A 251,148-nucleotide genomic window follows, 5' to 3' on the forward strand; every position below is an offset into this window, starting at 1 on the left:
TCGGCTGAAGAACAATAAAGCGGCTGGGGCTGATCAGCTACCCGGCGAGCTGCTGAAATACGGTGGTGACGCACTGGCTAGAGCGCTGCACTGGGTCATTGTCAAGATTTGGGAGGATGAGCTACTACCGGAGGAGTGGACGGAAGGCATCGTGTGTCCGATCTACAAAAAGGGCGACAAGTTGGATTGTTGCAATTACCGCGCAATCACACTGTTGAACGCCGCCTACAAGGTACTCTCCCAACTTTTATGTCGTCGACTATCACCATTTGCAAAGGAGTTCGTGGGGCAATATCAAGCGGGATTCATGGGTGCCCGTGCCACCACGGACCAGATTTTCGCGCTTCGGCAAGTGTTGCAGAAATGTCGCGAATACAACGTGCCCACGCATCATTTATTCATCGACTTCAAATCGGCGTACGACACGATCGATCGAGATCAGCTATGGCAGATTATGCACTACTACGGATTTCCGGATAAACTAACGCGATTGGTCAAGGCGACGATGGATCGAGTAATGTGTGTTGTTCGAGTATCAGGGGCAGTCTCGAGTCCCTTTGGATCTCGAAGAGGGTTACGGCAAGGTGATGGGCTTTCATGTTTGCTGTTTAACATCGCTTTGGAGGGTGTGATAAGAAGAGCGGGTATAGACACGAGTGGCACGATATTCACGAAGTCCGTCCAGCTTCTTGGTTTCGCTGACGACGTTGACATCATTACACGTACCTTTGAGAGGATGGCGGAAACGTACATCGGACTGAAAGCTGAAGCCAAACGGATAGGACTTGTCATTAATGTATCGAAAACAAAATACATGAAAGGAAGAGGTTCTAAAGAAGTGAATGCTGACCTCCCTCCCCGAATTCATTTAGACGGTGATGAAATCGAGGTGGTAGAAGAGTTCGTGTATCTGGGCTCACTGGTTACCGCAGACAACGACACCAGCAGAGAAATACAAAGACGCATTATGGCAGGAAATCGTGCCTACTTTGGACTCCGTAGGACGCTGCGATCGAACAAAATTCGCCACCGCACGAAGTTAACAATCTACAAGACGCTGATTAGACCGGTAGTCCTTTACGGCCATGAGACATGGACTATGCTCGTGGAGGACTAACGCGCCCTTAGTGTTTTCGAACGGAAGGTGTTGCGCACCATCTACGGCGGAGTGCCGATGGAAGACGGAACGTGGAGGAGGCGAATGAACCATGAATTGCATCAGCTGCTTAGGGAACCACCCATCGCTGCCACTGCAAAAATCGGTCGCCTGCGATGGGCTGGGCATGTCGTGAGGATGTCGGACGACTGCCCGGTTAAAAAAGTTCTCAATAACGATCCGACTGGAACGAGACGGCGGGGCGCGCAGCGAGCAAGATGGATCGATCAAGTGGAAGGCGACCTGCGGACCCTACGTAGACTACGTGGCTGGCGAATTGCGGCCATGGACCGAGTAGAATGGAGACGACTTCTTCGTACAGCAGAGGAAACCACGGCCTGGAGCTGATTAAGGAAGGAATATGGCATCGATCCCAACCGACATTCACTTTTTTTGAAGTCAATAAACAGTTGTAAGTCTGTTTGTCAACTTCAATTATCGCATTGAACTTATTATACTTGAAACGTGGATTCTCGTATATATTTACAACCTTGACTTGATCTATGGAAATATCCTCATTTTGACTTCTTAAAAAGTCAATGAAGACATCAGAAGAATACTGATCACTCATGCCCATTACTTTTAACCTTGGCACCGGGGGAATGGGAACAACAGCAGTGTAACTCTCACCAAGATTACTTTCAATGCCTTTTTTCACGTGTTCCACAATATCTTTTGTTGCACATTCAACAATAACCGAGCCATCTTTCCCGTTTTTAAAGTTACTTATCTTGTGTGTTTTTGGATTTAATTTCGATTTTAAAAAATCCCGTGTAGCCTCACTACTCTGGGAGGACTCTTTAGGTTTAATCACTATAACTGGACCAGCCTTACGTTTCTTTACATTCCCTTTCAAAACGCTAGCAAAGGTTACCTCTTCCTCTTCATTATTCGCATTACTACCGCTATCATTTAATTTACGCTTTTTACTTTTCACGCTCAATTTTTCCGAATCTGAAACATGTTCGTTCATAACTACTAATTCCTGATTACGTTTCATTTCAAAAAATGACCCAGCCATATTTTTCATTTTTTCAAGCATAACTTTTTCAAAGCCGAGAAATCTATCAGTTATAGCACCATTTACTTTTAATCCCAACTCTTCCATCCCGCTCTTAAACGCGTTGTCTATCTGAGCAGCAATGTTGTTTTGGATATCTGCGATGGAGTCTGAAATCTTCTTAATCTCACCTTTCATCAACATGATATCCGAAACCGCAAAAACATTCTGCTCGTCACAACTCTGAACTGATAGACAGCCATCACACTTGAACAGTACATTATCGCTTGCATTGATCAATTTTACAGCAGGTCCCACTGTTGTCTGTGCAGCAGATGTCTGTTGTCTCAACCAGAGTACGAAATCTACAAATCTTTCTCCCTCAGCTTGTTTTATTTGGTGAAGCTTATATCTCTCCAGACAATCTTGTTTGCAATGAAGAAAAAATGCATCTAATGCACTCACGGCTACATCGTACCATAGCTTCTCAATCGCGACCAATGAAAACTTCTCGCGATCAGGAAGGTTTTGAAAAACCCTTTGCAATTGGGGTCCACCCAAATACAAAAGCTTAGCGCGCTTCTTTCGCTAATCCGTAATTTCGTACGCATCGAAGTAGCATTCTAATGCTCCTTTCCATGCTTTCCATTCTCTGCAAAGCTTTTGTTTTTCTATTTCGTCAGACCGAAACGGTGGCAGCGGACGACTTTCTTCCATCTGCAAATACGTAGCATGAAATTTTAATATATATTAAATATAATTGATCCTTTTTTTTGAGTAAACATACAAATATGCAATTCATATTTATTTTTCATTGTGTACTTTTTTTTTGAACACCCACACTTGCATTTTCATCTGAATTAACCCGTGGACCATGTATTGCCCACCACTTGCCTTACTGCAAGTACACACTCTGTCGCCTCAATCAATTAACCCGTGGACCACGTATTGCCCACCACTTGCCTCACTGCGAGTACTACACAGCGGTCAATAAAACTCTCTCATATTCATTTCTCCCGTGGTCTGTTCTAGTCCACCTCCCGTGAAAATAAATTTCACCTCCTGTATTCTACAGGCACGAATCATGACAAACCGCTTCCTGGCCTTTCCGCTTTTAAACCACCTCCTGTGAACGACTTTTTTTTTCTTGCTCACCTCCTGCATAAACAGGTATAACCCGTGAAACTATCACCTCCTGTAAATCTATACAGAAACAAACCGTGAACGATAAACGCACACCTCCTGCCTAGAAAGACAGGCACATCAGTTGCAAAAACCACCCTGCATGCACATCCCCACATTTCAGTGAAAACCGCAGTTGCAGCCGCCGGTTTGCAGCACCAGTGAAACCACCAACACATTAATACACTTTCGCAATCGAGCAAATCGAAAGAAAAATCGCCATCTTGGCAGATTCAGACAGAAAAATGTTTCGATTGAAAATACTCGAATTCACTTAGGTGAACACGCAAATCATATTAAATTTTACCAACCTTTAATCTTTGACCTCGTCGCCAAATTTGTGGGGGAATGAAACACCGTGTCCGTTTCACAAATATACTATATTTCTTAAAAATCCGAGTAGACGCTTGGCTCACATCTACAGTACTTTTCTATCGCTTCTACTCTCCCTCTTTTCCCTGGTTATTCTCCTCTTTTTGTCGCTGTCAAACAGGACCGGCTTCAGGGTAGACCCTACACTGCGGACATTGTTTACGGTTGTTCATTAGTGATTATAGTTAGCAGCAGGAGTGGTTCGTGCTAGTGCCGCAGAGAAGAAGTACTTTTGTCACCCCGTCATTACTTTACGCAGATAGTCCTGAGTGCTTTAACCCGTTCGCTGTCTATGCAATTCGTCATCGGTTAAATTTAGGTTCTTGTGCACCGCAGCGGGAGCTGGCCACGGGATTACGACGCTACCAGCAGTGCACTATGGGGGATTTCCATACAAGCAGGCGGACAAAAATATTTTCGAATTTTTCCTAGGATTTTTGACGTTTTTCTAGTTGATATGATTAAAATATGTTGTTAGAGTACATTTGCAAACATTTCACGAACATATTTTGAAAAGGGTTTAACTGTTTACCTTTGCCATATGTGAAAAACTAATATGGGTCATTCCATCTCAAACGTTTGGATTCGACCATCAGCGATTTCAACCAAAGTTGGCATAATTGTTCATTCCGACCCCACAACCAATTTCCCGAAGTTATACGACGATTGATCAATTTCCCTAGCAGCGGCGCTGCTTACTTTTTTACAGATTTTCAAAAAAAGTCATTTTTCGGGCTTAAATATCTCTGCAACAGTTTGATGTGAAGACATGCCAATATACTTTTTCTATGGGTTTTTGACCGCGCAATCGAGTGATGTTATCAGTTTTTATCTAATTTGTCAAGATCATACATTTTTTTGCAATTTAAAACCAAAAATACGAATATCTCAAAACCCCCCCAATTTTATTTTCAATTAAATATGCTCAAAATATTCCCCAGACAAATTCTACATAAGAATCACTTAACTAGAAAAGACAATATTGGTAGTTCGGGAGATATGGTGTTTTGAATATCCGGGGCATGCGTTATTCTATCTGAATTATTGGTAAAAGTATGTTTAAATACGTTTACCTGAAGCTGTCAGACATTTGTATGACTAAATAATGTATTTTAATGAAAAAGATGCATTTTCAACATAGAATCAACATAATAAATTTTGAGGTTCTGGATACTTTTATATGTATTTAAATAAAAGTAATAATTTCGTACCAATTTTTATAGTTCTATTATTTAATTGTGCTATTTATTTGTGCAATATTATTATGGTAAATTATTAATAAAATTAATAAATAAATTTTAAATAATAATAAATTAATAAAATTATTATGGTATTTCACTTCTGAAATTATTCGAAACTTCGAAGTAATTTTGAAAATGGCTTTATTAGCACTACGGGAAAACCTAGCCTAAAACGAACGAAATTCAGAAACTGCCTGGCAATTGATCAAATATAACTGACCTTATGTAAAATTTTCCGGCAAATCTCATGGTGTCCACCCCTTCCTTAATTGTCATCGGAAAGTATTGCTGATTTTCCCCTATTCTTAACAATATTTTAACTTAATGGAGTTTATCAGGCCAGTTAAGTTATTCATTCGTCCCATATAAGCTTTGTAAGATTTACCGATATTGGTCCATAAGTTCAGCAGATCTAGAACATATCTTGAAATAGGCCATAGGTCTAAAAATTCAGCCTACTCAATATGGATTGCAATTTAAAATTTTCGAAGACATTTCTTCGATGAACTTAACAGGAGGGGCGCATGTTTTCTTCATTTAGTTCCATTAACGTTGTATGGAGGAAATCTCGATGGTGACTCCCTATTTATTATTTCATATTGAAATCTGTTTAACCCAGTTTCTAAATATGCCCAGTAAACCATTTGGTTTACTCGATTGCAACTGAGGTATACGAAATCATATCTGAACGATAAAGTTATATTTCACGCCATATAAGAGCATATATGCACCAAAGTGGAGGCGATATACGTGCGAAAATTTTGACAACTATTTGTGATTCTATTTTGCGCAGTTTTTATAACACGCAACTAAATACTCCTGAATATATGATATAGATATAATCAAATATTTCAATTGTCTATCCTGCTTTATAATTCACAGTCATGAATTGTATATGAAGACACGCACGACTGCAAAACAACTTATTGTTCACTTCAATTTGACATACTCTAATCATTATAGAACTCCAATATGAAATTGACATGAAAACGATTTAATGTGAACTTTCTATTACGATTTTGTGTTATCTGGGTGATTATACTAAATGCTTCTTCTGTTGACATAATTTCACGTTGAGCAGTTAGCCGTGTTAGCGCTTGTGTGTGTGTGTGTGTGTGTGTGTGTGTGTGTGTGTGTGTGTGTGTGTGTGTGTGTGTGTGTGTGTGTGTGTGTGTGTGTGTGTGTGTGTGTGTGTGTGTGTGTGTGTGTGTGTGTGTGTGTGTGTGTATGTGTGTGTGTGTGTGTGTGTGTGTGTGTATGTGTGTGTGTATGTGTGTGTGTGTATGTGTGTGTGTGTGTATGTGTGTGTGTGTGTATGTGTATGTGTGTGTGTGTGTGTGTGTGTGTGTTATTCGCTGGAAATATATTTAATCTTGAAATCTCTCATGGTAACTAGAAATTTTCAAAACACTATATTTCGCAGAGTGGCGCATGGTGGCACGTAATTCTTTCATAAGTTGATAGTATATACCTGAGACTTAACCCAGAAGGAGAAATTAACCTGGAGATATCTGGAGAAAAAAAGTTCTCGACTAAGAAAGCAGAAAATTCTCTTATTTTTTTATATTTTCCTGCTTCTCATGCTTTTTATTATTATAATTTCTCCTCTAGCCGTCTAAACAATCTATTTTCCGGAAAGCTCATTTCATTACCTTTCTAATGACATATAATACATAAGATTTAATTTTGGAAATAGTGTTTAAAAATTGATTTGAAAGTAAACGTGTTTGAATGGCAAAAAGCGTATATGTCATATCGTTTTTCAACTTTGACAGCCTCTATCTCAGAAACAACATCGACTACAGACTTTCTATTTTGGGTTTTTCTTAATTGAAGTATTTGCTATCAATAGAAAATTTCATTAAGCGGATTAGTGAAAGTCAGTTTTCTGATTTTTGTCCGCCTGATATCTCATAGTGCAGTGGTGACATCGCCACTATGCTAGCCGACCAGCAAAGATTTACGGCGGCTAAAAGTGATTGTGCAAAGAAGCGACAAGTCGCAGAACCAGCTTGTCGAAAAGCTGATCACGGAATTTAGCCAGGTAGTACAAATATATAGTTAATAGATAGATAGATAGATTCTGATAGTTAACCCTTTCCAGCCAGATAAGTTTAATTCATCTGACTCTGGTGACGGCAGCAACCTTAACGCTTCTCCTGCGACACCAGCAGCAGCTAGAGCAAAGCCTCCAGTTCGGATTTGAAAATTTGCGAAATCGAATCCGATTAGACGTACACCAGAGATCATGAAAGAGCTTACCGGTATCACCTACTAACAGGGAGATGTGCTTGATACCATACTGCTTATTCCTAATCCTGCAAAACGACCAAGATAAATTGCGATTTTTTTTCTATTAGTGGACTATAGATCTAAACTTGCCGCTCAGAAAATAGAAGTTAAAGACGAACCAGGTATTTTCGGTATATGCCTGGTTCGTAGGAATTAGAGATTTGCTCGATTCAATCAAAGACCAAACCGAACAAAGTAATTTCATTCTGTAACCAGGCGCATTACCTGGTCATACGGATATTAATTCTTCAGAATCGCAAACTACAGAAATCAAAATGAGCTGGATCCACTCCGATGCACGGTACGGGAACTAGAGGATCGCTACATTGGAAAAATTTTGCGATATCGTTCTGGAAACGTCAAGCTTTTGCTTGGGAATACACAATGGTATTCAACAATATCAACGCAACGGAACGGAAACGGGCCGGGAACATTATAAACCTAACAACTATTAAAGCCAAATAGAATGCACCTCTAGATTGTAAATATCTATTCAGAAAATAAATTATGAACATGAATTTTTTGAAAAACAAGTTTTATGTTAACAAATAAATTTTTTTTTTTTTTTTTTTTTTTTTTTAGAAGTGTCTTGTCCGCGATTGTGTCTAGTGAAGTTTTATGTATTAAGCAAAAGCATAGATATTTTTTTTTTGATTCAGGAACCACTGTTGTTCTGAGCTCTTAATACCTTGATAAATATTCACTACTAAATCCAATGTCTTCTTCTTCTTCTTCTTTTAATGTGTGGTTGCTAAAACCACTACAGTTTGGATTCGGTGACAGTGGCCATATATATCCATCAGCAATTCCTTTTAACGTCAATGTGACATCCCTGATGAATTTTGACTTTTCCTCTTTTTGTTACGTTGCAGTGCAGCTGTTTTTCTTTATTTCTGTGTTAAGCGTGTTAAGCGACTATATGTTTGCATCTATTTTTTTGAGATATGTAATTATTTCTTTGAATAGTTGTGCATTTTTAGACTTCAATAAATCAGTAATATTTTGAAACTTCTCATTAAATCTAAATTTCGATCGTATTGCATTGTATTTCGAACAGTTTAGTATTAGGTGTTCTACAGTTTCTGGTTTATCGCAGGTCGAGCAATTCGGACTATCTTCTATCTTCATTTTGTTCAACCAATATTTACTATAATCGTGGCCGGCCATTAATCGATTGAGTGTTCGCGTTTCAAGGTTATTGAACTTTTTGTTATAATACCATGGTTTTATCTCAAAATTTTGCTGGATCTCAAAAAAAATTTTCCCTTTATTCTCCGCATATGTTTTATACCATTTAACCGTATGCTCATAACTTAGTTTTCTCAGTATTAAGTATGCATCTTTTAGTAAGATTTGGTGATTAAAGGTTTCTGTTTGTTTTGTTCCGTTATTGGCCAATAAATCAGTAATGTCGTTTCCTTTTATATCTATATGGCTTGGAATCCATTGAATACAGGTGTTGTACTCAAGGCATGTTTCTAAAATTTCGTTTATCATAGAGTTTCTTTTTGTCAGATTCTGGTTATTTTTTAATAACCAGCAAGCAGATAATGAATCTGTTATGATTACTGTACTGTATATACTATTTTGTTGGATTTCCCTTATTGCTATTAGAATTGCTATCAACTCCGCTGTCATTATAGATGTTTCTTGCTGTAATCGTAGGCTTATTCTAGTATTATTTGCTTCTACAAATATACCGACTCCGCATGTTTCACCTTCTTTGGAAGCATCAGTGAAAACTTTTTTGTAGTTCCTAAGCTTACTATTAAACAGGAAAAGGACTGTTTGTTTCAATCTTATTGTACTGGTGTCTTTTTTATGACACTCAATGCCGATATCTGTGTAAATATCTACCAATTTGTTAACGTTTCTCGACTGTTGCTCTCGGCTTATGCTGTTAAAAATTGTTTGATTTTCTACATAACCTTTTTCAATAAAACTTAGTTTATCGAGATTTCCTGTAAAATCATTTAACTTATTTAAACGTTCCGAGAAACCGTTTGCGGTCACTAAGCTCTTCGCAATCTCTTTGCTGGTTATGTATTTACTTCTTATACTCCATGGTTCTTGAGCTGCTATGGCAAGCAAGGTATTCTTTGGTGTCGTTTTACTGCATCCCGTTACTTTACGGTGACAATGATTCAATATTATTTGAATATCATCCGTATGAGTTTTTGCTGCGTTGTTAACTATGGAACATCCGTATTCTGCGTAATTCCTAATTAGAGCATTGTAAATCAAGGCCATTGTTTGTGGGTGTCCTCCATTTTTTATACTGCTGATAACTTGTAACATTTTTAACCTTTCTCCAATAGATATTTTCATTTGTCGAACGTGTCCACCGAAACTCAAAAATCTATCTATATATATACCCAAATATTTGTGACTATTTACCAACTGCACCGCTTCGTTGTTTATGTTCAACCGGATAGTTCTGTTACCACCGTGGAACAGAATTGCTTTTGTTTTATTTGGGTTCACTGCCATCCCTAGTTCTATAGTGTCCTCATTAAACCTTGTAATCGCAGTCTGTGCCAATTCTTCTACTTTTTCTACAGATTTTCCTCTTACAAGAATCGCAAATTCGTCCGCAAACTGAACTACCACGACATCTTCGTTACTAATCCTGTGCACTCCGCATGTATACAAATTAAATAATGTCGGCGACATTACATCGCCTTGTGGTAGACCATTGCTAATTGTTCTTTTTATGGTTTTGTCACCCACTTGCATCACTAATCTTCTATTTTGCAAAAAAGATGTTACCCATATTATTATTTCGTCTGAAAATCTCCATTGTTGCACAATACGTTTGAGTGTTTCTTTTCTTACAGCATTATAAGCATTTGAAAGATCAACGAAAATCGCAGCAGAAATATATCCTGATCTTTTGTTTTCTTTGATTATACTCAACAAATAATTAATGCATGTTGTCGTAGAATTATGTTTTCTAAATCCGAAAGACTGTTTTGGAAGTATGTTTTTTGTTTCCATATGTTCCTGAATTTTTTCCAATACTGCTGTATTTGCAATTTTTGTTATTGTCGGTATTAGGGAAATTGGCCTTTTACCTTCAACAGTATCTTGGTCTTTCCCTTGTTTTAGTATTGCAACTATTTTGATTTCCTTCAACTGTTGGGATAGCATACCGCCTATAAACATTTTATTTATTTCCCTGATAATATTTTTCACCATATCGTCATTAAGATTTTTTAATATATCGTATGATATTAAATCATTTGCTGGTGCTGAATTTGATTTTTGACGTAGGACTACGTCTTACGGCAAGTTTTGAGATAGGGTGTCATTCCAAAAAATCGAAAAATGCGAGCGTCACGAAAAATGAAAGGTTTTGAGCGCTCAATATTCTTACACCAACCGATCGGAAAATCTTCTAAGAATTGATCCAAATGAAGAAAAGCATGGATTCTTGATGTTGAACTACTGAAAAATTTAAAATAATGAACCTATGGTTTACCAGAATTCTCGCTTCGTGATTGTTTGGAAGATTCTTTACGGTGATCTAAACCTATACCAATTTGATATATGTGCTTGGGAAGTAAGCCAAAACAAGTGACCAAGTTACCACATTTCAACAAGATTTCTTAACACCGCGATTAAACCTAGACAATGCTGATGTTCTTGCTTGGGAAGTACGCCAGAAAGATTGACAAAGCCCCCTCGTGCCAACAGATTTCTTACGAACGCGATCAAACGTAGTCCAATTTGATGTCTGTGTTAGAGAAGTGTGCCAGAAAAAATAACACAAGTTCGTTGTCCCAGCAGATTGTAAATTCTTTATTGCGAGACGATTAAACCTAAGCGAATTTGATATTTGTGTTGGAAAAATGTGCTACAGCTGTAGTGTTCGGTTGTAATATGACTCTCTATGAATGCGCATGCTTGCCGTTTCATTAGAAGTGTAATGAAAAGATGTGCTGTTCATAAAATACGATTGAATTGGTAAAATCCCTTCAACGTGCGGAACCACGAATAATAAAAACAATCTTTAATTTCTGTAAGGTAGCAGGAAAGCAATAGTTTGTGTTCTTGATTTTGTTAAATTGTTTCCAAATGTACATAGAAATAACTAAGAAATCTTTTGAGGCTTGAACGTATGCAATGTTACTACTTTGATAAATGTTACATACAACGCATGTAGCATGTATATATGTTGCATATAGCATGTACACATGATAAATTGAATGATTACAAGCATGGATACATGCTACTATCACTACAAAATAACTTACGTTGTCCTGCGTCAACTATATATGCGGTCGTGTCTTGTACACAACCCCTCTGATTTTTTTTTCTGTAATATAGTGTCCCATTTCATTTTGTCCATCAGATTATACTGGCACGTTGGACCATACGGTACCCGTTCCAAATCTACATCAGTTGGTCCAAAATGTAAATCAAAGAATTGTTTAGCCATGTTGATGTCTTCTTGTACAGGATTGTTTGTTTTCCTATTTTTATATTTTCCTTTTAATCTAGCAATTTTGTCCCATAGCACTTTGGAACTAGTCTGTGGATCTATACTCGTAGCCAATTGTTCTATCTGTTTTTGTATAGCTTCTTTTTTTCTTCGGGTAAATAGTGCTTTTAATTTTTTCACTTCGATTGCCTTTTCAATTGTACTTTGCTGGTTAAATATCTTCATAGCTTCTTTTTTCTTCTTCCAAGCCGCTTCTACTTCTGAATTCCACCAAGATTTTGGTTTGTAATGACTGTTCGAGTAATTCTTCATAACTATATTTTTGATTGTCTTACTGAATGCCCCATATCCTTCTATTTGATCCCTCTCGATTTTATATACCTCTCCAAGTAACTTTTTTCGATTCAAGTATCTCTTTGGTCGTTCTAATTCTTGCGTTCGAAATTGTATTTCAATCATTAAATGTTCGCTTCCTCCTATACAGTTCGAAATGGTTTTCCATTCAAACTGGCAAAAAAGTGTCGACGATACTAGCGTGAGATCTATAGCTGACTTCCGTTTTCTTGGGTCCAGTGGAACAAATGTTTTTTGTCCAATGTTTAACAATAACAAGTCGCAATGTTGAATTGAGTCCATTAAACTTTTACCTTTATGATCACATTTGAAGCTTCCCCAGGTGTAGTGGTGGCAGTTGAAATCGCCTCCCCCACAGTACGCGTTTATACGGATTCAGTTTATCTAGAATTATATTCATATCTGTCTCGAAATCATTATTCGAGATACTAGGAGATACGTATATGGAACATATTACCAAATTCCATTTCAACAGTTTTATTACTACACATTGTACGAAATCCGATTGTATTGGAATTGTTTTGTATATGGTTCAGAGCAAAGAGAGGGATGCTTCTGTTCGATACAAAGAGCTTTATTTAACTGACCTTCAGTCTAGTTATATGGTGAATATGGTGAATACAAATATTATATGAAGTGTGAATAAAAGGGTGTTGCAAAATGAATAGATGACTAAAACTAATATAACATCTTCCCTTTCTTATAAAATAAAAAAAATTAACCTTTCATTATGAAATCATCATATTTGCTCGGAAGCTTTTTTTCACGTTTTGGTCTGTTAGTTGCATCTGTGGTCTTCTTGGGTGTGTTAATTGTAGTTGGCCTAATTGACTTGCCCCTATCGTCAATGTGACTTCCACATCTACGCATCGGTGCATCAGAAAGTGCATCAGCTCGCATAGCAGTCTTTGATGTTATTGGTGTTGCTGGTGTTGTTCCTTCGATGACATCGATGACATCCATCCCGGCGGTTGCTTGCGGTTCCATTTGTGTCCTCATTTTCGGAGTAACGACTGAATCAGTGTTTACATTGTCTTGTTGTGAACTTTCGGGAATCGAGACGAGAGAGCTTGTTGCTGGTTCATTACGCGGCTTGATGTTCACCAAATCTCTACGATAGCAGGAACCATTTGTGCTCACCACGTAAGAGCGATTATTCATTTTCTCGTGTACAGTGGCTGGAGTCCAAAACTTGTTGCTTTCGGGGTGAGCCTGGACGTAAACTGGTGAGCCTGTTTCCAGTTCCGGTAAGTTTCGTGTTTTGCGATCATAGTAATACTTCACTTTTTTCTTGCTTTCTAGGATCGATTCGGGAACGTTCGGTACGATTCGAGGTGCGTATTTCTCGAAAGAAACAGGTACCCCGCATCTAGTGTTGCGTGAGAACAATCTACTTACTGGACTACTTCCGATCTTGTTCGGAATATTTCGCCAGTGGAGCAATACATACCAAATATCCTGGTCGGTTTCATCTGCCTTCTGAATCAATCGTTTCGCTATCTTAACAGCTGCCTCTGCTTTACCATTACTTTGTTGATGATGAGGAGACGATGTAGAATGTTTGAAGTTCCATCTGATAGCCATATTCTTCATCTCCTCATTTACAAAATTTGTTCCGTTGTCGGTGTTGACAATCTGTGGAATTCCGTGACGAGAGAAATTACGTTTGCAGGTTTCGACTAGGATTTTTGCTGACATGTCCTTGAGAATATCCAGTTCAATATAATCTGAGTAATGATCTACTGTGATGAGAAACTGGTGTTTCTTGCCTTTATAAGACGCAAAAAATACATCCATTGAGACTATCTGCCAAGGATAGACTGGAATAGCATGGCTCTGCATAGGAGGTTTGTGCTGGCATGGAGCAAATTTTGCGCATACCGGACATTCTTTTACCACATCTGTAATTTGCGCGCTCATACCCGGCCAGAAAATATTTTCTCGTGCTAGCTTTAACGTCGATTCGATGCCATTGTGACTCACATGCACTTTGTCAATCATGGACCGCTGCAGTGCATTAGGGATGAGAATCCGGTCGTTCCTGAAAACCAACCCATCTTGAGTGGATAGTTCACTTCTGTATTTATAGTAGATTTTGACTCCTGCAGGTACTCTGTCGATAGTGTTTGGCCAGCCGTTTCGAATGTAATCAATTACGGCTTGCAAAGATGTATCCTGCTCTGTGGCTTTCATGATTCCGTCCAAACAGCTGTCGGAAATGCTCAAGTAGTTCATCACGCTGCAGTCTTCCAGCTGCTGGAAAATTTTGTAGATATTTAGCTTCTGATATTCGTTGTGTTCTGTTGACTCGTCGTATGGAGCCCGAGAGATTGCATCCGCTACAACATTCTCTTTGCCGGTAACAAACTGCAGTTTCAATTGGTAGCGCTGCAGGTTTAGAAGCATGTGTTGCAATCTTTTCGGTGCGGTTAGTAGTGGCTTATTAAATATATTGATAAGTGGCTTGTGATCGGTCTTAACGGTTACGCAGGGATTCCCAACGATTAATTGGTCAAAACGGACGCAAGCAAATAAAATTGCGAGCAGCTCTTTTTCTATTTGTGCGTAGTTTCTCTCCGTGTTCGTTAACGTTCTTGAAGCATACCCTACCACTCCGTCTTTCTGGAATATGGCCACTCCGAGGCCAAAGCAGCTCGCGTCACATTCGACTGTTAGAGGCTCATGTACATTGTAATATCGGAGGGTTCTGATATCGGAGACGAGAGATTTCACTTTTGCAAATTCCTCATCTTCTACCTGCGTCCATTGCCACGGCTGCTTTTCCGAGATCAACCGTCGCAACTTCGTGAAATTCGCGCTAAGGTTAGGGATGAAACGACTGAGATATGTAACCATCCCGATAAATCGATGTAATTCCGTCCTAGTTGCTGGAACCGGGTAATGCTTGATCGATGTAATTTTGGAGTGATCCGGTTGCAAACCATCGGTAGAGAGTACGTGTCCGAAAAATTTTACAGAAGTCTCACAGAGTTTGAGCTTTGATTTGTTGAGCTTCACGTGGTTTTGCTTTAGACGAGCGAGCAGTATTTCCAGATTAACGTTGTGATCGCGTAGTGCTTCTTCAACGGTCGAACCCCGACCATAGATCAAAAGGTCGTCTGCTAGACACTCCACGCCATTCAAGCCTTGAATTATCTCTTGCAGCTTGGATTGGAAAATTTCGGGCGCGGATGAGATGCCAAAAGGAAGCCTTAGCCAACGATAGCGTCCAAATGGGGTCCAGAACGATGTCAATTTGCTGCTTGCCTCGTCCAGCACAACGTGCCAGAAACCCTTACGTGCGTCGACTGTAGAAAATACTTTAGCTTGACCAAGTTCTGGCAGGATTTCCTCCAGCGTAACGAATTGGAGATTGGGTCTTCTCAACGCCTTGTTCAATGGAACAGGATCTAAGCAGATGCGGATTGATTCGGATCCTTTAGTGCCACGCTTAACAAGCAGTATGTTACTAACCCATTCTGTATGGTGATACTCCCTCATGATGATTCCGTCTCTCTGCAGCTGATCCAGTTCTGCCTTCAGCATCGGTCGAAGAGCGATCGGAATCCGGCGGGGTTGCTGGATTACCGGCGTAACGCTGTTATCAATCTCCAAGGTGATTTCTCCGCTCATTTTTCCATATCCTTTGAAGACGTCGTCGAACTTTTCGATAATCTTCTCAGCTCCGATTCGATATATGTTCATCACCTTTTGATCACCTTCACTCGTTGGTTGAGCAGGTACCATGCTGACGGATTTACAAAACTTGATCAAACCGAACGTTGTGCACACCTTCAAGGACAGTAATGGCCTATGGCTAACGTCGACGACTTGCAATACAAGTAAATACTTCTTTGATTGACACTTGCAAGGTAACCTGACTTGACCAAGGACATTGATAGTGCCACCACCAAAGGCTTGGAGCTTGTATGGTGATGGGAGCAGTTCCGGATCCGATTCACCCGTCAGCTTGCGTAACCAATCGTGTCCAATCAAGCTGGTATTGGCGCCTGTATCTAGCTCACATTTAACAACGGTCCAATTGTCTTTAATTTTCAGGGACACTTCTGCCAGAACGTTGCCGCCTTTCTTCGAGTTGTCGAAGATCTTGCCGATTTCCCCTTCTATTTCTGATTCTACAGACTGTTCGCTGTATTCGTTTTCTGAGTCGCTGTCATCCGAGGTGTCCTCGTTTATTTTCTTTACTCTGCGTACACGTCTGCGATTCGACGAACGGGACGGGTTTTTTCGACAAACTTTCTCGAAGTGATTCTTTCCAGAGCATAGTTTGCATTTTTTACCGTAGGCTGGGCATGAACCTTTCGTAAATGCATGCCAGTCACCACAGAATTTACACAAGCGGGCCTTCGATGATGATGCTTTGATTTTGTTTACTTCCGACAGCGTATCTACTGAAAGTGTTTGTACGTGCTTTGTCGTAATCTCTTCCACCCGACATAAATCAATCGCCTTTGCTTCTGTAAGATCGTTCTTCGTAAGCATTTTCGATCGTAGATGTGGCCACTTATTGGAGGTAGCTAGCTTGTATGTAATCATATCGTTTTCCAGAAGTCCAAGCCGGGCAGGCTTTGCCAGGGACTTCAAACGAGCCACGTAGTCGTCGATACTCTCCTCTGCGGTCTGACCGGCCGTGAAAAAATTCAATCTATCCACGATGATGTTTCTGGTGCGAGTTACTTTGCGCTTTATAGCTGCCAGCACGGTAGCCGGCGATACTCTATCTTCTGCTGTTAGATCGAAATTGCAGAATTTCTTTAGTGCTTCCGTGCCAACAATTGATAGCAGGAAGCTCACTTTTTTGGCATTTTCCTCTGCTGGCCAGTTGTCCATGCCAATCGCACTGGCATAATTTTCCCAGTTGTCCTTGAAAAACGAGAAATTCTCGTCCATGTCACCTTCGAGACAAAATGGCGGAGGAAGCGGTACATTTTGAGGAGCTAGTGCTACCGCTTGAGGCTCGCGCTGCTGACGAAGTAGCTTCTCGAAGATTTTAGTTTGGTGTTCCAATAGCTTGGCCAGCTCTTCCATTGTGAGCTATTACGCGAAGAAAGTTTAAATCGCTTTCTTTAAATTAGATTTAACGTAATTTCGGTTGTATAATACCCGACACTTTCAAACGTTTTTTTATATTCGAACTCTATACCGCGAACACTTCTGACACCATGTTTTGTATATGGTTCAGAGCAAAGAGAGGGATGCTTCTGTTCGATACAAAGAGCTTTATTTAACTGACCTTCAGTCTAGTTATATGGTGAATATGGTGAATACAAATATTATATGAAGTGTGAATAAAAGGGTGTTGCAAAATGAATAGATGACTAAAACTAATATAACAGGAATGTTTATCGTTTGGTAATTAACGCCTTGTTTTACGAAGATTGCTGCTCCTCCGTAGTTATCTGAACGAGATTTAAATATTCCGTGGTACCCGGCTAAGCTGTAACCTTTGTTCGATTCTTCTCCAATTCTCGTCCACGTCTCTGAAAGAAGTGCGACGTCGAATTTTTCTTTCATCATTATGTACTGTATCTCATTTTTATTCTTTTTCAAACTTTGTATATTAGCTTGGAAAATTTTCATATTCTCATATTTTATTTTTTAACATAAGTTGTTTTTTTTTAATTTTCTTCTAGTGTTTCGATTTATTCGACCGTTGTCGATCATGTTAGTGACAAACATGTCGAAATCTTCATGTTCCCAAGCATTTTCATCTGAATTTGTATTTAAATTTTTAGATTCCGTATTTTGTGTGGTGTCAATTTCATGGATTTTCTGTTCAGACTCGCCATTTTGTTGTTCCATCGTAGTTAGCCTATATTCATTTCGTAGTTTTGTCGTCCATTTTTCCTTTTCTGATGGCTTGTATTTATTGTACAGGATATATTTATCTGGTTTAGCTTCATTTACTTTCTGTTTCTTCTGGAATACAATCACTCGATCTGCAATGTTGGATGACTGTTATGTCGTTTGTTCATCACGTGGTACGTCCCGTTTCCGCATCGGTTGTGTTAGTTTCTTGTATTGAAATTTTCCGGCCGCCATATTTGCAAAAGATTCTGCTGGCGTGGGCTCCTGGACTGTACTGTTAAGGGCTTCATACATGTTTTGTGTCTGAATCGGGAAATATTCTACAACTTCCACTGTTGCTGGTTGGTGCGTGCTAGAATGGCCTGGATATTATTTCGTCGACTACGTTCTGGGCACTCGGTGTCAGTCGTTCTGTGCTTTGTTTTGCAGTGTAAACATTTGGCCTGCTGGTCGCAATGGTTGTATTGTTCTGGATAGTGGAATAGAGTGCAGTTAATGCAACGTCGCTTCCCTTTACAATTTTCTGTGCGGTGGTTATATCGTAGACAATTTAGACAGAGATTCGATTTCCTATAGAAGGGCTTTACTTTGACTGTGCAGCAAAAAATTCTTACTTTTGTTGGGAGCTTGCTGGCACGGAAGGTAATGCTCACTCTTTGCGTCGGTTCTTTTTTTTCGTTCACTGTTCGATTCAGCCGGTAGACCTGCATGACTGGATATTCACTCTGTAGATTTTCCTCCAGTTCTGTCTCTGTTATATCAAGAGGTACACCATCAATTACGCCAGTTACCGTAACTAAGAGGCGAGGAATATATGCCCTGTATGCTTTTTCTCTGATGTCTGGATCCGTAGTCAGTCTATTCCAAGGGTAAGTCGCTGAGAACATTCCGTTCACTTTATTCATAGAAATTTTGTTCAGTCTGTGCCTTACTGTGCCGCTGAGGTGCTGATCGTGTGAAACCTGCCAAACTCGCCTGCGCCCAGCCAGACTGTTTTGATCGTTTTGACAATAACAAATATTGGCAGGGCTGCCAATTTTTAACATTTCCAAATTTAAATGTCAAAAAGGTGGGCTACAGTGTGCCATAAACTGTGAAATGAATGTACTGCAATTGTAATCAATGAGGTAAGCTGTTCCTTAAATTGAGCCTGCAACAATGTTCTAAGCGACTTACCCTTGGTCTATTCGCTATTTGATAGTTATTGACGTATACTAAGATTTTATTCCGCCCAATACTTTTCATATCTGTAACATGAGTTTTATACATTATCATTTTGCGGAGTACATTAGCCAGAGATAGTTTGTTGATTTTGTTCAGTCCATCGTTCGAATCTGTTTGTTCTACAATAACTCGGAATGGCGCTTGATCTTTTTCGTCATAGGTGTAGTTGATTTTTTATCTCGCCGTAGTGTTTGCTTTTATTTGTCCACCGCCTGGTGGGGTCGAATTTGGTAATATGTCGTCTTCCATGAATATATTTTCTTTATACTAACAGCCATTTTGTAATTATAACCACACTTTTGAGAAATCCAATGGTGGCGTTCTTTTGACTACCACGTGTACTGTACTCAATTGAATTTAATCGAACTTCTGTATTTCAATAAGAAAAACAAACTTTTTTTAATCACTATGCTCAAAAATCTCCCGTTTAATTCTCCTTGAAAAGGAGACACTTTCAACTCAAATTCAGTATTCGCTATCAAAGACCGTCAAAATATCACATCCGTACTCTCTGAAAACTTAACTGCTGGATGTGCTGGAAATCAAGGTGACGTCATCTGGCAGATACTGGCGCCCTTGTTTACAAACAGACCGTAGAATCCAAAAAAGTTTCAGCTGTTTAAACGGCAAGTTTGTTGTTTACGTCGAGTTTAAACAGCATTGGGACTAAATTTAAAAGCCATTATGCCTGTAAAATGTTAAAATACACGCTACATTCCCTATAAACGGAAAAGAAAGTTTTCCAAAATGTAAACAAGGGCGCCACTACACTGAGAAAACTTTTCGTATAGTTTTTATGTGTCCCACACATAGATTTTTGCAATGTGCCTAGTCAATGAACTTTACATGCCACACAGTTATAATTTATGGGTACGCGAAACTTTTGCACATACTATTCATATGCGTATATTTTTTATGTGTATAATTGCACATACTATTCATATCCGTATAATTTCTATGTGTATTTCTAGGCGGATTGTGTTTATATGCGGCACATGATAATCATCTAGAATTTCATATAGAAATTTACCATTAGTTATGTGCAGAATATTTTGAGTGTATCTGTCAATTGACGGTATGATGATTTGGTCTATATAGAGTGACTATAGACCAAATCAAGGTGACGTCATCTGGCAGATACTGGCGCCCTTGTTTACAAACAGACCGCAGAGTCCAAAAAAGTCTCAGCCGTTTAAACGGCAAGTTTCTTTCTCTTTCCTGCATACGCGTTGGATAGGTTGTCTGCTCGATTGGAATGACACTGACAGATAATTATCATTCCAATTTTGACATTGTCGCCACTCTGTATATAGTCACTCTAGGTCTATAGACCAAATCATCATACCGTCAACTGACAGATACTGGCGCCCTTGTTTACATTTTGGAAAATTTTCCTTTTCGTTTATAGCGAATGTAGCGTGTGTTTTACCATTTTACAGGCATAATGGCTTTTTAAATTTAGTCCTAATGCTGTTTAAACTCGGGTTAAACAACAAACTTGCCGACTAAACAGCTGAAACTTTTTTGGACTCTGCGGTCTGTTTGTAAACAAGGGCGCCAGTATCTGCCAGATGACGTCACCTTGATTTGGTCTATAGACCTAGAGTGACTATATACAGAGTGGCGACAATGTCAAAATTGGAATAATAATTATCTGTCAGTGTCATTCCAATCGAGCAGACGACCTATCCAACGCGTATGCAGGAAAGAGAAAGAAAAACCTTGGAAAAACAGCATTGCATACATTTGGGATGACTTGGCGCCACTCTGTATATAGTCACTCTATATAGACCAAATCATCATACCGTCAATTGACAGATAGTGGCGCCCTTGTTCACATTTTGGAAAACTTTCTTTTCCGTTTATAGGGAATGTAGCGTGTATTTTAACATTTTACAGGCATAATGGCTTTTAAATTTAGTCCCAATGCTGTTTAAACTCGACGTAAACAACAAACTTGCCGTTTAAACAGCTGAAACTTTTTTGGATTCTACGGTCTGTTTGTAAACAAGGGCGCCAGTATCTGCCAGATGACGTCACCTTGATTTGGTCTATAGAGATGTCGATGGGTGGTGTAAATAAAAATAGTTGATGAACCAGTGAGGTGTGAACAGGCGTGGCAAATAAAGGTATCTATACATGTTTTGGATCACAACGTCAAACATAATGATAGTCTTCCAAGGGTAAGTCGCTGAGAACATTCCGTTCACCTCTTTCATGGAAATTTTGTTCAGTCTGTGCCTACTGTGCTGCCGAGGTGCTGATCATGTGAAACCTGTCAAATTCGCCTGCGCTCAGATTGACCGTTTGATCCTTTTGACATTAACAAACATTGGCAGGGCTGCCAATTTCTAACATTTCAAAATTTAAATGTCAAAAAAGTGGGCCACATTGTGCCATAAACTGTGAAATGAATGTACCGCAATTGCAATCAATGAGGTCAGCTGTTCCCTAAATTGAGCCTGCCTCAATGTTCTAAGCGACTTACCCTTGTAGTCTTCATAATCTAATCGCACCGAGATATGCAGTTTGATTTTAGAATTTTTTGTCACCCTCGATCGTATCTGGTAAATTCACGATTCTACCAACATCATCATTGTATTTTTTTGTGTTACACCGAACTTGCTTTCAGCCTTTATCTCACCTCTATACACCTCATTGCTTGGTTAAAAATCAGCTAACGAAGTATTCCACCACGCACACATATAAGGATTTTTTGACATTAGCTGAGGCCCTCGCTGAGGCTGTTTGCAGTAGGAATAATATCAAAAACATCAAATATCAAACTCCCGGATCCTCTCCTCCACTCTTCGCTCCCCTCTCACTCCTACATAACCGATCCTCAACTAATGTCATTCTGGTTAGTGACGAAACCGCAAATTACTTCACTGGCACCTTTATCTCGTTTGCTTTGCGTTGACGAGAGCTAACATCAGGCGGGCTCAGGAGTCGTGGGCCCTAGAGTGACTATATACAGAGTGGCGACAATGTCAAAATTGGAATGATAATTATCTGTCAGTGTCATTCCAATCGAGCAGACGACCTATTCAACGCGTATGCAGGAACGAGAAAGAAAAGCCTTGAAAAAAACGCATTGCATACATTTAGGATGACTTGTCGCCACTCTGTATATAGTCACTCTAGTGGGCCCCACTGACAGCTGAAGAGCTAACTTGTGTGAAGAGTGGCGAATATATGATTTCTCGTTTACGCTAACGCTAACATGTTGGCATCGAAAATGTGGCTGCCTGCCAGCTACTTGGCAAAACCCTAATTTTTCTCTGAACTCACAATTCGCTATGTGCGCGAAACAGTGCTGCTACCTTCCCAAGTTTGTTCTATTTGTGAAGTCGGTGCACAGGTTTGTTAAAGAGTGAAAAGGATAGACAAAACTTTGCACCAAATCTTCACAAACTTTCCATATGGCAGTCCCATGAGAGTACAAGATATTGATTTGTGCTTACATAGCGAATATGTGCAACTTCGTAATCGCGATTCGCGGCAGCGATGCCAGATCAGCGGTTTTCCCGCTAGATTTAGCGGGATTTCAAGCCGGATAGCGGAACTTAATAACCAAACGGCGGCTAGCGGGAATCTAGCGGGTTTCTTAAATAACTCAGCGGGATTTTAGCGGGATCTCGATTTAGCGATATTTGGTAGGCAAGAAGAGTGCTGACAGAGAGGTTGACAGCAAAAAACTTCGTTTATTGACAGTCTAATGTCTGCTCATGCATTGGCAGATGGTTCAGTATATCCTGCTGATTAGAAAACTCCGTGGTTTTTGCCTAGAATGGGATCAGTTCTGACAAATACTCATTAGAACTTACTGAACAAGACCACCAAACCAATCCGTTTTGCGTATTCCTAATTTTTCCACAAACTAATTCGTTGCCAATGGCAAAATCCAACTGATTCATGAATTGCAAACAAAACAACACAAACAACTTATGTATCTATATACATCATAATTTGCTATATACCGCAGCATTTGTATGATAACAAAACCAAAAAAATCGGCTGATGAGCCGATAAACCCTTTAAAAGACAAATCGGTACATTTTTGCTAAAACAAAATATCAGCGAGAACAAAGAGCCGATGCGCTTTTCAGATATTTTTGAATTTGGGCTGCTTATAAAGATTGAAACATATCTTCTTTTGTCACCAAAAACCATAACCATTTGCCAGCTTTGCTGAAATTTTGCATTATTTTTATCATAGCTAGACAAAGAAAGAGAATTTGTGCTAAAGCTTTTTTCGAAATTTTCGCATGTGTTCTTAGACTCCTTAATTATAAGATTAAGGAGAGATAAGATTAAAGATAAGATTATTCTTGCGAAATGTCGTAGTAAATTGTCATTATATGAGGGATAACAAGATACTTCTTTTTCTGTTTCCTGAAGCTTCGTCAACATGAATGCAGCAAAATTGCATAATGTTCATTTAATTGCAACCTCTCAATTTCAGCAGATCATCTTGATTTCAAATGCAAGCCTTACTGAAATGAATATTCTGCACCAGAAACGAAGGAATAATATGACTTTTGGTTCAGCGGGATTCCTAGCGGGAAATAGACTCTAGACAGCGGGATTTCAGCGGGAAATCAACCTCTGGGCAGCGGGAAAATGGGCAATCGACCTGGTAACACTGTCGCGGATAGTTATACTGTGTGTCCTACTCCACTTCAGTTTAAATGTTTTAACCTGACATAGCAAACAAATTTCATGAATATAAAATATTAATACCGATTAAATATCAACAACACGTATAGTGATTATCTTCTTTGTAATGTGTAGTGTTGGTTAATGGTACAGAATGATATAAAACTAAATCATGGATGAAGAAGAAATTCCTGTTCTCTCTGGGTTTCTCTCAATTAAGTCTCAAAGCGGATTTTCCATTCGAAATTCAAGGAAGGTATGTAGTAAATCGCCCTTTGCCCTATTGACCTATTCGACAGAAACTTATTCGCTGACGGTGGTGGTTTTTGGAACTAGGCGAAGAAAGTTGACAGTTTGCTTGAAAAATCGGAAAAAAGTTCACTTTTTTAAATAATTTTCTTAACCTTTACGTCCCCGACATCAAAAATGAAGGTACTTTCAGTTACACTTTAAGCTCTATCTCCACTGATTTTCAAGCGATTTTTATCCAACAAGCCTTAAAAGATCCACATTAGATTGGCCATTAATGGAAAAATATGCTGGTAAATTATGGTTCCATTTTCCCGGAGATATTCCAGATCGCGGTGGGATTTTTTTTGACACTGTGAAAAATCCTGTGATTTGATACCCCTTTTGCCATGTTTTTGAAGAGAATTCCAAATGGCCCCTTTTGAGGCCCGGTAGAACCGATGCCGGATGTTCCGGAATTTCCAGATCGTCTCAAAATACATCCAAATATGCACTAAAGAACTCGTGTTGAAAAATTCTGTCATTTGCCATATTTTCGAAGAGAATACTAAATGACCACTTTTGAGTTCCGGTAGAACCGACAACGGATGTTCCGGAGTGTGAGACGTAAGCCAGCGCTCTACAGGATAGTGTAAACGTAATTATTAGTGACTACAAATAAAATGGATAACTTTTGCGCAGATTTCTAATTTTATTTCATCTGTTGCTTATGACGTTAAAAAAATCCCACCGCAATCAGGAATATCTCCGGGAAAATGGAACCATAATTTACCAGCATATTTTTTCACTAAAGGCCAATCTAATGTAGCTTCACTAGTTGCATAAAAATCGATTGAAAATCAGTGGAGATAGAGCCAAAAGTGTAACTGAAAGTAGGGTAAGGTAAGACGGGTCACGGGGCAAGATAGGTCAGTTGCATTGACATGAAAATTTTAACTTAATCCAAGCCAACGATTTTTTCGTATAGTACCTAAAGTAATGTTCTTTTATAATCATAATTCGTAACTTATCTTTTACCCGGTTTCATTAGAAAATTTTGAATGTAAAATTGCTTCATTTCTTACGCGATACATGAAACGATACAAAACGAAGCAGATCCAATATCATATCATATGCCAAATAACCAAATATCATTTCTAAAACCACATAGGATAACAAAATTTGTTATACAGGGTGCTCAGGCTTCATTCTAGTTGCTCAGTAGATGCTCAATTAACTACAGCGCCTCAATTAAACAGAATTCGGAAAAGTAGTGTAAAGGGCGATTGTAGAGCTTATTATTATCTACACTATTGTTGAAGAAAGTATAGTTCTATCTTTTGTATTTACGGCGCTATGCGATTGCTACCCCGTTGGTAGCCAAATGAGCGCTCTTTTTGCTGCCAACGGGCTAGCAGCCCCATAGCACCGTAAATACAAAAGATAGAACTATACTTTCTTCAACAATAATGTAGATAATAATTAGCTCCAGGTGGAGGGTGCTCCACCTTTTATGTCAGTATGAAAACATTGAACCACTTTAAGAAAAAACAACCGATTTCTATTAGTAATACATTTTTATTTAGTTTGGTTCCTTAAAATTTTCTTGGTTTAGTTTTTGAAAACAATATCAATTAAGTGACCACCTTTATTAGAAATTACAAATTGACACCTTTTTTCCGCGTTTTCCATTACCTTTTTGAGCATCTCTGGTGTTATTATCAATTTCCCACCCTTTCGTACGCGATGAATTATAACCGTCGCCAGAATCGTCGCGGGGGCAAATATTGTTTATTTTGTCAAGTAAATCAATAGCTTACGTGCTAGACAAGTATAATATATGCTTATAACTTACATAGAGCCAAGCAGATTTTTTCTGCGACGATTTCAAGCTATCAAAAAAGTGAGCAGCGCGTTTTGTTACCAAAGAAACGGGCAATATAGCTTCGTTTGCCGTACGAATATTTGCCTTGAGCTGGTCAATAGTTTGTGGCTGGTTGGCGTAAACCTTGCTTTTCAGATAACCCCACAAAAAGAAGTCCGGGGGGGTTAAATCAGGTGATCTGGGTGGCCAGTCAATATCGCCTCTTTTTGACACCAGACGTTACGGAAATTTTCGTTGCAGAAATTGAATTGTTGAATTCGCAATGTGGTATGGTGCACCGTCCTGTTGAAACCAGTAACCTTCTAGACCTTTTTTGCGCATTTGTGGGCAGACGTAATGAGCCAACATCCACCGGTATCGATTTCCATCGACAGTTTCATTTTCTTTGAAAAAATATGGACCAATAATGGTTTTGGTGCAAATCCCGGCTCACGCGTTCTTTCGGTGTGAAGCGATACATGGCGAAAATTGTACTGAAATGGCGTTTCCAACACATATCTAATGAAAGAAATCGGTAATTTAAATTTAAAAATTTAAAATTTAAATTTAAAATTTTAAAAGCTATTATGCCTGTAACATGTTAAAATACAAATTCGAGCAAAACTAAGAGCAACCGTTCGCTACCTGGTTGTGATTATTGGAACTACAAAAAAAGTGCAATAGCTTTCCAGTTATGTGTGTATTGGTGCTTGAAAATGAGGCAAACAACAACAGTAAACAAAAGAGATGCATTCCTTTGTCACCAAGGTACAGAATGAATTTCGTCTTCCGCTGGCTTAAATACTAGCAAATTTTCAAAATATGTGCTTGAATTTGGAACAGAATGGAAAATTGACTGAAATATGTGCTCTGCAGTGTGGCAAACGGAGAAACACAACTAGTAATCGCTATTTTTCGGTTTGTTCCTCTAGCATCAGCTGTTCCCCAAAATGAGGTAAACATCATGTATATACACGCGTATTTCGTGTTCGCTAGTGTGGGTGCTTGAGCTGTCAGAAAGCTCTATTCCCAAAATGCTTGCTGGCACCTATATGGAACTCGACTTTAACCTTTAAGGTACTAGTACACTGTTTGCTGAATCATCCAATATTTGATCTATTTCATCAAATAAATTTGAAAACCCGTGTACTGACCCAACCAAATATTCGAACAAATTTTATTTTTCAAAATGTCGCCGAGCTTTTCCAATAAAATTTGGCGGTTTGTAAAACAGTGTAATATGCCAATCAAATTAAATTTGTTTTCGCAACATTTTGCGCTGTTCGCCGGTTTGTTTGCTTGAAACTTATCAAAAAAGCTCACAATGTTTATTATTTGAACTGCTGTCAAAATAGAATTTGGTACAGGAAAAATCGTGCAGAAAGGAAGTTTTGCAAAGGAAATGACACTGGAATAAATCAGGACATTATTAAATCAATAGTGAAAAGTTAAAAAGATTATGAATAATGAGGAGATCATTTAATATACCTGTTTTTCGAACATGATTTGTTTAACGGGAAAATAGCAGTCATTAACTTTTGGTCGGAGAGCCCAATTTCGAAAGCAGTTTTTGGACCCAATAGCTGGGGTCTGGTTGTAAAAATATAAATACTGCCTTCTTCTTGCCAATCTGAACACAGCGAATATATTTTCATTAACAGAATTTTTGTTTCAAACAAAAAAACTGCTTTTGAAATTGGCAGAATCGATGACGACTAATTTCACCTTAAATACCCTCTAAAATTAGGCACTACCACGTATATAATACTACATATGTGAAACATTATTCTAGTAAATCTAGTAAATAGTCAGCATGTAAACGTTCATTTCAGGATCGAAAGGCTACATTCTGTTTCTGTTAACATGGATAATTTACTAGAAAATATGAACAATAATTGTATGCATATCCACCTTTTCGCGCGCTTAATGGCGGCTAGTGGGTACGTTTTTCGACAATGTTTATTTGCTTTTGGGAACTTCGCTCACGTATGCTTGAAAGTTCTACAACGACAATTAAGGCTGGAAATATTAACTTAACGTGAATAAAGCTGCCAAAAGCATGCTAACGTTTTCCGAAAGTTGTATCCAATAGCCGTCATTACGCACGCGAATAGGTGGATAGCTGTGTGACATTCAATTTTATTCTGGTTTTGTGTGTCGCAAGTAGTGCGCTGTAATCGCACAGTGATGCGCTATCCAGCTTTTTACACCATCTGACATAATAACGGACGGTATCAGGATTGCTAATGTGCGACTAATACAGTGGTTTGTGTGCATTGTGAAAAATTTTTCGTAGCGAAAAAAAATTTGGAGATGCAAACAAACCGCGTATACGTATACGCGGCGAACTGTGCGTGCGGTAAATGTCAGCAATCTCTATAATACGTAATAGTACTTCATAAACTATGTACATTATAGCAAAAATAAGACTGCAAAAATGAAATACTGCAGAAAAATAATGTCCCAAATTTATGTGCATGCATAAATTTGGGACATTATTTTTCCGCAGTATTCATTTTTCTTGAATAGTAGGGGTATAGATTACCGGGTAATAAGCGCTTGATTAACTGTTATTCAACAGAAATGTTTGTTGGATATATCTGGCATCTGCTTACGACCTTTTGAAAAGTTGGTGCCGAACTTATTATATACCAAGCAATGCCTTTATGTAAAGAGCATCTTACGTGACAAAGCGACATGATGACTTGTTGATATCGATGTTGCGCTTTCCCTGTGCTGTGCTGGTACTTTGACAATCCGCAGATGCCCCACGGGAAAGCAAAACAGAGCTGCCACAAATACAGATATTTGTGCATACATAAATTTGGGACCCATCAATTATTTCAGTTGCTGTGATTTCTGGCGCTACTAATGTTCCTGAATTTTAAAGTAGTCCCTAAACTATTTATGTTATTTAAAAGAATTGGTGAATGACCAATTGGTTAAAACCACATTAAATAGCAATAAGCAATTATTTAAAAGATTAGATTGAGAAAATTAAATACTCCGGAGAAAACGGTAGGGTCCCAAATTTATGCATGCACAAATATCTGTATTTCTGGCAGCTGTGAAGCAAAATCAATATCAGCAATGTTGTTATGGTTCGTAAAATGGTCAATTCGGCTGATATTCCAATACCAATATCAGCGACACGGCTGACATTGGTATTGATATTAGTGATGTCCGAAATTTTTAATTATTCGATTGCCGATTAATCGATCGAGTAGGCACTGGTCGATTAGTTCAGTATTCGTGCTAGTAGTAGTGTTCGACGTCGGAACGAAAATTGAGGTCCGGGTTCCGGTCCGGTAAAAATCGGCACGAATTTTCTTATTCCGACTTTATTCCGGTCCGATTTGGCTCTGTTCCGGTTCCGGAACCTGAACAGAGCCAAATCGGACCGGATCATTAGTCTTTATAGTCGGAATAACAAAGTTCGTGCCGCCTTTTAACCGGACCGGACCGGAACCCGGACTTCAATTTTCGTTCCGATGTCGAACACTAGCTAGTAGTATTCGACTATAAATATTCGAATATTTCGTTAAATTATTCGACTAATCTTTCGATTATGAACGATTAATGGGGATTATTCTCATTTTTTTAATCTTATTTAAACTATTCGCTTAATGAATTACTCGTGTCGGCAGTATTCGATTACAAATTATTCGATTATTCCATGCTGTAATCGATTAATCGAGAAATTATCGGACATCACTAAATGTAGAAATTGAATTTACACTCAAGTCGCTTTTTACGCGAAGGATACGTCCCGCGTAAATCAAAACCGCGTAAATTCCGAAAACCGCGTAAATTCTGAAAACCGCGTAAATTCCGAAAACCGCGTGAAAATAGTCGCGTAAAAACCCAAGGAACAATTTTTGCTTATTAAACGTTTCACCGACAGCTTTTATTCAACACATGCTGTATAGCTGCTTTTAAAGTATATCTAAACACCTCTGTTCAATGCTTATACAGTTGGTTTTGGAGAATTTAAACAGCACAGTGCTGAATATGGGCGTGGAAGATGCGTTTGTATGACTGTTATGCAACGTGTAGTAAAACGTTTATTCAGTACGCATAGATATATTTATTAAACTGCTGCTAATGGTACTGAAGCTACGTTTATTCCACAGCAGTTCAACATTTAGACAAGCAAAAAGAATAAAATAAGCAAGGAAGTACTTTTATTTTATTTTGTGGGTTTCGTTATTTTCATGTTCACTTTTGTATTCGTATTTTTATAATTTAATGAGAAACTTATTAGTAAGGAAATCGTTGGTTGACTCAAAATTTATGAAGCCTGCCATTATACTTTTTTCATTCATCCGGATTCGAACTTACATCCTGACGGTCGGAAGCCATCGACGAACACATCTGAGGTAATCTGACATATGACAGGCGCCGAGTTTTTGGCCGATGTGGATTTACCAGTTTAAGTTTGTCAAGCGTGGAACAAAAATGGGTTAAAATACATTTAAGCGCTGAAGAGTAGTTTCTTAAATCGTGTTTGGCATCTGCTGTACAAGATTGCTTTAGAAGTATTTATTCTGCACATGTTAAACATTTAATAAACTATTTGTGCAAAAGTATTTCGCTTGTACCACCAGCAAGACCAGCAACATAACACACTCACAACGCAAAGGTTTTTTTTCTCTTGATTATTGACGACGGTGAGCGGTGCTACTGAGTGAAATTCACTGGAAACTGGAAATTAAGAACTTTCGGCTAGCTGCGAACATTGTGTGCGATTGTTCAGTTAGTTAGTAGTGATGTGATTAGTTAGCAGCAACAGTGATTAGTTAACAGCAGAAGTGGTTCGTGCTAGTACCGCAGAGGAATAGTACTTTTGTCACCCCGTCATTAGTTTACGCAGATAGTACTGCTTCCTGAGTTTATCGCTACTTTAAGTCGCTGCTCGCTGTCTGTGTACGTATATTTGTCATCGGGTCGGATTTCGTTTTTTTCATCCAAAAAACAAAGCAGCAGTGGATGACACGAGAAGAAGTGGGGTTTTCGCACACCGGCAGCGGGAGCTGGTCAAGCGATTACGGCGCTACCAGCACTGGTGGTATCGCCACTATGCCACCCGACCATTACAATTCTGGCAGCTTTAGTCCGACACAATTCATCTCGCTGAGCAAATCTATTGTGAGTAACTCGCAAAGCGTCAAACTGAGCTTGTTGCCTTGGACGAGGGATAACGACACGCCGAGGGAGAAGATACATACCGTCCAGACAACAACAAATAAAAGGATTGCCACGACCAGCAAAGATTCATGTGTGCAAATTTTTTCTATTCTTAATCTGTAAAAAAAAAGAAATAAAGTGTACCTAATATAAATTTATTTATATAAATTATAAAGTGTAAAGTATAAAGTGTCATTCAAGTTGTTGGTGTTATAGGCTGCCATCAAGCACTTTTTATTCCACACCTGCTCTTGGTGGTGCTACTTATACGTTTGTACGACGATTAATCGACACATATTTCACAATTTCTCTTAGCAATGCAGCTGATGCGTTTGGGCAACTTTCATTCGACCCTTATTCCATCACTATTCCACACTTGCTCTCAGCAATGCTGCTGATTCGTTTGCGCAACATTTATTCCACTTTTATTCTGCACTTGCTCTCAGCAATGCTGCTGATACGTTTGCGCCACGTTTATTCCATCCTTATTCCACTACTATTCCACACGTGCTTTCTGTAATACTGCTGATACGTTTGCGCAATGCTTATTCCACTCTTATTCCACTTTTACTCCACAATTGCTCTTAGCTGATACGGTAGCTTTTAAGCGACCGGTATTCCACACCTGCTCTTAGCTGTGCTGCTGATACGTTTGCACAATGCCTGTTCGACTCTCATGCCACACTTACATAACAACATGTAGATGTTGATTAGAAGCTAGGAAAAATGTGGGATATGACGTTTAAACAACACGTACTTCAGCAAATTCGCTTATTCAGCACCGGATGCTACCACACAACTCTTATTTCACACCTGCTCTTTTAAGTGCTGCCGTTTTGTTCCTTGGGAAATCTTGTAAAAAGCGACTTCAGTGTATATAAATTGAATTTTTTCATACCGCAGTAATTTGTATTAATTATTTTGAATTAATAATAATGCCTGTATTAAAACGTGTTTAAAAAAATTAAAATGGCTTTCAGCTTCCTGTTAAATGAACTGCCTCACTTTGCGAGCGTACTTTTTTTTGCGTATTTGCTCTGTTTGATCTGCACAGAAATCTGCTGGCGCAAACATTTTCGGGCCGAATGTATTTGATAATCTCACGAATTTCATGCTGTTTTGCAAACAGTGTACTGGCCCCACAAAATATGTCAAAATTTATTTGATTTTGTAACACGGGTAACGTCTCAGATCGAATTTTTGACATCAAATTTGACAAACAGTGTACTGGGCAAGACAAATATGTCTGTCAAATACCAAAATTTGCCCAAATTCTGACAGGAAGAAAATTTGACGATAAAGCAAACAGTGTACTGGTACCTTAAATGTAATATTTTATTGAATTACCTTTCATTTTATATATATTGTTTCTGTTTCGGGAGATTATTAGAACTTCGCAAGTGTATTTATGTTTACGAACTGATAGGTTATATGTTTGGTTCTTGGCGCAGATGATGCTAATCACGAAAATAAATCCGTTAGCATTTGAAAACACATTGGAAAACAGTGAAGACTGAAAATAATCGGTGATTCTCTATCCAGGATATGCAAACTTTACAGCTGACCCTATGTACTTTTGTTTCATGCGGTACAAAATCAAACATTAACATTTTTCTGCCATAAAGTTAATTAATTCGAATATTTTCACTTACCTTAACGTAGATAAACAAATTTCTTCCAATATTTCGCTACCTAAAATCCTGACAACTGAAAGGGTTAATCAAAAACTGCACTTTATTTCAGCTTTTTTCAAAAATGTATGGAGTTTGACAGCGATTTTACTTTTCTTCACTTTTTTTATGCAGTGCCTCTAAGCGGGCGATAGCTTGTCAAAAACGCCTATTAGTTTTGCTCGAATTCGCCTATTTTAAAAGTGTTTTTAAAACACCTTGCAAAACAGCAATGTTCTTACAAAACCTGATAAAAATTTCGTAAAGTTTTCAATCGAAAACTAGTTAAAGATTAAATTTACTGAAAATTTTTTTATGAAAATTTCATAAAAATTTTTGCTTTTAACTAGGTTTCGATTGAAAACTTTACGAAATGCTCTTTGGTTATCTTGTATCTTGCTTGCAATAGCCTGGTTTCTGTTAATTTAACAAAAAAATCAGTGGGGGTGTGCACAATACACGACCGCGTAGGTGACGTAGGACTACGTAAGTATCTTTGTAGCGATAGTAGGATGTATTCATGTATGTAATAATACCACAGAGAACAGTCATCCATTCAGGAACAAATTTTTCGGGAACCACCACTATAGCACAGACAAACAGACAACTCTTGGAAGAAAAATCAACAAAAATTATCGTACCTCACATTTAGCCTGGACACTAGCACCATCTCTGATCGACATTCCCAAATATCAAATAGCAACATGGGTATCCCTCGAAGTAGTATTTTTTATGGGAAATTCCCCTTCTTTCGTCAAAAAGCGCCACTTTGACCAAAATGGAGACATTCTCAACTAAGCCCAAATTTGAAATGACAGTTTAATCGGTACGATGAATGGAAAACGAGTGTTATGTCTGTTTGTCTGTGACTATAGTTTCCCAACTACCGTGACCGCCCCTAATTCTGCGCAGCTCCTAATTCTGCGCATTTTTCTTTATATAAGTATTTTTTTAACATTGTCCATAACTATGATCATTGCGTTATTTTTTATAAATGTCTGTTGAATATTACACCATTATTCACAAATGGGCCATAATATTTGAGAGCGAAATAATTTAACGTGAAACTGAAAGTATTTTATATGGTACAAAACATCGCCGTTAGCACCAACGCTAAGATTGTCCTGCTAGAAAATTAACAAATTTATGATCGAAATTCTTTGCAATGATCGAATTACCCAGCATAATTAGAAAGAATAATTAGTTTTAGTCATTTTTTAGACAGAAAGAGTGATTGCATGCATTGCTTTCCTTAGAAAAATGGGATGCAATAATGCGCAGATTTAGGCACAGATTTCTTATTCATGTTCCAAATTCTGCGCAGTAATGTATCCTACGAAGAAAGCGCGAAAGAAAACGCAACCTCGCCCAAATGGCTGAGGTATGGAGGCATGAAAATTTAAGCAGAATCTTTAACTTCCATTGATTGGAATCCTGTGCTGTGTCTCGGGGTCCAAACCCACGAGCGCCAATTCATGAAACCATGTCTTCTATTTTTTTTAATGTCCAACCTCAAGGGGCTGTCAGAGAGTGGGGCAGTGGTTTCTATATGAAAACACAATTTTTGATATTAGTCTAAAGTGTAATGTTCAGTATGCAGAGAACCCGAATCAATTCGCCCTTCACGTTATCGAGAATAAAATATTTAAAATGAAGCAATCAAAATGATAACAATATTCCTTTGCCACCCGGACAGCACAGGAAGGCCGGATCGTGGATTTAATTATGGTAATGGCTAATGTCGGATTTTTTGGTGTGCTTTCAGCGTATAAAGACATAAACAGTATGGCAAGAGTATTTATTTTCACTTTTTGGGTGCGCAGAATTAGGACCAAACATGCGCAGAATTAGGAACAGGGGCAAGAAAGTGCGCAGAATTAGGCACCGTGGATAAGTTTACAAAACGAAAAATATTCTCAATTTTCGGTCGACTTATAATTCCCATATTTTTTACCAGATATTATAGACCGTAGCACTACACATTGCTGCTATCCACGTTGTTAATTTAAATCTAGAATACTTAGAATAGCGGAAAAATCATAAAAATGTCTTAACTGCGCAGAATATGGTACGTTTACGGTAAATGATTTTTTTGATTTGCATACTGACAATCTTTGGCTCCTCTGGCGCTAGTATATATGGACTGTAATAGAAATACTCAGAGGTGAGAGATACGCGGAAGCAGCCATCTTGGGAGCCAATCGATCAGCGAGAATTGTCAAAAGGGAGTCAATCGAGCACGCATACTGTTTGCTTGAATGATTGATTAACAAGTATTGAAATAGTTATGAAATCTACTTAAGCTATTGTCGCACACCTTGAATATTATACTCGGACACAGTGTGTATAAAACTTTTCAATGCATTTTACACTGATTAAGTTGAAAGATATATCGCTCTATTGTGCAAAATTAATGCAAACAAAACAGAAGCGGATCATGTTGAAAACAATCAAGTCACACTGCTACAGCATTTTGCTCCGCAGCAAGTGCTGGCAGTTTTTGTACACTGATGCCAAATCGTAGGCTTTAGTTTCCGCGTATCTCTTACTGTGAGTATTTCTAGACTGTAAGCGTTATGCTAGCGCCAGAAGCTAGCTGTTGTGAGTTTAGTGTAGAATTTTATGCGCCTTTAGCGACATCACTATAGTTTCCCAACTAATTTGACATAAGTTTTATCCAAGTGGGGACCTTTCGCTTGGATGTCTGTTCTCTGTGGTAGTACCATTGTATACATTCAATCCTCAACCGATTTTGGAGTTATATCCATGAATTGATTGAATCTTTTTTATTAAAACGAAACGAACACTGAAAATAAAGCATTTACAAGCTGCAGACGTTTTGGAAGTCGCAGAAAATGTCGCCCGTGACCAGAAAACTTATTTCCGTCATTTGTTGGTCGTCCGCAACGGCGAAAAATTCAACTTTTCCCTCGTTGCCTGTGTTATGGTATTAACACAGAGAACAGACATCCAAGCGAAAGGTCCCCACTTGGATAAAACTTATGTCAAATTAGTTGGGAAACTATAGTGATGATGTCGCTAAAGGCGCATAAAATTCTACACTAAACTCACAACAGCCAGCTTCTGGCGCTAGCATAACGCTCACAGTCCATATATACTAGCGCCAGAGGAGCCAAAGGCTGTCAGTGTACAAATCAAAAGAATCGTTTAGTTGGGAAACTATAGTGGTAGGGACGCTAGCATATTAGGTGATTTTAATTTGAAATTTTATCCAAGAATTCCCGAAACATTTGTTCCTGAATGGATATCTGTTCTCTGTGGTATTAACTGGGCAAGAAAATATAATAAACTCTTCAATCGTTGTGTGGCCCTTGAAAAGATCGATTGGTTGATTATCATAACTCCAGCTTGCAATAAACTTGCACTAACGCACTTAACGTAATTCTCTTTTCGGTAAATTGGAGTACTGATAACCGCAAACCAGGCACGGATTATTGCAACGGACCAACCGGAAAGCCTTAGCAGCTATGCGATCGACGTAGCCGCTCGTGTATGGTTGAGTCACGATGAAATACCACTCCTAGTGGCCAGCTGCAAGTGACGTGGGATAATTCTGGTCGTTTTGTTGTCGCGAGCTGCATATTTCCTGCCAATTCCAGAACTTCGGCAGCCAGATATTCCATTACGGCAGCGAGACGAGTGCTCCAGCTCCAACACGCTCAGTATACTTTCCTTTCCTCAGCAGCCGATGAACACGATCGACCGGGAACTGAAGACTCGCACGAGTCGAGCGTGACTTTCCTTTGTTCTTGATGCTTGCACCTTTGTCAAGTCCAGACAATAAGATGTTGGCAGTAGCTCAGCTAGCGTTTGAATAATGCTGTTCGCCGGCTTACGACGTGTTATATACCAGAGCAAGCGACAAGAATCGGTCCCGCCTGTTTTTCATGGGCCGTCTTCCCATTATCTACGTTGAAGAAACTGGAGCATTTCAATTTCAGTATGAACGAAAGAGCAAAGTTACCAGTGAGGCGTTCACCTTATGCTGCCAAAGAAAACTTACGCTATGTATTACTGTTGCATTGGTGACGGATGGATTTGTGTTGCTAAAGAAAACCGAATGAAAAGCCCTAAGTTCCAAGTTTCCTAGGTTTCTTCAATTACCGAAAACCGTTCTTTTAAGAACGAACAATTTCAATCCATAGTTTTCACTGCATTTTGACGCTTGACTGAACACATTTACGTGGATCTGGTATACCGTGGACCCCCGTTTGTTTGACCGTTTTTAATCTGAACACTTTTTAATTTGAACCCCGCTGGTTTGCACGATGTGTAAATTAAAAATGGTTCAAATGTCATTCTCAATATGGCATCATTTGCCTTCGCAGACAATGCACATAAACACGATTTGTTTGTACTGATCTAGCATGTTTAATTCTAGTTTAATCAGTTTCACATTTCGTTTCTCAACGATTACGATAGAAATCCGATCGGAGAATAACATATTCGCTGTTTGCAACTACCAACTAAACGATACTAAATCAAACCACCTGTTCCTTTGAACAAGGCACTACACTTTCCTTTTAGCGGTTGAAACTCTTAGTTCCAGATCGGCTCAAGCTACAATATTTATTGATCGATATTATTTGCATGTATGTAATAATATAACAATGTGGCCACTTACAATTTAGTGTAGGCTTCGTAATTTAGGTTAGATTCTCTGATTCAATCAGTATGTAGTTTAAACTGTAAGATTAGTTTAATAAATTTTAGGAATATAATTCTCGCAAGGGCTACTTACGTATTATCTAGGTTTAACTAGTTAAATTGTATATAATCACTAGGTTTTACCAATAACTCGTATATATAGTAAATAGGTTTAGAAATGCACGTGGAGTGCAATCAATAGTATAATAGCTTCTTGCAATAAAGATGGCCTTTCATTAGTTAAGTTTCAGATCTTCTTCTTCCACTTATTATATATCTACTGACGTCTCACTGACATCGCTTCTGTCAAGGCGAATCGGAACATTCCGAAGGGCTGTTGTCGATAACGCCAGCGTTGCCAGAGTCGTGGCAACACCACCAAAACAATAACAAAGAGCAGGGCGGCCAGTTCATACAAGTTTCAGCATAGCACCCAACCACAGCAACCCTAAATGCTAGTTGTTCAAATTAAAAACGAACCCCGTTAGTTTGCATGAGGAATCGTTCAAACGAACGGGGGTCCACTGTATTTGTTGGCTGCTTTGTTTATTTAGAGAGTTTTGTTTTTCGGTTTTGCAGTCAAATTGCTCATAAAACGAACGTTTTTCTTCTACTTCCGACATTTCGATTTGTATTAAATCTTTTTCAAGGATTCTCTAAAAAGTGCATTTACAAAAATTGTTTGGTTAATATAACATTTACGCTTACAGAAAATGTTCATTTTTCGTCTAGTGGCTCTATCCACTGAGCATTAACGGTCACTTCTTTAAACGGTGCTAGCATTCTGTAACAAAATGTGTCAAAACAATTCTAACATGTACATGTATGCTTTTACCGTTTTTGCATTACAATTTTGTATAAAAATTATCACAAAATATCACAATTTAAAAAAAAACTTCAAAATTTGAAATTTAGTACACTCAACCCCCGCTAATATGAAAAACAGCTCGTTCAGATTGGGCGAGTTCATTTTTAATCTGAATATTTGGTAACTCTATTCATTTTCACACACGCGCAAGACGCGCACCCTATGAACTTGTTGTTTTGATTTGACGAAAACAAACGTTTCGAAAACATCTCAAACATGCGCGAAAAATTGGCTCGGCAGTTTCGACTAAAATGGTCTATTTTGAGTGCTGGAGAGAGATAAGTTGCATATGAGCTATATTGCCAAAGCTCCTGAGCAAGAGGAAACGCATTAAGATTTTTTGCTTTTTTTTTTAATTTACCGGTCCACTTTAACGTCAATTGTGTGTGACGCTTGATCGAAAAAAAAAAAAAAAAAAAAGATATACATGAAAAATGTAAGGGAATGACATTTATGACAGTGCGGTGTATTACCATTTAATTTTGGTTTTAATTTAATTATCATTATCATTGATTAATATTGTAAATTGCAAGGAAAATTGTACCATCCAAAGAGCGATATCGCTCATAAAAGTGCTATTTTGGCCTAAATCGTTTCGGTCTCTTCGGCGCACTTATTGCTGGGAAGATAACGAAAAAGTGCGCCGAAGATACCGAAACGATTTAAGCTAGAATGGCGCTTTTATGAGCGATATCGCGCTTTGGATGGTACAATTTTCCTTGCAATTGACAATATATTGCCCGAAAATAAATTTTGTATTAGAAACACTGCATCTACAACAGTTTTTATTGTGAACATTGAAACTTATGGTAAATTCATTGAAAAAGTGCCTCAAAATCAAATTTTATTAATATTTTTGTTTCTTATTTTATACTATACACTTAGAAAACTTTTCGTATAGAGGAGTGCTGGTAACACTGAAAGTTGACCTAGCTGTTCATCAGAGTTGTGTGCTTTTAAAGGTGTTTTGGTGGGTTTTTGACCGCAGTAGAGTGTTAGTTACTGTGATTAGAGAAGAATATTAAGTGTTTTTCCGGAGAGAAGTGAAGAACGCGCAGATAATTGAAAGGAAATAACAGAAGACTCAGTTATATTTCTGTTCTCCTACAGGAGATAGTTTGACAGGCCGGCGAAAAATGCTATGATGCAACGAGGGATAAGTATCATTTCATTCCATTGCGTAATTGCGCAATACGCTCAATAAGATAATATTAATATCTCTTAAACAAATATCATTTGTCCATCACTAATGCCTTATATTTTATAATCTTACTTAGTTGATCTTCTATCCTAAATGCTCTTGAATACCAATCACTGATTACTTGAAGTTGTATCATGCTACACTTTATTGTATTACATGTTTGCAATTTGAAAGTGAGTGCGCCCCTAGTTGTCAGCAGGAAACCGTTTTGCATGAACTTTCTGAAAGATGTTCTCTATTCTCTTCACTGCTACATGAGAAAAAGATAGCATCACACCATGTATGCAGTACCCCTGAATTTTTTATACATTGTGTCATTGGTGTGGCGTGCCAGTGTTGGTGTTCATTTGTTTTCTCTTTGAAGCATTTGTAGCATGCGCCAAGGGATTCCAATTGGAAAGTATGAGTGATGGATGAAGAGTTTTTATTTTTTTTTATTTTCAAGCCCTATGATGCTAAATTCATATCAAATGAAATGAAATGTGTTTTTTAATTGATGGTTTTCGGACATGGCTGCCATACATAAACGTCTTATAATCTTATGATTGACTAAGGATTGTCATCTGTTGGGCATTGGGATGTTTCGAAGAATATTGATGTGGCGATCAGGGTGCATAAGGACCTTGATAGCGGTAAATAGGTGATGCTGTGATGCATGGGGCCACTCAGATACCACGCAACTTTTATTTTTATTTATTATATGATCAATGGTTTATGCATTAATGATACAACAGGCACAATTAAAGTTTCTATTTTTTTCATTTGTATACGTGACCATTCTTTTTGTACTGCCTCCCCCCTTTCGGAAACAAGCGTGGACACTTTTATACCCCCCCACCACCCTCATCTGAGCTGTCCGCGTGGTATATGGGTGGCCTTATAGTCTCGAGGGGTGTATCAGAATAAATCGATAACAGGCAATACATTTGCAAATTTTATTTTTTGTTTCAAGGGAATTTCTTTTCTATCGGCCGGGTTACTGAAGTGATCGCGCCTTTATATTTGAAGGATATGTCGCGTATTAGAAAGTATAATTTTCATTATAGGTGTAAAGAGACGGAAGAGTTATTAAGATTTCGAGTTTTTCTAGGGGCTACGTGACTTGCGAACTAGGTCCTGGTTCTCGACGGGATTGTACTCATTTCCTTTTGTAATCGGATTTTTTATGCAGTAAACAGTATAACTAAATAAACGATCAATGCAGAAACGTACTTTGCGCTCAAAAGAATACGGTATTTACGAAATAAATCAGGTGCGGTTATGAAAATATAGCAACCCTCTTTACGGTTATGAAAATATAGCAACCCTCTGGAGTTCAATTTACTATTAATAGAAATAATATATTAATCGACATGAAGACTCAACAAAATTTTGATTGCGGGTTTAAACAATACCTAGTTTCACTGTTCGTATATCGTTTTAAATAGGAATTTTTCATCGGTCGGTTGAATGAGTAATACATGCCTAAAATTCTATTAATTCTAAAATAATACATTAACAACGATCACATCACTTATCAAGGTGAATCCCGATCATACGAAACCTACACTACTAACAAGACAACTCCTTCCTATAATCTTTGTAAGGATGCAGAGGTTAACACGGTCCCTAAAACAACAAAGATTATACTAACATTCCTTCCCCAATCCCACCTGATTGCAAGGACGTGGCCGGCGCAGTTATTGATCCTTTAAATAAGAGTCACTGAATTTTGCACAGTGAGAATGATCGGTCACTCCCAACCCCATTCATTTGATTCATTGTGCAATTTCACTGACTCGGGTCAATCACTGAGTGCAACCATTGATATGTGCAATCAGTCTAAGCTAAGCTAAGCTAAGCTAAGCTAATTGTGTGTGACGCTTGATCGGTTTTTAATGTGAACGCATTCATACCACCGGGGTACAGATTAAAAATGTTCAGATTAAAGAAGGCCATACCAACGGGGGTACACGGTACTATGCGCTACCTTTACCCAAAACTAACTGTCATTTTGAAAATTATTTTCACTATCAGAAACCATACTACTGCTCTTGTCATAATAGCTGTCGACTATGTCGACCCCACAGTATATTGATCTAAGCTGTCAACTGTCAATTCTGCTCTGGTGCGATATTATTGCTTTCAGTGTGTGTAACACTCCTGCATATGTACTGCTTAGATTGTCAGTATCCGTGCGTTTGTTTACAGTGTGATCAGTATTTATGATATGACACACCTCGAGAATTGGAAGAGCAGACTGCCTACGATGTTTATCCAATATGTTGGTTTTATCAAGCTCAAATCGGTGGTTTTCATCAATGCAGGGGGTTTCTGATAGTGAAAATAATTTTCAAAATGACAGTTACTGAAGTTTTTGGAAGTCTTAGTAGAATACGAAACCTAAAATTAAAAAAAGAAGAAAACTTATCCAATTTAATTCTACTATGTGTATTTTATTCACGACAGATACGTATTTCGCCTACGACTAGCAGGCTTCCTCAGTGTCTGTTTGCGAACATACAGGTTCGAAAACAGACACTGAGGAAACCTGCAAGTCGTAGGCGAAATACGTAACTGTCGTGAATAAAATACACATAATAGAATTAAATTGGATAAGTTTTCTTCTTTTTTTAATTTTAGGTAAATGACAGTTAGTTTTGGGTAAAGGTAGCGCATAGTACCAAATTTCAAATTTTGAAAAGTTTTTTTTAAATTGTTATATTTTGTGATAATTTTTATACAAAATTGTAATGCAAAAACGGTAAAAGCATACTATAGCATACAAACAATTTTTGTAAATGCACTTTGTATAGAATCCTTGGAAAAGATTTAATACAAATCGAAACGTCGGAAGTAGAAGAAAGCCGAAAAACAAAACTCTGCAAAGATACTCAGTCTAAAGCTACAATAAGAATTTGTTTATTTATTTAATTTGTCAAGCATTTGTAGACTACATACAATAATATTATTACAATGTTTACTTATATACTATACATTATTCCTATGGCTAAGTCGTAGTTTAATTTGGATTCTGGACATCGTGATGTCAATTCTTTCGCAATTTTGATTATAAAGGCGCATCATGTTATTGACTGGTCCATTTTCGCATAATTGGTCTTATATGATTTTTTCATAAATATTTTTCTAGTTTTAAGGTTACGACACGGCGCATAAAAGTTTAATTGAGAAAGCAATTCTGCTGACTGGATGCGTTGAGAAATAATGTCATTTATAAAGTAAAGCATTGCATGTTCACGACGTTCTTTAAGTGTTTGTATATGGATGAGCATGCAGCGCGTATAGTAGAAATTGTTTCTGAACAGATTCAATGCGTCCTTCGTGTAACGCAGTGTGCGGGTGCCATACAATATTGCAATATTCCAGAAGAGGTCTTACATATGTAATGTATAAAAGTTTTATTGTGTACGGGTCTTTGAAATTATGACTGAAGCGTTTGATGAAGCCCAGCATTCTATTTGCTTTGTTAATAATGGTATTATACTGTTCTGTAAATGTTAGTTTTGAGTCTAAGATTACTCCTAGATCCCTTACAATTTTACATTTTGGTACAATATTGTTTCCTAAGTATACGTCAATAGAGGGAGTTTGAATTTTCCTACTAAATGCTATTGAGTTACATTTTTTTACGTTCAGGTTTAGTAAAGATTTGTTGCACCAAGTGTTGAATACATTGACTTCATTCTGAAATACTGCGACGTCATGGGCATTTTTTATTTCCATATATTTTCATGTCGTCTGCATATACAAGTACTTTTGAGTAGTTAAGCATAAAAGAAATGTCATTTATGTGCAAAATGAAAAGAAGTGGCCCTAGGTGGGAACCTTAGAGGTGACTTGAATAGGGTCCGAGAAGACATTTTGAAAGCGAACAATTTGTTTGCGTTCCGTTAAATATGACTGAAGCCATTTCAAGAGCTTCGGTTCTATTCCAATTTTTCCTAATTTAAAGATTAATAATGGTATGTCTATTCTGTCAAATGCCTTACTAAAGTCCGTGTAAATAGCTTCTACGTGGTTACCACTGTCCATTGCATTCAGAGTAAAAGTTACAAATTCCAGAAGATTTGAGGCAGCGGAGCGGCCTTTAAAAAGCGGTGTTGCTGATTTGTAATTCTGTGTGTTACTTGTTGAAATTTTTTTTCATTTACAATTGATTCAAATAGTTTAGGAATGCATTCGATAATGGCAATTCCACGGTAGTTTCGAATGTCTAATTTTGTTCCTGATTTGAAGATAGGGACTAAGCCCTCCCATGGGTGGGTGGTTTGACGCGTACTTCGGCTAACCGACCTAAAAATCTTAGTTCCACATGTAGAATGTAATATAGTTTAAGTTGGATATATGTGTAGTATGTAGTATTGCATAATTTACCTTTACGTGTAGCATGTGTCTCGTAATGCGGAATGGAGCGAAATTGAACGGGTCTGATTTTAAATCAAATACGTTTAGGCCGAAGCACCGGGAGGGCTTACTTAGTTCCCTAGATGAAATGCTGATATGCACAGAAATTTCTCTAGAAAACTGAAACCAAATCCTACCCACCATTCATGAGATTTTGGCTTACTCATGAAAATTAAAATTTATCGCTAGTTAGAACGAACGAGTGTTCAAAAAATGATGTGATGTCTTTATTTGCGTAATCAAGACATTTTCTATGAGATTGCCATAGAATTTGTGGCTGTTATGCGATTATGGACAGCACAGCACTGAAAAATATACACACACGTACATGTATACATGTGTATGCATGTATGAGTGTGCATGGGTGTATAGGTACGAATGAATATATGTTTGAGTGCTGCCAAACTACAATTTATTAATGGGCAGGAAGTTATAGTCAGTACCGTGAAAGCACGTAATTCCGATCACCTAAGGCATGATTCATCTTTGAATCCCTACTGAAAAATATAGCTTTGATATTTATTAACACAGTATGTGTCTTTAGCAAGTATTTTCAATTATGTTTCATGGAAAAATACTAAAATGCCTAAATTATTTACCGAAAGTTAAAAAAAATGCATCACCCAGTAAACCATTTGGTTTGTATATCTCGATTGCAACTGAGGTATACGAAATCATATCTGAACAAAAAAGTTATATTTCACGCCATATAAGAACATATATGTACCAAAGTGGAGGCGATATACGTGCGAAAATTTTGACAACTATTTGTAATTATATTTTGCGCAGTTTTTATAACACGCAACTAAATACACCTGAATATATGATTAAGATATAATCAACTATTGCAATTGTCTATCCTGCTTTATAATTCACAGTCATGAATTGTATATGAAGACACGCACGACTGCAAAACAACTTATTGTTCACTGCGATTTGACATGCTCTAATCATTATACAATTCCAATGTGAAATTAACATGAAAACGACTTAATGTGAACTTTCTATTACGATTTTGTGTTATCTGGGCATAGTATGATGCATCAGTGCATCTAATTCCGATCATCAATTATAAGGGGTGATTCTAATTCCGATCACAGGTGTATCTAATTCCGATCACGTCATGATGATCTGTTAAAGCAAAAAACTTTTGTCAACTCGTACCATATGGATCTGAAATGTGTTGCTTTTATGTAGTTTGACGACAATCCCCCTACCAGTCATCTTCTGCTTGCGTTAATGATCGTTATTATCATTAGCTCAATATTCATAAAATTTGTAAACTCAAAAGATCGACAAGTGGATTATAAAACTTTCCTCTTCTTTTATCTTTGTTCAACTGTTACAATTACAATAAAATTAGGTCACTTCGATATTTTCATAAAGCTTTGATCATAAATAATAGTAAAAATCAAATCATAGGTTGTGTTCCAGACATGGCTGCGTAGTTGGCGTAGAACTACGTGAGGCTGGTTTTCGAATATTAAAGAAAACTTGACGTAGGACTACGTCTTACGGCAAGTTTTGAGATAGGGTGTCATTCCAAAAAATCGAAAAATGCGAGCGTCACGAAAAATGAAAGGTTTTGAGCGCTAATAGCTCAGCGGTTTTCCTATTGATTTTCAATATTCTTACACCAATCGATCGGAAGATCTTCTAAGAATTGACCCAAATGAAGAAAAGCATGGATTCTTGATGTAGAACTATTGAAAAATTGAAAATAATGAACCTATGTTTTACCAGAATTCTTGCTTCGTGATTGGTTGGAAGATTCTTTACGATGATCTAAACCTATACCAATTTGATATCTGTGCTTGGGAAGTAAGCCAAAACAAGTGACCAAGTCACCACATTTTAACAAGATTTCTTAACACCGCGATTAAACCTAGACCATTCTGATGTCCTTGCTTGGGAAGTACGCCAGAAAGAGTGACAAAGCCCCCTCGTGCCAACAGATTTCCTACGAACGCGATCAAACGTAGTCCAATTTGATGTCTGTGTTAGAGAAGTGTGCCAGAAAAAAAACACAAGTTCGTTGTCCCAACAGATCGCAAATTCTTTACTGCGAGACGATTAAACCTAGGCGAATTTGATATCTGTGTTGGAAAAATGTGCTACAGCTGTAGTGTTCGGTTATAATAGGACTCTGTATGAATACGCATGCTTGCCGTTTCATTAGAAGTGTAATGAAAACATGTGCTGTTCATAAAATACGATTGAATTGGTAAAATCCCTTCAACGTAGGGAACCACGGGTAATAAAAACAATCTTTAATTTCTGTAAGGTAGCAGGAAAGCAACAGTTTGTGTTCTTGATTTTGTTAAATTGTTTCCAAATGTACATAGAAATAACTCTGAAATCTTTTGATGCTTGAACGTATGCAATGTTACTACTTTGATAAATGTTACATACAACGCATATAGCATGTACACATGAAGAATCGAATGATTACAAGCATGGATACATGCTACTATCACTACAAAGAGACTTACGTAGTCCTGCGTCACCTATATATGCGGTCGTGTCCTGTACACAACCCCTCTGATTTTTACACCATATTAGTACATGTGGTGCGTAAAATAGCGTTAAGTGAGAAAAAACAAACAATATAACAATAATATTATCTTGCTGTACCGTATTTATGGTAGGCGAGCTATTTTGTGATATCAAAAACGAATATTTTTACCAGTGCCAAAGTCGGAGTATTTCAGTATAGAAATTTGCCTCACGCATCCAGCTATTAATAAAGTTCTAGGAGAAAACTTAATATGTTATTAATGATATGTTATTGTTATATTAAAAGGACACGCATTGATAAGATAGTTCATACTGCGCTGTCGCTGTCGCTTGTGTAAAGAATAGATATCTCCGGGCGGACTCACAGGCTTTCGGATAGCCACAACTTCTCACACGGGAGGGTTTATCGATACTCATCTAATTTTATTTCGTAAGGGTTATATAAAAATGGTAAGGAAGCATGTATTGGTTAATTAAGTATAATTGTTATAAATTCAATGTGGGTTCTTCCCATTTGGCATAAAGTCATTACATTCGGACACCCAGCTTGTGAGATGTCCCCATCGAATGCTACAAAAGAAATCTAGAATCGCTGCTGCTACTCCTGGTCCGCATCGTCGTCGTCACTACTACCACAATCCACAGCATCGTCCAGGTCAGCTTCATTGCACCAACGCTTCATACGGTCAGCGGAATAAACAGTAGACAACTTTCTGCCAGGATTTTCAAATCCTGGTACCGTCTCAATTCGATAACGATCGTTCGGTAATACTTCGGTCACTATAAATGGTCCCTTAAATCGCGGTTCTAATTTACGATTACTCCCTGGAATATTAATCTTTTATTATTAAGACTAACTCATTAACACTATATTGTTCTGCTTCTCGCCGATGATTATCAAAATATTTCTTCTGCTTTGCTTGGTTGACGCTGGTCATTACTTCACTCGCTCAAACATTTCTTTATTTTGCAATGGTGGATCCTCGTTTTCAGCAGTCACCACCGATATTACTTCATTTTGAACTATATCCTTCGGCCGGTAAGACAGCACCAACGACGTCGGCGACACTCCCGTTGTGGCGCACGGTACAGTATTTATTGCACTCTGTGCAATTTTGACGCGTTCATCCCATTTTCGATCACTCTCCACCATCGTACGAATAACCGTTAGTATAGTACGATTACTACGCTCGATTTGGCCATTGCCTCTTGGCGTCCCTACCGCAACTAGAACATGGTCAATCCCATAGTCACTGCAAAATTTCTTGAACACTTTCGAAGTAAACGCGGTACCTCGATCCGTTACGATGCGAGACGGTAACCCGAAAACGCTAGCCATCTCCGCCAGCATCGTTACCACCGGCTGAGTATTGGTACTTTTCACCGGCTTCATGAACAGGAATTTGGTAAAACCACAAATCATTGCCAAGATGTGCTCGTTGCCCTTCGCTGATCTCGGAAATGGCCCCAAATGGTCAATATGCACGGTATGAAATGGCAGCCGAGTTTTAGGAATCGGGTTAAGAAATCCTTCAGGCCGGCCCTGCTTCGACTTAAAATACGCGCACCTCGGACACGCGGTAATGTACGAACGTATATATTTCCTCATTTTGGGAAACCAAAATAACTCCTGCATCATCAATAAAACTTTTTGTTCCCCGAAATGCCCTTTATCGTCGTGATAGTTTTTCACAATGCGCCATCGCATATTATTCGGAACTACCCAGCGCTTTTTGTCTTCTACCTTCCTATACAAACGATGATTATCTACTAAATAGCACTAATGTATCTGGCGATCCTCGTCGCACATAGGATCACGCGACAGTTTGTCTATTATTTCGATCAACCTTTTATCTTGGCGCTGCATACTGACGAGAAAATCATTGTTCGATAGCCCTATTGCCATCACATTTTCAGCTACCGTATCAATATCACTTGGCTCTTCGATTGGCGCTCTACTCAAAGCATCTACATGCAACATCTTCGTACCGGCGCGATGTTCGATTCGGCAATCATCTTCTAATAAACGGAGAAAATATCGGGCCACCCTCTTATTCATGTCTCTTTTAGCGTACTCATCTCTTATCGCCGAACAGTCGGTTCGGATCACAAAGAATTTGCCTAATAGATATTGACGAAATCTTTCTACACTTGCAACTACTGCTAGCACCTCGAGCTCGTAGTTGTGATAAACAGCTTCGGTTTTTGTTGTCTTTTTACTGAAATACCCAACGGGCTTCCACCCATCGGTCCCATTTTGCAATAATATGCCCGCTAATCTAACGCACGATGCGTCGGTGTGCAATTCTGTCTCCGCTTCCGTATCATACAGCATCAGTACTGGTCTGGTCACCAGCTGCCTCTTTATTTTTTCAAACGCCTCCTGTTGTTCGTTGTTCCAAACAAATTCAGCTTCTTTTCGCAAAAGCCTGAATAACGGCTCAGCAATTATACTATAATTTTGCACGAACCGCCTAAAGAATCCTGACAAACAGAGAAATCTCTGCACCGCCTGTACTGTGGTTGGCACCGGAAGCTCTGCTACTGCAATGGTTTTTCTTTCACCTGGGCGTATCGCATTGGCGCCCACTTCAAATCCTAAGAATTCAACCTGCCGCTTGAAGAAATGACTCTTGCTGAAATTGATCGTAAAACCCTCGTAACGTAGCACTCGTAACAAATACTCTAGCTTTCCCAATAGCTCATCTTCGTTACTGCCTGGCAGTATCAAATCATCAATATACGCGACCACTACAATATTCTGCTTCTTCAGTATATCCACGATTTTGTTCATGGCGCGTTGAAAGACCGCACATCCATTAGCAAGCCCAAACGGCATCCAGAGAAAGCGATAATGCCCATCAGACGTTGAAAATGCCGTGTAGTTTTGGCTTTCTTTTTCCAAGGGAATCTGATAGTAGCCACTATACAGATCAATCGTTATAAACATCATAGCACCCGATAGCTTTTGCAAACACGACTCAATATCAGGCATCGGGAATTGGTCCTTAACAGTGCGTGAGTTTAGCAGGCGATAGTCGACAGCCATTCGGAAATCGCCGTTTTTCTTTGGCACCAACACTACCTGGCTATTGTAAGGCGATTCTGCTTCAACGATAATACCTGCTTCTAGCAACTCGTGCACGATCCCAGATAATACATTTTGCCTCAAATATTCCAACTTTCGCGGCTTAACGAATACAGGCTCATCTGTCGTCAAATTGATCTTCATTTCGGTATTTTTTGCTCGGCCCATCTCTCGCATGCTCACAGCGAAACAATCACGATATTGCTCGATCATCCTACGAAGTCGATCAGTGTGGATGGGTGCTCCATCTGCATCCAGTTGGCACTCACTTATTGGTGAGATCGTCGATTGCTCCTCAATCGTGTACATGAGAGCTACTGTCGATCCATCAGCATCATCAGTTTGTGGTGCAGCACGGTTTCGATCTAGCGGGATCGAATCAGGCTCCCACTCAAACGTAACATCACCCTTGCGTTTAACCATGACTAGCCGATCACGGTCGGTGACGTCCTCGCCTAGAATAACTGCCGTATCATGTACCCACGTTGGTACGACTTGCAGCTCCACTGGTAGAATTATACCGTCGATTTTTAACTCCGTACAAACCTTGGATACAACCTTGACCTCCTTCTTGCCAAATCCCCGTAACACTTTTTGACTCGGTTTAATAACCCCGACGTTTTTTGCAAATTTCTCCTGGATAGTGGAAATACGTCCTCCCGTATCTATCAAAGCTTTCATTGCCACACCATCTACCAGAATATTTTTTATAAAAACGCTTTTTTGATCCATCACTGCTATCGCTTTAGTGGGTGGATCTTTAGACTCACGTTTTATGCCCGCCATGGCACAGTCTTTTTTCATGTGACCCTCCTTTTTACACCAGTGGCATCTCAAAATGGGACAATTTCGAGCCCTATGCCCCATTTTCCGACATTGGAAACATAATTCAGCGCTTGTGTCATTCTTTCTATAGCTCATACTCGAACTAGGTCCTGGTTCGGTGTATCGGTTCGCAGATACAGAGTCGACATTATCAATCCACCGCATTGCTTCCAACAGTTGCTGTACCGTTATTACTTTTCCAACAGTCATGCCAGATTTTTTAATATACTGGCGAAGTCCACTAGTAATGTAGGTCACCGTCGTTTCTTCAGTGAAACCACCCTTTTTTCCTAACACCATCATTTCGTATATGTACTCCTCAACCGTTTCTCCTGCTTTCCACTGTCGTGAGGTCAACAGGTTGTGATAGTAAACGGGATTTGTCCGCGAAGGAAAACCGTTTACGATCTCCCGTTTAAAAATATCCCAGTCCATCAAGACTATTTGGCCTTCTAGCCAAAATTTTGCGCATCCCGCGAGATTCAATCTCGCACAATGCAGACTCATCGGCTTTGACCAGCCATATACATCACCAGTAGAATCAATCGATTGTACCCATACATCCGATGATGGGCACGTAGGTATCTTTGGATCGAACGTTGACACATACTCCTTCAACTCTCAAAAATCAGGGACTCGGGTAGCCGCCGTCGATCCTACACTTCGCTTTGCCTTTTCGAGCTCCAAAGTGAGTGACTCGATCTTAGCTCTAAGCTGCTCTTCCATCCTCAGTTGTCCCACTCTCTTTTGTTCCTTCGGACGATCGACTACGTTCGGTGGTAGCGAATCACTCTTTGTCAGTTCGGGTTTCACTTTAGAGGAGTACTCTGAGTTCTCTAAGCTCAATCGTCCATGTGCTTCTTCGTATGGTGTATCACTTTCGTTACCGCTCATATCAATTTGTACTCATTCCCGAAAGCATACACCTCGACGCGACGAACCAGTATCGCCCCCCGACGATGGGTACGAACTACGTACGATCGCGAAACTCACTAAAGCTCTGCTGATTTCTCTCACGGTGAGAATTCGACTCAAATCGTTACCCGACGATGTAACAATTTCGCACCGACGAAACTAGATGCATTCCCCGGCGAAAGAACGATCTACGAACGCGCTTTCAAGCCTTTTGTGGTGAGATGTCACTTATTCACACTTATTCAGTACTTCTACACCTTGACCTTTTGTCCTTTGACCACGAGGTTCAATCTTTCTCCACGTGGACTACTACTTCTCAATCCATACTTTTCTGTACCCGGATTAACTAATCAACTTAATGAGCTATAACTATACCCATTTAAGAATGTTCTCTTTTCGAAACTGTTTCTGGTTTCCCACCAGAAAATACACCTCCCGCGTCACAACACAATTTTTGTCTATTGTGTCTACACCAGTCTTGGCATTCCCTTCAGTGTATGCAAGAGGCGCGCGCAAAATTCACCACACACTTATATTCCTAGCGACAGCAGAGCGTGCGATGGCGTATACACCACTGTCTAACGTCCCGCATGTGCACTGAAGTTTGGATTGGCTACTTTCAACACACACCCTCGCTTTGAATCACCAGTGTGCGGAGTAACGACTGAGAATAACTCTGCGGTGATCGCACCGCAGTGAGCACTTCTGCGAAGTAAGCATGCAAGCAAAAACTGCAATTTGATAGCCCTCTAAGCGTAGTTGAATGGTATACCTTATTGTTGCATTTATTAAATCAGTCGTGTTTTGTAGCAACTTTTGACAATTTCAAATACTCAGAAAGTCAAATTTGAAACAAACTATGGATCCATAAAATCAATAGCCCACACATCAAATTTAACAATGCATGCATAAAGGTTATACAAGCAAATCATTCCAATGTTTCAGCTGAGAAAAATATACAAACGAATGTCTCATTTATAGTTCTCAAAATTAGAAATAATTGTTGCACCATTTATTTCATTGCTTTAATTTGATTATTACAGGTCGGACTCGATTATTCGAATGAATTTTTTTTATAATGTTAATCACGTTCTGAACGTAAACACATTTCAAAAAACCCATTTAAATTTTTTTTTCACCCGAATAACCGACAGTTTATGCAATTTGTAATTTATTTCATTATACACTGTTATAACTGTTAAAAATGTCAGTTATGTAAGTATCGGTGCAAATTATTCCTTAAATGTGAAAAATACTTCTATGACATTTTGGAAAGAAAGTACTACCAACTGCAACTGAAAGTACTGTAAAATTAAATCAAATGCATATTAATGCATGGGATCTTATAACAATCTTATAACAATGTAAATAAAAATGACTCAAGTTTTAATTATTAATAGTTATCTAAGTATAGTTTGCCTGTATAGAGTGCCAAATCTTTTTTTAGAGATGGCTTAGCTTTCTGGTTATTAGGTTATTACAAGCCTTTCGGACGACAAGTTTCGTTTAGAAGTTAGTACTGACATTTTTATTCAAACTTGAATCATTTTAGCACCCTACAATCAATAATTCAATTGATCGAGATACCATACCGATTCCATTGGGCTTAGTGTTGAGACTACGAGATCTCAATGCTTCAAAAAGTACTTTCCGACAGTCTCCTCTAGCTATGGTTCGAATATACGACGACTGGCTTGTTGTCATTCTTGTACCTATATATCATCATACCAAGTATGCGTAGAAGATTGAACGATTTGTAGTTGTTCTTATTTAATTATAAGATTTAAATTGAAATTATTTCAAAGATGTCGCTTTCTACGAAAATTTTTGGTAACTCAATAAAATAAGAGAACATTAGCAATTGCAATTATTTGTATATATTGATTTTGATAAAAAATAAAACAATAGTTCAATAGAATTTTTCTATGTGAACGCAATACCAATCAATTTTAGTAGTCACATAAATTTGATTTCCGATTCAGGGCCTTCACTAATGGTATAAGAAAAGTCAGTGGTTGGCAGGTATTACGTCCCATATACAACTTTGTCAAATTTTGCTCGGCTGAAACGGCACTGTCAAATGGATCAAAATTTAGTGAAAGTGATCGAACCTGTTTTGTATTATTATCTCTCTTTACTATGTGATGCCATGTAGTAAATTTTAATTAAAATTAAACATGCGATTTGTTATTGAAAATCACCAAGAAATGATTGCGAAAAATTTCACTTTGGCCTCCCAAAAATGATTTTAGATGAAACATATATTTAAAAATTTTTCTCAAAATACATTATGCGATGAAGATTCAGAAATTTCACGTTCCAGGAAAATATTTTAGATCGTGATTGGATCTTGGATGGATAGACTATTCCCATTGATTCACTGTTCTTGCTGTCTCACTGTTGACTATTTTCCCCTACATTTTTATTTATGAAATTTGTGGCATAATAAAGATTCTTACATTAGATGGATTAAATCAGAGCCTTCGTGTTTCTTTAACTCCCTATCTGGTGCTCACCTTTAGGTGGGCTCCGTCCATATTCAATAACTTTGTACGACAATACAGTGGGATTTCGAATTTGACAACAAATGCGTGTCGCCTATGCCTATGCGTTAGAAATTGACTTAATATGAATAATTAACGATTTTTCTACGATTGTAACCATTTTATGTTTAAATAGTCCGCAGAGAGCTATTCGAGTAAGACGTAGTCCTACGGCAATAAAAATATTATTTGAAACACTCTATAACCACAAACTGTTTTCAAGAATATACTGAGGGTATCATTTTTTCGTCATTTCGAGCATGTATGCGAGAACTGATAAATATTTCAGCATCTTTTTGGAAGTGCAAGCCCTTTTTTGATATTGAAAAATTTAATAAAAGTGGGTCAAAAATAGTTAATAAATGATATTTTACAATTGCAACCATTTATACTCAAAGAATCCGACGAAAGCAATCAAGCCGACGCAAGCAATCAAGCCGACGCAAGCAAGTTTTTGACACCCTGCGGTAAGACGTAGTCCTACGTCCATAAGAATATTACCTTTCAAAACATTCCACACGGTAAAAAACAATTGTAGTTTTTTCATGCACTTACTGATGTCATAATTTTGGGTCATTTTGAACATGCATGCGGAAATTGATTGATATTTAAGCATATCTTTGGATGCGAAATACGTCGTGTTGCTAAAAACGAATACTTTTGTTGCCAAAATCGGTCCGTGCCGAAATCGAAATCCCACTGTATTTTATAGTGGCGTATTTGTTGGGTGTGTGATTCTAAATTTCACCGCTGTTGTTTCACGCATACACAGCTATACACTTTGTTTGCTAATCCCTTTAAGCAAGCGTTCGTTTTTTGCGCGCCGGTGCGACTGTATCGATCTCCGCAGTGTAAGAAATACACTTACATATTGGTGTTGCACCTCAGTGATATGCCAAGACTGGTCTACACTAAGCAATTTTCCTCGTGAAATCACTTAAATGCTTATTACTTCAGTCCCTAGATTACTCATAATCTAGTAGCACAGTCACTTCCGGTTTCTATCCTGTCTACAGTGTGTAAAGAATAGATATCTCCGGGCGGACTCACAGGTTTTCGGATAGCCACAACTTCTCACACGGGAGGGTTTATCGATACTCATCTAATTTTATTTCGTAAGGGTTATATAAAAATGGTAAGGAAGCATGTATTGGTTAATTAAGTATAATTGTTATAAATTCAATGTGGGTTCTTCCCATTTGGCATAAAGTCATTACACTTGTTTGCAGCGTTAGAAAAGCAAAACGTCCGAGCCTTTCAGTTGGCTTGGAGGTACGGCACTGGTTTAATAACCCGATCAAATGAATATATCAAATTTATAACAGGATGAGTTCTAGATAATAAGTATTTTATAACAAAGTCTCCGGGTATGAAATGGAGAGAGTTACATGGAAGGAGCGTCAAACATAGCTCTGGCTCTCTCAAGCTCCCACCTGGCGCCTCCACGCAGATCTAAGTCAAATGATGACGGTCGATGGCCTTACCCGGAAATGCTTCACGTACTTACTGAAGCAGCTAAGCTAGGAGGTGCGAACTAGAGCGCCTGTTCTCCAGGTGAGGGGCGGCTCACACAGCGTCTGTCTCGTAACGGGCGGCTGAATATGAAATGCTGTATCCCGCAAGCTATACCTAAGATGGCAGACCCATCAGCGGGATGTAGGTATCGCGACCCCGGTGAGGTAGTATACCGAAAACTCAATTACCACGAACAACGAACAAAGAAATTCAGGACGGAACAATCGGTATAGGACACGGCAAGGGACAAAGAAACGATTAAGGGATAACGATTGGAAACTTGGTACCTGGAATGTCCGAACTCTCCATGAACCGGCACGGGCTGGCTTGCTTGCTCGAGAGCTGCATCAACTCGGAGTGGAGATCGCTGCTATTCAGGAAGTTCGGTGGCCAAATTCCGGAGAAAGGGAGTTCCGTGCAGTAGACCCTATTGCAGGCACTTCTTTTAAGTACCACATCTACTACAGTGGCGGTAAGAAAGCTGAACACGGAGTCGGTTTCGTAGTGTTGGGAAAACAAAAGCAACGAGTTATCCGGTGGAGGCCCGTAGATGACCGTATATGCGTGTTGAGGATTAAGGGCAAATTCTTCAACTATAGCCTAATCAACTTATACGCACCGACAAATGATAAATCCGATGATGCTAAAGACGAGTTTTACGACAAGCTTGAGAGGACCTATGGAGAGTGCCCAAAACACGACGTGAAAATCATCATCGGAGATGCAAACGCGCAGATCGGGAGGGAGGAATTCTTCCGTCCAGTTATTGGAAGACATAGCCTGCATCTGTCGACCAATGATAACGGTCTGAGGCCCATAAATTTTGCCGCGGCCAGAGGGATGGCGATCTGTAGCACCTACTTTCCACGTTTGAATATTCGGAAACAAACCTGGAGGCATCCAAATGGAGACTCTAGCTCTCAGATCGATCATGTCTTGATTGACGGTCGACACTTTTCGGATGTTATCGATGTACGGTCTTTTCGTGGACCAAATATCGACTCTGACCACTATCTCGTAGTGAGTAAGATTCGCGCAAGGCTGTCGAACACGGCGAAAGCTCGCACTGAAAGGACGCTGCGTTTCAACATCCAGCGGTTAACGGCAGACGGCGTTGCAGTGGAGTACGCCAGGAAGCTTCACCAGCGAATCGCAGAACAGCAGGTAGAAGAAGAAGAAGATATAAATGGGCTGTGGAGGAACATCCATGGTGCCATCCAAACAACAGCGAGAGAGGTGGTAGGCACGACGCGTGGAAGACAGCGTAACAGCTGGTTTGATGCCGAATGCCAGAGAGTGACAGACGAAAAGAACCAGGCCAGGAGTCGCATGCTCACTGCGGCAACGCGTCAAAACAGAGAGAGATACAGAGAGACTAGAGCTGCGGAAAAAAGAATCCATCGTCTAAAGAAACGCGAGTACGAGGAGCACGTGCTTGCCGGCGCAGAGGAGCGATACGCCAGCAACGACACACGGAGTTTCTATAAAACGGTGAGAAGCAGGAATTTTGCCATGCCTGTGATGTGCAATGATAGTGCTGGCAACCTGCTTACCGACAAAACGGCGGTAGCAGCCAGGTGGAAGGAGCACTTCCAGACACTATTGAATGGAGAGGTAAATGAGGAGATCAGCAGGGACAGGATAGAAATTGTAAGCGATGGTCAAGCTGTGGAGCCACCAACACAGGAGGAGGTTAAGAAGGCAATCAGTGAGCTGAAAAACGGTAAGGCTGCTGGGAAGGATGGTATCCCGGCTGAACTTCTAAAAGCGGGGAGCGAGCGGCTGTACGAAGCAATCCACCGGATCATTGTCAGGATCTGGGAGGAAGAACAAATGCCGGAGGAGTGGTTGGATGGCCTCATTTGCCCAATTTTCAAAAAGGGACATCGAATGGAGTGTAAAAACTATCGAGGAATTACATTGCTCAATTCTGCCTACAAGGTGCTTTCCCGTATCCTGTTCTGCAGACTGAGACCGTTAGCGGAGTCCTTCGTCGGCGAGTACCAAGCTGGTTTTCGTGAGGGTCGCTCCACGACGGATCAGATGTTTACCCTGCGCCAGTTGCTAGACAAGTTCCGGGAGTACAACTTGCAGACACACCATCTGTTTGTGGACTTTAAAGCGGCGTACGATTCAGTTAAACGAAATGAGCTGTGGCAGATAATGCTAGAACATGGTTTTCCGACGAAACTAGTTACGCTGATTCGTGCGACGCTGGATGGATCCAAATCATGCGTTAGAATAGCGGGTGAGACCTCAGCTGCTTTCGTGACGTTGGATGGACTGAAGCAAGGGGACGCACTCTCTAACCTGCTATTCAACATTGCCTTGGAAGGTGCATTACGAAGAGCAAACGTGGAAAGGAATGGAACTATCATCACGAAATCTCACATGCTTCTTTGTTTTGCGGATGACGTCGATATCATCGGAATCAACCGTAGAGCAGTAGAAGAGGCCTTTAGGCCCTTTAAAAGGGAAGCTGCGAGATTGGGACTTACCATTAATACCGCCAAAACGAAGTACATGGTTGCTGGTAGGGAACGTGGGAGCTCAAGTGGTGTTGGTGCCGAGGTGGAGTTAGATGGGGAACGATATGAAGTAGTGGAGGAATTTATATACCTTGGTACACTCGTGACATGTGACAACGATGTAAGCCGCGAAGTGAAACGACGAGTTGCAGCCGCGAATCGGGCTTTCTACGGATTACGTAGCCAGCTGAAGTCCCGTAGTTTGCAAATTCGCACAAAACTGGCGCTCTACAGAACACTAATCCTCCCGGTGGCCCTTTACGGACACGAATCATGGACGCTAAAGGAAGCTGATCGGCGAGTGCTTGGGGTTTTTGAGCGGAAAATTCTGCGATCTATACTTGGTGGCAAAATGGAAAATGGAGTGTGGTGCAGACGCATGAATCACGAGCTGTACCAAGTATACAAATATGCTGATATAGTGACGGTAGTGCAATGTGGCAGGCTGCGGTGGGCTGGACACGTGGCCAGAATGCCCGATGAAAGAGTAGCCAAAACTATTTTCAGCAGAGAACCAGGAAGAGGCCGTAGACTCCGAGGCAGACCCCGCACCCGGTGGGTGTGTGCTGTCGAAGACGATGCACGTTCAGCTGGTGATCGTGGGGATTGGAGAACGGCAGCCCAGGACCGACGGTACTGGAGGACTATAATTCGTTCGGCGCAGGATCGGTAACGGACCGTTGCCACTAAAGTAAGTAAGTAACAAAGTCTCCTTTGCGTTTTGTTATAAACTTGGTCTCGTTAGCAGTTGAAATAACTAAAGTTGTAACAAAATTTGCTCAAGGCATATCACAAATATATCAAACTAGCTGAACCGACAAACTTCGTATTGCCACAAATTAAACTGTGTTATACATAAATCGTGAATCTCGGATGACCTTTCTCACAATCTTGAGTTTTGCAAGTTTCTGGGGAGTTCATGGGTGTTTTAATATTCAAATTTTCCTCACAGTAAAGTAGAAAACAACTCCCCCCAATGCTTAGCCTGATCAAATAAAGCGGATAGCATTTAAATATTCGCCATCATTACAAACCATTTCGCCGAATATCATTTTGCGGAACACCAATTCTTGGTTGACCATAACGCAGAATACCATTTCGCGAAAAACCTTACGCGGGATGTACCATTTCACGGATCTTTTCGTAGAAAGTACAATTTCGCAGGGGTGACCCAACTGATGGAACGTAATAGAGGTCAGTAGATCTAGGAAAATAAATAAACCTAGATAGAGGCAGGGATGGTTCGATCACTTTGACTCAATTTTGATTCATTTGACAGTACCGTCTCAGCCGAGCCAAACATGACAATGTTATATTAGGGACATTTATAGAACTAGCTCTAAACTACAATTTTTCTGAACAAAGTTTTTCTGTATCTTTTGTAGTTACGGTGCTACAGCGCCAGTAACACTTCAGTGACTAAATGAACGTTCATTTAGTCACTAATAAGATACTAGGTTTGTAGCGCCGTAACTACAAAAAATACAGCAAAACTTTATTCAGCCAAATCATACATAATAACCTGTTCTACAAATGTTCCATACATTACTTTATCATATTTGGCCCCGTTAAGACAGTACTGTCAAATGAATCAAAATTGAGTCAAAGTGATCGAACCATCCCTGGATAGAGGTGATTTCTACGGTGGACTGTATCCCCGCAGTGGCCGGCGAATCCGAAGGCAGGTCGCCGGCAACACTCGCGGCCTGTGGCCGTCTCGCGCTGAATTATCTAATGTTACTATTGATAGTTTTTGGTGGTCTTGTTATTGATTAATGTTTTATGAAAAAGTCTAAAATTTCTCAAGTTCGATTAGTTTTTGAGTTATGCAAAAATTTCTGTTTTATTTGTATGATAGTCTTTATTCCCCTACCACCGTTTGAGGGGTCTCAAACCATCATTAAAAAAAATCCTGCCTCCAAAACCCCCCACATGCCAAATTTGTTCCATTTGCTTGATTACTTTTCGAGTTATGAGGAAATTTGTATTTTATTTGTATGGGAGCCCCTCCTCCTAAAAGGGTAAGGGGTCCTAATTCATCATAGAAAAAATTCATGCCTCCAAAAACACCCACATGCCAAATATGGTTCCATTTGATTAATTAATTCTCGAGTTATGAGGAAATTTGTATTTCATTTATATGGGAGCCCCCTCTCCCAAAGTGGGTAGTGTTTTCAATTCACCATAGAAAGAAAATTGCCTACAAAAACACCCACATGCTAAATTTGGTTTCATTTGCTTGATTAGTTCTCGAGTTATAAGGAAATTTGTATTTCATTTGTATGGGAGCCCCTCCTCCTAAAAAGGTAAGGGGTCTCAATTCACCATAGAAGAAATTCTTGTCTCCAAAAACACCCACATGTAAAATTTTGTTCCATTTGCTTGATTAATTCTCGAGTTATGCAGAAATTTGTATTTCATTTGTATGAGAGCCCCCCCTCTTAGTGGGAGAGAACCTTCCCTGGCCCCAAAAACCCCCTGCATGCAAACTTTCACGCCGATCGGTTCAGTAGTTTTCGATTCTATAAGGAACATAGGGACAGACAGACAGACAGAAATCCTTTTTTGTAGGTATAGATTATGATATAATTTTATCTAGTTTATATCCATATGAGTAACAAAAATCAGTATTCTGTCTTGCTGTATAATCAAATTGTGACAAAGCGCTTTATAAGTAACAGAACGAGATAGAATCTTGGTAGAAACATTTATAACAAAGTTTGATAGAAATATCAACTTGAGCAACAATTCAGTAAGATTTTTGCTAGAATCATCTGATCAGGAAGCTAGACGTCACATGTTCGAATCTCGACTGAAAGAGTCAAAGGATTTGTAGCACAGTTGTCCCGTATTGTTACAGGCTACGAAGTCTGTCCTATAAAAACAGAAGGTCAAAATTCCATCAAATCGGAATGTAGCACCTAGGCTATACTGTGTTCTGTAGTAAACAAAAAACACGCAATTTTATTTTGCTTCTTTGTCTGGAATCAGCAGCAGCCACAAGCTTGATGCTTGTGAAGATGCAGAGAATTCCCTTTATTAGCAACAAGTATTGGACTAACATTCCTTCCCATCCCACCAGGACCCGCATTCGGACGTGATCGGCGTCTGTATTGATCAGCACGCAGGGACCTGATAAGGTTGCACAAAAAGGAACAGTGCGCTGTCCTAAGCATGCTTTTTCCAGCCATCATTTTGCAATTTTCATCGGTACTGGTCAATAACGGAGTAGCAGCACACGGGCGGAATCCTATGCTTGTGCCTATGCTTATGCTTGCTTATGCTAATCAGCCACAAGCCTGGTGTGTGTAATGGTCGTCCGTGCCTGGGAAGCAAGACTATCATACGGAAAATATATGGAGAATTTTTAGCTTGAAAGCTTTCGTTAATTTTCACTATTTAGCGATTGGCAAACAATCTTTTCTTCAAGAAAGCCATACAATTGCTGCATCGTTTATGATCCAAATCCGTTTTAAATTGGAAGAGCTATTAGCGTTCAAAATTTTTCATTCTTTCGTGACGGTGGTGGCTTAACGCCAAATTTTTGGTTGACACCCTGCCGTAAGACGTAGTCCTACGTCAAAAAATTTCGATAATCCTGCCATGTTATCATGTTGCAATCAATCCTAAAATCGAAATAGTAACTTCGTTCGCTTGCATTTTGCCAGTTTATAATTTTGATATAGTGATCGGAATTAGAAGCAGAAAAAAAATTATGTTCATAATTCCGATCAATTACTTTAATGGAATAAATTCCGCAAATTCAGCATTTTTTCAGCCAAATTTGATACAGAACGGTTATATATACTTGTATCTATTTGTTATCATAGAATACCGAAGAAAGTAATATGTTTTCACGCTGCTATAATCTTAGCAAATTTGATCGTGCGCTTAGCACTTCGGCTAAGAAAATACATTTTGATGGCGTTTTTTGCTTCTGCCTGTCGAATTTAATTTATTTTGAAGTGCATGGTGCCCCAAAGGCAGTCATTTTTCAATAACTGACACATAAACACATAGCACAATAGCTAAGCGTGCTCTTTTACTACAGATTTTGGCACAATTTTCTAAAACTTGACCATTTAGGTTGAGTGATCGGAATTAGGAGCTGATCGCAATTATGTGCGGTCACGGTAGCTGTATTTCCTGTGTCAGTTTCCTATGTTATTACTATTATTACTAATATTGCTATCGTTGTTGTTACTGTCACCTCTATTGTATTATTTTTGTTTTGGATGTAATAAATTATAATTATTATTGTCCCCTCCCATGGGTAGGTGGTTTGACGCGTACTTCGGCTAACCGACCTAAAAATCTTAGTTCCGCATGTAGAATGTAATATAGTTTAAGTTGGATATATGTGTAGTATGTAGTATTGCATAATTTACCTTTACCTGTAGCATGTGTCTCGTAAAGCGGAATGGAGCGAAATCGAACGGATTTGATTTTAAATTCAATCCGTTTGGCCCGAAGCACCGGGAGGGCTTACTCAGTTCCCTAGATGAATTGCTGGTATGCACAGAAATTTCTCTAGAAAACTGAAACCAAATCCTACCCACCATTCATGAGATTTTGACTTACTCATGAAAATTAAAATTTATCGCTAGTTAGAACGAACGAGTGTTCAAAAATGATGTGATGTCTTTATTTGCGTAATCGAGACATTTTCTATGAGATTGCCATAGAATTTGTGGCTGTTATGCGATTATGGACAGCACAGCACTGAAAAATATATACACACGTACATGTATACATGTGTATGCATGTATGAGTGTGCATGGGTGTATAGGTACGAATGAATATATGTTTGAGTGTTCTATGATGAGTCGGAAATTCTTTTATACCTATGCTGACAAACTACAATTATTAATGGGCAGGAAGTTATAGTCAGTAGCTGTGTTTCCTGTGTCAGTTTCCTATGTTATTACTATTATTACTAATATTGCTATCGTTACTGTTACTGTCACCTCTAATGTATTGTTTTGGATGTAATTAATTATAATTTTTTTTTCTTATTTCCCTCCTTATTAGAATGATTTGCATGTCTTGTGACTAACCGCGTTAACGGTATTCAACTAACAACATAAAATGATCATGAATGACGCTGTTTGTCTCCCAAGGGCCCTCCTAATGCTGATGAGCCTCTGTCGAAGAGTCCATCAAGTCGAACGGTGGCAACTCACCGGCGGCCTGCTCCTCTCCATTCTTGCGGCTGTCGTCGCGGTCGGACTTAGTGGATCTCTCGAAAAGCTTTATAGCCTCGATATATATATTTTGTTCTGTCCATTGCCCAATGCTGGCAGACTTCAACTGAAATTCCATTTCTAACTAAATATTTTTAGAGTTAAAACTTCTTCAAGTAAAAACAGGTATTCGATTCTCTGGCTGATTCAAGCGATAGCGAAGGGCTGTCCTCAATATACCATCATTCCCACTTCCTAAAATGGGGTCATAGTACATAATATATGGCCATGGTATGGAGATTTTTTGATTTTTTGGAGCTTGCACTTAAGACTTAACACGGCATATAAACATATCTCCAAGTGAAGTTCTACTTGATCCACCTCATCCTTTCTTAGTTACAGAATCATTTTAATTGACCACGGTCTGAAGAGCATACCGACAAATCGGTTGACTACCGCTACAAATAGGCAATTAATGCCACCGGGAATAATACGAGCGAGTACCAGTCCCCATTATATCGCATCTGCTCTATTTTTCGGAAGTTCAAGTAGGTTTTCGATAGTTCTGAGCGATAATATTGCTCTTGAATAATATTCCGCACAAAATATTCGAAAATTAACGCCAACAGCTACAATACTGCAAAGATGGTAGATAAAGAAGCGGCTGTGGCTTTTAATGAGCATAGGTTGTTGAACAGCGCTGGGTCAATCGTGATGATATGGGTAGTTGGAGAGATGAGTAGCGTCCATCCTAGCGAGTAGTTAGTCGGTAGTAGCATAGGTGATGGACAGACATAGAATTCTCGTGATATTACTAACCCGAAAATTGCAATTAACACGTTGACTAAAAATTTATTCTTTTCTTTTTTTTCTTTCTCTGCCTGATCTCTATCGCTTCTTCTCACGGCAACAATGTTGTCGTGAGGGGCGGCAAGAGATCAACCATAGACGACTGCACTGGTGACAACGATGGAGAGGACGGCGTGGAGCCGACTTTGGGCTTAACTAAGATCGAAGACGGACAAGACGAGCAAACAAACAAGGGAAGGAGAAAACAAGATAAGTACAAGTCATCTTATTCAATATTCCACCATGTACACAATTATAGCGGATTTGGAAAGAGCCAAGTTCTGTCATTCTTCTTGCTCCTCATTAATCCATCATCACCAACGCATTATGGCGCTAGCGTTATCCGCAAGGATTCTTTTATCATTATCACAACCACCTTATCTCAGCCCTGGACAGACTTGGCTCTAACTGCCCCACCTCGTGCTGCAAACAGAACAGAAACAGAAGATTTGAAGATAGAGACTAAATACGGGAATTTTCCATTTTTCAGAGACATGTTAAATAGGCGTTGTAATGGTGTAGTAAGTTCTTCGGCCAGGTTTTTGATAAATATGGGTGCTATTCCGTCCGGCCCAGGTCCTTTTGACGCATCAAGGCCTTTGAGTACTTCAAATAAGTCAATTTCTGATAGTTGAGAGACAGATATGTCATTAGAAAATTCAGGGATAAATGAGAAATATTCCTGGTCGCGGTCCTCTTCGGTAAATGTTGTATATACTTCTTGAAAGAAATTTGCAAAAAGATTGCAGATTTCATTAGTGTTATTTCCAATAAGCCCGCCAAGTTTCATTTGGGATGGGAAATTACTACTTTTCAATTTAGTTTTTACATAATTAAAGAAATTTTTTGGGCATGATTTGACTTCATTTTCGACTTTACTATTATATTCTTCATACGCGATTTTAGTGGCCGAGTTGAGTTCTTCGCAAATATTGAGATAATTATTCAAGTTAATGCTATTGTTTTCATTTTTGAATTTTTTGTGTGCTTTTTGTTTTCTATTTTGCAGGTTTTTTAGATGTGGGTTGAACCACACAGGCCATCTACTATATTGACTTCGTCTTCTTCTTTTCATTGGTACAGTTTCGTGCAAAAGGCACTTCAAGAAAAGGGTGCATTTTTCTGCTTCATAGTCGACATTTCCTTCAGTACAGAACACATGTTGCCATTCTGTTGTACATAGTCTACGCTTAATTTCTATAAAATTTGCTTTGTTATATTCCGGCACTTCTTCATATTCCAAGTCAGTAGGGTAAGAGCTATTGTGTGTGAAAATTGAGTATTCGATTGCTGTGTGAAATGCTTCATTCTTCCATAAGGGAGGTAGTGAAGCATTCACAGCAAAGTCGTCTGTGCAGTTTGTAAAAAGTAAGTCCAAATAAGCATGTAATACAATGTTTCATTTTCGCCTACTACTGGACGTAAAATGGATTCATTGTCAATATCTACAATGAAGTCCACATTGCGCTGATTGAAGTCGCCGTAAATATGTAGTTTTACTTCGGGTTCCATATTTGATATAATGTTTTCTACTGTTTCGAAAAATAGTTCATAAGACTGTTTATTGGCATATTCGGGAGGACATACTCGACTGAAAAAATGTGTACTTCGCCGTATATGGTTGCTTTGGCCCATATATTTTCAAATTCGATATGCTTTCTAGCAATTGTTTCTTCCGAAGTAAAGTCAGAGTTTATAGCTATGAGGATACCTCCTCCAGATTTTTTCTGGCTTAGAGACAAATTACGGTCGAGCCGGAATACGTTAAATAGATTTCCAAAAATTTCTTCGCTTTTGACGCTTTCGTCCCAGCTACTTTCGGTTTCGAGAATGACTTTGAAAGAAGATGATAATAAATTTTGATGAATTTCCTTCATTTTGGCTGGGCTTTTCATGCGGTTGAAATTCTGGCAATACACAAGAATTTCAGTAGCATTCTGTTTTTTTTCCTTGTTGGGGACCTTGGACCACTAAAACCACTGTTTTAGTGCAGAAGAAGTTTTTGGAAAATAATTACTACTTACATTGAAGTTTACTAGCTCCAAAGAGCGCGTCGATAAAATTTCTTCTTCATTAGACTGAGCTGATAAGCACGTCGTTGAATCTTCTGAGGAAGGAGTCTTTACTTTTGAAAATTTGAGGTGGAAGTCGGTTTAGCAAATTTTATTGTGCTTTCGCGTACCTGCTGTAGGTGATGTGTCCGTTCGCTTCCTAAAAAAATTCTGTAGGACCTTAAGTCGGCTTTCGCTTCAGAGGGTGATAGTTCATATTCATAATGAACGTCGATATAGATGCGCTGAAGATGGTCGGGTGATGTAGGTAGGCCTTCAGATGCTAGCAGCATTCGGACGAGCATTCGACGTCAGCCCATCTACGCATACTGAAGGTTGTTGGTCCTTCATATATACCAAATATAGACGGACTATTTTCATGTTTCTGGGGTCCCGGAGTCTGGCTTTTAAAAAGCGGCCGTCGCCTTGTGCTGATTGCTCACTAAGACGTACTAAAGGGGGACGCATAGGGTCAAGTACGAATTGACAGTCGTGAGGTTCAGTTGATACTGGGCTTGTAGGTGTGCTGTTTCCGTTGATTTCAATATTGTTGCTGCTATTGGCTGCGGTTGGGTTTTTTTCAATGTTATAAGGGTTAATTGTTTCCCCTTTTTGGAAATTTATAAATTTTGATGTGATGTCAGCTTTTGCCGGTCCGGAAAAATGATGTCTGCCAAAAGGTCTTTGTCCAAAGGTAGAAATGCTGAATTGGCTTTGACGTTCGTTTTGAATATGTTTGCATTGGAGCTGCTGCTGCTACTGTTGACGATATTATTATTGCTGTTGCCTGGTCTAGAGTTACAGTTATAATTGTCTTCCGTGTGTGCATTACTTCTGGGCCGTTGTGTGCTGTTGACCGACAAGGTCTTCTGCTGGTTCCGTTGTTTACGCCTGCGTCTAGCTTTGTCTTCCTTTTTCCTGTAGACGACGGCAGCGCTGCTTGGAATCGTATGAACTCCAATCCGGCCTCCAGTGTCTTTTGTTTTCAATAAAGCGCCAGCCGGAGTTTGGTTCCTTGTTATTAGATTCCTTGGTTTCGTCTGGAATTATGATGCAGGTGGTTTTTTGAGTGACTTGAGTAGGCGAAGTAGCGATTGTCTTTGCTATTTCGTCAATTTGCGATTAAACTTCGCAGGCCAGAATGGTATGCGAGTCTATCAGGTCATTTCTTAGAGCAGTAAATAATTCTGGAAGTGGGTCAATTAAAGGTGTTTTTATTATTGCTGCTACTGCTGCTGTCGCTGCAGATTTAGCAACTGCTTCTACTGCAATTGGGTTTGTAGGCTGGACGTCCAAAAGTGATGATATTCGGTTTTTGATTTCTGATGCGCTGGATTTGTTGTTTTTTTTTGACGGTCGATAAGGACTGTATCGAAAAGTCTTTAGCAACATCTATTCGTGAATAAAAATGAAATACGATTATTATCTCAATTTTTGTTTTCGGTTTATTGAAGATCAGTACGACTTGAAACAATAACATGGCTTACATTAGTCAAAATATTTGGTTCTAAAGAATGAGCGCACTTTTGATGAAACTCCTCTCAGCAAATTCTGCACACTAGCTTTTGTGCATTTCCTGGATGCTGCTGTTCAATTTTTCTTGCATTCCTCCATGCTTTGGGAAACTGCTCCTTCCCTCCTGAAGATCCTCTTCATAATCGATCAGTAACAATCTGCACCCGAATAACCAGGAACAATCTGGACAATTTGGTGGATTGATGTTTTTCTCGACGAATTGGATATTATTGTCTAAAAGGCACTGTAGTACAAGCTTAGCGCAATGTACAGATGCCAAATTCGGCCAAAAGAGAGAGGGAGACTGATACTGTTTGTAGAGGGACCACAATATTTTTTACAATTATTCATCTCTGTAAATTTGAGCATTTATCGCACACTTAGTGAAGAAAATACGCATCGCAGACCACAAGTACAAAAAGCATGCCATACTAAAACCTTCTGTCCAAACTTTTCCAGCGTAATCGTACTGTCGGTATCGTCCACCACCTCGTCCGCCGATTTCGTGTAGAATTTCGGCCTTGGAAGCGCTCTTGAATCCTGTTTGACGTAAGTTTCGTCGTCCATATAAATGTACTTGTTGCCGTTGTCTATTATCCGTTTATATTTACCGTGACCTTATTTAAGCTCGAGATTGTTACTTTCCAGATTTCTTAGATACCTTATGATTCTTGTATGTCTTTACGGAGTTCCTGACCTTGATTCACTGAATTATCGCAATGCTTCTTTTAAGCATTTTAGCCAAATAAGACGTTGTTACCAATCGGTGTCGTTTAATATGGGTTATTACTTCATAATCTACCGGGGGCCAACTGGAGCCAGGTTTACTTCCGGACAAGGCAGATCCTTCAAGGATAACTCTTCTTTATTTATCGATGATATTTTTACGCTTGTGTGGGGCACTTTAAACCGTTTTGCGATTTGGTTGATATAAAACACCGCTTTCAGTGCACCAAGTGTGCAGAATTTTTTTTGTGATTTCAAGATCAATCCGAGGCATAGCGAAAAGTAAAAAATAATCGAAACAAATCGATTGCACAACTCTTATAAGATATTTAAACAAACTTTTGCTTGCACGCACATAAAAATTACTTCACCCATTTTTGAGTAAAATCATTTTAAAAGTTGCTAATTACTTTTCGATATAGTCCTTAATTTGCTGTAGATGTCTAGAGTACTTTTTCAAAGTGCTCTAGAGTTTCGTCGTGGGTGGCGCTCAAATTTTATAAGTTGGTAAGCAATTTGTGATTTGCTTCCAATGTTATTCCTATGTTGTCTGAAATTTGTGATAACGATTATATGATTACTTTAAAGTTAAGTTCAGCAGTTAACTGCGTTTGGCAGTCAGCACATAAGGGCAGCATGAATGACCGCAGTAATTCTTCCTTGTTTCTAGCTGCGCATACACAAATTCCATGGAAAAAGTGATTACAATTTCCTTCGTACTTCCACAGTTAAAATATGCGGTACTACGACGCGAGTCAAAAAAAACTTTGGTACCTTCCGAGACGGCCAACTCAACCAGCAGCAACAAGCGAACAGAAGCGCGAGAGGGGATCGGTTAAAATTATAGATTAGAAGCTGGGGATTATGGAAATTACGCACGAAATAACTAGACGCTTTAATTCAACGATCGAATAACTGCAGAGTGCAAAAGTGTACTTTGAACAAAGGTATATGTTTATACAGACTGCGTGTAACAGTGCAGCTGTGGCAAAGGTGGTAATAACCTTGGTAATAACCAGTGACGTCATGAATACTTCAACACTCCTTTATTTCCACCGTCGCCCCATCAATCTGCACATCCACCAATCCCATCTTTTCAGAAAGCTTCCGAGTCTTCATCGCACCTAGGAGTTTTGTCAATGCGTCTGCGACCATTTTCTCAGAACACAGGTATTTGAGTACGATGATACCCTTCTCGCAGAGATCCTTAATGAACATCTCCTCTGTTGTAATGTGTTTGGAGCGCTGATTGACTCGCTCCGACCGGACAAATTCTATACACGAGTGATTGTCTTCCTGCAAAAGTGTTGGCTGGGTCTGTTGTATACCGAAGTCCTCCAACAAACGCCTCAACCAAAGAGTTTCATGCGCTGCCTCACTGAGTGCGATGTATTCGGACTCCATGGAAGAGAGAGCTACTGTACTTTGCTGCCGACTCCTCCATGATATCGCTGAACCTCCCAAAACGAACACGTATCCGGATGTAGACTTACGCGTACCGTAATCTTCTGCCCAGTTGGCGTCCGTATATCCCAATAGGCGCAGAGATGAAATGCAGCTTCCAGTTGATGGTTCCACGGAGATACCTAACCACTCTCTTAGCGGCAATGCAGTCTTCTTCAGATGGTTAATACACTTTTCGTCCCAAAATTGAAACCGCAAGAGCAATATCTGGGCGAGCGTTAACCGCCACGTACAGAAGTACACCTACTAAACTCCTGTAGTTGATGTTATCAGATAGTGGCACGTTATCGATCTCCCCTCGAGCATACTGTTCGTCCATAGGTGTACGCGCAGACTTTGCTTGACCTAAACCGAACCTCTCTGACATCTGCTCATCCTCTCAATGAAACGCTGTATTTCCCATCTACACGTTCAATTTCATGACCCAGGAAGTATTTAACGGAAAACTAGCAGTCATTAACTTTTCGTCGGAAAGCCTAATTTCGGAAGCAGTTTCTCGGCTCAAAAGCGGGATTCTGTTTATAAAAATGTAAATATTGCATTGTTCTTGCCAATCTGAACACAGCGAATATATTTTCATAAACTGAATTTTTGTTTCAAACAAAAAAACTGCTTTTGAAATTGGCGGAATCAATGACGACTAATTTCACCTTAAGCTCGCCGAGAGACGTTATCTCGAAATGCTTACTCAGCTCGTCGCAGACTCTATCCGTTTCAGCCTCATCCTCGCAACCGATTTCTACATCATCCACGTACAATACGATGTAAACCTTCTTGCTTCGTTCGCCTACGAATAAACAAGGGTCATCCGAACCCGCCTTGGATCCCATCTGTAGGCTTCTTATCGACTACCTTAAACTTCTAGGTGTTCGGTTCGAATCAATTTTATTGTCACTTTTAATGGAGACTAATCGTTAATGAATCTGTTCCGTCTGCCGCCGAGGTGATTTTAGCCCCGCCCCACTGTCTGCTGGCCTGAGGTATAGAAGTCAAGTATAAAGGCGCAGCGCTTGCTGTGCAGAGGATTAGTCTTAATTTGAACGCGTACGGTGTAAAACAGCAAGAAGAGAAAATAAAGGTGAAGAAAAGTGATCGCAGTAAATTTTCTATCGAGGCATTCGCGGGGCATCGTTGCACCCAAACGGTCCTTTTAAGAACCAGAAGAGTAGAATTTTTCTCCGTAACGATTGTCTCCTTTCCGAACCATACAGTCCACTCAACATCGAACATAAATTTGGTCGTTCGAGTCGGATAAGGAAATCCAACCCAAAAGATTATAATCCAACCCGAGGATTATAAACCGATTCAAACTGAAGTGTGCCTTGCTGTTTTACACGCCACCCGAAAATTATTTTATAAGTTTCGCGAAAGTTCTCGAACAAAAAAAACTGCGTACCGCGTGTCGTAACGTGTTTATTCGTGTTCTGCCGTCCGCACCGCTTGTGAAAAAACCTACTGCGCATCGTACGAGTGAACGTGTTCGATCGTTTTCTGTCGCACATTGTCCGTGCACAGAAGAGAACCCGTCGCGTGATCGAATTTTCATATCGTGTTCGAACGTGTTCCGCCGTGTGTGTTCAAAAGTATTAACGTCGCGTGTGCATAAAAAAATAAAAATGCCTATAGAACGTTCGCCAAATCCAAAGCAGCAAGACGATGAACAAAATGGTGAACTATTCCGCGGATTTCGAAGTGATGAAATGGGCGCTGCAGGTATGACGCGTTCGAAAGAATTAGCTGCAGTTTGTCGTCAACGCAATCAGGTGCAGCAAAAGGTAGTGCGTATACGAAATGTATTGCGAGACGAAAGTGGTATGGTATTGGCCCAGCTAAATGTGATTTCGAAAAACCTGTCAGCTGCGTATACTGAATTCAGCGGATTTCACAGTGAAGTGATGGCCCTTATTACTGATGATGAAGTTTCCGAAGAAGAAGAAGTGTACGAACAATTTGAAAAACTGTACAATTTTGTGTCTACGATTGTCGAAGATCGTATTTTAACCGCTAAAGCCCATTCACACGTTCTGTCGTCGGCATCATCGCAAATGATTATACAACAGCAGCCTTTAAAAATGCCCATTCCGACCTTTAGTGGTGATTACCCCGCGTGGCCTAAATTAAGAGCCATCTTTCAGGATCTGATGGCCAAGTCAGGTGATTCTGATGCTATTAAACTTTATCACCTTGATAAGGCACTGATCGGTTCTGCTGCCGGTGTGCTTGATGCTAAAATTTTGAGCGAAGGAAATTACAGTCAAGCTTGGGATGTGCAGACTGAACGGTTTGAAAATGAAAGAGTAATCGTAGAGTCACACATCAGAGGACTACTAAATTTGCAGAGAATGTCGGCAGAGACTTATAAGGATATAAGGAGGATAAGCCTGCTAGACGAGGCAACACGACATATCGAAAGCCTACGTTTTCTAAAGCAGGAGTTGACCGGTGTCTCTGAGCATATGGTAGTATACCTGATTTCTAACGCCCTTGATAAGTCCACACGAAAAGCTTGGGAAGCAAGTCTCAAGAGAGCAGAATTACCGAAGTACGATTCAACGATTACGTTTCTCAAATCCAGATGCCAAATACTAGAGAATTGTGAAACAGCATCCCAGCCATTAAGCCATCAAACCAAACCGAAGAATCCTCCTATGCCCGTGAAGATGCCACTACACCGAAGCCACACCGCTGTGGCAAAGCCAGCCGAAATGAAATTTTCCGTCAACGTTTGTGTATTTTGTGGTGGTCAGCATCTGAATTTTCAATGTAACAAATTGAACGACCTCCGCTGCTCAAAAGATAGAAAAGGTTAAAGCATCTGGAATTTGCTTTAATTGCTTTAGAAGAGGACACTGCTCCAAGGACTGTCCTTCCGCAAAAACCTGTCGCAAATGTCGAAAATGACATCACACCCAACTCCACGATGATGCAGAAGCTGCAACCCGAGAAGACAGCCTAAGCTCTTCTGTCCCAAATGAACAAGCTGATGCTCCGAAGATTGTCGCACCCGAGAATGAATCGATTTCAACGAATTGTTCTGGTAACCATACTCAAGCCACGAAAACAGTGCTACTACTGACCGCAGTGATAAACGTCTTTGATCGAAAGAATGAACTGCACCCATGCCGCGTGCTGCTAGACAGCGGTTCGCAAGTGAACTTTATTACCGAACGAATGGGCAATTTGCTGGCTATCCCGAAGCAACGTGCTATGGTCCCAATCACTGGAATTAATGCTCTCCGGACGCACGCAAGGGACAAGATAACAGTACACTTTTGTTCCCGCTATTACGATGCAGTCTGCTCTCAACGTTCGGTGAAGCAACATATTGTGTACTGTAGCTCCGATAAATTTTGAGTGAACAATAGTCTTTTATCTTCGCTTTGTTTCGGATTTACTAGAATTGTGAAGCTTTGATTGTTACTGTGCATAATGGCGAATAATCAGTTTGGTCGGAAAAATACGTTCGTTATTGATTTTTCACCCTTGCCACGCCAAATACGAGATACTGAAGTTGTATCGTTCTTGGAAGCCAAGTTACAGATGACCTACGAACATGTGATTTCGTTGCAACCAAAACGGAACTACATTTTTGTTGAAACGCCAACCCTGGACATTGCTCAAGGTTATGTCGACTATCATGACAAGAAACACGTTATCTGTATAGACGGCCACGACTATGCTGTTAGACTTGTGATGGAAGATGGAGGAGTTAACGTTAAGGTTCGTGACCTCCCGCCTCAATGGAACAATGATGTAATCATAGACCAGCTAAAACGCTATGGAAAGATTATATGTCTAAAGGAGGATACGTGGGACGTAGGTTTGCTGAAAGGAGTAAGAAATGGTACACGAACGATCAGAATGGTTATCTACAAGCCGATTCCTTCATATATAAGAATTTGCAACGAACTAGCTTTCATCTCCTACCCTAATCAACAACACACATGCAAATCGTGCAATAAGCCCATTCATCCCAACAAGAAATGTTCGGAAGTAGTGCAACAGAAGATGAATTTAACTCAGCGGCTTGTTTCCAACGACGACTACGATGAAGGACAAGACAAAAACGATATTAGGAGGAGACTTTAACTCGGTTGAGCGTGCAGAAAACTCGTCAGGAACTAGTAATTTCAGTCCATCTTTGAAAAGATTGACTGATTCATTACAACTTAAAGACACTTGGATTATTTCGAATAGAGGAGCTAACGAATACAGTTTCATTCGTAACGGTGCTTCCTCGCGCATAGATAGAATCTATGTTAACCAGCCATTGAAAGATAAAATCGCGTCTGTTCATTTCCAAGTCTGTGCAGTTTCAGATCATAAAGCTTATGTTGCAAAAATTAGATTACCAAAAACTGAGATCAAGTATTGTCAAAGCCTATGGTCATTAAAATCAATTGCATTAACGAATGAAAATATCAATGAGTGTAGGGGAGTGTCGTCGTGGTTGGGCCACGTTTTAGAATTCGCCCATAACTTTCGTTTCAAAAGGAATTTTGGAAATCTAAATAAATCGTGGCAAAGGTCTAAGAATAAGGTATATTTCCGGAAAGTTTTGAACTGATTGCTTGAAAAATAAAAAAGTTAGAGGCATTTACGTGAAGATAAAAAATGTTGTCATAGTCGGGCCATGTTGTACAGCTTGGGCCACCGCAAAAAACCTATGACATACGTATTGAAATTCTATACAGAGGCATGAAAAGAATGAATTCCGTGAACAACGGCTCATATATGCACAAATACCCTATTTTTAATTGCATTTTTGCGAAATTTTGGCGATCTTGTAAAATCAGTATTGCAGATATTGCCTTTTCCGAATTGTACAACTACAATGAAATAACAACAAAAATCTAAGTATTTATCGTATTAATTTTGCTTTAATTCATCACATTTTACGTGACTGACATTCTCTGGCGATTATTGCGCTTCTGCGCTTTAAATTATGGTGGCCCAACCATGACTACTCAAGTGACCCGACCTGTACAAATAGCGCTTTTCTAGTATTTCACCTTAGCCTTCCCAAACACCTTACTGGAGGGGATTTTTCTATAGTCTACGTGTGCAGCACAACACACTTCATACATTTTCAAAATTTATCTCGATAATTGCATTTCATGAATCATTTCCTGAAGAAAAGTTCATTGCGCGTGGAAAACTTTTTTTTGGATGATTTAGTCACTGAATTCAGTACGGGTGTTTTGAATACACGATTGAAACTCACAATATTGTGAAAAGTTAGCTATCACAGTAAGTTTTGCAATGATTGTATCATAGATATCATGAGTTATTAAAACTGTAAAGTCGTGATGGCCCGACCATAACAGTGGCCCGACGATAACGACAATACCCTACGTAAACTGTGGCAATATTGGACAAAACAAAAGAGGTATTATGATTCATGGATAAACTGGTGGTTAGATTTCGCCAAACCAAAACTAACATCGTTTTGACGTAGGACTACGTCTTACGGCAAGTTTTGAGATAGGGTGTCATTCCAAAAAATCGAAAAATGCGAGCGTCACGAAAAATGAAAGGTTTTGAACGCTAATAGCTCGGCGGTTTTCCGATCGATTTTCAATATTCTTACACCAATCGATCGGAAAATCTTCTAAGAATTGACCCAAATGAAGAAAAGTATGGATTCTTGATGTTGAACTATTGAAAAATTGAAAATAATGAACCTATGTTTTACCAGAATTCTCGCTTCGTGATTGGTTGGAAGATTCTTTACGATGATCTAAACCTATACCAATTTGATATCTGTGCTTGGGAAGTAAGCCAAAACAAGTGACCAAGTTACCTCATTTCAACAAGATTTCTTAACACCGCGGTTCAACCTAGACCATTTTGATGTCCTTGCTTGGAAAGTACGCCAGAGAGAATAACAAAGCCCCCTCGTGCTAACAGATTTCTTACGAACGCGATTAAACCTAGTCCGATTTGATGTCTGTGTTAGGGAAGTGTGCCACAAATTCGTTGTCCCAACAGATCGCAAATTCTTTACTGCGAGACGATTAAACCTCGGCGAACTTGATATCTGTGTTGGAAAAATGTGCTACAGCTGTAGCGTTCGGTTACAAAACGACTCTGTATGAATACGCATGCTTGCCGTTTCATTAGAAGTGTAGTGGAAAGATGTGCTGTTGATAAAATAGGATTGAATTGGTAAACTCGCTTCAACGTGGGAAACCACGGATAATAAAAACAATCTTTAACACTAGATATACCAGACCAGTCATTTTGACTGGTCGTGCAATTTCAATTTGAAATTTCTACAACATCTAACATTTGATTTTAGAAACGATGTTATGACTTTTGTAGCTATAAGTAGAGAATACATTTTATGAACTTAATATTACTTTATATATATTAGTAACAAATATATTTTTTGTTTTTGCCATTTATACCAGCACCAGTCAAAATGACTGGTGCAAGATTCTATGAAGAAATGTAGCTTTTCGGGAGAACGGTGAGTCCGAAGCATGAAATTATTCAGTGAAATGCCGTTTCTAATGGTTCTTGGCCATTTTTGTAGAGTTTTGTTGAGAGTCGGTCCTTTTCGGCGGTTCTATTCTTCAGCTGACCGATTTCTTGCCGGATCTCTTTGAGATCGGAAGTCAAAACGCCCTTAGGCTCTCATACGTTGACTTTTGCTCCATTTCCTTTTGCTATATCAGCAATTGAGATCCCTATCAAAGAACTGCTTCCACTCACCAACCACTATGCGCTCGTTTGTGGCCAGGTTTCCCTGCTCGTTTCTACACATATCAGGCCTCGGTGTGTATCCTTTACGAGATCGGTTCACCTTCTCATAGAACTTGCGCATCTCACTAGCCTGAAATAGTTATTCTAGTTCTCCTTCTGGCGTTTTGCGGCCTCACTGATGGCCGAACGTATCCTGCTACATTTATCTTCGACGGTCGAAGCACCTGGCCACAGAGGAAGGCGCATAGTATGCGCGTAGTTCTCATCACATTCCGGGTTGTCTAATTATCGATTATTTAACCGAGGGTGGCTTAGTCGTGAGGTATATACCGTCGAATTTTGAGCGCACGTGTACTGCTACTAAGTAATGATCTGAGTCGAGATCCGTATCCCGTAGGGACCGTACGTTGGTGATGTTCGAGAAAACCCGACATCGATGAGAATATGGTCGATTAGGTTCAATGTTAGTTGGTCAGGTGATCTCCTGGTGGTTTTGTAGATCTATGTGGGGAAAGAATGTGTTTCTGATCCCCAGGAAGCTGCAAAGTTGATACATCGCTGGCCGTTATCACTATACATTGCTTCCCTGTCGATCTGATCGTGCATGTCTCCAATGACGATGATATCCCGTGGCGAGCACTCGAGCAGCTATCGTATGTTACCTCCAGCTGGACATAGAACACTTTTTTCTCGTCGTCGGGTCTACCTTCGTGTGGCCAGTGCACGTTTATGATGGTGTAGTTGAAGAAGCGGTCTGTTATCCTCAACACACATATCCTCTCCCGATCCTGCATTCTGACCTTCACTACGAAGCCCGTTCCCAGCTCGTTGGTTGCTCCACCGTTCTGGCAAAATTGGGCCTTGCCGCCACGGATCTCCCAAACCATCCCGCCTTTGCGACAGATCTCCTTTAGTGCCGCAATGTCGAACTTTTGCGGTTCTAACTGAACGAGCAACATTCTGTCGCCATGCACGAAATTTGGTTTTACAGTTCCAGGTAGGAAGCATCCATTCCAAATCCTTGTTTCATCGCCTGTCCATGCTTGATGTTTCGAGTTGACTTTTCTTGATTTTTCGCAATATTTTAGATATAAAAAGCTTGACTTACTAGGGCTATGCTGCCGAGTCTCATGATGGGGCTGCCATCGTATAGTGCCGAGACAAGACAGTGCCTCCTTGCCTGTCGTTATACGACCTTAGTTACCACCAGGGTTGGTTACCACATCTCCGCTAAGATTGCTCGTATTCCGGCTGGTAGGGTAATCAACCTATTTTGGATCCCATCTGTAGCTGTACATAATTTGGACACTTACAGCAAAATCAAATGAAAGTGTCCAAATTATGTACAGCTGCAGATGAGGTCCAAAATAGGTTGGTTACCCTACCACGAGAAGGTGGAGATAGAAGTTGCTGCATAAGAGGCTAAGGACCACTATAGGGTCTGTGTTGCATATTATTCAGTCGTTCACCAACCATTTCTTATCCACCAGTCATTTTGACTGGTTTTGGTATAAATAGGTATATTCAAAATGCTGGTATATCTAGTGTTAATTTCAGTAAGGTAGCAGGAAAGCAATAGTTTGTGTTCTTGATTTTGTTAAATTGTTTTCAAATGTACAATCTTTTGAGAATTGAACGTATGCAATGTTACTACTTTGATAAATGTTACATACAGCATACAGCCTGTAGCATGTATATAAGTTGCATATAGCATGAATACATGAAGAATCGAATGATTACAAGCATGAATACATGCCACTATCACTACAAAGAGACTTACGTAGTCCTGCGTCACCTATATATGCGGTCGTGTCTTGTACACAACCCCTCTGATTTTTTTTAAATACAAAACTAAACTCATTCACGATTCATTTAAACTAAACATGGAATTTTTGTACAGTAATTTAAAATCTGCCTACGATGAATATTTAGTTAACCCAGATGCGTTGGTAAAAATTAATCAGATAAAAGGAAAAATGTTAAACCTGCAAAGAGAATTCTCAAAATTTTATTATAAGCCAAATCCAATTTTTTATGAATCTGAACCGATTAGTTCAGCCCACCTAGGAATGAACCACTCTAGAAAAAAGACGACTAAAATTGAAAAGTTAATTATAGAAGGAGTAGAAATTGATGACGACAATGAAATAAATAACTTGGTTACTAATCATTACGAACAAGTATACACCGCATCAGGAAGTATTTTAGATAACGTAGATTTCTGTCCACAGAAAACAGTAGGGTAGAGGATCCATATTTCGCCAGGAGCCATATTTCGCCAGTTTGATGAATCCAAAGCTTTTTAGCATATTTTTGGTCGACTTAAAAGAAATTATTTGTCGAATTGGTAAAATTAAGGGCATGTAGTACCAAAAATAATTAATACCTTTGGCTTGTTATTAATTTATCATGTATTACTTACGATTTGAAAATGCCATCTCATACTAAGTATATAGTTTTTTACAAATTCAAAACAAGAGGTAAAAATACTATTGGGGAAAAATGTACTCTAACTGTTTTATTATTCAATTATTCTTGACTAATATGATTCTATGCACAATATTTCAACTAATTTGAATACCGATTTCACTTTAAATTTTGGATAATTTTGAAAAATTCATCAAAATTAAAGTGGCGAAATATGGTATCCATTTTTAATCATGGATCCAAATTTCGCCACCTGAATTTTTTTTAAAACCGTTTTCGTTGGATGGTCTCTAGTTATGTCATTTCTTTTACAAAATTGCAGAAATTAGAGCAAAATCAATAAAAAAAAGTTAGTAAACTAAATATCGATCATTTATCTTGAATATTAGTTTCCTTAACGGTACAAAGTAAAAGTGGATTAAGAGTTTTATTACTTCATCAGTTGGATTACCGGTGATATGGCCTCTGAGAGACATGAGATGACCGCCAACCGCTATTTTGTCGAATGCTGATGTTTTATGATATGCGACACGACATACTGACTGACGCTGAAATGTCCCTTTACGGGAACCGGTTCCGGATTCATAGTGTCCCCCCGGATCCAGATGGTGAGCACCATGGCTCGTAATTGCGGCAAAGTAACCGATATGTCCACAGTCGATGATATGGTTACATAAATCAACAAATTTTAAATATTTGGCAATTTTATATAAAAAAAGCCATGCCACGGTACCCCAGGGAACTCCGGAATAATGCCAGGGTCATAAGACATATGGCTATTATCTCTAGATATTATGAAAATAGAAAAGATTTTCGGGAAATCCCCCAAATCTGGTGACAAAATATTGAAAGATAAAAGAGTTATGACCTTTTTATTGGATTTTGCGATGCTGTAAATGATGTATACCTTAGAGGGGTTAATATAGAAGAAAATATTTTGAATTCTTTTTAATGGCTTGAATAAAATGCCGTCGATTTTCTTAAAGTTTCCTAAGGCCTATATGATACAATTGGTATTTGACCGGAATTTCGATTTGCATATATTTACCGGAGGCAGAGAAAATTAAATTACTTCATGAGTGAATATGTAAACATATTTCTCCAATTTTTGTGCTTTTAATTGGTTTATTTGTGATTTTATTGGTATTTTTATTGGTTTTCAAAAACGTTTCATGAACAATCACTTGAAAACGAAGCAAAATATATTTAACAACTGGATTTATTAAGAATAAAGAGAAAACATTTATAAATTTAACACTGTAATTAATTTAAGTCAGGTTTTTCAAAAGTGGCGAAATTTGGGTCCAGAGGCTGGCGAAATTTGGCAACTGGGTGGCGAAATTGGGGCTCAGAATACACATTTAAATAATCTATATAACGAGAAAAATACGCAATTTAGTATGAATATGATGATTGAATCAGTAAAAGAAATGTCCGAAGTATAATATTTTCATGTTATCAAATATCTGAACCTATAGAACCTCGATCTGTTTCGTTTCATGTAAACTTTTTGGATAAAGGTGGCGAAATATGGATCCGTCACCCTAGATGTTAATTTACCAGAAAATGTATCACTGACGAACGCTATAACTGTGGAAGAAATATTTGATGCAATTAAACAAAGCCAATCTAAAAAATCGTCCGGTTCAGACGGTCTATCACGAGAATTTTATATTAAAACTTGGCAAATAATTAAACATGAAATTTGTTTGATTTTCAATGAAGCTCTAAGAGGAAACGTACCAAAGAAATTCTTAAACGGTATTATCATACTTGTAAAGAAGAAAAATTTGAATGGCAGCTTAGACGATTATAGACCAATTTCTTTATTAAATTTTGACTATAAATGCTTTACTAAAGTTATGAAAAATAGACTTAGCAAGTTAACACCACATCTATTAACGAATCATCAAAAGTGTGCAAATAAGGATAGATCAATTTATGACGGTTTATGTGCAATAAGAGACAAGTTTACTGAGGTAGTGATAGATGAAAAACCGGCAGCATTAGTATCGTTCGACCTAAGTCAAGCGGTTGATAAAGTGGAACCAAAATTTGTAATAGATATTTTAAGCAAAATGGGTATTAACTTAAGTTTTGTTACTCTATATAGAGCAATCACTGAAAACAGTTACTCCAGGCTACTGATAAATGGGCGATTAACCAGAGAAATTAAAATCACTAGATCTGTGCGACAAGGAGATCCATTGTCAATGATTATATTTGTCTTGCAATTAGAACCATTGATTCAAAAATTGGCTTCAGTGTATATCGGCTCGAATGATGTTTTAACGGTTTACTGCGATGATACAGTCACCCCAATATTATGGGCCACCCAGTATTATGGGCCAGTCCATACTTTACATTAGTTTCATACGTAACAAATTAGTATTTAACTATCGAGTATGAGTTCAATAGATAGAAGCAACATTCCGCTGCATGCTTGATAGCAATACACTTAGTTCAAATGCATTAATTTTCTCGATTTCTCGATTTCTTAATTTTTCGATTGTTGTCAGTTTGCTCCAATCGACTGTCGATTTGTTGTTGTTTTTGCGGTTGTTATAAAAAGTCGGTTGTGAATTATAAGCTGAATAGCGGCGTAAATTTGTGTGTCTGACCATAAAATGAACTGAAATCGAGGGAATAGGTTGCATATTCATTGAATTACGGTGAAACCGCCTAGAAAAATTTATTTTCCGCTATAATATACGAAATTAAACAATGGCCCATAATACTGGGAGCAAAATTGACTTTTCCCAGTATTATGGGTCAAGCATATAGATCAAGAGGATTCGCAGTTTTTGACTATAATTGTAATTTGTAAAATTGTAATCAGTAAAACGAAAAAACGTGCACAGAAAATCAGTACAGTACAGTTTCGCGTTATTTTTGGAAACCACCCAAAACTAATAATCCAGGATCAAATACTTTCTTCTTCCTGAACTGACTTACTGTACTTAGTTGGCTTGCTGTTCTAAGATAAAGCCTGATGAACAAAGTTTCTCCAATGCACTCGATTGTGGGCCAACGCTCTTCAATTTCTCAGACTCGCTCCGCCTAATCTAACCATCTTGCTCGCTGCGCCCTTATTCCTTCCGGATGTGAGCCAAATACCATCTTTGTAGGGTAGCTGTCCGGCATTCTTGCAACATGCCCTGCCTATCGTATCCGTTTAGCTTAGGCCGCCTTTTGCATACTTGGTTTGCCATAGAGACCATCACTTTGATGAAGCCCTCTGCGTGACTCGAATGAACTTGACATTCCACTCGAAATTCGAACACAGCACTGAGTACCATCCATCATACATTGAGTCAGTTTAATGAGCTTCCTGAAGAAGAAGCTAAAATTAAATCTAAACTCAACTCACTCAGACGGCTGGTAAACGGCTGAATAATGCGTACCGTCGGTGCCTTGTGCACGTGTAGGCATAAAATAGACCCTACAGTGGTTCATAGCCTCTTATTCAGCAACTCCTATTCCTACCGCCTCGTGGTACCAGCCGGGATACGAGCAACTTTGGTGGAGATCGGGTAACCAACCCCGGTGGAAGCCAAGGTCGTATGCTGACAGGAAAGGAGGGCTCTTTCGAGCTTCGTTGGCCCTCCGGCGTAACAGGGGGTTGGTGTAGCAGGCTTTGCAAGCCGTCACCACGAAAAATACTAAAGCATGGAATGAAGAACAAATATATTCTTACTGGAACAATCGGAATAGACCCACGCGACGAAAAAGGACTATGGATTGGAAACTCGGGACGTGGAACTGCCGATCTCTCAACTTCCAAGGGAGCACTCGAGTGCTCTCCGACGTATTGAAGAGCCGCAAGTTCGACGTCGTAGCGCTGCAGGAGGTGTGCTGGAAGAGCTCAACGGTACGTACGTTCAGAGATGGACATACCATCTACCAGAGCTGCGGCAACACACACGAGCTGGGTACAGCTTTCATAGTGATGGCCGAGATGCGGAAACGGGTGATTGGGTGGTGGTCAATCAATCCTCGAATGTGCAGGTTGAGAATCAAGGGCCGATTCTTCAACATAAGCATCATCAACGTGCACAGCCCTCACCTCAGAAGTACCGATGACGACAAGGATGAATTCTACGCGCAGTTGGAGAGTGAATACGACCGCTGCCCAAAACATGATATCAAGATCGTCATCGGGGATTTCAATGCTCAGGTCGGCCAGGAGGAGGAATACAAACCGGTGATTGGAAGGTTCAGTGCACACCAGCGAACCAATGAAATGGGCCTAAGACTTATCGACTTTGCCGCCTCCAAGAATATGGCCGTACGTAGTACCTTTTTCCAGCACAGAATCCACCATAAGTACACCTGGAGGTCACCAAATCAGACAGAATCACAGATCGACCACGTTTTGATCGACAGTCGGCACTTCTCAGACATTATCGACGTCAGATCCTATCGAAGCGCTAACGTTGACTCGGACCACTACCTAGTGATGGTTAAGATGCGCCCAAGACTCTCCGTTGTGAACAACATTCGGTACCGACGCCAGCCTCGGTTAGATCTCGCGCGGCTGAAGCAGCCAGACGTCGCCACAAACTACGCGCATTCACTCGAAGCTGCACTGCTGGAAGAGGACGAGCTGGATGAAGCCCCTCTCGAGGCCTGTTGGAACACTATCAAAACAGCCATCAGCAGTGTAGCGGAGAGCTCCATCGGGCATGTGGCCCGGAATCAGGGGAACGATTGGTTTGACGATGAATGTAGGAGGGTGATGGATGAGGAGAACGCTGCGCGGGCGGCCAAGATGCGCAGTGCCACACGTCAGAACGTGGAAAGACACAAACAGAAGAAGATGCAGCGAAACCAAATCTTTCGGGAGAAAAAGCGCAACCTGGAAGAGCAGGAATATGCACAGTTGGAGCGGCTGCATCGTTCTCAGGAAACGCGGAAGTTCTACCAGAAACTGAACGGATCCCGCAAAGGCTTTGTGCCGCGAGCTGAAATGTGTCGGGATAAGACTGGCAGTATTCTGACGGACGATCGTGAGGTGACGGATAGGTGGAAGCAGCACTTCGACGAACACCTGAATGGCGCCCAGGCGGAAAACCATGGCGGCGGGGAAAGCGATTTCGACGGTGCAACAAACGGGGAAGAGGTGCCAACCCCAACGATAGGCGAAGTTAAGGAGGCCATCATGCAGCTAAGGAACAACAAGTCAGCTGGAAAAGATGGCATCGGAGCGGAGCTTATTAAAATGGGACCAGAAAAGCTGGCCGTTTGTCTGCACCGACTAATTGTTAGAATTTGGGATACGGAACAGCTACCGGAGGAGTGGAAAGATGGGGTTATCTGCCCGATCTACAAAAAGGGCGACAAGTTGGTCTGTGAGAACTATCGAGCGATCACCGTTCTCAATGCCGCTTATAAAGTGCTGTCCCAAATCATTTTCCGCCGTCTATCACCAATTGCGAATAGATTTGTGGGAACTTATCAAGCCGGCTTCGTCGAAGGTCGGTCTACAACGGATCAAATATTTACACTGCGGCAAATCCTCCAAAAGGGCCGTGAATACAGAGTTCCCACGCATCATTTATTCGTTGACTTCAAAGCCGCATATGATACCATCGACCGGAAAGAGCTATGGAAAATCATGGACGAGAACAGCTTCCCCAGGAAGCTCATCAAACTGATTAAATCTACGATGGATGGTACGCAGTGCTGTGTTCGGATTTCGGGTGGATTGTCAAGTTCATTCGAATCACACAGAGGGCTTCATCAAGGTGATGGTCTTTCATGCCTGCTGTTCAACATAGCGCTACAAGGTGTTATGAACCGAGCGGATATCAACACGCGGGGCACGATATTCAACAAATCTACTCAATTCGTCTGCTTTGCCGATGACATGGATATTATCGGCAGAACATCTGTGGCGGTGGCTGAACAGTACACCAGACTAAAACGCGAAGCAGAAAAGATTGGGTTAAAGGTAAATACGTCTAAAACAAAGTACATGCTGGCCAGCGGAGCCGAGGCCGAACGACACCGCTTGGGCAGTAGTATATTGATCGACGGCGATGAGTTTGAGGTAGTCGATGAATTTGTCTACCTTGGCTCACTGGTAACGGCGGACAATGATACCAGCCGTGAGATTCGGAGGCGTATTATCAGCGGAAGTCTTGCTTACTATGGGCTCCACAAGCAATTGCGGTCGAGCAGACTAAGTCCCCGTACAAAGTGCACCCTGTACAAGACGCTTATTAGACCGGTTGTTCTCTACCCGTAGAGAAATATGGACAATGCTCGAGGAGGACCTGCGAGTGCTCGGAGTTTTCGAACGACGAGTGCTAAGAACGATCTTCGGCGGCGTACAGGAGAACGGAGTATGGAGGCGGAGGATGAACCATGAACTCGCACAGCTCTATGGCGAACCCAGTATCCAGAAGGTGGCTAAAGCTGGACGGATGCGATGGGCAGGGCATGTTGCAAGAATGCCGGACAACTACCCTGCAAAGATGGTGTTCGCCTCAAATCCGGTAGGAACAAGACGACCAGGAGCACAGCGAGCAAGATGGTTAGACCAGGTGGAGCGAGATCTGGCGCAGAGTACTCGGTGTCCGAGGAATTGGAGAGCGGTAGCCCTCAACCGAGTTACATGGAGAAATTTTGTTCAACAGGCTTTGTCTTAGGACGGCAAGCCACCTAAGTAAGTAAGTAAGTAACTCACTCAGACAGTTGCTGAGTGCAGTACAAGATACAACAAGATCCCTAAATCGCGAGAACCACACACATACACACACAACCACGCGCGCGCGTGCGTGCGATTTTCTCGAAATAAAACCTATGTTGTTTTACTGACCCATAATACTGGGAACATTGACCCATAATTCTGACCAGGTTTAAAAGTGGCCCATAATACTGGGAATGGAATATGCTCACATTTTATTGTTCTGCAAAATAGTGTGTAATTGTTGAACAAGATTGCTTACAAAACATCAAACTATGGTATATTTATAACCAATTAAGTTATAAATAATCAGTAAATTCTTTAAATCTGGATTTCTACCGATAATTTTGTAGCAGCATCGTGCTTAACTGGCCCGTAATGCTGGGATGACTGTATAACATGCTTGATAGACGAAATCAGAAAATTTCAAAACATCTTAGAAGAATTTAAAAGATTTGAATTAGTTTCAGGCGCAAAATTGAACTTACGAAAGACTGAATATATTTCGTTAAGACTCCATTTTAATGAGATTGTACAAAAGGATTCCATTAGAATATTAGGTACCGTCATCCGGGGCGAGATTGTGCCAAAAAAGTATATATTTTTGTTCTTTAGCTCAGTATACACACAATTTAGGAACTAAGTTGATTTCGAAGCTGTCAATATATACTAAATTGTTCAATTAACAACTACCGTAGAGATGGTCTAGTTACAATGAAACCTAATTTTACTGGAAGTGCATCAACTTTGGCACAATCTCACCCCTTCTAGGGGGTGACATTGTGCCAAAAACATAAAGTTAGGCTAAAAACCTAAACAGTGAACATTAGCATGTTTATAAATAATACACATAAAGATCAGTATAAAGTAGTTCATATGTGGCCGTCCATGAACTAAGTGGACTATTAGGGGCAGGGGGCCGGCCAAAAACAACGCATCATACAAAAAATATGAACGAAAATAACTCGGAGTGGTCTGAAATAACTAAAAATGAGTTCGTAGTCAATGGAGAGCCTTTATATAGCCAGTAGCATTTCTAGGGTTAACAAGGGGGAGATATATGAAAGGGTGTATCCTAAGGAAGCATACCTATTTGATTATTTAACAAAAGTAACCATTACTTCGTTCAAGAACCCGCGGCCGCAGAACATGTGGCCTATCCTACCCCCCTCCCCCTCCTTAAAACTGGCAGTTTATACACGGTATAATATATTCGTCTTATATTAGAGTGTTTATTCAAAGTATCTGAAATTTCCAGAGAAAAAGTAAAAATTAATTTAAATTATTTAGCAGACCTATGATGCAGTTTGCTCCAAAATGGATGATGCAATCTAATCTGTCAAAATATTGTGCTCAATAGTAAAGAATGTGAGTGTGCTGGTGTATACTGACGTATTTTTGTTGTGTATGTGAAATCCACAAATTGGATCGATCATTATGACTTGGCACAATCTCACCCCCGTGAAGCTCGAAAAGTACAAAGTTTCGAAAAATATTATTTTCGTAATCAAAACTTATCCAACACATAATAACCTTTCGAAACATTGTAAATGATTAGTTTATATACCTTCAAGATAGCAAGTTGATGCGATTTCTTGTTTGGGTTGGTTTATGCGGGACATTTTTTACAAGCGTTATTTCCGCGTATTTTTGATCGCGAACTTTAAAACCCTGCTTAGGCTAAATAGTTTGCTAATATTATCTGTGTTCCATTCTAAGTTATGAATAAATATGTTATGTTCATCATCATTTTGAATTTAAGTCACCAGTTTCTACAGATATAATAAATTTTCACAAATAAACATTTTTGGTTTTTGGCCCAATCTCACCCCCGTGGCCCAATGTCATCCCGGATGGCGGTACCTAAATTTGAGCTTACATGTGAACTCACGGGCTGGTACCGAATGGCCGAAACACAAATGGCCGAATCACGAATGGCCGAATCACGAAAGGCCGAATCACGAATGGCCGAATCACGAAAGGTCGAAATTTTTCGGAATTCCTAAATAACTACTCAATAAAAAACCCGAATTAATCCACCTAGCGGCGTGACCTAGCCTTTCTACTGCCACAATAATCACTATTTAATTTCTCAGTAACATCCATAATTAACTTGACTATATTTTTAAATATGCGTTCCGTATTCCTCAAAATCCTTATTTGCTAGTAAAATTCACAACGTATTGCGTAGAATAATTATATTTCTTTCCTTGGGTGCGTAAATACTTGTAAGCGTCATTTATGTTACTTGATGAACACCTTATTTAGTTATATAATATTGACGTGATTTATCGAGAAATAATGTAAACACAAAAGATAATTTTTACAGACTTGAATGAATATATATAGAAAAGTAGAAATTAACCCTCTAACGGGTTCGGGCTTCAGAGCCACATACGAAACTTGAATTTTTTTGAATTGACAATATGAAACATGTGTTCATAGCAGATTTTTTGATATTTGATATTAATACCATGCGTTCAAAAGTTAGCATCTTTGAAAAACAAGAGTTCAGAAAAATTATTATTATACTTCGCTTTTGAAGAAAAAGGATATCGACAACAAAATAATTAATCTCAAAATTTTACTTGGCTTCAATTTTGCAATATATCTGAATTAGAAAAAATAACTAAATAGAGCATTAGATATGAAAAAGAGAAATTGAACTTTTTCTTAGCTGGCGCTCCTTCAGATAATTATTTTTGCATGAAAATCAAAACTTAAGCTTCTTTGGAATGTACTTTCATGAAAAGATAGTCAGTCATTAGCTTGATCGCATCGTTTTTACAATGTTAGAGGGTTAGGAAAACAAAATGAGGTCGAAAAATAGTGCAAAAGCTACGCCATTAACATGCTTGAGAATGGGAAATGTGATCGATATGATTCCCAGTGCTTGTCTTTTTTTGATTTATTTATTAAAACATGATACATTACCTAAGACATCTGTCCTTTAAAATGTCACTAACGAAAATAAATCTTGCAAAATTACTACCGTGCAACATGTACTTCCAATTTTCCATATAACATTTCTAAGCTCTAGTATCAATTGATTGAAAAGAGCATCTTTTTTGTTGAGCATTTGTTTGAAATTGGTATAAATTTATACTAGTATTTTTAATCCTATACACTACTATATCTACATGCTTAAATTAACTGCTTTTCTTCGCTTTTTGCTTTTCTTGCACAATTGTGAGTAACAGCAAGTGAACAAAATGACAATTGAAATCTGAAAGCAAACAAAACAAACAGCTTTTCGATTGAATCCCACTATTTAATATTTATTTGCAACAAATACGTAGTTCGCCTACGACGTGCAGGCTTCATCAGTGTGTTATTTCAAAGCGTATACGTATCTGTCGCGAATAAATATTAAATAGTGAAATTTAGTCGGTAAAAGTTTTATCTTTTCTTTAATTTCAAATTTCGTATTCCACTAAGAGGCTTCAAAAACTTCAGACAATTGACATGTTTCTCACTTTTCTTGAATTTCAATGCAAATTTAGAAATTGCAAATTGTCATCACATACACACACACATACATACATACATACATACATACATACACACATACATACATACATACATACATACATACATACATACATACATACATACATACATACATACATACATACATACATACATATACATACATACATACACACATACATCACACACATTGCATACAATCAACATTTGTTTTGATTTCACACGTTTTAACGGTTTAAAATACGGTGCTTAAGTGTTAAAGTTTAAATAACTTTTGAATGAGCCGTCCGATTTTAAATAACTCGGTTTCGTTTGATAGATCTCAGCAGTAATTTTCAAATAATAATAAAATGTGTGATGTTTTGCCTTTCTACTATCTATACCTATAAAGAAGGATTTCTGTCTGTCTGTCTGTCTGTCTGTCCTGTGTTCCTTATAGAATCAAAAACTACTGAACCAATCGGCGTGAAAAATTGCATGTAGAGGTTTTTGGGGCCAGGAAAGGTTTTAGTGATGGTTAGAGACCCCTCCCCCCACTAAGAGGGGGGGCTCCCATACAAATGAAACACAAATTTCTGCATAACTCGAGAACTAATCAAGCAAATAGAACAACATTTGTCATGTGGGTGTTTTTTTTTGGTGACAAGAATTTATTCTATGGTGAATTGAGACCCCTCCCCTCTTTATAAGAGGAATTATAACTCCTCTCCCCTTTAAGAGGGGGGGCTTCCATACAAATTTCCTCATAACTCGAGAACTAATCAAGCAAATGCAACCAAATTTGGCATGTGAAGGTTTTCGAGAGCAAGAAAATTTTCTATGGTGAATTAGGACCCCTCTCCACTTTAAGAGGAGGGGCTCCTGTACAAATGAAATACAAATTTCCTCATAACTCGAGAACTAATCAAGCGAATTGAACCAAATTTGGCATATGTGTATTTTTGGAGACAATTTTTTTTTCAATGATGAATTGGGACCCCTCCCCACTTTAGGAGGGGGGGTCCTATACAAACGAAATACAAATTTCCTCATAACTCGAGAACTAATCCAGCAAATGGAACCAAATTTGGCGTGTAGGTGTTTTCGGAGGCAAGAATTTTTTCTGTGATGAATTAGGACCTCTTCCCACATTAGGAGGGGGGGCTCCAATACAAATGAAATACAAATTTCCCCATAACTCGAGAACTAATCAAGCAAATAGAACCAAATTCGGCATGTGGAGGTTTTTGGAGGCAAAAATATTTTCTACGGTGAATTAGGATCCTTCCACACTTCAAGAGGAGGGGCTTCTACACAAATGAAATACAAATTTCCTCATAATTCGAGAACTAATCAAGCAAATGGAACCATATTTGGCATGTGGGTGTTTTTGGAGGCAACCATTTTTCCCATTATGAATTAGGACTTCTTACCTTTTTAGGAGGGGGGGGGGCTCCCATTCAAACGAAATACAAATTTGCTCATAACTTTAGAACTAATCAAGCAAATGGAACCAAATTTGGCATGTGAGAGTTTTAGATGGCAGAATTTTTTTTCTGTGGTGTATTACGACCCCTTTCCCTTTTAAGAGGGTGGGCTCCCATACAAATGAAATACAAATTTCCTTTTAATTTGAGTACTAATCAAGCAAATGGAACCAAATTTAGCATGTAGGAGATTTTTGAGTCTTGAATTTATTTTATGATAGTTAGAGACCTCTCACCCCTGTGGTAGAGGGACATGGACTCTCATACAAATAAAACAGAAATTTTTGCGAAACTCAAAAACTAATCCAACTCGAGAAATTCGAGACTCTTCCATAAAACATTAATCAATAAAAAGACCACAAAAACTATCTATAGTAACACTAGATCATTCAGGACGAGCCGGTCGCGAGTGTTGCCGGTGACCCGCCCTCGGAAGCGCCGCCCACTGGGGGGCTTGCAAAACTCGAGATAGTGACAAAGATCATCCGAGATTCATGATTTATGTACAACACAGGTTAATTTGTGGCAATACGAAGTTTGTCGGGTCAGCTAGTATAAATATATAGTATAAAGGTATAGAAATCACTCGGAAAACCGGAAATGGAAAGAAGGTCCTGCGGGCCGAATGTCATATACCATTCGACTCAGTTTCGAAAACTGAGCATTTTCTGTGTGTGTGTATGTATGTATGTGTGTGTGTGTGTGTGTGTGTGTGTATGTGTGTGTGTGTGTGTGTGTGTGTGTGTGTGTGTGTGTGTGTGTGTGTGTGTGTGTGTGTGTATGTGTATGTGTGTATGTGTATGTGTGTATGTGACGCTTTTAATCTCACTTTTCTCGGAGATGGCTGGACCGATTTTAATGTTCTTAGTGTCAAATGAAAGGTCTAGATGTCCCATTGGTCGCTATTGAATTTCATACTGATCGGACTTTTAGTTCAAAAGTTATGTATAAAAATACGAAAAATATGGGACTTCATTATCTCATAGGTCCCTTAACCAATTTGAACAAAATTGATTGCATATGAAAGAGGAGCCTTGCAAACCCTTAACTTCCAATTTTCATGACGATTGGACTTGTAGTTTGAAAGTTACATAAAGAAATGTGAAAAAATAGTATTTAAAACATATGTTTGTGACATATAAACATTAATTCAATGAAAAACATCACACATTTTATTATTATTTGAAAATTACTGCTGAGATCTATCAAACGAAACCGAGTTATTTAAAATCGGACAGTTCATTCAAAAGTTACCGTCATCCGGGGCGAGATTGTGCCAAAAAAGTATATATTTTTGTTCTTTAGCTCAGTATACACACAATTTAGGAACTAAGTTGATTTCGAAGCTGCCAATATATACTAAATTGTTCAATTAACAACTACCGTAGAGATGGTCTAGTTACAATGAAACCTAATTTTACTGGAAGTGCATCAACTTTGGCACAATCTCACCCCTTCTAGGGGGTGACATTGTGCCAAAAACATAAAGTTAGGCTAAAAACCTAAACAGTTAACATTAGCATGTTTATAAACAATACACATAAAGATCAGTATAAGTAGTTCATTTGGGGCCATCCATGAACTAAGTGGACTATCAGGGGCAGGGGGTCGGCCAAAAACAACGCATCATACAAAAAGTATGAACGAAAATAACCTGAGGAGGTCTGAAATAACTAAAAATGAGTTCGTAGTCAATGGACAGCCTTTATATAGCCAGTAGCATTTCTAGGGTTAACAAGGGGGAGATATATGAAAGGGTGTATCCTAAGGAAGCATATCTATTTGATTATTTAACAAAAGTAACCATTACTTCGTTCAAGAACCCGCGGCCGCAGAACATGTGGCCTATCCTACCCCCCTCCCCCCTCCTTAAAACTGGCAGTTTATTCACGGTATAATATATTCGTCTTATATTAGAGTGTTTATTCAAAGTATCTGAAATTTCCAGAGAAAAAGTAAAAATTAATTTAAATTATTTAGCAGACCTATGATGCAGTTTGCTCCAAAATGGATGATGCTATCTAATCTGTCAAAATATTGTGCTCAATAGTAAAGAATGTGAGTGTGCTGGTGTATACTGACGTATTTTTGTTGTGTATGTGAAATCCACAAATTGGATCGATCATTATGGCTTGGCACAATCTCACCCCCGTGAAGCTCGAAAAGTACAAAGTTTCGAAAAATATTATTTTCGTAATCAAAACTTATCCAACACATAATAACCTTTCGAAACATTGTAAATGATTAGTTTATATACCTTCAAGATAGCAAGTTGATGCGATTTCTTGTTTGGGTTGGTTTATGCGAGACATTTTTTACAAGCGTTATTTACGCGTATTTTTGATCGCGAACTTTGAAACCCTGCTTAGGCTAAATAGTTTGCTAATATTATCTGTGTTCCATTCTAAGTTATGAATAAATATGTTATGTTCATCATCATTTTGAATTTAAGTCACCAGTTTCTACAGATATAATAAATTTTCACAAATAAACATTTTTGGTTTTTGGCCCAATCTCACCCCCGTGGCCCAATGTCACCCCGGATGGCGGTATTCAAACTTTAACACTTAAGCACCGTATATTGAACCGTTAAAACGTGTGAAATCAAATCATATCAATCAAATGTTGGTTGTATTCAATGTGTGTGATGTATGTATGTGTGTATGCATGTATGTATGTATGTATGTATGTATGTATGTATGTATGTATGTATGTGTGTATGTATGTGTGTAAGTGATTACTATTTGCAATTTTTAAATTTGCATTGAAATTCAAGAAAAGTGAGAAACAGGTCAATTGTCTGAAGTTTTTGAAGTCTCGTAGTGGAATACGAACTCTGAAATTAAAGAAAAGAAAAAACTTTTACCGACTAAATTCCACTATTTGATATTTATTCGCGACAGATACGTATACGCTTTGAAATAAGACAGTGATGAAGCCTGCACGTCGTAGGCGAACTACGTATCTGTTGCAAATAAATATTTAGTAGCGAGATTCAATCGAAAAGTTTTTTTCTTTTCTTTGCTTTCAGATTTCAATTGTCATTTTCTTCACTTGATTTTACTCACAATTGTACAAGAAAAGCAAAAAGCGAAGAAAAGCAGTTAATTTAAGCATGTAGATTAAAAATACTAGTGAGTTGATTTTTCCAAACAAAATTATACAAATTTCAAACAAATTTTGCGCATCAATAGAAGCTCTTTTCTATCAATAGATACTAGAGCTTAGGCATGTTATATGAAAAATAGGAAGTAAACGTTGCACGGTAATAATTTTATAAGATTTGTTTTCGTTATTGACATTTTCAAGGATAGATGTCTTATGTCATGTATCATGTTTTAATAAATAAATAAAAAATGACAAGCACTTGAAATCATATCGATCATATTTCCCATTCTCAAGCATGTTTATGGCGCAGCTTTTGCACTATTTTTTTCTCATCTTGTTTCCCTGTCCCTCTTATGGGATACATTGTAAAAACGATGCGACCAAGCTAATGACTATCTTTTCATGAAAGTACATTCAAAAGAAGCTTAAGTTTTGATTTTCATGCAAAAATAATTATTTGAAAGAGCGCCAGCTAAGAAAAATTTCAATTTCTCTTTTCATATCTAATGCTCTATTCAGTTATTTTTTCTAATTCAGATACCTATATTGCAAAATTGAAGCCAAGCAAACTAATAGTAAAATTTTGAGATGAATCATTTTGTTGTAGATATCCTTTTTCTTCAAAAGCGAAGTATAATGATAATTTTTCTGAACTTTTGTTTTTCAAAGATGCTAACTTTTGAACGCATGGTATTAATACCAAAATATCAAAAAATCTGCTAAGAATACATATTTCATACTGTCAATTCGAAACATGTTTCGTATGTGGCTCTGAAGCCCAAAAGTTAAGGCCGTCTGTAGGCCCGTTAGAGGGTTAATTTCTAATTTTCTATATATATTCATTCAAGTCTGCAAAAATTATATTTTTTATATAAATCACGTAAAAATTATAAAACTAAATAAGGTGTTCATCAAGTAACATAAATGACGCTTGCAACTATTTACGCACCCAAGGAAAGAAAATATAATTATTCTACGTATTGGACGTTGTGAATTTTACTGGCAAATAAGGATTTTGAGGAATACAGAACGGATATTTAAAAATAGAGTCGAATAGAGAATTTAGAAAATAGAGAGAAGTTAATTATAGATGCTCCTGAGAAACTAAATAATGATTATTGTGGCAGTAGAAAGGCTAGGTCACGCCGCTAGGTGGATTAATTCGGGTTTTGCCTTTCTACTATATAAATATATAGTATAAAGGTATAGAAATCACTTGGAAAACCGGAAATGGAAAGAAGGTCCTGCGGGCTGAATGTTATATACCATTCGACTCGGTTTCGAAAACTGAGCATTTTCTGTGTGTGTGTATGTATGTGTGTGTGTGTGTGTGTGTGTGTGTGTGTGTGTGTGTGTGTGTGTGTGTGTGTGTGTGTGTGTGTGTGTGTGTGTGTGTGTGTGTGTGTGTGTGTGTGTGTGTGTGTGTGTGTGTGTGTGTGTGTGTGTGTGTGTGTGTGTGTGTGTGTGTGTGTGTGTGTGTGTGTGTGTGTGTGTGTGTGTGTGTGTGTGTGTGTGTGTGTGTGTATGTGTGTGTGTATGTAACGCTTTAATCTCACTCACTTTTCTCGGAGATAGCTGGACCGATTTTAATGTTCTTAGTGTCAAATGAAAGGTCTAGGTGTCCCATTGGTCGCTATTGAATTTCATTTTGATCGGACTTTTAGTTCAAAAGTTATGTATAAAAATACGAAAAATATGGGACTTCATTATCTCATAGATCCCCTAACCGATTTGAACAAAATTGGTTGCATATGAAAGAGGAGCCTTACAAAGCCTTAACTTCCAAATTTCATGATGATTGGACTTGTAGTTTGAAAGTTACATAAAGAAATGTGAAAAAATAGTATTTAAAACATATTTTTGTAACATTTAACACTAGATATACCAGCATTTTATATATACCTATTTATACCAAAACCAGTCAAAATGACTGGTGGATAAGAAACGGTTGGTGAACGACTGAATAATGTGCAACACAGACCCTATAGTGGTCCTTAGCCTCTTATCCAGCAACTTCTATCTCCACCTCCTCGTGGTAGGGTAACCAACCTGTTTTGGACCTCATCTGCAGCTGTACATAATTTAGACACTTTCATTTGATTTTGCTGTAAGTGTCAAAATTATGTACAGCTACAGATGGGGTCCAAAATAGGTTGATTATCCTACCAGCCGGAATACGAGCAATCTTAGCGGAGATGTGGTAATCAACCCTGGTAGTAACTAAGGTCGTATATCGACAGGCAAGGAGGCACTGTCTTGTCTCGGAACTATACGATGGCAGCCCCATCATGAGACTCGGCAGCATAGCCCTAGTCAGGCAAGCTTTTTATATCTAATATAATATTACGAAAAATCAAGAAAATTCAACTCGAAACATTTAGCATGAACAGGCGATGAAACAAGGATTTGGAATGGATGCTTCCTACCTGGAACTGTTAAACCAAATTTCGTGGATTGCGACAGAATGTTGCTCGTTCAGTTAGAACCGCAAAAGTTCGACATTGTGCCACTACAGTAGATCTGTCGCAAAGGCGGGAAGGTTTGGGGGATCCGTGGCGGCAAGGCCCAATTTTGCCAGAACGGTGGAGCAACCAACGAACTGGGAACGGGCTTCGTAGTGATGGACAGAATGCAGGATCGGGAAAGGATGTGTGTTGAGGATAACAGGCCACTTCTTCAACTACACCATCATAAACGTGCACTGGCCGGACGAAGGTAGACCCGACGACGAGAAAAAAGCGTTCTATGTCCAGCTGGAGGCAACATACGATAGCTGCTCGAGTTCTCGCCACGGGATATCATCGTCATTGGGGACATGAACGATCAGATCGACAGGGAAGCAATGTATAGTGATAACGGCCAGCGATGCATCAAATTTGCAGCTTTCCGAGGCCTGTGGATCAGAAACACATTCTTTTCCCACATATAAATCTACAAAACTACCAGGAGATCACCTGACCAACTAACATTGAACCTAATCGACCATATTCTCATCGAAGGTCGGGTTTTCTCGAACATCACCAACGTACGCTCCTTACGGGGTACGGATATCGACTCAGATCATTACCTAGTAGCAGTACACGTGCGCTCAAAATTAGCGACGGTATATACCTCACGACAAAGCCACCCTCGGTTAAACAGTCGATAATTAGACAACCCGGAATGTGATGAGAACTACGCGCATACTATGCGCCTTCCTCTGTGGCCAGGTGCTTCGACCCTCGAAGATAAATGTAGCAGGATACGTTCGGCCATCAGTGAGGCTGCAAAACGCCAGAAGGAGAGCTAGAACCACTATTTCAGACTAGTGAGATGCGCAAGTTCTATGAGAAGGTGAGCCGATGTCGTAAAGGATACACACCGAGGCCTGATATGTGTGGAAACGAGCAGGGAAACCTGGCCACAAACGAGCGTATAGTGGTTGGTGAGTGGAAGCAGTTGTTTGATAGGGATCTCAATTGCTGATATAGCAAAAGGAAATGGAGCAAAAGTCAACGTAATGAGAGCCTAAGGGCGTTTCGACTTCCGATCTCAAAGAGATCCGGCGAGAAAACGGTCAGCTGATGAATAGAACCGCCGAAAAGGACCGACTCTCGACAAAACTCTACAAAAATGACCTAGAACCATTAGGAACGGCATTTTACTGAATAATTTCATGCTTCGGACTTACCGTTCTCCCGAAATGCTACATTTCTTGATAGAATCTTGCACCAGTCATTTTGACTGGTGCTGGTATAAATGGCAAAAACAAAAATTATATTTGCTGCTAATATATATAAAGTAACATTAAGTTCATAAAATGTATTCTCTACTTATAGCTACAAAAGTCATAACATCGTTTCTAAAATCAAATGTTAGATGTTGTAGAAATTTCAAATTGAAATTGCACGACCAGTCAAAATGACTGGTCTGGTATATCTAGTGTTAAGAATTAATTCAATGAAAAACATCACACATTTTATTATTATTTGAAAATTACTGCTGAGATCTATCAAACGAAACCGAGTTATTTAAAATCGGACGGTTCATTCAAAAGTTATTCAAACTTTAACACTTAAGCACCGTATATTAAACCGTTGAAACGTGTGAAATCAAAACGTATCAATCAAATGTTGATTGTATTCAATGTGTGCGATGTATGTATGTATGTATGTATGTATGTATGTATGTATGTATGTATGTATGTATGTATGTATGTATGTATGTATGTATGTATGTATATATATATATATATATGTATGTATGTATGTATGTATGTATGTATGTATGTATGTATGTATGTATGTATGTATGTGTATGTGATGACAATTTGCAATGAAATTCAAGAAAAGTGAGAAACATGTCAAAAGTCAGAAGTTTTTGAAGCCTCTTAGTGGAATACGAACTCTGAAATAAATGAAAAGAAAAAAACTTTTACCGACTAAATTCCACTATTTAATATTTATTCGCGACAGATACGTATACGCTTTGAAAAAAGACACTGATGAAGCCTGCATGTTGTGGGCGAACTACGTATCTGTCGCAAATAAATATTAAATAGCGGGATTCAATTGCAAAGTTTTTTCTTTTCTTTGATTTTAGATTTCAATTGTCATTTTCTTCACTTGCTGTTACTCACAATTGCACGCAAAGCAAAAAGCGGAGAAAAGCAGTTAATTTAAGTATATAAGTATAGTGTTGTATAGGATCAAAATACTAGTGAGTTGATTTTTTCAAATAAATTTATACAAATTTCATACAAATTTTGCGCATCAATATATGCTCTTTTCAATCCATAGATACTAGAGCTTAGAAATGTTATATGAAAAATAGGAAGTAAACGTTGAACGGTAGTAACTTTGTACGATTTGTTTTCGTTAGTGACATTTTAAAGGACAGATGTCTTATGTCATGTATCATGTTTTAATAAATAAATCAAAAATGACAAGCACTGGAAATCATATCGATCATATTTCTCATCATCAAGCATGTTTACGGCGCAGTTTTTGCACTATTTTTCGACCTCATCTTGTTTTCCTAACCCTCTAACATTGTAAAAACGATGCGATCAAGCTAATGACTATCTTTTCATGAAAGTACATTCAAAAGAAGCTCAAGTTTTGATTTTCATGCAAAAATAATTATCTGAAGGAGCGCCAGCTAAGAAAAAGTTCAATTTCTCTTTTTCATATCTAATGCTCTATTCAGTTATTTTTTCTAATTCAGATATATTGCAAAATTGAAGCCAAGCAAACTAATAGTAAAATTTTGAGATTAATCATTTTGTTGTAGATATCCTTTTTCTTCAAAAACGAAGTATAATAATAATTTTTCTGAACTCTTGTTTTTCAAAGATGCTAACTTTTGAACGCATGGTATTAATATCAAAAAAATCTACCCTTTGGGCTAAAACCACTCAAAATAAAATATCAAAAAATATGCTATGAACGCATATTTCATATTGTTAGTTTAAAACAAGTTTCGTATGTGGCTCTGAAACCCAAAAGTTAAGGCCGACCGATTATAAAACTAAATAAGGTGTTCATCAAATAACATAAATGACGCTTACAAGTATTTACGCACCCTAGGAAAGAAAATATAATTATTCTACGCAATACGTTGTGAATTTTACTGGCAAATAAGGATTTTGAGGAATACGGAACGGATATTTAAAAATATAGGGCCCTATTCTATAAGTCACGTCGAGCAACTCGGCTCGACTCAGTCACTGTCGAGTGTCGAGTGCAAGAAGAACGGGCAGCATAGCGGCTCAATGCACGACCAAAACAAAGCTAGCTCAGGCGTCACTTGCTAACCGTTTAGTCACTAGCTTTTTGGCGGTGGACTCAGTCGAGTTACTCGACAAAATCGGGTCGCGTGTGACTTACATAATACCAAAAGTCGACTAGTCGAGTAAAGTGACACTCGACGTGACTTACAGAATAGGGCCCATAGTCAAGTTAATTATAGATGTTCCTGAGAAATTAAATAATGATTATTGTGGCAGTAGAAAGGCTAGGTCACGCCGCTAGGTGGATTAATTCGGGTTTTTCATTGAATTTATGCTTATATGTTACAAAAATATGTTTTAAATACTATTTTTTCACATTTCTTTATGTAACTTTCAAACTACAAGTCTAATCGTCATGAAATTTGGAAGTTAAGGGTTTGCAAGACTCCTCTTTCATATGCAATCAATTTTGTTCAAATCGGTTAAGGGATCTATGAGATAATGAAGTCCCATATTTTTCGTATTTTTATACATAACTTTTGAACTAAAAGTCCGATCAGTGTGAAATTCAATAGCGACCTATGGGACACGTAGACCTTTCATTTGACACTAAGAACGTTAAAATCGGTCCAGCCATCTCCGAGAAAAGTGAGTGAGATTAAAAGCGTCACATACACACACACATACACACACACAGAAAATGATCAGTTTTCGAAACTGAGTCGAATGGTATATGACATTCGGCCCGCAGGACCTTCTTTCCATTTCCGGTTTTCCAAGTGATTTCTATACCTTTATACTATATATTTATATAGTAGAAAGGCAAAACCATGAACTGGCAAGTAGTTAACAAATAACTTTAATCAAACAAAAAACAAACTACTACTATTAAACAAATAAAACATGCTTTACGAACGCCTTTGTTTAGCGCCTAATAAAAGCGCAACTGCGTCAACAAAATTTTTGCTGCTCATTTTGTGAGTATTAACACATTTCGAGTAGATTTTTCCGTCTATTTCTCGGCGCGAATTCGGAACATCCCCCTGAAGAATTCTAAGGATGTTCCCCTCTATCGCCTTTTGCTCCACCCGCAGCTCTGTGATGATTCTGGTCATCGAAAGGTGATCGAAACCAACAATGGTTGTCCATCGTTGGTGCCATGCTTCCAAGATGTTTGTGTTCCGCGGTAGCTTGTCAATGACAGGCTTAAAATTTGACCACAGAGTGGGGTGAAACAATGGCCTGTTGTTCCGGTTCCTCCCACTTATGTTGTAAGCTATAAACGAAACTAGCAATGTTAAAGGCTCTTAAACGATGCTAGCGCCCCGGTTTCAACTTGCTATGATTTTAACTGCAGTAAAATCATTCCACTCAATCATCACTTCCGTAGACGGGGTTTGTGTCCCGACTAGTGATGTCCGTTAATCGTTCGATTAATTCAACTAATCGAATAATTATAAAAATATTCGAATAATTTTTAATCGAATACTGCCAGCACGAGTAGTTGAATTAATCGAATAGTTCAAAAGAAATAATATGAATGCGAATAATCCACGAATAATGGCCGCTAATCGTTCATAATCGTTCGATTAATCGAATTAATTAAAAAAATATTCGAATATTTCTAATCGAATACCACTAGCACGAATAGTTGAATTAATCGATTAGTGCAGACAACGCTCGCCGATTAATCGGTAATCGAATAATTGAATATTTCGGACATCACTAGTCCCGACTATGCTCCAGATACTCAGAGAACATCGATAATGATAGCCGAACAAGCCAGAAAGAGCCGTATCATTCAACCAATCACAGCACGACACGTAAGGTGCCACTTCGTGCCGCGTGAGCCGAAGTTGAGGTTCAAAGAAGGAACGATAGTAGAACATCGGTCTATTACTGGTGAACCTTTCGCTAAGTCAGTTGAGGCATGTATAGCTAAAACTTTGAGTCAATATTAGTCACGTGGAAATCTTTAGAATATAAAAGTGCTACAAAATTATATAATTATAAAGTGATAAATACTAAGCAGTTAATAGTTAATAGTGAAAAACCGAGAGCGAAGTGAGTTTAAAAATATAAAAAAAAGACTCGTTACTAATCAAATGAAATTTCAATTTCAATCGCTAGGGCAAATAATTGTAAAGACCACGCGCAACAAACCGTGATATTAATCAGCAGAAGCTGGTAAAATAGGTAAACCCACATAATAGCATTAGATAAAGTTCCAAAGCTACAATAGCGGTTACTCGCCTGAAGAAACCTTCAGGCGAAGGTTTTTTCTTTCCGCTAGGAAAGTCGGAAGTCGACAGGAGTCCTTCCGAATACCCGACGCACTGTCAACTGCCTGACATACCCATCCGTTCTTTTCGAGAGTAGACAGGAGTCCTCCCACGTTCTCTATTCCGGTGTTTCGCACTGGACAGCCCCCTGGTGCCGGCCAGGCGGTGGCTCAACGACGGCACGTAAGGCCGTGTTGCTGAAGGAGACAACACCCATACGCAAACTGCCAACGGAAAACAGGTCAGAGTGTTTTAGTCCTATAAGAGATTCCGATTAAGTAGGGACAATTGTACTCCACGGCAAGGTTGGTTCGAATCGGATCAAAACTCACTCACTCCCCATTCATTTGCCGATTCAATACATGCAGATCACGACATGCTTGTATCTTCTTGCGAAAAGAGAACCAAAGACGCAAAAGTATAAGGCGAAAGAACAACACGTGAACCTCTTTCGCCGATAAACCTTTGTGTGTGTATCGCTGCTTGCGTGTGTCATATTTGATTCTCTCCGAGTGAACGGATCGGCGATAATTATCGTTTCCCGATACGAGTGAGTGATGAGTCTTGAACTTCCGATCGAATCACTTGGCGATAATGCAGTACAGCGATCGGAAGAAAATTTTATCGCAAGCAGCAAACACAGGAAACAATCCACGAGCGGCGGGTACCTACGCATAATTTTGAATATATATTGGCAAATAGAAGCCGTATACCACTAGCACAGCTGTGTAAACACTAAGATGGCCGTTATTACATAAAAATGAGCTTGATAATTTTGACGTAGGACTACGTCTTTTAACATAATAGACTTCATTTTAAAATATTTTACTAGGTTTGAAATTGCTATCTTAACGTGTAATTTGCCTTTGCAGGTGGATTTGTATTGAACCGCGTTGGCAGATGCAAAAGAGGAAGGGTACCGCCAGAGTGCAAACGACATGCGACGCGACGCGACATTTATTGCTGTAGTTATACGCGCAGCCCTTTTTCGCCCGAAGCAGGACTGTGCATTTAGCAACAGGCAACTTAATCCGGCTCGAAACTTCTCATATTTCGCAAAACAATTACAATACAGGCTGCGATTTATGTTCATTGCGGAAGTGTAATTGATGATTTTTATTTACTTTATGTGAGCAATCTACCCTTTAAAACTTTAAAAGGACGTAACTAAATACAACTTACCTATACATACTCAGCAATTTATTGTAAAAAGGATCTATCAAAACTCAGAAGTGCTTTAATCATGTTCAAATTTAGTAAACCTTTTTGGTTTTTAAAACAATTTTAGATTTGTATTTTTTTCGTTTGGCGTTTAGGTTGGCTTTTTCTGAGGCCCTCTCCTAAAAATCAATTTTCAAATAACTTTGGGACAACCAAATCGTTTTTAATGATTTTACTACCAAATAAATGGTTTTGTCATTCTTTATATTTAAATGTCAGTCCAAGTTATATGGAATAAATTGTAAAGCGTCAACTAACAGTTGAATTATGTTCCCAAGATGTTTCGAGTTCCATATCAAATAACATGTAAGATGGTACACTCAAGTCTCTTTTTACACGGTTTTTTTTACGATTTTTGAATTAACACGGTTTTTTTTATGATATTTTTTGAATTAACGCGGTTTTTTTTTAAACGGTTTTTTGAATTAACACGGTTTTTTTAAACGATTTTTTGAATTAACACGGTTTTTTGAATCAGCGCGATATTTATGTTTTCTGAATTTACACAGTATTTTTTCGATGGTTTTTAAATTATAATGTTTGTATATCGTTCGGAAATTTTCTAAGAAAAGCCAGTATATGAAGTACCAAGACCTGCTACGTCTAATACGTACATTCCCAGAAAAGAATAGCGCAGAACAACGTAGGTCAGAGGGAATGGATATTACGAACCCCCTAAAACACACTCACATAATTAATAATAAAAAATAGTGTTCAATCAACAAAAAACTATCAATTTTAATCAACAAAAAACAGTAACAATGTCCAAAATTCTAACCGTAATAACCAGATCCTGTTAATTACAATTTTTCGCAACGGTGGCAGCGATCGGGCTCCTAGAGCGACGATGACGAACAGCAATAGCCACAGCAGACAACTAGTCCTTTAGTTCCAGTCGCATACACAAAATACTGACACGAAATCAAGCGAGGTACGCTGGCACCATGTTGTTGGTGTGGTGTTACGATCACAGCACATTCGTAAAGCATTTTGCCCAAGACCATGTGACGGTAATCATCGCACTCAAGCTGCAGCGATTCTAAAGAAGGGAATGTATCCTTGCTGAATTATAACGTCTTGGGTATGTACTTTTTATGGCTCTTTGGTTAGCGGCATCGACGGCATCGACAGGAGTCCCAAACAACCGAGTTCGATTATCAATCGAGCAGAAGTGATTTTTCGGGTTGGAGTTTTTCACTTGTTTTTTTACAGATATAGAGTAGAAATTTTAATTAATTTTGGTTATTTGCTACCAATAATTGAATTATGCATTATGCAACTGTGACAAATAACACAGTTTTGTGTTCCTACTACCACTTTTTTGATAGTAGGAACACAAAACTTCGCATCTAATTACACGTAAATTCATTTAAGACTGTACGAAACTATTTCGTGGTAGAAAACAACGAAAGGAATTCGTACATTTTAACTTTTATGTACTGATACAAGATTTTACATTTTTACGACGATTTTGGAATTAACACGGTTTTTTTTACAACAATTTTTGAATTAACATGGTTTTTTTTACAACAATTTTCGATTTAACACGGTTTTTTTTACAACAATTTTTGAATTAACGCGGTTTTTTTTTAAACGGTTTTTTTTTTACACGGCACGTATCCCCCGTGTAAAAAAAGACTTGAGTGTATGTACAATCAAAATCGCACTGTGCTTGGCTTTTGATACGCATTTCTGTGTAAAATAAAATAGGTGCTTCAAAATGGTATTCCGTAACGTTTTGTTTAACGCAAAAAGTTATTGAATGAAAAAGCACTTATCACATCATGATTCAACTAATCTTTATCGACGATAACAAATCTATTATTTTGATGACCGAATGCAAGTAAATATGTATTTACTATAAGTATGTATAAATATGATTACAATATAATAATATATTGTAATATTAAGGAATGTGCGGTAAAGAAGGGCACCTCAAGATTAAAATTCAATATCTACAATTAAGTATCTCTGTTTGATATACTTCGATATCGTTTGATATACTCTGTTTCTAATACCTTATCATCAAAAACATTACCTAATAATCATATTTTCTAGATATTATACAGTAAAACAGATTAAATAAAAGGTGGACACCGCAAAAAAAGTGTGGTGCCTGATGAGTAATACCTAACCATCCAGTTAGCTTCGAGGTATGATACCAGTCGTCAGGTCGATACCAGTCGTGTTCGAATCTCGACTGGATGGTGCTGCCAAAGTCAGTAGGATCGTTGTACAAGTCTCGTAGAGTAATTTATCTATTTTGGACAGACGTTGCGCGTACGTTATTTTGAACATTTACGGCAAAATGAAGAAGTGACCAAAATAAAGTATGCCTAAAGCCTATCCAAAATAGACAAATAAACCTAATTGTTTTGTACTCTAATAACTAGCTGCAGAGTCTCTCGAGAAAGGGTGGCTCCAGGCAAAGGGTGAACATGTGCATTCCATAACCTCTGTTCACTAACTTCTATTCCTACGTCCACGTGTTGCCGGCTGTAGGCTAACAGTGAAGGGGACACAGTGGCTTCCGCCCACCTTAAGATGGCAGCCACGTCAGCAAGATAGGGACCTGAGGCTATCAACCCCCTGTACCCGAAAACAAAAAAAATTAATGAAAAGAAAGTCTCGATAAAGAAGAAGAGTTAAATCTTAAAGACATTTATACCTAACGCCGATTTCGACTTACTTCAATACTTTATCATTAAAATAGTTAAAATTATAATAGTCTAAAAATTTGGAATTCCGTTTCTGAAAGTTGTTTAGTCAGCTTTTTTAGCAATCATAGTGGCTTCGCTGAGCACACTAGCAAGAAAGCCTAGCCCAGAAAACATTTTTTAGCTTGCAAGATGCATAGTAAGTGTCGTACTTCGAACGGCATCATTTTCAGCTACTTTTTCTAGCGTTTCTTTTTTGAAAGTTTTCATGACCTTTTTCAACTGTTTTATTTTTTTATATTTTATATAACTGTTTTATAACTGTAGAATAATTTGCAAGTTATCATCAAAGTTATTTTAACGAATAGGCAAAATTAGTTTCAAATTTATGTGTTCGTCGTTTATAGTTATAGTTCGCAACATGAGTTGGTAATGTTGCATAAAAACTTTTAAATTTATGAGTTATGATACGTTAACTGATACGTCTGAAGTAAAACAAAATGCCTAATTTTCGAATAATTGCAATTTAATACCATTTTGGCGTGCAGCGCAAATATAGCATACCTTCCGCTTTCGCATCAAGACGAACCTTTTTTACCGTTTTTAATTTTTTTAAATAAAATTTTTGAATTTTGTTATGTCTGGCCAAAATCATGCAAAATCTTACATAGGGGGAGGTGGCGACCAGTCAGCAATGGGAAAAACTCGTTACATAATTAATGCACAGCCTCTACATTTTAATTACTAATGTGTCCAAACCCTAAGATTAGGCAAGCATTTTATTATAATACTTAATACTTCAGTATAGTTCTCACATGGGTATTTCTCTTTACCTGGAAGTAAACTTTACCTTACATATACTTCGTTACGTATGTCTTATTACCAGACTATAACACACTAAATCAGTACACTATTGTTACAAGATATATAGACCAGATATAGAAAATATGACGGCCGGAACAGAAATCTAGAAAAAATAAACCATATAATGCAGTTTACTTTTTTCGTTACGGGAAATGATTTTTATTATATCTTAAAAACTAAACACAAAACCTGAATATACTTTTACATTTTGAGTTTCAGGCTGCCTTCATCTAAAAATTTTCGGAACATGTCGACTTTGAAAAACTTGAAACAGAGCAGAGTTTTGCAAATGTTTGAATCATGTTCAGAATGCGCATTTTCTGCGATGGTGTCCCGTAACGAAAAGTATTCCGCCACTATTCAATGATGCTTATTATAATAAATATTTCGCCCTCGTATTGAGAAAGTACTACTAAATAGCAGCTCAAACACCTATTTTGAGAGATATTCGTCAGACTGTTGGTAAAATATGAACAAATTTGCTTCGAAAAAACGGTTGCTAATGGTGTCTCGTAACGCTGGAATGTGTCATTAGTAACGGTTCGTTTTACACCATCTGATTTGTTGAAGGTCGGTGACTGGATTGCCCGTTGCGTTGTCTCTCGTACCTGGCAATCTTGAGATTTATGACCCACTCGAAGGCATCGGTCACACCGCTCTCTGCGTTGTGGTTTGGGACAATCCAGGGATTTGTGTCCTGGTTCGCCACAATTGAAACACATTATATCTGTTGCAGGACCTGACAAAACCGCATTCGTTTTCAATGGCTTCAGAGCAGCTGGCGGCAGCATTTCCATGTTCGGCGCAATCCACTTTATGTGCCTTAAAAACTCCTTGAAAAGTGTAGATGAGTGCTGCCTAGAGAGTACGTGGTTGTAGACCCGATCGTGGCGTAGCCCTTCGATAATATATTTCAACGTGTCAGAAGTACTAAAGTCACCTTTCTGAGCGATAGCGTCGACAGGATACACATACGACTCGTAGGATTCTCCTCTCGATTTTCGCTGCTTCCAATTCGTGATGAATATCGGCCTCGTCATAAGTTTCTGGAAAAGCAGTTGTGATTCGTTCTTTAAATTGTTTCCAATTGAAAATCAACTCTTCTTGGCGCCTGTACCAATTCGCTACAGCACCCGTCAGCCGGGTCGATACAACAGACATACCACCATGAGATATCAGGCGAACAAAAATCAGAAAACTGACTTTCACTAATCCGCTTAATGAATTTTTCTATTTATGGTAAACACTTCAAGGAAGAAAAATTCAAAATAGCAAGACTCTATTCGATGTTGTTTCTGAGATAGAGGCTGTCAAAGTTGAAAAACGGTATGATATTTACGCTTTTTGCCATTAAAACACGCTCAGTTTGAAGTCAATTTTTGAACACTATTTTCAAAATTAAATCTTATGTATTATATATCATTAAAAAGGTGATTAAATGAGCTTTCCGAAAAACAGATGGCTTAGATAGCTAGAGGAAGAAAAATAATAATTAAAAGAATGAGAAGAAGAAAAACATGGAAAAATAGTAGAATTTTCTGCTCTGTTAGTCGAGAACTTTTTTTCTCCAGATATCTCCAGATAACTCCGCATTCTGGGTTCAATCTCAGGTATATACTACCAAATTATGAAAGAATTACGTGCCACCATGCGCCACTCTGCGATATATGTTTTGAAAATTTCTAGTCACTATGGGAGATTTCAAAACTAAATGTATTTCCAGCGAATAACACACACACACACACACAGGCGCGCGCGCTCAGCTAACATGATCAACGTGAAATAATGTCAACAGAAGCAGCGTTTAGTGTAATCATATTTAGAAACTGAGTTAAGCAGATTTCAATATGTAGTAATTCATAGAGAGTCTCCATCGAGATTTCCTCCTAACGACGTTATTGGAACCAGGCTTGTTATTTCCTCACTCATTGTGCAAAAAGTGCAACTTTTTTTGTTCAACACAATGAGCAGAACTGCTTTCAGAAATGAGAAATAAATCCACACAATGAGAAACAGACTAAACATAATGAGAAAAACTGACGCGCAGAAAAACTTCTTAATGCGCTCTTTAAATGAGCAACTTTCGGTTTTGCTCCCGGTTCTCTCGGTAGCTACAGCAGTAAACGTGAAAACAAAACAACCGGAGCGTACAGCAACTATAGACTCAGAGGCGTCAAGACAATCAAAAGTCGTTAAATTTTGAATCTTAGCGGAGAATTACCTTTGTTTATAATGGGACTTTCCTGTTGGTGCGTGTCAAGAAGCAAATGCATGGGAATTTAAATGTTGTCATATCTAAATAACATTGTTCGCACTGTTGCCGTTGTGACATGCCTAACCATATGATGCAGTTGCGTTCACGGGCAGCCAAACTCAACTGAATATACTAAATGTAAGAATCATGATTCAACTGCATTAATGGATTAATATTTTTCTGATGCCAATGACCGCTACTGACAATCGTCGTTTTTTCTCAACTACCCATATTAAAACTACCCGTATTTGTCATACGTCAGCGCATCGCATCAACGTATTCAAAGTGTATTAACATTCTCCTCAATGAGTAGCACAGTGTGCGGTTGCTCATACAACTGCGTTCAGCAAGAAAGAGAAAAGTTCAAATGGAACGGAGCAGAATAAATCGCGTTGAAGACTGAGCACAGTTTGAATTTTTCTCTTCTCGTTTTTTCTTCTGAGGAGGAACCATCCCTGATGGAACTATGAATAAAACATACGCCCCTCCTACTAAGTTCATCGAAGAACCGTCTTCGAAAATTTAAAATTGCAATCCATAATGAGTGGGCTAAATTTTTAGCCCTATGGCCTATTTCAAGATCTATCTTCTAGATCTGCTGAATTTATGGACCAATTTCGGTAAATCTTACAAAGCTTATATGGGACTATAGTATCTTGCAAATGAAATATGTTGTGTGAAATTTGCTTGCGCCATCTCCGAGAAAACGTTGGTAGAAAATTGAGAAACTCATACGTGTATATATAAATTCATACATACATGCATACATACATACATACATACATACATACATTCATACATACATGCACATATACATACATACGTACATACATATATATATATATATATATATATATATATATATATATATATATATATATATATATATATATATTTATATATATATATATATATATATCTTCTATCTATACCTATAAAGAAGGATTTCTGTCTGTCTGTCTGTCTGTCTGTCTGTCTGTCTGTCTGTCTGTCTGTCTGTCTGTATTTTGTTCCTTATAGAATCGAAAACTACTGAACCAATCGGCGTGAAAATTTGCATGTAGAGGTTTTTGGGGCCAGGGAAGGTTTTAGTGATGGTTAGAGACCCCTCCCCCCACTAAGAGGGGGGGCTCCCATACAATTGAAACACAAATTTCTGCATAACTCGAGAACTAATCAAGCAAATAGAACCAAATTTGGCATGTGGGTGTTTTCGGTGACAAGAATTTATTCTAGGGTAATTTGAGACCCCTCCCCTCTTTATAAGGGGAATTATAACTCCTCTCCCCTTTAAGAGGGGGGGCTTCCATACAAATTTCCTCATAACTCGAGAACTAATCAAGCAAATGGAACCAAATTTGGCATGTGTGTGTTTTTGGAGACCAAAATTTTTTCTATGATGAATTGGGACCCCTCCCCACTTTAGGAGGGGGGGCTCCTATACAAGCGAAATACAAATTTCCTCATAACTCGAGAACTAATCAAGTAAATGGAACCAAATTTGGCATGTGAAGGTTTTCGAAGGCAAGAATATTTTCTATGATGAATTGGGACCCCTCCCTACTTTAGGAGGGGGGGCTCATATACAAGCGAAATACAAATTTCCTCATAACTCGAGAACTAATCAAGCAAATGGAACCAAATTTGGCATGTGAAGGTTTTCGAAGGCAAGAATATTTTCTATGATGAATTAGGCCCCTCCCCACTTTAAGAGGGGGGGCTCCTGTACAAATGAAATACAAATTTCCTCATAACTCGAGAACTAATCAAGCAAATGGAACCAAATTTGGCATGTGTGTGTTTTTGGAGACCAAAATTTTTTCTATGACGAATTGGGACCCCTCCCCACTTTAGGAGGGGGGGCTCCTATACAAACGAAATACAAATTTTCTCATAACTCGAGAACTAATCAAGCAAAGAGAACCAAATTTGGCATGTGTGTGTTTTTGGAGACCAAAATTTTTTCTATGACGAATTGGGACCCCTCCCTACTTTAGGAGGGGGGGCTCCTATACAAGCGAAATACAAATTTCCTCATAACTCGAGAACTAATCAAGCAAATGGAACCAAATTTGGCATGTGAAGGTTTTCGAAGACAAGAATATTTTTTATGATGAATTGGGACACCTCCCCACTTTAGGAGGGGGAAGCTCCTATATAAGCTAAATATAAATTTCCTCATAACTCGAGAACTAATCAAGCAAATGGAACAAACTTTGGCATGTAGGTGTTTTTGGAGGCAAGATTTTTTTCTATGATGAATTAGGACCTCTCCTCACTTTAGTAGGGGGGGCTCCTATACAAATGAAATACAAATTTCCTCATAACTCGAGAACTAATCAAGCAAATAGAACCAAATTTGGCATGTGGAGGTTTTTGGAGGCAAAAACATTTTCTATGGTGAATTAGGACCCTTCCACACTTTAACAGAGGGGGCTTCTACACCAATGAAATACAAATCTATACCTATAAAGAAGGATTTCTGTCTGTCTGTCTGTCTGTCTGTCTGTCTGTCTGTCTGTCTGTCTGTCTGTCTGTCTGTCTGTCTGTCTGTCTGTCTGTCTGTCTGTCTGTCCTGTGTTCCTTATAGAATCAAAAACTACTGAACCAATCGGCGTGAAAATTTGCATGTAGAGGTTTTTGGGGCCAGGAAAGGTTTTAGTGATGGTTAGAGACCCCTCCCCCCACTAAGAGGGGGGGCTCCCATACAAATGAAACACAAATTTCTGCATAACTCGAGAACTATTGCTTGATTAGAACCAAATTTGGCATGTGGGTGTTTTCGGTGACAAGAATTTATTCTAGGGTAATTTGAGACCCCTCCCCTCTTTATAAGGGGAATTATAACTCCTCTCCCCTTTAAGAGGGGGGGTTTCCATACAAATTTCCTCATAACTCGAGAACTAATCAAGCAAATGGAACCAAATTTGGCATGTGTGTGTTTTCGAGGGCAAGAAAATTTTCTATGTTGAATTAGGACCCCTCCTCACTTTAAGAGGGGGGGCTCCTGTACAAATGAAATACCAATTTCCTCATAACTCGAGAACTAATCAAGCAAATGGAACCAAATTTGGCATGTGTGTGTTTTTGGAGACAAAATTTTTTTCTATGATGAATTGGGACCCCTCCCCACTTTAAGTGGGGGGGGCTCCTATACAAACGAAATACAAATTTCCTTATAACTCGAGAGCTAATCCAGCAAATGGAACCAAATTTGGCATGTAGGTGTTTTTGGAGGCAAGAATTTTTTCTATGATGAATAAGAACCTCTCCCCACTTTAGGAGGGGGGGCTCCTATACAAATGAAATACAAATTTCCTCATAACTCGAGAACTAATCAAGCAAATAGAACCAAATTTGGCATGTGGGTGTTTTCGGTGACAAGAATTTATTCTATGGTAAATTGAGACCCCTCCCTCTTTATAAGGGGAATTGTAACTCCTCTCCCCTTTAAGAGGGGGGGGCTTCCATACAAATTTCCTCATAATTCGAGAACTAATCAAGCAAATGGAACCATATTTGGCATGTGGGTGTTTTTGGAGGCAACCATTTTTCCCATTATGAATTAGGACTTCTTACCTTTTTAGGAGGGGGGGGGCTCCCATTCAAACGAAATACAAATTTGCTCATAACTTTAGAACTAATCAAGCAAATGGAACCAAATTTGGCATGTGAGAGTTTTAGATGGCAGAATTTTTTTTCTGTGGTGTATTACGACCCCTTTCCCTTTTAAGAGGGTGGGCTCCCATACAAATGAAATACAAATTTCCTTATAATTTGAGTACTAATCAAGCAAATGGAACCAAATTTAGCATGTAGGAGATTTTTCAGTCTTGAATTTATTTTATGATAGTTAGAGACCGACCTCTCACCCCTGTGGTAGGGAGATATGGACTCTCATACAAATAAAACAGAAATTTTTGCGAAACTCAAAAACTAATCCAACTCGAGAAATTCGAGACTCTTCCATAAAACATTAATCAATAACAAGACCACAAAAACTATCTATAGTAACACTAGATCATTCAGGACGAGCCGGTCGCGAGTGTTGCCGGTGACCCGCCGTCGGAAGCGCCGCCCACTGGGGGGCTTGCAAAACTCGAGATAGTGACAAAGATCATCCGAGATTCATGATTTATGTACAACACAGGTTAATTTGTGGCAATACGAAGTTTGTCGGGTCAGCTAGTATATATATATATATATATATATATATATATATATATATATATATATAATCAGACATTTGTCGATCTCATCGACCTGAGTTAAACAATGAATGACACTCAGCCTTTTGGGCTTTGCTAAAAAGTCAGGTCTTCTACCGTGCAACAATTTTTAAATTTTTCTTCTGTTCTGGCTTCCTTTTATGATTTTTTGATGACTTTCAACTTAAAACTAAATTTTTTTGAGTTTGGCCACTGGGAAAAAAATTAAGTCTAAAAGCCGATTTTGAAATTTTAATGAATAAGGGATTTTTAACGTTTTATGACCGTCATCTTGTCCAATATAAAAAAACCCGATTTAATCCACCTATTGGTGAAAGGAACCTTTGTTATACTATCTCATTTGTCATTTGAGTTAGAATTCGACACGCCTTCGGAACTCAACTTTTTGATAACACTATGATAGTTATCATCAACACATATGCATGTCTATGTAACATACTAATAAATTTGTATAATATTCCAAAGCAATCAAAAAATGTCTTCCTTTTATTTGTATAATTTGTTATTTTGAGTTAATAGCGGGGTGACATTCTGGGGTTTGGTTTAAGTGAGCAACTGTCCGTTTTCCTGGATGTATTCGGAACGTTCCTAGAATGTGTCCAGCTGTGGCCAATGTAACCCTGGCCACTTTATATGTCAACAAATGAGCTACTTTTGCAATTTTGAGTACTTAAAGATGTCATATGTTGTACTCTAGCTGAATTCAACAACTGAAGGGGGACCCTCACTGGAAAATCGAAAAACTTGTTTGTTTTGCATTTTCAGAAGGCTTTTATCTTTAGAAATGTTGAGCCCATAGTATTTTTCGGTACGTGGTCTCGTTGAGAATTTACAGTAAAACTGTTGGATCACTTGAAGGGAAGTATTGTGCTGTACAATAGTTTAAACGCGCTCTCCTCGAAATCATATATTTTCAGCGACTGTGCGTGTATCGCAGTATCTTTGAAGATCGATTTGTGTGAATTTTTTTTGACGTGTAAAAATTACTTATCTAAATAAATTGTGACGTAACCGCTTTTCGATATCTCAACTTTTTAATTTGCGCTGCATTTAAAAAAAAAATCGTTACACTTCGCAACCAGTAAGAGATAGATAGTTACTATGTACAGCAAAGTTGCTTATTTTACTGTTTTCTATAACTTTTGTGGAGACACTGTACTTTTTTGGACGCATTAAAAAAACAAAAATTTGTATTACCCTAATAGGTAGATTTACGGTCACCCTAATAGTGTTAAAAGTTGCGCCAGATTTTTTAAATAAACTTTTCCAAAGACACACCACCTGGAAAATTAAGCATTTTTACGCTAGAGCACATGATCGCGTTTTTTTCTGTTTGGTTCATATCAGTAAAGTTGTAAATAATTTCATCAATGTTTTTCAAATAACTTTTGACTGGTAAGGCCAATTCTAATAATATTTAGCAGATATGTTCACAGCATTAAGGCCTCCTGTTTGATACTAAAATAATTGAAATCTGATTAATTATCTGGTTAAATACGTTATAAATAATTGTAACTTTTATTATGCTGTACACGACTGCTCATAACTTTCAAATTAAACATCCAATCAAAAAACAAATCAATAGTGATCTATGAGGCTATATTACCTACCAAATGAGACTAATAGCGCATAAATCGGTTTGGCCATCTCTGAGAAACGTGCGACTAATTGACACCTTGAAAAAGCACAGTTTTAAGCATAACTTTTGAACCGCTTGATTGTTTGCCATAAAACTTGCCACAAAAAATTTGCAGTAGCAAGAGCCTTCATTTGATATAAAAATTGTTGAAATCGGTTGAGCGGTTCCGGAGAAAATCATGTCACGTAATTTTTACATTTTTGCTTATAACTTTTAAACAAAATGTCGGACCGTAAAACCATTCAATAGTGATCTACAAGGTTATAACACCTTTCAAATAAGCGTAATAGCAAACGAATCGGTTCAGCCATCTCCGAGAAACAGACGACTAAAGTCAAGCGTTACACACACACACACACACACACACACACACACACACACACACACACACACACACACACACACACACACACACACACACACACACACACACACACACACACACACACACACACACACACACACACACACGCAGACATTGCTCAATTCGTCGAACCTTATCGATTGGTATATGTGGCTCGGCCCTCCGGGCCTCGGATCAACTTCGTGTTTTTCGACCAATTTTTAAACCTTTGTTATAGTATAACAAAGGTAAAAACAAAAATTTGTATCACCCTAATAGATAGATTTACGGTCACCCTAATAGTGTAAAAAGTTGCGCCAAATTTTTTAAATAAACTTTTCCAAATCCCCGCTGATTACCACGGTACTGCGCAAGCGGGCTCTGGCGCGCTTGGTCCCGCCCGCCAGCATATACTTCGTTTTAGACGTATTTATCTTCAATCCAATCTTCTCTGCTTCGCGTTTTAGTCTGGTGTACTGATCTTCCACCCCCTCAAATGGTCTGCCGACAGCATCCACGTCGTCAGCAAAACAGATAAATTGACTGGATTTATTGAAAATCGTACCCCGCCTTTCGATCGCCGCTCGTCTTATAACACCTTCAAGCGCAATGTTGAATAGCAGGCAGGAAAGACCATCTCCTTGTCGAAATCATCTGCGAGATTCGAATGGGCCCGACAAATCCACCCAAGATTCTTATACAGCACTGGATCCCATCCATCGTAGCCATGATAAGTCTAGTAAGCTTAACCGGAAAGCCGTTTTCGTCCAAAATTTTCCAAAGCTCTTGTCGGTTTACGCTATCATATGCGGCTTTGAAATCGATGAACAGCTGGAATTCACGGCACTTCAACTGCAATAATTTGACTTAAATTTTTATGCGAAAGAGATAACTCACCTTAGTATGCTATTGCTGAGCATGTTGGCTCGTTCCTCCTGAACCATCGCAGTTTCGATGTCTCGTTCTTCACTGCACTTCACTTTCCTATTTCACTATTCTCCTATTCTATGTCCCTATTTCACAAGTATAAAAGCCTCAACTTTGCCGACTGCTGGTTGTTTACCAGTCAGAAAAGCGTACCTGAAGTGTTATCACTTCTTTGGCCCTGTCACCATATGTAGCCTTCTTATCGACTACCTCTAGGTGTTCGGTTGGAATCAATTTTATTGTCATTTTTAATGGAGACTAATAATTGTGGGACGTCCCAATTTCTCGCTCCGGTCCAGTAGAACTCGGCTACCGGGGGAGCGTTTGGTTAGTCTTTTCTCGGAGTAGCCTGTCCGCCTCATCGAGAAGGAGGATCCTACCACTGACAGGTGTTGTTTTATCAGCGAAACCAATAGCTCTCTTGCAGATAGTTGCCGTAACAAGACGATCAAACGGTAGTGTACCACTTTCTGCGTTGCACAGTGGGACCATTCTGGAAAAAGGCGGTCAAAAGTCTTTTCTCGCTTTTCCTGACGTTTTCGAGCTTAGGTGTCTTAGGAGAAGTTTCATAAAAAAGTATTCTGCATCTAATGACATTTTCATATAATTGGATATTAAAGGGATAACAAATTTGAAAAAATTAATTTTTTATAGAAACTAGATAGCAAGAATTGATCGCAGCATCTTACGCTCGAAAACGCCAAGAGCTCGTCGGTCGCTCTTTTTCAACGTCCACGCTTCGTGGCCGTAGAGTACCACCGGGAGAATTAGCGTCTTATAGAGCGCGAGTTTTGTACGGAGTTGTAGGCTACGGGACCTCAGCTGGCTACGTAATCCGTAGAAGGCCCTGTTGGCAGCCGCTATCCACCTTTTTACTTCACGGCTCACATCGTTGTCATATGTCACTAACGTACCAAGGTAAACAAATTCGTCGACCACTTCAAAAGTATCTCCATCTATCACCACCGTAGTTCCAACACCCGAAGGGCTACCACGCTCTCTACCAGCCACCATATACTTTGTTTTGGTAGAATTTATGATAAGCCCTATCCTCGCAGCTTCCTCTTTAAGATGCGTGTACGCTTCTTCCACAGCTCTACAGTTAACACCGATGATATCGATGTCGTCCGCGAACCCTAGGAGCATATGAGATTTCGTGATGATGGTACCGCTTCTCTGCACGCCGGCCCTTCGAATAGCACCTTCCAATGCAATGTTGAACAGCAAGTTCGATAGTCCGTCACCTTGCTTCAAACCATCTAACGTCACAAACGAGTCCGAAGTCTCACCCGCTATCCTTGATCGCTTGATTTTGAACCATCAAGGGTAGCACGTATCAGCCTAATCAGTTTTGTTGGAAAACCATGTTCAAGCATAATCTGCCACAGCGTTTAACTGAATCGTACGCCACCTCGAAATCTCCTAGGCACCTACTGGCAGCTAAAGTTAGCATCGCTTGAACCGCCATAGAATGTAGTATAAGTGTGCCAAAAATCAGAGGGGTTGTGCACAAGACACGACCGCATATATAGGTGACGCAGGACTACGTAAGCCTCTAGGTAGTGATAGTAGCATGTATCCATGCTTGTAATCATTCGTTTCTTCATGTATATATGCTGTATGCAACATATATACATGCTACATGCGTTGTATGTAACATTTATCAAAGTAGTATTGCTCCCTTTATGACTATTTAGACTACTGTGATAATCATTTAATGCAACGTACCGCATTTTGCACTGTTAATCTGACACTAGAGTGGCTTTTAGTTTGATCTACTAATGAGTTTGACTTCTTTTTCCTTCTTCCCCTTTCTTTTTCACTTCGTTTTCTTTGAGCGAAATCGTGTGCAAGATTCGACTGTGATAATCGTGTAAATCGGGGTAGTCTAAATAATATAATATTGCATACGTTCAGTCCTCGAAAGATTTCAGAGTTATTTCAAAGTGCATGTAATAACAATTTAACAAAATCAAGAACACAAACTATTGCTTTCCTGCTACCTTACAGAAATTAAAGATTTTTATTATCCATGGTTTCCCACGTTGAAGGGACTTTACCAATTCAATCCTATTTTATCAATAGCACATCTTTTCACTACACTTCCAATGAAACAGCAAGCATGCGTATTCATACAGAGTCGTATTATAACCGAACAGTACAGCTGTAGCACATTTTTCCAACACAGATATCAAGTTCGCCGAGGTTTAATCGTCTCGCAGTAAAGAATTTGCGATCTGTTGGGACAACGAACTTGTCATTTTTTCTGGCACACTTCACTAACACAGACATCAAATTGGACTAGGTTTAATCGCGTTCGTAAGAAATCTGTTGGCACGAGAGGGCTTTGTTACTCTCTCTGGCGTAATTCCCAAGCAAGGACATCAAAATGGTCTAGGTTGAACCGCGGTGTTAAGAAATCTTGTCGAAATGAGGAAACTTGGTCACTTGTTTTGGCTTACTTCCCAAGCACAGATATCAAATTGGTATAGGTTTAGATCATCGTAAAGAATCTTCCAACCAATCACGAAGCGAGAATTCTGGTAAAACATAGGTTCATCATTTTCAATTTTTCAATAGCTCAACATCAAGAATCCATACTTTTCTTCATTTGGACCAATTCTTAGAAGATTTTCCAATCGATTGGTGTAAGAATATTGAAAATCGATCGGAAAACCGCTGAGCTATTGGCGCTCAAAACCTTTCATTTTTCGTGACGCTCGCATTTTTCGATTTTTTGGAATGACACCCTATCTCAAAACTTGCCGTAAGACGTAGTCCTACGTCAAAAATTTTTGCCGGGTCTGGCCGGGCATTTTGGTTATTTCAATTATGAATTACATACATATATGCTGGTTTTAGTAAGTTATCAGGGTTTTATTATTCGTACATGTTCATAATAATTTCACAGGACCTCGTCCACGTCTGTTTCGCTATCTGTTGCAGAATTATTTTCGTTCTGGGATTTTTGTAAAGGTTTGTATGCTGCTGGTAACAACCGCATTGATTTTTTTACTGTTGGTCTTCTTAAAGTTGAAATTAATGGATCCGACGTCATTAACAATCTTCTAAAAACAGCTTCGTTTGTCGATATTGTCGTTAATTCACGGTAATAGGAAGGTAATAGATGCAGCTGTTCTACCAGTCGGTCGTCTTTCGGAAGAACCGCAAGAGTGCCGTATCAAAGACATAAAACGTTTTAGAGAAAAACGTGCACGTAAATGTTCAAGGTATGTTAACAGTAATGAATCATGATTGTATGTAATTATTGAAATAATCTGATTTCTGAACAGAATATCGACAAACGAAAATGTTTTCAAAATATTGTTAATGACGTCGGATCCATTGATTTCAACTTTAAGAAGACCAACAGTAAAAAAATCAATGCGGTTGCAAGGATGGAAAAAATCATTCACTCAAGTGAGCATTGCTGATTTACGATCATAAGCGGTCAAAGGCATAAAGATTACTATCACTAACGCTCAGCAGTAATCCAGAACTTTACTGATTCGCTCTCGCTGTTAGCTGTGCTCGAACCAGTCTCGAAAGAGAAATGATTCTAAAGGGATATGAAAAACCTGATTTAATCCACCTAGTGGTGAAAGGAACCTTTGTTATACTATCTTATATGTCATTTGATTTGATCGAGTATCAGGGGCAGTCTCGAGTCCCTTTGGATCTCGAAGAGGGTTACGGCAAGGTGATGGGCTTTCATGTTTGCTGTTTAACATCGCTTTGGAGGGTGTGATAAGAAGAGCGGGTATAGACACGAGTGGCACGATATTCACGAAGTCCGTCCAGCTTCTTGGTTTCGCTGACGACGTTGACATCATTACACGTACCTTTGAGAAGATGGCGGAAACGTACATTGGACTGAAAGCTGAAGCCAAACGGATAGGACTTGTCATTAATGTATCGAAAACAAAATACATGAAAGGAAGAGGTTCTAAAGAAGTGAATGCTCCCTCCCCGGATTCATTTAGACGGTGATGAAATCGAGGTGGTAGAAGAGTTCGTGTATCTGGGCTCACTGGTTACCGCAGACAACGACACCAGCAGAGAAATACAAAGACGCATTATGGCAGGAAATCGTGCCTACTTTGGACTCCGTAGGACGCGGCGATCGAACAAAATTCGCCACCGCACGAAGTTAACAATCTACAAGACGCTGATTAGACCGGTAGTCCTTTACGGCCATGAGACATGGACTATGCTCGTGGAGGACCAACGCGCCCTTAGTGTTTTCGAACGGAAGGTGTTGCGCACCATCTACGGCGGAGTGCAGATGGAAGACGGAACGTGGAGGAGGTGAATGAACCATGAATTGCATCAGCTGCTTAGGAAACCACCCATCGCTCACACCGCAAAAATCGGTCGCCTGCGACGGGCTGGGCATGTCGTGAGGATGTCGGACGACTGCCCGGTTAAAAAAGTTCTCAATAACGATCCGACTGGAATGAGACGGCGGGGCGCGCAGCGAGCAAGATGGATCGATCAAGTGGAAGGCGACCTGCGGACCCTACGTAGACTACGTGGCTGGCGAATTGCTGCCATGGACTGAGTAGAATGGATACGACTTCTTCGTACGGCAGAGGAAACCACGGCCTGGAGCTGATTAAGTAAAGTAAAGTAATGTCATTTGATATGAGCATTTTCAGCTAAAATATTATTTTTGATTTGTATTTGAATTTGTAATTTTCATAAAACTGACAGAGTCAAATTATATACACATCACTTTGAACTAAATTCTTATATAAACTGTTTCTTAGGTCCAGCCGTTCTCAAGTTATTCAGATGTGAAATCTAAAAATTCTCTATTAGAGTCGACACATGCAAAGTATCCGATAACCGTGTAATCGACCACCACGGATTTGAACCAAATTTTGTCAGATTGTTCATTTTATGTCAGAAAGCAAAAATCTCAAATTCGGCATAAATACATTTCAACCCAATTATTCTAAAGGATAAGCTTTCCAATAACACCAGTAACCGTTTCATGCAAAATAGACGCATTCAAGTGCATTTATGCCGCCGTATTAAGCGTAAGAGACGAGACGCAAAGAGAATGTTTCATTTGCACATTGGATTTTTTGAAATGTTGCTGATCAAATATTAGGTTTAGAAAGAAACTATTTTCACATTCAAATTCCAATCTCAATCGAAAATAGTCGAGTAAAAAATGGCTTTTTTAGCGTTTTGAGCTGGAAATGATCATATAGAAATCCACGCGTCTTCGGAACTTAATTCAACTGTTTGTTAACGCTGTGCTAGGTATCATCCATATGCATCCTAGCGATAAACAATCTTCAGAGTGTATTTTAACCTATTAAATAACTTTATAGAACATAGGAAAGCAATGAAAACAGCGTGTACAGAATTTTTAAGCAAAACTGATTTTAAAGTGGCTGTTAGCTTCGGGGTACAATGCTAGCCTAACAAGCCAGTCGTCGTAAGTTCGAATCTCGACTGATCGGTGCCGCTACAGAGTTAACGGGATCGTTGCCCTAGCCCCGTAATTTTCCGTCACGTAGTTTTCACATTTTTGCTTATAACTTTTAAACGAAACATCGGACCACGAAACAGTCCAATAGTGATATACTAGGCAATAATACCTTTCAAATGAGATTAATAGCGCATAAATCGGTTCAGCCATATCCGAGAAACAGGCGATAGAAAATGAGCTGCACACACACATACACACATACACACACAGACATTGCTCAGTTCGTCGAGCTCTATCGATTGGTATATGTGATTCGGCCCTCCGGGCCTCGGATCAACTTCGTGTTTTTCGACCAATTTCTAAACCTTTGTTATTATATACTATAACAAAGGTAAAAATAGCGATTGAATCAGAACCGACTCAACAACAAGACGAACATCAGCGATGGGAATCGGTTTGAACTTGGTTCACTTACGCTCACTGATCGTTCAGTTTTAACTCAATGGTATTCACACTTCTGCTATTAAAATATACTGTAATTATTTCCCATATATTTCAAATATTCAAACACTTTTTAACTTATCCTGAAGTCACATAACTTATTGTAGCAAAATTAACGCTGATTCAAATGATGATTACAATCATTTTCCGTTCATGAACGATTGAGAAGATGAAAAGCAAAATAAAATCGGATCAGATTCGCTCAGTGGCAAACGTTTGGTTCGCTTCGGTAGGGTCAGAGAGTGAAAAAAAGTATAAGGGTCCATGTCTAGTGGCACGGGCGCAGGCTTGAAGTAGGACTACGAATGTAGAGCAATTCGTCTCCCAATGCCAAAGCCGGTGATTTTTGTACGAATTTCATATAATAGATGCCCCAGTTGCGCAGTAACGGAAGGTTTACTTGCGCTGTTGTATTTTGTACAACATCTGTGAACCGTTGACTTTATCTCGGTATATCTCGGGAATCTAGCAATAAATAAAATTACGGTTTCCGTAAGGTTGATCCGCAGACAAATGGTGAAAAAAGTTCCATAAGTTTTTCACCAAGTGGCATTAGTATTCGAGAGAATTCTGTTACGTTTTAGCATGCCTATAAATCGGAGTTGACGCGAGTAACGAAAAGTAAAGGATTGTGTTCTTACATGTGAGAAATTCATAATTTCAACTCTTCAGCTAATTTATATAGTGGATCTGAAAAGGTCCGTTTGTTATTCTCGAATTCTCAAATTTCTGACTCGTGCTGTCCATTGTCTATTTTCGTCCATCAGATAGGTTATTGGTGTGTGGATCAATAGTGGGAATACTGTTTATGGGACAAACGCTACTGGAATGATCTGTAATCAAGATAGACTTTTATGTTTATGATGTTATGAGTCGCAAGCTAGCTGCCTGCCGATGTGTCTCCAACGAAAGCCGGCGACCGACTGATCACGCACATCGAGGCAAAGCAAACAATGTTTCAAATACAACCTTTAAAATTGCCACGGATGTGACTCGAAAACTGGCTGTCCGATGCGTCGCTAGCTAGCTGCTGCTGGCTGATGTTTCGCCAACGAAAGTCGGCGACCGACTGATGACGCACACCGAGGCAAAGGCAAACAAAGTTTCAAATACAACCTTTAAAATTGCCAATTTGCCACCGATGTGTCTCAAAAACTAGCTGTCCGATGCGTTGCAAGCTAGCTGCTGCTGGCTGATGTTTCGCCAACGATAGCCGGCGACAGACTGATGACGCACACCGAGGCAAAGGCAAACAAAGTTTCAAATACAACTTTAAAATTGCCAATTTGCCACCGATGTGTCTCGAAAACTTGCTGTCCGGTGCGTAGCAAGCTAGCTGCTGCTGGCTGATGTTTCGCCAACGAAAGCCGGTGACCGAAGAAGGTAAGGAAAGGAAGTTTAACCCATAGCTCATCTCGTATATATTTCTGTCATCCGTGCTAGGGAAGCACTGACGTGGGAAGGCAAAAAATGCAAATAATGAAATATTAAATATTCGACTCATATTTTCTCAATTATTAAACGTCTGTTAGGGAAACATGTAATCTACTGTGTTGTAATAGATTTTTTGAAAAATTTCCAATCGATTGAAACCATTATCTCTAGAATCTGTTGACGGATGACTGAGTTATAAGCGTGCAAACCATAACCACTTTTCGTTACATGTTCCCTTTTCGTTTTTCTAAAGTGCACCCCAATATAGAAATCAAAGAAGTAGTCCTACTTCAAAACAGAGTAGGCATGATCGCAATCAGTTCAGCACATATTCAATTCGGTTCGTTTGCAACAAATGATGCAAACTGCTATGAGAGCACGATTGGTCTCTCTGAGTGAGCGTATAAAAGGTGATGGTTGTCTGAGTTGAATCGGTGATTGAGTATCGATGACAACAATTTGATGCGATTTTTGACCATGCCTGTGCGGTTATTACCAGTAGCATACAAACTTTTACAAAAATCCCAGAACGAAAATAATTCTGCAACAGATAGCGAAACAGACGTGGACGAGGTCCTGTGAAATTATTATGAACATGTACGAATAATAAAACCATGATAACTTACTAAAACCAGCATATATGTATGTAATTCATAATTGAAATAATCAAAATGCCCGGCCAGACCCGGCAAAAATTTTTTGGCACACCTATACTACATTCTATGGCGGTTCAAGCGATGCTAACTTTAGCTGCCAGTAGGTGCCTATTTACGGAGAAAATTACTTGTAAAAACGGTAAAATTTATGCTTCAAATCCATTTTTAAAGCAAATAAAGCAACATATAATATATACATCTTTTAGAAAGTTACGTATTTTGATAGTATCCAAAAGTTTGTAGAACATGTCCAACCTGTTAGATGAGGTTTTATATACAAGAAGTTTAAGAAACTAATTTTAAGGGGGTCACGACAGAAAGTCAATTATATCTCACAAACCATATGATGCAGATACTTAGTATCTTCGGCAAAGTTTAATAAAATTCAAAGTTCTACAACTTTGCCGAACACAAGACCATGCTATCTAGTTTCTATAAAAAAATCATAGGGGTGGTGTACAAGACACGACCGCATATATAGGTGACGCAGGACTACGTAAGTCTCTTTGTAGTGATAGTAGCATGTATTCATGCTTGTAATCATTCGATTCTTCATGTATACATGCTATATGCAACATATATACATGCTATATGCAACATATATACATGTTACATGCGTTGTATGTAACATTTATCAAAGTAGTAACATTGCATACGTTCAATTCTCAAAAGATTGTGCATTTGAAAACAATTTAACAAAATCTAGAACATAAACTATTGCTTTCCTGCTACCTTACTGAAATTAAAGATTGTTTTTATTATCCATGGTTTCCCACGTTGAAGGGATTTTACCAATTCAATCTTATTTTATCAACAGCACATCTTTTCACTACACTTCTAATGAAACGGCAAGCATGCGTATTCATACAGAGCCGTATTTTAACCGAACACTATAGCTGTAGCACATTTTTCCAACACAGATATCAAATTCGCCTAGGTTTAATCGTCTCGCAGTAAAGAATTTGCGATCTGTTGGGACAACGAACTTGTGTCATTTTTTCTGGCACACTTCCCTAACACAGACATCAGATTGGCCTAGGTTTAATCGCGTTCGTAAGAAATCTGTTGGCACGAGGGGGCTTTGTCACTCTCTCTGGCGTACTTCCCAAGCAAGGACATCAAAATGGTCTAGGTTGAACCGCGGTGTTAAGAAATCTTGTTGAAATGAGGAAGCTTTGTCACTTGTTTTGGCTTACTTCCCAAGCACAGATATCAAATTGGTATAGGTTTAGATCATCGTAAAGAATCTTCCAACAAATCACGAAGCGGGAATTCTGGTAAAACATAGGTTCATTATTTTCAATTTTTCAATAGTTCAACATCAAGAATCCATACTTTTCTTCATTTGGGTCAATTCTTAGAAGATTTTCCGATCGATTGGTGTAAGAATATTGAAAATCGATCGAAAAACCACTGAGCTATCAGCGCTCAAAACCTTTCATTTTTCGTGACGCTCGCATTTTTCGATTTTTTGGAATGACACCCTATCTCAAAACTTGCCGTAAGACGTAGTCCTACGTCAAAATATTTTTTTCAAATTTGTTATCCCCTTAATATATAATTATATGAAAATGTCATTAGATGCAGAATACTTTTTTATGAAACTTTTCCTAAGACACCTAAGCTCGAAAACGTCAGGAAAAGCGAGAAAAGACTTTTGACCGCCTTTTTCCAGAATGGTCCCGCTGTGCGTTGGCGGAGTGTGCCGGGGTTGATGGAAGGAGTCCGGAGGCAGTTCTGATGGCCTGGTTGTAGACTGGTGCTAGTATAGAAACAACGGATTCTGGTACGGTGCATAGTAAGTCAATCCCGTAGAGCAGGCGACTGTTTATAATTGCGCTGGTTATATGAAGTAGAGTACCACGATTGCTGTGGTGGTGTCTAGTCTACGAGCTATTGTAAGGAGAAAATTCAGTCTTGTCTTGTAATTTCGCTTGACTTCCTTCAGGTGTTCCAAAAAAGACAATCGTCAATCCAGGCGTACTCCAAGGATACGGATAGACGGTTTAATTGAGACCAGGTTATTATTTGCATGGATCGGGGTTCGTAGTATAGCGTGACTATGGGTACAAATGTGGGTAACAGAACTTTTTGGAGCCGAGATAGAGAAACCGGAACGATCAGCCCATCTGGTAACAGCAGATAGCGCTGCCTGAATTTTTCTTCTTGGTGCCTTGTTGGTTTTTCCAGAAGCAATCAGGACGATGTCATCGGCGTACACAAAGATATAGATTTCTTTAGGCAGGTTCGTAAACACCCCGTTCATGGCAATTAAGAAGATGGTAACAGCGATAACTGATCCTTGTGGGACGTCTGTTTCCTCCGGGAAGGTATGTGAAGGATAGTTTCCGTTGCAGCCATGGAATGTTCTATCTTGGAGAAAGTTTTTCAGGAAGTGTACGATGTTTCCAGATAGTCCCCATTCAGTCAGCTAGCAAATTACTCCAGGCGTCCTAAAATTAAAAAAGAAGAAAACTTATCCAATTTAATTCTACTGATGTTGATGTTATTCAGCCGTTGTATCCGTCTACCTACACTATTACCTACACATAGATCTCGCACCCATATCTCCTATAAAAACTGAAAGATTGCTTAGCCTAATTTAGTTCGAAAATAGACACTGAGGAAGCCTGCAAGTCGTAGGCGAAATACGTATCTGTCGTGAATAAAATATACATAGTAGAATTAAATTGGATAAGTTTTCTTCTTTTTTAATTTTAGGTTTCGCATTCTACTAAGACGCTCCAAAAACTTCAGTACTCCAGGTGTCCAAGCTCTGTTGTAGGCCTTGGTAAGGTCCAGTGCTGCTATCTCGACGTGGCCGTTATCCAGACTCTCTTTAAGAGCCTGTGCGAGGGTAACGAAGTATGTGCCGCTCCCATGGCCGGGGCGAAAGGCATGTTGTCTGTGGTCCAGGAGATCGTTATTTTCTAACCAGTGAACTAATCGCCGGTTCACCATTCTTTCTAAAAGTTTACTGCTGCAGCAGGTTAATGAGATGGGTCGGAAATCTGGAAGCAAGTTAGATGATTCGCGTTTAGGGATAGGAATCACTAGGCTGTGCTTTCAGGCACTAGGGAGTGTTCTGCTTGTCCATTTGTTGTTGAGAAGTTTGAGAAGTAAACGTTTTCATTCGAAGTATTGCTTTCTTTTCCCACTTAGGCTGTTAACTTTTCTCCAGAGTTCTGATGCGGGTTGACTGGCGTTAATACTATCCAGAAATTCCACCCAACTATCTCGCTTAGCGTCGCGGATGGCTTGTCGACATTCGTTTCGCAATTTTTGGTGTGCTTGTTGTGCAAATGCTTGTTGTTTTTCCTGGTTAGAAGTAGAAAGACGTTTGTGTGCTCGCAGAGCTTTTCTCCTGGCTTTAACTAACCGCTTGATTTCTTCGCTCCAACAACGAGTTGCTTTGCGTCCTGGTTTGTGACTGGTTTTAGGGATTGAGGAATTTGTTGCATGATGTACTAGTTCAGTTAGCTCGGTGATGTTGCTAGGACAATTTTTGGCAAGTTTGTCAGAGATGGAAGCAGCGAAGCTTTCCCAATCTGCTTTTTCATAGATCCATCTGGGCCGTCGTGATGTGGCCGGTGGGCAATTCTGTAGAGATAGTATAATGGGGTGGTGGTCACTTCCCAGGAAGTCACTGTCAACGCTCCACAGTAGACGATTGACAATGCTGGGACTAGCTAACGTCACATCGATTGCGGTGGTTATTTATTTATACTTGTAATTCATCTGACTAATGGCTACATGAAGTCTAATTACTATAACAGATTAGAGGCTTTTATCTTTTGCAAAAATTTATGCCCATCGAACTCAAATAACTCTTCAATTTTCAAAAAGGTTCTAATACATGCGGTAACTTCCAAAAACCGCGGTTATATCCAAAAACAGTACGATGGAATGGAACTTGTAGTAGGCCAATAGAACGTAGAGTCCGCTGTGAAGCACGAAAATCCAGTAATGACAAAAGTCTGGGAGAATCGATTTCACCTTGGATCACTTTAGCTACGAATACAGCTTGCTGGGCTCTTCGTCGGTAGTCTAATGAGTTAAGATCAAGTAAACGGCATCGATCTGAGTATGGCGGGAGGTTCTCGGGATTGCGCCAAGGTAGATGTCGCAAGACAAGTCGGATGAATTTTGCTTTGCACTCGTTCGATACGCAGGATCCATGTTAATTGTTGAGGACACCAAACTATACTACAATTTTCAAGCAGCGGTCGAACCAGAGCACAATATAACGATTTTGGGCAATGAGGATCGTTGAAGTTCCGACCAATTTTCGAAATAAAGCCAAGCTGACGCATTGCCTTCGAAATTATCGATTCACGGTGCAGGTTGAATGTTAGTTTAGTATCAAGTAACACTCCAAGGTCGCTAACGTAGTCTACTCTGCGCAGCTCAGACCCCTCAATCTGATAGTTGAATACAATCGAGTTTTTAATGCGGTAGAAACTTATCCCCTAACATTTTGCCACACTTAGTGTGAGCCAGTTTCGTTTACACCAATCAACAAATGTATCAAGTAACGCTTGCAGGCGGCAACAATCGCTAGTTTTTCCAACAGGTAGAAACAGTTTCAAGTCGTCAGCATACACAAGTTTGCATCCGATATCCAATTACAACGTAACGTCGTTGAAAAACAATGAAAAAAGCAGTGATCCCATATTGCTACCTTGCGGAACACCTGAGGTATTGGTGAATTGCGCAGAGATACACGAGCCAAGCTTCACGCGCAATACCCTGTCACGCAAGTACAAGCTGAGCCATTGCACTAATTGTTGAGATGCACCGAGTCGAAAAAGTTTATGCAAAAATATTGTATGGTCAATTCGATCAAAAGCTGCTTTCAAGTCCGTGTAGATTATGTCCACTTGCTTCTTATTCTCTATTTGCGAAATACAGGTAGAGGTAAACTCCATTAAATTCGTACAAACGGAACGACCAGGCATGAAGCCATGCTGAGCTGGAGATATGCAGTTTTGTGTACGAGACAACATCATACTGCTAACAATTATTTCGAACAATTTTGACACGGCAGACAAATTTAGTAATTCCGCGATAGTTCCTAACATTCCGGCGGTCGCCTTTTTTATACACTGGGAATATAAACGACTCCTTCCAAATATTCGGGAATTTAGCTTGTTCGAATGATTTGTTAAAAATAATGCGTAAAGGAACGACCAACGGTACAATACAGCGATTCAAGACTACAGCTGGAATGCCATCAAGCCCGCGGAGAAAGAACGCTTCAGTTTTTTTTGCAGTGGTTATTATCATGTCGGTAGTAATCTCAAACACATTCAAGTCGACCAAATCAGCTGGAACGTATGAAGCAGCGGTTTGTGCATCTCGATCAGAGGCTGTTTTATTGGCGAACACAGATGAGAAGAAGTTTGCAAACAGCTCACAAGAATCAGAAACGGTAGTGGATTCGATTCCGTCAAGGCACACGTGGGAAGGGATGGAGGAGCATTTCCTTTTCGAATTAACGAAAATCCAAAAGTTTTTCGGTTGTTTCCGGAGATCGGTTTGCACACGCAGGACATATAATTTATACAGAACCGCATTCAAACGACGATATTCATCACTAGAACGTTTAAAGTTGCGCTGTGTCAGCATTGTTTTACGTTTCCGATGTGCACGCTGTACTCGGTTGCGCTCCCTTTTCAACTGCCTAAGATGCGGGGTGCTCCACGCAGGCGAAGCCGGTCGTTTCACAAGAGGTACATTGGAGTTCAACCATCGCGAAATAGTTTCACAAAACTTCGATGCCATGTCATCCACATCGTTATACTCCAGCAAAGCCCTCCAATCAATAGATAGCAAGTGCTGATCTAGCACAGAGAAATCGATTTTTCGGAAATTCAATTTTTTTGTTTCATCAATCAGAGCGGTAGCAGTATCACCATTATCACAGACATCACAACCGGTGGGTGGTGAGGGTCGACAGGCAGCAGTGGGGTAACACAACGGTCGATAGACAATAAGCATCCAGAAGTACAAAATACCAGGTCCAATGTGCGCCCGAGATGATTTCGCTCTGTGTTCAAATGTGTAAGGTTTAGAAAATGTATACCATCGATCAAAACGGCACTCGCACAGGGCAGATGTGCTGTGGATACTTTTTGACTTGCATCCGATCCCCATTCAATGCGAGGGTGATTAAAATCGCCGCACACCAGAAGCGAGCCACGATCAGTACATTTGTCCCACAGCTCACAAATAGACGAAACGTGTATATTGACAATGTCAGTGCTACGACTCCTATCGGGTGGAATGTACAGGCAGCAAAGTAACAGCTGTTTGCCACGGATAGTAGCATTCACGCAAACTTGCGCTACGTGGGCGCTGTTAGCAAATTCAGCGATCGAACTAGGATAGCATTGCACCACGGCAATAAGTACACCTCCGAAACTGGATTTGTCACTGTTGCGTGGATTACGGTAGCTGTGGAAAACATTATAAGATGTCCCGAATAATTGAAGCGAGTCGATGCGGTCGTCTAGTCCGGTCTCGGTTAAAAATATTACGTCAAGATCACACTCGTGAGTCGTCAAGAAGAATTCATCAATTTTTGTCCTCAATCCGCGTACGCGTGATGTCATGCGCACTATCGACGTCACACTGCAATACGGAATCAGTTAGGGCAGTAGGAACAGAATTATCGCATAAATACTCGCCTCTGATGGGAGCCCTAAGGTTCCCATCGTCCACATAAAAACGCCTTGAATTTAAATCATCTCCTCGTCCATTGCAATGGGTCGTCGGTTGAAGTTTTTTGGCTGGTTTACAAATTCCCTGAATAGTACGCCAGCCGGCCAAGATGCAGGATCTAAAGCTTGACTTTTCAGTGCAGGATCAAGTCCGATTTTGTACGACACGAAGGACAATTGACTAATATCCTTGTCCTTGGGTACTAGTCGTACAACTTCGATAGTGTCGGGAACATTTAAACACTGTGACACAATTTTTTGCGATTCAGGCCAGAGAGATACAACCAAAATCTAGCTGGTGGTGCGGTGGTAGGCAGAATGGAAGGAACCGAAAGATCATTCAATGTGATGTCTTTTGTTCCGCGATCGGTAGCCGCCGCACTGGAAGGCAGCTGTTCTTCTCGACAACGTTTAACACCACGTACCTACAGGCCAGATTGGTGTGCCGGTTGGGTTTTGTGGAGGAGCAAGCGGTGGCATATTATTCAGTGAAATGTTGTCTATTTTGCTGCTCAATGATTCGACGACTTGGACGTGCTGGATTGGCATTGCAAATCACAAATATATTTTTTTACGCTGCGGTTATTTAATTCATCTCTGCATACAGTACACATAAGTAGAACTTTTCCCAGAGTAAACGCATCTCTCAATCCACGTACGTTAATGCCACAGCATTGCTGGCTTATATGCTTGTAAGCCTCGCAAAAACCATAGCGCATTGGTTCGATATCATTTATTTCATTATTGCATTCGCAGCATTGTTTTTTCTCCATTACGTTGCGTGCGTTGGTACGTAGCAGGTAGATAAAGCAGACTCAAGCAACTGTCAGAAGCGTTTGACGAAAAAGCTGGTGCTGGTGATCAAGCCGCGCATACAAACCAATCACTTTGCAGTAACGAAAAAATATTCCTTTTCCACCGGAGAAACGTACGGTTTACTATAACTCCACGATATCACTCAACTAAGAGCGTTGATTTAGTCACTGATGAGTTACTAGTGCTGTAGCACCGTAACAACAAACGATACAGCAAAACTTGGTTCAGAAAAATTGTAGATTAGAACTAGTTCTACAAATGTCCCTTACATAACATTGTCATATTTGGCTCGGCTGACACCCCAAGTAACCAGTGAGCACTTAAAGAAGCAGAAATCTAGCTTTTTATTAGCCTATGGTGCACACCATATCGTGCAGCATAGTTCAATATGCCTATAAAAAGCTGCTAGAAAGCCGGTTTTGGCGAAATATCCGGGAAAGGGAGGGAAAGATTTTGTTTTTCACATTTCTTTCATAAGTTGCGCTTTGGGAGCATTACCTACCTTTTATTTTCTTTTTATGTGATGGCATACATGTATAGAAATATTTCTTGCATATTATCCGTATGCATATGCCCTATAGATTCGTGTTGATGTTTATTCAATCGGTGGTGCAGGAGATAAAAAGAGAGGGAAACATTTTTTCTGTTATCACACGTACGTTCGCAAGGAGATTTCCTGCAAGTGTGAGCAGTGTTCAAAATCTCTTTTGATGCCGGTAACGGCAATAAAGCTTGCTTAGAGCATCTAATCAGCTTTTCATAGTGCTTCAAGTAAATTTTAATTCAGCATTGAGAATGCCATTGTTAAGCTGCTATGCTTTGACAATGCTGAATTATATCTGGCAGCATGTAACTTGCAAATATAGAGCAGCTTTCAAGCTTAATTCAGTGCTTAGCGGTTACCTGGGACGGTACTGTTAAATGAATCAAAATTTAGTCAAAGTGATCGAACCATCCCTGACTGAGACCGTGTTCATGACTGTCACATCTGCACATCTACCGCAGAATCGGGTGTTAGGGCACGTGGTTTCTTCATCCAACGGATGGTCAGCTTGAGCACAATTTCCTCATATCGCTGCTGATTGACACCTTGTACGGGTGTGGCCAAAGTTCCAGCACTTATAGCAGAGCATGGGGGAGGGGTAGTATGGCCTTGTGTTGACATGCAGATATCCAAAATCAATATTAATCAGGAGGGGTGGTACCTTGAATAGTTAATATCATCGAAGGGGTATTAACCAGACGGTTGCCGTCTTTTCTAGTGAATCGCCGGATACCGATGATACCCTGGCTGGACAAGGATGAAAGCAGTTCTTGGTTGGGTAAGTCGATAACGTCAAAACACGACGCTACGCATTTGCTTACATTTAGTTAGGGGTGATACGTAATTTTGACACTTTTTTTGTCTACCAGTTCGATTAGCGTCAATAATTTAGCAACGTGGCTGGGGTTGCGGACTTTCAGTGTATAGAGTTCACCGCGACTCTCCGGGAAAGCACCGGTGATTTTTTCTCCTACGCAGCGATCAATAGATGTACGGATGGTGAAGGGATTTCGAGGTAGTCGCCCGTTGAGAGCCTCCATTCGTAACAGAGTTAGCTCGCCATGGTTGCAGTTTGGATCCATCCAGGTCGGCACTGTCCTTCTAGTAGCTGTTCCATTAATCGATCCACCACTGGCGGGTGGGTAGCTCCCCCCGGGTCTGGTTCGCCCATGTTGGTTGACTGCCGCTCGGCAGTGCATATTCTACCCCGGTTTTTTCAGCTTTAGCGGGAATTCACGGCAATCACAAAATCCAGGCGGGTTGGCCGGTGGTACTACACCGTTGAATCACTAAAACGGAAACCGAAACGAGAACGACGGCGACGGTGGCGATAAGGAAAACGCAATGGCGAAAACCGCGTGCTTCTGAAGAGCTAAAGCTACTCACGCGCGAGAACAATAACCGAGATCTATAAGACAATAGTCGATAGTATAACAAAAGCGCCCGAGAGATAAACCGCAGGTTAGCGGAGCTTGACAAAGAAGCGAACCGTATCCTTCGACTGTTCAGCTCGAACTGAGATTCAGATTCAAATTCTTTCCGAGGTAGGTCCTCGCGAACAATTCTCACGATGTTTTCATGATTCCGATGTCCCAAGCGGCGATGCCAAATGTGTTGACATTCTTTACGATGACCACCGCCCGCTTACAATGATTGTTCACCATAGATTTTCAACTGATAAAGGTTTCCGGTTCGTATTCCTGTGACAGTAACATTGCCATCCTTAGCGATCTTGCATCCAGTTTTGTCGAACACCACCTCGTATCCTTCGTCGGCGATCTTACTGACAGACAAAGCATTGTTCTTCAGTACAGGAACATGTAACACATTCTTTAGTGTCAAGTGTACGCGGTGTACCCTGAACCGTTCACCACTTCCATTTTTCTGTTTCCTACACCGTCGGAGATTACCTTTTTGCTATCAGCAAGGCAAACATTTTCCTGATAAGTCGTATCGTCGTATAAGCCGACGTCAGTCCATTCACATTTCCCGTCATGTGTGACGTGCAACCAGAATTCAGATACCAAACGTCATTCGTTGATTCATAGCCCATACTAAAACAAGCTTCGTATTCCCGATCTGAATTGACCTTGTTTACCCTTTGTGATTTGTCATTCCGTTTCTGCTGCGAAAAATTCCGAGCCTGCTGGTCGTTTTTCAACTTACGACACTCGCGCTTGAAGTGCCCTTCCTTACCACAATAAAAACAAACTTTCGATTTGGGTTTATTGTCCATCTGCAGTGCCCTTTCCGGATTTATCTGTGGTTGATCCTCGTTACGTCGTTGCCACACATCGCTCCTCCGGACGCGATTCAAGCGACATGATAAGCACATTGTACGAATCCAGTAGGCTAGACAGAATGATAGCCACCAACCAGTGATCATCCATCGTGGTTCCTATTTCGGTCCGTCGGTTCACCAGCATGCTGATCTGAGAGAGATGTTCAGCCATACTACCGCACTCTGCCATTTTTGACGAAACTAACCTTCGCAAGAGGTAAACCTTTCCGCACATAGATTTCCTTTCGTGATACTGCAGCAGAGAATTCCACATTTCCCTAGCATTTCCCATAGCATTAGCAGCTTTCCCATGACATGACACAGCTGAGTGTCCTCTAATGCTAGCCCGATGACCGTTTGAGCAATTCCGTCTCGCGATAGCCATTCCTTTGTGGGATTTTCCGGTATCCCTCCTTTCACGACGTCCGGTAATCCTTTGTCTCCAAGCATTAAGCCGATTTTGTACTTCCATAGGGGCCAGTTGTGATCCCCCAGTTTTGATGTAGGACTACGTCTTTGATTTCTATTCTATCTATATGGGCGTGCACTTTAGAAAAACGAAAGTGGAACATGTAACGAAAAGTGGTTATAGTTTGCACGCTTATAACTCAGTCATCGGTCAATAGATTCTAGAGATATTGGTATCAATCGATTGGAAATTTTTCAAAAAATCCATTACAACACAGTAACTTACATGTTTCCCTAACAGACGTTTAATAATTAAGAAAATATTAGACGAATATTCATTATTTTTATATTTTTTGCCTTCCCACGTCAATGCTTTCCTAGCACAGATGACAGAAATATATACGAGATGAGCTATGGGTTAAGCTCCCTTTGATTGTATTTAATTTACGCCCTATGGTATCCGCTCGAAAATTGTTGAGCTTCAGCTGTTGCTGCTTCCCCGGAATAAGGCATCGAAGGCATCCAGATTCACCAAGCAAGATGCCAACAAACCAAAAAAATCAGAGGGGTTGTGTACAGGACACGACCGCATATATAGGTGACGCAGGACTACGTAAGTCTCTTTGTAGTGATAGTAGCATGTATTCATGCTTGTAATAGGGTGTTTGCAGAGTGCATATGTATTGAAGAGCTGTTGGGCAGGCAAAAGTGACAGCTCCATATTAACTGTAAGGGTTGGAAAGGGCGAGATTTTTTAAATAATTTAATTTCTTCATTGAAAACAGAAATTACTATTTGCGTTATATGTATAGCAAGGTAATATATCTGTTTACCAAATAACAAATCTATTTTCAACAAACAAGCTAAAACGCGGTAGAATTGATCAAAAATGTAACTATTAACTACATTCAGTTGTTTCGAACTTGGCCTATGCGGCATGCTACATCCGAAAATCGTATTTTTGGGTCGCCGATTTAATGTTAATTCACTGAAATATTAGTTGTTAAATGTGAACATATATATCGGGATACATTTCTTGGTTGATTTAAACATTAATTGATTCGAATGTATAAATAATTTTAGAAAAAATGATCATTTTGACCAACGCGTTTTTGCTGCATCGAATAGGAAAAGATGCAATGTGTGCCTAACAGACGTCTTGCATGTGTGTGTAGCAAAAGCCCTATCGTTCGATTCTTCATGTATACATGCTATATGCAACATATATACATGCTGCGTGCGTTGTATGTAACATTTATCAAAGTAGTAACATTGCAAACGTTCAATTCTCTAAAGATTGTGCATTTGAATACAATTTAACAAAATCAAGAACACAAACTATTGATTTCCTGCTTCCGTATTGAAATTAAAGATTGTTTTTATTACCCATGGTTTCCCACGTTGAAGGAATTTTACCAATTCAATCCTATTTTATCAACAGCACATCTTTTCACTACACTTCTAATGAAACGGCAAGCATGCGTAGTCATACAGAGTCGTATTATAACCGAACACTACAGCTGTAGCACATTTTTCCAACACAGATATCAAATTCGCCGAGGTTTAATCGTCTCGCAATAAACAATTTGCGATCTGTTGGGACAACGAACTTGTGTCATTTTTTCTGGCACACTTCCCTAACACAGACATCAAATCGGACTAGGTTTAATCGCGTTCTTACGAAATCTGTTGGCACGAGGGGGTTTTGTCACTCTTTCTGGCGTACTTTCCAAGCAAGGACATCAAAATGGTCTAGGTTTAATCGCGGTGTTGAGAAATCTTGTTGAAATGAGGAAACTTTGTCACTTGTCTTGGCTTACTTCCCAAGCACAGATATCAAATTGGTATAGGTTTAGATCATCGTAAAGAATCTTCCAACCAATCACGAAGCGAGAATTCTGGTAAAACAAAGGTTCATTATTTTCAATTTTTCAATAGTTCAACATCAAGAATCCATATTTTTCTTCATTTGGGTCAATTCTTAGAAGATTTTCCGATCGATTGGTGTAAGAATATTGAAAATTGATCGGAAAACCACTGAGCTATTAGCGCTCAAAACCTTTCATTTTTTGTGACGCTCGCATTTTTGCTCGATTTTTTGGAATGACACCCTATCTCAAAACTTGCCGTAAGACGTAGTCCTACGTCAAAAAGCCACCGACTCGTCCGCCAGCGAACGATATGGTTTTTGCTGCTATCAATACCCTGTATAATCAACGGATCCTCGCTGAAAGCCGTCTAGAAGTAAATCGCTGCCAGCCACAATTGTGACGGTTCAAGGTTGGACACATTCGTGAAAAAGGGTTTGAAATTTGCTGTCGAAAAGCTGGCCCAAACAAAGAGAATAGGCGCTTCCGATTCATTCATGGTTGATAAAACAGATGATAACAAATTAACTTTGCTAACTGCAGCACAGGCGGCTTCAGTTAAAGCTGTATAACTGGAGTAAATATGCGGCTGCCCCGAACAAAAATCTACTAAGCCAATGAAAACCGTAGCAAAGGCAACGAAAGCCCCAAAGCAAAAAGAAGTTCCAGTGGAGAAGGTGGCCCGAAGAAAGCTGCTGCCCAGATGTAAATTTCCTTGATTGGCATTACTAGTATCTGGTAGAAAACAATCAGTTCTTTTAAGAACTACTGACTAAGTATACGAAGTTTATTTACTTTGGCTAGAGATGGTCTTAGCCGGTGAAATTGTGTTACCAAAGTCTGTTATCCGACTAGGTCGTACTTAGAAATTCGATGTGATATTCACTTGACTTTTAACTTCACTACACCTTGTATGCGGAAAACTGTTACCAGGAAAACTTAACTTTATTAGAAAAAGTTACAATAGTCGTCTTAAAGCTACGCGTTGAATAGTCGATGGATACTTATGTAAAGCATCCTAGAAAAATCTTTTTATATAAGAGGTTTTGTTAAGAGAATGAATGCAGGGACTTTTCCGGTTTCGTAATCCAATAGGTATATCCCGCATTTTACACCTTACTGGATACCGCAGTCTAAAAGTGCGACTGGCACAAAAAGTGCGACAATGCGAAACTGCAATATTACTGTTTTGTTTTGTCATATACATTGGCATTAGAGAAAATAATCTGGATTAATCCAGCTACAGCTGTAAAGCACAATATTTTGACGGATTATAAAATTCCTACATTACGATACATTGTTAGTTTTCAGTTTAGCTTTATAAAAAAAATTTAAACTTACGTTTAGTGATTTTACACCCGGAAGATATTCTCCGGTGAACTATTACCCTGATCCTGATCTCTGACAGGTTACAACGTGGTTCAAGTTTAGGTTAGACCTTTAGGTATAATATTTATGTAAGTTTTCGCTTTAAGATAGTTTAAATATCTCACCGGTTAGGTTTTGAGCGCTAATACCTCAGCGGTTTTCCGATCGATTTTCAATATTCTTACACCAATCGATCGGAAAATCTTCTAAGAATTGACCCATATGAAGAAAAGTATGGATTCTTTAAAGGAAAAATTTAAAATAATGAACCTATGTTTTACCAGAATTCTCGCTTCGTGATTGGTTGGAAGATTCTTTGCGATGATCTAAACCTATACCAATTTGATATCTGTGCTTGGGAAGTAAGCCAAAACAAGTGACAGTTTCCTCATTTCAACAAGATTTCTTAACACCGCGTGTAAACCTAGACTAGGGTTGGGAGTACCAACATCATTTTCTGAGAACCGGTATTTCGGTACTGGAAGCATCAGTACCAGTAATACCGGTACTGGTACCGGTACCCGAGTTTTGACGTAGGACTACGTCTTACGGCAAGTTTTGAGATAGGGTGTCATTCCAAAAAATCGAAAAATGCGAGCGTCACGAAAAATGAAAGGTTTTGAGCGCTAATAGCTCAGCGGTTTTCCGATCGATTTTCAATATTCTTACACCAATCGATCGGAAAATCTTCTAAAAATTGACCCAAATGAAGAAAAGTATGGATTCTTGATGTTGGACTATTGACAAATTGAAAATAATGAACCTATGTTTTACCAGAATTCCCGCTTCGTGATTGGTTGGAAGATTCTTTATGATGATCTAAACCTATACCAATTTGATATCTGTGCTTGGGAAGTAAGCCAAAACAAGTGACAAAGTTTCCTCATTTCAACAAGATTTCTTAACACCGCGGTTCAACCTAGACCATTTTGATGTCCTTGCTTGGGAAGTATGCCAGAGAGAATGACAAAGCCCCCGACGTGCCAACAGATTTCTTATGAACGCGATTAAACCTAGTCCAATTTGATGTCTGTGTTGGGGAAGTGTGCCAGAAAAAATGACACAAGTTCGTTATCCCAAAAGATCGCAAATTCTTTACTGCGAGACGAGTAAACCTCGGCGAATTTGATATCTGTGTTGGAAAAATGTGCTACAGCTGTAGTGTTCGGTTATAATACGACTCTGTATGAATACGCATGCTTGCCGTTTCATTAGAAGTGTAGTGAAAAGATGTGCTGTTGATAAAATAGGATTGAATTGGTAAAATCCCTTCAACGTGGGAAATATGGATAATAAAAACAATCTTTAATTTCAGTAAGGTAGCAGAAAAGCAATACACTCAAGTCGCTTTTTACGCGCAGGATATGTCCCGCGTAAATCAAAACCACGTAAAAACCGCGTAAATTCCGAAAACCGCGTAAAAAAACCGCGTAAGTTCCGAAAACCGTGTAAAAAACCAAAATTTTGCATAAAAAACTTTGTGGATTTCAACACTACGCGAAAAAATAGACGTTTTGAGCACATCCGCGTAAATTCCAAAAACCGCGTGAATTCCGAAAACCGCGTAAATTCCGAAAACCACGTAAAAATAGTCGCGTAAAAAGCGACTTCAGTGTAGTTTGTGTTCTTGATTTTGTTAAATTATTAAAGCGTGTAGGGCGCTATATCTCTGCATATTAGTGTTGATAGGAGGAAATGCTTATCAACTTAGGAACTATATTGGCTTGTTTCATTATGCCTGATTTTTGTTTTCAGGTATAATAAATTCAAATTTGTCACGAGGTTTTCGAGTCATTTTAAATCTCGCATGTGCATAATATTTTTAGATATAAAGTATCAAATTATGGTTGTATATGAGCACCAATGGCATTATATTAAATTTATTAAAAGGTATTTTTTAAAGGTATCTTAATTTTCGTAATTACTGGCTTTACCAGAAAATTTTTGAATAGTCAGGTTAGTCTTATATAACTCCCCCCATTTACTAACAACAATTCCTTTCCCGAAATACTTGTGAAGATGCAGAGGATTCCCTGGTCTTTAGTAGCAACAAGTATTGGACTAACATTCCTTCCCATCCCACCAGGACCCGCATTCGGACGTGGCCGGCGTCGGTATTGATCAGCATGCAGGGACCTGATAAGGTTGCACAATGAGGAATAACGTGCTGTCCCAAGTATGCTCTTTCCAGCCATCATTTTGCAATTTTCATCGGTCCTGGTCAATAACGGAGTAGCAGCACACGGGCGGTATCCTATGCTTATGCTTATGCTTATGCTTATGCTTATGCTTATGCTTGATTTTGTTAAATTATTTTCAAAAGCACAATCTTTTGAGAATTGAACATATGCAATGTGACTACTTTGATAAATGTTACATACAACGCATGTAACATGTATATATGTTGCATATACCATGTATATATGTTGCATATAGCATGTATACATAAAGAATCGAATGATTACAAGCATGAATACATGCTACTATCACTACAAAGAGACTTACGTAGTCCACCTGCGTCACCTATATATGCGGTCGTGTCTTGTACACAACCCCTATGATTTTTTTTTTAAAATAATTGGTTTTTAACAAGAAAAATCTTGTTCTGAGAAAAATCTTAATACTTATTGATTTGAGACTCTGTTCAAAGTCACCTCCCCTCACCTTACAGTACTTATTTCATTTGTACTGTCACTTAAGCAACCGGAGTCACCCATGTCGCTTGTGTTCCTATCTAAAAAATTTAGGTGTGGTGACTGTGAGAATAGGACCATTGTTCACATTCTTACTCTTAGCCTTAACAGAGTTGGTGGTGGCAAAAAATGGAGAGATTCCCATCGTGCACCTGGTGAAATTCGGGAGGGTACGGACACATCGGATGACGGTTGACTATGCACTAAACTCTTCAAGAACCTCCCAACGTGCTATAGAGTAAGGAGGGGTAAAAGTGCGATGCGGGTACAAGTGCGATTCGATGATTTATCGGTGCAGGTTCCAAGTGAATTGACTACATTGGCATGGATGTGTGACTACTTTGACAGCTTGAATCTAACGTAAACTTTGAATGCCTACGAAGCATAGTTGCTGAGTTACATGCAAATGTTATTTTAGGGCTGCTTTGATGTAATTTTTCATTATACGGCAAATACGATATCAACAGGTAGATATTACTTGTTGAAAATTTGTAGTAGCGTTTTACACCACTCACATATCTGTTTTGAAAATACGGTGAAAGGAATTTACAAAATATATTTCGCTTTTCCACAATTGTTGAGCTCGTTGAGCGCCTGGCGGGGTAAAAGTGCGATTCACGGACGGGGCAAAAGTGCGATTCATGGACGAGGTAAAAATGTATAGCTAATTATATACAGCTTTGGACACTATATTACAGATACTAGAAATGGAAGATCTGCAGAAAACTGCGTGCTCTACAGATGTTTGCCGAAGTAAAACAATGTTTTCCGCTGGTGAAACAAAAAACAAACGTTTGGAAAAGTTTCGATCTGACAGGAGCTGCCAGACACCAGCGCAAAATGGGAAAGGTGCAAATTGAGAATATTCCTTACCGAAACATACCGCAGATTGAAAATAATATGGTATTGTTAGATACTGCTGCGCCAATTTCATGGCTCTGATTTTCGAGCTTCGCACTTTTGCCCCGCGATAATCGCACTTTCGCCTCGCTAGTGGGGTAAAAGTGCGAATCGGCACTTGATCATAGGAATGAAAAATTTATTTCATTTTGCATAACACTATTATTTCAGACGATTTATAGTTAAATGTGAAGACATTGAGTTACTGCATCACTATAAAAAATATTTTGTTGTCCTTCTTTATATCTCAAGAAAATTGATGACAACTTCAAACATCGCACTTATGCCCCGCCCTACTCTATAGCTCGACCAGGTTGAAGCCGAATGTCATGTGTCGAGAAGCTCAATCGAGTACAGAGGAAACAAGTCCTTGATACAGTACGAACCACCTCGGTTATATGCTGTTAGGGGAGGAGTTTGCAATAATTCAACTTTAAGATGCACAGAATATTTAATGTACTGCGAAAACGAATCTTAGTAACAAAAATGACAGAACTTTCTGGCAGACCTCAGTATTTTTCTCTGTAGGACAAACTGTGCCCAGGGCACCGAAAGGCATAGTCCAATACTAGCTCATCAATTCTTGAATTTCGAAGCAAGTGAATTCATTCTGCAGTGTTTTTGTGGGATACATAGCTAATCGAACTCTTTGAAGCTGAAACTACCTTGAGCTCCTGAAATTTTTCTTTACGCTAAGCATGTCATAATCACTTCTACAACTAAGGGTACCGCCAGAGTGCAAGCGACATGCGACGCGACGCGACATTTCTTACTGTAGTTATACGCGCAGCCCTTTTTCGCCCGAAACAGGACTGTGCATTTAGCAACATGAGAGCGAAGTCGTGTCGCGTCGCTGTCGCGTTTACTCTGTACGGGCCTAACGCTCGGCGGTGCCTCATCCACGATCTCCTCATTTTAACGTAGAACTAGGTTTTTGTTTTTAATTCTATATTAGGGTGCACTTTAGAAATTCGGGAAATGTGCATGTAACGAAAAGTGGTTATGGTATGCGAGCTTATAACTCAGCCATTTTTCAATGGATTTTCGAGATATTTGCATCAATCGATCAGTAGTTTTTCTAAAAATTGATAAATAAAGCAAATATAAAAATAATTTGTCAAATTACTATAAAAAAAAGCATAAATAGTAGGTATTGTCAAAATCATCCAATCACATAGAAGCACTCTTTTGCTTCCCAGGCCCGGTATTTTATGCAATTTTATGCACCTGCGGCTTCGTTTACTTCGATTCTAGAAAAAATGTAACCGAACCCTTGCCTTCCAATAGGACAAGAATTATTCATTAAACCAGCTAAGCTGGACAAAATTGAAGTCCTGAAGGTAAACCAACTTTTGTAAAAAATCGAAACTACCCACACTCTTTGATCGATGATATTATTTAAACATAGAACCTAGACGAATTCGATGTCCTGAAAGTAAACAAGTTTGTAAGAGTGTAAAATTATCCTTCCAATTATGCCTACTCTTCGATTGATCTAATCATTTGAACATTAACTTCAATCAAAGTTGATGTCCTCAAAGTAAACCGTTGAAAAAAAGAACGCATCTACCTCTTCTCTTCAACCGATTATATTCACCCTTATTCTTGTATTCGTTCGAAAGTAGGGCTGTCTAACCGGTAGTACCGGTAGTACCGAAACCGGTAATACCGACCAATTTTTGAATACCGAAATACCGGTTTTGGAAAGGCAAAAAACCGGTATTTCCGGTATTTTCTGATATCCTATTTTTTAAACTCCTTTAAAATTTCGCTTCGAAAATATGTCTGCTCCGATATCGAAGAAGAACTAGGTTTGATAGAAGATTGTAAAAGTTATAGAAAAACAACTTAGTAGGGTTATGTCGTTATCGTCGGGCCACTGTTATGGTCGGGCCACCACGATTTGTTCAGTTTTAGTAACTCGTGATACCTTTGTACAAGCATTGTAAAACTTCTTACTGTGACAGCTAACTTTTCACAATATTGGTAGTTTCAATCGTGTATTCAAAACACGCGTACTGAATTCACTGATAGAAACAATACAAAAAAAGTTTTGCAGGTGCAGTTAACTTTTCTTCAAGAAATGATTCATGAAATGCAATTATCGGGATAAATATTGAAAATTTATTAAGTGTGTTGTGCTCTTTTCGAAGGCTATTGAAAAATCCCGTCCAGTTAGGTATTTGTAAGGGTAAGGGGGAAAATGCTACAAAAGCGCTTATTGTAAAGGTCGGGCCACTTGTGTAGCCATGGTAGGGCCACCATAATTTTAAGCACAGAAGCGCAATTTTCGCTAGAGAACGTCAGTCGCGTGAAATGTGATGAAATAAAGCCTAATTAGTACAATAAAAACCTAGATTGTTGTTGATTTTTCATTGCAGTAGTACACATCGGAAAACGCGATTGTAGTAAAATTGATTTTACAAGATCACAAAAAATTTCGCAAGGATGTTATTAAAAATAGGATATTTATACTTATATGGGCCGTTGCTCACGAAATTCATTTTTTTGATGTCTCTACATAGAGTTTCAATACGTATTTCTTGGATTAAGAGCGGTGGCCCAACCTGTACAACGTGGCCCGAGTATGACAACATTTTTTGTCTTCACGTAAATGCCTATAACTTTATTATTTTTTAAGCAATCAGTTCAAAATTTTCCAGAAGTATAGCTTATTCTTAGACCTTTCCAACGATTTATTTAGATTTTAAAAAATCTTTTTAAAACCGAAGTTATGGGCGAATGTCAAAAAGGCGGCCCAACCACGACGACATTCCCCTATTAATGCTGAAGAGATTCTTCAACCACTAATCGTATGAATAAAACAGCTTGCTTTGCTTTTCCCGTTTAAATCGTATCTAACTCTTTTATTCATATGGCCTCATGAAGAGGATTCATCCTGTGGGTCAAATAATCAAAGCTCTTGAACTCGTTTGAGTCACAGTAGAGGATCTTTGCTGTAAAAATGTTCCATTGTATGAGCCAAACATCACGTTTCAATTTATTTTTGAACAACTTGATATGCAAAGCCACCAAATTATTCAACGTTCTCAAATAACAAATCTTGGAAACAAGATCAGGGATCTTCGCGCATTTTGAACATTCTTGCCATTGAAGGGTCTGGCTTTCATTATACTGGAAGCTAAAATACCAGAATTTTTGAAAATAGTTAAAAGCAAACTGCAAACTATATTTAAAGAAAAGAAAATTTCGGATGCGCTTTGAACCGTTCATCAGATTTCAATGGAAGCGGAAGTTTTTGCAATTGTTGAAAGCGTTGGCAAAAAATCCGTTCTAGCGAAGGAGATAAATCGCTAAGCGTATTATACCTGCTCAGGCTGGGACTGGGACTTTCGCTAAAAATTTAATATAGAGTAAAATAATTCCTCAAAGTGTAAACCAAAAGTATGGAGATAGGTGGCAAGGTGGCTTTTCCCAGTCCAATCTAATTTCATTAAGACGTAAAGTCGGATGAATTGAATTAAATAAATAATAATGATATCATTTCAATTGTCGGTATTTTTGCAATAAGTAAATTAATTGCGTGAAAGTAGATCCTGTAAGCCTCAAGTCCAATTCCAAGTGCAATATGAAGGCCATATTCATGTAAGTGCATTTTCATGTGAGATATCCAATCCAAATTCAAGTCCGATTTCATGTCCAACCACAATTTCAATTTCATGTTCAATTTTAAGTCCAATTCCCATTTCAATTTGAACTAAAACTAAGTAAAGTAAATTGACTATAAATATAAGTTCAACTTCATACCAACTTCTAGTACAATTTCAAGTCCTTCTTCAGCTCAAATTTCAAGTCCAGTTTTAAGTCTAGTAAAATGTAAAAGCAAAGCAAAGCCTAGGTGCTTCATTCCGTTATCGAAACTTGACCTTCTGTTTTTATACGACAGACTTCGCAGCCAGCTATTAGAGTACAGGACAATTGCAGGGCCAGTTGCTACGTTCCTAAGTCTAGTTTAAAGTGCAATTTTAGGTCCAATTTAATTCCAATTTTAAGTCTAATTTTAATGCCATTTTATAACAAATTTAAGTCCCATTTCAAATCCTATTTCACGTCCAATTGCATTTTATATTTCCAGTTCAGTTTTAAGCCCAACTTCAAATGAAATGTTAAGTCCAGGTTGAAGTCCGAATTCAAATTAACGTCCTAATCTACTGTCAAGTCCAGTTTTAAGTTTTTTTGCAAATTCAATTTCAAACCCTATAGTGGGCCGACGCTGGCGTACATTTTTCGCCTTCCCTGCACAATTTAATGTAGAAAAATTTCGTAACCGGACTCGGAAGGCCAAAATTTTTAGCCTATTTGTCCGGCCAAAGCATGCGTTTGAAAGATCAATGCCTCATCTTCTGTTTAGATCTTGGCATGCGAATGTACCTGCTTAAATTCAACTTTGATTAGCAATAATACTGAATCTAAAGTTTGGAAAATAAAGAAATTTATCGGAAAACATTAACATTTTCATTGATTCCGAATAATCTGCTAATACCGGTATTATACCGGTATTACCGGTATTTTGTTCACCAATACCGGAATACCGGTTTTCACCAAAAGCTTCCAATACCGATAGCCCTAGTATCGAGGTATTACCGTACTATAAAAATATATTCTTGTAAGGTCTTGTATAAAAACGTGATGAAATTTTTCATGTGACATGAGGCACCAATTTTCAGTGTTTGTTTAAAGACTCAGCCATGAAATTCTTAACAAGTTTTTGATTTAATTGCTGTAAAGTAAAAATATATGAAAAGCAGAGAAAAAAAGCCACGAAAAATCTCCAATGTCCTTAGAACGGTAGTAATAATTGAAAATCTTCCAGCCTGCGTGATTTTAACTAGCATTTACATGATAGTTGAAATACAAGCATACATCAAAGCGATATGCCATAAAAATGGTATTGTCAACTATTTTCGAATAAATTGATAAGAGTGAATTAGTTTTTTGAATAACCCAGATCAATTGATTATTATTTACTGTTTAACCAAAAGTTTTGCATTTAATGACAAATATTTTATGCTTTGAATAAGTTCTTTTTAAGCCAATACACGTATATCGATTGTTAACTGTTGTGTAGTTTCCAGCCAGTTATTTAAAGTTACCTGATGATACAAGCTACTCAAAAATCTACAAAATATGGTATTACCGCCAATCACCAAAAGATGTGTGATTGTGACTTGGTGATTTAATTATTTATAGAAATAAATTGGAAGAAACTGATATACATTTGATACATGCATTTGGAAAATTTAATCTCGACATCATCTAATAAAGTCTAACTAACTTGCGTAACAAACTGTGGAAGATTTGAAGAATGTCCAGTGTTATCGAATTGCATCTATATTCGTAGTTCTACGTTAGCGCAGCGTACGTGCCCTTAGGCATAGACTTTCATACTTTTTTCCTGGTGTTAAATCACTGAAGTAACTCATCCACTTGTATCAACAAAATATTCCGTGCAGTTTTGGAAAATATTTCGAAATTGATACTAATCTTCGTTTTTGTGGACGAATGTTAGAAAAATTGAATAATTGGTCATTACCGAAAGTACCGGCTTTCTCGCGTGCTCGTACCGGTATTTCGGTACTGGAAAATCAGCCGGTAGTACCGGTATTCCCGGTTCCGGTACTCCCGGTATCCCAACCCTAACCTAGACCATTTTGATGTCCTTGCTTGGGAAGTACGCCAGAAAGAGTGACAAAGCTCCCTCGTGCCAACAAATTTCTTACGAATACGCGATTAAACCTAGTTCAATTTGATGTCTGTGTTAGGGAAGTGTGCCAGAAAAAATGACACAAGTTCGTTGTCCCAACAGGTCGCAAATTCTTTACTGCGAGACGATTAAATCTCGGCGAATTTGATATATGTGTTGGAAAAATGTGCTACAGCTGTAGTGTTCGGTTATAATACGACTCTGTAGGAATACGCATGCTTGTCGTTCGTAGTGAAAAGATGTGCTGTTGATAAAAAAGGATTGAATTGGTAAAATTCCTTCAACGTGGGGAACCATGGGTAATAAAAACAATCTTTAATTTCAGTAAGGCAGCAGCAAAGCAATAGTTTGTGTTCTTGATTTTGTTAAATTTTTTTCAAATGCACAATCTTTTGAGAATTGAACGTGTGCAATGTTAGTACTTTGATAAATGTTACATACAACGCATGTAGCATGTATATATGTTGCATATAGGATGTATACATGAAGAATCGAATGATTACAAGCATGAATACATGCTACTATCACTACAAAGAGACTTACGTAGTCCTGCGTCACCTATATATGCGGTCGTGTCTTGTACACAACCCCTCTGATTTTTTTACTTTCACTTTTACTTTAAGCAACTAATTCGATTAAGTAAACTGATTTTTCGCAACTCATTCTGCTGACAGTTCTCTTCGCATAAATCCAGTACCAGCGTTGGTTGACATCTATGCTAATGCACTTCCTGGTTATGTTAAGAGATAATGCAGTGCTGCCGGAGGCGTTACGGCGTGCACCGACTAATAAGGTCGGTTACAGTTCCCTGTGTGCCAATTACATATCGACAAACTCCATTTCGCGCCGTACATCGAGCACTGCCAATTTCACGGTAGGTCGCTTGCAGTTCGAACCGTAGCTGATCGTATCTGACCGTCCCAACCGTTGGCCAACAGTTACGGGGTAACTTGGGATCGACGATATAGTTGTTGTTGTGTTGGAGTGCAGCATTACTATCGTCCAAAACAGTCAGTGGTTTTGATCCGTTTAAATTTCCCAGGAGGAAGTGATTGGGGGTAAGTGCTGGGGATGAATCATCATCTATGTACCTGAAGTCTATGACAGATGCGAGTGCTGAACACGATGCCTTCTTGATAATGGGGCAGAGCAGAGTTAATAAGACTAAGTATGCTAGCTGAAAGAAGAGTGGAATCGCGCAGACTGTTTATTTTCGACCTGCTAAAAGGGACTGTGGATTGCAGTTACCTCCTGGAGCAGCTAAACATTCATGCACCTCGTCGGAATTTGCGCAATTATACGTTGCTTTGGACTCCAACGCACCGGACATTGTATGGTCAGAATAACCCGTTGCACGCTTGTTCTAGGCTTTTTACGAAGTATCTCATGTATTTGACTTCAATATCAGTAAAAGTAGGTTTAGAAAGGCAATTGTTAATTTAAGTTGATAGTACATATTAATACTAGTCTGTACAGAATTGAAGACTGTGAACAACAATAAATAAAGCAAAGAGGAATCAGTCATGGGATTCCATGCTAGGCTCGTCGAAAAGGTTAGGCTCTATGGTTATGGCATTTCGGAACAGGACCAACTCATCAAGGGAATGTCAAATCGAACGCTGGTCGCCTGAAACGAGAAGATCGTCGAGTTCAGCGGAGCGACAACAGCAACGATTTCAAGCATCATGACAAGGTAAAATATGATCGCAATATGTGAACAAGATGAAACAAGATCCAGGAAATAAAGTACCCTGTTTTGCCTATTTCGCCTTGTTTTTTTTTCTAGCAAGTGAATGCCCTCTCTCTAGAAGACGTCCTGATCAAGTGCAATGTTGGTCGTTCCCATTGAGTTTTTAATTGAACGCAAGGTTTGAACGAGAAAAATGTGTACTCTTACGCGACAAGTAAACCTATGACGGTTGAATTCACCGTCAGGACTCTTGTCTCTGCGGGATGTAATGATCCGGTGACATCGGCAGACTTCATTGTTGTTGAGAACGGGCGTCGATCTTTGTTAGGGCGCTCGACCTCTAGTAACCTGGGACTACTAGCAGTCCGGGCTTCCGTTAACAACTGTGAGCAAAGTCCCAAGAGTAAAGTGTTCCCAGATGCCAGATGTCGTCGTTAGGTTCAGCATCGATACATCCATCCCATCAGTCCGCAGCGCATACTATAACGTTCCCGCTGCGTACCGGGAAGGAGCCAGGCTGAGACTGATGGAAATGGAAGAAAGTGGCATAATAGATAAGGTGACTTCGGCGCCGAACTGGATCAGCGGCACGTCGGCAGTTCCGAAGGGAAAGAACGACTTTCGGTTGGTCGTCAACATGCGAGCCGCTAACAGGGCCATCAAGCGTGAATACTACCGCATGCCGCTCATCGATGAAATGAAAATAAAGCTATACGGTGCCAAATATTTCTCAAAACTGGACTTGAGCAACGCGCTAATTGCGCGCCGGAGATGTTTCAGCGCGCGATGTCGCGTATCTTAAAGGACATTTAAACATCATCATTTATATGATTACAATGACATATTCGAGCACCCTGGAGGAACTAAGAGAGACGGTTGCCAAGGTTTTGCAAATCTTATGGAAGAACAATCTGACATTGAATGTCAGTAAGTGCGAGTTCGACAAAACTCACTTTAAATTCTTGGGTCATGAATTAGATTGACACGGGTTCCACGTTGACGAAGAGAAAATGAGGAGTGTGAAATGCTTCTGGAGATCCCGGACCGCTTCAGAACTTCGCAGTTTCCTGGGGATGGCATCATTTACCAGCCCTCATTCTGCATTTCGCGAAAATTACTGCTTTTCTCTGGTCAGTAGCAACTACGAAAACGTGGAAATGGAGACCGCAGCAAGAAAAGGATTTTGAAGCGGTGAAGGACAGAATTGTGCGTTGTGTTCATTCGTTGGGTTATTTTGCGGAAAATGATCAGACGTACCTTTAAACGGACGCCTTTCTTGAGGCTTTGGGAGCAGTGCTCGTGCAAGAGAACAGCCATGGGGAGTCTCGCATAATAAGTTTCGCTTCCTAAACGTTGACTTCTACCGAAAAACGGTATGCTCAGAACCAACGGGAAGCCCCTAGCGCCGTATGGGGAGTCGAGCATTTTTCATACTTCCTGTTAGGACGTCACTTCGTGTTACGTACGGACGCGCAAGGTGCGGCGTTCATTTTCAATCGTGCTCGTGAGAATTCGAAAAGAGCGTTAACAAGAGCGGACGGTTGAGTCCTACGTTGAGCCCCTATAACTACAACATAAAGTATGTCCGTGGGCGTGATAATATAGCGGACCCGTCGTCTCGGCTATACAAACACGGAAACGATGCTCCGTTTGACGAAACCGCGAGTCCCTGGGAAATTGCAGCTGTAGAAACAATGACCACCGAAATATTGACAGAAACCGAAGTGCAAGACGCTACTGCGAAGGACGAGACTCTGCAACAGGTCATGACGGCTCTCGAAACAGGAAAGTGACCAAAATCACTAAGTAAGTTCAAAGGCGTAGCCGAAGATTTGTCGGTTTGCAATAATATAGTTGTCAAACGGGGCTGCGCAGTAATCCCTGAATCTCTTCGCAAGAGAACACTTGACGTCGCCCACAGAGGTCATCCCATGGTAGCGAAGCTAAAGAGTATCCTACGTGAACATGTTTGGTGGCCAGGTATGACGATGGATGCCGAGGATTGGGTTGAATCCTGCCAAGCATGTGCTACAACCGGGAGGCCGGAAAAACCCACCCCGATGAAATGTATGTTTGCTCCAAAAACAGCATGGGAAACTATCGCAATAGACTTTAACGGACCTTATGCAAAGCTGGGGGGGTTGATCCTGGTAATTGTTGCCCACAGATCCCGTTATTTGATTGCGAAACCGGTCCGGTCTACAGGTTTCGAGCATGTTAGGAATCTTTTGGAACAAATATTTGAAAGGCAGGGTTATCCCCAGAACATCAAGTCGGATAACAGCCCCCCTTTCAATAGTGAAGAATACAGAGCATTCTGCAAAGCACGCGGCATAATTACCATTTTTAGTACTCCACTGTTTCCTCAACAGAAGGGCTACATTACATGAAGCTCGTTAATAAGGCTATGGCGACTGCAATCTCTACGGGAGCCAATTACGTTAATGAGCTACAAGCTGCAGTTGAAGCACACAATGCGGCGGCCCATAGTGTAACTAAAGTGCCTCCTGAGGAAGTTCTAACGGGTCATAAGTGTTGGAGACGTGGACATCCCTACATCGTTACTGTCGGAGACGTCGACATTCGTAACATCGTTACGGCCAAGCTTTCTGGTCACAGTGACAGCTGTCATCAGTTGATGCTCGCCAGTGCTGACAACAGGACGTTCCTGTTCCGTTTTACCGCGAAAATGAGACTCGCACAATTGTACCTCGTTATATTTGAATAAAGTTAAGTTTTAATTTGTTTAATGTACGGGTCGTGTTCTACATTCATCATTTCGGTCACCTCCGAACTCGAACCGTAACAGTGGCGACGCGAACGTAACAATGGCGACGAGTAGTGAAACGCGAAATTTACTCATCAGTCCAAATTCCCTCACCCACGTGGACAATTAAGCGGGTTCATCAGGACATAACCCCAAACAGCAGCAGCAACAACCGGGAGTTAGTCGGCAGCAAGGCCTATTTCACAAGCAACAGTAAGTCAAAAGCATCCCACAATGCAGCAGAATGGTGCAGTTCCACCCGGACAGCCATCTCCAGATGCACCGTTTGCCCAGTTCTTCCAGCAAATGATGCAGCAGCAGCAGATCTTCATGCAACAGCAGCAGCAGCAGCTAATGCACCAGCAGCAGGAATTCTTCAGAAACGTTATGTCATCCATAACTGTCCAGGTCCCATCAAACCCCGAAATAATTCTCGATTCACTGGCGAATAACATAAAGGAATTCCACTACTGCCCGGAAGAAAACATCACTTTCACTGCCTGGTATGCTCGTTACGATGATCTTTTTGAAAAAGATGCCGCACGACTAGATGATGAAGCAAAAGTTCGTTTGCTTATGCGGAAAATGGGAACGGCGGAACATGAACGATACATCAGCTTCATTCTGCCGAAAGCTCCGAAAGAATTCCCATTCACAGCGACAGTCAAAAAACTGAAATCGCTATTCGGTGCTGGTGAATCTGTCATCAGTAAGCGCTATCGTTGTCTTCAAATAGCGAAGCAGCCGTCGGAAGATTTCGTCACATATGCATGCCGATTAAACAAAACCTGCGTCGAATTCGAGCTCAGCAAACTTACAGAGGAGCAGTTTAAGTGTCTTATGTTTGTATGCGGGCTTAAGTCGGAGGAAGATAGTGAGGTGCGTACACGACTCCTTTCCAAGATCGAGGAGCATAACGACGTTACCCTGGAGCATCTTTCGGAAGACTGCCAACGGTTGATGTGTTTAAAACGGGACACGGCAATGATAGAATCCACACCGACGTCATCAGTTCAGTATATCGGTCGAAAACAGCAGTTCTCAAATCGTCCATCAAAACCTTCAGTAAATTCTGGCAGCGAAAACATACCAGCTACGCCTTGTTGGTATTGCGGCGCAATGCACTACGTCAAGGATTGCAGTTACAAAAGTCACGAATGCGAAGAGTGCGGTATCATCGGGCACCGTGAAGGTTATTGTTCTAGTGTAAAACAAAATCGGAAAGCAACACACCGTAAACGCCAGCAGCCAGAGAGGTACGAGACAAAAGCAGTAAATCTATCATTGAATGCAGCAAACAATAGGCGCCGATACGTACAGTCGCAGCTCAACGGTGTGGAAGTGCAGCTTCAGTTGGACACTGGGTCAGACGTCAGTATTGTTTCAAAACAAACGTGGGAGAGAATAGGCAGACCACCAACATCACCTGCTAGGAAAAAAGTAACGACAGCAACAGGAGATTCCCTGCCGTTCCTGTTCAAATTTGAGTGTGATATCTGCAATAATAATATTCATCAGCAAGGACAGTTTTATGTTGTGAAGAAAGCAGTTCATCTTCTTGGCAATGATTTGCTCGATGCGTTCTCGTTATGGACAGAACCGATCAGTGAATATTGCAACAACATTGTTAGTCAAACACAGCGCACTCAACAGTTCTACTCCAGGAAAAAGATCACCAGCAGACATCATATCCAGAACCGGGTTGGAAAAGCTTCGTCCACCGTTAATAATCGAAAAAGTGACACTGGAGTAAATCGTCAGTACAGCAGAGGTGATTATGTGTACACTAAAATTTTTATCAAAAATCAATGGCACTGGACATCAGGCAAAATTTTGGAACGTGTTGGTCATGTAATGTATAATGTCTTGGTGAACGATCGCAAGCTGGTACAGTCTCACATAAATCAAATTCGAGATTATAACACACACAGTAAACCAGTATCAAAGAAACGTAAGCAGCTACCGCTCAGTATCCTGCTAGATGTTTGGAATACCAGCATTCCCGCTAGTGTCAATTCACCAACACAGTCTACACAGTAAGCTAGCAATCATCAAAAGCACATGCTAAAGCACCGGTTGTCCCAGCGTAATCAACATGACCTTTGTCGTCAAGTTCGTCATCCGACTTCATGTCTGCATCCGAAAGTGAATCAGCTGTCCAGGTTCCTCGCCGCTATTCCCGTGCACGAAGGGCTTCGCAACGGTTCAACCCTTACCAGCTGAATTAGAGGGGAGATGTTGGAGACGTGGACATCCCTACATCGTTACTGTCGGAGACGTCGACATTCGTAACATCGTTACGGCCAAGCTCTCTGGTCACAGTGACAGCTGTCATCAGTTGATGCTCGCCAGTGCTGACAACAGGACGTTCCTATTCCGTTTTACCGCGAAAATGAGACTCGCACAATTGTACCTCGTTATATTTCAATAAAGTTAAGTTTTAATTTGTTTAATGTACGGGTCGTGTTCTACATTCATCATTTCGGTCACCTCCGAACTCGAACCGTAACAGTGGCGAACGCGAACCGTAACAATAAGATTAGGCGCCTTCTACCGTTAACTTATGTTGTAAATCACTATATTTTCCATATTTTCCGAAAACAGATTGGAATGTCCATTTTCCTTTAATGGGCCCTTTGGGGTTTACAATAGGATAACGACCGGGTCCATTATAGGAATTCATGTGTGTTAGTTATAGAGAGGGTCCACTAACGGTGAGATTTCTTGCGTTGGTCACCTTATAATGGACCCTCTCTTGTTGAAAATGTCAAAATAACGGCTTTAATGAACGAATGTAGAAATAAGAAGTACAAACTAATAAACGCTGAAATTGTACCCGAGGGTCCACTACTGGGAGAGGGTCCACTATTAGTAGATATACCCTATATGATGTGGGACACATAGAAACTATATGTTGTTACTATACATTGCGGCGCTTATAATAAATCCTCCTGCTGTAGCGGTGGTAACGTGCTCAGGAGATAACCGCGATACAACCGCAAAATTAAAATTTAGGTTTTCTGGTTTGTGGTTCAACAAAATATCAGTTTGGTAGTGTGATTGTGGTGGAAAATAATTGATTTGGTAAATTTTCAAATACTAAATTACTATAATAAATCAAGCGGTTATCTTTTGATGGTTTGGTTCTGCTGTCAAGATAACCGCAATGTGAGGATTTTTCTTGCAATCTGCAATACAGTGGACCCACGTTCGTTTGAACGATTCCTCAGGCAAACTAACGGGGTTACTTCTTAATTTGAACAACTGGTAACCCGAAATATGCTGAAACCTGTGTGAACTGGGCGCCCTGCTCTTTGTTATTGTTTTGGTGGTTTGTTTTAGTTGGCAGTTGCAAGTGCGAATATTGCATTTTCCCATCGAATTTCTATCTTAATCGTTAGGAAAACGAAATGTAAAACCGATTAAACACGCTAGGTCAGTACAAACAAATCGTGTTTATGTGCATTGTCTGCATAAACAATTGATGTCATGTTGAGAATGACATTTGAACCATTTTTAATGTGCACGCTGTTCAAACCAGCGGGGTTCAAATTAAAAAGTGTTCAGATTAAAAATGGTCAAACGAACGGGGGTCCACGGTATATAGTTCGGCGGATAGAAAACCAGGCGAATTAGCATCCCTGATTTTTGAAATTAAATTTGAAATAATGGAGAAATGTGCAGGTTTTTACGAAAAATAATCGCTAGCAGATGTTGAAAATGACTAGTTCTATGAAAATAAAGTGTGTTTATTAACGTTACTCCCACGATTCGAATTTTGAAAAATATATACAGTAACTATAATAGAAACTATACGAAAAGTTTTCTCAGTGTAGACATGTGCACAAATGAAGATAGAATTACCAAAAGGGCGAATGTCGCAAGCGTCGCAACTCACCAATTATTTCAGTTCCTGTGAATTCTGGTTTCACTAATGATGCTCAAGCTTAAAGTACTCCACTAACAATTTACAACTTGTTAAGCATAGCTACCTATTACCCCCCCCCCCCCCTTCCTTTCCACCCTTCCCCTTCATTACCGAAAAAAAATCCTTCTTCATTACTTTCCCTTACCGTCCCTTCATCAATTGTAGAATCATCGTTTCAAAAAAATATTAATATATGCCTGACCGCATTTCAAGGTCATGACTAAAGTCACGAGTTTGGTCAATTGTCATAGGAACGGAGCCTTTCTCCGAAGAACCGCGCTGAGAAACGCGGACTAACACGCTTTCGGACGAACAGCGTCACACGCAGTACCTTGCAAGTCTTAAGGGCCTGCATAGTGTCGTCGTCCTGAAAGTAAAAACACATTAGATTAAAACTTCTCGGTCGGTGGTTTCTACAGTAGGTGGAGGAAGAGGCACAATTTGTGTCTAGAAATAGACCAACCCATGTCGCTATGGTTAATAAGGGGGGTTGTGCAGACTTCTTTTGTCCAGCGCCTCTGTGGTTCAAATGTACGCGGGTACCAGTGAGCGACACGCCCTGGCAGGTGTTGTGGGTTCAAATCCGGTTATAATCTCTGATTACAGCGTGGTTCGACCCATGCACCTTCCAGCATTGGACAAAAGATAGGAGTCACAACGACAACTTGTTAAGCATAGCTACCTACACCCCCCCCCTTCCTTTCCACCCTTCCCCTTCATTCCCGAAAAAAAATCCTTCATTACTTTCCTTTACCGTCCCTTCATCAATTGTAGAATCATCGTTTCAAAAAAAATATTAATATATGCCTGACCGCATTTCAAGGTCATGACTAAAGTCACGAGTTTGGTCAATAACTATTGTTTTTATATAAAAGATTAGACTGAGAAAATAAAATACCGCCAAGAAAATGATAGGGTCCCAAATTTATGCATGCACTAATGTCAGGAAGGTTGACATCACTGGTTCCACGCGAAAATTATTAGCGTGATTTTTTTCTGCGTATCAAACACACGTTTGCAATTTAGCCAATACACTACTATTTTTTCGTCATTAAGCCGTATGAAATAAACAATTTGCTTTGCTTTTCCCATGTAAATCTGGAGAAGTTTGCTCTAAATCTTTTATTTATACGGCCTATTGCGTCTCCTCGGTACACCTCTTTGTTTGACAAGCATATTGCTAATTGCAAGAAAAATTGTCCAATCAATAAGTGCAAAATCGCTCTTAAAAGTGCTATTTTACCTTAAATCGTTTCGGTCTCTTCGGCGCACTTATTGCTTCGAATGTAACAAATAAGTGCGCCGAAGATCCCGAATCGATTTAAAGTAAAATAGCACTTTTATGAGAGATATCGCACTTTGGATGGTACAATTTTCCTTGCAATCAGCAATATCTTCAATGTATTAGCTACTAACGGGATGTTTATTATCTAAATATAAATTTGCATAGCACTCGTATAATTCCTGCAATTCAAAATATTTCTCTAACCAAACCAATAATCTGCGACCCCATGCTCCATAGAAGTTTCTCTTGTCTTGAGTTCCTCTATCTGTGGTATACACAATCGTGGGTCATTTTAGCTTTAGCTGCTAATTTCCGTTTGACAGTGCTTACTTATGAATAACATTTTTGTCAATCAATTAGCATAACATTCAAGTATTAATTGGCAGTTAAAATAACCCATAATTGTATGTGACCCATGATTGTGGACTGACTATATAACGTCTAAACAAATAAACTCTTTTTAATTTTCAATTTTTTTTTCAGAAAAAATATTTTCAGTTATTTAAAGCAAGTCGCAATGGTATAGAGCGCTTGGAAATAAGTGACAGCGAAAATGACAAGAATATAAGAATTGTAACATTGGAAAATTGTGTCAAAATCACGGTTGAGCATTCTCCAAATAACACTATAAATGTTGTTACAAAAACAGGACAAGTTCAATTGCATTCCAATAACGACATGTTAATAAAACAGTGGAAAATAGCATTGCAATCAGTTGCGTTCAGAGAAAAGTCATCAAATAACGGTATTGTATCCGCTAATACTATTATTGAAGAGGACAATGACCTATATTGTTCGTCATATAGTGAAGGTATTTTTACGGTAACATTGATACCAACTAGTGCTTCCATTAAATGTGGCTTGGAACCTAAATTGTACACTCTCATGCTATCCAGCTCAGACGTTTTACTAAAAAGCTACGATGACGAATCATTCATAGTAGCGCGTTGGCCTTATCGATTTATCCGAAAATATGGTTACCGAGATGGAAAGTTTACATTCGAAGCGGGACGAATGTGCGATACTGGTGAAGGAACATTTAAACTAGACAATGTCAATCCACAGGAAATTTTCCGATGCATGGCCACTATTATGAAATCAATGAAAAATAAAATAAACACTGGTACACCTAATAAATCACATCAATTGAACGTTGCATTGCGTATGGAGGCTGGTTCAAGGAGTCCTTTGCCTCCCTCGACCTCAGATACTGCTATTGTTACGGAATGTCATAACTCTTTTCGAAATTTGCTGACGTCTTCGGAAATAACAAACACATCGAGCATGCCGAACCACATTGTTCCATGCAAACCGCTGCGAAAAGACTTGTCGTCAAATTTGAATAGTAAAACTAGTTTTAAGGTATTGTCTGAAGAATACTGCCACAGTGATAATTCCAAAGTATCGTCGATACTCACACATAATTTTAATAATTTTGAAAACTCGAAAGAGTACGCAGATGAGTCCATTTATTCTAATGCTGTGCCAATAAACTCCAAAAGTGATCGAGAATATGAATGTGTCGAAGACATTACTGAGGCTTGGAAAAAACTTGGTATAGACAATATAAACCATTCGGAAAATTTGCCAGATAATGAACTATGTTCCTCGCAAGAACTCAGTTCTCAACATTGTCTTGAAAAATCTGCAGTTTGTAAAAAAATGAACAAAAATATTGATGAAACATATGAGAAGCTGAACTTTTTTCGCACAAGTTACAAGTCCTGTGGATATAAAACAGTTGTCTCTATAAATCCACAACTTTCGTTAGATCGAGTTAAGGTAAATGTATCAGATGATTATGAAATTGTTGGAGAACCAACCGCATCATCAAACAATCAGGATTCTGGTAGCAGTGAATTGGAATGCTTCGATGATAACGCCAATCAATTGTTGCAATCTGAACCAGATATTTCAGCTTCCAGGAGAGCAGATGACAGTTATTTAGGATACGGTGCGATACGCAGACCCAATGAAGCTCGACAAAGCATCACTGACATCCCAGCTGTATTATTTACAAGTCTAACAAGTAATGAAGAGAGTCATGATACTACACAAATGACCTACTCAACGGTGTGCAAATCGAAACGACTTTGAATTTCACTTTAAATAAACAACGCCTACTGTAACGTTATTTATTTGTGCCAAAAATTAAATCACGAATATGTCAGACTTCAGTTGAGTGGCATACGATACTTAGAATGAATATCTGATCTGTGCATTTTTTATCTATTGGCCTTGCCAGCGTTGAAAAAGATTTCGTAGGCTGCTCGCACTTACAGGAAATCTCGTGCCGAACTGTCAACGCGTGAGTGTTGACAAAAGCAAAAATACTTCCCTTTCTTTTTTTCTCACGCAAAACCCTGAACAATATCAGCAACGCTGGCAAGGCCAATAATGTAATACATACATATTACAATTTTAAAGGTCTGCAGATATCCTTTGACTCTTCTGTTAATAATAATTCTAATAATGCTATGCAATGTAATAATGCTGTATTAAACTGAGTTAAATTAGTGATGTAGCCTTTGAAAATATCTTGTCTTTGATGTTATTTTAGTTTAGAACTTCATGTATTTGTTTTCTCTTCAGTTGTCTATTAATTGCATTTATCACGGATTGGATACCCAGGTGAGAGAGTGATGTATTACAAGGATCATCTATCGCGCCATGTTGCTGTTTGTATATACACAAAAAAACTTATGTAACATTGAAATCTGTGATTTACTTTATTATACCGAATTCCATTGCCTGTAAAATTGTACACTTATAAAATTTCAAACCTAACAATTATAGGACCTGAACACATACTTTTCATGTTACTTAAAACATTATATTTATTTGCCCTAATATAAATATCAAAAGAAATTTCTTATTTATTATGAGGTAGCCCATAAAAGGACTAAGAAATTATATTTATGTGTGAACTGCTATAAAAATTATGTTTCATATCCATACTTTTAATGGGGCCATAAATGTTATTCATGGCGATACAAATCTAGATAGAATAAACAAAAGGGCGAATGTCGCAAGCGTAAACAAACCGAGTGAGGGATGATTTTCCTATGCTGGTCCTGCTAAAAATTATAGTTACTATATATATAGCTCGGCGGATAGAAAATCGGGAGCCAAATAAACGTCAAAAGCGGAGCCAAAAGCTTTTCAAAATCCAAAATGCAGGAGTAATGTTAGAAAAAAACACTTTATTTTCATAGAACTAGTCATTTTCAACACCCGCCAGTGATGATTTTTCGTAAAAACCTGCACATTTCACCATAATTTCAAATTTAATTTCATAAATCAGGGATGCCAATTCGCCTGGTTTTCTATCCGCCGAACTATATATATAGTAACTATACTAAAAATAACTCACCCATTTTGTTTACATTTGCGACATTCGCCCTTTTGTTAATTCTAGCTAGAAATGATATTTATGTGCCTCACACATACCGTAATGGTCGCCATGTACCGCTCATTTAAAAACGATTCTGGCTGTGAACCATTTTGCGAAATTTTTAACTTTTTAGTTAAAATTTGACAGTTCGATAGTTATTTCACCTTCTGTCGAAAGTAACCCTGCTCTGAAGCGTGATTATTATTGACAGTTTGATGGTTATAGACCATTTTATACTACGGGGTGAAGTGGCTATCAAATTCATACGTTTTCGATGTCCCACGCATAGGTACACGGAGAAAAATGTATGGCAAAAACAACCATATTTTAGGTTGCTTCAACCAGCTTTTCACATTGAAATTTGCGTAAATATTGCGGTTTATTTACATAAATTTTCATCCTGTTGCGGCGGTAACCCGCATCGTCAATCACCGCAACGAGAACAAGGAAAGGTGGCCAAATATTTTTTGGTTTATATGTGCAATTGTTACTGATGCTTTAGCAACTAAAACTATATAAAAAAATGTCTTTTAGCATCTTACATTCAAAAATATGTATTATATAAATTCATTGAATATCATAAGTATAAAAATATGTGTAAATATAGTAACAAAATTTAAGAAGTATGGAATGGGGTTGCAAATATCTAAACAATAGAAATTAATCTATTTGTATGGCAGCTCTGGACAAAAGCACATCCTTCAATATTTGGCGAGGTCAGCATTGGGCGATAATGTATCGATATAACTGGTACCGATATTCGTGGACGAAATCTCGATAGTTTTTTTTCGAAATAGTTAATTGCGGCATGCATATAACAGCTTTGTAAATGTTAACACGTTATAAAACAAGTCAAACGGAGCGTTATAAAACAAATGTAAAATGCAGATCGTCACGTGATGCGAGCATTTTTGCTGATTATGCTCTCAGCTGAGTATACGTATCGATATGTGAAAAATATCGATATTCAATTAACGAAAATTCGTCAGCTTCGCTCAATACAGAATTATTTTGACAGCTTGCTATGAACTTTCCGAGAATGAAAAGATTTCTTGCAAAGCACAATATATACTTGATTACTTTGACAAACCGCGATGCTTGAAATTAACTAAAATATTAGGTTGTTTTTGCTTTAGGAATTAACTTCAATTCAACAAATATTTGCTTGAAATAACCAGAATCTTGGTTGTTTGGTTTTGACAGTTGATATCTTTTAGGTAATATCAACCAAACTTTATAGTTTGATCTAAACAGATTTTAGTTTAAAACAAACTGATTAAATCTGTCAAGACAAACATTGAAACGTTTGAAACAAACTAATATTATTTTTTGAAATAAACCTGAAATGAACGTTAAATGTAACCAAAAATGTTGTTTGCAACAACCAAGAAATTTATTGAAACAATTTTTGCGGTTTTAAACATACATACGCATTGCCGTTGCAGTTCAAAACCGAGTCTACCATTCGGTTTTATTGTTGTTCTGTACGTCGCAAGTTGTGTGCTATATCACTGTGCGATTACAGCTTACCGCTTTCGACTTAATTGCGACACACAGAACAAGAATAAAATCGATTATCGCAGGTCGATTACTACGGTGTTCAACTGCATCAGCAATATCTTATAACTGTATTTTCGGAATACGAGACAATTTCATGAAAATAACCCAAGGAACAATTTTTGTTTATTAAACGTTTAACTGACGGCTTTTATTCAGCACATGCTGCATAGTTACTTTTAAAGTATGTCTAAATACCTCTGTTCAATGCTTATACAGTTGGTTTTGGAGAATTTAAACAGCACAGTGCTGGATATGGGCTTGGATGATGCGTTTGTATGACTGTTATGCAACGTATAGTAAAACGTTTATTCAGTACGTATAGATATGTTTATTAAACTACTACTGATGACGTTGGAGCTACGTTTATTCCACAGCAGTTCAACATTTAGACAAACATACAAAAAATATGTAGGAAAAATTTATTTTTTATTTTGTGGGTTTCGTTTTTTCATGGCTATTTCGGGATTCGTATTATTATCATTATTATTATTATTTATAAATGAGAGACTTAGTAGGAAATCATTGATTAACTTCAAAATTCATCAAGCGCTCCATTATACTTTTTTCACTCACCCGGATTCGAACCTTCATCCTGTCGATCGGCAGCCGTCGACGAACACATCTGAGATAATCTGACAGATGATAGGCGCCGAGTTTTTAGCCGATGTATATTTACAAGTTTAAGTTTGTCATGTGTGGGAACAAACCTCGATTAAGATACATTTAAGCGCTGAAGAGTAGTTTTTTAAATCATGTTAGGCATTCGCTGTACAAAATTGCTCTAGAGACATTTGTCCAGCACATGTTGAAACTTTAATAAACTATTTCTATCACAACGCAGATCTTTTTTCTCTTAAATATTGTGATGATTGTTTAGCAAAAAAACGACGACAGCGAGCGGTGTCACTGAGTGAAATTCACTGGAAACTGGAAATCCGGAAAATTCGGCTACCTGCGGACATTGTTTGCGGTTGTTGATTAGTGATTATAGTTAGCAGCAGGAGTGGTTCGTGCTAGTGCCGCAGAGAAGAAGTACTTTTGTCACCCCGTCATTACTTTACGCAGATAGTCCTGAGTGTTTTAACCCGTTCGCTGTCTATGCAATTCGTCATCGGTTAAATTTAGGTTCTTGTGGACCGCAGCGGGAGCTGGCCACGGGATTACGACGCTACCAGCAGTGGTGACATTGCCACTATGCTAGCCGACCAGCAAAGATTTACGTCGGCCAAAAGTGATTGTGCAAAGAAGCGACAAGTCGCAGAACCAGCTGGTCGAAAAGCTGATCACGGAATTTAGCCAGGTAGTACAAATATATAATTAATTAAGATAGATAGATAGATTCTGATAGTTAACCCTTTCCAGCCAGATAAGTTTAATTCATCTGACTCTGGTGACGGCAGCAACCTTAACGCTTCTCCTGCAACACCAGCAGCAGCTAGAGCAGAGCCTCCAGTTCGGATTTGAAAATTTGCGAAATCGAATCCGATGTGTTAGACGTACACCAGAGATCATGAAAGAGCTTACCGGTATCACCCACCAACAGGGAGATGTGCTTGATACCATACTGCTTATTCCTAATCCTGCTAAACGACCAAGATGAATTGCGATTTGTTTTTTCTATTAGTGGACTATAGATCTAAACTTGCCGCTCAGAAAATAGAAGTTAAAGACGAACCAGGTATTTTCGGTATATACAGTAGAATCAATATATATAATATATTGATTATACTGTATATACCTGGTTCGTAGGAATTAGAGATTTGCTCGATTCAATCAAAGACCAAGCCGAACAAAGTAATTTCTTTCTGCAACCAGGCGCATTACCTGGTCATACGGATATTAATTCTAAAAATCTTCAGAATCGCAAACTACAGAAATCAAAATAAGCTGGATCCACTCCGATGCACGGTACGAGAGCTAAAGGATCGTTACGTTGGAAAAATTTTGCGATATTGTTCTGGAAACGTCAAGCTTTTGCTTGGGAATACAATGTTCGATCTGGTATTCAACAATATCAACGCAACGGAACGGAAACGGGGCGGGAACATTATAAACCTAACAACTATTAAAGCCAAATAGAATGCCTCTAGATTGTAAATATCTATTCAGAAAATAAATTGTGAACATGAATTTTTTGAAAAACAAGTTTTATGTATTAAGCAAAAGCATAGAGAATTTTTTTTGATTCAGGAACTACTGTTGTTCTGAGCTCTCAATACCTTGATAAATATTCACTACTAAATCCAATGTAAAGTTATTGCTTTTTGGCTGTACCAATGCATTTTCGATTGCATGGACAATTTTTTCTCGAGTTATTCAACACGTTCTTCCGGAGACTGGATGTATCATTCTGGAACACGGAACAGCTTGCTTTTCGCAGTGTCTAGCGCCCGGGGTTTTCGGCGATGTTTTGTTGCTGTGATGTGTAAAGACTTTGGAAGTTAGATATAAATAAGCAAAATCCGTTTTAATGAAGATGACATGATGCGCGACGTGAATGCGATAATTGAAGCCGAAAATCGTAAGCGAAAACTGAACAAAAACCCGCTGGCTTTAGAAGAGCAGGGACACCTTCGTCGTGATTAAATGAACATGGATCAAGAAGAAAATCATGATCCAATGTCCGAGCTGAATCCGAATGATATGAAGGTGTTGGTCATGTAGAGCGGTGAGATGGATATTGTTCTGGAGCCGGAGAAAGCACTTATTTTAACACCACTATGACCGAGCTTCGCCGAATCGGCTTGACGTGTGGCACCAAATTATAATGCACCATGACGGAAAGTATTTGAAGCTGGAAATTCAGGATGCTTTCTTCACTATTATCACTACCTACTGACGATCTCTATCCGATTGCCTATCGGCGGAACTTCAATATTGATTATTTCTTAGTGCGTTTGTGCAGTAAAGCACTGGTTAAACTGTTTGATAAAATCCTAAAGCTGCCCATGCCAGGTACATCGGATCCGTTGAAACTGACGGTCAAGTTGAACGTTATCAAATTCATGTAGAGACGAATACACCCGAATGGGAAGTTTTTCGCGTTGAACGTTGGGTCAATGCAGTGGTTTATAGTTTTTCGAATCTGTTAAATTTGGACCATTTCCGCAATCATGCTCATTTGAAGCTGGTGTGCAGTACCATCAACCGTCTGGAGGACATTCGCGCAAAGGTGAACGCGATTAAACTGACTAACTGATTGTACACATTTCGCCTCTGGTTGCCCTCAAAGATTTGCCGTTTCAAACGTTGGATTTGCGTTATAATCGAATCAAACATCCGGCATCGCTGCGGCCAATGCAAGGGTGTGGAATTAATGAGTTGTACATCGAAGGTAACGGAATTGTTGACGTTCCGGGAAATATGGACGTCTTGATGCAGTATTTTCCGAATATAATTAACACAGGACAGCTTGCTTTTCGCAGTACCTAGCCACCGGGGTTTTCGGCGATGTTGTATTGCTGTGATGTGTAACAAGACTTTGTTGAAAACGCTCGTTTTACTGACATGCAGCACTGATCCGGCAGTCAGAAATCCGACAGCCGCTGCAATTCCGGTTATTTTTGTTTGCTGTAATCGGCAATTGATTAATTTGGACCATTTAGGATGTGATTATTTATTACCTATTTACCTATTTGAATTCTGGATGACAAACAAGCTACACGAACTGTCCGAGTTCGCTGGTCCGACGTCCGGGACGTCCGAGTCCGAGTAGTGCAGCCAGACAGTAAATAGATACAGAAGAATTAAATTTGGCAGCTCCAAGACTGTGTATATACCAAGGTGGGGAGAAAAAATATGCATGAACGGTAAATATATTTAGTCTTGTATTTAGTACCTACCTGAGTAAAAATATTTAATATTAACAGTAATAAGTTAAATAAATAAATTTGAAGTGAATAACAATCCACCCTTATTCCATTATTAATCCACACTTGCTCTGCTCTCAGTAATGCTGCTGATACGTTTGCCCAACGTTCATTCCACTCTTATTCCACATTTGCTATCAGTAAATGCTGCTGATACATTTGCGCAACGTTCATTCCACTCTTATTCCACTATTATTCCACACTGGCTCACAGCAATGCGGCTGCGTTTGCACAACGTCTGTTCGACATGTGCTGCTGATAAGTTTGCACAACATTTATTTGACTCTTATTCCACACTTACATAACAATGTGTGGATGTTGATTAGAAGCTAGAGTAAATATTGGATATGACGTTTAAACAACGGGTAGTTCAGCAAATTCGCTTGTTCAGCACCGGATGCTACTATACAACTCTTATTCCACCCCTGCTCTCTTAAGTGCTGCTGTTTTGTTCCTTGGGAAAAAGTTATAAGTTATCACTAGTTTTAAATTTATGTCAGCTACTGTCGCTGATGACCCAAATCGACTACTTCGGCTTTCGGTCCACCTTGAAATCATTCGGGTACGCCAGCTTGTACGAGTTCTTCTCACCAGCCAGATTGTTACGATTTCACCAGATCCCATCAATTAACGCCGCTCTGCTGGACCAAAGAGATAAACTGAAACTGAATTGTTGTTTTTGCCACCTCGAAAGTAGACGAATGACCACCCTTGTCTCGGCTTCCGATCAGTTTAAATGTTTTACCAGGCCAAAATCTCGCAAGATTCTTTTTCTAGTACCGGCACTGGGACTTCGAACGCCGTAAAACTAGATATTGGATGATAAAAAAAACATACGATAACCATCAGGATGAACTGGCGAAAGGGAAATCCGAAATATTCCATCCGGTCAATGGAAGTTCAAGTCCAAATAGTTCAATTGCTGACGAAAGGATTTTGAATTTGTATGAATAGTTGCTAATATTCTGGCTTTTGAACTCACACAAACTAAAAACGATGATGCAGAAACGCGACACGTCGGCCACGTAGGCAAAAGCATCGTTACACAGACCATCCTGGATGTCCACCACCAGATTCATATCCAACGAGTCCTGCCTGAATTGATCTGGTAGCAGAACGTACGTCAATAGTTTCAGTTCCGTGGAACTTTCTTGCTGATTAGTAGTGTATATCAAGTATACGTGGAACTAAATGCTTTAAGAAGTGCTGCGAGTACTTCATAGATACTTCAAAGCTATTAAGATGCTACATGAAGTTCTGAAGTAACTTTAGTTGCTAACAAGTTCTGCGTGCTGCTTTTTTGTTCATATTTCTGGTGATCAAACCAGCAGAACCTGAAACTATTGGAGATTATTTATTTTTATTTCACTTGAATAAATTTAATTCTCGCACATTTCTAATTACAAATATAAATTAGAATGTAATGCTCTTCATTATTGTGTTGTATTCAGGGTTGCCACATGCACAGATTATTCTATGTTTAACAGATATTTGAAAGAAATCGCCTGTACAGAATCTGTATACACAGAATACAGATTTTCGCCAAATTACACAGATTAAACAGATTTTTGAGCTTTTTCATGAGAGTGAAAGGGACGGAAATAGTCAGCAAAATGACTCTATCGCTTTCACCCTCATTATTTTGTATTGAACAGATTTTAGCACAGATATTTTTCCTCGCCGTACAGATTGTCAGATTTTTCCAACAAAAAACACAGAATTATATGTGGCATCCCTGGTTGTATTGTGTAGCATATGCTGTCGGTATCTCAGTACTATAGTTAATTGCCTGGTACCAAACTTTTTGTTCTATAATTAACTCGCGCTGCATAAAGCTGCTGCAAGTTTTAAAACGAACTATTACTTAACAACTCATTGGCAAAATTCACATCGCTTGTATACGACAAAGGTGACGCAGTGGATCGGTATAGTTTCACAACGCGGAACACCCGGGTTCAAACCCAACAGCAGGCAAATGCAACGAATATAGAAGTTAGGTAGAAATATAAAAATAGAACATAGAAGTGCTGCTAAATTTGTTTTTTCTTAGTTTTTGACAGTTTATTTCGAAGCTGCTTAGCGTTCTATGCAGTGGACCCAAGACAGCTTGAAAGTTCGGTTAATTACTTAAAAGTGACGCTGCTTAGCAAGTTATAGATTGATATACATATAGCTGTTTAACCCTTGTTAGACACCATTATTCGAACTCTTGGTTACTTGGGTTGTCGGTGTAGAGGTCGAAGGTCAAGCACTTTGAGAGTACAAATTTGATGCAGAATTGTTAGTGGGTCGATAACTCCGGCGTCCAAAACCCACAGTGGATCGCATTTATCGTCGTCAATTCGGTACAATGAAACCAACTTGCTACAGTCCGGATTCCCAGAATCCGATTGTGGGGTGGTGTAGAAGCTCCAGTCCGGATGCGGACTACAGGGAGTGCTGGGGTTTTTTTTATCGGTGACGGCATATAGGATAAAGTCGCAGGAACACCAGGATTCCAGCGGGGAGTAGTGATGAAGACGTGATTGATATATCGTTCCATGACGGAATATACATCCATCTGCATGACACCGAAAAGTCCTATGGCAAATCATGTAAGAAAACGTGAGAAAATGGAATGAATAATCTTTAATGAATGTTACTTATTTCGGAACCTACCTCCGCGTATTCATACATGACTCAGGACAAACCATATTTCCCACAAGAGGTTTATTGTTTCAAATTTCAGTTTTCCTCTTGTGATGTGACGACGAACAGACCGCGAAAACGCGAGCGACGCGACGACCTACACGGCAAAAAATAATGACATCATCGCAACTTAAATTTTGGTTGGAATAAACATGCTTATGGTTGAAAATAAACTTTTAGTTTGGATCAACTGATATTTAATTTGTAACAATGCGAGTTAATCAAGTTGAAATAATGTGGAAAAGTCGTTTCTTTCAACTAGATTAGTGAATTTAATTTAAACAAATTCCGATGTTAACGTAATCAAAAATTTAGTTTGGGCTTCAACCAAATTTATGGTTGTTTTAAACTAGCCACATTTGTAAACGCAAACTAAGAACACGTTTGTTTTGAACTATTTTTAAGGTTGGTATTTGCGTAACCATAAATTTAGTTTATTTATGCCAACGGTTTAGGTTGATTTAAACTAACACCTCAATTTGAATTCAGGTAACATTAACTGTATTTTGCAACCTAAATTTTGGTTGAAATAAACAAGATTATGGTTGAAAAAAGCAAACTTTTAGTTTGGATCAACTGATACTTAATTTGAAACAATGCAAGTTAATAAAGTTGAAATAATGTGGAAAAGTCGTTTCTTTCAACTAGATTAGTGAATTTAATTTAAACAAATTCCGATGTTAACGTAATCAAAAATTTAGTTTGGGCTTCAACCAAATTTATGGTTGTTTTAAACTAGCCACATTTTTCTCCGTGTACCAAAATGTTAATTTTGACAAGAACCAAAAAATTTGCTGGGAATTCCCCTTTACCGAGGACCATTTGAAAGTTGCTCTCTTCACTCCTACATGAGAAAGAGATAGCAACACACCATGCCCTTGATTTTATGTGACAAACGACAAGGTAACGTGGTGATATTGATATTGCGCTTTCCCGTGCTGGTACTTTGACAATCCACAGATGACGCCCTACGGGGTGAAGTTAATTTTGACAGGAACCAAAAAATTTGCTTGGAATTTCCCACGGGAATGACACTTCCAATACCAACCTATACAAAAAAAAAACCCGATTAATCCACCTAGCGGCGTGACCTAGCCTTTCTACTGCCACAATAATCATTATTTAATTTCTCAGGAACATCTATATAATTAACTTGACTATATTTTTAAATATCCGTTCCGTATTCCTCAAAATCCTTATTTGCCAGAAAAATTCACAACGTATTGCGTAGAATAATTATATTTTCTTTCCTTGGGTGCGTAAATCCTTTAAGCGTCATTTATGTTATTTGATGAACGCCTTATTTAGTTTTATAGTCGGTTGGCCTTAACTTTCGGGTTTCAGAGCCACATACGAAACTTGTTTCGAACTGACAATATGAAATATGTGTTCATAGCAGATTTTTTGATATTTTTTTTTTTTGAGTGGTTTTTTTAGTGATTTTTTGGGGTAGATTTTTTTGATATTTTGATATAAATACCATGCGTTCAAAAGTTAGCATCTTTGAAAAACAAGAGTTCAGAAAAATTATTATTATACTTCGCTTTTTTCTTAGCTGGCGCTCCTTCAGATAATTATTTTTGCATGAAAATCAAAACTTAAACTTCTTTTGAATGTACTTTCATGAAAAGATAGTCATTAACTTGGTCACATCGTTTTTACAATTTTAGAGGGTTAGGAAAACAAGATGAGGTCGAAAAATAGTGCAAAAACTGCGCCATAAACATGCTTGAGAATGAGAAATATGATCAATATGATTTCCAGTGCTTGTCATTTTTGATTTATTAATAAAATATGATACATGACATAAGACATCTGTCCTTTAAAATGTCACTAACGAAAACAAATCTTACAAAGTTACTACCGTGCAACGTTTACTTCCTATTTTTCATATAACATTTCTAAGCTCTAGTATCTATGGATTGAAAAGAGCATCTATTCATGCGCAAAATTTGTATGAAATTTGTATAAATTTATTTGGAAAAATCAACTCACTAGTATTTTTATCCTATACACCACTATATGTACTTATATACTTAAATTAACTGCGTTTCTCCGCTTTTTGCTTTTCTTGTACAATTGTGAGTAACAGCAAGTGAAGAAAATGACAATTGAAATCTAAAAAAGAAAAGAAAAAACTTTTCGATTGAATCCCACTATTTATTATTTATTTGCGACAGATACGTAGTTCGCCTACGACGTGCAGGCTTCATCAGTGTCTTATTTCAAAGCGTATACGTATCTGTCGCGAATAAATATTAAATAGTGGAATTTACTGCCCATGGATGCATAGTCGACGTAACGACCAGTACCATGATTGTTGAGAAAATACATTTTTATCGTGAAATAAAGCCATATAATCTTTGCTATAAACTTTTTCAAACGAATAATCTGTCTATTTAGTAGAGTTTATTAATCAAAAGAGGACTGATGGGGTTTCATGATTCATTCCTCATTTATTGTGTTTAAAAAATGCGAACGCCAGTTTATGTGAATAAACAGACTGTTTTTTGAACGATTATTCCCATAACTTGGCGTAAAGCTACAAAAACAAATAGGTTACTATGCTGATTGATTATGCAGGAAATTACGGGTATGAAATGGGGAAGGCACATGAGGAGCGTCCAATATAGCTCTAGCCATCCCAAGCCCCTACCTAGCGCCTCCACGTGATCATACCTGGTAATGCTCTATTGAGTAGCCAAGCTAGGAGGTGCGTTGCTGGGTGGTTCCCGGCTGCCTGGTCTCAAAACCGCGGTTTTGGGCAGACGGCGGAGCCACACGGCCTAGCTAACAGGTAAGCCTAATAAGTTATTTTAATTATTTTTTTCGTTTTAGTTTATGAAACTATATAGTAAAAACCTTGGCCAAAACGAGTTTTAATACTGCACATGGATACCAGAATGAAAAATTAATTTAACTATTAGAAGCATTTATGAAACCTCAAGACGCTACTCTATTCCATACGAAAGACTGCTGGTGAGATTGTTCTATTTTTACCATATATACCACATTTCATCTTAATATCATATTATTAACAGTATTATTATTGATATCATAAATGTGGAAGGCTGGATGACGGAGTGGATTGCCAACCTGAACCCTTAAGGTCTGAAGCAAATATGGCACTTCTCAATTCAAAACAAACAAATCATCACGTGGGTTAAAGTTGGTACAACGAAATTGATTATTACATGGAAGGATCCTAATGCTGGAAGGCGACTCTTATAACCCCGGAATGCGCACAAGTGCCTCTGCTTGTGGGTCCGCCCAATCCCTTTTGGCCCTTCTGTAACATTAGTGTGAAATTCATTTGATAATCAAATTTGGATCTACTGTAATTCTACCCACTTACATTGGCAAGTCCTTGAAATGATGGTGGCTTTCCCCTACTACTACTACTACTACTACTACTACTACTACTGATTGATTATGCAGGAAATTACGTCAACCATTAACATTACGTGAAACCAATAGGGCTTTTGCCTATGTGTAAATGTATTAGTGATCTGGGGGGCACACATGGCCTTACAGCCAGGCAAAAATGAATGGGAAAGGTGTTGAATAAGATTTATTTTAATTTTTTTTAAATAAGTATTTCGTTTAAGATACTCAGAAACAGCATAGCGATAAGTTTGAATGATGTACAATGTTTTGGTTTACTTTAGAAAAGTTTTGGAAAGGTCTTGCTTCCTGTCAAATGTACTAAAAGTATTTTTTAACCTATACTTTACCTAAAAACGTTATCTAATTTGATATCGCTAAGCATCTAACCAATTTTTATGCATGAAAATCATATACATAAGTCCTTAAGCTTGCAAAATGTTGAAGGTATAAACAATTTAATAATTACTATCAAAGATTGAAGGCGGATTTAATGGCATTTTTCTAAAGTACTATATTTAAATATAGGTAATGTCAGCAGAATAGTTAGGTAATGTTTAACTACTCTTGTAGACTAGACGTTTTCAAAGATTTAAGATTTAATAAGAGGTCTATACATTATCAAAACAGTTCAAACCTTGGTTCAAACTTCATATTGCAATTGCCTTGACAATATTCAGATTGGAAGCAGCAAGTTTACATGTTGCAGCAATAACTTTTTCACTGCAACTTTTCAGTAGTTAGAGTATGTTAGATTCTAAGTATTATAAGAAATATTATAAAAATTGGTCGATGATCCCCACGAACACCGCGTCTATATATCGCTCAAGTTTTACGAAGTAAAATGCCTTTTTTTATATTCTGGCTTAAAAATTTATCCAATTAAACATAAACAATATTCATTTACTCACTTTTCGTACATAAAAAATGGTAAAAAGCAGTGAGAAATGCAGCTAAACACTTTTTTATTCAATGTTTACATTTTAACTTGAGCTGGCCTAATGCAATGAGTGCCCCCCAGAAGTCACATTAGTGTTAGTGTAAAAAGCCCTATAGCAGAGTAACTCAATTTTCCTAAATTTCTCGAATATTTTCGAACAAACATATGTTGTTTGAGTATTGGGCATGTGAACAACATAGTTAAGAGTGCGTAGGACCGAAAAAGAACATTTTGGTCATTTTGGCTTTTACGTCAACTATGTATCCATGGGCAGTTTAGTAGGTAAATTTTTTTTTCTTTTATTTCAGAGTTCGTATTCCACTAAGAGGCTTCAAAAACTTCAGACTGTTGACATGTTTCTCACTTTTCTTGAATTTCATTGCAAATTGTCATCACATACATACATACATACATACATACATGACACATTCCGCGGGCCGGTATACCAATCAGACATTTTATAAAAGTTGCTTTTAGCATAGTTGAATATTTTTCCATGTTTGGGCAATGTTTGAACCTTTAAAAACTGCCATAATTGGTATTCTAGCATTTTCGGAAGTTATATAAAACGTGCATCAAAAATAGATGAAATTTACAAGAAATAAATGATTTTTCGTGATATTTTTAAAAATGTTGCTACAGTGCGCTAAAACATTTAATAATATCACTTGTTTTCGACCAACATACAAAGAAATATATGCTGAATCCATTCCAAAAATAGTTTGGATGTAATTTTGCAGTTATTTTGTATTTCAAGTGGATTGAATAGGACCATTTTTTGCGTTGTAACGTCACGAAAAAGGTGTACTTTTTCGCTTTCGCAGAAAAGTACAAATTCGAAAAATCTGATAATCCGTATTCTCTTTGTACTCAAAAATACCTTTAAAACGGTGCCTAAAGAATGATGATAAGTTAAGTAGAACATAAGTTACAACTGATTGAAGCTCGCGTTGTAACGTCACGGCGGTCAGCCGGACGGATTCAAAACAAGTGAGACATAAGTAATAGCATCGAAACCTTAAGATATAGCATAATAGTTGCTTCAGAAAAGTTTCTTCATTTTAAAAGTACTTTCTAGTGATGAAAAAATATTTGGACATTAGGGTGTCCCTAAGCAGATACAAAAATTATTTTCTCTATTTCAAGTCAGAAATGATTGCTGTCTATAGAAAACTTGTAGAGAAACTAATTTCAACAAATTTCGTTGAATGCTGAAGGTTTCTATTTCTTACATGAAAAAAGTTATAAAGCCAAACTCTTAGGGACACCCTTAAAAATAGTTTTTTTCGATCTATCTCTTTAATAACACTTCGTACGCCTTTTAGATATTCTAAGAAATTGGTAATCGAATTAAATTACACATTTTTGTCGAAAATAGTAGAGATCTATCTTTTTCCTTTTAGGAGCTATCCCTTGTTTCTTTTATTTCTACATGTTCACCTATGGTTGCCTTCATAATAACTTTTTTTAGATTTTCCACAGTGTTTTACCCTAAGTTGTACATGGTGGAATACAACATAAATTGACTCACAAAAAACAAGTGAGTTTAGCTGCTCATAGCTGCTCTTCCCCGAGATACACCCCCTTGAAGAGTACATGTAAAAATAAAAAGAAACAGTGACAGCTTCTAAAGGGAAAAAGATAGAGGTCTACCATTTTCGACAAAAATGGGCAATTTAATTAGATCATCAATTTTTTAAAACATTTGCAAGGCATACGAAGCGTTATTAAAGCGCTAGATAAAAAAACTATTTTTAAGGGTGTCCCTAAGAGTTTTTCTCTATCACCCCAATTCTGTATTTAGAACGGGTTTATGTTTCGTTCGAAACTGACATTTCGTTCAAAAAAACAGCGGCTCGAACGAAAGATCTTCATATAAGAAACAATATTTGCAACAATATTTGCCAAGTCGATCGAAATATTTCAACTCGTTCGAAACACAGAATATGGGTGTATAACTTTTCATGTAAGAAATAGAAATCTTCAGTATTCAACAAAGTTTCTTAAAATTAGTTTTACTAAAAATTTTCTGTGGACAGCAATTATTTCTGACTTAAAATAAAGAAAATATTTTTTGTATCTGCTTGAGGACACCCTAATGTCCGAATATTTTTTCACCACTAGAAAGTGCATTTTAAATGAAGAAACTTTCCAGAAGCAACTATTATGCTATGTTTTATGGTTTCGATGATATTACTTATGTCTCACTTTCTTAGAATTACTCCCACTACGCGACGTAATTTGTGAACAACCCCAAAATTACGTAGTCAAAATAGTGAAAGACATACTAACAACACGTCTTTGGATTATCTGTTATATACAGAAGGCAGCAACAGGGATAATTGACGAATATTAACTGAACAGATTTTTCGTGACGTTACAACGGAGCTACGACCCTCTCTGAAGCTGAAGCTGAAGCTGAAGCACAAATACTGTGCAAAGAAGAGTCAAAACGTTGTAACGTCACGGCGGAATGTGTCACATACATACATACATACATACATACATACATACATACATACATACATACATTGCACACATTGAATACAATCAACATTTGATTGATATGTTTTGATTTCACACGTTTTAACGGTTTAATATACGGTGCTTAAATGTTAAAGTTTGAATAACTTTTGAATGAACCGTCCGATTTTCAATAACTCGGTTTCGTTTGATAGATCTCAGCAGTAATTTTCAAATAATAATAAAATGTGTGATGTTTTTCATTGAATTAATTCTTAAATGTTACAAAAATAGGTTTTAAATACTATTTTTTCACATTTCTTTATGTAACTTTCAAACTACAAGTCCAATCGTCATGAAATTGGGAAGTTAAGGGTTTGTAAGGCTCCTCTTTCATATGCAATCAATTTTGTTCAAATCGGTTAAGGGATCTATGAGATAATGAAGTCCCATATTTTTCGTATTTTTATACATAACTTTTGAACTAAAAGTCCGATCAGTATATGAAATTCAATAGCGACCAATGGGACACCTAGACCTTTCATTTGACACTAAGAACATTAAAATCGGTCCAGCCATCTCCGAGAAAAGTTAGTGAGATTGAAAGCGTTACATACACACACACACACACACACACACACACACACACACACACACACACACACACACACACACACACACACACACACACACACACACACATACATACACACACAGAAAATGCTCAGTTTTCGAAACTGAGTCGAATGGTATATAACATTCGGCCCGCAGGACCTTCTTTCCATTTTCGGTTTTCCAAGTGATTTCTATACCTTTATATTATATATTTATATAGTAGAAAGGCAAAACGTAGCCAACATAGAGCGGGCCCAAGCTGACAGCTTCATAGATGGGCTCAAGCTGACAACCGAGTCGGATGTATAAATTGTTAAATTTTGTTAGTTTTAGTTCGATTTTAGTCAAGGTCTTAGCATCACATAGCCAATTTCAGGCAGACAATTAATGCGAAATACATGAAACTGTGAAAATGGTTAGATAAATTCGTTTTGTGAAATCGCTTTGCGTTTGCCGCCTTTTTCATGTGAGCAACGAAAATGTGACGTCATATCAGCCCCCTGGAATTCCCCTTTACCGAGGACCATTTGAAAGTTGTTCTCTTCACTCCTACATGACAAAGAGATAGCAACACACCATGCCCTTGATGACACCACGGGAAAGCTATATCAATATCACCAATGCTGTTGGTTCGTAAAATGGTCTCAATTACAGACGGTAGATAATCTACAGCTAGGACCACCCTATTGGCAAGCAACCATGTTTTGGGTGCCAACATGATACCGTGAGCAGAAATGAGATAGCACTTCGTCGCTACGTTTCACACGACAGCCTCGACAGTGTTTTGGGCCCGCTGTCAAATTTTGAGCCCGGGACATTCAGTCGCTGTCACTTACTGCAGCTCGATACACAGATGTCAATAGGGTGGCTAGGACAGGACGTGCCAAGTGTCAACCGCGGCGTTGACCCAAAATTGACCCAATTTCTGATTGGCTAAAAGCGAAGAGCAACCGTTGACTGGAAAATATCCCTTTAAGCACGGAGGGTTTTAGTTACGATATTTTTGGCTTTTGGATCAATATATCTTTTTTTATCTCTCGAGATACCAAAACCGGTGTATTCTACACATTGCAATAAATGTTTGCTAAATGTAGCAACCTACACAATTGTGTGGGTTCGGCCTTATCTTATACCATTGCACTATGGACAAAAATGAGCCGAAAAAACGGACGCAATTAAGATATGGCCTGCCGGCTGATAAAATGTAGGTGATTTTATGTAAATTTTTTCGGAGAATCGCATGGTGCCCACCGCTTTCCTTTTTGTCATCGGGAAGTGCCCCATTTTGCTCAGTTTCCCCTATTTTTAACATTTTTAACCCTCTTTGGACTATACCAAGCCAGGCTTTGAAAAAACAAAACATGAAAACCTAATTATTTTGTGTAAAGAAGTCCACAGAATTGAATAGGATTGACCCCGTTTAGTTTAGAGCGAGATCTTCGCTTCGAGGCTCATAGACCTCAGCTTCTGAAGCAGCGGAACGGTCGTTACGTAGCCATGGAAATACACGCAACTTTTTGCAAGTTAAGTTTTTACTAACCTTAATACAACAGATATACCGGAACGTCCAGATTGGCTTAAAAACATTCAAATGTTGATCCAAGAATTTGTCTTAGAAAATCCCGTAGTTGAATACATCATTTGGCACACTTCTTTTTTATTTTACAATTTATAATTGACCAGTTTTAGGTTCCGGTAGTAGTCTAAACGGAAGTTCCGTAGTGTGCCCAGATAACACAAAATCGTAATAGAAAGTTCATAATAAATCGTTTTCATGTCAATTTCACATTGGAATTGTATAATAATTAGAGTATGTCGAATCGAAGTGAACAATAAGTTGTTTTGCAGTCGTGCGTGCCTTCATATACAATTCATGACTGTGAATTATAAAGCAGTATAGTATAGTATAGTATAGTATCCATGGAGCATGAACGAATGCTCTACAGTATAATGTATTCATTCTTACTGACTCAAAATGAGATGGCAGCAGCAGATTTCGTTTTATTTCATCTGTTACTTATGACGTGGAAAAATAATCCCACTGCGATTTGGAATATCCCCGGGAAAATGGATCCAAAATTTGCTAATATATTTTTTCGTTGAAAGTCAATCTAAGGTGGTTCTTTGAAGACAAGTTGTATAAAAATCGATCAAAAAATAGTAAAGATAGAGCCAAAAGTGTAACGGCAAGCAGGCTTGTTATTTCCTCACTCATTGTGCAAAAAGTGCAGCTTTTTTTGTTCCACACAATGAGCAGAACTGCTTTCAGAAATGAGAAGTAAATCCACACAATGAGAAACAGACTAAACACAATGAGAAAAACTGACGTGCAGAAAAATTTCTTAATGCGCTCTTTAAATGAGCAACTTTCGGTTTTGCTCCCGGTCCTCTCGGTAGCTACAGCAGTAAACCTGGAAACAAAACAACCGGTGCGCGTACAGCAGCTATAGACTCAGAGGCGTCAAGACAATCAAAAGTCGTTATATTTTGAATCTTAGCGGAGAATTGCCTTTGTTTATAATGGGACTTTCCTGTTGGTACGCGACAAGAAGCATATGTATGGGAATTCAAATGTTGCCATATCTAAATAACATTTTTCGCACTGTTGCCGTTGTGACATGCCTAACCATATGATGCAGTTGCGTTCACGGGCAGCCAAACTCAACTGAATATACTAAATGTAAGAATCATGATTCAACTGCATTAATGGATTAATATTTTTCTGATGGCAATGACCGCTACTAACAATCGTCGTTTTTTCTCAACGCACTACCCATGTTAAAACTACCCGTAGTTGTCATACGTCAGCGCATCGCATCAACTTATTCAAAGTGTATTAACATTCTCCTCAATGAGTACCACAGTGTGCGGTTGCTCATACAACTGCGTTCAGCAAGAAAGAGCACAGTTAAAACGAAACGGAGTAGAATAAATCGCGTTGAAGACTGAGCACAGTTTGAATTTTTCTCTTCTCTTTTTTTCTTCTGAGGAGGTGCCATCCCTGCTCAACATGGTATCATTTCCTTATGCAGCCAATGCACATAAACACGATTTGTTTGTACTGGTTTAGTATATTTAATCATTTTCACAATCTGTTTCCCAACGATTACGATAGAAATTCGAATAATAATATGTAAAGCCATTCTAATTTTCATCATTTGTTGGATGGATTTAATGAATACTCCAAAAGTTTTTGTGCTGATTTGACTAAAACACACTTACCTTCCGATCCGTGAACTTTGAAATCACTGAGAAGCGACTATTAAAGCATATTATTGAAATTACGCAACTCACTTTATTTCTAAAATTCGCCGTACCGTTTTAAAATCCGTCCACCAAAATTTTTCATCGTCCGAACTACCCAGTAAACCATTTGGTTTGATTATCTCGATTGCAACTGAGGTATACGAAATCATATCTGAACGAAAAAGTTATATTTCACGCCATATAGGAACATATATGTACCAAAGTGGAGGCGATATACGTGCGAAAATTTTGACAACTATTTGTAATTCTATTTTGCGCAGTTTTTATAACACGCAACTAAATACTACTGAATATGTGATACAGATATAATCAAATATTGCAATTGTCTATCCTGCTTTATAATTCACAGTCATGAATTGTATATGAAGACACTCACGACTGCAAAACAACTTATTGTTCACTTCGATTTGACATACTCTAATTATTATACAACTCCAATATGAAATTGACATGAAAACGATTTAATGTGACCTTTCTATTATACGATTTTGTGTTATCTGGGTAAAAATCACAACACGTTTACGAAGCTAACGCGCATGTATTTGTGTAGAACGGCACGACAAATGTTATTCTACAAAATTTCTGCAGGTCAGGTAAGTTTTCCTGGCTGTATAATAACGATAATGCCTTGCGTGAGTTATTTTTATTTATGAATGACGGAAACTAAAACGATTAGTCGACATTGTCTTCTTCGTCGCACGAAAAACGTAGGAAATTGGGCTGGTAGGACTTCTTTAATGATAAAAAGCATTTAAATAGATCTCAGCTCACTTTGATTGATCGCGTATGATATACAACAAACTAAAATATTAGAGAATAACTAGTTTTGCACTGTGTGTCATAAAATATTTTTTGCTAATGCATATGCTAATATTTTTAATAATTTTTGTTGGATAGGACGGGAATAGGCAATTATGACGATGTAGCAACATACCCTATATGTTCTTATATGGCGGGAAATATAACTTTTTCGTTCTGATATGATTTCGTATATCTCAGTTGCAATCGAGATATACAAACCAAATGGTTTACTGGGAACTGGTTCTTCCCTGCGATAGCCAGCAACGCACGTAATGTAGTTTGCCTCGTTACCGGAGCAAACACTTTCAGATAGTCGATACCATATAACTGCGTGTAGCTCTGTGCTACGATGCGAGCTTTGTGTTTCACTACCTTGCCCGTTTCGTCACGTTTCAGTTTAAATACCCATTTAGACCCAATCACTTTTTTACCGATGGGTAAATTCACAAGTTCCCATGTACCGTTAATTTCATCCCAGATAACACAAAATCTTAATAGAAAGTTCACATTAAATCGTTTTCATGTCAATTTCATATTGGAGTTCTATAATGATTAGAGTATGTCAAATTGAAGTGAACAATAAGTTGTTTTGCAGTCGTGCGTGTCTTCATATACAATTCATGACTGTGAATTATAAAGCAGGATAGACAATTGCAATATTTGATTATATCTATATCATATATTCAGGAGTATTTAGTTGCGTGTTATAAAAACTGCGCAAAATAGAATTACAAATAGTTGTCAAAATTTTCGCACGTATATCGCCTCCACTTTGGTACATATATACTCTTATATGGCGTGAAATATAACTTTTTCGTTCAGATATGATTTCGTATACCTCAGTTGCAATCGAGATATACAAACCAAATGGTTTACTGGGATGGGCCTTCATCTCGTCTTCCATAGCACTTTTCCACTCTGGCAAAACTAATGCTTGTCGGTAATCATTCGGTTCTTCTTCATGACACGTAAGTTCAACAACATAATCATCAAAACGTTTCGGTAGAACTCCGCGGGTTTGTCGATCAGATCTTCTCAAACACGGTCGGTCATTATTTGGAATTTCTTCTTCGCTTCCACTGAAACCCAAAAAATCACTCTCGTTTGTACTAGCGTCTTCGTACACCGACTCTTCCTCGCGTTCATTAATCACATTCTCATCCACTTCTTCGTTTTGGGGATTTATCACTATTTCAGGCTCGTTATCAACGGTACTCGTTTGCTCATCAGGAACCATTTGTTGCTTCTATCCGTGAGAATTCATCTGCTCCGATCCATTATCCAGTTCGATGAAACTGCATCGCGACTAACAACAATCCGGTCTGTTTCTACATCAAGAAAACGATAACCTTTATGATGATCCGAATAACCAACGAACACAAGCTTCTTCGCCTTAGGGTCGAACTTCTTTCTTTTGATATCCGGAATATGAACATAAGCATAAAACAGTTTCTCCCCAATACCGCTTTGGTAATTTCGCGTCCAAGAGCATACAGTTAGTCATTTCTTGGAGAGAACGATTCCCCATTTTGTTGTGGAGAGTAGGGAACTGTCAACTGCATTTCGATACCTTCCGCCTTGTAGAAGTTCTGTAAATCTTTTCCGGTGTACTCACCTCCACCGTCTGATCTAATGGCTCAAGGCTTTCGACCAAACATATTCTCAGTCCACCGTACATACTCGCGAATCTTGCTTGCGGCTTCGTCCTTCGATTTCAAAAGGAATACCACACAGAATCGGCTAAAATCGTCTATGAAGGTCATTAGATATTTATTACCGCTCGGTGTCTGATGTTCCATTGGACCACACAGATCGCTGTGGATCAGATTCAATACTCGCTTCGACTTTCGCACGGTCACCGGAGGAAATGGGCTTCGAGCCAACTTTCCTTACAGACAACACTCGCAAACTACTTGTTGCCCACAGTCTTTAATCACGAATCCATTCGCTAAATCCTTAGATTTAATTTCTCCTGTTGCATGCACATCTCGATGACCAAATCTTCTGTGCCAGGTATGTTGGCACAATTCGTTGTGATTTGCGGCTTTTACCTCGTTACAGTGTTCTGCTAGTTTCAACTTATACTGATTACCCACCGTTTCACCTATCGCAATCACAACACCATCTGCTGCTCGGATCTCACAACAATCAACCTTGAAAACTACAGCGAAGCCCTTTAGTGCTAACTTTCTAACTGAAATTAGTCCACCTTCTAGCGACGGTACGTATAAAACATTTTCCAGTCTGATTGCGATCCGATTGCCTCCACCATTTACGCCGAATAAAACTCCACTGCCACATCCAGCCAATTTTGTAACAGTACCGTTAGCAAGTGTCACCTCGACAATGACATCGCTTCGAAACTCGTTGAAAAACTCACGGTCACTTGTCATGTGACAGGTACAGCCGCTATCTATCGTCCAAGCACCAGGAATTGCTCCTCCTGCGACAAAACATATAGCACCTTGAACTGTACTCACGCAATTCGACGGTACTTCCATCGGTTTCGGTTCCGCTTGGACCTGATGCACTTGCTGTCCACTAGGCTTCGGAGAGGGTTAATTTACACTTTCCTGCTTTTTACAGCAAGAAACTTACGGCAGTTCCTTCTTATGTGGCCCGGGAAGCAGAAAAAACATTTTCGTTTATCATTTTTCGGTTTAGTCTCGCTAAATAATGCTCGCTCCTCCTTTACACCGATTCCCGGCTGATTTGCCCGCTTTTGAGTTTCGTCTCGCAATCGGGTAACGATCAAATCCATTGTCAAGAGCTCCTGCGGTCGGTTTTCCAAAGAAGTGACAAAGTTGTCAAATGATGGTGGCAAACTGCGCAACACCATTATAATTCTTAGTAACTCGCTCAATTCAACTCCAACATTGTCCAATCTCTCGAAGAGGCTTTCAGTGTCCTCGATGTGTTTTTCGACATCACCGTTCTCGCTCAATTCCATAGTGCAAAGCTGTTTCAGCAGCATCGCCTGATTACTGATACCCAGATAACACAAAATCGTAATAGAAAGTTCATAATAAATCGTTTTCATGTCAATTTCACATTGGAATTGTATAATAATTAGAGTATGTCGAATCGAAGTGAACAATAAGTTGTTTTGCAGTCGTGCGTGCCTTCATATACAATTCATGACTGTGAATTATAAAGCAGTATAGACGATTGCAATATTTGATTATATCTTAATCATATATTCAGGAGTATTTAGTTGCGTGTTATAAAAACTACGCAAAAAAGAATTACAAATAATTTTCAAAGCTTTCGCACGTATATCGCCTCCACTTTGGTACATATATGTTCTTATATGGCGTGAAATATAACTTTTTCGTTCAGATATGATTTCGTATATCTCAGTTGCAATCGAGATATATAAACCAAATGGTTTACTGGGTAGTTGCCTTCTCGTGGTATGTTTTGAGGTTATGCCACATTTCTTTAGCTGACGTCGCTCGCTTTACAAATCTTAGCTGATTATCCTCTACGAACAATGCGACCATTGTACGGCCTTTCCGATCATCTTTCTGCCATTGGGGATACGCCTCATCAAGGTCTTCCGGTTTTGGCATCTCAATTATGTGCCAAACCTCCTCCACCTCCAACATCGTCTGCATACGGTATTTCCACGAAACATAATTATTTCCGTTCAGTTTCGTAAAAGAAATCTTCACATGATCCGCCATCTTTTCTCGTTCACTTCAGCACAACTAATCTTCGGAAAATAAAAAACGCGATATTTCCGGAAAAAGTCTTTCCACACAAAATGTCCACGTTTCCCGACACTGGGCACATAACCTGACGACAGGGCGCGACGGAAAGAGCACGGGAAAGTGACTATTCAGACCAAAAGACTAAACGCGTTATGCTCGAGAAAAGGAACCATTTTTATTACGCTTCCATTCGTCAACAGAAAAAAGAAGTATGAATATAAACCAATTTGCATATAATAAACGAGGTGACGCAGTTATATTTGTATCGTTCACGCAGAAAAATGGTGATAGTTTGAAACAACAATCCCCTGTTGTGAAGTTCAACTTGTATCATATTTTTGAATCAAAAAAATATTGTTTAAACTGAATTCGTACTTCTTTTATTTATTTTTATTGGTCGGCCATCAGCGCATCAAGAGGCTATATAGGCCGTTGATTCTCTTACTTCTACTAGATCGTTTATAAACCCAAAAGTACTTATTTTTGATTCTACAATTTTTTCTTTGATAGAAACTAGCAATCATTTGAAATAACAAACATTATTGTTGAACTAAAAAGTCAAACAGTTAGAATCAAAAAAAGATCTGGGTTAGCCTTCAGTCAACAATATTTTTTGTTGAATTTATACAGAATTTTTTTGCATTTACAATTTTTTCTGCGTGTTGTATTAGTGTATCAGGGACACCCCATCGACATCTCTATATCGAACTGCAGTAAACGTCAGCGACAGCATGTCCTGGGCTCAAAATTTGACAGCGGGCCCAAATCAGACTGCTGGCAGTTGAGTGAAACGCAGTGCTGACATGCTATCTCATTTTCGCTCACACGAGATGTTGGCAGCGAAAACATGGTTGCCTGCCAATAGGGTGATCAGGGACAAGCCGGTGGTTATTCTACTTCCACAGATCGGACTCGCTCGTCTGAAGTGCTTTTCGTATCGCCTTTTCCTTCATTCCGGAACGGATAAATCTCAGTAAATTGGATGCGTAAAATACAAGCAGTGCCAGTAATAATAATCGGGAATTTTGATGGGATCAGTAGTCCATATTACCGCGTAGATGCTGATCGGAAAACGTAAGCTGGTCGCTAATGACGGTATGCGAGCTTTTCTGTTTTTCGGCTTTGGATTTTGTATTGAAGTAAGTATTCTGTTTACTTATTTTATTCACAAATTTTGTAATAAAATGTTTTTTTTTCTCCAGGTCTACGCATGATCTATGAGATATCAGGCGGACAAAAATCAGATAACTGACTTTCACTAATCCGCTTAATTAAATTTTCTATTGATAGCAAATACTTCAATTAAGAAAAACCCAAAATAGAAAGTCTGTAGTCGATGTTGTTTCTGAGATAGAGGCTGTCAAAGTTGAAAAACGATATGACATATACGCTTTTTGCCATTCAAACACGTTTACTTTCAAATCAATTTTTAAACACTATTTCCAAAATTAAATCTTATGTATTATATGTCATTAGAAAGGTAATGAAATGAGCTTTCCGGAAAATAGATTGTTTAGACGGCTAGAGGAGAAATTATAATAATAAAAAGCATGAGAAGCAGGAAAATATAAAAAAATAAGAGAATTTTCTGCTTTCTTAGTCGAGAACTTTTTTTCTCCAGATATCTCCAGGTTAATTTCTCCTTCTGGGTTAAGTCTCAGGTATATACTATCAACTTATGAAAGAATTACGTGCCACCATGCGCCACTCTGCGAAATATAGTGTTTTGAAAATTTCTAGTTACCATGAGAGATTTCAAGATTAAATATATTTCCAGTGAATAACACACACACACACACACACACACACACACACACACACACACACACACACACACACACACACACACACACACACACACACACACACACACACACACACACACACACACACACACACACACACACACAAGCGCTAACACGGCTAACTGCTCAACGTGAAATTATGTCAACAGAAGAAGCATTTAGTATAATCACCCAGATAACACAAAATCGTAATAGAAAGTTCACATTAAATCGTTTTCATGTCAATTTCATATTGGAGTTCTATAATGATTAGAGTATGTCAAATTGAAGTGAACAATAAGTTGTTTTGCAGTCGTGCGTGTCTTCATATACAATTCATGACTGTGAATTATAAAGCAGGATAGACAATTGCAATATTTGATTATATCTATATCATATATTCAGGAGTATTTAGTTGCGTGTTATAAAAACTGCGCAAAATAGAATCACAAATAGTTGTCAAAATTTTCGCACGTATATCGCCTCCACTTTGGTGCATATATGCTCTTATATGGCGTGAAATATAACTTTATCGTTCAGATATGATTTCGTATACCTCAGTTGCAATCGAGTAAACCAAATGGTTTACTGGGCATATTTAGAAACTGGGTTAAACAGATTTCAATATGAAATAATAAATAGGGAGTCACCATCGAGATTTCCTCCATACAACGTTAATGGAACTAAATGAAGAAAACATGCGCCCCTCCTGTTAAGTTCATCGAAGAAATGTCTTCGAAAATTTTAAATTGCAATCCATATTGAGTAGGCTGAATTTTTAGACCTATGGCCTATTTCAAGATATGTTCTAGATCTGCTGAACTTATGGACCAATATCGGTAAATCTTACAAAGCTTATATGGGACGAATGAATAACTTAACTGGCCTGATAAACTCCATTAAGTTAAAATATTGTTAAGAATAGGGGAAAATCAGCAATACTTTCCGATGACAATTAAGGAAGGGGTGGACACCATGAGATTTGCCGGAAAATTTTACATAAGGTCAGTTATATTTGATCAATTGCCAGGCAGTTTCTGAATTTCGTTCGTTTTAGGCTAGGTTTTCCCGTAGTGCTAATAAAGCCATTTTCAAAATTACTTCGAAGTTTCGAATAATTTCAGAAGTGAAATACCATAATAATTTTATTAATTTATTATTATTTAAAATTTATTTATTAATTTTATTAATAATTTACCATAATAATATTGCACAAATAAATAGCACAATTAAATAATAGAACTATAAAAATTGGTACGAAATTATTACTTTTATTTAAATACATATAAAAGTATCCAGAACCTCAAAATTTATTATGTTGATTCTATGTTGAAAATGCACCTTTTTCATTAAAATACATTATTTAGTCATACAAATGTCTGACAGCTTCAGGTAAACGTATTTAAACATACTTTTACTAATAATTCAGATAGAATAACGCATGCCCCGGATATTCAAAACACCATATCTCCCGAACTACCAATATTGTCTTTTCTAGTTAAGTGATTCTTATGTAGAATTTGTCTGGGGAATATTTTGAGCATATTTAATTGAAAATAAAATTGGGGGGGTTTTGAGATATTCGCATTTTTGGTTTTAAATTGCAAAAAAATGTATGATCTTGACAAATTAGATAAAAGCTGATAACATCACTCGATTGCGCGGTCAAAAACCCATAGAAAAAGTATATTGGCATGTCTTCACATCAAACTGTTGCAGAAATATTTAAGCCCGAAAAATGACTTTTTTTGAAAATCTGTAAAAAAGTAAGCAGCGCCGCTGCTAGGGAAATTGATCAATCGTCGTATAACTTCGGGAAATTGGTTGTGGAGTCGGAATGAACAATTATGTCAACTTTGGTTGAAATCGCTGATGGTCGAATCCAAACGTTTGAGATGGAATGACCCATATTAGTTTTTCACATATGGCAAAGGTAAACAGTTAAACCCTTTTCAAAATATGTTCGTGAAATGTTTGCAAATGTACTCTAACAACATATTTTAATCATATCAACTAGAAAAACGTCAAAAATCCTAGGAAAAATTCGAAAATATTTTTGTCCGTCTGCTTGTATGGAAATCCCCCATAGTGCGCCCGTAGCAACAAGGCGGTGAATACATTCAAGAATGTAACTCTGGATCAGCTGCTATTGACTCCCGTCTCTCTGAGCATGCTGATCAGAACGAACTGCTGCAATGCCATAGCCGGAAGGAGTAAATCTGCTCGAAAAATTCTACACCGCTTTGATGCCATACTCAACTTAGAGTGACTATATACAGAGTGGCGACAATGTCAAAATTGGAATGATAATTATCTGTCAGTGTCATTCCAATCGAGCAGACGACCTATCCAACGCGCATGCAGGAAAGAGAAAGAAAAACCTTGGAAAACCCGCATTGCATACATTTGGGATGACTTGTCGCCACTCTGTATATAGTCACTCTAACTCAACTATAGGGGAGTGTCGTCGTGGTTGGGCCACGTTTTAGAATTCGCCCATAACTTTCGTTTCAAAAGGAATTTTGGAAATCTAAATAAATCGTGGCAAAGGTCTAAGAATAAGGTATATTTCCGGAAAGTTTTGAACTGATTGCTTGAAAAATAAAAAAGTTAGAGGCATTTACGTGAAGATAAAAAATGTTGTCATAGTCGGGCCATGTTGTACAGCTTGGGCCACCGCAAAAAACCTATGACATACGTATTGAAATTCTATACAGAGGCATGAAAAGAATGAATTCCGTGAACAACGGCTCATATATGCACAAATACCCTATTTTTAATTGCATTTTTGCGAAATTTTGGCGATCTTGTAAAATCAGTATTGCAGATATTGCCTTTTCCGAATTGTACAACTACAATGAAATAACAACAAAAATCTAAGTATTTATCGTATTAATTTTGCTTTATTTCATCACATTTTACGTGACTGACATTCTCTGGCGATTATTGCGCTTCTGCGCTTTAAATTATGGTGGCCCAACCATGACTACTCAAGTGACCCGACCTGTACAAATAGCGCTTTTCTAGTATTTCACCTTAGCCTTCCCAAACACCTTACTGGAGGGGATTTTTCTATAGTCTACGTGTGCAGCACAACACACTTCATACATTTTCAAAATTTATCTCGATAATTGCATTTCATGAATCATTTCCTGAAGAAAAGTTCATTGCGCGTGGAAAACTTTTTTTTGGATGATTTAGTCACTGAATTCAGTACGGGTGTTTTGAATACACGATTGAAACTCACAATATTGTGAAAAGTTAGCTATCACAGTAAGAAGTTTTGCAATGATTGTATCATAGATATCATGAGTTATTAAAACTGTAAAGTCGTGATGGCCCGACCATAACAGTGGCCCGACGATAACGACAATACCCTACGTGCTAGCCAAGGGATTTCCAACAGCAATGATTACTACGCACCTTCGAAAAAAGTTACTTTTGATTACTTTACTGATTACCTCTGATTACCAGTAATCAATCTCTTGTGATTACTATAAATTAATCTTGATTACCAATGATTACTTAAGATTATCATTGATTACCCTACGGATTACCATTGATTACCTAATTAATTCGTAAATGATTACAAAAGTAATCTCTGATTACTACGCACTTTTACGCCTTACTAGAAACCCCTAGGTGCTAGCATATCAGATCGTGATGATGTCAGCCAGGGTTGCCACATGCACAGATTATTCTGTGTTTAACAGATATTTGAAAGAAATCACCTGTACAGAATCTGTATGCATAGAATACAGATTTTCACCAAATTACACAGATTAAACAGATTTTTGAGCTTTTACATGAGAGTGAAAGAGACGGAAATAGTCAGTAAAATGACTCTCTATCTCTTTCACTCTCATTGTTTTGCATTGGACAGATTTTTGCACAGATATTTTTCCTTGTCGTACAATTCGAGTTGAACCGTTGAACAGAGCGGATGCGTTTACAAGTGACCGGCGCGAATAAGTTGCTACGTGATCGGTAGATAAGTGCAGTGATCGAGTTTTGTGAAATTTGCTGATAAAGCTCAGCTAAAGTGATTAAGGAAAAGGTAAAAAGTGCTGGGAAAAGTGCAGAAGCAGTGGTGATACGCTGTCGATTGCAGCGGGGAAGTGTAATTTGCCGATACGTGAAGTGTTTGGGAACGGCATCAGGCTGATTAATCGCTGATAGCTGGTTGGTGTTGGGTATAGTGCGGTTGCGAAAGGGAGAATAAAGTGCGGGGATACAAAAGTTGTTTAAATAAATCTGAGTGATAAAATTGAAAAGGGAGTGTAGAAGTGGCTTTGTACTGCATTTCTTTTATAGCGAAATCAATAAAAAGCGCGAAAAAAAAAAGCGTTGAAGGAAAAAAGCAAAGCAAATGGTGAAAGTGTAAGTTAGTGGTAGTGAGAAGTAAGACCAAAAGAGCGCGAGAGAGGAAGTGTCTATCGTTTGGCGTCGCAACAGCGGAGCAACGAGCAGAAAGAAAACGGAGCGCGAGAGAACAGATTCCGCACGAGCAACTATACTGACTGGTCGCACATAGAACCCGAACTTGTGTACGGGTATAGGTGCTATGTGAAAAAAATTTTCTATTGCAAGTACGTATGTAACGGACGAAAAAAGCGAAGCCAATTTATCTCATTCGCGGAGCGCTGCGGGCATTTTAAGTACGCACACACATGCGCGTGTAAACAAGCTCACAGCGCACAGCACTAAATACATACTGCAGGCGACGGTAAGTAAGTACTACGATTCTTTGTTAGTGGAAATTAGTTAATTGAAGATACACAGACACGATACAATACATACACAATGGAAAATAAAGCAAAGGAGGGATGGGAAGAACGGAAATATTTTATACAAACAGGGACAATAACAGGAGCTGTTGTTCAAATTTACACAGGGGATAACATGCTAGCCAGTCTTATACTGCAGCAAATCAAAAACAAACTTAGTAAAGCTAAATCAAACGCCTCTGATGTATGTGAATTAAATAGGATAATTTATGATTACATCGAGGCGTCAAAGAGGAAAATGGAGGATGAATTTAATGGTGGAGAGAAGGAAATGCTAAAAGTGCAAGAATTGATGGGAAATTTTAAAGTTGAAGAAAATGCTTTGGAAATCTTACGGGCGGTAGGAGAAATTTTTGAATGCGAAGTAACGGTTTATTTTGAGGCGGGGAAACAAGAAAACTTTAGAAAAGGCGATTGTAATCCATACTTTGAAAAACTATCTTTTTTCATTACAAAGAAAGGAGAAGTTGGAAATGTGATCAATACGGATGGTTTTGATCCGGTAAAAAAAATTGACAAATCATGTAAAGAGGGGAGTACTAATGAATATGGGATGCAAGGTGATAAATCATATAAAATAGATGAGACAGATAGTGGTGACATAACGATAAAGCTTGTAAAGGGAAAAAATACACAACATGACATATTGAGTTGCATAAAAGAATGCCTTCAAGGGTTTAACATCCAGAATCACGGGAGAGACTACAGTGAAGATATGAGGGTAATTAATGGCTTTGTGCAAGAAATGGAGAAAACGAAAAATTATTGGACACAGATACATCAACAAGGATTTGTGCCCAATGAATTAAACTGGGTCAGCCAGCTTGGAATAGGACTAAACCGGGAAATAGTAGTGATTCTTGAAGAGTTCGGGGAAATTGTATTTGGGGTAAATGAAAGATATAAGAAATTACCATCTATATTACTACTAGCCTGTAAAGATGGGAGGGATATACGATTTCAGCAAGTAGAGTCTTCCGTGCACATTCCTAAAGAACACAATTTAGGTGGAAAAATGTTAGCGGAAGAACATTCACACAAACATTCAGAAAAAATATACAAGGTAACCTTCAATTCACAAAAAGTTTTGAAAGTTAAACAGATAATGGGCGATGGGAATTGTATGATTAGGGCTATTCTGGATCAGTTAAGCAGGAGAGGGGCAAAGAAATATATGTCAGATTATAATGTACAAAAGCTCCGAAACATTATTGCGGACTATATTCAAAATCGAAGAGATTTTTGAAGTTTTTCTTATAGAATATATGGAAGACGTATCAGATTTCAATGCGGTGGTAAATAAAATAAAACAACATGTATTCTGGCTGGGACAAGAAGCACTGGTAGCATTATCAGAGATATTCCAATTGGCAATTCAAGTTTTAGATAAAGATGGCGTAAACTACATGATTGGGGAGCACTTTGTATTGAATGGTATGTTAAAAATCTTCTATACTGGAGTGACTGTAAAGAACCATTATGACAGCATAGTAGACGAACTAAATATGGAGATTCAAAGGAAACGAGAGACAAAATCAACAAAAAGTGACATTCAAGAGGAAAGAGTAAAACAGTTGGATTTAGGACAGGAAAATGACAAATCACAAGACAATATAGACAACACAACACCTGACACAACAATAAAAATAGACAACTTAGTCAGCAACAGGACAGAACAGACAATAGAAGAACACATTAATAAAGAGAATGAAAATAGGAATATCACCAAAAAAGCAAATAACTTACGTACATTACAGGAAAACGATGAATCCATAAAGCGAAACGTTAGACTAGAAAATGAAATAACAAAAAACGGAAATAGAACTGGCCTAAAGGAAAAGAAAGCATTAAAGATAGTAAGTTGGAATGTAAAGGGATGTAGACAGTCACAAAAGAGAACTGAAATAGACGAAGTTCTGTCATTTAACGATGTAGATATAGCAGCATTGCAAGAGGCAAATACCTTGGGAATGCAAATGTATACGGATCAATATAATTGGATAGTTAAAGGGAATAATATTAACAAAGCAAGAGGACTGGCTCTGTTAATTAGAAAAGGGACAAAAGCTTCTGTCGATGTGTTAGGCTTATTAAAAAAGGAATTATGTGGATTAGATTGGATGTTAACGGAGAAAAATTGATAATCATTAATGTACACGCACCAAATAACAGACAAAGATCATTTTTAGAAGAACTGGCAAAAACAGTTAATGTTAAATCAGACAGAGGAAAAATTTTGATATTAGGGGATTTTAATGCCCAGATTGGATTAAAAGACTTACGAAAAGAAGATAGGAGGTGGTTAGGAAAATTGCTAGGACATAACTACTCTAATGAAAACGGTGAGCTGTTAAAACTGTTTCTGCACATGAATCAAATCAAAAACCTGACATCGAAAATCGGTAGAAATACCAACATAACGTGGAGATGTGGAGATCGACAAAGCCAGATAGACCATGTATTAATACCTGCACCAACATGTTTTACAATAAGATATATTAAAGGGCAATGGACACAACTAAAAACGGACCACAAAATGATAACAGTTGGACTGATGCTAAAAAGACAAAACACAGCGCCAAAGGCAAACTAGAGAAAAACAAAATCCAGTTGCAACTGCTGCAAAACAGTGTCATAAGGAAAAAATATCAAACATGCTTGAAAGAGCTGGATAAAAGAAACAACAGCGAGAACGAAACTGTAGAAGACAGTTATTCAAATCTTGATAAAAGGCTTAAGAAAGCGGCCTCAAAAACATTGAGAATAAAGTCCGAGCCCAGTACGCCAAAAAGAAGGAAGGCAAGAGATCGATTCAACAAGGCGGCAAAGAACTTAAAAAAATATCCGGATATGCAAAATTATAAATATATACTAGATAATAGAAGAGAAGATTTGCTACAAGCAATTAAGGATCACAAGGAACGAGAAATTGTCAATTTTTTCAGGAACATGAATGACTTCCATATTGGAATGAGGATTAAAAAAACTTTTAATTACTTAAAACAGTTTGTTAAGCAAAAGAAAACAATCAAAGCAGTGATTAGTCACCGAACATGGGAGGGAATCTTAGATAGTTGTGTAGGGCCAGAGATAGGAATGTGTGAAAAACATGATTTTGTACCGTTACCTAATCCTCCAACACATCAAGAAATTATGGAAATAATTAGAACTTCGTGCAATGGAAAATCGTCAGGGCCAGATAGGGTATATGCAGAATACATTAAATACGCAGATGAGAATACTTTAAGAAAACTAACTGAACTTTTGATAAAGGTATACGTAACAAATCAAATGCCAAGCGAGTGGTTCAAGTCGGTACAGATTCCAATACCTAAAAAGACAGGAGCGAGAGAAGCAGATCAGTTTAGGAGAATATCACTGTGTAACGTAGGTTATAAAATCTATGCTAAATGGATTGCTAAGCAACTAAGAAAATTTGCAGGAGAACCAGGCTTTTTGTAGCTAGAAGGGTTATGGAGGAAAATTGGAATGAAGGGGAAATACTGTATATAATGGCACTAGATATAAAAAAAGCATTTGATACTATAAACGTACATGCATTAAAGGAGATTCTGCAAAATTTAGAGGTGCCGACCAGATTAATCGATAGGGTACTACGGTGTGTCAAGGACGAAGTGACACGTATTTTATGGGAAAACCAATTATCGAGGGAGGTTAAACGCGGCAAGGGAATTAAACAGGGATGTCCTTTATCACCGATGTTATTTAATTTTATTATGCAAGATGTACTAAAAGAAGTATCTCTTGAAATACCAGAATTGAAATTAATGGACATCAACTGTTTGAGTTTACCTTTAATATTAGCTTTTGCAGATGACTTGCTAATTATGTGCAAAGATGAAAAACAGCTAGAGAAAATATTGAAAATACTAGAAGAGAAATTACTTGTAGTAGGATTAGAGATAAATATTCAGAAAAGCCATGTATTAATACGATTACCCAATGATAAAGCAAAACAACAGCAACAAGAAGTAGTTTTAAACGGAAAGAGTTATAAAGTATGTGAAAGTTTAATTTATTTAGGAGTATGTCTTACAGCTAATCTCAGTAGGAAGCAGACAAACAGACTCAGATGCAAGAACGCAATTAAAACATCTCATTGTATTGTAAATTTTTGCAAAAAATTTCATCCAAAATGGGAGACAGGAAAGTTAATATATAATACAGTAGTAGCTCCAGCAATCTTGTATGGCACGAAGGTGGCAGTATTAACAAAGAAAAGCAGGTTGTCTATGGGAGAATATGAAAAAACAATACTTAAAAACATATTTAACAGTTGCAAAAAACCAAAAAAAATGAAATTCAACGTAAACATATTACTAAATGGTAAAACCATAAATAGGAGAGCCAGAGTGGGAAGAATATGTTATTTTGGACACATACTTAGAAGAGAAAGGAAACATCCGCTACGCAAAGCATGGAAATTAAAATGTCGAAAAAGAAAGGAGGGCAGACCGTGCTTCACATGGAACGATTCGTTAAGGCAAGGTTTGGACAAATACGAAGATATGACTAACAGTGATTGGAAAGATCTAGCAGAAAACAAGCAAGAATTGAAACGCAAAGCTGAAGAAATATATAATAACGAAAACAGCGAAATTTCAGAAGGTGAATCATCAGATGACGGAACAAACGAAAAACCTACGAAGTACAAACCTAATAAAAAATAGTACACACAGATTGATGGAATAAAATACAAGTTAGGATAAAACTAGAAAATATTAAAAAATCATAGCATAAAAAAAAAGAAGAAAAACTTACCTATTAAAAGGAATAACAATTATATAAATAAAAAATAACAAAAGATAAAACACAAGAAAAAAAAAACAAACAAACAAAAATGCTGAAAAAGCAAACAAAAAAAATATATATAGAAAAAGTCATCAGTACTCTGAGTTAGAACAATAACAAGTAAAATATTTCATTATAGGTACAGAATTCACAAGAACCAAGGGGTAATACACAATGCTGGAATCGTCACGGGGATAGGAAGTCACCATCGCTGTGCCTTCTCCTGGTTTTCTGGTCTCTGTTGTTTTTCACTTTCTTTTTAGGATCAAGTATGAACAGGTTACAAGCACTCTGAGGAAGTCTACAACGCTAACAGGGCTCAATTGCAACAGAGTTCTTGGTACAAGAAACTAATATTGGATGTAGATGTTGTATTGTGCTTTGCAGCTGTACCTGGATTAATCCAGATTATTTTTTCTAATGCCAATGTATATGACAAAAGAAAACAGCAACATTGCAGTTGTCACTCTTTCTCTTTCTCACTCACAGCATTCGCATTGTCGCACTTTTTGTGCCAGTCGCACTTTTAGACTGCGGTGTCCAGTAAGGTGCAAAATGCGGGATATCACATAATAAAACAAATGTGTAGGTACAGACTTAAAAAGGTAATGTTACTTATTTTCTTATCTACTTATATTATAAAATACAATTAAACAATGTTGCTAATTTTCATCACGATGAAAGCTCATCATCTGCTCGTCAGCGATTTGAATTTCATTAACTGGCAACTCTATCGTATCCTGATTGCTCGCGATGAATCGCCGACGCAAAAACTGGTGAGCAAAATATGAATCGATTACGCTGGCAAATACTCGCTCGGTATCTCTGTCTCACACTCATCGCTAATCATCGTTAATCGCTGTCATCCAACCAAGAATGTACTTTGCGATGAAACGTAAACAAGCATATTTTTTGGCAAATTACAAAGAAAAAATATTGCTCGTTCAAATATAAAACGTTATTCGTATCACATATATTTATGAACTTGTCAAACGTCCACATATACTTGCGACGCCGTACACAACCAGTAACTTCAAGCGGCACACGGACAAATAGAATGGTTTCAAGATTTAGTTTCAATGAAATGCAAACCTGGTGCACTATTATTATTATTAATTGGTGCCTCGAAGGTTCGAAGCTATGAAAAATAATACATCTTCTTGTGTGACTAACGATGAAGGCTGATAATAAAAATATCGTCGGTCACTGTTCAAAATTTAATCCTGCCAACATGTCTGAAAAATCGCTAGTATCTTCTAAACAATTGCAAACGTTGCTGGTGCTTGTCATTGTCACGGAAAAAAGATTTATGCTGGATTTAACGTGAATGTTGAAAAATTATGAATAACATGTTAAAATAATTTAATGAGATTAAAAGTCTTCTGGGTGTAGAAGAAAGTTGATGTTTTGAAGTGCATTTATGTATTATGTCGCAAAAATGTATATTCCAAGTATCTCAGGTGCTAATAGTCAAACTGAAAAGTTAACATAAGTGTTAGGTACAAGTTTTTTGACGGTGTAATTCAATATCTGATAGCGCTTTTGCCTGTTTTCAAAAATTGATAAATCATCGCTACTCATCGCGATGAGTCAAAATGTGAGCTATTCGTGTTTGATTGGGATCACTAGCGATCAAATCATGAATGAAAAAGAGTGAGTGATAATTCGTTTTTCTCTCACTCTCATTAAATAATGCTCAGCTAGAAAAGCATTGCCAGAGAATTTGACGTTATGGAATCACTTTTGAGTGTGTTTCGAACCGAATCAGTACTTTTATCGATGAATAGCAACATTGCCTGTATTAAATAAATAAACTAGAATCGGGAAGAGGGAGGGACCATCAGAGCACTTGTTTGAAGCGGTGTGCCTAGGGAGAGTGAAACAGTCAACTTCCTAGGGTTAATCTTGGCCCGATTAACATCACATAGTGGATAATGAGCGGGCTCTTCTCCCCACCTGCTGGAGTCATTCTGCACTAAGACGGCTTATTCAAAGATTGACTCAGGCGACTTAGCTCTTGGAAGGAGATTCTCTAAACCCCTGGTACGTGTAAGTGATGTTGCTTGCCGTCCAATTCCCTTTTGGCCCTTCATACAAGAGTTGGGAAGCATGACCGATCGTTGAATATGTACAACTCTTTTTGACATGATAGGCTCATTGCTATGAACGGATGTTTTGCTAAGGCGGTGGTAGTACCATATATTCATATTCATATTCAAATATTTTTCCTTGTCGTACAGATTGTTAGATTTTTCCAACAAAAAACACAGAATTATATGTGGCATCCCTGATGTCAGCTCGTACGATTTCGGTTCATGAAACACCAGCGCAACCATGGGCGACTGAGTTTATCTTCCTCGTTTTTCAGTAAGTTGCTGTTTTGGGATGAAGCAGATTTTGTTACTATCATTCTTTGTATTGTAGGTAATCTTCCTCATCTGTCGGAGAGATTCCGGAAAACATTCAAAACAATACTACCAGCATGATGGTTTCTTTATTTTATACTAGCTGACCCGACAAACTTCGTATTGCCACAAATTAACCTGTGTTGTACATAAATCATGAATCTCGGATGATCTTTATCACTTCTCGAGTTTTGCAAGTCCTCCAGTGGGCGGCGCTTCCGACGGCGGGTCACCGGCAACACTCGCGACCGGCTCGTCCTGAATGATCTAGTGTTACTATAGATAGTTTTTGTGGTCTTGTTATTGATTAATGTTTTATGGAAGAGTCTCGAATTTCTCGAGTTGGATTAGTTTTTGAGTTTCGCCAAAATTTCTGTTTTATTTGTATGAGAGTCCATATCCCCCTACCACAGGGGTGAGAGGTCTCTAACTATCATAAAATAAATTCAAGACTCAAAAATCTCCTACATGCTAAATTTGGTTCCATTTGCTTGATTAGTACTCAAATTATAAGGAAATTTGTATTTCATTTGTATGGAAGCCCACCCTCTTAAAAGGGAAAGGGGTCGTAATACACCACAGAAAAAAAATTCTGCCATTTAAAACTCTCACATGCCAAATTTGGTTCCATTTACTTGATTAGTTCTAAAGTTATGAGCAAATTTGTATTTCGTTTGAATGGGAGCCCCCCCCCCTCCTAAAAAGGTAAGAAGTCCTAATTCATCATGGGAAAAATGGTTGCCTCCAAAAACACCCACATGCCAAATGTTGTTCTATTTGCTTGATTAGTTCTCGAGTTAGGAGGAAATTTGTATTTCATTTGTACAGGAGCCCTCCCTCTTAGAGTGGGGAGGGGTCCTAATTCACCGTAGAAAATTTTCTTGCCCTCGAAAACCTTCATATGCCAAAGTTGGTTCCATTTGCTTGATTAGTTCTCGAGTTATGGGGAAATTTGTATTTCATTTGTATTGGAGCCCCCCCTCCTAATGTGGGAAGAGGTCCTAATTCATCACAGAAAAAATTCTTGCCTCCAAAAACACCTACATGCCAAATTTGGTTCCATTTGCTGGATTAGTTCTCGAGTTATGAGGAAATTTGTATCTCGTTTGTACAGGACCCCCCCCTCCTAAAGTGGGGAGGGGTCCCAATTCATCATTGAAAAAAAAATTGTCTCCAAAAACACACACATGCCAAATTTGGTTCAATTCGCTTGATTAGTTCTCGAGTTATGAGGAAATTGGTATTTCATTTGTACAGGAGCCCCTCCTCTTAAAGTGGGGAGGGGTCCTAATTCACCATAGAAAATTTTCTTGCTCTCGAAAACCTTCACATGCCAAATTTGGTTGCATTTGCTTGATTAGTTCTCGAGTTATGAGGAAATTTGTATGGAAGTCCCCCCTCTTAAAGGGGAGAGGAGTTATAATTCCTCTTATAAAGAGGGGAGGGGTCTCAATTCACCATAGAATAAACTCTTGTCACCAAAAAAACACCCACATGCCAAATGTTGTTCTATTTGCTTGATTAGTTCTCGAGTTAGGAGGAAATTTGTATTTCATTTGTACAGGAGCCCCCCCTCTTAGAGTGGGGAGGGGTCCTAATTCACCGTAGAAAATTTTCTTGCCCTCGAAAACCTTCACATGCCAAAGTTGGTTCCATTTGCTTGATTAGTTCTCGAGTTATGAGGAAATTTGTATGGCAGCCCCCCCTCTTAAAGGAGAGAGGAGTTACAATTCCTCTTATAAAGAGGGAGGGGTCTCAATTTACCATAGAATAAATTCTTGTCACCGAAAACACCCACATGCCAAATTTGGTTCTATTTGCTTGATTAGTTCTCGAGTTATGAGGAAATTTGTATTTCATTTGTATAGGAGCCCCCCCTCCTAAAGTGGGGAGAGGTTCTTATTCATCATAGAAAACATTCTTGCCTCCAAAAACACCTACATGCCAAATTTGGTTCCATTTGCTGGATTAGCTCTCGAGTTATAAGGAAATTTGTATTTCGTTTGTATAGGAGCCCCCCCCCCTCTTAAAGTGGGGAGGGGTCCCAATTCATCATAGAAAAAAATTTTGTCTTCAAAAACACACGCATGCCAAATTTGGTTCCATTTGCTTGATTAGTTCTCGAGTTATGAGGAAATTGGTATTTCATTTGTACAGGAGCCCCCCCTCTTAAAGTGAGGAGGGGTCCTAATTCAACATAGAAAATTTTCTTGCCCTCGAAAACCTTCACATGCCAAATTTGGTTCCATTTGCTTGATTAGTTCTCGAGTTATGAGGAAATTGGTATGGAAACCCCCCCTCTTAAAGGAGAGAGGAGTTATAATTCCCCTTATAAAGAGGGGAGGGGTCTCAAATTACCCTAGAATAAATTCTTGTCACCGAAAACACCCACATGCCAAATTTGGTTCTATTTGCTTAATTAGTTCTCGAATTATGCAGAAATTTGTGTTTCATTTGTATGGGAGCCCCCCCTCTTAGTGGGGGGAGGGGTCTCTAACCATCGCTAAAACCTTTCCTGGCCCTAAAAACCTCTACATGCAAATTTTCACGCCGATTGGTTCAGTAGTTTTTGATTCTATAAGGAACACAAAACAGACAGACAGACAGACAGACAGAAATCCTTCTTTATAGGTATAGATTTGAACAATTTACAGGAAAAAAAGTTTATCTGGAAATAACAATAGTAATATAATTTTCAATAGATTTCATACGAAAAGCTTTTCGATTTAATTTTTCTTTTCTTTTATGCAGTTGCAATCTAATTAGTATCTCTGAGAAAACCTTGAATAAATGCATTAATGCGTCGCAACTGGAATACGAGACGTTTGTACTAAGAATGACAATCGACGTTTGTAGCTTTGTTCGGAAACAAATAGTTGTCGTGAATCTTTTAGCTTCATCTTTAGTAGCTTTTTTGAAGCATGCTCTACCGTCAATGAGCGATGAAGCTGAAGATTGGGATTTGTTTTGCTTAGACGCTTCCGCTACCGGTGGCATTACTGAGTCAGTTAACCCACTACCGTGGACCCCCGTTAGTTTGACCGTTTTTAATCTGAACACTTTTTAATTTGAACCCCGTTGGTTTGCACGACGTGCAAATTAAAAATGGTTCAAATGTCATTCCCCAAGTAACAACGGAAGCTGAATTGCAAGAGCAATGGCTGTTTACGGGTTGGTTTAAGGCGATCAAAGCTGCATAAAGTAAGCGCTCAAATGGTGTTTAAATAAGCGATGTGTAAGCTACTTTAAGTTTTTCAAACCAGTTCTCTCCCAAAAGCTGATAAAAAAGCTTAATAGCGGATTTTTTTTGCTAAACAATCTGCTTCTAAATAGCCATAAACCATAAGCCAATGCACATAAACATCAAACCGTTTTACGGCTGCTTAAAGGTGTTAACATGTAGAGTGGAAGCTTTCATTAGGCTCACAGCTTTCAAACTACTTTAAGTCTGCTTAAGGGTGTTAAAGTGGCTTTACAAACTTCTACCAAGTTTTCATTCGGCTCACAGCACACATACTGTCAGATCATAGAATTTCGCAATTCGGCTGACAGCAAAAGTTTGTCAGTTATCGACATTATCGACTGCTTCACGCTAGACGGGCTTGGCTTCAAGTGTAAAGATATTCTCACTGTATGTTCTGCAGATGCGAATGGGGCGGGTTATACGGTGAGTGCTTATGGATCAAAAGATGGCGGGTTCAATTCCCGGAAAAAAGACATGCATTTTTAATTAGCTAGCTTACTTGTTCGAATAAAAGTTATTCGAAACTAAAAATATCGCGTTGACGGCGAAATAAAAATGACGCGTTCCATTTTTTTAAATTTAAAAATAGATTTTTTTTGGCTGCATAAAGGTTGATGAAGCGTTGATTAAGCGACTGGAAAAGTAGGTTGTAAAACTATTTCTCATTCTAAAAATAGAATTGACAGCATTGCGCAAATTGGCTATTTAAAAGTGCGAAAAAAGTTTCTATTAAGCTTCATTGCAGCTTCGAAAGCAGCTATTAATTAGCCTGAAACTTGATAAAATCACCAGATTTAGATGTTTAAGAGCTGAAAAAAGGTTTTCATTTCTAAACCTAAACCATAGATCAGCCAACAGGTTGAATAAAATCAGCTATAAAAGCGTTTGATCAGCCTGAAATTGTTACTTGGGTCTCAATATGACATCATTTGCTTGTGCAGACAATGCACATAAACACGATTTGTTTGTACTGATCTAGCGTGTTCAATCTGTTTCACAATGCGTTTTCTCAACGATTATGGTAGAAATCTGATCGGAGAATGAAATATTCGCTGCTTGTAACTGCCAACTGAATCAAACCACCAAAATAATAACAAAGAACAGGGCAACCAGTTCACACAAGCTCCAGTATATTTAGGGTTACCAGTTGTTCAAATTAAAAGCTAACCCCGTTAGTTTGCATGAGGAATCGTTCAAACTAACGGGGGTCCACTGTACTTGATGGACTAGTTGTGTTGTTCGGTAGAGCCTTAAGTGAATCGACTGGAGCGTAGTTGTTGTGTTTCATAAAATTTGCAGTTTAGTGAGTCAATCAAAACATTTGATGTGCTGTATGTGATAAATTACTGTAAATAGTCTTGCTGAATCGACTACTGCGTAGCTCGAATAACTGTTTCGCAAACCAGTGGAACTCAGCGAAAGAGACCATTAGGCCGTTGGAAAAGCTGTATCGGTGAGCAACATTTTTCATTCGAAAAAATCTTCATCGTCCTCAATGAATAGATCATTACACGGGAGCTCCTAACCACACTTTTTTGACAGCACTTGCCCAGATAACACAAAATCATAATAGAAAGTTCACATTAAATCATTTTCATGTCAATTTCACATTGGAATTGTATAATGATTAGAGTATGTCAAATCGAAGTGAACAATAAGTTGTCTTGCAGTCGTGAGTGTCTTCATATACAATTCATGATTGTGAATTATAAAGCAGGATAGACAATTGCAATATTTGATTATATCTTAATCATATATTCAGGAGTATTTAGTTGCGTGTTATAAAAACTGCGCAAAATAGAATTACAAATAGTTGTTAAAATTTTCGCACGTATATCGCCTCCACTTTGGTATATATATGTTCTTATATGGCGTGAAATATAACTTTTTCGTTCAGATATGATTTCGTATACCTCAGTTGCAATAGAGATATACAAACCAAATGGTTTACTGGGTGGTGGTTTGTTTACATGGTGTTAAAGTTTGAATTGAGTTTTCTATCTTTGTCCGGCAGATAATGATAAAATCAGAGGGGTTGTGTACAAGACACGACCGCCTATATAGGTGACGCAGGACTACGGAAATAGTGATAGTAGTCTGTATTCATGCTTGTAATCATTCGATTCTTCATGTATACATGCTATATGCAACATATATACATGCTACATGCGTTGTATGTAACATTTATCAAAGTTGTAACATTGCATACGTTCAATTCTCAACAGATTGTGCATTTGAAAACAATTTAACAAAATCAAGAACACAAACTATTGCTTTCCTGCTACCTTACTGAAATTAAAGATTGTTTTTATTATCCATGGTTTCCCACGTTGAAGGGATTTTACCAATTCAATCCTATTTTATCAACAGCACATCTTTTCACTACACTTCTAATGAAACGGTAAGCATGCGTATTCATACAGAGTCGTATTATAACCGAACACTACAGCTGTAGCACATTTTTCCAACACAGATATCAAGTTCGTCGAGGTTTAATCGTCTCGCAGTAAAGAATTTGCGATCTGTTGGGACAACGAACTTGTGTCATTTTTTCTAGCACACTTCCCTAACACAGACATCAAATTGGACTAGGTTTAATCGCGTTCGTAAGAAATCTGTTGGCACGAGGGGGCATTGTTACTCTCTCTGGCGTACTTCCCAAACAAGGACATCAAAATGGTCTAGGTTGAACCGTGGTGTTAAGAAATCTTGTTGAAATAAGGAAGCTTGGTCACTTGTTTTGGCTTACTTCCCAAGCACAGATATCAAGTTGGTATAGGTTTAGATCATCGTAAACAATCTTCCAACCAATCACGAAGCGAGAATTCTGGTAAAACATAGGTTCATTATTTTCAATTTTTCAATGGTTCAACATCAAGAATCCATACTTTTCTTTATTTGGGTCAATTCTTAGAAGATTTTCCGATCGATTGGTGTAAGAATATTGAAAATCGATTGGAAAACCACTGTGCTATTAGCGCTCAAAACCTTTCATTTTTCGTGACGCTCGCATTTTTCGATTTTTTGGAATGACACCCTATCTCAAAACTTGCCGTAAGACGTAGTCCTACGTCAAAAAATTATAGTTTTTATTTAAGAGAAAGTACCTTGCATGCATTTTAAAGCACCTGATGCAGTAATCCTTCACGAAATTTTAAATCGAAACCGCTGGATGTGACAAAAAACATGTAAACAAACCACCTAGTGGTGTTATTTGACGGCAAAATGACGTCATCGCAAAATGATCTATTCAATATCAGGCTCAGCGAAAATAGATTTTTCCAGATTAACGAGGACAGCATCTGAACACAACCTGTTGTAATTTTGTATCAATATATATTTATCTGTTTATTTCGTTTGTTTACCTCGTACCAGTTCAAGGATATATAAAAATACTTTTTAATTTTGACAGATGCTTATACGGGTGGCGCCTATGGCGCCGCCATCAAACGAATCGCCAAACTAACCAAAGCGAGGGGTAACTTTAACGTGAACAAGGGGTTATTTTGAAATGGCCGTTACAAAAATTTACACAAGTCGGATATGCTAGCTTGGATGTCTGTTCTCTGTGGTTTTACTGTGTAATTTCGCTGATTCGTTTTTTAAAAAGTAATTTTGGCATGTCGAAGTCAAAAACTTCACCAACAGCGTTGAAGGCTTGAAGACATGAGTTTAATGCGTTGTTCTGGCCAAAGTGCGTCCGGTGGAAAAGTATGCAAGTAACTGCGTATCGCGAAACCGACGAGGAGGTACGTTGATTAGCACCTGCTCTAATAATACTGGACAGTCAATGTTTCCCTGCATTAGGTCAAAAATTGGGTTGGGAGTACCGCCAGGATTTTTGAGAACCGGTATTTCGGTACTGGAAGGATCAGTACCGGTAATACCGGTACTGGTACCGGTACCCAAAGTTTTAAAAAGAAAATCCTTGTTCTTTAAAAAATCTGCTAATACTTTCATTTGAGGTCCAATTCTTAAGTCACTTCACCTCACCTTGCAGTTACCATTTCATTTGTACTGTCACTTAGGTAACAGGAGTCACCCAGGTACTTTCAAAATCGCTAATTGTATTCTCATCCAAGATCTATGAGAATAGGGCCCTTGTAAAAATGAACAAAGCTAGCGATTGCAAAAATTGGAGTGATTCCGAACGACATCTGGCGAAAGTCGGGAGGCTGCGATGGGTCGGCAATGTCGCAAGGATGACGGATAACTGTGCACCGAAATCTGTTTCAAAAAACCCGGCGGTACCATAAATAGATGGGCCCAACGACCAGGTTGAAGCCGACTTCGAGAAGCTCAATGAATTGGTGACAAGTAGCCTAGGACCAAGTACAGTGGAGATAAGTTTTTGATACAACACGACCCTCCGGTTGTATGCTGCTAGAGGAGAAGCTTGCAAAATTCAACTTTAAAATGCACAGAATATTCAATGTACTGTTCACCATGCGGAAACGAACCTGCCAGACGCTGAAAATACTTTCTCAGCATGTATCGCTGAAGGACAGGCTGTACTCAGGGTACCGAAAAGCATACTTGCTCTTCAATCCTTGAGTTACATCGAAGCGAATTCATTCCGCAGAGTGTTTTGGTGTACAGGTATAATCGAACTTCTTAAAGCTTGAACAGCTATAGGCGACTGAAGTCCGTTCTAAGTTTTCCTTCATGATCAGCTAGCCATATTCATTCCAAAAACTAACGCTCAACAATTTCCTCAATCTCGTTACTGGTGTTAAATCGTTGTAGTAACTCATCCGCTTGCTTTATCAAACTATAGCGCGTAGGTTTAGAAATTATTTTAAAATTTTTATCTTCGATTTTACGGCCGAATGTTAGAAAACATGCATAATTGATCAGTACCGAAAGTACCGGTTTTCTCTTGGGCCAGTACCGGTATTTCGGTACTGGAAAATCAGCCGGTAGTACCGGTATTCCCGGTTCCGGTACTCCCGGTATCCCAACCCTAGTCAAAAACGAACATTCTTTGTTGAATGGTACGCCTACCCGACAGTAGATCGAGTTTGATCAGCTGACACCGAGCTTGATAATGAGGAAGATTGATCGCGCAGAGCAAAACGTAAAAAAACTACAAGGTATACAGCCCTAAGGGTTGTACGAAAGGGTGACGTAGGACTATATCAGATCATCAGATCTAAGACTAATGTAAACTGCATTTCTGGCATATGTATGTTTATAAGAATCTGTGAGTGCCATTGTGTAAGTGAATGTTTAGAAGAAAAGAGAGATTCAGATTCGATTCTTCATTGAATGCAACGGTGGCGGGATTTCATGAGTACAACGCCTGCCACCTTTCAGACATAGAGATTTCTTTTAAAAATCACTTGTGTGCATCATAAAAGTTGGAATGGATAATGAATGACAGATTATTGTATTGAATATTAGCTTGATTAGTTCCAATAATCTTACTTTAACTCGTATGTGGCCTTTAAAAGGCCCATTGGTTACAAATAACATTAAAGCCAAAGCACGTTCATCGCAAATATGATATGAAAATTCCTGCCTCCAAAAACCCCCACATGTCAAATTTGGTTCCATTTGCTTGATTAGTACTCGAATTATGAGGAAATTGGTATATTATTTGCATGGGAGCCCTCCCCTCCCAAAGAGGGGAGGGGTCTCAATTTACCATAGTAAAAATTCTTGCCTTCTGAAACCTCCACATTCCAAATTTGGTTCCATTTGCTTGATTAGTTCCAGAGTTATGAGGAAATTTGTGTTTCATTTGTATAGGAGCCCCCCCTCTTACGCCCTCCTTAAAATTGTTCTCTTACCGCCCTTTAAAATTGCTGGGCATTTTATCTATCCAACGACATATAAATTGTTCAGTTTCGTTCAGTAGTTTATTTACTAGCATTTGAAATCTTTCATTCAAACGTTACACTTCTATTTTCATTTTCACAAAGTGCTACCCAGTCCCAGTATAGTAAACAAAGACGTAGTCCTACGTCAAAAATTCTGCACTCGTTCGATTACAAGGGTTTGCGTAACCTGATGCGGGCACCAAACGACAGACGCGTACTCCAAGATGCTACCCAGTAAACCATTAGGTTTGTATATCTCGATTGCAACTGAGATATACGAAATCATATCTGAACGAACAAGTTATATTTCACGCCATATAAGAACATATATGTACCAAAGTGGAGGCGATATACGTGCGAAAATTTTGCCAATTATTTGTAATTCTATTTTGCGTAGTTTTTATAACACGCAACTAAATACTCCTGAATATATGATTAAGATATAATCAAATATTGCAATCGTCTATACTGCTTTATAATTCACAGTCATGAATTGTATATGAAGACACGCACGACTGCAAAACAACTTATTGTTCACTTCGATTTGACATACTCTAATCATTATTCAATTCCAATTTGAAATTGTCATGAAAACGATTTAATGTGAACTTTATATTACGATTTTGTGTTATCTGGATACACACCAACGCGCAATACAACGTTTTGAGTGCGTAAATGTCGCTAAAGCTGGAAGCATGACGACGAATGAATCCTAGTGTGGTGAATGCCTTCGCGGTGATGTGCTCATTGAATCTGACTTTCGAGTCAATTGCGACGCCTAAGTCGCATATTGAATAAACGCGATCTACAATGTCTAACCCCAATGAGTATTGACGGTGTAGAGCATCATTGCTTCGAGTGAATGTTACTATTTTGCATTTCTTGTAGTTGACGCGCATGCCATTGCTGTCGCACCAAATTAATTGTTTGTTTAAGTCCTCTTGCAGTGCCACGCAGTCCGAAACCGACAGTATTGTTCGAAAATTTTTCAAATCATCGGCGAACGAAAGTCCAGGAGATGACATAGATGTACCCAGGTCGTTTACGAAAATGTTGAACAACAGTGGCCCAAGTACGCTTCCTTGGGGTACGCCGGAGGGAATGAGAAACGTTCGTGAGCGAGCAGAATTCACTACCACGTATGCCGTGCGGTCCGTCAGATATGAGCTGAGCCATTCTGTAATCCAATCCGGTTGACCCATTTGCTTCAACTTGGCGATAACCAGAATGTGTGGAACAGTATCAAAAGCTTTTCCAAAGTCGATGTATACCGAGTCCACTTGTCGTCTAGCTTCGATTTCTCTGGATAAAGTAGTAACGTAGCACATCAGATTAGTGGTAGTTGACCGGTTCCTCATGAAGCCGTGCTGAGTTTCAGAGATGACTAGTGCAACTGCGTTATATAGCGTGCTGTGGACTAGTTTTTCTAATACCTTACTAAGGCAACAAAGTGGCGAGACACCACGGTAGTTAGACACAAAGCTACGATTTCCTGATTTATAAATTGGAACAATATAGGCCGATTTCCAAGCAGACGGGAAAAACCTTTCCCGGAGTGTACGATTGAAAATCAGTGCAATCGCTTCCGCTAGACTATCAGCACAGTTTTTTAAAAGCACTGGAGGAACGTCGTCCGTACCTGACCCTTTGTCAGTGTCCAGGTCTTCAAGAGCGGCGATGACATTGTTTCTGGATATTTGAAAGGTGGGGAGATTGAAGTCGTGTGCTTGATGGGCAAAACAGTTGATATTCTGCGCTGGCGCTGCTCTGCTATACACGGTTTCGAAGAACGATGCGAAGATGCGAAGAGTTCAGCAGCGTCCCTGCTTGTACAAGCGTCGGTGCCATCGTAGTGTACGGCATTAGGATAGGAATGCAGTCACTCTTTTTCAGCTTCCTGATATAATCCCAGAAACGTCCAGAGCTTTGTTTGACGCTGGACTGGATGCTTGAGATGTAATTGTCGTAAGTTGTTTTTAATGTTTCTTGGTAAGTCGATTCAGCCTGGCGAAAGGATGATCGATCCGTTTCTGACTTGGAGAGGAAGAATCGATTCCGAGATTTACGAAGTAAGTTGCGCAGTTCCGAAGTCCACCAAGGATTGGTAAAGAGAGAGTTGGATGTGCGGCGTCTTCTTTTGCGCCGCGTGGTGACACATACTAAATTAATGAATGTTATTAAACATTAAATGGAATGCATAAATAAACTGGAAAATAAGTTGAAGATACATGAGCTATATAATAGTTTTATAATTTTTGTAATATATTACTATCTAACAAAAAGTCACAAATTTTATTTAGATTTTTTTTTTATTTTCGGACTGGATTTTTTTGTTATTTTTCCCATTATCGGAGAAGCTGGATGTTTGCCGTTTACCGTTGTGTAGATTCTGCATCATGCGGAGCACTGCGTTTAAGATGATCACTTAATCTTTGACGTTTTGTTTTCCCTGAAACCTGCTCGAAGATTGTGCGGAAACACGGCGAGAAATTTTTTGCGACATCCCAGTAAACCATTTGGTTGTATATCTCGATTGCAACTGATGTATACGAAATCATATCTGAACGAAAAAGTTATATTTCACGCCATATAAGAACATATATGTACCAAAGTGGAGGCGATATACGTGCGAAAATTTTGACAACTATTTGTAATTATATTTTGCGCAGTTTTTATAACACGCAACTAAATACTCCTGAATATATGATTAAGACATAATCAAATATTGCAATTGTCTATCCTGCTTTATAATTCAGTCATGAATTGTATATGAAGACACGCACGACTGCAAAACAACTTATTGTTCACTTCGATTTGACATACTCTAATCATTATACAATTCCAATGTGAAATTGACATGAAAACGATTTAATGTGAACTTTCTATTACGATTTTGTGTTATCTGGGATGCGACATACAGTCTGGACAATGTCCCAGTAAACCATTTGGTTTGTATATCTCGATTGCAACTGAGGTATACGAAATCATATCTGAACAAAAAAGTTATATTTCACGCCATATAAGAACATATATGTACCAAAGTGGAGGCGATATACGTGCGAAAATTTTGACAACTATTTGTAATTATATTTTGCGCAGTTTTTATAACACGCAACTAAATACTCCTGAATATATGATTAAGATATAATCAACTATTGCAATTGTCTATCCTGCTTTATAATTCACAGTCATGAATTGTATATGAAGACACGCACGACTGCAAAACAACTTATTGTTCACTGCGATTTGACATGCTCTAATTATTATACAATTCCAATGTGAAATTAACATGAAAACGACTTAATGTGAACTTTCTATTACGATTTTGTGTTATCTGGGGTATGTGTAGGAGATATGTGTTATATGAAAAAAGTATAAGGGTGGTTGCCTATAGTGGCACGGGCGCAGGCTTGAAGTAGGACTACGAATGTAGAGCAATTCGTCTCCCAATGCCAAATCCGGTGATTTTTGTACGAATTTCATATAATAGATTCCCCAGTTGCGCAGTAACGGAAGGTTTACTTGCGCTGTTGTATTTTGTACAACACCTGTGAACCGTTGACTTTATCTCAGGAATTTAGCAATAAATAAAATTACTATTTTCAGTAAGATTGATCCGCAGACAAATGGTGGAAATACAATCTTTAAAATTGCCAATTTGCCACCGATATGTCTCGAAAACTGGCTGTCCGATGCGTCGCAAGCTAGCTACTGCTGGCAGATGTTTCGCCAACGAAAGTCGGCGACCGGCTGATGATGCACACCGAGGCAAAGGCAAACAATGTTTCAAATACAACCTTGAAAATTGCCAATTTGTCACCGATATGCCTCGAAAACTGGCTGTCCGATGCGTCGCAAGCTAGCTGCTGCTGGCAGATGTTTCGCCAACGAAAGTCGGCGACCGACTGATGACGCACACCGAGGCAAAGGCAAACAATGTTTCAAATACAACCTTTAAAATTGCCAATTTGCCACCGTTATGTCTCGAAAACTGGCTGTCCGATGCGTCGCAAGCTAGCTGCTGCTGGCAGATGTTTCGCCAATGAAAGTCGGCGACCGACTGATGACGCACACCGAGGCAAAGGCAAACAATGTTTCAAATACAACCTTTAAAATTGCCACCGATATATCTATCATCCGTGCTAGGGAAGCACTGACGCGGGAAGGCAAAAAAATGCAAATAATGATATATTAAATATTCAACTCATATTTTCTCAATTATTAAACGTCTGTTAGGGAAACATGTAAACTACTGTGTTTAATGGATTTTTTGAAAAATTTCCAATCGATTGATACCAACATCTCTAGAATCTGTTGACGGATGACTGAGTTATAAGCGTGCAAACCATAACCACTTTTCGTTACATGTTCCCTTTTCGTTTTTCTAAAGTGCACCCCAATATAGAAATCAAAGAAGTAGTCCTACTTCAAAACTACAAGGTATACAGCCCTAAGGGTTGTACGAAAGGGTGACGTAGGACTATATCAGATAATCAGATCAAAGACTAATGCAAACTGCATTTCTGGCAGAGGTATGTTTATAAGAATCTGTGAGTGCCATTGTTTAAGTGAATGTTTAAAAGAGAGGAGCGAAGTATTCAGACTCAATTCTTCATTGAATGCAGAGTGACTTTGAAAATACGTGGATAGGGGTTCATAAGTACAACGCCTGCAACCTCTGAGACATAGAGATTTCTTTTAAAAATCACTTGTGTGCATCATAAAGTTTGAAATGGTAATGAATGACCATTCAACAGATTATTGTATAGAATACGCTTATGCGTAGTTTGATATGTTTCAATAATCTTTCTTTAACTCGCTTGTGGATTTTAAACGAACCATTGGTTATAAATAACATTAAAACCAAAGCACGCCGTTCATCGCAAATATAACGTGCCATTCGAATGTCCTCCTCTTTCGATTCACTGTCTATTGCTCCGAGAAGGTTTTACTAGTTTACTTTTACAGCTTACCGCTTGTTACATAGCAGAAAATATGGCACATACGCAAAAGTTTCTGTTTTATTTATATAAGAGTCCCTATTCTCCTACCACAGGGGTGAGGGGTCTCAAACCATCATAAAATAAATAAATTCAAAATAAATTCATGCTTTAAAAACGCCCACATGCCAAATTTGTTTCCATTTACTTGATTAGTTTTAGAGTTATGAGGAAATTTGTATTTCATTTGTATGGGAGCCCCCCCCTCTTCGAAGAAGAAGGGATCTCAGTACACCATAGAAAAACATCTTACCTCCAAAACATTCCAATTTTGGTTCCTTTTGCTTGATTAGTTCTGGAGTTATGGGGAAATTTGTATTTAATTTGTATGGGAGCCCCCCCCCCCTTAGAAGAGAAGAGGTCTCACCGTAGAAAGAAATCCTGCCTTCTGAAACCCCCACATGCCAAATTTGGTTCCATTGGCTTGATTAGTTTTCGAGTTTTGAGGAAATTTGTGTTTCATTTCTATAGGAGCCCCCCCTCTTACGCCCTCCTTAAAATTGCTCTCTTATCCACCTATAAAATTGCTGGTCATTTTATCTATCCAACGACACATAAATTGTTCAGTTTCGTTCAGTAATTTAGTAGTTATTAACATTTGAAATCTTTCATTCAAACGTTACACTTCTATTTTCGTTTTCACAAAGTGCTACCCAGTCCCAGTATAGTAAACAAAGACGTAGTCCTACGTCAAAAGAGACAATCGCAAAAGAGACGTAAATCCTGTAAGCTTTCTCAGACATGGAAAGAATGCTGAAAGAAAGAAATACTGAAAAACTGGGTATGCGTTTCAATACCCTGGCATTGCCATAAACTTTGTCTTTGCTGAGAAGTATCACGAAACAAAGGCGAGTTATATATCCCGTTAAATACAAGCTTGCCGAACCCGAGTTTTTGGTGGGAGAGCGCAGCGGATATACCCTGCTGATAGACAGTGTCGGTTCGTTATTGCTGCGTCTGGCGTCCGTACACTAGAGTGAGAGGGAGAAGCTGTTTCGGCTCGCATACGATCGCATATCGGAGCGTTAACCGAGAATTGCGAAAGCGATCAATAAAATTAAGATCAGTCTTTTGGCGAAACTTAAAATGATCGCGTGTGTTGGTTTGCGGTAAAATTTTTTGATTTAATGACGGGCTACGACAGTATGGACTAGTGATGTTTATGGCGGAAATGGCAGTATTGCCTTCGGTTCTTTACGATGCGAAGTACCGTCACGCATCGCGAAGATGCATAATGTAGTTTTACATTAGGAGTTGTAGCCTGTGAGAATGAAAATTGTATTATGGTTTTCTTCAGGAGAGAACATAACTTATGCTAACCTCCCAGCGCACTACTGTAACGTCTAACCCAGATAACACAAAATCGTAATAGAAAGTTCACATTAAGTCGTTTTCATGTTAATTTCACATTGGAATTGTATAATGATTAGAGCATGTCAAGTCGCAGTGAACAATAAGTTGTTTTGCAGTCGTGCGTGTCTTCATATACAATTCATGAGTCATGACTGTGAATTATAAAGCAGGATAGACAATTGCAATAGTTGATTATATCTTAATCATATATTCAGGTGTATTTAGTTGCGTGTTATAAAAACTGCGCAAAATATAATTACAAATAGTTGTCAAAATTTTCGCACGTATATCGCCTCCACTTTGGTACATATATGTTCTTATATGGCGTGAAATATAACTTTTTTGTTCAGATATGATTTCGTATACCTCAGTTGCAATCGAGATATACAAACCAAATGGTTTACTGGGAAATGGGCATGTCGCAACTGAGTTCGAATTTTGTTGCCAAATTTAGGCAGAATCAATTCCATAGGCAACGATAAAAATTGAAAATGCAGGCAGCTATTTGTCCAAGAACTGCCAGCCGGTAGTCCCTATCGAATCCATCTCGTGAGAATATTTGTCCAGCGCGGCCAATCCATCGGGTGCGGAAAGGTTCGTTTCGTTTATACATGAAAGTCAACATCGTAACGAAGACCAAAGCATAGGAGACTACCGTAATTTTTGAAACGCAAATCGCATACACAACCGGATCCACACTACAATCGAGAAAAGTCGTAAATTCAGTTGATGTTCATAATCACAAAATACCTTTCCGTTCCATAAAATCCTCTCCAGCACTTCGGTCGTCGTTTTCCATCTCTATAGAACTGCTCTATCTTCCGACATAAGGTGTCCAATTTGATCGGTAATCGGTCTATTGTCCAGATCCAGCATTTTTGTGTAATCTGAGCAATGCTGATAGTTCCGCTCGTTCCGTTATATCAGTGCACCTGAACCAAATATGCTTACTTTGGGCGTAGGTGTAGGTGAATGAAATCACTTCAATTATTACCACTATCACTGCTAACTATCGAGGCATGATAATGCGATTAAATTGCCAAAAGAAGAAATGCCAATACTTTAGTGAACTCATCAAATTTAGAACGATTACACGGAGAAAAATGTATGGCAAAAACAACCATATTTTAGGTTGCTTCAACCAGCTTTTCGCATTTAAATTTGCGTAAATATATACTTGATTACTTTGACATACCGCGATGCTTGAAATTAACTAAAATATTAGGTTGTTTTTGCTTTAGGAATTAACTTCAATTCAACAAATATTTGCTTGAAATAACCAGAATCTTGGTTGTTTGGTTTTGACAGTTGATATCTTTTAGGTAATATCAACCAAACTTTATAGTTTGATCTAAACAGATTTTAGTTTAAAACAAACTGATTAAATCTGTCAAGTCAAACATTGAAACGTTTGAAACAAACTAATATTATTTTTTGAAATAAACCTGAAATGAACGTTAAATGTAACCAAAAATGTTGTTTGCAACAACCAAGAAATTTATTGAAACAATTTTTGCGGTTTTAAACATACATACGCATTGCCGTTGCAGTTCAAAACCGAGTCTACCATTCGGTTTTATTGTTGTTCTGTACGTCGCAAGTTGTGTGCTATATCACTGTGCGATTACAGCTCACCGCTTTCGACTTAATAAGGTTTTGCAAGGTGACGTCACGAATGAACGCAATTCATCCGTTTGACATCCACTCGTGGTTTGTTTACTATTTGTTAGGCAAACACAATATGCATAAACTACAGTTAAACGTTTTAAAAGCGTATTGTCCAGCAATGTCGCCCTCTAAACTACTCGGAATGGCAGTTTTTGTGCTTTTCTGCCCTGCCGCAGACGCCTTTAACAATATTCACTTTAATCATTTTTTAACCCGCATTCTAAGTCGATGTAAACAAACCACTGATAGACGTCAAAAAAGCGAGGTTATGCTCGCCCGTGCAAAACCTTATTGCGACACACAGAACAAGAATATCGATTTTCGAAGATCGATTACTACGGTGCAGAGCTGCCATAAATACAGATATTTGTGCATGCATAAATTTGGGACCCTACCGTTTTCTCCGGAGTATTTAATTTTCTCGATCTAATATTTTAAATAACATAAATAGTTTATGGACTACTTTAAAATTCAGGAACATTAATAGAGCCAGAAATCACAGCAACTGAAATAATTGATGGGTCCCAAATTTATGTATGCACAAATATCTGTATAAACCTTTGCACGGTGCCTAACCTCAACTCTGGTTTGACGTTTTTGTGGGTCGATAACTCCGGCGTCCAGAACCCACAGTGGATCGCATTTATCGTCGTCAATTCGGTACAATGAAACCAACTTGCTACAGTCCCGATTCCCAGAATCCGATTGTAGGGTGGTGTAGAAGCTCCAGTCCGGATGCGGACTACAGGGAGCGCTGGGGTTTTTTATCGGTGACGGCATATAGGATAAAGTCGCAGGAACACCAGGATTCCAGCGGGGAGTAGTGATGAAGACGTGATTGATATATCGTTCCATGACGGAATATACATCCATCTGCATGACACCGAAAAGTCCTATGGCAAATCATGTAAGAAAACGTGAGAAAATGAAATGAATAATCTTTAATGAATGTTACTTATTTCGGAACCTACCTCCGCATATTCATACACGAGCCAGGACAAACCATATTTCCCACAAGAGGTTTATTGTTTCAGATTTCAGTTTTCCTCTTGTGATGTGACGACGAACAGACCGCGAAAACGCGAGCGACACGACGACCTACACGGAGAAAAATGTGGCTAGTTTAAAACAACCATAAATTTGGTTGAAGCCCAAACTAAATTTTTGATTACGTTAACATCGGAATTTGTTTAAATTAAATTCACTAATCTAGTTGAAAGAAACGACTTTTCCACATTATTTCAACTTTATTAACTCGCATTGTTTCAAATTAAGTATCAGTTGATCCAATAAGCATTAACATAGGCAGTAAATCAATCGTTTATTAGCATCCCTGGCGTTTTATACTGCAGGTTGCGGTTTATCAGCTTTCTGGCTGCATAACTGTTGTAAATTGGCATCCACAATTCTATTTAAATTCTCCTTGTCGGTAACAAGCTGCAAATAAGCATTGTCAGCACTATAAGAGGGTTAGCAATAAAGTAGCCGCTTATTTTGCCAAAATAGCATTTAAGTAGCATTTAAGGCAACTTAAATGCTTATTGGCTTGCATTTAAATTGCATTAGAAATGCTTATTGGTTACCTGGGTAATCTTGTTTATTTCAACCAAAATTTAGGTTGCAAAATACAGTTAATGTTACCTGAATTCAAATTGAGGTGTTAGTTTAAATCAACCTAAACCGTTGGCATAAATAAACTAAATTTATGGTTACGCAAATACCAACCTTAAAAATAGTTCAAAACAAACGTGTTCTTAGTTTGCGTTTACAAATGTGGCTAGTTTAAAACAACCATAAATTTGGTTGGAGTCAAACTAAAGTTTTGATTACGTTAACATCGAAATTTGTTTGCATTAAATCCACAAATCTAGTTGAAAGTATTAACGACTTTTACACATTATTTCAACTTGATTAACTCACATTGTTACAAATTAAATATCAGTTGATCCAAACTAAAAGTTTATTTATTTTCAACCATAAGCATGTTTATTCCAACCAAAATTTAAGTTGCGATGATGTCATTATTTTTTGCCGTGTAGGTCGTCGCGTCGCTCGCGTTTTCGCGGTCTGTTCGTCGTCACATCACAAGAGGAAAACTGAAATCTGAAACAATAAACCTCTTGTGGGAAATATGGTTTGTCCTGGGTCATGTATGAATACGCGGAGGTAGGTTCCGAAATAAGTAACATTCATTAAAGATTATTCATTTCATTTTCTCACGTTTTCTTACATGATTTGCCATAGGACTTTTCGGTGTCATGCAGATGGATGTATATTCCGTCATGGAACGATATATCAATCACGTCTTCATCACTACTCCCCGCTGGAATCCTGGTGTTCCTGCGACTTTATCCTATATGCCGTCACCGATAAAAAAAACCCCAACACTCCCTGTAGTCCGCATCCGGACTGGAGCTTCTACACCACCCCACAATCGGATTCTGGGAATCCGGACTGTAGCAAGTTGGTTTCATTGTAACGAATTGACGACGATAAATGCGATCCACTGTGGGTTCTGGACGCCGGAGTTATCGACCCACTAACAATTCTGCATCAAATTTGTACTCTCAAAGTGCTTGACCTTCGACCTCCACACCGACAAGGCGCTGTTGACGTACGTTCTGCTACCGGATCAAGTCAGGCAGGACTCGTTGGATATGAATCTGGTGGTGGACATCCAGGATGGTCAGTGTAACGATGCTTTTGCCTACGTGGCCGACGTGTCGCGTTTCTGCATCATCGTTTTTAGTTTGTGTGAGTTCAAAAGCCAGAATATTAGCAACTATTCATACAAATTCAAAATCCTTTCGTCAGCAATTGAACTATTTGGACTTGAACTTCCATTGATCGGATGGAATATTTCGAATTTCCCTTTCGCCAGTTCATCCTGATGGTTATCGTATGTTTTTTTTATCATCCAATATCTAGTTTTACGGCGTTCGAAGTCCCAGTGCCGGTACTAGAAAAAGAATCTTGCGAGATTTTGGCCTGGTAAAACATTTAAACTGATCGGAAGCCGAGACAAGGGTGGTCATTCGTCTACTTTCGAGGTGGCAAAAACAACAATTCAGTTTCAGTTTATCTCTTTGGTCCAGCAGAGCGGCGTTAATTGATGGGATCTGGCGAAATCGTAACAATCTGGCTGGTGAGAAGAACTCGTACAAGCTGGCGTACCCGAATGATTTCAAGGTGGACCGAAAGCCGAAGCAGTCGATTTGGGTCATCAGCGACAGTAGCTGACATAAATTTAAAACTAGTGATAACTTATAACTTTTTATTTTCATGAAATTGTCTCGTATTCCGAAAATACAGTTATAAGATATTGCTGATGCAGTTGAACACCGTAGTAATCGACCTGCGATAATCGATTTTATTCTTGTTCTGTGTGTCGCAATTAAGTCGAAAGCGGTAAGCTGTAATCGCACAGTGATATAGCACACAACTTGCGACGTACAGAACAACAATAAAACCGAATGGTAGACTCGGTTTTGAACTGCAACGGCAATGCGTATGTATGTTTAAAACCGCAAAAATTGTTTCAATAAATTTCTTGGTTGTTGCAAACAACATTTTTGGTTACATTTAACGTTCATTTCAGGTTTATTTCAAAAAATAATATTAGTTTGTTTCAAACGTTTCAATGTTTGACTTGACAGATTTAATCAGTTTGTTTTAAACTAAAATCTGTTTAGATCAAACTATAAAGTTTGGTTGATATTACCTAAAAGATATCAACTGTCAAAACCAAACAACCAAGATTCTGGTTATTTCAAGCAAATATTTGTTGAATTGAAGTTAATTCCTAAAGCAAAAACAACCTAATATTTTAGTTAATTTCAAGCATCGCGGTTTGTCAAAGTAATCAAGTATATATTTACGCAAATTTCAATGTGAAAAGCTGGTTGAAGCAACCTAAAATATGGTTGTTTTTGCCATACATTTTTCTCCGTGTACACGGCAAAAAATAATGACATCATCGCAACTTAAATTTTGGTTGGAATAAACATGCTTATGGTTGAAAATAAATAAACTTTTAGTTTGGATCAACTGATATTTAATTTGTAACAATGCGAATCAAGTTGAAATAATGTGTAAAAGTCGTTACTTTCAACTAGATTTGTGGATTTAATGCAAACAAATTTCGATGTTAACGTAATCAAAACTTTAGTTTGGCTCCAACCAAATTTATGGTTGTTTTAAACTAGCCACATTTGTAAACGCAAACTAAGAACACGTTTGTTTTGAACTATTTTTAAGGTTGGTATTTACGTAACCATAAATTTAGTTTATGTGTACCAACGGTTTAGGTTAATTTAAACTAACACCTCAATTTGAATTCAGGTAAAATAACTGCATTTTGCAACCTAAATTTTGGTTGAAAAAAAACAAGATTATGGTTGAAAAAAGCAAACTTTTAGTTTGGATCAACTGATACTTAATTTGAAACAATGCGAATTAATAAAGTTGAAATAATGTAGAAAAGTCATTTCTTTCAACTAGATTAGTGAATTTAATTTAAACAAATTCCGATATTAACGTAATCAAAAATTTAGTTTGGGCTTCAACCAAATTTATGGTTGTTTTAAACTAGCCACATTTTTCTCCGTGTACGATTGTTACAAAACACTTTTCACCGCAAACTGAAGATACCAGCACAGAGAAACAAGAATGAAAGAATGAAACAAGATTATCAACACGCTCAACCTCGGCTACTCAAAATTGAGTAAAGAACTACTCAGTTTCGGAAAAACCGTGGGTACGCAAAAATGAGTAAAGGTGCTGTCACTCAAAAATGAGTAGCCATACATTTCCTCCAAAATGAGTAGTTTTTGCTCAGTTTTATTTACTTGGATAAATGGGTGGAAACTACTCATTTTTGAGTAACCGGGCATTTTGTCAAAACAGAGTAGTTTCTACTCAGTTTAATTAACTAGATTAATGAGTGGAAACTACTCATTTTATTGAGAGGGATGGTTAGAAACTACTTATTTCGAATATGATTTTATGATTGTAAATTTTATGATGTATTCTTCTGAATATTTATTTGTAATTAATAAAAAAAACAATTGTAACGACGTATAATGATACGAAACCCTTATCAGACCGATATTTTTTATGGACTTGAAACTGTGACGCTGCTTACGAAGGGCCTAAGCGCCCTTGCCGTGTTCGAGCGAAATGTGCTGCGGACAATATTCGGCGAAGCACAAACTGAAAGCGAGTGGGGGAGGCGTATGAATCATGATGTGCTACAGACACTGCTTGAAGAGGTTCCCATCGTACATCTCGCGAAAGTCGGTAGGCTGCGGTGGGCAGGACACGTCGTAAAGATGCCGGACGACAGTGCGACAAAAACAGTTCTCTTCAACAACCCCACCGGCATCGGGAAACAGGAAGGCTCGAGGTGCGAGATGGTTCGACCAGGTCGAACGTGATTTGCGATTTTTGAGACGTCTGGCAAATTGGTGACGAGTGGCCCAAGATCGAGTTGAATGGAGGCGACTGCTTGAAACAGCACGAGCCACCCCGGCTCTATGCTGCTGACAACGATGACGACGATGACTGGTGTTGTTACAACAAAATGTGACGATTTCACAAGGGTAAACTGTATTTGATGCAATTCTGCTATATAAATTTGATCAAATTCGCCTCGATGATAAATACTATAATTATTGCAGCTTACTTCATCCAGTGCTAAATGTTTGAAGAGGGTATCTTTCAACTTGGGAAACGATCATTTTTGAACGATCATTTTTGCGAGCTTCCGTTGCTCCTCGGATGTTGAGTATCTATAAAAACATAAAACAAATGAACAAATAAATGATATAACATGTTAAATTTACTCTAATATTATTCTTTTCCATTCCGAAAATTCGAACTATATTACTGATTGCAAGAAAAATTGTCCGAAGTGCACAATCCCTCATAAACGTTATATTGTACATTAAATCGTTTCGGTATCTTCGGCGCACTTTTGACGTAGGACTGCGTCTTACGGCAAGGTTTGGGATAGGGTGTCATTTCAGAAAATCTTTCTCGAAAAGTGGTACGGTTTTGAACGCTAATAGTTCAGCGGTTTCCCGATCGATTTCCAATATTCTTATACCAATCGATCGGAAAATCTTCTAAGAATTGACCCAAATGAGGAAAAGTGTGGATTCTTGAAGTTGAACTATTGAAAAATTGAAAATAATGAACCTATGTTTAACCAGAGTTCTCGCTTCGTGATTACTTACTTATTTAGGTGGCTTGTCGTCCTAAGACAAACCCTATTGAACAAAGTTTCTCTATGTAACTCGGTTGAGGGCTATCGCTCTCCCATTCCTCGGACACCGAGTACTCTCCGCCAGATCACGCTCCACCTGGTCTAACCATCTTGCTCGCTGCACTCCTGGTCGTCTTGTTCCTACCGGATTTGAGGCGAGCACCATCCTTGCAGGGTAGTTGTCCGGCATTCTTGCAACATGCCCTGCCCGTCGTATCCGTCCAGCTTTAGTCGGTTCATAACACCTTGTAGCGCTATGTTGAACAGCAGGCATGAAAGACGGGCTGGTACCGAATGGCCGAAACACAAATGGCCGTATCTCGAATGGCCGAAATCCAAATGGCCGAATTTCAATAACAGTCACAGAAGGCCGAATCACGAAAGGCCGAATCACGAAAGGCCGAATCACGAATGGCCGAATCACGAAAGCCCGAAATTTTTCGAAATGCCTAAATACTCAATAAAAAACCATGAATTGGCAAGTAGTTAACAAATAACTTTAATCAAACAAAAAACAAACTACTACTATTAAACAAACAAAACATGCTTTACGAACGCCTTTGTTTAGCGCTTAATAAAAGCGCAACTGCATCAACAAAATTTTTGCTGCTCATTTTGTGAGCATTAACACATTTCGAGTAGATTTTTTCGTCTATTTCTCGGCGCGAACTCGGAACATCCCCCTGAAGGATGTTCCCCTCTATCGACTTTTGCCCAACCCGCAGCTCTGTGATGATCCTGGTCATTGACAGGTGATGGGAACCAACAATCGTTGATGCCATGCTTCCAAACTGTTTGTGGTCCGCGATAGCTTATCAATGACAGGCTTAAAATTTGACCACAGAGCGGGGTGAAACAATGGCCTGTTGTTCCGGTTCCTCCCACTTATGTAAGTATTCCGAAAATATGTGAGGAAATTCTCCAATTCTTCAGACATCATTCCTTCCATCGCGTCGTACGCCTCCTGTATCCGATTTTGCGGCGGAAAAGACAAAGCCTAGAATTTTTATTACATTAAAAACACCAAATAAAAGTACTTTATCAACAAATCTGCAGCCGTTTTACCGCCATGAATATGTCTGTGCTGGTCGAGGAATGTTGTTTTAGTCTCCCCACTAGTACAGTTTTTATAAACTAGTTGTGGTAACCGATTAACGACTAATTTCAGTCATAAATAAGTTGCTGTAACCAGAAATGAGGAAAGTGTGCTGCTTGGGCCGCGTATATTTGCTTTATTATATTTTGTGTGAAATGAAAAAAGCATAAGAAGCATTCCGCTTCTGCTTGTTTTTATTGAATAGTATCCTATCAATGGAAAGCATCGGTTTTCCTCTCTGCGACTACACAATTTTAACAACAGGTGCACTTTCTTCGTCGTTGAAACCAGCAACATCGGATGAATCGCCGAATGCACTCATTTTTCACAGGATAACTACCAACTACCGTGCGGAAAGCAAACCGTGTTCAACAACAATGGACACAACTGTTGGCTTTGCTATGTGCGGTCAACAAAGATGGACACGGCGGGATATTTAATGAAATATTTCGGCCGCTTTAGTAATTTGGTAATAAACTTGTAGTTTACTGCATTTACTTCTTTAGGAAAATCCATGACAGTAAGAATAAGATTACAATTATAATATAAGCATATATCTACGAAAGATAATTTTTATACTGGTTTTCACCTCATATTTCTTGATTATAAATATACCTACATTATAAGGTGCAAGTCGTATTTACCGTGTTAGTAGCAAATGTTTCCTGGATGATTCAGGGCGAGACGGCCGTAGGCCGCGAGTGTGCGCCGGTGACCCGCCGTCGGAAGTGCCGGCCACTGCGGGGGGGCAGCCCCCCCGCAGAAACCACTACTATTTAGGTGCATGCATTTTCCTAGGTTTACTGTCTATTAGGGATTATCCCTTAGTTAAGTCCGAACGAGCGGCAGCGAGTAAGGACAGCATGTACCCAACGTTTGCGCATGTTGAAGGCTATGAATATTTTCGGTCGAATATGACATTCGGCCATTCGTGTTTCGGCCATTTGTGATTCGGCCATTCGTGATTCGGCCTTTTGTGATCCGGCCATTCATGATTCGGCCATTTGATATATTATGCCATTCGTTATTTCGGCCATTTGTGTTTCGGCCATTCGTAGGTAATCCATGAAAGACCATCACCTTGACGAAGCCCTCTGTGTGATTCGAATGAACTTGACAATCCACCCGAAATCCGAACACAGCACTGTGTACCATCATTCGTAGATTTAATCAGTTTGATGAGCTTCCTGGGGAAGCTGTTCTCGTCCATGATTTTCCATAGCTCTTTTCGGTCGATGGTATCATATGCGGCTTTGAAGTCAACGAACAGATGGTGCGTGGGAACTCGGTATTCACGGCCCTTTTGGAGGATTTGCCGCAGTGTAAATATTTGATCCGTTGCAGACCGACCTTCGACGAAGCCGGCTTATCAGTTCCCACAAATCTGTTCGCAATTGGTGATAGTCGGCGGAAAATGATTCAGGGCAGCACTTTATAGGCGGCATTGAGAACAGTGATCGCTCGATAGTTCTCACAGTCCAACTTGTCGCTCTTTTTATAGATCGGGTTCTTTTTCCAGAGCGGTGGAGCGGCCAACGAGCTGGGAACGGGCTTTGTAGTGTTGGTCAAAATGCAGGATCGCGTAATGGACTGGAAAGCGATCAACGGGAGGATGTGCGTATTAAGAATAAAAGGTCGTTTCTTCAACTACACCATCATAAACGCAAGGAGTGAAAAAACTCCAGTTTGTTTCAAACAAAATGATGGCTGCTTTAAGCTTCAATAAAATATTTTTATAACAACCTGAAAATATTGTTTCAAAACGAAATTCTATTTGAATCAAGAAAATAACAATTTTGAATTAAAAGTAAAGTATTTTTAAATTTGAATTTAAAATTGATATAATGATAAATATTTTCATTTCAATCAAACATTCCAGTTTGAAACCACATGAAGTTTCTGTTTGTGCGTAAAACAACCATAAATATGGTTGAAACTACATTTTTATTCTCCGTGCGTACATTGCATTGTCCACACGAAGGTAGACCCGACAACGAGACGGAGGCGTTCTATGACAGCTGCTCACGATGGACATCAAGATCGTCTTCGGGGATATGAACGCCCAGGTCGGCAGGGAAGCAATGTATAGACCGGTGACCGGGCTCCATAGCCTGCACACCAACATGAACGATAACAGCCAGCGATGCATCAGCTTTGCAGCTTCCCGAGGCTTGGTGGTCAGAAGCACTTTCTTTCCCCACAGTCAGAAGCACTTTCTTTCCGCCACAAAGCCAGTTGGAGATCACCTGATCAACGAACTTCGAACCAAATCAACCATATTCTCATAGTGTGCTCTAACATCACCAACTTACGAGGTGCGTATATCGACTCGGACCACTACCTAGTAGCAGTACATGTGCGTTCAAAACTATCGACGGTTTATATATTCGGCAGTTAAACAACCCACCAGTTGCCGAAAACTACGCGCGTGTACTGAATGAAGCTCTGTCTTCCTCTGTGAAGCTAGATGCTTCGACCCTCGAAAACGCATGGAGTATGATTCGCTCGGCCGTCAACGAGGCCGCAAGCGCGGTGCTAGGAAGAGAAACCTCGAGTGCATGAAGTGATTGGCTTGACAGAGAATGCCAACATGCGATAGAGGGAGAAAAAGAGCTTGGGAAAACTATCTGAGCATATCCACGAGTGAGAATTTGGTCACGTACCGACGAGCGCGGAATGAGTTGACCACGCCCAAGTAACACACTTGGTTTTAAATAAGAATTGACAACGGATTTAAAACAAATCGAATTGCTAACCTTTCGTTTCCACATACTTAATTACGACCGGATTAACACTGAAACAGCGCAAGAAACGAGCTAAAATATAACATGTGTGTGAAATATTTCAAAGTGACGCCTATGCGTTGCATGGTTTTTGTACTACCAACTGAAAAGCTTAATCGCGCTGTTGACAGGAATTTTTTTTTCTGATATTTCCCTGAAGTTATATTTACATTTACAAGCAAATAATGACAAACATTTTTCGCAAGATAAAATGGCTAAAGTTATATTTCGGTAATTCATCAATCACTCAAAGCAACATTGTAGCCTTCAAATAACCCAAACTAAAGTGCAATTTTAAATTTATCGTGAACTTTGCCATTCTACTTCCGAAAAATTGATGCGCTCAAGATTTACTTTTATAAGCAAAAGTTGAGTGGAATCGAAATAAATATCATTTTTTGACAATCTCACAAAACATGCTAATCTCTTTGAAAACCGGTGGGATATTTTATATTAATTATGTTATATGTCCCTTGTATATATAAAATCATTCTACGACACAAAAATAATGATCTATTACATTATATTTTGGCGCAGTCATCGGCCATGTTTATACAAGACTGCGTTCAAATGAGCACACCGATAACCAAAAAATTCGAAACCAATAAATACACCTTTACTATATGCATTTTGTTTCGCGTTAACTTACAACAGATTCACAGTTAATTTTTATTTGTGAAAGAACTTAAATTGCGCTCAAAAAATACCCAGAATACTCGTAAATTGGAGCATTTAAGCTCAATAAAATATTGCAATGTTGCGAAAGTGTGTCAAAGTTATGGATCTGTGCTGTACTCATTGTCATCGCTTCGCCGCTGTTCAATGCCGGCAATTCGCCACTACGAAGTTGTTGATATTGGTTTGATTTTTGTGTGAGAAAAAAAGAGAAGGAAGTATTTTTGCTTTTGTTTTCACGTAAGTTTTGACAATTCGGCATGGGGTTTCGTGCGAGTGCGAACAGGTTTAGAAATCTCTTTTACTTTCGTAGTCGCGAATACGGCGAATACTCAGTTGTAAATGTTCAATAAAAACTGTGCTTGTAACCGAAATGCAAGTTTAACCTGTCATTCTGGCTGAAAACATCGGCGTTAGAAATAAAACATTTTTATAACATCTTGTTTTCCATGAAACTTATAATTTAAATGCAACTGTTTTTTGAATATTTTTCTAAAAAACATGTTAAAAGTGTTACTTGGGCGACCATGAGGAGGAAAAAGCGCCAGAAGGAGGACAGAAATCGTGAGGAGCTGGAACAACCATTCCGGGCTAATGACACGTGCTGGCCTGGCAAAGGTGAACATGTGCATTCCATAACTTCTGTTTACCAACTCCTCTCCCTACCTCCACGTGGTGCCGGCTGGGGTTCGCAACCTCGGTTGTCGTACGCTAACAGGGAAGGGGTCACAGTGGCTCCCACCCACCTTACGATGGCAGCCCCGTCAGTGGGATAAGGACCTTAGGTTTACAGCCTACTGTACCAGCAAACAAAAAGTTAATGAAAATGGAAGAAGAAATTTATCTGAATTATTGACAACGACCTTTAGCGTGAAAACACGGACAGGAATCGGAACATGGAATATACTGACCCTTGCCCAGTAGGGCAAGCTGGCTCATCTTGCAGGGAAGCTGGCCGCCTGAAGCTAGAAATCCTGGGGCTGAGCGAGGTCCGCTGGCCGGGTACTGGTGAACACAAGACATCATCCGGGAAAGCCTTGCTTTATTCTGGTATACGAGGTGAAATTGCTACTCGAGAAAGAGGAGGAGTCCTACTGAGCCCAAGGGCACATGCGGCCCTGATGCAGTGAGAATCGTTGAACAAAAGAATAATCGTTGCCAGATTTAGAACACGGGTTAGGAACTTTACAGCAATCCAGTGCTGTGCGCCAACAGATGATGCCGACCTGCAGGAGAAAGAGAGTTTCTACAGCCAGCTGAACAGTGTGGTTGAGAAAATCCCAAAAGGGGACATCAAATTCCACATGGGCGACTTCAATGCGAAGATTGGCTCAAACAATGCGGACCTTGAACGTGTAATGGGAAGCCATGGCCTAGGCGGAACAAGAGAGCCTGGACTAACTCCCTAGCCGAACAAGGTGAAACCGACGCCGCCAATGGTGATATCCGTTTGTTGTACGATATTTCTTGCCGCCTTAGTGGTGCCAGGATGAATACAAATATGCCGCTAAAGGACAGAGATGGTGAGCTACTGACTGACCGTACAGAAAGGATTAAACAATGGACTGAACATTTTGAACAACTCTTCCGAGTTTCAAATGTCAGAGACCAACAAAATCATGAGCATATTATTCCCACAGTTCGTTGAATCAATCGCGTCAATAAGGAGGCGCCATCGCTGGATGAAATTGTAGCAAAACCACAACTTTTCCGATGGACTGGATGCAGGGCATATTGGTCAAAGTTCCTAAGAAAGGCTGAATGCGGTAACTGGCGTGGCATCATGTTGCTCTGTATTACCCCTGACGAACTGACATGACACAGAAGAAAATTCTTTAAAAATCATCGTCCTACACCTTTTGCTTGCACACTAGCACCGTCTGTTATGCATGTCGCGGAGTAGCTTGCATTTGCAGGGTTTTAGGGCTGTAGGGTTTTTACATTTGAATGGTTTTATACTGAAAACTCGAAGCAACACTCGCGCGCCGCGGTGTAGCCATGTTGCGAAACATGCTTTTTTGAAAAATGAGTGGTTTTTGATTGGACGATGGAATTAACGCGAGTGTCTCGTCTGTTTGTCTGTGGTATTACTCTCAAAGTACTCTGTAAGGTAATCCTCAACCGGATCCAGGAGAAGATCGACGCTACTCTCCAGCGGCAGCAAGCTGGATACGTGCTGACCGATCATGTGTTGTAGACCATATCACAACCCAGATAACACAAAATCGTAATAGAAAGTTCATAATAAATCGTTTTCATGTCAATTTCACATTGGAATTGTATAATAATTAGAGTATGTCGAATCGAAGTGAACAATAAGTTGTTTTGCAGTCGTGCGTGCCTTCATATACAATTCATGGCTGTGAATTATAAAGCAGTATAGACGATTGCAATATTTGATTATATCTTAATCATATATTCAGGAGTATTTAGTTGCGTGTTATAAAAACTACGCAAAAAAGAATTACAAATAATTTTCAAAGCTGTCGCACGTATATCGCCTCCACTTTGGTACATATATGTTCTTATATGGCGTGAAATATAACTTTTTCGTTCAGATATGATTTCGTATATCTCAGTTGCAATCGAGATATATAAACCAAATGGTTTACTGGGAACGCTCCACATTATACTGGAGCAGATCAAAGAATTCCAGGTGAGGTCAGCTCCGGCGTAGTGGTTATCATTCACACCTCTCACGCCGAGGACCCGGGTTCAAATCCCAACGCCGCAGAAGTCACGAATGACCCAAAACTGGTTAAAGTGACTATAATCTAAAACAAAAAAAAAGAATTCCAGGACTCTCTTCTGCAGGTGTTCATTGACTTCGAAAAGGCGTTCGACCGACTCAACCACGAAAACAAACAATGACACGCGCAAGTTTTACGAGAAGATGAACCAAACTCGTAAGAGCTGCACGCCTAAACCTGACATGTGTAGGGATGAGGAAGGGGATCTAATCACAAACGAGCGCGAGGTGGTCGACAGGTGGAAGCAATATTTCGATGAGTACCTCAACGGCGATATAGCAGAAGGAGACACCATGGAAGTTAACCTCGGAGTGCCTACAAACGACAACAGCGTACTGGCTCCCGATCTCCCGATATCTTGAAAAGATCCGATGAGAAATCTGTCAACTAATGAATAATAGAGCCGCCGGAAAGGACTGACTCCCGGCAGAGCTCTACAAAAATGGCAAAGAACCGCTACTGTGTTACCTGACTCACTGCGAATATGCGTTGTGTTCGCGGGATCGTGTTGGTTCGAAAGGTTTCGAAAAATATCGCCTTTGTATGGAAAATATCGTTAATTTTGATCACTAAAAATAACGTACTTAAACGTTATATTTCAAGTGCGAGTAGTACGCAATAATTGTATTGTGAAACTGAATTGTTATTTATGCAACTTTTTACAAATTAAATGCTATAACAAAAGCACAACTTATAAAAAACCGTTTATTATCGATATTAACTGCACATGCGTTATAAACGAATAAAACGTATGGTTACGTTTTATTTCAATAATACGCATATTCGCAGTGAGTCAGGTAAAACAGTAGCGACGGCACTTCATTGGATAAGTTTTAGGATTTGGGAGGAGGAAAAACTACCGCAGGAGTAGATAGAAGGTGTAGTCTTTCCCAATACCGTGGACCCCCGTTCGTTTGACCGTTTTTAATCTGAACACTTTTTAATTTGAACCCTGTTGGTTTGCACGACGTGCAAATTAAAAATGGTTCAAATGTCATTCTCAACACGACATCATTTGCTTATGCAGACAATGCACATAAGCACGGTTTGTTTGTACTAACCTAGCGTGTTTATTTTGTTTCACATTCCGTTTTCCCAACGATTATGACCGAAATCCGATCGAAGAATGAAATATTCACTGCTTGCAAGTGCGAACTAAATCAAACCACCAAAACAATAACAAAGAGCAGGGCGGCCAATTCCTACAAGTTTAACATATTTAGGGTTGCCAGTTGTTCAAATTAAAAACTAACCCCGTTAGTTTGCATGAGCAATTGTTCAAACGAACGGGGGTCCACTGTAGCAGTAGCAAGAGAATTCGTAGGGCAATATCAGGCGGGCTTTATGGGGGCCCGTGCTACTACGGATCAAGCTTTTACTCCCCGACAAATCCTGCAGAAACTTCGGGGAGAACGTCCAAATACGCAACTAAAAGTTTCTTATCGAACCGAGACGCTGTTCGAGAGCAAATATGACCACGGCTCGACCGATATGAAGTTAATGTTAGCCACTAAGTGCACTGGAGTGTTAAATTCGTACGATTATAAAAAATATTTTGAGCGGGTGATTTCAGAAAATTATGACCACAAAAGTTTGAATTCGTTCAATTATGTTCCTCTTCAGCTGATCGGCAAAACTAAACAATGTTTACATTTTTACACTCGAACAGCATGGATGTTTCCATAGTAACTCCATCAGAGCAAACCCGACGTACCTGCTATGAATGTATGTCAAAAGACTGTGCCCACTTGTGCCCGATACCCGCCAGTATCGCTCGTGGAAAGCTGGATAGAGGTCAGTAGACCTAGAAAAATAAATAAATCTAGACAGATTTCTGTTGAGGGCTGCATCCTCATCCTCGCAGTGGCCTGCGGCTGTCTCACTCTTAATCATCTAGTGTTACTAAAGGTAGTTTTTGGTGGTATTGTTATTGACTAATGTCTTATGGAGTCTTAAATTTCTCGAATTGGATTAGTTTTTGAGTTACGCAAAAAACCTGTTTTATTTGCATGAGAGCCCCCTCTTCCAGAAGGGGAGTGGTCTCAAACCACCATAGAAAAAAGTCTTGCCTCCAAATGTTCGCATATGCCAAATATGGTTCTATTTGCTTGATTAGTTCTTGAGTTATGAGGAAATTTGTGTTGCATTTGTATGGGAGCCCCCTCTTAAAAGGGTAGGGGTCTTAATTCACCATAAAAAAAATTCTTGCCTCCAAAAACACTCACATGTGAAATTTGGTTCCATTTACTAGGTTAGTTCACGATTTATGAAATTTGTATTTTATTTGTACCCCTCTTAGAGGGAGAGGGGTCTCAATTCACCAATGAAATAATCATGTCTCGTTAAACCCTCACGTTCCAAACTTGGTTCCATTTACTTGATTAGTTCTCAAGATATGACGGAATTTGTATTAGGTCCCCTCCCCCTCCTAAAGAGGGGAGTGGTCTCAATTCATCATACCAACAATTCTTGCCCGCAAAAGCCCCCACATGTCAAAATTGATTCAATTTGCTTGATTAGTTCTCGAGATATCCGGAAATTTCTATTTCATTTGTATGGGAGCTCCCCCTCCTAAGGAGTGGGCGGGGGTCCTAATTCATCATAGAAAAAAAAATGCCTCCAAAAACCCTCACATGCCAAATTTGGTTGGAAGTACTTTTGCTTATAAAAGTTAAGTGATACTCCGGACCATTGGGGATGAACTTATGGCATTAACCACAGTTAGGCTAGAATAGGCCAAGGCTTAAGCACCTTATTTCCCTCTCTGAAAATAGAAAGAAACACTATCTACCGAACTACTAAAGATATGTTGACTGGACATGGATTATTTGCTTAGATGAATAACAATGATCATAATTATAAGGAATAATAAAATGTTGGTATAAATGAAGGAAAAGCAAATAGATAACAGGTGAAGTTGAAAACGATCTCACCGGTATTTAATTCTTCGTCATTAATCTGCCGTCATCCGAGGCCGTGAATATGTCCTGCACAACATTATCACCAGCAGCTTCGTCGACAGGTTTCCCACCGTGATCTGTAGGTTGTCTGCAATAGCGGATTCCATAAGAGAAGCTGATACAGCAGCCAATGACGAAAGCCTCTTCGATGCTAATTGGCCTGACGATTTTCATCCATAACTGGAAGGGCGTGATGAGGCTCCGTAACTAAGTACGACAGGTCGGAAAAAAATCAGGATTCTGAGACTGTCGAGTGGCATCCGCTGTTGGCAATGAAAACAATTTGCACTTCATTAATTATTCCTTATTACAGAGGACCCCCGTTCGTTTGAACGATTCCTCATACAAACTAACGGGGTTCGTTTTTAATTTGAACAACTAGCAACCCTAAATATGCTGAAACTTGTATGAACTGGCCGCCCTGCTCTTTGTTATTGTTTTGGTGGTTTGATTTAGTCTCGTTTAGTTGGTAGTTGCAAACAGCGAATATGTTATTCTCCGATCGGATTTCTATCGTAATCGTTGGGGAACGAAATGTGAAACTGATTAAACTAGAAATTAACACGCTAGATCAGTACAAACAAATCGTGTTTATGTGCATTGTCTGCGAAGGCAAATGATGCCATATTGAGAATGACATTTAAACCATTTTTAATTTGCACATCGTGCAAACCAGCGGGGTTCAAATTAAAAAGTGTTCAGATTAAAAACGGTCAAACGAACGGGGGTCCACGGTATTACGTGGAATACTTGATCATTACCTTTTTCCGTATCGGCTACCGCTGCCACAGTCGTAAAAAATACACAATTTTTCCATTTTTGCACAAAAAGCATAAACACACGAAAAACCACAGCGAACCAGCTACAAATTTTTGCGAAAAAAAACTGATAGCGGAAAAATCAATTTTGAGTAGTTTTCGCACAGTGACAACATTCAATTCTACTCATTTTTTGACAGCTCCATACAACGGTTTAATAATGAGTAGTTTCAACTCAGACACTGAGTAGCCCTGTCTAAGCGTGTACTCAAAATTGAATAAAGAACTACTCAGTTTCGGAAAAACCGTGGGTACGCAAAAATGAGTAAAGGTGCTGTCACTCAAAAATGAGTAGCCATACATTTTCTCCAAAATGAGTAGTTTTTGCTCAGTTTTATTTACTTGGATAAATGGGTGGAAACTACTCATTTTTGAGTAACCGGGCATTTTGTCAAAACAGAGTAGTTTCTACTCAGTTTAATTAACTAGATTGATGAGTGGAAACTACTCATTTTATTGAGAGGGATGGTTAGAAACTACTCATTTCGAATATGATTTTGTGATTGTGAATTTTATGATGTATTCTTCTGAATATTTATTTGTAATTAATAAAAAAAACAATTGTAACGACGTATCCAGCTTTCCACGAGCGATAATGGCGGATATTGAGCACAAGTGGGCACAATCTTTTGACATTCATTGGAGGAGCGTCGAGTTCGCCCTGACGGAGTTACTATGGATACATACATGATTGTTTGTTGTTCGAATGTGAAAATGTAAACATTGTTTCATATTGCAGATCAGCTGAAGTGGAACATAACCGAACGGATTCAAACTTTTGTAGTGGTTGCGGCCATAATTTTCTGGTAGCACCGGCTCAGGATACTTTTTACAATCGTGCGAATTAAACATCCGAAACATTGCACATTAACGCAAACATTAACTTAATGTTGGGCGAGCCGTTGTCAAGTTTGCTCTCGACTTGATAAGAAACTTTCCGTTGCGTATTTAGACATCCCTGAAATTTGCGAAAACTGCAAAGCCTCAATCCATAAAACTTGTTGTCCGTTCAATTATGTTCCTCTTTAGCTGATCTGCAAAATTGAACAATGTTTACATTTTCACATTCGAACAACAAACAATCATGTATGTATCCATAGTAACTCCGTCAGGGCGAACTCGACGCTCCTCCAATGAATGTCAAAAGATTGTGCCCACTTGTGCTCAATATCCGCCATTATCGCTCGTGGAAAGCTGGATAATGATACGAAACCCTTATCAGACCGATATTTTTTATGGACTTGAAACTGTGACGCTGCACAGGTAACCAATAAGCATTAAAATAAGCTGTAAATCAGTCGTTTATTAGCATCCCTGGCGTTTTATACTGCAGGTTGTTGTTTATCAGCTTTTTGACTGCATAACTGTTGTAAATTGGCATCCACAATTCTATTTAAATTCTTCTTGTTGGTAACTAGCTGCAAATAAGCATTGTCAGCACTATAAGAGGGCTAGCAGTAAAGTAGCCGCATATTTTGCCAAAATAGCATTTAAGTAGCATTTAAGGCAACTTTAATGTTTATTGGCTTGCTTTTAAATTGCATTGGAAATGCTTATTGGTTACCTGGGTGCTTACGAAGGGCCTAAGCGCCCTTGCCGTGTTCGAGCGAAATGTGCTGCGGACAATATTTAGGGTTGCCAAGTCTGAAAATTACAAAAACCGGCCGGTTGGTCCTGCCTTAAACAAGTGCGGGGCGGGGTGGGGGGGGGGGGGGGGGGTTGCAGTTTGCTGGAAGAGCAGTGTTGTGGAGATCAACCACAACGAACATTGAATGGATCAATGGATTATTGAAGAAAGCTGGTTTTATTTATTTTACTACGTCTTCAGTTAAAACTGTACAGACTGGATGCTTATGACCTATGTTAGTTGTCTAATGCTTACTCTGAAATGGTCTCTGGTTACGTGAAAATCGAAAACTACACTCAGTTTATTTAACAATCTGAAACATTTCTCAAGTGGATGGTTTTGTCCAAATACAGTTCTATGTCTTACAGTGAGAAATAGCAGACGTTGTCGAGATCGTCGGGCCGGAACGGAAAAGTTTGCCAAACGCAATAGGTCTGGGCAGTAAATTTGGTTGTTCAGTATGATGATTGTAATAGACCGTTGAATTTTTATTAAAAGATGTGGCTTTTCGGTCCGGACCGAAAAGCCACATCTTTTAATAGTTGTTCAGTATGTCAAAAGCAAACATTCGTTGGAGATATATGCGACGGTGCTGCAAAAGCTCTAATCTTATTAGTAGGCATCTCTGTTCGTACGATGGTAATCTTTGCGGCTCACTCCAAGGCAGTCGCCGTATCGCGAGACGAATGAAACAACGCTGTACTCTTTCAATACGTGCAATCTGAGTTGCGTGGTAAGGTGCCCAAATTTGAACTGCATATTCGAGAACGCTTCGTACGAGTGAGCAGTACAGCGTCTTCAATGCATACACATCACGGAATTCTCGTGCATTACGGCGGATAAATCCAAGCATGGCAAAAGCCTCAGAAGTTGTCGCACTTATGTGCTCGTTAAAACATAGTTTGTAGTTCATTATCACACCCAAGTCTTTGATCGACGTAACGCGATCCTTGCTGAAACTGTTTACTCGGTAATCGTATTTTAGCGGCGTCCGTGCTTTAGTAAAACTTATTACTTTGCACTTTGTTGCGTTCATCTCCATTCCATTGACGGCACACCAACTGACTACGATGTCAATGTCTTGCTGTAAAAGAGCGCAATCGACCAACGAGCTGATGGTTCGGTATATCTTCAAGTCGTCGGCGTACATAAGATGATGCGAGTTAATTCGGTGGCTCAAGTCATTCACGAACAACATGAAAATTAGAGGACTGAGGTTCATTTTAGAGGGACAACAACTTGCATCTGGCGCTACTAGACAATTTATTGTACATTACCGCCAGAAGCAAAATATTGTCACTGCAAAACTAACTATCTTCAATGATCCACTGCTCAGCATTGCTAATAAATTTATCAGAAAATTTAACAAATCAGGCAAAAAGTACAAATCCGGCTTCATACGTTGGAAAACCGGCCTTTTTGCTGGATTGACCGACCACCGGCTTTGTAAGTGAAAAACCGGTCGGGCCGGCCAAAAACCGGCCGCTTGGCAACCCTAACAATATTCGGCGAAGCACAAACTGCAAGCGAGTGGGGGAGGCGTATGAATCATGATGTGCTACAGACACTGCTTGAAGAGGTTCCCATCGTACATCTCGCGAAAGTCGGTAGGCTGCGGTGGGCAGGACACGTCGTAAAGATGCCGGACGACAGTGCGACAAAAACAGTTCTCTTCAACAACCCCACCGGCATCGGGAAACAGAAAGGCTCGAGGAGCGAGATGGTTCGACCAGGTCGAACGTGATTTGCGATTTTGAGACGTCTGGCAAATTGGTGACGAGTGGCCCAGGATCGAGTTGAATGGAGGCGACTGCTTGAAACAGCACGAGCCACCCCGGCTCTATGCTGCTGACAACGATGACGACGATGACTGGTGTTGTTACAACAAAATGTGACGATTTCACAAGGGTAAACTGTATTTGATGCAATTCTGCTGTATAAATTTGATCAAATTCGCCTCGATGATAAATACTATAATTATTGCAGCTTACTTCATCCAGTGCTAAATGTTTGAAGAGGGTATCTTTCAACTTGGGAAACGATCATTTTTGAACGATCATTTTTGCGAGCTTCCGTTGCTCCTCGGATGTTGAGTATCTATAAAAACATAAAATAAATGAACAAATAAATTATATAACATGTTAAATTTACTCTAATATTATTCTTTTCCATTCCGAAAATTCGAACTATATTGCTGATTGCAAGAAAAATTGTCCGAAGTGCACAATCCCTCATAAACGTTATATTGTACATTAAATCGTTTCGGTATCTTCGGCGCACTTTTGACGTAGGACTGCGTCTTACGGCAAGGTTTGGGATAGGGTGTCATTTCAAAAAATCTTTCTCGAAAAGTGGTACGGTTTTGAACGCTAATAGTTCAGCGGTTTCCCGATCGATTTCCAATATTCTTACACCAATCGATCGGAAAATCTTCTAAGAATTGACCCAAATGAGGAAAAGTGTGGATTCTTGATGTTGAACTATTGAAAAATTGAAAATAATGAACCTATGTTTAACCAGAATTCTCGCTTCGTGATTACTTACTTATTTAGGTGGCTTGTCGTCCTAAGACAAACCCTATTGAACAAAGTTTCTCCATGTAACTCGGTTGAGGGCTATCGCTCTCCCATTCCTCGGACACCGAGTACTCTCCGCCAGATCTCGCTCCACCTGGTCTAACCATCTTCCTCGCTGCACTCCTGGCCGTCTTGTTCCTACCGGATTTGAGGCGAGCACCATCCTTGCAGGGTAGTTGTCCGGCATTCTTGCAACATGCCCTGCCCGTCGTATCCGTCCAGCTTTAGTCGGTTCATAACACCTTGTAGCGCTATGTTGAACAGCAGGCATGAAAGACCATCACCTTGACGAAGCCCTCTGTGTGATTCGAATGAACTTGACAATCCACCCGAAATCCGAACGCAGCACTGTGTACCATCAATCGTAGATTTAATCAGTTTGATGAGCTTCCTGGGGAAGCTGTTCTCGTCCATGATTTTCCATAGCTCTTTTCGGTCGATGGTATCATATGCGGCTTTGAAGTCAACGAACAGATGGTGCGTGGGAACTCGGTATTCACGGCCCTTTTGGAGGATTTGCCGCAGTGTAAATATTTGATCCGTTGCAGACCGACCTTCGACGAAGCCGGCTTATCAGTTCCCACAAATCTGTTCGCAATTGGTGATAGTCGGCGGAAAATGATTCAGGACAGCACTTTATAGGCGGCATTGAGAACAGTGATCGCTCGATAGTTCTCACAGTCCAACTTGTCGCTCTTTTTATAGATCGGGTTCTTTTTCCAGAGCGGTGGAGCGGCCAACGAGCTGGGAACGGGCTTTGTAGTGTTGGCAAAATGCAGGATCGCGTAATGGACTGGAAAGCGATCAACGGGAGGATGTGCGTATTAAGGATAAAAGGTCGTTTCTTCAACTACACCATCATAAACGCAAGGAGCGAAAAAACTCCAGTTTGTTTCAAACAAAATGATGGCTGCTTTAAGCTTCAATAAAATATTTTTATAACAACCTGAAAATATTGTTTCAAAACGAAATTATATTTGAATCAAGAAAATAACAATTTTGAATTAAAAGTAAAGTATTTTCAAATTTGAATTTAAAATTGATATAACAAAAAATGTTATTTCGGAGAAATACAGCGCACCATACTTGTTCAGCCAGGTGACTAGATATGAAGACAGAACCAGCTTAAGAAGAATTAGGCCGTTCCATTTATCGAACAGGTCGCAGAATTATGCCCGGAATGAGCCCATGTATCGAATGATGGCTATTTATAACGATCTTCAATCCGTAATTTCCATTGATATGTCAAGTGGTCAGCTTAAACATAACCTTAAACAGTATTTTAATAATCATGTGTAAAATTTTTATGTATTTATTTACTTGTTAGAATCTATATGTACATCTTTAAGTGTGATAACGGGCAAAGCCTATACATCAAATAAATCAAATCAAAATGAAAATGAACAATAAATATTTTCATTTCAATCAAACATTCCAGTTTGAAACCACATGAAGTTTCTGTTTGTGCGTAAAACAACCATAAATATGGTTGAAACTACATTTTTATTCTCCGTGCGTACATTGCATTGTCCACACGAAGGTAGACCCGACAACGAGACGGAGGCGTTCTATGACAGCTGCTCACGATGGACATCAAGATCGTCTTCGGGGATATGAACGCCCAGGTCGGTAGGGAAGCAATGTATAGACCGGTGACCGGGCTCCATAGCCTGCACACCAACATGAACGATAACAGCCAGCGATGCATCAGCTTTGCAGCTTCCCGAGGCTTGGTGGTCAGAAGCACTTTCTTTCCGCCACAAAGCCAGTTGGAGATCACCTGATCAACGAACTTCGAACCAAATCAACCATATTCTCATAGTGTGCTCTAACATCACCAACTTACGAGGTGCGTATATCGACTCGGACCACTACCTAGTAGCAGTACATGTGCGTTCAAAACTATCGACGGTTTATATCTTGCGACAAAGCCGCCCTCCTCGGTTATATATTCGGCAGTTAAACAACCCACCAGTTGCCGAAAACTACGCGCGTGTACTGAATGAAGCTTTGTCTTCCTCTGTGAAGCTAGATGCTTCGACCCTCGAAAACGCATGGAGTATGATTCGCTCGGCCGTCAACGAGGCCGCAAGCGCGGTGCTAGGAAGAGAAACCTCGAGTGCATGAAGTGATTGGCTTGACAGAGAATGCCAACATGCGATAGAGGGAGAAAAAGATCTTGGGAAAACTATCTGAGCTAGGGCTGTCTAACCGGTAGTACCGAAACCGGTAATACCGGCCAATTTTTGGATACCGAAATACCGGTTTTGGAAAGGCAAAAAACCGGTATTTCCGGTATTTTCTAATCTGCTTGTTTTTTCCAACTCCTTATTCGAATAAGAACTAAATTTGATAAAAGATTATAAAACTCTTAGAAAAACAACTTGGTGTTAATGCCGACGTGATTCTTCGAATACTAACAATGAAGAGAATGAAATTGTGGGTCAAATAATTATAGTTCTTGAACCCGTTTAAGGCACAGTAGTACTCCCTGAAGTAATACTGATAAGGTGGTGCCGGGGGGGATTGAGGCTGGAGACTCGAGTAGGGTTTTGGTGGGTCTATATCCTCACGCCCCAGTAGATGGGTCGGGATACCAAACCCCACTCCCTGAGTTGTCTTCTCAGGTGTCTGATAGCAGATTTCCCTACTCGTGAAAAAAAGGCACAGTAACTTTGCTGTAAAAATGTTTCATTGTATGAGCCAGACATCACGTTTCAATTTATTTTTGAACAACTTGATATTCACCAAATTATTCGAAGCTCTCAAATAACGAATTTAGGAAACAAGGTCAGGGCCCAGAAACGTCACTTATAATAGTAAATTGTTATTCAACAATGAAGTAATGAAGCTTCGGTTTCAACAGAAGCAGCGCCGCTTCGTTTCAAAACTGGCTTCAATCAGCGTCATGGAAACGATTTTCAATTTATCATGACGACCGGTTTTAAAGTTTCATTTGTATTTCTCTATCAAATATTCAGAAAAATGTCTGCCTAGACTTTGAATGCAATTGAATTGATTTCGAGTAACATTTCCTACAATTTAACGCATATTCTGATCAATCTACTCAACATCGACAAATCGTGCCTGATTGTCAATCGTCGTCATTTGACACAGTCAGTAGCTTCAGCTGAAGCTTGCTTGAAACGTTCTGTTCAACAAATGAAACAAGTCGCTTCATTTATTTGTTTCGACGAGGCCGGCCTCTGATCAGAATACGGGGATCTTTGCGCTTTATGAGCATTCCCAACAAACACTCTTGTTGAATAACACACGGATAGAAATTTACTCCCCAAAATGAGCAAAATAACTCATGAAAATACACCATGAACCATACCATACCATACAGTACAACACGACGCAAGATCATGAACTATTATTCATGATTTTGCACTGCCTGATATGGTAGTTCAGTCATGATTTTTTTTTCAAGTTTCATGATTTCATGACTTCATTCATGGTATCGGAATCAGATTTCTTTCCGTGCAGCTTATCAAGCGCTTGTTACCCGGTAGTTAGCTATACAATGGTTGAATAAGCTACTAATCCACAAAAATGTTTGTTGGGTTCTTGCCATCAAAGGATCTGCCAGGAAAGAATTTGGAATAATCTTTCTTTCGAGAGATACATTGATTAAACAAGGAGATGAAATCTGCATCCCACTATCTTCGAATAGTGGGATTGATAACAGAGAAGATAAAGTATTTATGAACGATGATGAAGAGGATGACGTTATGCAGGAGTACCGGTTTGGGGATGGAGAAAAATTGTTGAGAGGCTGTAGGAGACCAGGGCATTAATTATGCTGGAAACTACAATACAAGATATTTTGTAAATAATTAAAGGCGGGGTTCCCTACTATAAATTTTAAAAAATAAAAGGAAAATTCCTGATGTGCTTAGAGCCTTTCGCCAGACATCGGTGAAAGCGAAAGTTTTTTCAATTGTTGGAAGTCTCTACAAATTTCAGTACGGTTTTAGACAACAGTGTGGGACTATGATAGCTATCACAGAGCTAGTAGACTGCATAATCAAAGAAATCGAATCAAAAAAACTTGTCGGGGGATTATTCCTCGATCTTAAAAAAGCGTTTGATACGCTAAATCATAGTATTCTAATGCAAAAACTAGAGTTATACGGAATCAGAGGAGTTGCAAATAATATCATTCGCAGTTACTTAACAAATAGAATGCAATTTGTGACGATCGGCGATGCACGTAGCTCATTGCAAAAAATAGAAGTTGGTGTACCTCAAGGTAGCAACATTGGTCCATTGTTATTTTTAATTTATATCAATGACATTGGGAATTTAAAATTAAATGGGATACCAAGGTTATTCGCGGATGATACGGCACTGTTTTACCCCTGTGCTGACATTGGCAGTGTATTATCGTCAATGAAAGATGATCTGCAAGTTCTGTCACACTACTTTGATGCAAATTTACTTTCACTTAACCTGACAAAAACAAAATATATGGTATTCCACTCACCTAGGAAAAAAATAACTAATCACTTAAGCCTCTGTGTCAATGAAACTGTGATAGAAAAAGTTGATGACTTTAAATATCTGGGAATTTACCTTGACTCAACGTTATCTTGGGATCGGCAAATCAAACATCTACAGCAGAAAATCTCAACTTTATCCGGAGCCATGAGGAAAGTGAGTTACTTCGTTCCAAGAAAAACACTGTTATTGTTTTACTACGGTTGCATTCATTCCCAAATCCAATACCTAGCATTAGCATGGGGTCACGCCAGCAAATCACAACTTAAAAAAATACAAGTCGTGCAAAACAGATGTTTGAAAACCATATTTCAACTGCCGATGCTTTACTCAACTATTCAACTGTACTCGAATGATAACCATACCATCTTACCTGTCCTAGCGTTACGTGATATGCAGACGGTTATTCATATCCACAAGGTCCTTCACCAATCAAACTACCATCATAATATGTCTCTAAATGTTGGCAACAGACTTCAAAATACCCGACGAGCAAACTTTATACAGCGTAATAGAGCAACCACGAATCTTGGCCAGACATGCATTTCGTTTTTTGGCCCTTCAATTTATAACACTCTACCTGATGAAATCAAACAGATCACCAACATCGATCTTTTCAAATACAAATTAAAGCAATTATTCAAGTTAAACATAAGTAATTATATAATTTAAGCGCATCAACATAACCCACGTAGAATAGAATTAACATTAAGATAGCCGGATATCAATTTTTGTTTTTTGTTGAACCAGTAGCTTAGTTGTTTTCTGTAATTTAGAGCCCCTTAAAAGGAAATTTAATTCCACTGGGTGCTCATTGATTATTAGAATCAGTTGTAATTAAAATCTACTCCTTTCTCTCACTTATTATTATTTTATACTTTATTATTTTAAATTGAATGTGTCCATTACCAGGGGGCTCTCTGTGTGAGCTTTTTGGTGTGGGGGTGAGCGGAGGGTTAATTAAAAAAAAAAAAAAAAAAAAAAAAAGTGTTGGCAATAAAATGCGTTCTAGTAAGGGAATTAAATCGCTAAGAGTATAATATCTGCTTAAATTCTACTTTGCTAAGCAACAATACTGAAGTTAAAGTTTCAAAATAAAAAGATTTACTGAAAAACATCGACATATCTATTGAATTCGAATAATCTGCCAATACCGGTATTTTACCGGTATTACCGGTATTTTCTACGCCAATACCGAAATACCGGTTTTCACCAAAAGCACCCAATACCGACAGCCCTAATCTGAGCATATCCACGAGTGAGAATTTGGTCAAGTACCGACGAGCGCGGAATGAGTTGACCACGACCATGAGGAGGAAAAAGCGCCAGAAGGAGGACAGAGATCGAGAGGAGCTGGAACAACCATTGCGGGCTAATGACACGTGCTGGCCTGGCAAAGGTGAACATGTGCATTCCATAACTTCTGTTCACCAACTGCTCTCCCTACCTCCACGTGGTGCCGGCTGGGGTTCGCAACCTCGGTTGTCGTACGCTAACAGTCACAGTGTCTCCCACCCACCTTAAGATGGCAGCCCCGTCAGTGGGATAAGGACCTTAGGCTTACAGCCTACTGTACCAGCAAACAAAAAGTTAATGAAAATGGAAGAAGAAATTTATCTGAATTATTGACAACGACCTTTAGCGTGAAAACACGGACAGGAATCGGAACATGGAATATACTGACCCTTGCCCAGCAGGGCAAGCTGGCTCATCTTGCAGGGAAGCTGGCCGCCTGAAGCTAGAAATCCTGGGGCTGAGCGAGGTCCGCTGGCCGGGTACTGGTGAACACAAGACATCATCCGGGAAAGTCTTGCTTTATTCTGGTATACGAGGTGAAATTGCTACTCGAGAAAGAGGAGGAGTCCTACTGAGCCCAAGGGCACATGCGGCCCTGATGCAGTGAGAATCGTTGAACAAAAGAATAATCGTTGCCAGATTTAGAACACGGGTTAGGAACTTTACAGCAATCCAGTGCTGTGCGCCAACAGATGATGCCGACCTGCAGGAGGAAGAGAGTTTCTACAGCCAGCTGAACAGTGTGGTTGAGAAAATCCCAAAAGGGGACATCAAATTCCACATGGGCGACTTCAATGCGAAGATTGGCTCAAACAATGCGGACCTTGAACGTGTAATGGGAAGCCATGGCCTAGGCGGAACAAGAGAGCCTGGACTAACTCCCTAGCCGAACAAGGTGAAACCGACGCCGCCAATGGTGATATCCGTTTGTTGTACGATATTTCTTGCCGCCTTAGTGGTGCCAGGATGAATACAAATATGCCGCTAAAAGACAGAGATGGTGAGCTACTAACTGACCGTACAGAAAGGATTAAACAATGGACTGAACATTTTGAACTACTTTTCCGAGTTTCAAATGTCAGAGACCAACAAAATCATGAGCATATTATTCCCACAGTTCGTTGAATCAATCGCGTCAATAAGGAGGCGCCATCGCTGGATGAAATTGTAGCAAAACCACAACTTTTCCGATGGACTGGATGCAGGGCATATTGGTCAAAGTTCCTAAGAAAGGCTGAATGCGGTAACTGGCGTGGCATCACGTTGCTCTGTATTACCCCTGACGAACTGACATGACACATAGAAGAAAATTCTTTAAAAATCATCGTCCTACACCTTTTGCTTGCACACTAGCACCCTCTGTTATGCATGTCTTGGAGTAGCTTGCATTTGCAGGGTTTTAGGGCTGTAGGGTTTTTACATTTGAATGGTTTTATACTGAAAACTCGAAGCAACACTCGCGCGCCGCGGTGTAGCCATATGCGAAACATGCTTTTTTGAAAAATGAGTGGTTTTTGATTGGACGATGGAATTAACGCGAGTGTCTCGTCTGTTTGTCTGTGATATTACTCTCAAAGTACTCTGTAAGGTAATCCTCAACCGGATCCAGGAGAAGATCGACGCTACTCTCCAGCGGCAGCAAGCTGGATACGTGCTGGCCGATCATGTGTTGTAGACCATATCACAACGCTCCACATTATACTGGAGCAGATCAAAGAATTCCAGGTGAGGTCAGCTCCGGCGTAGTGGTTATCATTCACACCTCTCACGCCGAGGACCCGGGTTCAAATCCCAACGCCGCAGAAGTCACGAATGACCCAAAACTGGTTAAAGTGACTATAATCTAAAACAAAAAAAAAAGAATTCCAGGACTCTCTTCTGCAGGTGTTCATTGACTTCGAAAAGGCGTTCGACCGACTCAACCACGAAAACAAACAATGACACGCGCAAGTTTTACGAGAAGATGAACCAAACTCGTAAGAGCTGCACGCCTAAACCTGACATGTGTAGGGATGAGGAAGGGGATCTAATCACAAACGAGCGCGAGGTGGTCGACAGGTGGAAGCAATATTTCGATGAGTACCTCAACGGCGATATAGCAGAAGGAGACACCATGGAAGTTAACCTCGGAGTGCCTATAAACGACAACAGCGTACTGGCTCCCGATCTCCCGATATCTTGAAAAGATCCGATGAGAAATCTGTCAACTAATGAATAATAGAGCCGCCGGAAAGGACTGACTCCCGGCAGAGCTCTACAAAAATGGCAAAGAACCGCTAGCGACGGCACTTCATTGGATAATTTCTAGGATTTGGGAGGAGGAAAAACTACCGCAGGAGTAGATAGAAGGTGTAGTCTTTCCCAATACCGTGGAGCCCCGTTCGTTTGACCGTTTTTAATCTGAACACTTTTTAATTTGAACCCTGTTGGTTTGCACGACGTGCAAACTAAAAATGGTTCAAATGTCATTCTCAACACGACATCATTTGCTTATGCAGACAATGCACATAAGCACGGTTTGTTTGTACTAACCTTGCGTGTTTATTTTGTTTCACATTCCGTTTTTCCAACGATTATGACCGAAATCCGATCGAAGAATGAAATATTCACTGCTTGCAAGTGCGAACTAAATCAAACCACCAAAACAATAACAAAGAGCAGGGCGGCCAATTCCTACAAGTTTTAACATATTTAGGGTTGCCAGTTGTTCAAATTAAAAACTAACCCCGTTAGTTTGCATGGGCAATTGTTCAAACGAACGGGGGGCCACTGTAGCAGTAGCAAGAGAATTCGTAGGGCAGTATCAGGCGGGCTTTATGGGGGCCCGTGCTACTACGGATCAAACTTTTACTCCCCGACAAATCCTGCAGAAACTTCGGGGAGAACGTCCAAATACGCAACTAAAAGTTTCTTATCGAACCGAGACGCTGTTCGAGAGCAAATATGACCACGGCTCGACCGATATGAAGTTAATGTTAGCCACTAAGTGCACTGGAGTGTTAAATTCGTACGATTATAAAAAATATTTTGAGCGGGTGATTTCAGAAAATTATGACCACAAAAGTTTGAATTCGTTCAATTATGTTCCTCTTCAGCTGATCGGCAAAACTAAACAATGTTTACATTTTTACACTCGAACAGCATGGATGTTTCCATAGTAACTCCATCAGAGCAAACCCGACGTACCTGCTATGAATGTATGTCAAAAGACTGTGCCCACTTGTGCCCGATACCCGCCAGTATCGCTCGTGGAAAGCTGGATAGAGGTCAGTAGACCTAGAAAAATAAATAAATCTAGACAGATTTCTGTTGAGGGCTGCATCCTCATCCTCGCAGTGGCCTGCGGCTGTCTCACTCTTAATCATCTAGTGTTACTAAAGGTAGTTTTTGGTGGTATTGTTATTGACTAATGTCTTATGGAGTCTTAAATTTCTCGAATTGGATTAGTTTTTGAGTTACGCAAAAAACCTGTTTTATTTGCATGAGAGCCCCCTCTTCCAGAAGGGGAGTGGTCTCAAACCACCATAGAAAAAAGTCTTGCCTCCAAATGTTCGCATATGCCAAATATGGTTCTATTTGCTTGATTAGTTCTTGAGTTATGAGGAAATTTGTGTTGCATTTGTATGGGAGCCCCCTCTTAAAAGGGTAGGGGTCTTAATTCACCATAGAAAAAATTCTTGCCTCCAAAAACACTCACATGTGAAATTTAGTTCCATTTACTAGGTTAGTTCACGATTTATGAGGAAATTTGTATTTTATTTGTACCCCTTTTAGAGAGAGAGGGGTCTCAATTCACCAATGAAATAATCATGTCTCGTTAAACCCTCACGTTCCAAACTTGGTTCCATTTACTTGATTAGTTCTCAAGATATGACGGAATTTGTATTAGGTCCCCTCCCCCCTCCTAAAGAGGGGAGTGGTCTCAATTCATCATACCAACAATTCTTGCCCGCAAAAGCCCTCACATGTCAAAATTGATTCAATTTGCTTGATTAGTTCTCGAGATATCCGGAAATTTCTATTTCATTTGTATGGGAGCTCCCCCTCCTAAGGAGTGGGCGGGGGTCCTAATTCATCATAGAAAAAAAATGCCTCCAAAAACCCTCACATGCCAAATTTGGTTGGAAGTACTTTTGCTTATAAAAGTTAAGTGATACTCCGGACCATTGGGGATGAACTTATGGCATTAACCACAGTTAGGCTAGAATAGGCCAAGGCTTAAGCACCTTATTTCCCTCTCTGAAAATAGAAAGAAATACTATCTACCTAACTACTAAAGATATGTTGACTGGACATGGATTATTTGCTTAGATGAATAACAATGACAAGGGTAAGTCGCTGAGAACATTCCGTTCACCTCTTTCATGGAAATTTTGTTCAGTCTGTGCCTACTGTGCTGCCGAGGTGCTGATCATGTGAAACCTGTCAAATTCGCCTGCGCTCAGATTCGCGGCATGTTTGTGTTCGTAATATGCTTAAAAGTATAGGTGTGTTAGTGTCATCGTTATACGGCACAATGTTTATGCTTTTTTTATGCCCGTAGAAGAATAGGGCGAGATTGACGTCACTCTTGCTGTTTACATTATTTGCGCTGCTAACACAAACAAACGGTACGTTGTTCCACACCTCTACTACTTCACATCGGCTCAGATTGACCGTTTGATCCTTTTGACATTAACAAACATTGGCAGGGCTGCCAATTTCTAACATTTCAAAATTTAAATGTCAAAAAAGTGGGCCACAGTGTGCCATAAACTGAAATGAATGTACCGCAATTGCAATCAATGAGGTCAGCTGTTCCCTAAATTGAGCCTGCCTCAATGTTCTAAGCGACTTACCCTTGAACAATGATCATAATTATAAGGAATAATAAAATGTTGGTATAAATGAAGGAAAAGCAAATAGATAACAGGTGAAGTTGAAAACGATCTCACCGGTATTTAATTCTTCGTCATTAATCTGCCGTCATCCGAGGCCGTGAATATGTCCTGCACAACATTATCACCAGCAGCTTCGTCGACAGGTTTCCCACCGTGATCTGTAGGTTATCTGCAATAGCGGATTCCATAAGAGAAGCTGATACAGCAGCCAATGACGAAAGCCTCTTCGATGCTAATTGGCCTGACGATTTTCATCCATAACTGGAACCCAGATAACACAAAATCGTAATAGAAAGTTCACATTAAGTCGTTTTCATGTTAATTTCACATTGGAATTGTATAATGATTAGAGCATGTCAAATCGCAGTGAACAATAAGTTGTTTTGCAGTCGTGCGTGTCTTCATATACAATTCATGACTGTGAATTATAAAGCAGGATAGACAATTGCAATAGTTGATTATATCTTAATCATATATTCAGGTGTATTTAGTTGCGTGTTATAAAAACTGCGCAAAATATAATTACAAATAGTTGTCAAAATTTTCGCACGTATATCGCCTCCACTTTGGTACATATATGTTCTTATATGGCGTGAAATATAACTTTTTTGTTCAGATATGATTTCGTATACCTCAGTTGCAATCGAGATATACAAACCAAATGGTTTACTGGGAAGGGCGTGATGAGGCTCCGTAACTAAGTACGACAGGTCGGAAAAAAATCAGGATTCTGAGACTGTCGAGTGGCATCCGCTGTTGGCAATGGAAACAATTTGCACTTCATTAATTATTCCTTATTATTACGTGGAATACTTGATCATTACCTTTTTCCGTATCGGCTACCGCTGCCACAGTCGTAAAAAATACACAATTTTTCCATTTTTGCACAAAAAACATAAACACACGAAAAACCACAGCGAACCAGCTACAAATTTTTGCGAAAAAAAACTGATAACGGAAAAATCAATTTTGAGTAGTTTTCGCACAGTGACAACATTCAATTCTACTCATTTTTTGACAGCTCCATACAACGGTTTAATAATGAGTAGTTTCAACTCAGACACTGAGTAGCCCTGTCTAAGCGTGACGTCGAATATTTGAAAATCGCCATTGAAAGCAAGACAGCTTTTCGAGCTAAATCAAAAACTTTATGTAGTTTATAACAATTTAACAACAACAGTTGAACATATGAAAGATTTAAATCATTTTCATTATCTTTTACACCTTTTGAAAGCAAGACAGCTTTTCTGAATAAAAATAAAACTGAAAAAAAAACAGCTCAAGCAACATTCCTGCTATTTACTGAAGAAATTTTGTTAACTGCAAGGCAAGCAACTACCTGCAATGTTTTTCTTGTGGTAACAATTGTGTCGGATACTATTCCGTACGAAAAAGTGACGATTTAATTTGAATTTCTTTAAAAATCTTTTCTTTTCTTGGCATATCTTTTTGCCCATTTCTTTTCAGGTCGATATTGTGCTTCCCGAGAAAATATTTCGTTTTCCAGTTTAATATAGTTGTGCGCAAAGGTAAATCATATACCTATTATTGACAGTGTAAGCACGTGTAAGTTTTTTATGTTTATGCTCTTATTCTTTGCTTAGATAACATTTGTTTTGTCTTATTACGTACAGACTTACAAACAACACAGTTACAATGTCTTACGTTAACCGAAAATGATAAAATTTAAATGCTGGTTGCGTTTGTGAAAAATTTGGCCATGTTTGAACGGGCAAACACGAAGCAAGCTACCCTAGCATTCAGCTGATGAGCGAGAGAGAAATATTGTTGTTTTTCTCATCACTCTTGCGTCGACAGTTTCTTACGAGATTTCGTAAGAGTGTAAAAGAGATACTTTGACTGCGAGCAACCAGAACAGAGCTGCGCGCAACTGTTAGGCGCACAACTAAACCGACGAAAGAAAAATTTTAGATATTGCGGTTATTTACATAAATTTTCATCCTGTTGCGGCGGTAACCCGCATCGTCAATCACCGCAACGAGAACAAGGAAAGGTGGCCAAATATTTTTTGGTTTATATGTGCAATTGTTACTGATGCTTTAGCAACTAAAACTACATAAAAAAAATGTCTTTTAGCATCTTACATTCAAAAATATGTATTATATAAATTCATTGAATATCATAAGTATAAAAATATGTGTAAATATAGTAACAAAATTTAAGAAGTATGGAATGGGGTTGCAAATATCTAAACAATAGAAATTAATCTATTTGTATGGCAGCTCTGGACAAAAGCACATCCTTCAATATTTGGCGAGGTCAGCATTGGGCGATAATGTATCGATATAACTGGTACCGATATTCGTGGACGAAATCTCGATAGTTTTTTTTCGAAATAGTTAATTGCGGCATGCATATAACAGCTTTGTAAATGTTAACACGTTATAAAACAAGTCAAACGGAGTGTTATAAAACAAATGTAAAATGCAGATCGTCACGTGATGCGAGCATTTTTGCTGATTATGCTCTCAGCTGAGTATACGTATCGATATGTGAAAAATATCGATATTCAATTAACGAAAATTCGTCAGCTTCGCTCAATACAGAATTATTTTGACAGCTTGCTATGAACTTTCCGAGAATGAAAAGATTTCTTGCAAAGCACAATAAATTGAAAATTATAAAAAACTAATGTTTGTTTTGAGTAACAATATTGTTTTGCTTTGACATTTAAAAATATTCAAAACAACTATCTACATCGTTATTTCAATAATAAATCTAATTGACTTGCATCCTTTGAATTACACGTGTAATGACGAAATAGCATCAACGAAAACATTTTCAAATCTAAAATGGCTTCTAGTGAAAATTATCAAATCGACGCGCTCGTGGTTGAGGAGGTACCGGAGGAGGAAGCAGAATTAATCCGGTTGCTAGAGTCATTCGAGCTGTCCCAAAAAACTATTGAATGCTTTCTTGGTAAATTTTGGATATAGTTTTAGTTTTTTTAGTAATATTTTGTATTTTCAGCGAATCAATACAATGTTCAAACGCTGAAGCTCATCGAACGCCATGAAGTAGAGGAGTTAATCCCATATCCATTTCTCACTGAAAGGACGAAGTTTATTTACCATCTCAACTGCTGGAGAAAAGAACAGGTAATATCTAGATTTATTTATTAGCAACGAGAAGCATTGAAAAATACAAAATATAAATAGGGTTATGTTTCAAATGCTCTCGTATTAGAGCATCCGTAACGGTGCGCTAGTATTTTAGTTGCTCTGGTGACTTTGAACAGCGCTGCTATATTTTTAGTCACTCGTTTTTGTACCGGTCGTTGCTATCGCGGCTGTTATTTTAGTTGCCGTATTCCGTACCAGTAAAAACCATACAGTTGTTTTGGAACCAATTTGTAAACCAATGAAAATTGATCATAAATTAAAATAATTGACTATTTAGATATAATGAGGTGGATGTTGTTCCAGACACAAGTGACAGGTATGGAAGCGGCGGAAATGGTACGTACGCGAGGGAACGAACTGAAAGACGGCCGAATATCGATCGGTCGGCACAAAAAGAACCAGAGCGTTTGAAGGACGATTACTTCTCGAACAATCCTACATACAGTGCCGAGTAATTCCGCGACCTCTTTCGGACTCTAGCATTATTCATGCGCATTGTGAAGGACGTAGAGTAGCTGCCAACGTTTATTTCGTTTAGCGGCCGAACTCAAACAGATGGTGACTGGAAACAGGATAAATGCCCGAGCTCCCAGAGATGTCGGGATCGTTGAAGTGCGGCTACTGGGAATGAAAAAGTTGTCATCTTATGTGTTCGTGTCCGCCGGTCCGGTAGAATAAAAAGATGAAATCAGAGATCTGCACTCTCGACCGACCCTCTACACTGTCCTTGCGCATTCCAGTCAGGTGCTTCTCTGCAGATTTCGTTCACTCCTTTCTTCATGGTGTGTCCGATCCGTTTCCCCATACTTCCCCGAATTTTTGTTGCTATCGGCCGTTGAATGATATATTGTAGGTAACGACTAATAAACAACTACAGGTTTTGTGTTGTCTCCGCTGAGACGCACCACGTTTCGCAGGCATACAGCCAGTAGTACGGATTTATTGTTTGGGTTAAAAATTTAGGTTTTCAAATGTAGAGCGATTTGTACAACAAACGGATATCACCATTGGCGGTAGCGGTTTCTCGTTGTTCGGCTAGAGAGTTAGTCCAGGCTCTGCTCACCTACAATCTCGGTTAACATCTCTTTCTAGTTCGGTGTATCGTTGATGGATAGCTATCTTAGCTGATCAGGTTCACGCTCGCTCTTCCTCTACGTTTCGTCCGAAATCCGCTAACTCCGAACGCTGCGCACTTTACCAAGGGTTTCGTCACTGGTGCCTGGTGGTGATAAGGGCGTTCTTGATGCCGTGATGTGTTTCATTTTTGTGATAGCCCTCTCTTCCAGATGGGGGAGGGGACTCGAGTCACCATAGAAACATTTCTTGCCTTCAAACACCTCCACATGCCAAATTTGGTTTCATTTGCTTGATTAGTTCTCAAGTTATGCAGAAATTTATGTTTCATTTGTACGAGAGCCCTCCCCCTTCCAGAAGAGAGAGGGGTCACGAACCATAATAGAAAAAAATCTAGCTCCAAAAATTTCCACATGCTAAATCTAGTTCCATTTGCTTGATCAGTTCTTAAGTTATGCAGAAATGTCTGTTTCATTTGCATGAGAACCTCCCTCCTCCCCGCTTCCAGGGGGAGGGTTCTCAAGCCA

General features: G+C 39.0%; 1 protein-coding gene and 1 pseudogene across 1 annotated transcript; one reads left to right on the forward strand and one right to left on the reverse strand.

Moving 5' to 3' along the window:
• The first annotated feature begins 23,829 nt into the window (after positions 1-23,829).
• On the forward strand, positions 23,830-159,295 carry LOC128745986 (uncharacterized). The gene is made up of 2 exons (XM_053843042.1): positions 23,830-24,009; positions 157,090-159,295. The coding sequence occupies exons 1-2, from the start codon at positions 23,926-23,928 to the stop codon at positions 158,701-158,703; spliced, it is 1,698 nt and encodes a 565-aa protein (XP_053699017.1). The 5' UTR covers positions 23,830-23,925; the 3' UTR covers positions 158,704-159,295.
• A 6,630-nt stretch (positions 159,296-165,925) lies between these two features.
• Positions 165,926-181,265, reverse strand: LOC128745914 (protein yellow-like; annotated as a pseudogene).
• Positions 181,266-251,148: the final 69,883 nt, after the last annotated feature.

The sequence above is a fragment of the Sabethes cyaneus genome, chromosome 1 (assembly GCF_943734655.1).
Source record: "Sabethes cyaneus chromosome 1, idSabCyanKW18_F2, whole genome shotgun sequence".
In the NCBI taxonomy this organism is placed as follows: domain Eukaryota; kingdom Metazoa; phylum Arthropoda; class Insecta; order Diptera; family Culicidae; genus Sabethes; species Sabethes cyaneus.

Bases quoted from the DNA above. Each gene is read 5' to 3' on its own strand.
- LOC128745986 (XM_053843042.1), top strand. From the start codon at position 23,926: ATGGATGAAGAAGAAATTCCTGTTCTCTCTGGGTTTCTCTCAATTAAG. The intron at 24,010-157,089 runs GTATGTAGTAAA...TTTTTTTTTCAG, and splicing joins CCATTCGAAATTCAAGGAAG to AAAAAATATTTTCAGTTATT.